General features: G+C 39.2%; 2 protein-coding genes and 1 long non-coding RNA gene across 3 annotated transcripts; 2 read left to right on the top strand and 1 right to left on the bottom strand.

The window, feature by feature from the left end:
• Positions 1 to 22,888: 22,888 nt before the first annotated feature.
• On the top strand, positions 22,889 to 94,324 carry TRPM6 (transient receptor potential cation channel subfamily M member 6; the record flags this gene model as incomplete). Its single annotated transcript, XM_037374204.1, has 38 exons — positions 22,889 to 22,980; positions 23,804 to 23,842; positions 30,974 to 31,154; positions 31,545 to 31,758; positions 32,579 to 32,703; positions 33,437 to 33,608; positions 34,927 to 35,101; positions 36,415 to 36,538; positions 40,068 to 40,140; positions 40,261 to 40,361; positions 45,616 to 45,750; positions 46,271 to 46,324; positions 48,736 to 48,876; positions 50,611 to 50,745; positions 51,786 to 52,066; positions 53,086 to 53,314; positions 53,905 to 54,060; positions 56,700 to 56,834; positions 57,919 to 58,047; positions 60,139 to 60,390; positions 61,346 to 61,520; positions 63,147 to 63,261; positions 64,783 to 64,982; positions 67,299 to 67,431; positions 69,192 to 70,330; positions 71,044 to 71,156; positions 72,076 to 72,202; positions 73,104 to 73,201; positions 75,487 to 75,545; positions 76,979 to 77,004; positions 78,799 to 78,849; positions 81,107 to 81,172; positions 83,476 to 83,762; positions 84,026 to 84,108; positions 84,648 to 84,853; positions 86,816 to 86,867; positions 92,160 to 92,266; positions 93,192 to 94,324. Coding segments are annotated over 38 exons (6,102 nt in total), but the record flags the coding sequence as incomplete, so codon positions are not given.
• A 26,907-nt stretch (positions 94,325 to 121,231) lies between these two features.
• RORB (RAR related orphan receptor B) lies at positions 121,232 to 266,940 on the bottom strand. Its single transcript, XM_037374331.1, has 10 exons — positions 266,497 to 266,940; positions 165,352 to 165,437; positions 160,804 to 160,945; positions 157,418 to 157,819; positions 140,392 to 140,513; positions 138,976 to 139,108; positions 136,966 to 137,073; positions 135,724 to 135,834; positions 130,302 to 130,414; positions 121,232 to 129,818 (listed from the first exon to the last, which is right to left on the bottom strand). Exons 1-10 carry the CDS (start codon positions 266,501 to 266,503, stop codon positions 129,663 to 129,665), a joined length of 1,380 nt encoding a protein of 459 aa, XP_037230228.1. The 5' UTR covers positions 266,504 to 266,940; the 3' UTR covers positions 121,232 to 129,662.
• A 178-nt stretch (positions 266,941 to 267,118) lies between these two features.
• On the top strand, positions 267,119 to 280,581 carry LOC119141852. The gene is made up of 2 exons (XR_005102061.1): positions 267,119 to 267,337; positions 274,023 to 280,581. It is a non-coding gene; the product is annotated as an uncharacterized LOC119141852 (long non-coding RNA).
• The last annotated feature ends 6,015 nt before the right edge of the window (positions 280,582 to 286,596 follow it).

Below are 286,596 nucleotides of genomic sequence, written 5' to 3'. Positions count from 1 at the left end.
CACTTTTCTTATATGAATACCCGGGGTTCATGTTTAGATTGGAATATGATGAAATAAGTGGCTTACAAAGTATGAGATTGAGAGAAGTAAACAAAAATAGAATTGTAACCAGAGGAAATTTTTTTTTCTATGCAGAGCTATGAATGGAAATGCGCCACATCTATTCACTGTTTTCTTGCAGAGGTGGATTTTGTAATGTCCTTGGTTTGAGCAGTGCACAGTGCTCTTCTGATTAAATTTGAACACACAATAATTAATTCTATTGGATCTACCCTGTGTCAAGTGTCCTCTCTGAAGCCTTGTGCTGTATAGTAGACATTTCCTTTTGATGCTTCAACTTGCAGAATATGAACTTTGCTTTCAGTTGATTTTCCTGGCGTTTAAAAAACCCTAATTTTGCTTCTGATTGCATCAAAAGCAATTATTATCCAAGAACCTCTTTGGCATAAAGCAAGCTACCAGAATCGGATGATTTCATGATTGTCAGTTGTAAACTGCAATGTTTTTTTATCACATAAACACAAAATGTTGCATCTGTGTATCCCGTAATAGTTTTTCTATCTTTACCTTCTAGGAATTGGAGAAACCTGTGAATGAACAGAGGAAAATCTGCTTCAGACAAAGCTCTGTATTTCCAAATGTGTAATGTGCAAATACAGAGACACTAAAGACAGCTTTTCACTGTTTAAATTGAACCTATAAAAATTATTCTAAAGTATGATTTCAAAATACTCTATGATATGAGAGGGAAAAGTATGGCTAACAATGTTCATATTTTGGCCATTAATTGTAATACCAAACCTGGAGCGTAAATGCCAAAATGTCTTGATTTGTATGACATAGCAAGGCTTCTGGGACATGGTTTTGATGTCAAGTATGTTGGGTTATTTTTGTCTTGGAGTCCATACACACAACGCATGTATGCCCAAAGCACTTTAAGGATACAGCTTGGTCAGTGGAGTTGCCTTGAATCATACAGATAGGTACTGAGCATGCCAACTTGTTTATATGCTGCCAGATAGCATAAAAGGTATGCTCATTGTCTCTCTCATTATTTTGAGCCATGAGACACATTCTGGTACGTGCATTTAAATGCATTCCTTTCTCCCCTGTTTATGTTGTGTAGCTTGTCTGTGAATGGCCTGGATTTGTCAGTTCTAACTACTCCAGTCTCAAAACATTTTGGGATTTCTGTTTTATCTTTGGGTAGTCTTGAATTATTGTGAGGCCAGCATTACAAATTTATAAAGACCAGTCATTTCAATATGAGTTCAGCAGACAAAATACTCAAATTTTTTATACCACATTGTATGGCAATTACCAGTGTCTATCATGGACTTAAAACAGTGATAAAAATGCATTATTGGGTTTTCTTTTTCAGTAAGGAAAATTTTAAAAATACAATTTTGATGGTCTCTGTATTTCGGTGGTACTATTTACTGCAGGTTAGAATAGTGGAGTCTTGTGGATAACTGGCTAGCTGAAAAAGTTTACATAAACATAGTCCAGCTGGCTGGACAAAAGTGCACATCACTCTCAGCTTACCTGAAGTAAAGCAAAATACACTGTCTTTGGCTGTTCTTGTTACACAATAACAGGAAGATTGTGGTGGGAAAAGAATGTTGCAGGTGGGAACAGATAACTACAGAAGAGAAACTAGGGGCGGGCTTGGTATTTAGGCAACTAACCAATAATGAGCTTAACTTTTGTAATATGTATGAGCTAATTATAACAAAGCATAAAAGGTGACTGTAAGGCACAATAAACGAAGTCTGCTGATCACTCATATTGAGCGACTGTGTCTTCCCTCCATCGCGACAGAGTCTGATCTTTTGAGATACAGTATTCTGACTTACAGTTCTTGGTGCAGTGTACTCGTGCCATGGAAGATTTGTGCTTTCAGGACAGCTTACAGTAGTGAGCAGTAACTCTGTTAGTGTTTACAAGAACAGGTCCTTGGGTTTTTTATCTTAAGTCTCAAGTAGTCAAGGAAACAACAGGATTTTTAATGTGTTTTCTTAAAAAAAAAGAAGGTCTGTCTGATCACATGTGTTAAAAAAAATAATCAGTCACACCACTTTAAGCCAAGGATGCAACCGAACTCTTCCTCAGCTAGGTTGGTCAGTTTTTCGTCAAAGAAAAAATATGTAAGGTCTTTTCCTATGAAGTAAGTACTTAAGAGAATTATTTCAGTTGCAGATACTAATTTCTGTGATGTTAAAAACTATTTTAAAATAATTTAAAAGCACAAGATAGCAGTCAGCAAGCACATTGGTATAAAAATTACGTAAAGGCTAAGATGCTGGGTTGTAGCAGAAGGCTGTTGTTTTAGAAAGAGGTGATTGGCGCAGAGAAGAAATCCCAAATAAACTTTTTAATTTGCTGAATAGATGTAAGAAATTTACTTTGCTTTTTTCTTAGAAATCTAAGTATCTAAAGGTGAAACTTAAGCAGCCAGCAACAAACAGCCAAGCTAATCAGTTCAAAGGTTCGTGACATGGCCTATTTCTATCACGTAGTTTGTGATAGCTCCTCAAAGCACAGCCTGAAAGCGATAATGACGGTGCCCTGCCTAGCTGACAATAGCATCATTTTATCATACATCTATATAAAAATACATATAAATATATGGGACATCTGCCTGTGGTTGACTGCCTCCTGCTTACGGTGGGGAGTGGTCGAGGTGATGCCCTGCAGACCACAGGGTGAATCCATATGGTCACTTTCCTCTTGTGCCATGGCTTTGCCATCAGGCTGTGCCTGATGGGGAACTCTGCCCCAAACGCCACAATTCCTAGGACAGCCTGTGAAATCCAACAGCCAAACATTTTGTATTTGCCTTCAGAGCAGTCAGCCTAAAGGCACAGTGTCACATGAACATGGATGTGACTTCAGCTGCCCCTGGCCTTTGGAAGCCTGGCCTGGGGTTATACTGCTCTCCATGAAACAGTCCATCTCACACTGAATATATCTGGCGTTGCCTTGCGTGTCCTGCACAGAGGTATGCCACTCTTCAGAGCATGTGTGCTCGCTGTACTTGACTGACACCCTGCTAAGTGTCCAGGTTTTCCTTTTGTCTCCAGCAATGGTTCACTAAAAGACAAACTTCCTTCTTCCTTTGTGAAGCATGGTGCTCCCTGTACATTCATTAGTGTTTAACCTTCGATTTTTAAGTAAATAGTTTTAGTTTTAGTTATTTAGTTCCAAATAAGGAAGTCATGTGGATAAGGGTTGGTTTTTTTTCAGTCCTGAGCAGGAAGTTTTTTGTCATCTTTTTCTAAAGCCTGAAGCATTGCCCTTGGCATGTCTTTGGCTGTGAATAGTAAAGCAAACCTCCGCCCTCCCAATTCTATCTTCTGTATGGTCTTTGTGGGACAGATACATTGTATCTGGTATGAAAAAAATGTGGGAAAGAACAGATTTTAAAAATTGTTTTAAAATGAGGATTTGAAAGCTCTGAGGTCACATCTGGAGAAAGTCTTGACTGAAGAATTCATGTACCTGTCATTTGACCTACGTTAGGGAGCTGGCAAGTCAGAGTTCACATCTTCCAGGAGTACTCTGGAAGATGACACCTCAGAAAAAATTATTAACCAGCCTGAGGGATACAAGGAGTGACGGAGCAAATTGAAGAGAGGCAGTGTTCCCTGAGGCTATTCTACAAAACCCTTAAGACTTCTTACTCTTTGAAGCTGGGATTATGTTAACATTTCAGGAAAGGATCCCCAGAAACTTAGAAAACTTCTAAGGTTCAGCTATCATCTGAGTCGTCATCATAGATAAGAACAGCAACTGAAGCGGTTATCCTTCAGTCCTGCATTTTCCTGGTGTTTGCCTCCATGATTGTTACCCTACAAAAGTATATTGTGCTTCTCCATCATGGTGAAGGGTTTATTCTCAAGAAACGGAGACTACTACATCTTAAAGCTGCCAAACACACTTCTACACTGAGTCCTTTTAGGACTTCTTTGCTCATTTTCCTACTTCTATTAAGAAAACAGAGCAGCAGAGACCAGTCACACCATCTGAAATGTTGTTTCTTAGTTCTGAACTTTGGTGTCCTGCCTTAGGAAGCAGTATGCTGGTTTCCATGGGAGTATCACTAGAAGCACAGGAACTAGTCATGATCGTAATAAGACTAAACTGTACTGTCACATTTTGTTCTTTGGGTCTGCACTGACTTCAAAGGTATTTACAGAATGCACTTAGGGAGAACTGATGGTTGGATATTTGTGACTGTGGCCATCAAGCTGACAAAACCTACCCCACTACATTCTTGGCAACTTATGAACTCTAATAAAAACTTCTAAAAAGCCAGTTTTTCTCATACAATAAAGTCTGCAGACACTCCTGTTGACTTTGAACAGTTCTTCATGCAAATACAATGTTTGAACTATCTTGGAGGCTTCTGGGCCTTGTTCAGGTATCAGTAAATACTTGTTGCAACCACTCAATGATCTGATTTAAAAATACTAGAACATGTTGCAGCCTGGCTGTGTATAATTTAATATTCAAGACTGTCCTCATTCTTGCCTTCTGTTGAAGCACATCTGTCATATGAACCAGTCGCTGATGGACATTCGCATGCCTGCCTGGGTTCTGTCATCTTTTAGTCAAAAAATCAGTTTATTTGTGATGAAGGAAGTCATGTTATGCTTGGAAAAGCATTTTTTGGCAAATCAGTGTCTAATACCAGTGTGCGGTGGGCAGCAGGCGGAAAGATACACTACAGTCAGACCTGCAATAATCATTGCATATCTGCATATGGTGAAATAAGCTATAAAGCATGACTTAAGCTCACTCCAGGAGGTTGCCTCTACCTGTTGAAGAGTTGTTGTTGAAGAGTAAGTTGAAGAGGTAAACCAAGGCAGAAGATTCTGCTGTTGTCGCCCAGAATCTTCATGGTAAAACAGAATTTAAGTTTTGCATTATAAAGAAAAGTAATCTGCCACAGTGCCTTTTCCACACCATGCTAAAGCAGAAGCTGAAACAGCCATCATCTGATGAACGTGTGCTTAGTATGTCTGCTGCCAGCCTTCAGCGCTGGACTAACTTACAAGACTTTTATTTATGTTGTAAGATAAAGGCAAATAAGCCTAGTCACAGGCTGGTTTGTTGGTGATGATATGGGATGGGTAGAAATCTAGAAGCAGTCTTTACCAGTCTCAGTCCTTGCTCCTCTCTTTGCTGCTTCATCAGTTCTTGGAGACCTGCTAGGGCACTAAGGCAAAGGTAAAAGTTTGTAGATAGTCTTATGAAACTCGGTGTTTTCAGTGTGTTTGGAAATGATGAAGCAATGAAACTGGGAGTTCCCTCTAAAGCAGATCAGTGCATAAGATGTAGATTAGTTTTGGCTTTTTCATTCCAAAACCTGGACACACCTTCAATAGATCCTGCCTCATTAAACAGGGCTGATGGAAAAAATGTTCTAATACACTTGTTGGGTAGACCTAATAGAACATAGTGAACAGAGTGCAGATCTGGATGGTTATGTCTTTGCAGGCGCCCCATGGAAACAACAGAAGCAAAAGCATTCCTGTTCTGGTAAAAGTTTCTGTTAAGCATATTATCCTCCTTTAAGATCACTTATTAGTAGAAGAGTTTTGGACTTTGAAAACAATGGAAGGTTATGCATGAATTAATGCAATCATACTGTGACATGTCTGCATTTCACTTGCTTAGGACATGAAAAGCAGGAGGTGTGACACGTTGTTCCAATAACTGAGTTGGCTGCTCTGCTGCTGAAGTGACAGCTTAGACACTGGGAATATAGGACTTCCAAAAAAAGAAGCATAAAGGATGGACAAGCAAGATAGCGCTGATCTTAAGGTAAGACTATAGAAATGGGATTGATGCTCTGCAGTAGGACTGCAGGAGAAAATATCTCATCAGTTCTGATTTCTAGAGATAACAGGATAAAGAGTATGTGATAGTTATGTGGATTTTAACTACTAAGATGTCTGTTACAGAACTTACCACAGGTGTTTTCATACCAGTGAAGTGCTGGGAAATTGGGTGTGAGAATTTCCCGCATAATTGGTTTGTATGGCTTTGCAGAGCAGATTTTTAGGTCTTAGTACTAGATTACAAATGGCGAGTCTTTTAGGGAAGACTGGGAGTTTCTCCTGTCTGAAAGGAGATGCACAATTTGGAAAGAAATGGCAGAAATTTGGATTTAAGAAAATGTTTGCAGTCAGAGGAATATGTACACCTAGTTATGTCCCAGTCAAGGCCCAGAGCATCTGCATGTGCTGGAATACATGTGTTTCAGGTTTCTTATGTGGTTCAGATTCATCTGAAGAGTGGGCCTCGTAACAGTGACTGTTATGTCCTATTAAAAGAACATTTGTATATTTCATTTATAAATATTGGTGAAACTAGTAAATTGAGCTGAAAGTTTCTATGCTGACTCAGGATTATTTGTTTGAGAAAATTTATTTGAAAATAATTTAATATCTTCAAAGGTGTAGCTAGGAAAAGACCATGCTGTTCATCACGTGGTAAAATTCCTAGCTGTGCATTGTGCTCCTGCAAGCTGTAATGCTTCTTGAAGGTCTACTGTGTAAGAAGTGCAGTGTAAGAAGTTTAAAGACTAATAGAAGCAGTGAAAGAAGCAGAAACTTATGTTTGGTAGGGGGCTGGAAGCAGTTTTCTTTTCTTCCTTGTCTTTGAAAGAATGGTTTATATGAAACCGCTGCTAAGATTAACAGCTGTTTCAATAAGCCCTGAGGCATGCCCCATGGCTGAATGGGCTTTTCGGCTCTGGTTTTGGGGTGCTGTTGAGCCTGGGTGCCTAACCTCTCAGAGGCTTTGATCCTGGACTTCTGTGCAAAGACAGCATGGTCCGAAGTCAGGTCTCTGCTGTAGGGGAGAAGGAGGGAGAGCTGGGCACCATGGAGAAAGATGAGACTTGGCTGGACAGGAAGATTAGAAATGGAGAGACCAGAAAATGGAAACAGCTAGGAGGAAAAAGTGGAGGAGAAATACAGATAAAACATAGAGGCAAACTGACATTGGAGCTCACAGTCCATACAGTGGCACAACTGAAACCAGCAAACTAAAAAGTAGACAAACAGCAGATGAGAGGACAGCACAGAGAAACCAAAGAACCGGAGGCTGGGATTGGTTGTAGGAAGAGGGTAAGTTTGGGTCAAAAGAAAATGGAGATTGAAAGAAAAGTGAGCTTTGAGGGACAAGCTGGAGGAAATGCAGAACATGACACTTAGATTGAGAGGGAAATGGCATACGCCTGTTGTGTTAGTCCACACTAGGTACAAACAGAATTGCTGCAGGTGCTTGTTTTGGTCTGATGACTGTGGTCCTCTGCCCATTCAAGGGCTCTGAGCCGGCGGGAGACTGATAACTGCTGAAGGGGTGTTGATGTTCCTTGTATGAGTTTGTCAGTGTGGAAAAAGTGGTAGAAAAGGTAGTGAAGAAGAATAGGAAGATCAAGAACCTCAGTGTCCAAACGTTTGGGTTTATACCCAAAATTTGTCACTTTATGATGAAGATTTTAATTACTGGTTCTTTTGTACGCTGGCTGAGTCATTCATTGTCATGAGCTGTAATGCTGGTTTTCATCTTTTGCTTTTCAAGGATGTGTTGGTTAGATGTGATTCAGGTCTTCATAACTCAAGGCAGAATTGTTGGTTACCTCATGGACCTTCCCAGTATGTTTATCATGAGTGCTGTAACCTGACCATGCACCTATTTTCACAGCACCCTAAAAAATGACCAGGAAAATGGCTCAGGCATTAGAGGGGGAGTTAAGGTGCAGGCAAGGTCGACCCAAAAGCCGTGTCCTGAGTTTGGCATAGTTGTGAGCCGGTTCCTCGAGGTGACGGAGAGCTCAGAGTTGTGAGCCGGTTCCTCGAGGTGACGGAGAGCTCAGCGGGGGGGGGGGGGGGGGGGAGACAGCGCCGCTGGGCCGGGCGGGGGGCGCAGCCGCGGGGGCAGCGGAGCCGAGGGATGGGCCCGGCTTTCGGGGCTTCTCCGGGGAGCAGCCGCTGTCCCACATGGGCGGGCCTCGCCTGCTGCCTTGCGGCCGCAAGCACCTTCCAACACCGAGGGAAAAAAGCCGACGGCGCAGATGACTAACCCCAGCGCCTGGGGTGAAGGACGGCGCCCTGGGAGCCGCCGCGCTCCGCGGAGGCGCCGCCCGCCGCGGGACAAGGATCGCGGGCGCCGGCGGGCATGGCGGCCTGGAGGGACGTGCTCTTCTCGCAGCTGGGCTCCGTCTGCTGCGGTGGCCGGGACTGGCGGGGGGGCGGCTGGCGGCCCCCGCCCCGCCAGCGCTGCGCGGCGGCGGCGGACCAGCGACCGCGGTCCCCCCCGCGCCGACCCCGCCGGGGCGGCCGCGAACCCTGGACCCCGCAGGTACGGGCGGCACACACGGGGCCGGCACAGACGGGGCCGGCGCGCGGGCGGCGGCGGGGCCGGGGCCGGGGGTCTCGCCGCTCTCCGCCCTGGGCGCGCTGCGAAATCCCCCGCGCAGGGCAGCTGCCGGGGGAGCGGGAGTCGCTAGCGCCGATCCTCCGCGTCCTCACCCGGGCCAAAGTCCCCTCGGCCGGGGAGAGCGAGGCATCTCCGTGCGGGGCGGGGCGACTGGGGGCGAGCTGGCGGCGGCACGGCACCCGGCTGCAGCCCGGCTGCTCGCAGCGGCGGGCGTCGCGCTCCTCGTGCCGTGTGTGGCACTTGAGCACGGCGCTAAATGGCATCACACTTCACCTGAAAGTCCAGGCGACCTGGGGAGAGAGCAGGTCGGTGGGGCTGATGGCAAACAGAAAACCTCAGGCTGCAGGGGGCTGTTTCGCCAAGGATTTGATGTTCGGGTGGCGGTGCTGGTTACCCCGCTGTGCGTCTGCAGGTGTGGATTTCAGTGACTTTAATCACACACACTTGTATTCTAGTAGCCGTGAAAGGCTTCCAGCCAAAAATCCAGCTCACGCTGGGAGCAGGACATCGCACCGTGATGTATGTGAAGTTTACAACGGTTAGATGTAGCATGTAAGGAAAATGCCTCTGGCTGTAGTAAGTTTGCACTTCCTTTTCCCGTGATGCCAACTGAAGGTTTTGTTTTTGTTTTTTTGTTTTTTTTTTTTAAATTTCAAGATGAAACGTGTTGTCCAGATATTGGTGTTTGAAGAACAGAGCTCTGCTACTATAGATAAAATCATGAGGCTGGGTGGTAGTTCACACAGATCATACTGTAACAACATATTTGATGTATCCGTTTAAACACATTTCTTTTATCAGCAAGTATATTTACAGTGGGACATTCTCAGTATTTCTGTTTATTAATATAATTTTCAAAATTTCCAGTATCTGCTTGTACACTAAGAAAAAAACAAGCTAGTGTTTTAAGTTCTGAAGTTAAGCCACAAACTCCTTTTCTTGTTACCAAAACAGAGGCCAGTTTCTAGAGATCAGTGCGTTTTGGACCTCCCAGGGGAATTGCAGTGTTACCTGTGAGAATAAGCTCATACTGCTATCAGGCTAAAACGAGTTTAAGGAAGCATCATAATTGTTTTTTTAATGAAAAATATGCTGTGAAGTTGTGAAATCTGTTTACAGACTTTTCTTTGATAAGTTTATATTATACCATTACAACCTTATTTAAAGTAGTAACAGGTTTATATAGTTTCATTAAAAAAAATAATGAGCAGTAAATAGGTTAGATTGTGTTTGAACCTGTTTCCTTAATCATTTTGTGGCTTGATAAGGGATAAATGCTGAAGCTTTCTTGGCTGTTACAAGTTCAGGGACACAGACATTACCCAATAGTGAATGTGCTGAGGTATGTTGCCTTGGAAATAAACAGCATCAGGAAAAAAACATGGTTGTACAGAGCCATACTAGAGAAAGAGGCTTGTCTTTGAGCTCCACCTTCTTTTTCTTTTTCCATTTTTTTTTTTTTTTTTTTTAAGACTCTTGTAGGGACAGGGAGCAGATAAGGTAATTGTTACCTCTTCTAAATCCTTTTTTCCCCATTTGCGACCACCTAAGTGAAAGGCAGTAAGTCATGTAGCACTTTTTTAAAAGACCAGAAAGTAGGCAAGTTTAAAATACAGCCTGTGAAGGAAAATGATGTCTCGGTAGACATCTGTCTGCCCATGCATGCATGCAATTGTGCAGTGTGCACGGTACGCCACTCCGGGCTCCAGGTAAAGTTTTCAAAAACATCTGAATTATTTATGTGCCCAGGTCCCAGTTTTCAAAAATGTTGCTGACGTCTAATAGTGTAGGTCCCTCTGGCATCAGTGAAACTTTGTGTACGTGGTGGCTGTTTTGTTTGTGATGGAGAACCTCAGGGACTGGGCAGCTGCAGCATGTCACTCTGTCATCCCAAGGAGTTCTTGTTTGCTTCTGCGTAATCAGAGTGGGAAGTGCCCACAGATAAAATAGAAAACAGCTTTTAATTGCCATGGGGCCAGAATTATCCTTGATTTATAGTAATGTCTTTGAAGTGGGATTGGGATACGGGATAGCATGTCAGGGGGAGGCTGCAGCAGTAAGAAGTTGTCAATCCCTTCACATTGCTATTAGCACAATTCTGAATATGACTGGTGTTGCGAATAGGATGGCATAGACCATGCAGGGTGGCTGAATCCCACCTACGGTGTCTATCAGCATGGATCTGATCTAGTTGCAGCTGCCAAAGCTGAATGAAACCTTCCCAGGAGCAAAATATATGTGAACTACGTGCAATATTCTTCTTACTTCTTTTCCTAAAGAAGTTACTCCTCCATCCTGCTTCTTCATGGCTCAGTTAATCTTAAATTTTTCACTCAGTAGCACTATGTCAGCTGAAGAGGTGGGAGCCCCCATGTGTCCCCCAACAAGCCAATCTATGGGTTTTGGGTGCTATCTGGGGAGGTGGTAGGTCCAAACTGGGTAATCCATTTTTTTTGAGAATTACACTAATAAGTCTGAGACTCTTCAAGCAGTTCACTGCACAATGGGAAGCAGAGATGACCGTGACTGAGCAAATTTTGATCTTCCCTCCATGTTGTTTTCAGACTGGCTCTATAAACTGTTGTGTAAAGCTTCCCTGAATCTTGTAGTATGTAAACATATTTCTGTGTAACATGCATACTGGGTGAACCCCTGTGATCCATTCTGTATGCTTTGAATTACCGGTTCTTTTGTTTTACAGCCTCGTCTCTAACATTTTACTTAGTTTTTGTGAGGTGATTGCACCTTCTCTTGCCAGTCCTGGAAGAAAAGAGGCCCCTTTGAGGAGCCATAGCTCTAAGTAAAGTGCTTAAGCCTTGAGAAAGGCAGGATTTATTAAACACTTGTCTTCATCCTTTCCTTGGGGCTGGCGTTGCTTTGTGTCTCTGCCATAGTGAGTTGCTGGTACGTGCTGTTCTGAGTTGTCCAGTTCCCTCTGTTCATTGTACGGGAACTGAAGGAGGCATCTAAAAACAGTTTCTGGGCTTTCTTGCTGCTCTTTTCACCAGAAGAGAAGCTGGGCGCTTGTACTGCACATTGATAAGTGCAAGTCAGGAAAAGGGGGTTTTAAAACCTGATGGTAGTGTGCTATCTTCTTGTCACTGTTAAATCAAATGTCCTTGCGTTGCTAATGTAGTAGGTGCTTCTGTTTCTTTCTAATTATTAAGTCTTAAGTGATGAGAATTGAGTTCAGCCCTCTTCAGCATTGTCAGTAATGATGAAGCTCTGCACAGGAGCTGTGATGAGGCAGGCACTTGCCTCTTTGGTGGGGGTTTCAGGTGTAATGGTCTGGAACTTGGTAAACAACCATGGCTGTGACTTGGTGCCAGCCCCACAGTGTCAAAAAATGACATGTTTTCATTATAAAAGTGGTTTCCTAGTGGCCATGTAGTGCTAGGGATTAGACAGAGGTGATGAGGGACTTGGCCACATCTGTAGAGGGCTGGTTGCCTGTTGTGACTGTAGTGTCAGTTGGGTTAGGCTGCATTGCAGGGGTCACAGTGTGGGTATCATTTTTTTACCAGCCTGTCTGGAGTGAGACAATCCCAGGTTTGATCACAGTCCTGCTGCTATAAACTTACGCATTTGTTTACATTATATTGGCAAAATTTAATGCCCAAAGAGATACAGAAGAGCTTTACTAGGACATCCCAAGTGCTTATGAAATATCCCTTTCTCTGCCTGCTGGCTTGCCAAGCATTTTGGAAGCGCTGGGTGATGGTGCTGTGCAGCCTTAGCCTGCTCAGTGAGCTCTCCCTGTCCTTGCTCCTTCAGTGTCCTCCTTGCCTCTGCTCTGGCCCTTTTCTCACCCCTTGTGCTGGCCGCAGCTCACCAGACCAAACACAGATGCACTGGGCAGCTTGGAGAACGGGGCATGCTCCTGGGAGCCTGGGTGGCCTTTGGAGCTGCCACCCAAGGGAGAGGAGCTGGCAGCAGGATGGAGCAGAGACCTTTCAGGCTGTGGGGGACGATGCCTGGGAGCACAGTCTGGCGTGGTGGAGACCAGGAGCTGCAGCCTGGCTGGGTGCTGGGAGGGCAGTGGCGATGGCTACCAGGTTGTCCTGTGCAGCCTGGCATAGCTGCCTGGCACAGCAACCACAGCTGCTCCTCACTGCCTGGCCCCAGGGAAACCCAAGCCTTTGGGGGTCCCTTTGGTTGTTGTTGCAAGCTCCAGTGCAACAAGCCAAGTGATAAGGCTTGCATTGCAGAATGTGTCTTGGCGCTTGAGGCCAAAGGTGTGGAAAGACCCGACGGTGAGCCTGAGGGTGTGTTCAGATAGCCTCTGTGGCAAAGAGGCAGGAGGACCTTTCCATCCCTGCTGTTCCCGGTGGCTGCTCCCAGCCCAGGTGGGAAATGCAGAGGTGGGACCGTACCTTCAGCTTCCCCAGAAAACAGCTGAGCTGTGCTCCCTCTCTCTTTGAAAAATGGGATGTCAGTCCTGTGGTAGTCTGCCCTGCCTAGCAGTGTCAGTCAGTGCGAGGGCTGCTGCACGCAGCTGTCAAGACCATGAAAATTTTATTACTGTGTGAGACAAGCAATGGAGCAAAAAGAGCAATGCTGACAGGAATAACAGTGAACAGTCATGTGGCTCCAGAGGCGAGCTGTGTGGGTCAGTCGCATCCTTTGAACTTCATAGTATTACAGTTTAATACAAATTGCTATCAAGCTGTGACTTACTGGGGCTCTTCATGCTTCCTCCAGCTGAATTTTGCAAACTGCATTGGTTTTCCACATTAGATACTGTAGATATCCAACAAAAGTTGGGCTACCTGCTTTCTGGGCTGAGATGGGGAACCGCTGACTTTAGTACGTGGCTGGAGACAAAGTGTTCCAAGGCACACCCCATGCACAACTCCACCGAGGAAGGTGCCAGGAAGGAATTGTGTTGGTAGTTCTCACACTGCCCCGGTAGCCAGATGAAAGGCACCACAAAAGTTGGGCTACCTGCTTTCTGGGCTGAGATGGGGAACCGCTGACTTTTGTACTCGGCTAGAGACAAACTGTTCCAAGGCACACCCCATGCACATCCTGTCTTCAGAGAGCCACTTTTCTTGTCAATATTAATCTTCATATTGTGAAAATATAAAACAAAAGTCTGAAATTACCAGCAGGTAATTTTCTTCTCTTTCTCCTCCTGGTTTAAACTGTGAAGCGTTGTGCTGTATAATTCTGAATCCTTTGATGAAGGAATGCATTTCTAACAGCAGTGGGGTTGACCTCTGTGCCAAGTAGGTGAAACCCAGTTTCAAAAATAGCAAGTCCATTAGCTCTTTGCTAACGTGAAGTGCTGAACAAAGAAGCAGCACTGGCTTGCTTTGATCCCAAAGTGGAAATCAGAGCAAGACTTGAAGCATTGTATGGACCTTCTGAATAATACACCTGAAGCATCATTTTCTTGTGGCTGCCTGGATTTTCGATTCTTTAAAATAACTTACACAAGGTCGTTTCAAAGGGGACATGTAACTTGCCTTGAATTTGAGGGATTTTTTTAAATTATATTGCTTTATTCAATAAAAGAAGGTCACAGGCTTGATTTTCTGTAGGCTATGAAAGGTACTACTGACTCCCAAAATATTGTCAGTGAGACAGGCAGGAGTGTTTACCAAGGAAACCCTGCAACATTTGTCTCTGAAAGTGACACAGTAAAATAAGGCCATTCTTATATTTAAGAATTTATAATAATTTGCAAATATTCTTGGATTAATTTGCCATTTCTTGCTCTCTTACTGATGCCTGCTCTTGTGTTTACCACAAGTTTGGTGTCTTTTATAATTTATTCTGCAATTTGTACTGTTTTCCATCAATTAAAATTGTTAGAAGATGTCTTTCTGTATCTTTGATGTATGACTAGCTTTTTCAGTAATCTACGTTTTACGTTCATCATTGAATTGGCTTTATAAGAGGAGATGATATACAAGATGATATACAGAATTATGTTGTATTTTAATGCTGGCAATGTTAGACAAATGTCAGCTTTTAGCAAGGTGGCTGTGACCATCCTTGAGCACAGATTTTTTTGCTGCTTGTTGGACCACAGTTATGAAACAACCAGATCCAAACTTTCTCAAACATCATTGTGCTTCTAGAGCAGTGGGTATTGGAGTGGCCTGTTTTAGGCTGAAGGCCTAATTATGTTTCATGTTTTGGACGCTTTTTGTTGTTTCCAGTTGGGGAGTGGACCAGGAATCCTGTTCTTAATTTGCAGATGTCTAGTGCCAATATAGGATTTTTAGCAATGATTTTGGGACCTTTTTCAAGGATGAGGCTGAGGAAAACAGATTGTGATTTGAGATTTCTTGTGTTTAGCTCATTTGCAAAAGCCTGGGGTCTGGGCAGAGATGTTAAGGTGCGGGCCTTGGTGTCCTTCCCCCTCTCGCCCGATGCCATGGGCTGTGCAGGGGGGCAGGAGAGCCTGTTTGGACCCTCCAGCTGCAACCTGGGGTTCCTCCGTCAGCACCTGCACCTCGAGCTGGGCCTGCTCCTGTGGCGGTGCTGTCTGTGTTTTTCCAAACATTATCGAGGCAGCAGAAAGGCTTAACTTAAAAAGTAAAAAGTAATAGACTAATTAAAGGCCTAGTCTTTCAGACTGAGCTAAGCTTTCTGTCAGCTGGCTAGCTCTGTGCTCCAGGGGTCAGGCCAGAGCTTCTTTACAAGGAGATCATTTTATATTTAGTATTTCCTGCATTTTGTTTCTTGACTTCACTGCTGTTTGTGTTCAGAAACATTATTCCGACTGTGTTGCATGGTCTACTCTGAGATAAGAAGCAACATGTTGGAAAGTTCATTAAAGTCAAAGGGGTTTTCTTTTATTGGCTAAATTGGGGATCAAAATATTGGAAGCATTCTTATGAGCCTTTGATTTAAGCCCCCAGTCCAGAAAAGCACCTGGGCTTACATACTTAGCTTTTAAGTGCAGTGATTAGATTAGATATTAGGAAGAAATTCTTCGCTGTGAGGGTGGTGAGACACTGGAACAGGCTGCCCAGAGAAGCTGTGGCTGCCCCATCCCTGGCAGTGTTCAAGGCCAGGCTGGATGGGACTTTGAGCAACCTGGTCTAGTGGAATGTGTCCCTGCCCATGGCAGCGGGGTTGGAACTCGATGGTCTTGTAGGTCCTTTCTAACCCAAACCATTCTAGGATTCTAGGATTCTATTCTATGATTAAATGTGAAAGAAAATGCCATAGCATGCTGTTGGTTGAAAACTATATTTATGTATTTCTGAGAAGCTGACATGCTTCATTTGTGCTAAGGAAAAAAAATCTAAAATCTCTCTTCAGTATGACTGAAGATTTTTAACAAGTTCTGTTATCCCTCTCTGTCTTGGGTCTGCGTTTGCCCTGCTAGCACAGGAGACTTCTCTTCTGTTCATGTAGACAGTGTATGTGTGAACACCCGAGAATATGTTTACAGTGAGTGGATCTGTTTGAATTAATTACTGGGAAAAAAAATCACAGAAATTCTGCTGTGACCTGAAATGATATGTTATCTTTAAATGTATTTTAAGGAGGATATAGAGGAACTTTTCAGTGCTATTGAATCTGCAGTCTGCCTGCAAAGGCAGTTTGAGGTTAACTAATAGTTGTCTTATAATTAGGCATGGTGACCTTGTGAACAACAGTGGAAGCATTCAAATTAAATTATTTGCGCAGTATTTCTCTAAGTATTTTTGAAATGTAGCAATGAAAATTTTCTTGCAAATTTAATTGCTTATAAGTCAGTATTTCCACAGATGTACAGAGTTCTGAAGACTTAGGCAAAGGAGTAGGTATAACAGACTGGAAAAGTAAAAGATGCTAGTTAGTTGTACTGTTGTACTGCGGTGAGGGAGGTGAGGGGAACCACAGCATGTCTGTATTACAAAGCCAGGCTGTTGTCCTGTGACAGGATAGTTCGAACACAAGGAAATTCTAGAAGAACTGAGAGTTGGTTGAAAACCTCACATTGGGTTCATGTTTTATTGCACATGACCCTGGAGTTTTACAATGCACTTTCTACCCTATGTGGATCCAAAGTGGTGTTCTTTGTTACAGTCAGTTGTTATATTACTTCATACCATGCATGTAATGGATGCTGAACCAGAAAGTTCCTGCCCTGAAAAGCTTATGCAAGACAGCCTGTTAAGTTGGAAATCTCTTTAATGCTGGCAGTAATTTACCAGTTGCCATGGGATGCAGAAATACTGCTGAAGTGCTGTTTTTCACTTGAGAATTATTATGCCTAAAATGATGATACCTGCAAGTCCACCTTAGCTTTTTTATAGCTCAGGAAGAGTTTCCAGGGGTAAAAGTTCAAGAGATAGCAATATGCTTATAGGCTGAGCTCTTGTGAAATGCTCTTGAGTGTCAGCTTACAAGAACTCTGGCTGCATTTCAGGTATCTAATGTTCTTGCAAGTGACTTGCTCTATGTGTAGTTAATTTTTAAAAGGGTTTAAGGTATTTAGAACACTGTGCTGAGCACAGAGGCTGGATTCTTGCAGTGGCTCTAATAAGGGGAAGTTCTTTCCCTCTCCCCTCATTGTGCATTTGAGTAAGGGTTGGTCACACGCTGGGCTACACTGACTTCTCACAAGTATGCTTTCACCTGAAAATGGTGTCTCCCTCCTTCCCAGGCACTGAAAATCAGTTTTGGGTCATTCGGGTAGTTCAAATCCTTGCCATCAGCAGTAAAGGTTCTTTTCAAGTACTGTGTAAGTATACTGGAATCCTGAGGCAAATGTTTTAGCCCCAGAATTATCTGTTGCTATGTAATGAGTATTTGTTTTCATCTAATAATTTTGAGGGTAAGAAATAATTTCTTCACTGGAAAAGAGTTATACGATGTGTGACTTTTTTTTTTTTTTTTTTTTTTTGGCTACGGTTCTGCCAAACCTGCTCAGTGATGCAAAAATATTGGCTCTAATAGTTAGGATCTTTAAGAAAACCCAAATTCTTGAGAAGTGTAGAAACGGGATTGCGTGTAGTGGATTCACTACACACACTCTGTACAGAGCTAAGCTATAGTGCTTGGCAGCACTTCTCAGCTCTTGTAGTGTTTTGGCTAAGACTCAAGAAAGAAATTATTGTTCTCTGTTATCAGCACAATTTGTTGCAGTTTCAGTAAGTGACTTACTGCTTGATTGTTCTGGCTAGTTTCCAGCCCAACTGTACTTTGCCTAAATGAACTAACCTGTTACTTAAACTGGCTAGTCATTATATGAGTTCTTATTATCTGCCCCTGTCTGGATCTAGAATGTATCATTAAAGGCAGTTGCTGCTGTTTTGTCCAGTAAATGATTATTTTCAATCATGGATGAAGTTATTCAGACACCAAGATATGTGCCTGTTAATTTCCTTTTGGAGGGGAGGAGCAGCATGCTGTTTCATTAGAAATGTGTGCATCTGTGCTTTTCACTCCAAAAGGGGACATAAGTACAGTTAATGGTACTAAAAATTTGTTGTTTAGTATTGGCAGTGTAACCTAGTTTCCCTGAGTTTGGTACTCAACCAATGAACAGTGCTTATTGTCTGGTCTTGAAGGGGCTGAATGTTTTTTGCAGATCTTGGTTTAGTAAAGCTAATTCCGGAGCAGGACAAGTGCACATTGTCCCTACTTATCAGTGTTTAATTGGTGCAGTGCATCTAAAGGCTTTGACTCTGGCAAGTCCTTTACAAGGGGGTGGGGTTGAAGCTTTCACCCCTTTGCTCTGGTTAGGTATGTGGTGAAATCAGTGCGGGTACTAGTACAGCAGGTGATGGCAGAGCCGCCCTGTCCTCTGAGGCTGGTGAGCCGAGCGCTGCATACCTGCTGGGTGACCCTGGCAGGATGGTGGTGGCACAGTCACTTGCCTCACTGATGGCAACCCTGGATTTTGAAGGACAGACTACCCAGTGGTAAGCTGGGTTTTTAAGATTTTGTCTGCTCTCACTTGCCATCAGCAATGAATTGAAAGAAATGCGTGGTGCAAGTGTTTCTTTCTAAATTTTATGCTCTGGTCCCTTTCTTTACTTCTAGAAAACTTGATTTTTGAATGTTACTCATGTTTAACTAAATTTGACCTGACACTGTCCCTTTAATACCAAATTATGCAAGGATCTCAGACAGTAAAGATATTGGAGAAGTGATTAAAAGCAATTTTCTAAAAACTACTCATGTGCCTTAAACTTCAGAGCCAAACTCTTGCCACTCCATTGACTAAATCAGTCTAGAAATCTCCAAAGCCTCTTCTGTGGCAGGGAGGTATAAGCAGCAATCCTAATCCTCAGACTGGCGAGAAATGAGAAGGCAGAACTCCCAAAGGTCTGAGGACTGTCTGGAAAGAAAATTGGAAGGAAAACTGCAATATAAACTTGGCTTCAGGTCTTCTGTCTATCAAAACAGAAATCTGCCAGTCAGAGGAATGCAGGTGTATTTTATGTCTCCTTTAGGTGGTAGAAATGATACAGGTTGATGCTGGATGAAGCATATGTACCTTACTGTAGTGACGGGAGAGATTTGAATTTGTTTTTGAAGATTAATTAGACGGTGAAAATTTTGAAATGTTAGCCAGAGTTTTATGAAAGGAGATATGCATCTTACAGAGGTCTTACTGGAACCAAGAGCAAACAAACAGCATTTCAGGAGTCTCCTCTTTTCATATTTACTTGCTTCACCCTGAAGTCATGGATGACTGCAAAAAGCATGAAGGTTTAAAACACTTTTCTTGATTATACAATTAGCTTAGAAACCCAAGTAAAGCCTTAGATTAAGAAATGAGTGTTACTGTTCTTGTGTAAATTTTACGTAGTCGGTGAAGATTTCACCTTCTGTAAAATTAAGAATAATGGTAAATGTGTTGTGTCTCCCAGTGTTTCAGTCTTGAAATTAGTGCTTCACAAGATGAAATACAGTGATACAGTTTTGCATTTAATTTTTTCCTATGGTTGATTTGCATTTCTATATGCACACATATATTTAAGTAGTAGCATCTGTCAGGAAATTTATTGAAGAAAAAAATGGTGGACTTTGAAATAATGTTTTTTTGCTGCATTTACATGTTTATCATTTGAGATGAGAATAAATGTTAGAGGCTTCATCAGGATCATGTACAGATGGTAAGCTATCTAAGTACTGCTTTTTAAAATGTAAAAGTTACAGGAAGCAAGGAGGTGAAAGAGTGCAGCATAGGCAACGATGGCAAACTCTATGTAAATAAGCAAAGATTAATGTTGAAATATCTTGATGGGACTATGTTTTTTTGCAAGGTAGGATGAAAACTCCCAGTATTGTGTCAATTACACTTCAAAATCTTGGTTTTTTCCTGTTTACTGAGAGTCCTGAAGTGGAGTTAACTGACTGACTGTTGTGCTAAGGGAATCTCTCTGTCCCTAGGTGAGGTGCATCCTTGGTGTTTTGAGATTCAGTGATCAAACGAATTAAATAGTGATCTTCTTAATCTGAAATAAATGGGAATTTTGTCAATGACCTCTGTAGTAGCAGGGTTAGATTCATGGCATGTGATCCAAAACTACAGTTTGGTTTTTTTCCATTGGCTTTGTTAGACCTTGAGCCTGACCCATTATGACTAGAGTAGCCTGGTCAGCTGTGGTGTGTGTTGGTCCCTGCCCTTACTCCCTCAGTTGCAGAAAAACAAAGGTGCTTTTGCACCAAGTTAAAAAAGGGTACACAAAACATCCAGAATTTGAAGCACTGATATTTTTGTCTTAACTCCCAACTGCCCTCCAAAATCTAAAAAAGGAGAATCTTGTAAGACAAGGTATGTTTTTTAGGGGACAGCTTAGATGTTCAGAAAGCTGATGGTAGAGAAAGAAGCCTTTCCATCTCCCGTATTAGATGTTGTAATATCAGCTCACACAGTGTATTGCATCACTGAGGACTGTAAGTTATATTTTGGTTTGAAATAACCACACCAAACAGCTGTTGTTTACCAGATGACCTCTCCTCCCTCTAAAATTATTGAATTGTGTTTTATCTTTTATCATCTAACTTTATTATGAAGAACAGTGAGCTCTGGAGATAAAAACTTCTTTGACAGCCCTTTTCAAGTGTATTAACTTATGGATTAGTTGAGTGCCAGTGTCTTGCTCAGCTGGCAGCACGTTTTGCTGTTGGTCCGGGGGTTATTGCAATGCTTCCCTGTTACACTGAGTTGTGTATCTCCAGTGCTGGCCTTCACACCTGGAAAGATATACAGATAATGCTTGATTTCCAGAATATGTCATCCTGGAGTTAAAGTAGCTCAAGGGATGATGCTACCTGTGTCTGTGCAATGCCAACAGTTTGCTTAAAATTACTTGGAACTACTAGTGCTCTTACTAAATTAAAGTCACAGCAGTTGGATGTTGTCTTGCAAGGCTGAGCATGTTGCCTCACCAAGTGCTGTAAGGCTTGTCAACCTCTTGGGCACTCTGTCATACCCTTTCCTGTTAATAAAAAACTTAGTAAAGTTCATTCTTATCCAAGGTATCCCATAACATAAAAAGATTTTTTGTTCCCTAGTTCTGATTGAAAAATAATTACCAGAAATGGTAATGGGTTTCAGGAAAATCAGAGTCCCAGGGTATTGTAATAGAAACATTTCATTGTTTTGCTTGGTAGCTCAAACAACTAGAATGAGGTAGTTTAAGAAGCATGAAACAATACTGATTATTAATGAGAATGCTACCAAAAGGTTTTTGAGAGCAGTGTGTGCCTGTCTTCAGGTAATGAAATCTTCTTTGCTGCTTCCAAATTCCTCTGGATTTAATTTTTATATTTTGTCTTCAGTGTCTGTCATTCTCAGATAGTTAATTTTCTTGAGGCCAGTGCTCTGTCCAGTGCTGAGGATCTTCCACACTGTTGTTACTCCTTCATTTGAAGCTCAATCAGACACAATTCAATTAGTTGCTCCCAGACAAATACAGATACATAGGTACACCAGCAAACTGCTTTGTAATGATCTTTTTCATCATTGTCGGTGGGGGCCTGTTTCAGAGTACATTAAAACCAAAGGTAGGACTCCCATTAGTCTTGGTGGAAGCTAGATCCCCACCTGTGGACAAATCAATCAGTAGTTCGCTCAGGTAGCTTGTAGCCCTTGATAACTGTGTGACTGGCTGGGAGATTATGCAGGGTTATTTAGGGTTGTGAAGCTGAAGTAAAGAAACCTCAGACAATCCTGCTTTATTAAGGATCATAATTCCATTCAGGAGATGAGAGGTATTCTCTTGTATAAGAATTATTGCTGAACTCCCATCTGTGAAATGCTCCCAGCAGTAGAGTTGAATTACTGGCATTCTCATGAGTTGAATTCTTTTCTAAGTCATTGTGTGAAAGACATATTTAACAAACACATATGGAGACAAGTACTTACTGTAAGTATTTTTACAGGGTAGACATTTTGCAGATGAACAAATGTTTTCAAACATGAGGAGTAAATAAGGAGTCAACGTTATATACTTACTGTTTGCCTTCTATGCATAATCATAAACCAGGACTCTACTGTGCCCTGTCCTAGAGAGCTTGCAGTCTATGTCTAAGGTAAACAACAGTTAGACAGAGAGTGAGATGAACATGAGAAACAATGAGACAGTAATGGTTGGTTTAATTTTATTTAGTCTTTATGATAAAATATCTATCTATTGCATGTTTCATTGTGGGGGTAGTTCCCTTTGACAACAAAAAAATCCTTCGCTACCAATGTTTTACTAAATTCAGTCCCAAAGTTCAGCATCCAAAAACTATCGTTCCTTTCAGGGAACTTGATCCTGATACACCTGAAGAGAAAGAATTTCAAAGAGTTCTCGGTGAGATTCTTTGAAAGAAAATCTGTGTACCACAGTGACTGTTCAGTTTATGTGGCTTCAACAGGCATCACTGAGACAGTTTTCACAGTGTCCCAGGAGGCCAGTGGAAAAAACTCACCTCACATACCCTCTGAATGCTAGGTCTAGTCTTTGGTCCCTGCTTTTGCATTTCACTGTAGTCCTAGTTCGGCGTATAACCAGGATGAATCTCTTCTTAACTCTGTTAAGAATAATGTAAGAAGGAATCGGCTGTCTCTTTCAGGTAAAAAGAAAATCTTGCCTTTTTTTGACACTCACACCTTTAATAAGATACTGCCATTTGCTAGTCCTCTGGCAGAAGGAAAGTGCAGTCCTTTCAGCAGTTCTGATTCATCCTCACCACTTCCTGTATTGTACCTCTATCCTGTAAATAATTTTCATGTTTAGTAGTGAAGGGTGGGAATAAATGTTAGTACTGATCTTTCTGTGGAGCTGTGTAAATCCTGAGGGTGAAGGGCTAAGACTGTTTGGATCTGTAGCTTTAGTTTACTGACAGAAACCAAATGTTTGGTTTCATGTAACGTTCTGATGGGAATTATTCTGTTACGTGTTACGCATACACAGCCATGTAGATGTTATAGTACAATTTTTGGCATTATGTTCTTAAGTTCAGGAATACAATTACATTGTAAATGTCTTTTCAGACCCCCAAATCTTGGATTGAAGAGGTCTTCAGTAAAAGAGAATGTGCGTACATCATTCCCAGTTCAAAAGATCCTCACAGGTAAAACAATGAATTTCACTTTTTCTTACATTTAGAAAGTACCAGAATAATTTTTTATGGGTGGTGTGTAGCTTGGATAAAGTTCTTTGCAGTTTATCAATGCCACAGTTGGTGTGTTGTTTATGGATTTTCATGGATACTGTCACCAGTTCAGTACATTTTAAATTATGCCATTTGTTTGAATTAGAATTGGCAACAACTGACTGTCCTAGCCTTCATAGATGTATTGCTCTTACTCCAATAACCAAAACTGTGGTATAGCATCCAACTGAGAGATTGAGTTACCCGGAGTTACTGCTGCACAGGAATTCTTAATCCTGTACCACCACTTTTTCCTTTCCTCAGAATAATGTCTGCTGCTGATCACAGTCTTCTGAGATAGAGTCTTCTGCCTAGGCTTGCATAGAGAGTGAAAAGCGTAAGGAAAAGATCAAATCCTCAACCTCTGTTTTAGGACCCGAGAAAGCAAACATAATTTGCCATTATTCCAGATTGTTTATCTAGTGGATGCTGTTGCCTAAATAAACTTGGTGAGATCATATTCTGACTTGTAATTTTGATCATACCATTTTGAACACATGGATAGTGTATAGTAGATAAGATAGATAACTCATCTACGAATTGTGGATTTGACATACAGTCTGAGATATAAACCAAACAAATCACAGAAGTTACCCAGTACATCTTCCAGGATTGAGTGCAGAAGAGCACAGCCTTTAATGCTGTTGAGAATTTTTTCACAGGTGAATTGATACTTCATAAATACTGTTACAGATGTTTTCTTTTTTACAAGCATGTAGTAATTATTCATATTTTATCACAGGTGTCCTGCAGAATGCCAGGTGTGCCAGAATTTAATCAGGTAAGAGTGCATAAATATATATCTATGATTTTTATAATAACCTAAAGTTTTAGTGATAGGCGTTCCTACTTAAGGCAGTAATGACAACAAAAATCCTGTTCCTCTTACATTGTCAGAGTAGCATTTCTAGCGGTGTCCTGGAGAATGTTTAGCATAAATCTAGGTAAAATAAATTAAAAGTTACCATACAATTTTTTTGCAATAGAAAATTTTATCCAAATAGCTTGTGTGGATGAGTTTGTCTTAATCTCCTGAGGATTGAAAGGCAGAAATATGCCTTTAAATGGGAGACAGTTCCAGCCATATCCTGGGTGATATAAAGAAGAGTGGGCAGTATGAGTCTCTTTTTGTGAGAAAAAAGCAATGAAGAGCAGTAAGAATTATGGAAAGAGTAAGAACAAAATAAAGGGAGAAGAAAGAGGGTAATAGAAACATCCTTAATTATAGGTTTTCTGAAGATTTGCTCATCTTCTCTGCAGTGGGCTTTCTGTGTCCCTGCTTTTGGGAAGGCAAGCAACAGAACTTACATTGCTTTAGTGCTTTTGATTCGTGTGTGGGTTTTGCAGACAGCTAGTATTTTCTGGCTTGTATTAATTACTTGTTTTCAATCCAACATTTGTCATTCAGCTGTTGTTCCCAAACAGGTTTTGATACTGTATGTTTACGACAGTAAATTATCAGTTATCGAAACAAAATTGTTACCTTTCTTTGACATGTGTTCTGTGTTATAGGCCTCTGAAGGCTGAAGCAGCAGGGAACAATGAGTTTTTGATAACTAATGACTAGCAAGCCGGTGCTAGCTAGTCCTGTCACCTGCGTGAGCATGATTGTTTACTTTTTCATTATGTTTCAAATTTTATTTTGCTTCTAAGATTTTTGTGAAACAAGAGTCACGTTTTCCAAAAAGCAAATAAATTACTCCTTGAAATCAGATTACTTTAAAAGGCTGATGTACAGAATGCTGTTGGTCTTGTAAGTAAGGCAAATGATCTGCGTGGCATCTGTTCAGAAAGGGTCAAGTCCCTCTGTAGGAACAGTTGGGTGCATACTTTGCTTCAGAGCGGAAGGCTAGAGATTCAAAGATTCTTGCACGTGCTCTGGAAGTAGAAATGCAGGGGAGGATTTTAATACTTCCTGCTAACCTGCGGATACCCAGGTGGGTATCTAGGCTGAAGTTAACTTGTGCTTCAAAATACAATGGTCTAATCCCATCTAAATTGAGACTATAGCAGTTCTGCAGTCCTCGTCCTCGCCCCAGCAGAGTGACCATGTTGTTATTTGGTCTGAGAAGCTCATTGGTATGAAAATCAGCCTTGGGTGGTGGAAAACCTAAATAAGATCAGTTTTCCACCAAACTAGCCTCCTAATCAAATAGCATTAGCTCCCACTACAGTGGGAGAGGGAGGAAGAAAAACTAGAAATGTGCACCCCACAGGATGGGTTAATTTTTTTTTTCCCACCTTTGAAAAGACATTCTGTACCTTTGTGGGTTTTTTTAATCTTGTAGTTATTGTGTTCACTTTTTGTTGAGAGTTTTCATGATGTTTAAATTCATGTGAATTCTATTTGTCAGTCTCTCTATATATGCAGAACATGTGTGGGTGTCTGATGTTCATTTCAGTCAGCCATTATCTTGCAAGTATGTTTTCCCGAATGTTAACTGTTCTTGTATTCTTGTGTATCTTACGTTGTATACAGAGCCTTGTTCTAGGAGAATTTTTCTGTTTCTAACAAGGGGAAATAATTTTCATGTGTGTTATAACTGGTTATGGTGTATTTATTAGATCAGCAATTAAATAGGTTTTGGGCCTCCTGAGATCAGTAATTTTCCACAATGGACCAAAAGTCATGTGAATGTACTTGACGCCTACTATAATTTGACCTAATATTCTAGGCAAATGAAATCTGTTAATGATTTCTTACTTGCAGAGAACTTCCAAGGTTTGCAAACAGTTTATGAGTGGGTTATGCAACTGTTTGCTAATACTAAGTAGAATAACTCCATTTAGTAGTTGCTAATCAGAGTAACTTATTGGCACCTTTGTCCATGTTCCCTGGTGTGTTGAAATGGCCTCTATCTACTCTTCAGTGCAGTGCTCACAAGCACATCCCAGACAGCACCTAGACCGATCTCACTGCATGAATATTCAGCAATGTGGTGCCGAACTTAGATATCCTTACGCATCTGAGATGTTCTTACAGACCATCTCTGTGGACATTTTAGGCGTATTTTTTGGACACAGTCTCTGAAGTGCTGCCTGCTAGGGCACTGCATTTTGTAATCTGGCTACTGCAGTTAATTTTACCTCAGTGTTGACCCTCCAGTTTCCCCTTGTTGCTCAAAGTGTGACTTTTCCAGGAGTCTGCTTTTGTGTCACTGACATTGCTCCCTTCCTCATTAGCAGCTTAGTGAGCCTTTGAGGCAAAGAAGGTAAAGTCATTGCAAAGGCGCTTTCAATCAATGCATATAGTATATTCATAGTATCACAGGATAACAGGCTGGCAGGGACCTCGGGAGGTCTCCAGTCCCAGCCCCTGCCCAGAGGAGGCTCAGCCAGGGGGTCAGACTGGGCTGATCGGGACTCCACCCAGTCACGGTGTGAAACACTCAAGGCTGGAGAGAACCCACCCTTGCCAGGCCCTGGCTCCACCACTGGTCTGTTCTTCTGGGGAAGAGGCTTCTCCTTATCTCCAGACCAAGCTGTGCTGCTGCCTCTCACCCTCCCACCATGCACCACTGTGAAGAGCCTGGCTGGATCTCCTTTACCCTCTCCCATCAGTGCTGTTAGATGCCCCAAAACTGTCCCTCTTCCCAGCTGAAATATTCCTGGTCCCGCAGCCTCTTCTCAGAGAGCAAGGGCTCCAGCCCCACCATCCTTCACCAGCATGGTCACTCTCCCCTGAAGTCCTTCCATTTTCTGGTGTGTTTTCTGTGTTGGAAGTCCAACTAGAGGCAGTACCCACACAGCGTCTGACAAACACCAAGAAGAAGGGACAGTCCCTGTCCTCCCCTGGCTTTTGGTGTCCTGCTCACAGCACCCCAGGCACTGCTGGCCCTTGTTGCTGCCTGGGGACGTGGGTGGCCCCAGCTCGATCGCTGCCCACCACCACCCGGGGCCGTGCCCCAGATCTGCCCACTCCCCAGAGCTGCAGGTGTCCTGGGTCCCCTCCTCCAGGTCGCTGGTGGAGATGCTGGACAGGACAGGCCCCACACAGACCCTGTGGGACCCTGCTTGGTACCAGCCTCCAGGCAGCCTCTGACCCACAGCCAGCAGCCTGTGAGCCCACCACCCAACCAGGTCCTCACACAGCAACATGCCCTCCCTCCCAGGCCGTAATGTCACAGCCCAGGTACAAGGATACCGAGGGAGACAGCGCCAAAAGCCTGGCTAGAGCAGAGATAGGTGGCACCTACTGCTCTCCTCTCGTCCCCATGATTTTGTCACAGAAGGCAGTCAGGTGGGACAGGCGTGACCTGCCCTTGGTAAATCCTTGCCAGCGGCTCCCCATCACCATCTTCTCCCTACCGTGCCCAGATGTGGGCTCCAGGAGGACTCAGTCCTTGGTTTTACCTGGGACTGACAGGAGGCTGGCCAGCGTGTGGTTCCTTAGGTTGGCTTTTGCCCTTTTTTGAAGGGAGGAGTGACATTTGCCTTTCTCCGGTCACTGGGGACCTCCCTGATCTCCACGACCCGTGAGAGCTGTTGGAGAGCAGCTGCACAAGGACAACAGCCACCTCCCTCAGCACCTTGAGGTGCAGCCTTACATGAACGTGTGTGAGTTGAGTGCTCCTGTAGGAATCCTGACTCTACCGTTGTCCCCAGCTGGTAGCCTCTGTCCTGCTTCACTATGTCACTAAGCACACAGCACAGAACTTTACAGAAAAAGCCCCACAAACAGCTGTATTTAATACTCTGCTTTGGTTTCCTCAACCTTTCTGAGAGCCTCTTAGTCTTCCCTTTTGACCTCCCAGTAGCTCAAGTAGTCCACGACACCTTGTCCCTTCCTGCTAGATGGCAAGAGGGAGTGAGCATGCCAGCTTGGAGCATGAGCTATCTGGGAAATATGAGTGTTTCTGAGTTCATACATTTTGCTACAGTAGTCTCTGAGGTAAAAACAGCTGCATGTACCCCACACACCTATGGTTTAGGTCTGTGTGTTGTTCCTCCACTGCCTGCTCAGGATAACTGAGCTGTTGTGAGTGCAGCTCACCTCTGGGTGCATTTACATGTAAACATTAGGTATGTAGTGCAAATGATGTTAATTACTAAAATAGTTCAGTGTTCACTGGGCCCCTCAGTTTCAAGGTTACTGCACTGATTTTTCTTGTCAGATGGTTAGTTCCTTTTCACAGGATCTCTGTTTTGAAAAGGCAGGTTGCTTTGGCTCCTGCTGCTGCCCTACGAGGGGCTACTGGTGTGACCCTTGTATGGAACAGTAAAATATGAGATAGATGGTAATTCTGTGCTCATATTTTGATGATGGGCTGAAAATCATTCAGATTGTAGAAAATGTGATCCATCGATGATGAACCTGATTGCTTTTCAGTGCTGTATTTCTAAGAGCTGCTATTTGCTGAGTCAGACTCAGACTGTGTAATGTGGTATCGAAGTATCATGAGGTAGTTCAGTATTTGGTTGGGACTGCTATTGGTTCTTTGTCTTTCGGAATGATTCCTGGATGGAAGCGCATGTTATTTTCAGGCTACTCTAGGAGCAGTACAGTGATCACAAGGTATTTTCAGTACCAAAGGACAGGAGGGTATCTATGTGGTTTTTTATCTTTCATCAAAAGGTCAGATTTTTTCCTGACATGTGCTGTCTTTTACCCTGGAGTCCCCCCCAAAAACAAGCAGAAAATGGAGCAAGGAGGCTAACGGCTCAGCTGTGGAGAAAGTTGTCCTCTGAAAAGCAATAATAACATCAAAACTATCTCTTTCTTCAGGTCCTTCTTTTGAGGTATGCAGGGAGAGTCATAAACAAGTATAGTCATTGGCCTTATGCTCTTTGTAAGCAGATTTTTACCCAAATCTGTGTCCCTTGTGCTATCTGCTTTGTGGCTACATTGCCCTCAAACACTCTTAGTTTAGGTGTATCTCTATAGTGATTCTGAGTCCACATGTTATTTGGTAACACGATGTCAGCCATGGTCTTCCATCTGTGTGATCCCTCACAGTCTTCTGAAATAGTAATTGAATTGTGTATCTGTAAGTGATTTAGCGTGACTGGCTTATTCTCCAAGTTCCAGTTTGGATACTTTTTGTTTACTTCATGAGCCTTGACCCACCTGTCTCAGTTCGCCTGTGAGGAGGCCAAATTACAATGGATTTTGCTTTTGGGGTCATCAAAATGAGGTCCCTAGAACAATAGTTTGTTTCAGCAGCTCCTGTCCCACCTCTGCTAATCCCTGGCTTTTTTTTCCCCGCCATTACCACAGTGCAAATGGTTGTGGAATCACGCAGTGAGCCAGACTGGCCAATACTTCTGCTTAGAATAACTTGGCAATACCCCGCCCCCTGGCCCCAGTCCCCGTTAGGCTTTCCACCCCACCCCCACCTACCCCTCAACTAGATCATTTCCTTTTCATGTTTCCAAGATTTAGAAGATCAGTTGTGAGCACATGCCTGACTCCTTTCTGGCAAGTCCCTGAATTTCTGTGATATCCTACTATTTGTCTCAGCTAGGGGAAAGGTGTAGGTGGTCTAGATTAGCTAATCCATGTTGAATTAGCTTCACAAAAATGTGGGCATTTTTGGTAGCCCCTATTGACTTCTGACTTCTAGCTAACCATCATCATGTATGTGACAATAGAGCTCAAGTCTTTTCTGCAGTGCTAGTCTTCCACAACTCTTTAATTCTTGACTGAATAAGATTGTTTTATTGAGTTACTAATTCTCTAAGAGTGTGGGAAGCTTTCTTCTCCAGTCTGCTTTTGCAGAGCATTGAATCAGTCAAATGTAGTTTGTCTGTGTTGAAAAACCAGGGTGCAAACATGATTTCATGGCTTCTGGGTGTCAAAAAGTGCCTTTCTAAAGGAATTCACTTCCTTAATTTGCTTATTGGAACTGAATTGCTGAATTTAAACAAATTTGGAGTTTGTTTTTGTTTCTTTCTTTCTTTCTTATTTTTAATTTATTTCTCTTTCACCAGTTAGTTCTCACTCATCTCCACAGAAAACTCTCTGTCTTTCTGAATGTACCTCTTCAGGGTTTTGCAGACATCTAACCTATCCTTAGATCCACAAGTAATACATCTGAGTCCCAAGGCAGTCATTGAGTTTGGGTTGTTGGAGGTTGTTTGGTGTCTTAAAAGAGTAAAAGGGAAGAATTCATCTCCATTTCCCAGGGTATATTAATTTCTGAAATATCTAAAGGAAAACTGGACTGTCAGATGTCACTATAAATTATGTTGAAGTTAATCCTGTGGAAGAGACTGCAACCTGTTGAAGCCTGTATGACAGTAATACTGATTGAATTTGGAATCTGGGTTATTTATCCAGTTGCAAACCTTTAATGCTAACTGAGCTTCTGCTAAATTTCCCTTAACACTGCACATCTGTTTATTTTTTATATTGACTTTGCTGGCTCCAAGGGTTAGTATAAAGGTCAACCTGAAGTTCTGTCTGGATTGAGGCTTGCTCCTCTCCCCCTGATTAATGATGGTAACTCCTAGATCTTTTTTCAATACCTAGAATAGCCTGTGGTAATAACTGTAGCAAACCTTGGTGTCCTAAGATATTCCTCTGAAATGTCACATATAAGACCAGTAAATCTGAGCAGCATTGCTTAGGTCAGAATTGCTATATGGGATTCTCAGTCTGTTACAGAATCACACAGAATCACAGCATGCTTTGGGTTGGAAGGGACCTTTAAAGTTTATCTAGTCAAACCACCCAGCTTTCAGGTACAGGACAAATTCAGTATCCAACAAGACATATTTATGATCTAATTCAATGCGATTTTGCCATTGTTGAGGTTTTTTTTTCAGCTGAGTTTAATTTTTTTTATATTATGTATCAGAAAGCTACAATATCCTTCTTTCTAGAAAAACTGTTTGGGCTATTCTGATGAAGATCCTAGAGATGCATGCCAGTCTGTTTGATATAAAATGATCTCTTTATTTTTAATATGAGGTGTTGCTGTGGACGGCTGGTTGGAGATCACCCAAGAGTAGACTGTAGCTGGCCTGTTTATCAAGCTGCCCCACAGAGAGATGGTGGAGAATGGTCTGTGCAAAAACACACAAAGACAAGTCCAACGGATGCATTTGGTACAATCAATTTTCAGGATGGAGATCACACTTACCATGCCAAGGTAATAGATACTGGGTTTATATGTGTGACTTTTGTTATAATTTCAGTATGAGAAAGGCAAAAAGTGGTTTTGGGTGAATATCAGATTGTTTGTCTTAAGAGGCCAGGGGAATCTAAAAGGGTATCACATTGGCGTGTGTATGATATTTTTATGCTGAACTTCACAGCGATTAAGCATAGTCTGTCTTGCTGTCTGTATTCCTCATTGATGTATTTTTGTGCTGTCATTTTAGTAGCATTATGAAAGTTCTAAGCCTGCACAAAATCTTTAAGACATTAATGCTGAGGACTTTGTAAGTTGCAATCTCATCCCTTAGAGTATTTAATGGATGTTTATTTTATTATTATTATTTCATATATATTTATATAGATTTATTATTATTTCTTCCAGTATATTAGACTCTCTTATGATAGCAATTTGGATCAGCTGCTGCACCTGATGGTTAAAGAATGGCAGATGGAGTTGCCAAAGCTAGTGATTTCTGTTCATGGAGGCATTCAAAATTTCAAGCTTCCCTCAAAGATCAAGCAGGTTTTCAGCAAAGGATTGGTGAAGGCTGCTGAGACTACAGGAGCATGGATAATTACAGAAGGCATCAACAGCGGTAGTGTAATTATTTTTCTTTGTTTCTGTCTTCCTCTGGTGTTCTTTCTCTGCACACAAATATATATATTTAGGGCAAGTACGATGAAATTAGTAATTTGTAATATTTTAGCACAAAATTAAGCTTTTTTTAAGGAATGGTGCATAATTCAGAGTGACAAAATGTTCCTCTGCTGTTGACAGGTATTCTGAATATTTTTTTTTTTTAAATTAAAGAGTAGAGGATTCTGATGTATTAAGAAACATTGATAGTAGATAACCAGAACTTATTTGCAGTCAGTTTTATCTGCTTCATTAAAATATTTAGGATCTGGAAGACTGTGATTGGTGTTTTTGAAATTCAGTTTTCAAATCTGACTTTAACTTGTGTTTTTTAATTAAGAAAGTTTTAAATTGGGATAATCTATTAGCTTATTAGTATCTGAAACTCTCTGTAGACTACTCTTAAAAAACAAGCGGGTCAGTAAGCCATGGAACTGCAGCAGGTTTACTTCTTTAGGTTTTGTTCAATTCGATGATCTTACAGAACTGTCCTGAGCGTTTATGTAAATAATAAAATTTTATGGAGGTAGAAAGTACCATTAGCAACACGTATGACTATTATTAATTAGAAATATGTGTTAAGTTTGAAGCATTGGTGCATTACATCTAAGCCTTACAATTCCTGCAGTTTACATCAGATATACAAGTTGGGTGTGATGGTTTGTTTCTGGTTAAAACATAGCCATAGAATAAAATAAATTATGGGAAACCCTTTCACTGGTGTCCTGTAGCAGGTCTCTGCATGTAGAAGAAAAATGATGGCTTAATTATCTATTTAGGAGTGTCTAGGCATGTGGGGGATGCGCTGAAAGGCCGTGCCTCACCACACCTGAAAAAGGTCTGTGCTGTTGGGATTCCGCCATGGGGTGTCATTGAGAATCAGAGGGATCTCATCGGAAAAGATGTGAGTTGGACACATTTTAATAATAAAAGCCTTTGTATTCAAGGGATGTTAGAGCTTTCTTGCATATTTCATTTTCTACTTGCTTCATTTAACTGGTTTGGTATTTTTTCTCAGTAATTGAGGCTTAGATTTTGCTCAACAGTAGAATTCTGTGGCGTGTTGAGGCACTGTATTTTCCCTTTTGTATGGTTTTAAAATATTTCTCTTCTTACAGGAAATTGCCATTCCTTTTTGAAATTTTGTAATCAATTGGACAATTCTCTTGTGGTTGCAAGTGATGTATTTCTGTATTCATGTGATTCCAAATGAGCAATCAGGTTAATGGTATACACAAATAGGTTACTAATATGTGTGATTTTTATTCATAAACCATAACTTTATGTGAGTGCCGATGTAAGGGCACTTGACAAGTAAGGTGAAATCATTCCTGATAAACGATAGCTCACCTTTTTTATGGGAACACACCCAGGAAAAATATGCCATTATGTTTCAATTGTTGCAAAGAAGAACTCTGACTAAGGTCCACAAGCCTAATCAGAAATACTTTCTGTGGTATTAATTGTGGTTTTGTTGCGGTTAAGAATCAAATGAAAACCCATGTTTGAGTAGAGCAGCAAAAAAGTATGATGAAGGCTTTCAGAAGATCACAGCACAGTAAAGAAATGCATACAAGCAAGGCAATGTAAATGGTGATATTTTTCTTTGAAGATCTTTTTTGTTTTGGTTTTCTTAGGCAGTTTGCCTGTACCAGACTCTCGGTAATCCACTCAGCAAGCTCAGTACCCTCAACAGCATGCATTCTCACTTTCTAATGGCAGATGATGGGACAGTAGGCAAGTATGGGAATGAAATGATGCTCAGGAGGAATTTGGAGAAGTACATATCACTTCAAAAAATACACACAAGTGAGTACTCTGTGGTCAGCTTTATGACATAAACCCCTGTCCTATAAAGTTCTGGAGGTACTTGACATTTCCAGTTACATGTTGTACATCTTCATTTGCCATAGATTTCACTGAGGTTGAAAACTATTATTGCAAGTCTTGAACTCTTAATATCAGGAAAATGGAAAGGACAGAATTTTTATAAAGCATTATGCAACTGAGCTAACTCACTTTTTGGTTTCTCAGTTGTAAAGTCATCTAAATTACTCAGATTATTTAGTAAGTATTGAGTGTTTGCGCGCTTCGCAGTTTTGCGTGATCTCTATATTAGCACTAGGTAGTTTCCCAGCATTTTGCTAGGTGGAAAAATTGTCACATTCAGTGGAATTCGAATCATTCTTCCCCTGTTCATTTGCCTTTATCTTGATTGCTCTTCTATATTGCAAGCCTGTGACCTCCTCAGGTACGGAAATAAAGTCTGGTTGTTAAAGGAATACCTTCAGCCAATGTTTGTTTGTCATATTGCATAACTTCCACTGTTTGCCTATAAAGTAACTGAGTTATGGTATAGAAATAATGAATGAAATATTTATTACAAGTATTAATATATAGACATACATATATCTATATACACACTAGTATTTCCTTTTGTGCACTAGATTGTATAAATTATTTGTGGAAGTTCACTCGCACCTAGTGATTTAAATCTTGAGGTATGTTAAAAAGACATTAGCAGTTACAACATAGAATCCTTGTTTCTTTTGTCTGCTTACTTTATAGTATTTACAAACTTAGGAACTTACCCAATTTCTAGTATGTTAGAGCTTCTTACCCAGACTCTAATATTTTCTTTCTATGAGTTTTTTGCAAGTCAGACTTTCTGTAGTTTTTCCAATTCTATTGCAATTTTTTTGAAATTTATTTCTGATCATTAAAAAAAAAACACCCTGCTGCTGTAAAACTTGAGAAAGTCTGTAAAGAAGTGCCTGATTACTTTTTTATGCGTGCAGTTAAACAAATTGATATTGACCACATTTCAAATGCTGTCAACATCCTTGCATGCAAGAGCTATCATGGATATTCTAGAGGATGTTTCTTCTTTACAACACTAGGCCTGCTTACAATTTTATCAGAGGTTTTTGTGGTCTTTTTGATCCAGTTACAGAAGTTCTGTGAAGATCTTAAAAACTGTTAAGTCAATTTAGAGATGGTAAAGGCATGATTTCCTCTCCATTGAACCACATGTGAGACTCCTTCATGAGTATTTCTTTACTGGATGTTCTGAATTTTTTGTGTGATTGAGACCTGTTTGTAACTGGTTAGGTGTGTTTCGAAACAGGAATGGGCCAAGGTGTACCCATAGTTGGGTTGGTGGTGGAAGGAGGCCCCAATGTGATCCTGATGGTGTGGGAGTACGTGAGGGCCAGCCCAGCTGTCCCAGTGGTGGTCTATGAGGGTACTGGCAGAGCTGCAGATATCCTGGCTTTTACCCACAAACACACAGGTGATACGGGGTGAGTAGTGGCATAATGGTCCTCCTCCTTGGTCTGTCATATTGGGAGGGACCTCAAAACTTCTGAGATAATTTATAATGCTTCTAGTGATGACTCCACTGTGGTCTTTTGCTGGCTTTTACTTCTGTGAAGCAAGATCAGTTTCTTCTTCCCCTCACTTCAAACTAGTGCTGAAAGAATTATTCTGCCAAATTTACTATGGCTTTTTGGAAGAAGAAAAAGAAACTACATCTACCTATTTTGAGTTACAACATTTCTCACTTTTGGCGAGGGACACTGCTGGGTGACCCCAGAGTGCCTGCTTGGGTTTTGACTCAGTCCTTTCTCTTGCCATCAGCATTCTGTAAATGGGTTTGGATCTGGGTTGCACAAAGCTTTTGAGACTAGGGCTAGGGCTAATTGCTGTAGGAGCCTCAGGCTGGGGTAGGAGGAGGACTAAGATTCCTTGGCTTTGGCTTTGGTTTATCTGTGGTAACCCAGATCTGTCATCCCTGTCTAGCTGTAACCCTTGGTGTTACTTCCAGTGCAGCCTCAGCTGCAGGCTCTGTTAGACTGACCTTGACGAAAATTTTATGCCCAAGGTGTAAATAAATATATATATTTGTATAGCCAAATAGTATTATTGTGAAAGTTTTTCGAAGTCAAAAGGGCTTTTTAAATAAAAAACCCCAAATTTTTAAAAGGATGTGTGGGTTCATTCCAATTAAAGAACAATTTAGTAAACTTTATATCCTATTTGTTTATTTATTATCTTTTCTAAATATTCTTTTGGGGTGTTTGTGTGGTATTTTTCCCTAGTGTATTGTATTGAAAACTTTCTTCTTCACTTGCTTTTTCTTCTATATTTTTGATCTTTACAAAAAAACCCCCAAATCCTGCCATGTCAAAAGAACAGGAAAATATGGAGGAAAATATTAACAGAAAGATAAATGAGGGTAAAAAAGATAGGAGAGGTAGGAAGCAAATAATGAGGAATTTAATTTTATCTCTGTATGTTTACTGAGAGAATTAAAAAGTGTTGAACTTCATGTGATTTTTAGCCAGTCCTTTGAAAATTGATAACTTCTTCCTTTGTTCTATTTCCGCTAGTATATATGTATGTTCAGATCTAATGCCTGTGTGAATTATGTTATGGGATGCCTTTGCTTTGTTTTGTAGAAAAAAAAGCAGTAGTAAGTCAACACAGAAGCAGAAATAAAAGACATTTCTCATATGTCTCTGCTTCGCACAATTTCGTCTTTTGCTGGACTGTCATTTGCACTGGTAAGAAAAGCTGAAAATACACTTATTCTTGCTGTGTATCTGTTTTTCAGGGATCTGCGCCCTCAAGTGAAGGAAGAGGTCTTAGGGATGATTCAAAACATATTTAGCTTGGGACAGAAACAGTCCAGTCATCTATTTCATATCTTGATGGAATGCATGGAGCACAGAGAGTCCGTGAGTGGGGTTCACACTTTGAGTTTAGGATGTCTTCATTTGCTGTTACCCTTTTTGCTCTTTCTGTGGTGGGTTGGCATGGTCACAGCAGTTGTAGAAGTAATGGTGTTATTTTTAATATAAAGATAAAACAAAGGTGTCTGTACTAATTTACATGTTGAGTAGCTCCACAAAGCTTTTTAATTTCTCAAGTCTTCATGGTTGCTTATGAAATGACAGCCTTTCAGATTTTAGTAAAAGGCCAGACATCTTCGTTTTCACAGGAAAGAACAAGTAATTCCTACTTTTTTCCTTCTCTAGCAGTGTCTCATTTGTAGTTTAGAAATGTTTTCATCCATTCTGCTACTTACAACAGAATTGTGCCAGAACTTTTCCCTGGGTATTGAAATGTACTTTTGAAATGTGCTGGCATGTGTAGCAGCTCAAGTGCTCATTTCTGAGTAGAATCATAGAATGGTTTTGGTTGGAAGGGACCCTAAAGATCATCTAGTTCCAACTCCCCTGCCATGGTCAGGGATACCATCCAGTAGATCAGGTTACTCAAAGCCTCATCCAACCTAGCCTGGAACATTTTCAGATATAGGGCAGACACCACTTCTTCAGGCATCCTGTTCCAGTGTCTTAGTAAAGAATTTCTTCTTAATATCTAATCTAAATCTACCCTCTTTCAGTTTAAAACTCTTACCCCTGGTCCTGTTGCTATGTTCCCTGATAAAGAGTCCTTCCCCATCTTTTCCGTAGGCCAGGCCCCCTTTAAGTATTGAAAGTTTGCTGTGAGGTCTCCTGAGAGCCTTCTGTTCTCTAGGCTAAACAACCCCAGGTCTCTCAGCCTGTCTTCACAGGGAAGGTGCTCCAGCCCTTTGATCATCTTGGTGACAGCCAGCATGGCTTCACTAAGGGCAAATCATGCTTGACAAACTCGGTGGCCTTCTGCAATGGGGTTGCAGCGTTGACGGATGAGGGAAGAGCAACTGTTGGTGTCTGCCTGGACTTGGGCAAAGCTTTTGACAATGTCCCAGGTAGACCAGTTGGTGGATAAGGAATTGGCTGGATGGTCACACTCGAAGAATTGCAGTCAGTGGCTCAATGACCAAGTGGAGAGCAGTGATGAGTAGGGTTCTACAGGGATCCATACTGGGACTGGTGCTGTTTAACATCTTTGTTGGTGACAGACAGTGGTATTGAGTGCAAGTTTGCTGATGACACCAAGCTGAGTCATGTGGTTGACAAGCTGGAGGGAAGAGGTGCCATCCAGAGGGAACTTGACAGGCTTGAGAGGTGGGCCTGTGCAGATGTTGTGGAGTTCAACAAGAGCAAATGCAAGGTCCTGCACCTGGGTTGGGGAAACCCCTAGCACCATTACAGGCAGGGCACAGAATGTATTGAGAGCAGCCCTGAAGAGAAAGGCTTGGAGGTGCTGGTGGACGAGAAGCTCAACATAGCCCGTCAATATGGGTTTCTAGCCCAGAAAGCCAGCCATACCCTCAGCTGCATCAAAAGAAGCATGGCCAGCAGGTCGACGGAGGGGATTCTTCCCCTCTGCCCTGCTCTTGTGAGACTCCACCCAGAGTCTTGTGTTCAGCTCTGGGGCCCCCAAGACAAGAAGGACACGGACCTGTTGGAGCAAGTCCAGAGGAGGGTCACAAAGTTGATCAGAGAGCTGCAGCACCTCTCCTGTGAAGACAGGCTGAGAGAGTTGGGGTTGTTCAGCCTGGAGAAGAGAAGGCTCCAGGGAGACCTTATAGTGGCCTTCCAGTACCTAAAGGGGGGCTACAGGAAAGCTGGAGAGGGACCTCTCACAAGGGCATGTAGTGATAGGACATGGGGTAATGGCTTTAAGCTGAAAGAGGGTAGATCTAGATTACATATGAGGAAGTTCTTTACGGTGAGGGTGGTGAGACACTGGAACAGGTTGCCCGAAGAAGAAGCTGTGGCTGCCCCATCCCTGAAAGTGTTCCAGGCCAGGTTGGGTGAGGCTTTGAGCAACCTGGTCTAGTGGAAGGTGTCCCTGCCTGTGGTAGGGGGGGTTGAAACTAAATGATCTTTAAGGTCAATTCAAACTCAGACCATTCTATGATTCTATGATCTTCATGGCCCTCCTCTGGACACACTCAAGCGCCACTTTCCTCTTATTTTGGAGCCCTCAGAACTGAACACAGTATGCCACATGGGGTCTCACAATAATACAGAGCACAGTAGAGGGGCAGAATCACCTTCCTCAGCCTGCTGACGTGTTTCTTTTGATGCAGCCCAGCATGCACTCGTGCTTTCTGGGCTGCGAGCGTACATTGCTGGGCCATATACAGTTTCATCCACCAATACTCCCAAGTCCTGCTCTGCAGAGCTTCTTTCAATCCATTCTCTGCCAAGCCTGTATCTGTTTGGGATTGCCTGACCCAGGTGCAGGGCCTTACACTTTGCCTTGTTGAACTTCGATATTCGCATGGGCCCACCTCTCAAGCCTGTCAGGGTTCCTCTGGATGGCATTCTTTCCCTCTAGGGTATCAACGACACCACTCAGCTTGGTGTTGTTGGCAAATCTGCTAAGATGCACTCAATCCCACTGTCTATGTTGCCAACAAAGATATTAAATAATCCTCAACCCAGTACTACAGACCCCAGCAGAACGCCACTCATCACTGATCTCCACCTGGACTTTGAGCCACTGACTGCAATACTTTGAGTGTGACCATCCAGCCAATTCCTTATCCACCAAGTGGTCCATCCGTCAAATCCATGTCTCTCCAGTTTAGAGACAAGGATGTTGTGTGGGACAGTGTCAAATGCTTTGCCCAAGTCCAGGTAGATGACATCAGTTCTCTTCCCTTATCCACCAGCACTGTAACCCCATTGTAGAAGGCCATCAGATCTGTCAGGCACGATTTGCCCTTAGTGAAGCCATGTTGCCTGTCTTCAGTTGCCTCCTTATTTGCCATGTGCCTGAGCATAGTTTCCAGGAGCATCTGCTCCATGATCCTGCCATACACAGAGGTGAGACTGACTGGCCTGTAGTTCCCCGAGTCTTCCTTATTAACCTTTTTTAAAATGGGGGTTACGTTTCCCTTTTTCCAGTCAATGGTAACTTCACCAGTCTGTCGTGACTTTTAAAATATTATGGAGTACCAAGTATTTATTATGGGAATGATAACTGTAGTGATGATCACTAAAATGGAATCTACCCAATATGTTCTTATTACTTTTTGTTTTACTTTGAATATCTATTTTCTAGCTGAAAACTGAGTAGGTATCAATCATGTTACATTTGTACATTTCTCAGCTTTAAAGACTAATCAAAAGGAAATAGACTCGTGCTGTGTAGTAGGTTGATTCCAGTTTGCCTGGGATGCCATTGCATTAAAAAGCAATATGGTACATTTTCTGTCTGAAACAAAGGAAAATCATGTCTGGACCTTTGCCATTGTTTGTGTTGAAATGTGTATGGTTTAATCTACCACAGCCCTTACCAAGAAGAAATAACTACAGACTTCTCTGCCTCACCTCAAATAGTATACTTCTGCAATTCTAACAGATAACCATATTTGATGCGGAGTCAGAAGATCAGCAGGACGTTGATTTGGCAATTCTGACTGCACTCTTGAAAGGTATCTATCTGAAAATAAACCCCATTTTCATCTGACATACAGTCCCACTGGCTTACCATTTCAAAGTAAAGGAGTAACATCAATGTGTGGAAAACACTAGGTCCTTTACTTGTTTCCTAGGTACCAATATGTCTGCTTCAGATCAGCTAAACTTGGCGTTGGCCTGGAACCGGCTTGATATTGCCAAGAAACACATACTGGTTTATGGACAACACTGGAAGGTACTATTACCTTTTATTTTTCACAGTGGCTTTACACTTTTATTATGATGACCAATTTTCCATGATTTGCATTTAACAAGCTTTAATTAAGGAATAGTTTGATGCTCGGAGTCAGTCTTCTGGAGTAATCATCTTTGATTGTGGAGAGGTATTATTCTTAAAATTGTGAAGTATTTAACTGCAGAGTGCATCAGATGAAAAATCAAACACATTTGTTTCCCCAGAGAAGAAGGGGTATCTAGAATTCTTTTAGTTTTCACTGCTAGCTTTTCCAAATAGTTTCAGTGGTCCTTCTGGTTATGTATTTCTCAAGCCTGTGTTGACAATCATTGGTGGTCAAGGATATTTCATTGCAGCTCAGAGTACTCTTGTCCCCAAAGGAACGTTGCCTCTGTTTTCCTAGCTCTAGACAGAAATACAGAAATCACAGTCTCATGTAGTGTTATCAGGTAAAAAAAGGTAGAATTAACTGTAGTAATATGGCATCATGGCATTATTTTAGGTAGTGTTTGTTAGGAATATAGGAATAGCTGTAATCAAGGCAAGCCATGGTTTAGACTGATATTAGCTATATGCATGTGAAAGAACATACAGTAGCAATTTAATCCGTCCTATAAATTGTGGTTTTCAAGTTTTTAGATATAATTCAGTATTTAAGTATAACCCTCTCTAAGTGGGTTTTTATTTACATAATACAATTTTTATAGATGATAAATATAAAACTGTGTGTGCCTCAACACATACTATTCCCATTTATTTTCTTCAAGAAGTTGTATCTGATGCTCCCAGAAGTACTTTTTAGGTTTTCCCATCTAAGAATTACAAGGCTGATTTTTCCAGTCCTGAGTGCCTTTTCTTCTTTACAATGTAAATTTTGGATAATGGGCAGTGGGTATATATATATATATATGCATTTGAGTGACAGTAGCTGGTTGGTTGATGCAACAAGAGATCTGAATTTATTGATCACCAGTCCATATTTTCCTGTGGCATATAAGGCTGAATGCATGGAAGGCTATTTATGAGATATCTACAATTGAGCATCCATGAATTAAAGGTTGTTATTTTGTTGTTGTTACCTCTTTGGCCTCAGTTTACTATTTGTGAAGTAGAGATGATGACATCGTATTCTTGCACAAAGCTTGGTAGAAATAAACAGTGTCAACTGCCCACTAAAAGGCAGAGGAGGAAATTGCTGGTTTCATCTTCAGGGTTCCAGCAGTATGTGAATAATAAGGGATGTGCCAAGCCTGGAACAATAAAGTTAGAACAAAATGTTGAATATCTGCTACGAGAGTATCATTCACTCTGTGAACTGAGGACCTCTAGCAAAACATAGTATATGATTGAACAATGAATAATTGTACCATTATTCATGGTGATGAATTATCTGATAACTTTTGAGTGTTTGACTGCATAACCTTAACAGTATTTCTGTCCAACAGTCTGTCCAACAGACTTCTGGCTCTATGTAATATAGAAAAGATTTGTATATACACAATGACGTCTGTGTATTTTGGCCTTTATGATTTTTTTTTACGATATCCTGTTATGTTTTGACTCTGTGAAGAAAATTTGTTTTTCCCAATTCTTCTTTCTTTGTTTTATAGCACATACATTTTTAAATTTTATTTATTTTTTCCTTTCAACATCTCTGCTGTGAACTGTTGGTAAGCTTTATTGAACCACATCTGTGAAAGGTATTAAAGAAAGGGGGACACCATTTATCTTATTGCTTCTAGTTCTATACTGTTGGAATAAAAGAGAAGCATTATGCTTTTGCCATTTTTGTCATTGAGGATATATGTTGGCAAGACCTGTGAGTCTGCATCATTCCTTTGCATTTACATGAGAAATGTGTCATGTGAAACTTGCTTTGACTGCTGAATTAGTATAAATGGCATAATCATAGAATCATCGACTCATTCAGGCTGGTAAAAGAACCTTGAGATCGTTGAGTCTAACTGTTAACCTAACAATGCCAAGTCTACCACTAAACCATGTCCCTAAGTGCCACATCTACACCTCTTTTAAATACCTCCAGGGATGGTGACTCAACCACTTCCCTGGGCAGCCTGTTCCAATGTTTGGCAACCCTTTCAGCAAAGAAATTTTTCCAACTATCCAATCTAAACCTCCCCTGGCACAACTTGAGACTGTTTCCTGTTGTGCTATCACTTACTTGGGAGAACAGACTGACAGTCACCTCACTACAATCTCCTTTCAGGTACTTGTAGAGAGCAGTAAGGTCCCTCATGAGCCTCCTTTTCATCATGGAACAGAAGGCATCAAATGAAAATATCAGGTAGCAGACAGCCACCTAAATAATTCCATGATTCTATGCATATGGGAAGTAACAAATAACTTTTTCCTAGTTCCCACCTCTTTGACACAGAATAGTTTAAAGAACTGTTGCATAGTCCCCCCAGCCTCACTGCTGGCTTTCTTATTTTCTGCTGTTCTGTGTAATTTTTTCAGGTCTTAAATTCATCTTTTGGGATAGGCAGACCTGCAGTGTACCCAGTATTCAAGAGATAGGGATCTTCATTGAGATATTAAGTGAAATACTAGTATTTTATACATATTTCTCTATTGAATTATAAATACTAATAGTTTGTATTCCTTTTTTACTTATTTCCAACTTACATCCAACTTATATTCATGCTTTCAGAGGCTAGTCCACTAACATTTTTTCTGAGTTATTTCAAGACTGATGTGCAGGCAGGGGTTGTTTCCAAATGCACATTATTTCACATTTACCAATATTGGATTTCACCTGCATTTTTTGCCAATTAGCCCATATTATGAGATTTTTCTGCACCAGTCAGTTTTATTATGATGAGTACTTTTGTATCATCAACAAGTATTATCAAGTCCATATTCTGTTTGTGACATTTTCTTGGTCTTCCAGGACTACTAATATTTTTCTCTACAATTTGATCATTTATTAAACAATTTGAGGACCTTTTGCCTGGTAACAGCTTAATTTGTTTATAGGTCCTTCAAGAAAGCAGCATCAAAAGCTTTTGTAGGGATACTGAATGTACTGTATGTACTGTATCAATCAGACAGCCTTATCCTCATTGTACCTGCCAAAATTCTGGTAGAGTTTGGATTTCATTCTGCAAAATAACTGGCATCCTCTTCCTCTACTGTATTTACCCATGTTGCTATTAATTGCTCTTCCTTATTGTAGTTTCATTATATTTGTCCTTACAAAGTTCTAACTGTATTGAAGTACCATACTTCGACAACTTGTACACTCCTTTATCTTTTTTAATTGGCATATTTTCTATAATCTTTCATTCTGCTGTTAAAGGGGCTGATCTCAGCTATACTTCAGTTCCCTGGGAACTCTTAGGTGAATACTACCTGATCCTGACAATTTGCTGCCACTTTCTGGATGACTTCTATAATCTTTTCTAACGACACTTCAATTTGACACAGTTCCTCAGATTTGTCTGCCATAAAGAACAGCTTTGATGTAGGACCTTTCCTATCATGTTCTGTAGTGAGCAGTGAAGCAATGAATTAATTTACCATTTCTGCACTGGTCTTACCTCCTTGCGTGTTTCTTTTATAACTTGATCATCCTCTGGCCTTACAGATTCACTGGCAGTCCCCCTACTCCCACGCCTCTGCTTCTGATATGTTTGAAAAAGATCTGTGTACCTGTTCATATCTATTTCAGTGCAATTGTTCAGCACCATTTTGAATGAAAAGTCATTGTCAGATAATGAGTATGCGCTCCTCTTCAAGTAAGATGTAAAGAGATTGTAATAAAGAAGCCTTACATCTCTTGCTGCTTCTCTAAGCAAAAATTAGAATGACATATATGCCTGAAAGTTTTTGTTTCAGCTAAGCAGGAAAAAAAATCTTGAAAAACATTTTCTTCATGCACTGTAAAGAAGGAAAAAACAAAAGATAAAAGAAAATACACAAGTGCAATTTTAAAATTTGCTTTTGACTTAGTTCCTTTTCTAGAGAGGAGTACCCCTGACTGCCAGGCCTGCAATTGTCAGGGTCTACAGTTTGTACATAGTTATTGTGGTTGTGTGTTCAGATTTTAAATTAGATATTTAAGCAGCAATTTTTAGGTGACTGTCCATGCAATCTTAGTATTTTTCTGTCTATTTAAATGTTTTAAGGAAACATGTATGATTATGCACAGATTGTGGCCATTTTGTTTTAGAACTCTGGTCCTAAAAGTTCAGAAGGTAAAGATTGTAACCAGCTGTAACTATGTTCCTGCTGAAACAGCTCACTCTCAAATGTACTTTACAAGAAAGAATGTCATTCTAGTGATTACCGGACAGCTGTCTAAACCTCTTTATACAGACTGCCAGCACAAGGAATGACTACTTGAGGAAATTTAGTCCAAGAATGGTCACTTTGAGGTATTTCGGGAAGAATCGTCAACAGTTCAGGAGCAGTGCATAAGTTTTCTTTTCACCTGTGGCAGTTATGTAACATTTATTGGTCATATTTTAATATCACTTCCACAAAACAAATACGTACATGGAATGCACTAATTTCAAGTGCCAGTTTAGCACAACCACCTGCCCCATTTGTGTGCCAGCGTCCTCAATCTGCTCATCTCAGTGCATTTTCTGTGCATACCTGTTCTGGGGAAACTGTTTATATGGATTTATATGAACCTCATATGTCCGATTACCTTTCAATTTTGCATGTAGAAACCCTGCTGAGCTCTGTGCCAGTGCCATGAGTTTCACCATTTGGACACTGTTGTAGGCAGAACTCTGCTTCGTGGTGTCTTTGACAGAGTTTGTCCTAACACAGATTCTTTCTTATATTTAGAAAGAAGTCTGCTTTAAAGAACTTCAAGTTCTATAAAGAGATCTTGAAATACAGTACCTTGAAATGGCTTTTGTCGTATGTCAAAAAGGAAAGGCTTCCCTCCGCCCCCAGAATTATCATACATTAGCTTGTGAAGTGAATTAAAGAGTAGGGAATGTATTATCAGAGTCTGGCTGTAAAGTTAGATTTGTAGAAGGCTCTACAGACTTTTAACTACAGTTAGGTTTGTGGAAACTCAGTTTTACTCTCCTGTCTCTTGGATGTTTTACACAGGTGCTTCCTCCAGCATATTTTTCTTTTGTACTGTGCACTTTAAATATACATAAAGAAAAATCATTTCGATAAAGACATCTCTAGCTGTTCAGGAATGTTTTATTTATTTCCAAAAGAAGGTGATAATTTTCTAAGCTTTACTTTCATTTCTGTCCTTCTGGAGGTTGGTGCCTTGGAACAAGCAATGCTGGATGCTTTAGTGATGGACCGTGTGGATTTTGTGAAGCTGTTAATAGAGCATGGAGTGAACATGCATCGTTTTCTTACAATATCCCGTTTGGAAGAACTCTACAATACAGTGAGTATTTGAAATCCCAGTGTACAAGTTTAGATTAGAATGTCTAGAAAGGTTACTGTTTTGCTTAAGAGATTTGATAATTAGGCCACATTTTTATGAAGGGTTTTTGAAAAAAATTGAAAATTAACAGATTTTGATAAGTTCTGATTGTAATGTCAGATTTCTGGATTGGTGTCTCAGCTTTTCATTTTCAGTTCATTGACATGAACCACACTGAGTACTCATCTGAAGCTCATGAAAAATATGTTCTGATTTTAATCTGGTGTGTAATACATGCTTATCTTACTGAAAATTATATGTTGTTTAACCAAAGTGATACCAACTTCTTTCTAGAATATGTCAAGACTGAGGATAGTAGAGGTGTTGCACATTGGTGTTCAAAATGTTTTTGAAGAGTTTGAGTGGGGAGATTTTGAATCACAGTGGCTTAACCTGAAGATCTTTTAGCTGCTTTTTTTACAGTATTGATTTTCTAGTGTGGAGTGCCATATTTCTTACTGTCTTTTCTTTCACACCACAGAAACAAGGGCCATCAAATCTACTTCTGCATCACCTAGTTCGAGATGTGAAACAGGTAATAGACACAGAAAAGCTAGCGAGCAAAGATGGTAGTTTAGAACTTAAGTGCCCACTGGCACGCCGCTATTAGGTAATACAGGGGAATTTTAGGAATAGAGGTGACGGGTTCATTACTACACTCCTGTATCTACTAAATGGTTTTATCTTCATCATATTGATCCCCCATAAGCAATCATCTGTCATACTACTACTGAATGTTACAAGGGTCCTGTACCTTGATTTCAAAGCCAAGCAGTTTGTATAGATCAAACTCTCTCTGTCAAGTTACTAAAGTGACATTCTGAAGTGATTGTACAAAAGACTTGGTGAATTAGTGCAGTGATTATGGTCATTGCTTTAAGTTTTTCTTTTTTTCCCCCAAAGCTGAAGAAGTTTTTCCTTGTTGAGCAGTAGCAAAAAGACACTGTGACAAGGCATATTATTTTAATGTGCTGCATTGCCTAGGAGAACAGAAGGTGGCAGTGAATGACTATTGCATGCAGCACTGGCTCCCTTAGTAATTTAGTGGCAGCCTTGTTATTTAGCTGCACAGTTGATGTATTTCATGTTTCTGTTATCTGTTGTACCTCACAAGCCCTGCTTAGCCAGGAAAGGGTGAGCTGTTCTTTTCTGCATCTAGTCTCCATTGCAGGAGATGCCTAGATCCAAAACTAGATTAATTGTCTAATTCTTTCCAGGGTATGAATGCTAATATAAAATAAAATGGTAAGTCTGACTGTTTGCAGAGTTCTGTGGTCTCAAGTAGGGGAATTTCTTGTATGATTTTCTTATTGTGGTTGCCTTCCACATCAATCCCATTGATGGCTCTGTAGATAAGTGTATTTTGGTCTTCATAGTAAGCTATTTTATGTGTTTTCCCATACTGATGGACATATTTGAGGTCTAATTTATGTGATAGGTCAGGAAGATCTCAGTGTTGAATATACATTTAACTTGTCTAGGCTGAGAAATCTGTCTTTTTCACTTCTGCTGAAGTGATTTCCTTCTTGATATGACCCCCTCTCCTAAAACCCATGGCCTGGTTACATCTCAGAACACTGGGAAGACTCAGCGTGTGATCTAAAGGGAGGCTTTTTGCATTTGAAATAGAATAGTGGAATGTAGGTAGAAAATGGGTGCACAATTTCGAAACTTTCTACGCTTGTGGGTAAACTAAACTCACTCGGGACCTGCAAATAGGTCTAAATGCTGAAAAGCCTTTTTCATCTAAACTTCTGTAAGTATGCATAAGCGCTCTGTGAATGGGTTGTGCAGTTGCAGTCTTTTATTAAATATGGTAGCACAGCTAGGACAGTCACCAGTGATGTGACCATGGATCTCAGAATATTTTCTCCATTACTTTGACCACCTTCACTGCTGCTACGTTTGAATGGACATACACTGCAGTCTTCCCAGGTAGCATAAAATATGCTTTTTAGGGCAAAGAAGCATCTATAAGTATAGGTAGTCAGAAATACTTGCCTAACTCTCAATGACAGGGCTGGCAAGCTCTATCCTGTGAGACATGCTTTTGCCCCAGAGTGCCATCTTGTTGGTGCCTTCTGTTCCCTGGGGCTGGATTGCCTTAGCTGGCTGTACTGAGGCTTGCTACTAAAGTCTATTGAAAAAAACCCTCAGTCTAACGACAAAAAAAAAAAGACTTTTCACAGTCTGAAAGGAGTACATCACTAGGAATACAAAACCCCTCTGTTCCAATCTATACAGGCCCATTTTTCACTTCCAAGACTTGTGGTTTAAGGTTGCACCAATAATCTTCAAAACCTGCATGGAACATAATCTGTTCTTCATAGAATTTGTTGCAAACCTTGTGTCTTGGGAGGACGGTGGAGGTAAATAGGGAAGCAGTAGTGCTTTCAACAGAAGTGGCGAGAGACTTAGAAGGTATAGTACGTGCACCTGCTGTCCTAGTTGTCATGACAGTCCTGAGCCTCTACAAGAGATTACCAGTCTCCAGGAATTACTCCACAACATTAAATATATGCTTCATCCACTTCTTGATTTTTAATTAATCAACTAGTTTAATGAGCAAATCATACCATGCTAGTTTTCTCTTGTTATGAAAAAAATAAGATTTTTACCAGTCGCTTTGGCTGGTGGTGATTGGCCATTACCCTCACTGTTGAATGCAGCTGGTCTTATGAACATTGCAACATATATCTGTCCCTAAGTAATGTGGGTGCACTGGCCTGTAGACATCACACTTTTCAGACTGAAAATGTGGTTGTGCCAGTGTTCTTTGTCCTAGGGGAGTTTCATATGCCTAATGAAGGTATACATTTTCCTGACAGATGCAGGAACTCTCAGCTGCACCTTCTTCCAGACTCCCCTCATAGCAGTAGAGCTCTGGCATGGCTGAATGCTGCAAATAATAGCATGGTGAAATACGTGTGACATTTGGTGTTTCAGAATACCCTTTCTGTGGATTACAAGATATCACTGATTGATATTGGGCTGGTGATAGAGTACCTCCTTGGTGGAGCTTATCGGAGCAGCTACACAAGGAAGCATTTCCGAATTCTCTACAATGATATCTACAGAAAACACAAGGTAAATTCTGTGAAATGGCTACCCCTGGTTACCAAGGAAAGCCAAAATGTGACACCTGAAAATACCTCAGATTGTCGTCATGTTTTTTCTGAAGAGTGTCAGCTAAATGTATGCCATGCTTGTCTGTTTTATGAATCTCTGCCAACTGTGGAGAGGTTGCAAATAAAACAGATGAATCCCTCCCCAAGGTACTCCCTGCCCCTCAAGACCACTACTGATTGTTAAATTAACTATTAGTTCAGTAACTTTACCTTTGTGTCTGGTAGCCTTGTTGTGTTCTTTGACTGGCATCCATCAATGAAGATGGATAAGGCTGTACCAACCACTATTTTCCCTTTTACAAAGCAGTTGCATGCTTCTGCTTTTGCAACTTGAACCACATCACAGAAATACTGAATTCAGCAGGCATTGAACTAGACTGAGAGCATGTCAGTGTGGCATAGTGAAGAGCAACACGGACATCCCTGTTTTGAGTTTTGAGCAAATGTCTTACCTTTTAGAAGCAGCTCAGTGCTAGTGGTGCATCTTCCTGCCCAGGCTATTGAGCTGTGTTTGCCTGGCAGAGCTTTTTCTGTGATGCAGTGGTCATCCCATAGGAAGTCTCATACTGGATGTGCCAGGCTGCACCCATGGTGCAGTTGCTTTGTGCAGGCAGAGGGCTGTGCTTGGACATGCGTGCTGTTCTGCACCTTCTAGACACTTAAGGTGTTTCACTGTACAGCATAGCATTGTGCCATGTCAGTGTTATCAGTAGCAAAACAAACCAACCTCTACAAACTGCCTCAGAACAAGAGTGTGCAAATATACCAGCACTTTCATTTTCCCCATTGACTTTCCAAAACCAGTAACTTGAAAACAGACTAAAGTTCTCAATAAGTTGAATATCATTCCCAACATCACAGAGGGAACAGATTTACCACTTAAGAATTCTCCCCAGTTTTTGGAGTAGAGCTGGACTTTCACTAAAGTACTTCCGTGTGTTAACAAACAACAAAAACCTCTCATCCCATGTGCTGCTTTCTTGACTGATAGAAGAACCTCAGGGTGATCAGGGAAAATGAGAAGAAATAATGAAAACTCTTACTTGGAGTGAATAGAAACACAGAGAAAGCGCTTCCTGTGTGTCACTGGCTTTTAATACAATGCTTAAAAGAAGATATTTGAATAGTTATAACACTTCATTGTGTTCTTATGAAATATGACCTTAACAGGAATCAGTGAAACCATGTAATCACGTAATTGCGAACTGCAGGGAAGAACGTTAGCGATTCAGCTGATAACATTCTTCCTATCAGTCAACACTGAACAAAATGCCCAGGAATGCAGATGTGCCATCCTTTTGAGGAGACGGTCAGCAAAAAGTTCAGAGAACTTTTGTCTTTCAAAGGGCTTATGGAACTTTTTTATAAAAGTAGGCACTTGGAAGAGCTTCCAGGCTGGGTGATGCAATGTGGTGCAAGTCCTATTGTTGTACTTGGTGGATGCTGTTGGGGAAATCAGTGTTTTGAATTTAGAGATTCAGAAAAATGTATATATTTTAAATTAGATGTGAAACTGGCTATTCTTTCTGTGATGGTATAGGCTCCAGTGGTACTTATAGCAATTGCTGACTCAATAGTCTTTGAATAACATCAGTTTCTACAGGCACCATTGCAGTCAGAGGTAAGTACAGGTAAAGTTAATCTCTAATTTGCATTTCTCTCCCTGTGTTTTATGGTATGCCTCTGGATCTAGAGAGTGCTCTCCAGCTTTTCTCAGAGCCTGTCTCATTCCCTTCATCAGAGTAATCAGACAAGTAGCAGAATGGGGTCTGCTGAAAGTACTTTGCATTCTCAGTTCTTCAGAACAGCACAGCCTTACAAATACAAGGTAATCTAATTGCTTCTTCTAGACTTTGCTTAGGACATATTAGGCTGCTAATCTTTTTATTGAGAGATTTTAGAAATACGTTGTTCAGGCTTTTAGTTATAATTGTATTTAAATTCCAGCGGAAGCAACATTTTAGTCCTCACTGTTCATGAAGTCTTGCAATTTTAATGTTGAAATTATGCTCAGACTCCTCCTGTGATACTTGTTAATATATTCCATCCATATATTGCTAAGGGCTTTTGTTCACTGCAATACAGTACCATCAAATTTCTGAACATCAGGCACTGCTGAAAACTTTTTATTTGGAAACAATTACAGGAATTCTCTGACCTTCCCAATGTTTTATCATGATTGCTTATTAAGGCGCTACATCGAGCCTGCAAAGAAGATGTACAGTTCTGATATCTGGAAAATCATGACAGAGTATTTTCTTTCAAAGAAAGAATGATAAAAGAGCAAAGGTCACCACACACATATATCTGACAGACAAAACAAAGTAGAATGAATTTAAATGGCTTTATTGGAATTAGTCTTAACCAAAATGAACCAATTACTGCACTGAGACAACCTCACTTATATCAGTAAGACTTTTTCTTTGCCTTTAATGGAGAAATATCCAGACATGAATGTATAGCAAGTTTACACTACAAGTGTGGCTGACAGTAGAAATCATCTTTAAGTATCACAAGTCCATAGTGTATGTTTGTTTACTGATTGATTTTTTTCCTGTTATGACACAAGTACAAGGAAAGAATGAAAGCAGGATCTTGGTGTCATGGGTTTGGAGACAGCCCAACACTGTGGAAGGGGAGGCTATAAATGGCACAGGTATAGAGCAAGGAATGTTTTTCCTCACTAATGTTACCAGTTTCTTAGCATTGGTAATCTGAATGTCTTTCTAACTCTGTTTTATGACTTAGATATATATAACTATCAAATAGTTTGCTACTAGCAATTCAGATTTTTGTGGGCTTATTTACATGAACCTGAACCTCAACCATTCACTGAGATTTTCTTTTTTTAAAAAACCAAATTTATAGGAAAGATCCACTGTTTTACATAAGTGTAAGAAGAAATCAAAAGATGATACAAACTTTGCAGAGAACTCTGAGTCATCTGGCTTTATCTACCCCTATAACGACCTCCTGGTTTGGGCTGTATTAATGAAAAGGCAGAAGATGGCCATGTTCTTCTGGCAGCATGGAGAGGAAGCCATGGTCAAAGCTGTTGTGGCTTGTAAACTCTACAGGGCGATGGCACACGAAGCTGAACAGAGCAACATGGTGGATGACACTTCAGAAGAACTTAAGAAGTACTCAAAGTATGAGTTCTGCAGTACTTAGAATTTTTTCCTAATCCACTAAGAGTTTGTAAGATTATTGGTCCCGTGGACGACAGAGTGTGAAAGAAATACTTCCAACTGCCCACTCTTCATATTATAAAATGGAGCTATGTATTGGTGTGCAGTCTGGTTGAGCGTTAAAGGAAAGCTGTTAGCTTGCTATCTAGTTGCATATTTGAAAATTAAAATATAGACAAATAATGCATGGCTCACTGTCTGCTAAGTGGTCAAGTGGAAGACTGAAATTTCCCTTACAGTTTCCCTTCCAGTTCAACTTGTTAAGAAGCCGTATGGCACATATGCTTTGGACTTTTCAAATCTGTAATGTGGTAATGAGCAAACTAACATCAGTGCTTAAATCCTGCTCTGTATAAGACCTAATGAAAAATGTATGCTGAAATAACTGAGTGAATAAAAAATGAAGTAGACCAAGAATTCTCCTCAAGTTTTTAGTTTCATGTTAATGTTTTCTGGTATTTTTTCTTGTTAATGACATATTTTAAGCTTTGTAGACATCATGCCTCAGATTCAGAGTAAAATAAGATGTGCTGTCAGGTTTTGTATGCAGCTTCAAAGCTTAATTTAAAGGAAGACATATCTCCCTTGGAGAGTCTTCCCTATAGAGATGTTTAAGAACCAGTGTAAAAGAAGAGGCTTTTGCAACTCCCTGCAATGCTTGCCCACAGTGGTGATGAGTCTGTTGTTGAAGGAAATGGCACAGAAGTTGATAGCATCCATTTTGATTGCTGAATGAGATTGACAACAAAACAAATAAAAAAATAGGAAACAGGATGACCATATATAGTAAGGTGTACTCCCCAAATTATTTTTCATTAGCCATATTGATAAAGCAACAGGAAGAATGGGAGAAGGCATATGGACTGAGATTGTTAGCTCAACTTTAGTTAATGGAGTTTTCAAACCAACCTCTTTGCAGGAGTCATTCTGAGTTTTGACTGATACCTGTAATATTAACTGTTAATTCACTTCTGCTCTAGGGAATTTGGGCAGCTTGCCTTAGATGTGCTGGAGAAAGCATTCAAACAAAATGAGCAGATGGCTATGAAGTTGCTGACCTATGAACTGAAAAACTGGAGCAATTCAACTTGCTTAAAACTAGCAGTGTCTGTGGGGCTGCGGTCTTTCATATCCCATACTTGCACACAGATGCTGCTGACTGATATGTGGATGGGGTGCCTGAAGATGCGGAAGAACTCCTGGTTTAAGGTAACATCACTCCAGCTTTTTCTGAGCATTTAGATGCTGTTTAGATGCTTTATACACGCCTTTGTGACAGTCATGAATGTGCTTCGTGCAGCTTTGGACAATGGGTTTAAACATGGATTGGAATGTGCACATTTAGGAGAGAAAAGAAAAGTGGGGAGGGACGACAGTACTTGCTTCTATTTTACTTTGCAAAAGCAGCTGTGGGATGACATTGGGAGAATACATTTTGTGAGGGTTTTTTTGCCATTCCCATTCTCTCAGAACCCTTCAGTCCCTCCCCACCTGCTCTCACTGCCCTGCATTGCTGGTTCTCTGGCAGAGCTGCTGACAGGAGCAATCCTTCTGGACATAGGGATCAGTACCTAAAGTACCTCTAGATGCCACTTTTCAAAGCTACAAAACAGTCAAGAGCAACACACTTCTTTGGAGGCTGTAGGAGTGTGATACAGAGATTCCCCACAACAGTGTTTCCCTCTCAGGCCAATGGAATTGCACTGGGTTTGTGCTAGCAGCATGCATGGCTGACTATGGTCTCAGGTCTATGCTATCACTGCTGAATTAATTTCCTGAATCTTGTGTCTCTCTTTTAGGTCATTATGAGTATTCTCCTGCCTCCCACCATCTTGATGCTGGAGTTTAAAAGCAAGGCAGAAATGTCTCATGTGCCTCAGTCTCAAGACTCCCACCAGTTCACGTGGTATCATGGGGATCAGAGCCCAACCAGCCCTAAAGATGCCTTGTCTCTGGTTAGTCTGTGGTGATCAGTCGTTTGAATGTCAGGGTCTGTCTGTTTACCGCAGTATAATCCTGAGGAGTGAGGATGGAAGTGTCGGGGCCTAATTCTTGATAAGTAGGGGTTTGATCCCTGGTTTGGATACTGACTGAAGTGACCTTGGACAAGTCACTTTGTCCTAGGTGTTGCTTCTGTCCTGGCCATAATGAAAAAATCCTTCCCAACCTCACAGAGGTACGGTGAGATTATAATTTTCTGTCAGTTACACAGGTATTTTAGGGCACAATGTCTGTTCAGGCTGCAGATAAATACCTGTGTAATCTTGTATACCAAACAGTCTAAGAATGGTTTAATGTCATATACAAAATCGTATCCGTAAAACCCAGTTTAGGTTGCCCAGCCAAGCTGCCCAGAGCCGGGGCAGCAGAACTGAGGCACCCCAGGTCCCATCCTCACCAGCTCGCTCCTTCCTCCCACTCAGCCTGGCCAGCAGCTTCTGCTCCATACTGCAGCCACAGCCCTTCCCCCTCTCCATTGCCATCCTTCGCTCTTAGCCTCTCCTTGGGGTTTTGTTTTCTGACTTACATCATAGCTCTCCAGGAGGTCTAGCTCTTGCCCCTCTTGTTGAGGAGCTGGGTATCTCTACTGATTTGCTTGAGCCTAGCAGAGGTGCCATTAAAGCACAGGAGAAGCACTGTGCTTTTGGTTTAGTCACCTGAACTGAGTCCTGAAACACTCTGCAGGGACCTGTGGTTGCACAAAAGTCCTCAGGCCCGTCTGTGGGGAGCCTCCAGCACGGTGAAGTCTTTGCCTTTTTAAGGCCTGAATTCCCCCAGACTTCTGCCAAGCAGAATTGTCTATCCTTTTTATCTTTTTCCACAAAGCATTCCTTGAACTGAAAATTTCCAAAAGTTTTCAGTCTGAGGTAGACTGTAGATACAGAGAATTTCCATCCCGAAGGGTAAATGTTGGTGAGGTGCTAACCAATGGAAACGGGATTGTCAAGTGAGAGCTGTCAGGCAGTCTGTTTTGCTCTGCTTTGCTTATCTTACACCAGATAAGCACTGCAGATTGCTTGGGACCTTTTCAGTAAACTTTCAACTTCTGTAAAATAAAAAGGAGTGGATTGTCTTTGAGGGCTTTCACAGCATTATGGTAGGCCTGTCAATGCCACGCTTGTGTTTTCTCCCTCTGATGATGAAAATGCTTGAAGCCATTATGTCCTGCAGTGCCTGTCTAATATAGTCAGTTCAAAAATGTGTTTTATGGAGTTAGTTAACAGCTATGATACAGAGGATAGGCCAATTGTAATTATTTGCAACAGAACCAACCCTGCGGTATGGTGGAAGGCAACACAGCAATGCACATAAGCACTTTTCTTGCCTGCCTCAGGTGGGGCTGCTTCCTTCCTGGACTAGCAATAAGCCTAACTTCTGATTTTATCTAATATAAAGTGTTGATGAAAACAAAAGGCCACACTACAACTTTTTCTTAAATAATCTGATATGAAATATTATAGTAAAATCTACAGGAAATTTCAACAGCATACATGTGCAATATAGAGCATGTTTCACACACAGTCATGAATTCCAGCAGCTGGAAATTGCACTCTTTCATGGGATAAATTCTTTCCTTTACCTTGGAGGATCTGATGTTAACACACTGGGATGATTTTGTGCATCAAATGTTCTGGTTTAGCACTTTTCTGAGTCTCATGTGTAGTAGGCATCAATATGTCACATAGAAAGTGTTGTACTGCAGATGTCTAGTAAGTTTTAGCATTAATATTAGCCAAAGCAATTGGCCAACACTGAAACAACTGAACAAGGTAGTTTGGTTCTCTCAGCCTTGCCCAGGCCTCTCTCCTTCATCTCTGTTCAGCACCTTCTGGTTTTGTCAGTTGCCCATTGCAGTGTGTCTGCAGCTCTTAGGCTTCAGTGGCAATTGAATAGTTGTACTTTCAGAGGGCCACTCAAACAAGTGTCAAACTCTGGATATAGCATCAAGTGTGTTTGCTTTTTTGTAGTTGTTGTTTTGGTTTTATTTTACTGAAGATAATAAAAAGAAGTTGCATGCATTTTTTGTAGACAGGTCTTTGTAAGAGAATATTTCATCCTCATTTTCTAATCAGGCGTACAAGACATTGAAAATAGCAATTAGATTCTGTATTTAGAATTTCACTGTCTTGACATTTTCTGTGCATTTTTATACATGAGTGGAAATGTGATGCTCATTCCATTATTTCAGAATGAGCCACAGTTGTCAGTAGAGTTTTAAGCTAACACAGTTATGTTGTATTGGGAATTTCTGTATTTCACAGATGGGGAAAGTGAGACACAAAGTGATTAAGTGATTTTGCCTAAAGACTTAATGAAATATGTGGCAGAAGCAGGAGTGGTTTCAGGTCTGCTGAAGCCCAGTCCACTGACTGTAGTCATAAGAGCAAACTCTAAATGAGTATTTATAGTGGAAAAGCATGCATGTTAATTATTGCAAACAAGATTGTTGTAACCAGACAAAATCAAGTTACAGTAATGGTTTGTATGTTCAGAACACAGCTCAAACATCTGCATCTGTCTTCCCTCTAACATGACACAACCTTTGCAATTAGACCATGGTTTCTTACTTTTAAAATGGTGTTTCCTTTTAAAGAAGGATTATGACGTGGAGAAGGTTGCTCAGAAGATTGATGAAAGCCAAGTAGATGGTGGACAAGGAAACCTGCCTGGCATTAGAAAAATCTATGAATTCTACAATGCACCAATTGTCAAGTTCTGGTTTCACACGGTTGGTCATCATGCTAGAACTCACACTGCCAAACCCCTCCTTTTATCCTTCAAATACTACTTGATGCTGTTTTTACTTTGCCTAGAACGGATTTGCAGCCGCTTAGCAGTGGGGGTGGATGGGAAGACATTTGAAAATTTATCTCACAATTAAGTCAAGTGTTTTGCTGCTGAAATCATGCAGCTGCATTAAAAAAAACAAAACAAAACAAAACAAATGAAAAAGAACAAAAAAACAACTATAAGGAACTAAAAAATACCCTGAGCACAGCTTTTTACAGAGGTTAATTGCACATGTAGAGATAGATTTGAAGCTGGCCTTAAATGCCTTAAATCCCTCACAGATATCCATGTCCCTTTCTTTAAGAACTGTTTCTGAAGGAGTGAATATTAATCTATAGAAGATAATTTACTATAGAGAAATGTGAATTTATTAAACAAATTTTGGTAACTAGCTCTGTGTCAGTAGAGTTTAGGATGTTTAATATCAAGCTGTGTGTTGGCTCAGACCACCATGTACATAAACTGTTACTCCTTCAGCAGGGTATGGTTGACTGCTTTATAGGTTGTTAATCTATTATCTCAGATACAATTATAGCATGTTCTGTTATCTTTAAAATATGTGCTTTCGACATTGTTCTTCCTGTGTTTTGGAATGTACTGATTAACAAGGTTACCAAGTTAATGAGCTTAACTGGTTAACCAGATACATGTAGCTCTGAGGATGGTTACTTGCTCCTACAAAAAGTTAGAATGAAAGCATAGCACTGCCCTTAACTTTAAGTAACAGTGTGCAGATAAAATAGTCTGTCTTATGTATGTGTTTAGGGCCTAGGTGAACATGCACTGCAATAATTCATCTTCTGCTCCCATTTTTTCAGCACTAAAGCATCCATTTCCAAATGATGTTTAAGCATATTCCCATAAAAAGTGCTTTGGAGAACCGGAGGAAAGATTGTGGGCTTAAAAATCTGACAGTGCTCAGTAGTTTGAATGCATATAGTCAGGCTAATCATTGTTAATATGTTTGCAGAAATTTGTTCAGGATTTTTGTGCGTACGGATTATGTATCCTGTGTTTTGTAGATGGCATACATGGCGTTTCTAATGCTCTTCACTTACACTGTGTTGGTGAAGATGGAACCAAGACCGAGTGTGCAAGAGTGGCTTGTTATCATTTATATTTTCAGCACTGCTATTGAGAAAGTCAGGGAGGTAAGCTTTTCCATTCAAACTTCTCATCTATAGGGGATATATTATAAACCAGAGACTACCATAAACAGAAGAATGCCAAATCCTGCATTCTTTTTATAAAGAATTTAGCAGAGGAAAGAATTGTACAGGGCGTTTATTTCTGAGAGGTCTTTTATATGAAGACCAGCGCTTGGGCTTTGAAAATGCATCTTAAAGTTTGTCCTTAAATCTCTATTTTTTCTATGTAAAGCCAGTGGTAATGACACTTGAGAGTGGTTGTGCTGAACTGAGATCTGCAGCCCTCATGTAGGCACCTGTTTCTTAATTTTTTTTTGGTGGATGATTTGATTTCTTATAACAAATATAGAATTTGCCTGTTTACTTTGAGTGTGGACATTGTAATCAATAAATAGATGTTGTGCATAGAATAATCTGTGGCTCTCTGTCAGATCTAAGTGACCCTCTATAAACAAAGCTGGGGAGAAAACCACCATCAACTTTTATTGCTGGATTCATTGAGCATGGAAAAATGATACTCCAATCAAGATTAATTGCTGTTATTTGCAATTGATTAGAGCTAAGCTTCTGAACACAGCTTGCATTCTGAACCTGAGGTTGGGGACAAATGAAACTGTGTATTTCCCAAATTATTGTATCTGATTGGACATATCTTCACTGTAGAATTGGCACATAGTAAGCAATGGTAGTGTGAATTGTCTTTTATTTGAAGTGCTGTACTTTTAGAGGAATAAAACTGCAGCAAAGTTCTGAGTGAAGGATGCTGTTACAACAGCTCACTCAGAAGACTGCAACATCAGTACGAGAGATGTGAGAGTTTTCAAGGGGCAGCAGGAATGCTGGGAATATACCAAAGCTTGGATAAACATAAAAGTTCTGTGGTTGTGTGAGATAAAATTGAAAATATCTACACAAGGATTGTCTGAGAAAAAAATTGTGAAATAGCAAGCACTTTAATCATGGTTGTGCAGTAGCATTGTTTTGATGGTGGGACTGTAGAAACATCAGCTCTTCTTTCTAGCACTAATGTTCATTGGAGACTTCGAAATTCATGTCTTCTACTTGATTTTTCTTTGTCCATGTACTGGTTCTGGTCTGCTGGCAAAGACTTTGTAGGACGCTGTGTCTTACATGTGCAGCTAATTAACTGCTGAGGACCTTGTTACATATAACTGCAAACCTCTATTTCTCTAGATTGTATCAACTAATTGTTAAAGCCTTGGGCCCTGATCCTGCAACTGGTTCCCCATGTGAGTTAGTCTGGCTCAATTGAGTAGGATTACTTGTTTACATTAATGTGTTCATATGTGTAAACTCTTGCAGGATCAGGGCATAACATTTCAAAATCTCTCCTTTGCTTGGTACTTATCAGTGTGATCTTACATAGCGCTGACTTGCAATGTGCAAAGGTTTTATTTATGGCCTCCCAAAGCTTCCACTTCAGACATTTGTTCAGTGAAGCTTAAAATCCCTTTGGGGCACCTCACAGTTGGAGGAGTGAACATTTCGTTCTTTACCTTGCTAGTTGCCTGTGCTCCTTTTTTTAGCATGTCCTTGGTGGAATACAAGGATCTTTATATTTTCAGTCTGAAATAAAAGACATTAGTTATTTTCCCATCAGCAAGGTTAGGTTGGTACTTTCCATGACTTAGGGGCTTTTGAAAGGGCTGTTGCAGGTTGTGGCCATTCCTCTAGAAAATGCTTGTTAAATTATAATGATCTGTATGCATAACAGTTTTATACTGGCTGCTTTTTTCTGCTGAGGAAAATGCTCTGTGGTGAATGGGTTTAGGCTCAGAATACTTTTTTCCTTGGGAAGAGCTATCCTATTTGGTGTGGCATACTTGAGCAATATGACACTATAGAGTAAGCACAAACCTCAGTTAATGCTGAATGTCAATTTGCACTACATGAGCCTGGGGAAAAAAAAAAGAAAAAGAAAAGAAAGAAAAAAAAGAAAGAAAAAGGGAAAAAAGTTACATTCCCAAATATCATGAAAAAATTTGGATGGAAAAGGTTAAAGAATGATCTGTGATTGTAATGGAGTTCTGTTGGATTTCCACCCCCCCACCCCCCCCCCCCTATTCTACTCAGGTATTTATCTCAGAACCTGGAAAATTCCGCCAAAAAGTGAAGGTGTGGATTTATGAATACTGGAATTTTACTGATTCTGTAGCTATCATCCTGTTTATGATTGGTTTTGGCTTGCGCTGGTCCGATCCCCCTGTTCAGACTGCAGGGAGGCTACTTTACTGCTTGGATATAATATTTTGGTATACTCGGCTCCTTGATCTTTTTGCTGTGAATCAGCATGCTGGCCCATACCTGACAATGATTGGGAAAATGGTAAGTATCATGCTCTGGGGCAATATTTTTGTCATTAAGGCATCTATTGAGGAATGTGTAAAGGTCAGAAGTGACAGAAAATAATGATGATTGAAGGAGAGGTCACCTAATAATTCATTGTGAACGTATTACCTGAAAATACCACATCTTTTTCTATTTGTGAGTTGACCATAATCAGATTTTAGTCCTCTGTAATTTATTCATTATTTGAATTTATTCACAAAAGCCATTTTTGCTTCATTCCTTAGAGAAGTGTTGCATTTGAGTGGAGTTTCTGATCCAGCTTGATAATAGGAGAAAGAAAAATCACTGTCTCTTGCAGACGGGCTCGCTACTATAGATAATTCCCCTAGCTCTTGGAAACTGTCTCATTATTATTTTACATTTTGATCCAATTAATTATATTCCATTTAAGCAGGCAAAATTTCTCCGAGATCAAAGTTAATTTTTTTTTTCTCTTTTGGTACAAGAACTGCTACTGAACTGCTGCCTAGTCTTGAGGGACATCTGCAGATTCCCACTGTGATTTCCCTTGGTTATTGGGAACTGTCTTATTAATACTTTTATATTCTGTCTTGCATAGTAATTCTGATTCAGTGTTAGAAGGCAAAATAATTGTCACTGCTATTTCTTGCTGTTAGTTTGGAAGAAATACCGCTGAGGGAAAGGACCATCTCTGCATTTTTCAAATCTTGCTGAAGATCTTGAGAGGGACTTGAGAGACAAGTAGAACTTGTGGCCTTGTTAGTCCAGGATAACTTTAATGTCTATAAAATACTTGGGTAGTCCAGGTCATAGAAATAAAATATCTGTATTTCCTCTAGCATATTAGATTATTAGCCCTGGTTTTATATTCTGCTTTGTAAAAGCAGTGATTGATAGTCTTCCCTGAAATGTATGTCTCCTTTACGTATAGTTAACCCAGCTAATTCTTTCATGCCAACATGTCTTCCAGACAGCTAACATGTTCTACATTGTGGTCATGATGGCCATCATCCTCTTGAGCTTTGGAGTATCACGAAAGGCAATCCTTTCACCAGAGGAGCCTCCTTCCTGGACTCTGGCACGAGATATAGTATTTCAGCCCTACTGGATGATGTTTGGTGAGGTGTATGCTGGAGAAATAGATGGTAGGTAATTTTCACAATACAGCTCAACAGGTTAAATTTAATATGTGCAGAAACATGTCCACTTCGGGCTACTAGAGTTTTTACTACGTGTTGAGTCTATTCTTCCTCAAACAATTTTGATTCCAGTATATGTATGTCCTCAATGAGTAATACTGCACGAGTAAAGGTGAGAATATTAGCTTCTTTGTTAAAAATAAAGATTAAGCTTTAAAACCTTGAAATTTAGCTTTTCACATGAAGTAGATTGCAAAGCTCAGAGCAAAGCAGATAGGAACTAATACTAAGGTAGTTCATGGTCAGCGGGTCTGGCAGTGAAATGAATTTCCAGTTGGTCGAATCCAAAACTGATGATCTCTTGGAGAAAAGATTACAAAGTTGCCTTAAAGGAGGAAAGAATGAAGGGAAAACAGAAGAGGAAAAATAAGAAAGAAAAAATATTTTTCACCATACTAAGAGTTGCGAGGCATAATTCTTAAACACATAAACCAGTTGAACATGGGAAAAAGAGAATCAATGAATGTAAATAGGAAAAATGTTATATCTTGATTATGGCTTTGACATTGTCTTAGTAAGAGAGAAGAACCAGGCACTACAGGAGGTATCTCAGCATTATAGGTGGAAGGCACTCTTACGCAGTACTCTTACGCAGTACTGATGAGTACAACTAAACCAGTCCCTAAAATAGAGAAGTAGGTATGCAAATAGGTACAGATATTTGAGATACATAGTTCAACATAGACCTGATTCATTAAAATAATGTAAGATATTACATCCATTATTGCTGAGTCATGTGATGGCTAGGTATTTTGGTTTTATACATCAAAATTCTTTTAATGAAAGCAAGCTCTGAAGTTTCACAGTTTAATCCATTTAATCACGTATTAATGCTAAACCTTTAGACATTTGATACTTCCCAAATACAGTTATGATTTCTCTAATAACTCATTATGCTGAGGTGTATGTCCTGAATTTAGGGCTACTGCCTTATAAATCTGTTTTAAAATTCCTCAAAGGTGTAAAATTTGATTAAAAATTATAAAGACTGAAAGGTATTTATTTTGACAATTTGAAAACATTAAGAAGGATCCCTTAATTTCTGTGATTTGTTACTTCATCTCACAAATACTCATAGCTTTATAACTTTTTGCACATGAATTAATCTGGTCTTGCTGAAGCTCTAAAGGAATAACACTATGGTAGTGATAAAGCAGCCTTTGTGCTGTATGCTTTCCACAGTGGAGTCAGTGAAAGCTTTGCCACTTGCTTTAAGGATCAAAGATTTGGATTTCAGTTTACTTTAGTATGTGCCATTTCCCAAATATATTTCAGCTGCATCAGTTTTGTCCTTAACAAAAAGTCAGGGTGACTGATGTAGGAACTGATACATATGAAATGTTGTCTACAGCTTCTGAATTGCAATGGAATCTATGGAGCATTAATATCATGAAGAGGTCTTAGGTCTCCTTTACGTGGAGGTAGACTTTTTACTTGAAAATTTAGTGATGTATCTCTGTGGAAGTAATGAGGACTTTTCTGTTTCTTGCTGGGGCAAATGGGGAGCACGTTATTGCTGTACTATGCTCTGATTTCCATGCTAACCGTGATCTATATGTCCTTCACTTTCAGTCTGTGAAGCCAATGAAGACTGTCCTCCTGGCTCCTTCCTCACGCCGTTCCTCCAAGCTGTGTACCTCTTTGTGCAGTACATCATCATGGTCAACTTGCTTATTGCTTTCTTTAAGTAGGTACCCAGGGTATGTTGCTGCAAAAGCAACTAATAGATGTTCTGACAACATTTCTGCAAAAGGCTTTCACCAGAAATGCCCCATCGGGGGTGTGTTGATGGTGGTTGTTACCCCATATTCCATTATGGTCTGGTGAATAAAAAAAGAATGGTGGAAGCAAAAAGGTGGGAGGAAGGGGTTGTGAGAAGACGTCTATAAACTGTTTAGCCATTTAAACGTAATCTGACTCTGTGAAACTAAACAACTCCAGCTGGCAAACAAGCAACATTAATTCAGCTCTCAAGTAATTGGTCCTTTGTCCCTGAAAGTTGTATTTGTTGTGCTGAGAGCCTATATAATGTTCAGCATAGGGCAGCCCAAGATTCAAATAGGCAGATAAGTGGAGAAGGTATTCAAGAGAAGAGGATAATGACTTTGTAGGAGCCTGCTTTTCCTTGGAAATAATTTGAAAATTCCTGTTGTTTGGTGCAATTTGATATGTTTTAGTCTGAAATCTATCAAGTTCTGTAAAATACTAGTAAAGAGCAGTTTAATGCAAGTAGTTAATGTTTTCTTAGCATTCTAGTATTTCTTGGGAAGAAAAAGTCAGCTGTAGACTAAAAAAATTTCAAATGAAGAAATGTAGTGATTAATATTCAAGAAAACGGAATGATCAAAACTCATTCTATTCCCACTTCCAATTAGAAATCCCTTTCCTGAAATTGTGGCAAGGCATCATTTTTTTTTTTAATACACAGCTGTGAAATTGTAATTTAAATTATTTCTAGATTTAAACCTTCAGCAATGATGATATGTTAAATCTTCTGCCTAGTGATTTGATTGTACCAGGAGTGGGAACCAAAATGGGTATGAGCATTGTATTTAATTTGCTCCCAGAAGCAAAGCTGATGTTTTTGTGATTATATACTGGTATAGTATGATGGTGCAACTGAAATTACAGTACCAGAAACCACAAAGTTGCTTTCCTGTACTTGGGTCTATAACAGTAGATTCGGGAAGTTATTCAGTGCAATAACAGTCACATTTAGTAACATCAGAGCTCCAAAGAGTACCCTGCAGAAGAATTGCTCATGTAATGCCTCTTGCAGCAAGTATTTTGTTTAGGAGGAGTGCACAGAACTGTTTTGTTAACAGTTAGACTGACTCCTACATTTAATCCAGTCCAAAGAGGCAGACAATGTTGAATTCTCAGTTAGGCTATGTATTAAAGTTTAAATAATCTGGCTGAGATTTCAAAGCCACTTCAGGGATGTATTTTGCCCAGTTCCCATTAATGTGAATGGGAATTGGATCTCCAAATCCGTTAGGCAGCTTTGAAGATCTCATTCTCAGCGCACTAGCTGCAGGCACATGCTGCTGCTTTGTTAAATGAGAGTTGCTAAGCTGATTTACCTCACTGGAGGGATGGGACTTTTCTTCAGTGTCATATTAGATCTGTAGACAAGCATCTTGTGCCATACTGGGAGTATTCCTCACAGGAGTGTTTTATACTGCCCCCCCTCCATCTCTCTTCTCAGTAATGTTTATTTCGATTTGAAATCCATATCAAACAAGCTCTGGAAGTACAACCGGTACCGCTACATTATGACCTACCATGAGAAGCCATGGCTACCTCCACCTTTCATCCTCCTGAGCCACATTGGACTTCTGATAAATCGCATCTTCCACCATCGGCCCCCAAATGAGCTGGATCAAGAGGAAGGCGACGTTGGACTAAGTAAGCTGGGGACCAAAAGAAACAGCTGATTAATGTTTTGCTAGCCTCCCATCACTTTGTAGCTCAGTTCCTCAAAAAAAAAAAAAAAAAAAGATAGTCTCTGGGTGGGAGACTGTTTTTATTTGCAAAATTGAATTTAACCTGCCTGTCTGAGAACTCTTTTAGGAAAAAGTGACTAGGGGAACGCTTTGCTTTGTATTTGGCTTTTCCTGTGCTACATACTGTGCATCAGTCAAGACACATCACAACTCTGAGCTGAAATAAAGTGACAACAACTTATTCTGTAGGATTGAGTAGCCTTATTTTGAAAGAAAGTAAACAATACCTGAGGTATACATTTCTGTACATTTGGTCCTGAGAAGACCAACAATTCCATTTAAATTGTCCAGAGAAAGTAGCTGCAGAGCCCAAGGACAGAGGAGATCCAGTGATGGGAGGTGCAAAGAGGGAGAGGGCCTTCCATCTCCTCACTGCATCCTTCCCTTTGTGCACTGGTTCATCACTGTACCTTTACCCTACCTCCTTCACCCTTCCTAACCTGGACTTCTCCATCCTGGGGTTCTTCCTAACACCTCTTCAAGGCGATGCCAGTTCCGTATCTTTGTTGCCAGCTCCTGCAGCTCTGCTGTGAGCAGCCGTAGCCACTCTGGGAAGAGGACCACAAGATATTGGGATGAGTACGAACACGCAGTAGTAGGGCTTGGTGGCTGGTGAGGTGAGGCAGGGAAATGGGGAAGAGGAGAGGCTGGTGACTATAACCTTGTCCGAAAAGAAATTTGGAAATGTTGATGCATGGTGTTATACAGCCTCATTATTTGTGATGTGATATATCCTTGATGCCTAATAACAGAAGTGAGCAGACCCTGCCTGAGTTACGCTTCACTAGGATTTTCTCTGCTGAACATGAGTCCCTGAAGATATCTGGCATGCTCACAGGTGGTTACAGAGTTCAAAAATGGGCTTAACTAATCAATGCTGAGCTTCTTTACTGATGCTCCCAGGCTCAACTCCTCCATCATGACTAGATACATCAGCCTGCCTTTGAAGTATTACTGCTTACTTTACATGCATGCATAATATAAGTTCACTGACACAGCACAGAGGGCGTCTTACCTGTGAAGTGCATTAGGCACAAGAACTGAAACACTGCTTAGCACATCTAAGAGTCCTTGGATAGAAGAGGGCTCACACGTTGCCTACACTTCTCTCAGAAAGAGGTTTTTTTTTTCCTGCTTATATACCTTTGTGTCCCTTTTCTATATGCTTATGGGTTGCTTGATAAATTTCTTCTATAATTTTGATGTGGTTATAATTAACTGGCTTTAGCAATGAGGATCCAGTGCCACCCTGTGGAAAACTAATGAAAATACCAAAATACAGAGTAAAATCTTGGAGGCAAGAACACAGATATGGGTTAGGCGGTAAAAAAGACCCTAAGAGGTGATGAAGTCTGATTAGGAGTGAGAGGGGGACCCCAGGATACTGCAGAGGGCTTCCCTGCTGAGCCGTGTGTTGCATCCGAGTGCTACAACCTTGTAACAAACACTTCCGTGTCGCTTGGTGCAGATACCCCCCCTAGCAAGTAGAGTGAGGACTCTGGTATGCAAAAAGGGAAAGAAAAAAAAGAGCTTGGAAGATGGAGAGTTTGGATCAGAGAAGCAGCTTTCCACTGTATGCATTTCTTCATACTGACTTAGAATCAATCTGTTCTCTCAGAAGTCTTGGTGTGAATAGCATCATGAGCAGCCCAAGCTGTGGAGTTTCAAACTTTTGAATGTGTTCTTTTTTGTCCAACAATCTTGCTTAATGTTTTGTACATATGAACATGTGAGACAATTAGGTGAAAAAAAGCTTTGTGGCTTTGAGTACCTGAAAGGACTATAATTACTATAGGTAACTAGCCCTAAATGAATGCCTGGACCAAAGTATAATGAAATCTTTGTTTTACATATCTATGTCTAAGTCTGGTGAGTGACACATGTATAACAAAATACAGGAAAAAGTTTGGAAGAAAATATGTCTTTATGAGCAGCCATTTGGGTATGTGTTTTTGAGGCTTTAAAAGGGAGTTCACTGGAATTTTTGTCAGTGTGATTTTGCTCTTTGTCTAAGGAAAGATAAAAAACTGTTCATATGTTTTTGGCATGTTGGGTGTATATATACATAAGCCCACATTCATGAAGTTAGGTCTGATTCATTCTTGTCAAGGGTGGGGAAGGAAACTGGTTCTGAAAGATTTATTTTTTTCTCATGGATGCTTATAAACAATTGCATTCATCAACATGCTTTGTACTGACTCCTGCCTCCTTTGTTCAGAGCTGTACCTGAGTGATGAGGAGTTAAAGAAGCTCCATGACTTTGAGGAACAGTGTGTGGAAAAATATTTTCATGAGAAGAATGAAAACTTGAGTTCCAGTGACAGTGAAAGGATCCGTCTGACAACAGAAAGGTGTGTTTTTCTGCAGATTTGTGCTTTTCATATATATTTGTCAGATAAAAAGTAATAATAATTTTGATAAACTAATGCTTTTGGAACAGGTTGTAGCCACTGTGAACATAAGGAGCAATAACATGTATAAGCATTGCTAATTTGATGGAAATGTATCTGTTGGAACTGCATGGCAGGCCTGGTTGGGAAGCCTTGCTGGCAGAATTGCATCCCCAGACGTGTGCAGGTGATTAAAAGGATACAGCAAGGTGTTGCTCAGTTTCACTTTTGCAAACCAGATAGCACCATGAAAATGTGCCAGAGTATGACATGCAATACACATTTTTATTTAAAGGCTTGGCAGTGCAGAAGTGCTGTGAGAGTATTGCTTCTGGTTGAGAGTAACTGCTGTTTACAGAAATAACCATATAACCATTTTAGCCTTTTCTGCAATGTAGTGTCTTGGTTTGCAAAATGGCAATACACAACTGTCAACAGGGTTTCAAAACTCTCAATATATGCCTAATTTAGCTTTCTTTTGAAATCAATGGCAAAACTGCCAGTAAGTTTAATGGGAAGAGTTAGAGAAAACGAGTACTATAAAAAGTCTTACTGAATGCCAACACTGATCTCATCTAATAAATTTGTTTTGCCAGGAGAAAGATAGCCTCTTAGTCTTTGCCTGTCCATACTCTTATTTTCTGCATACTAAAACAAAACACACAAGCAAAAATAATGTCCTCTGTAAAAGAAATAAGTAGCTTTGTTCAAAATCTGCAGAATCGATTATAGCAACAGGATTTCATTTAGCGGATAAATATAGATCTGGAAAGGATTTTTTTTTCTGAGTGCAAAGGTGAAACACACTTCACAGCACTGCATAACATTAATGCAAAGAATTTACATACTTTACATGAATAAAACATTTTATAACACTGGTCTTGGATTTTGTTCAGCTATTGATTAAATACCACATCCTTTAGTTGCTCAGTGACAGAGGAAAGGAGGAACTTTTGCTCGTTGCCTGCAGTTAGTCTATCATTGTCTTAGTGATAGAGTACCAGAAAGAGTATCTTCAGGGAACTTGAAGGTAATGATTTCATTAAAATCATATAATTCCAGGCCAAGAAGTTCTTGCGCTGTTCACTGGGGATTTGAAGACCATAAAAAAAGGCTTTGTTTTTTGGGCAGTTGAATTTTACCCAAAGATAACTGATGGCATCAGACATAGAGAATCTGTTCCCACAGGCCAGACAGGTTCTTGGGAAGACCCTTTTCACATCAGTATCCAGCGTTTGAGAAACACAAGAGCATCTGTAGGTTCGTGTGAGCCTTGTCCTTCTCATGATTGCACAAGAAATGTAGAAGTGAAGGGTGACTGGCTGACAAGAACTGTACTTTACAGCATTTTACATTTTCAGCAATATCCAATGCAGGGTTTCCAAAGCTGCATCCTGCTCTCCGTGGTTTAGTAGTTCTACGGCAAGGAATGGACATTGGTAGGAAAATAACAGTTTTTGAAATAGATACTCCTTGAAAAAAAAGCCTGTGTCTTTAAAAGTCACTGGCTGTGGGCTAGTAATCTGAAGGACATGTAAGTCTGGATGTTTTTTGACAAATATAGGTATTTGTGGGAATGGAAGTCACCATTAGTAAAAAAATAAAGGGCTGTTTGAAACTCTGACTTTTTGAAATGTTTTAACAGCTTCCTTCATCATCGGGCAAACAGAAGTAAAGATCTGTGTTTTGGTATTTTAATTATATTTTCTTTTTCCACCTAGAGTGGAGGAGATGTTTCTGCAGCTTAAAGAAGTGCATGAGAAGGTATTTTATATCAAGGAGTCTTTTCTCTCCCTGGACAGCCAGTTAGGACATTTGCAAGACCTGTCTGCCTTGTCAGTGGACATCCTGAAAGTGCTTTCAGCTGTAGACACCTTGCAGGTGGAAGAAGCCTTACTGGCTGACACAAAACATCGAACCTGTAGGAAGCTGCCCCATAGCTGGAGCAATGCACTCTATTCCAAGACCTTGAGCAGCCTGGAGTGTCTGTATGACAAGAAATACCACTACTACAGCATGCCACCTTCCCTTTTACGGAGCTTAGTAAGGAGTCAGTGGCCATCCGAGTGCAAAGACCACATACTGAGGACCAAGAGTAACAAAATGGTAGAAGACAGCTCTCGAAAGATAGAGATAGAAAGTGACACGCTCACTTCGGGAGTATCCTCTGAGACCAAGTCAGCCACTAGATATGGACAATTTTTGCTGGTGCCCCCTGACCATCAGGGAGGGTCTCTTTCGGAGGATGTCACCTTAAATATGTCCTTTTTGAGCACTCCTACCAAGTACAAGGACGATGCGTTCAGAGATGTACTGCAAAGTAACATTATGGTGCAGCAAAATTTGCAGAGTGTCAGCCTTGTTGGAAAAGAGTCAGAAGATTATCAGTGGAACCAGAGAGACTTTGTTCCTCATGTGCCGTCAGAAAAGACTAATGCCATAGAGACTGATCATCCTCTTGGTCTCCAGTCATCACTGTCTATTGGAGAGAGTGCAGCACCCTCCTGTGATGACAGGGAAGAAACTGAAGGTGGTTATGTGAACTGGGGATTCTCTGAAGGTGATGAAAAAGGGGTTTTCAGCTCACAAACAAAGAATGTGGCCCTGTGCATACATTCCACCTATAACAGTGACTGCAATTGCACGGGTAGTCCTCCCAGGCATGTCCAGATAAGAGAATCAAAGTCCTTTTCCTACAACTCCAACAGATCACCTCACAGCAGCATCATCTCTCAGAATAAGCTGAAGCGCAGCACCTCCTTCTGGATCAGCCCACTCTGGAGAAACTGGAGTTTCTGCAGGAGCAACAGCTTACAGTCCTCTAAGAAAGAGGAAAGAGGGAAAACCTTCAAGGCCATAGGTGGTAATTTTAAACCACTACACCTGCATAGTACTTTTTACTGGAGAGCGCAAGACATTATAAAAGTGTTTCCTTTGAATGGAGGAGTTATTAGCTGCAGCTAAGGATAATAGCAGGAAGCCCAGAGTTACTACTTCACTTTCTTTGTGCTGGGTCTTCATGCTGTAGAGAATTTCTGAAGTGTACCTGGTATGTAAACTGCAGCTCATCTGTTGTCAACCACGCTGATTCTCCCCATCTCAGGGGATCCCTGTGGCTGTGGCTACACAGCTGGGGTTACAAAGGGACTGTGCTTGCTCCAGGAAAGTCTTCTGTTCTGGAGATGCAATGCAAGAGTTGCAGGAGCCAAAATAAATTGCACAATCCGTAAGAGATTCATTAACAGTATCTTAGGGTAGATGGGTGCATGGAAAATGAAGAAACACTTGCCAGTTTAAAACTCTTCCTGTCCACCACCAAGTTTGCTTACCAACAGCTAAAATACAGCAAATTCCAGTTCTAAGTATGAATAGTGTAAGATGATGGATAACATTTGCTGTTTTATGTCTTATGATGGTGCACATCTTTGCACTGAACTTCCTGAGTATTAGCTTTGGCTGTCACAAGTCTTCTCAGCTTGCTTTGGAGATCTGCCAGCTCTCAGTCTTATCAGATCTTCTCTCAGTAAACAAAAGCTCTGCAGCTTAATGGTGTTTTTTGACTCTTTCCCACAGAGCCTTTAGGATCCAGTGAGCTACGCCACAGTGAGGCAACAAAAGCAAAACAACAGAACAGAGACAGAAAGTCTGGCAAAGGAAAGATGAATCAAAAACCCCTTCAGGTGCCGGTATGTGCAGATGTAAAAGAATCACATATCCCATAGTTGTCTTTTTCATTCATTAAGAGCAGTTCTGCAGTGTTGCTTAGTTGAAAATGTATACATTGAAAATGCTGCACACAAATTGGGGCACCTTTTTTGTGTGTCTGGCTTTGGTTTAATTTCCCTTTTGTTTGAACGTGTGGATTTCAGTTTTGAATGTGTTGAAGTCTATGGGCTTTGCAAGATAGTATACCAGGGGTGTTACTGAGTTTTCACAGAAAGGGATCAGTCCTTGCACTCTAGCTGGCAGGAGGACTTGGGGAGGCTTCATATGATCTAGGATAGACTGAAGGAGTGGTGAGCCATATCCAGGTGGTGTGCAACTGTGAACCAGCAAGCCAGGCCTTGTAATGTTGTCTCCTGCCTACAAAAGTCCCACAGACTTTTCTCTGAATCCATCATTTAGCACACTGCAGACAGCGAATTGATTGTGTCATATGTATAGGGCAAATTTCATAACTGTATGTGTGTATAAAAATCTATTCATAAAGTTATAAAGAGCTTCCTAGGATCTTTGTCATTGGAAGGAGTTCTCTCTGTTTAATGCAATGAAACTTTTAAGACTGATTTATTTACATAAGATGCTCAGGTCAGCAACAGATCTTAGACTTGAAGTTTGAGATCTGGTACCTCTGCAGGTATTCTGAGGGACTTCAAAATTTGTTTTAAAAAGCTGTAGTGCTAGATCTTTCATCAGTAGTGTTTACTAGACAACGTCTTCTCCAAGTTACAAGAAAAATGGGAAAATCTGTTTCCCAGCTGGGAGAGACTTCAGTCACTGGCATTTCAGTGATGCTCTGAAAGGCCATGTCATAGGCTGTTAGAGGAATTGCAGAGGTGCTAGTCATCGCATAAATCAAGTATTGTTTTTTCTATGTCTTTCCAGGTGATTAGAGTGGATGATTGTCCCCAGAACACCCAAGTGAGCTCAGAGCCCGCAGAGATCAACATCTGGGATGAGCAAGAGAAACACAGCAAGAACTGGCTCACTGTGTCTAACTTCAGGCAGCTAAGTATGTGAAATTTTGGAGATGATGAAATTCAGAACAGCTTTTAAAAAGAAGCAGTAAATAAAAATTTTAAAATGCAGAGTATCATCCACCACTTTCACCTCATGCCATAATTTTTACAGAATTAGATTTAGGTTGCATCAGCACACAACTTGGTTGTTTGCTGTGTCATTGCAGAGGCAAAAGGGACTTAGGTTGGATGGAAGATCAGTTAATTCTTTCTGGGAGTGCTGCCTGTCTCACATGGAAGATAGTGGAATACTAATCCTCAGGAGTAAGTGGGAAGCAAGGAGGATGATATCTTTGTCTCCTTTCCTGAGATGTATTCTAAAATATCATCCTGGCTAATTGTAAAAATCGTGAATTTCTCAGGGCATTTACACTCACAGACAGTGCTGTGATACTGTATCTGCTGGCAGATCTTCTACATGCATTATTCATTACTCATTGCTCAGTAACACATCCACCAAAGGGAAGAAATGAATTCTGTATCATCTCTGTTGGAATGAAAAGGGAATGGCATTCTCACTCTTTTTAAATATTTCTCCAGCTCTTTCATTCTCAGAAATCCTTTGCATAGTTCGTCTTATCTTTTGGCTTTGCTGTGATGCGGCTCACTGGCTTCATCCTGTGAGGTGCTGCAAGAAGCACCATGGAATGCTGTGACTCAGCACAGCATGGTCTGAGGAGGGCTGCACTCTTCTGAAACCTGCTGACAGAGAACAAAACCAGTCCAGTCTAACCCTATGAAATTCTGTTACTGCTTTTATAGCCCATTATGCATTTGCTGGGGCAATATGGTATATAGGTGTTTATTTTATAGCACTGCATAGGTGTTTAGTTTGTAGCAGAAGAGCTGTTCATTTACACTCTGGAAATAACTGACACCTCCTCTTTTGGCTAGGTTTGGAACGTCTCAGTTACATGCACCAGAAAATGAAAAATCAAGACATCGGTAGACATACCATACCGTTCTGTGATTACCTGAGGCATCCTCGAGAGGTAAGACCTAAGATTACACATCCTAGTTCATAGCTCTGGCAGGACTCAGTCCAGGGTAGCTCTACTGACGTCCCTGGGCTTGCCACTATAGGTTCTTTGTCCTGAAATACCTCTTGAGAGAAGAGGAACTTTGTTGTCTGCTGGCACAGTGCATGTGTGCGAGTAAATGAATAATTTAACAGCTGTTAACACTCTTTAAGATTATTGAAGTAGGATATTAAATTATTGAATCACAGAGTGGTTCTGCATATGAAGAAGTTGATCAGAACTGATGCATGTGTTGACGTTTCATTAGGGAATGAGTGAGCACACAGTTTGGTCTTATACCTGTAGGCAGAATTGGTTAGTGAAGTAAATTTTAGAAAGTTAGCTACATAGCTCTTAATCTATCACACAGAGATAGTTATTTCTTACAAAGTGGAAGTTAAATAATGATAATAACTACAAAGCTTAGATTTCTTAACCACTGGCTTATAAACGCTGTATCTAATTATTTATCAAAATTAATTTACAGCTCCATAATGCAAAGGTCCTCTGCCTATGTAAATCAACATAGGCTCATTGTGACTTTGATGGAGCTAGACCAATTTATATTTCCTGAAGACTGGGGGCAGAAACCTGGATTACAGAAACTTCCATCTCATTTAAAAGCTAATGGAAGAAAGTGTATCTATCTTTCACTACATTGTGTAGGCGTATCTCAGAGGTATGAAAGGAAATTAACAAAGAATAAATTAAGAAAAGGAACTGTGAAATAATCCTTTCCTCTTCCTTTTTCAACAGCTCACTTCCTTGTTTGTTTTACTTATAGCACTCTTGTTTACTAAAACGGTCATCTTTAAATGGCTAGCTTATTTTTTACAATGAATGTGGTTTGTTTTTTTTGATAAGGAATAAAAACAAACTATATAGTTTCAGATCTACTGCTCTGAGTGCTGTAGAATTTGAATCCCAAATACCAGGAAAGAGAGCTTGAATCTAAATTTTAAAAGATGACATTTTTCTTAGGGATGGGGGGGGGGGGGGGGGGGGAGTGGAAGAGAGAGAGAAGTAGAAGTAAATTACTGATTTTGTATTCTGTAAAACCTGATCTTGTATCTGTGAAACACAGGGTCAGACAACCAAAATAAATGTACAGTCAGGAAAACTGTGTGAAGGGATCAAATAATCTGGTGCTTCAAAACTCATATTAAGATGTCTTGGGTAAAACTCAAGGATGGGATTTTTAAAGTTCTCAGAAAAATTCCACTGATTACAGCAGGATTGGAGTTAGGCTGAAACTAACCACTTCCAGAATTCAAATTATTTATTCTTTCAAGATAGAACCTCCAATACCTACTGAATAGCTATGGCCTCTCCTTAAGTCCTGTCTGGGTTATGCGAATATATATATATATATGAGATGTAGCAATGTTGCTGCATCCAACTGTTCCAATTGAAGTATGATCTATTTTAAAGAAACACTTTTTTTCCTGAAGTGGTGCTTCTCAGATTTACCTACTGAACACCAGTGGTTCAGAAATCCCTTCTGATGGGTAGCAGGGAGCAAAGCAAGGTTGTATGTGGAAAGGTTTTGGTTTTGTTAAAGATTTTTTTCATCTGCCAAGCAAACTACAAGGTGAAAATATGAGTGAAATAAGAAACCAGTGAGTTAAGTTTCAGATAATATTCAAAGCTGAGTTTTTAAACTTTGTCATCTTTGAACTTTTTGGGCGGGCTCTACTTCTTTTGAGGATTAAAATCTGCCTGCCTACTATTCAGAAGAACAATCCCATTTCTGACTAGCACATTAGGAGGACCCAATTTTCCCTAATACTGCTGGGAGTTTAAAGACTGTTTGAGTACTTCAACTGTAACAGCTGGAAAATCTGTGATCTAGGTATCACTGGAAAGCTGCTCAGCGTGTTACCTTCTGTTACAGAGGTTTAGGGTGCATTTTATTTTCAACAACTGTAAAACCTATCCCTAAATTGGAATTTTCTAATATAAAGAGAGTTCTGTCCGTATTAGAACACACTTTTGTGAGTGTATTGTTGTATAGGTGGATACCTGAGTATTTTATTTATATGTATGGGCACAGGATGAAAAACTGTAATTCGAGCGAATTAGTTCCATTTTAGTGTAGGTATGGCAATGCTGTGATTCACCTCCTTGTCAGTGTCATTATTCATGCTAACAATAAGCATATCAATATCTTTTCAAGATTGTACCTTTATGAGTTGTGTAGGATATATATGACAGGGATGTGCATATTTTACCAGTAAAAGTATCTCTCTTCTTTGCAGGATGTGAGTAATAGCATATTTGGAGCCACCAACAAAAGTAATCTGAACAGGAACTCTTTGTATGTATTATTAGTATATTGAGATATTTATCACATGCTTTTAGAAAGAGACTTCTATGCTTTCTGCAAGTTTCCACTTCAGTTCTACAGTATACTTAGGATATGAAATTGGTGTGAAACAAAAAGTTAAGGCAATTCAGTCTGTTTAAGTTTCTTTAAATTAAGCCTTATCAATGATAAAGAAGATCCATTTAAATGAAGTGTGTAATTTTAGGTGGAATAGACACCCCTTTTTATTCTAACAGTAATCCAATTTTCTAATTAAATCACTAAGATCACCATAGCTTCTTTAACTAGCCATTATTCCAATCTAGTAAGCATGAAAAGTTGCATTTGCTTTTGCTGTGCAAATTGAATGTTTCCTTTTTTAATAATTAAAATGCTAGCAGCTTCTGAAAGCTTCTCTCATTGTCTGATTAATCTCTTTCATACTGAGTCTGCACTTTTACAAAATATTTAGCTTGGTTTTCTTGATGTTTTTCAATAGTTATTAAACTTAGATTGTATTTAGTGCAAGTATAGTGATTTCAAAAGTGTTTTCAATTTTATTGTGGATTTTTTTATTTTTTCCCCAGCTTGATTGATCATTATCTTAATAGTGGGGGTAATTTTTTCCACATGCAGCTTTGTCTGTATGTTCCTTTTCCTTTTCTGTCTTATTTTCTTAAATTTATTTTGTATCTCTTTTACTTCATAACACTGTGGTTGTAATAGATAGAAGACACTAGAAAGCTGTCACATACTGTGTGCTTTCACCGTGGGAAGAGGAAAAAAAGATAGTGTTTTTTACCCATACTGTGGTTGGCTTTTTGGTTTTTTGACCCAGTCATTTATAAGCAGTAGGCAAACTGTATACTCTCCAGCAGGACATATAGGCCTGATTCTGCAGCTTATTCTGTTGTCTTCACTGGATATCTCTGGTCTGTGAGGTGAATCATATCTTCTGTCTTTTGTAACAAAGACTGCTTTAACATTAGTGCTGATGCTGTAGTCTTTTCTGCAGCCTTGCTAATCCAAAGGACCATCAGTTAAAAAAGTCTATTTGTGCAAGCAATGGTAATGGCATATGTAGCTCTGAATACATCTCAGCATTGATTGAAAAATGAACAATTATGTATGTAATTCAAGTGGTCTTTAACTGATGCTGTTATTGCAGTGTAAATGAAATATCCAGCAGTGGCAGAATTGTAAGAGCAGTTCAACATAAAGAAGAAAAAGAAACATGCAGAAAAATGTGGCTGTTCTTCAGTAACAAGAGTATTTGCTGATTGTTGTAATGAAAAAAGTTGCACTGAGGGTTATTTTGTTTTATGATTCCCAATCAAGCCTTGGTGAGGTTTTCCTTCACATAGATCACATCTTTTTATATGTACCAGTATGAGGTTAATGACAGAAATTTTGAAATAAAGTATCAAATATTTGCTTTTAAACAGGTTGAGAACTTCAGAGGAAGCTGACAGTAAGTTTTTGGTTGCTTGTCACTCATTTTAATTCCTCTCTGCAAATCCCACTCAGACAATTTTGAAGTACAAGTCGAAAAGGAAGTTGATTTACTGTAGCTGAAGGGTTATAGGAATATGATCAGCTACTGTTTCATGTGTTAGTTGCTATTTCATACTTTAAAGTGAAAGGTTTTTTTATGAGGAAATATCTTCCTCATGATAACTGCAAAATCTTAAAAGAAAAAAAATTTTTTTTACTCTAGTCTGCCCAGTAATGTTGTCCTCTTCAGCAGGAAGAAACTTTTAAGATGATGGTTCTGCTTTCATCCCTGGCAGTCCAAGAGACCTCCTGAGTTAAAGCAGGGTGTATACCTGAGGATAGATTGTGATGTAAGATTTTCAGTGTATGCTTGATTTTTCAGTTTGCAGTTTGGTGTAATTCCTCTGTTTATGTGGTTTTCCTGAAATTATGGAATCAGTGAAGGATTGAATTTGTTATGATATTGCCAATGAAGAAATTCAAGGTTATAGTGAGGAATGACCTTGTTCCACAAAAGTAGAGTGCGAGTTAACTTTACTTGTATTTGTTGCCTTTTAGTCTACCTTCCAGTTTTCCTGACATGCCACTTAGCCATAAGAGGCTGAGCAGCTTGGCATCTATCTCTTTTTGAGTCTGGCTGTGGTGCAGAAATTAGTTGCTCTTAGACTCATCTCCCCTTCAAGTGCTGCTCTTTCTGGGTTGTGCACAAAATACTGCAGTGCTGAAGCACACTGCTGCATGCATAGTAACTGGTGGAGCTACTCTCTAAAGCACCTCACTGCTTTGATTAAAATCCAGTTTTCCCATCCTCAGAAGGAATGACTTAGCCCCCATTCCCCTTTTCATGTTAGTTGTTTTACAACATATGAAATGTAACAAAGCTAGCTGGGTCCAGCAAGAAAGAGAGCAAAAGCAACCTTGAATCACCAAGGGCACTCAGTGGAAATGCTGCGCCTTCCCCCAACATCTATCTATATTTTTTATTTAAGATCTCTTTTGCTAGAAAAGGGAATATAAGCAAATAAAATACACCAAGAAGAAAAGTGTAATGTTCAAATATTTTGATGAAGATTCAGTTTTGATTTTTATTTTATTTTTCAGAATTAAAAATAGTACAGTATACTTATTTTCTGAAGTCTGGCATTTTGAAGGATTGTCTTCCAACAGAAAAAAGTGATTTCATCAGATTAATGGGAACATGCTCATTAATCTTGGTTTTATTATAAATAATTTTTATAAAACAAAGATTTTTGGACCAGATTATCTGGTGGTGCCTCTTAAATGTGTACCCACATAAATTGTTTGTCTGTTTATATTTTAACAACATTTCAGATGCTGTGGGTTAAAGGGACAGTATTATAACTTTGGTGTCATAGTATAGTTGATGGAATGCTTAATGACTGAGAATGGAGTTGGAAAAATCATGCCTTTGGGAGGCTGTGAAGCATGATGGACAGCAAAGTGCTTTTAATATCCCAGAGGTGTAATTGGCTTAGAGAAGCTACATGTCCTTGAGGTTAATATCACAAGTTTCCCACCATTTCCCTGAATAAATAAGTCATCTGGCTATATTACATTGATGACTGAAATCTGCCAATACACTGTACATTATAATGTAGTTAAAGCCTATTAGTAATTCTCTTTAGAATGCTGAAACAGTAATTCTGATTAATCTGTTTCATGACAAACTCTGGGGTGGAAGGAATTAAAAAATCATGCATTTACGTCTGCTACAATAATTAACGTAATGATCCTTTAAACATTATTTCAGATATCTTTGCCTGCTTGAAAACATCTCAAGATCTGCATCATCACTACTCAGGTAAGCAGGAGGCACCAGAATGATATCTGAGTAATTTAACAAATTAAAAAGAACATTAGTTCCTCCCTTGTCATCCTGTGTGATTTTCATTTTGAAGAATTGCACAATTGTCCACTGCTAAGAAGGTTCTATATTAATTCATGCCTAACACTCCAGTGAGGAAATTATGAATTATTTTCTTGCTGCTAATTGCTCCATTCTGGGTATTTTTGGCAAATCCAGAGCAGAATGTAGATAATCACTTTCAAAATATCATGGAAACAATGAATAGAGCTCCGATTCCTTGGGGGGCAGGAGAGGCACTCATTTGTTTATAGCTGTCACTTACCCTCATGCCTCCCACGTCCTCCTTTGTACTTTCTGGAGTTGGTTCCTTCAGTTAATTGGTCCTGTACTACTTAATCTGTGTTTATATACCTATGAACTCCTGGAAGTTTGGCAGGGAATAAATCATCTGAATGCTAATTGCCTGCAGTCCTGTCTTTTCCTGAACTGAGTATGCAGATGTTCCCACAAGGCTTGGACTTCAGTTTTTCCCGGAGGAGAACGGAGCAGAGCTTGCCAGTAGATGTCTCTATTGCCCACAGGACTTGGCCTCCTTTAAAGGGAAGCCTTGGGGAAACCAGAAGCATTAGCAGCCTCCTGAAGTTCAAAAAAACTATGTGGTTTTCATGGGAATAACACCTCCTGGTTTGTAATCAGTGTACAGGAGTAATTTCTCTGACACCGTGGCATTGTTGCAGTGATTAATTTAGCTCTCGTTGGGCATGCTGTTTGAGATTATGTAGGACTTTTTAGCACAGATGAGAGTGATTTCAATCATGAGTTGACAAGTGTCTCGAGGTCTCCAGTGTAAGGTTTTTTTCCTCAGGAAGATTGGGATACAATTTAGCCAACTATGCCCAAAAGTTAGGTACCAAAATCCTGCAGCATATATGTCTTATGCGTTATTTTTGCTGTCACATTGTGCAGGCAAATGTGGTGCTGCCTCTTGGCACACCCAAAAGAACTTGAGCTTTGACTCAAGTTCAGCAGCTGGTGCAAGTCCACTTCACGTTGCTTTGCAAGTCTCTAGAGTGAGTGCTGGCAGGCTTTGACAGACAGCACAGTTCTAGCAGCTCTGCTGTTCATGTCCTTGTCACTCCTGTGCACTAATTTTGTGACTAGAGCATGTGCATAGCAAGGCATCAAGGGAGGACCTTGATTTTCAGTCCATGCCCCAGAACTATTCAGGCAGGTTAACCAATGTCTGTCAAATTTGGAATATGTAAGCAGTGTTGAAGTGGAGTCAGAAATGCAGATCTGCTGAAATGATAACACTGATTCTTGGGCTGACATTGCATGGGTCCCCTTTGCTCTCTCCTTCTGGGCTAAATAATCTCTAATTAATTTCTGCTCAGAGAATTAATCTTAAAAAGAAGGACAGGTGGTGTCCATGCTCTGGAAGAGCCTTTTAATTGCTCTGCAGAGAACCACAGCTCTCCTGTGGTTCACTCTCTGCTTTGGATGCTAGTTTTGTCTTCAGCCATTGGATAGGGAAATTAGGCAGTCAGCCTGTAGCATCCAAGTTGCCTCCTTGTTCTAATCTTACTCTCTTTGTGGTTTTCTTTACATGTCTTTCCTCCTTCCTGATAACACAGTCAGTGTGGCGGCAAATCCATAAATACTTAGCTTGTGCTCTGAAGTTTCAGAGGTGCTTGCCTGAGAAATAAGCCATCAATTAGGGACCTATAATAACATTACTGATGTTTGGCGAGGAGCCCAGATGAAGAAACTGTGCTCTGTGCAGGGGAAGCTTGTATTTTCCTGTTGTGCCTTTCTAAATCCCCAGGTGCTTCTGAGCCTCGTGAGGCAGTAAGGGCAGCTGGGGTCAACACATTATCACTGGCACAGTGTGAGTGTTGCTCCACTGGAGCCAGCAGCAGGAGGAGATAGCCACAGCCCTTGGTGGAAAGAGGAGGATGAAGAGTTAGCAGAAGCAGTCCTTCTTGCTAGGGTGCAAGGGGCTTGTCTCAGAGAGCTTGTTTCCTTGGAAGGAGGGGGATCAATGAATGGGAAAAAGAACAGCTGCTCGTGAGATACCATGGGCATGCAAAGGAGAGTTGCTGGCTGGGTAGAATGGTGATCAGATTTGACACAGGAACACACTGCAGCCTCCTTGGCTTTGTACACTACCATAAAGTGCTGCCAGGTGCTTTTGAAACTCAGCCAGCTTGCTGGTTATTCATTATAGCAGTGAAATCTATGTTGTTTGCAGCTGTTGAAAGAAACAACTTAATGAGACTTGCCCAGACCATACCATTTACACCGGTCCAGCTCTTTGGTGAGTACCAACTTCCTGGTCATGTTTTTTTGCTTTATAAATATTCAGTGCATTATCCTTTTAAAGATTGTGTTTAAGAAATTTTCTTGGATTAGTTTCAGCAATTCTCTCTAACAGAGATGAACCAGAATCAAATTGTAGTCATGCAGTAATTTAGGGAATTTGGAGGTCATCTGCTCTAGCTTCCTCTCCAGCCAATTCAGATCAGGTTGCTGAGGGCCTGTCCAGTTGCATTTTGATATATCTATACATGGATATTGCTCAGCTTTGCTGGACAATCTCTTCCAGTGTTTGACTGACTTCATTGTGAACCTAGTATTTTTCCCAGTATATGTGGAGGGTTCACTTACTGTAGCTTGTATCTGTTGGCATTCATGTGATTACTGTCAGCCTCAGAGATCAGTCTTAACTCCTTCGTCACTGTACCTGTGGATACATTAGGATAGCTGAAGACAGCAAAAAGATTCCCTTTAACCTTAATACCTGCATTCTCTCTCTCTCTCTCTCATATTGTGTGGATATATGTATAGGATATCCCATCAAGAAGAAATCCATGTATTGGCTGAAATGGCACTACTCCTGTACCTGGTACAGAAGACTTGTAGTGTACCAGGGAAAAAAGCCCCTGTGCTGTAACTGAAGAGTGGTAGAGAATAATACATAAATCATTTGGAAGAGTTCTGAAAGTAGTGTGCAGTATTGGCTTACAGCAGCAGAAGCTGCTCAGCCTCTAGGCACTTGAGATCTAGGTGTCTTCTTTTCAATGGGTAGAATATTTTGTGTCACAGCAAATAATTGCTGATACTTGCAGCATCATAGGATTTCTTGGGACCAGATTGCTGCAGATAATTAATATAGCTATGAGCATATTGAACATTCTAATCTTTGAAGCTCCCAGGAGACACCTTTCTAGGTATTAAATTGTCAAAAGATAATAAAATGAAGAATTCATGTAAGATTAAAAAATGTCTAGTTATAGTATCTTTATTCAGGTCTCTGCCTTTTATATAAGACACTGGCTTTTCTGTTGCTTTATTTTAAATTAAAATGTGTGCAAGTTATGGTGTTTGACAGCATCTACATTTGTGGTAACTGGTGAAGGTAGGCTCAGGAGTAGGGAGGAAATCTACTAGTCTGAATCCAGTTTGTCATTCTTTATGCCATACTTTGCCATTTTGCAGATGTAGTTACCTCCTTACACTTGCCAGTAAAAACTTGTTACCGACAAATTAACATTGCGAATAACGTGAGTTGCAAGAAGGAAAGCCAGGCTTAAAAAATCAGTCCACTTCTCTATTAGTTTGGAAATGACGGCAACAGAAAGGTGCCTTGTTTATGCTGTGAGAGAGGAATGCTATTACAACTATATAGGGAAACAGAGTGCAACTGAGTTAAAGCTCACCAGATTTGTTCTGCTTTCAGAAAAATGTTATTAGCAGGAGCAGAACATCTGGAATTTTGTGCAGTACAAATAACACTGGAATGTCTAGAAAAAAGACAAATCTTAGTTTAAAACACCAAAACTGTAACCTTCCTGTAAATTTGCTTTAGCTTGTTCTCCTAGGATTCCTTGTTCCAAGGAAAGTCATGTCCTTTTCAGTATAATTTCCCTGGCTCATCATGGACAAGTCACTGCTTTTGAAACAACTCAGCTGTCTGCCTCAAAAGGTGGCACTTTCCAGCCCTTTAATTTTGTAATTGATAACTATTACAAGCTGTGTGTGTTTGTTTGCCTTAATTTGTTGTTTTGTTTTTGGGTTTTTTTTTATTGTTAATCACAGTCACAAGGAAAATACTGTGAGTGTTCCATGAATCCTGATTAACTTAAAACAAGTCTTATTAAAAATTCCCCTTCCACGTAAGTGCATAAACAGAGGAAGCCACACTTGGGGTATTGAAAGTTAATACACTGGAGATAAAATGGCAACCTTTTAAAATTACATACTTTTAAAGTTCAACCATCTTTAAGTACTTAAACTGTGGCAGATGAGATTGATTACACAGACCAGAATGAGCTTTGTTTGTGTGGAAGTCTCATGGAGGTCTTAAATTCATCTCTGTTTAGAGACTTTGGGCCACTTATCACAGTAGATCTTAAGCAGAACGTATCTAGTAAGTAGTGTAAGTTTAGGCTGGGGATGTTTCGACACAGAAGAACAGTAATGATAAAAACCTCTTTTTTGAAGTGTGGCTTACAAAGGTGTGTGAAGTAGTACTTTATTTTAAAGCACCAAATCAAAAGGCAGTTCTCTTCTGTTTCTGCAATGTGTGACTTCTGCTAACAAAACTTCCTTGTATTTAAGCTGGAGAGGAAGTGACGGTCTATCGACTTGAAGAAAGTTCACCTATGAACCTTGATAAAAGCATGTCTTCCTGGTCCCAGCGTGGTATGGCTGCAATGATCCAGGTCTTGTCACGAGAGGAGATGGATGGGGGTCTGCGGAGGGCCATGAAGGTCATTTGTACTTGGTCTGAGAATGACATATTGAAGCTGGGACAAGTATTTATTGTGAAGTCTTTTCTGCCAGAGGTGGTTCAGACTTGGGAAAAAATCTTTCATGATGGCACAGTGCTACATCTCTGCCTGAGGGTGAGTTCAGACCTGAAGGCACACTGACTGGTCTAGCCTCATGTGCCTTAAATATTTTACTGCTTACATGTGAATGTCTGCAACGTGGTTGGCATGTGGTTTGATGGTTCCTTTTGGAAAGGAAAAAGGTTTTGTGCAAGATATATCTCCCATTTGTAAACAGTATACAATCATGTGTGTATGTTTGTTTATTTGTTTTGACAAATTCATGGCACCTTTCTTCATGAAAATGAAAGTGAAGTTTATAACGTTATTTTCTTCAGGAGATCCAACAGCAACGGGCTGCCCAGAAGTTAATCTATACCTTCAATCGAGTGAAGCCTCATACTATTCCCTATACTCCAAGGTAAAATTGCTATCTTTAAGTATTATGTACCAATGATTTATCTTTTCAGCTGTGTCCCAGGTCTAGTGCAGCCTCCTTTCCCATTGTGGATAGAAATAGCTGCTGCTTAGACTGCCTAATGACAGTTAATCAACTTTCTAAGAGGAAAGGTAGGCAGCTTTGAATTTTGTCTTTATAGCTACATGTGGTTGCAAAGTAAGCTTCATAGTGCTGTTCATTAGATGTAAGCAAGAATTGCCTTTCATACAATTAACAAAAGACAGTTTGATAAAGCTCATTTACAGTGGGCTGGAGTAAATCAGATTATGTTGTTTGTCCATAAACTGTACTTCCTGATCAAGTGCTTTGTTCTGAGAGTTATCAAACCAAGAAAGCTTTTGTGCTGTCTAACATTTGGTACCTCCTGCTGTTCGAAATGCTTCAGATAGGGAAGATGTGGGCTCCTTTTTTGGTATATTTACTTTGCATAATGCTGTGTGCTGACTGTGAGGGTGTTCATTACCCTGCCAGCTCCTGGCAGACAGCATTTATATCTTCAGGTTCCTGGAAGTTTTCCTCATCTACTGCCATTCAGCAAACCAGTGGCTGACCATTGAGAAGTACATGACTGGGGAGTTTCGGAAATACAACAACAACAATGGGGATGAAATTACTCCCAGCAACTTACTAGAAGAGTTGATGCTGGCCTTCTCTCACTGGACCTATGTGTACACCCGTGGTGAGCTCCTTGTCCTGGATTTGCAAGGTGAATGCTAGCATGAGATCAATATTTGAAACAAAATGAAAAGCAATTCTCTCAAATCATACTGATGAGTGGGCCAAATTCTTTTGTCGTTTACATACTGGCAAAGCTTAAGAAACCCCTGGATATCTATTGTACGGCGTAAATGAGTATCCACAGAAACACTCTAGATTTATGTAGGTGTAATGGGAAGATAAATTGACTTCAAATATGTCTAGGCTGAGTGACTGGACAAAAAAGCAGTTATATAAACTGTGCAGGAACATTTCAGCTAGCTCCAAAAAAGTACTCACAATTAAGATATTTTTATTAAGATATATAAATAATTCAGAGATTCAAGTGTAACCATGTATATACACACTTATTGTATGTGTGTATCTGTCAGAAGAGTATGAACTGCTCTTTGTATTTTTTAATTAATAAATCTGTAAGCAGATTACATAAGCTGCAAACCTGAATGCTAGTCACAAAGTATGGTGACTCCTTCAAAGAGCATGTGATGACTTTACTGTACATGTGTAAGTGGGAACATGGCATATTTTAAAGAGATAAAACAGTTGACAATGTTCAGAAGATGAACATCACCCGTCAAACAGTACAAACACTATTGTTTGCCACTTCTGTCAAGGGAAATATGTATGGGTAGACAGAGACTTAACATATTTAAATTATATAGCATCCAGAAGTTATGAATTACAAAAAGCCATGCTTATTATACAAAATATACCTATAATTCCATCCTTGCCTTCATTTGGTTTTGACTGCACATGAAAAAAATACAGAAAGAGTAAGTGTGTCTTCACCATAGCCTACTGGAATTTGTCTGAAGTTTGCTTGGGTTTATTATGCAACTCTTGACAGTTCCAAACCAACTGTGTTGGCTCAAACATGGAGAATTTAAACACCTATGTAAATCTCATCAAGACTGGAGCTTCAGTTTCCATCTCAAACAAACTGAAATCTGTTCTAGTTTTAGCCTCATAGTTTATCTTGCAGTTCTGTAATCTGGAGTTTAGGAAAAGTGCAAGGATTGCTGCTCTTGGAGTTCTAATAGAATTAATCCATAGCACAATTTATACCACGGCTGTCTCCACAGACATATACACCACACATAATGTATGTATAAATAATTAATTAAACTTAATTATTTATTTAATTTACCACATGTCTAATTTACATCAATTGAACTTACCTTCATTGAAGAGTGTTGCAGTTTGGGGGTATTTCAGTCACAGTATGCTATTTCGAGAACTTTACTGATTTTCATTGCAGGGTATAAACGTACCATTGGTGGCCTCTTGAAATAAAAATAATTGCATATCATATGATCATAGACTTTTTTCATTAGTGTAAAAGCACAAATGATTTCCTCAGAAGAAAAAAGCTTTTTGGCAAAATGGTAGTTTGTTATCAGTTTGGGGAAAACTGCAACATCGGTATCATCATTCAGGTATCAAAATTAAATTATTTATTTAATATCCTTCCATGGTCACCAAGAAGACAAAAAGGGATAACAGACCCAAGCATTTGCACATCACAGAGTTGTGGCTTATTGTGTTTGTTACCTTGCAGAGAATGAGTATCTGAGTGTAGATCTATTGATATCAGTAAGATCCACATCTGATTAAGAGCTTTATTCCAACTTAAATGGCAGTGTTATGGTTGGTCACAATTTGCTTAGTTGGTTGAGCTTCAGCATAATATTTAGTGCATTTGCATAACCCTTCTGTCTATATATAAATAAACCTCAAAGCAACTGAAATCAAGACTGTAATAAGAACTCTATATGTTTGCTAATAGTTAACAGATTTTTATACTTACAGCATTTTCTTTTTAATTCATGACCACTTTAATTATGACACTTCAGGGTCTACAAAGAAAATGGAAATTGGGTTTTTTTAATGTGCCAGATTACAAAATTGTGACTATCTTCCTTTGTAACCTACACTGTTGATTTTGTTGTAGGTGTTGGGGAAAACCTTACAGATCCATCTGTGATTAAACCTGAAGATAAAAAGTAGGTTTCTTTCTGATGAAGTTATCTTTCACTTCAGATGTTCTGCCAACAGTCTGTGTATTTAGGGTGGGTTTTTATGTTTTGTGTGAGAGATTTAATTATTTTCATTTTTCACATGGTGTTTGGGTTGGATGAAGATGTGATGGCAATGGAGAGAACACGTCCTCCACTGTACTTTGGAGGACTGTGGACTTGGGGAGCTGTAAATGTCCCAGCTCTCAACATGGAGTGAGCAGTCTGTGAAAGGTAGGGAGAGTCTGTGTTGCTGTGCTGGGAGCCACGGGAGTCTTCCAGGCTATGCAGGGAGAGCAGGAATGGGAGACAGAAGCCTCTGCAAGTCTCTTCACAAATTTTTACTGAAGGGGTCTCAGTAACTTAAATGTGGCATTCTGGTTTCCCCTGCCTGGTGGGGCACTGTTTCTTGGAGAATATGGGGCCACAGTGGCTTCAGAGGGTGAGGAGAGGGCCTGTGGATCTCTGATCTGTCCCATAGGTCCTAGTGGTGCATTTAAGCACGCTGCACATTACGGTTTCAGAGCCTTGATGTGGAGATGGTAAATCATGTGTGGAAACTTAATAAAACTAGAGGGGCTACACAGAAGCAGCAGTCTGTCTTCACACGTCAGATTTCAGAATCAGAACCATGGCCATTCTCTCATTCTGCAACCTTGCTCCTTTCTGGTATTTGCTGTAGCAGGAGGAGAAGCAGTGGTGTTGATGGTTGCTGTCCTGCAGTGTCCTCTGGGGAGTCTTCCTAAACCCACACATCTCTCCAGCTGTGCCCTGGCATCCCTGCTCCTCAGCTGTGTTGTGCTCAACTTGGCTCCCTCTTCCTCAGTTCATGTCATCTGATTGAAGGGGTGTCTCGTGTTTGGAAGTGAAGGAAGATGAAAGTATGAATAGTCTGATTTAATACAAAGGCCAATTAACTACAGAAATATCAGATGACTTGCCTAGAACTCAGAACAAGTTAATTGCAGGCTCTTAGTTCTGGGACCATTATTAATATTTCATTAATAAGATTAGTAATAAATGGCTGTATTAGTGTTGTACGAATGTTTAATTATGAATGTAGGTGTATTTGCCATATAATATTTATTTTGGAAGCAACATCAAAAGTATGCTAAGCACCTCACAATGACAAAGTCTTTGCCCTATGTAGGTCATACAACCGTGACAGAAGCACAAGGATAGCTTAAGCTAGAGAGGCAGAGAGGTCAGTCACGTAGTTGTTAATTAGATTTTAGCAAATATTTTTAAGGTATTACTACAGATCTATAAAAGTGTGGTTTGCTGCTGTTCAAATTGTTTTTTTATATCTGTGATACCATAAGCTGTTACTGTACATAAGTAGTTACTATTGAAGACTGTAGCAGTTTACCACAGTACTTCACATGGCCACTCAGGTTATCCTCTTTAACATACAAATAATATTTATCTACATTATCTTGAGGTATATGTCCATTAGTGTACTTCTGGATTATTTTTGTTACGAAATAATTTTGTTATGCTTACTACAATTTGATCACAAAGATCTTATTTTCAGAACTTTTTGTTGTTTTGTTTTTATCATCTGCAAAACAGTCAACTCCTAGCTAAAGAGCAAGTGTTGATTAATTAATCAATACCAGCTTGATTTTCTTACGTTCAGGGAAATCTTCAGAACAGCAAGTAATGAAACTATGTTGTTTTGATTCAGGGATCTAAAGGAATAAAGCAGTGAAATTGTGGATGGGTTCTGTAAGCAGCTGGCTGATACACAATTCTAAGAAATGCTTTCTAAAATAGTAATAATGGTAACAATGTGAAGGTAGTCTTTGCTTTAACCTTCAGTTGCTCACAAGTGAAACATTTCTGGCAGGAGCAAGATCTGTTTTAAGTTTTCATTTGGAGGTATGTGTGCTGCCTTAAAAGTTGCTTTGAGCTCACATTCTCTTAGAAGCCCAGGAGAAAATAGATGGCATCTGACTGACGGAGCTGATTCAAATTTTAGCACTACTTACAGTTAAATTATTTATGTTTTGCTTCTTTAATTCCATTGATTTAGTGGCTCATGTCATTATCTTGTAATGAGTCTTTTCTTTCGTGCATCCTGCATGCTGTCTTGAAATGGACTTTGTAATGGCAAAACGTGACCTCTAGCTCTGCAATAGTGCATTGTGTCTTAGTTTTGTATACGGTACCAAGACACAAATAACAGATCTGTTTGGAAAGTGTGCCTGACACTGTGACATCTCAGACAGATCTGAGCTGATGTAAATTGGTGTAAGTTCATGCATATTTAACATTAATTGAAGATCTTCCTATGTGCAGTGCATAGGATGTATGAAGTGATAAAATGATACAGGTATAATATTCACGGAAAGATTTCCTTTAAAAGCAGAAGTAATCGAGGCACAGCAGCAAGGTTGTGACACAGTGGAGTCCCTGCAGACTCCTGTACTGCCAAAATGTTGGGAAGGTTTGCCTTATAAGCAGTAGTCTGGACGCTCTTTTTAGCATGTACTACTTGCCAAATCCACAACAAAGTCCATGCAGGTAAAGCTTTCACAGACACTAGGTGCAGAGTGTCTGCAGAGCAGATTCAGAGATGAGGAAAATAATGGGCTGAGTTTCAAACTGGAAAGAACTGATGCATTAGGCCTGCTGAGAGAGGTGAGAAAAAGGGCGCTGGCAGTCAAAAACCTCATTACAAACGTGAAAAGGAGGTGTCAGAGGTGCTAGGTCTCTTACTCTCCCTTTTGAAAGCTCTCAAGCAGATAGTGACTGGGCTGAAGGTTTTAGAAATGAGTGGAGACCACATTCTCTGAGGCTATGCATTAGCATGTGTTTCGAAGAAAAAAATCTATCGAATTTTACTAAGCTGTGCACTTCCAGCCAAACAGTTTACAGTTGAATTGCTGCCAGCAGACAAAACATCTGCATGAACTGTAGAAACCTGCACAATGGAAAGAGGCGAACTGCAAGCTAAATCTACAAAAACATACCAAATAAAGTGACTTGGGCACCTCCCTGGAAAGGTGCTACTTGCCATAAAGCACCCCACAGGCCTTTACCTTCCACCAGTAAAGCCCTGTAAGTGTCAGCGTCAGCTTTGAGCATTTGTAGCTCTAGACTGTAAGGAGCACTCTGCATCAGCGCAGTCTGTATTGTCTGCCTGCTGGTCAGAACCAGTCTGGTATACTCTGGTAGGCATTTATGGAGCATAACTGCTAGGTAAGGTCCTGCACAAAAAGGAGGAACATGTTTAATTTTTTTAAGCCCATTGGCTCACAGTAATGCACCAGCTTGGGAAATAGGAAAGCTGGGTTCACTATTTTTCTCTTGGAGACAAAATCAGACCTTGAATAGCCAGGAGAGTGGTCCTGTTTATAACACACCTGTAGGGTTAGGAGCAACCCGAAGAGTTCAGCTGGTTCTTCTTTTCTGCCAGGTCATTCCTGGCTTTACAGGTGTTGTACAGACAAATCTAAAGGTCCTCCAAGGATGACTGTAAAAACTTTCCAGACCATTTGATTTCAACAGTTTGCTATCATTACTGTCTGAAAGATTTTTCCTGATTTCATTCTTGAAACATTTCTTTCTGGTCCTGTCTACTGTCAACACAGAGAAAAAAATTTCAACAAGCTCAAAGACTGTCCTCTACTTATTTTTTTTTCTTTTTTTTTTTAGCCTACCCTGTAATCTTTTCATGTATGTCATGATTCCTAGATTGTGGGTCATTCTTGTTATTTTCCCAATTTATCCCCATATTTCTTGAAATAGTTTTCCAAATTTCAATGTAGTATTCCTCTTGAACCATTGCTGGTGATGGGTAGAGAAAAAAGATTGCTTCGTATATGTTGCAGACAGTACCCCTGTTTATCTCACAATAGTGTAAGAAAATTATCAGTCTGTCTCATGCTATTTTCTGCACTTTGCATGGAATAACAGATCAGGGGAAGTATCAGAGTGGTTCTGTAGCCTTGGAGTTACTGAAATCTTCTTAATTTCCTATGCCTGCCCAAGCAGATACTTAAGTATGTTCTATTCTTAAGGGCATTTTACCAGATTTTACCAAGGAATAGAAATGGCTATATAGCATCATGTCATTTAAAGTGTATATATGGCACTTAAATGATATTTAACTTCTTTCCTTGTCTGATGCACTAACTTGCAGTAAAGGCTGATTAGATGAGTCCTTCAGATGATCCAGGAGATGGATAGTCTTTAGTGTCTGCCAGAAATTAAAGAGGTACTAAGCTTTCTGTAGTAGTTTTGGCTAATCATTGCTTTTCTCCTGTGTGAAAGGGAAGAGTGTCATATTTGAAAACTGCTTTCTTTAGAAAGAATATATTTTGTTAGTGTGGATTACAGATTGATTTTGAGAGAGTTAAAATCTTTTTCTATAGCTTCTCAGGGCTGTAATTGCTTTCAGATTTTAAAATGTGTTGTTTCCACTCTGTATATCATTAAAATAAAATACTAGCGTTCATAAAGTTTCTTTGGAAGTGTTTCTTGTGTGCTGTGTTCCATGATGTCTAGAATGTCAATTAAATTCTTGAGAATAATGGTGAAACAATATTAAAATTAATGAACACTGATCTTTCAGACTACATTAAGAATCTGTTAGAATTATGTGGTACTTCTAATACATGTGTGGGTATAGCTTGCTTCTGTTTGTAATTGTGGCAGCTTCATTCAGAATATGCAACGCACTTCCACAAATGGATCTTCTGTAATGTTGCTGAATTGGCCAGAGTGCAGACACATGGAAATGAGCATAGGGAGAAGCCAATAAATTTTAAAGCCTTGCTTGTCAGCAGTGTACTGTGTTATTTTTTCCTGTGCTGCATATTGATGTAACTAGGGCTCTGCCTGCTTTTGGTGTTCTGTTCTTAAATAAGGTAGAAGTAAGTCCTTGCTAGCTCTGCTTTGTTCCTAGGTGCTTACCATCAAAACCAGAACCAAACCATTTGCTCGATGAGAATGAGTGGTGGCTGCAACAGAGTCACGCAGATTCTGGCATATATTGTCTAAATGTCACTATGGCCAAATTTCATTTGAAAATTTTTTTGAGAACTGCTGCGTCTCTTCTGTCTTCCTTTAGAGTGTCTCTGAGATGCAGCAGGAAAGAGTAGTAGTGTGGGAAGTTTTCTTGTCCCAGAGCTAAGGAACTTGTGATGTATGCTAAGCTTTGATTGTCTTTATACAAAAAGCTGTTATCTCTGATCCAAAAAATAGGAAACATTATCATCTCCCTCCACTACAATTGCTTTGAGTTCATTGATTATTTAATAATATTTCTTCTAGATCTGGGAAGATGGTATTTGGACCAGCAAACCTAGGAGAAGGTGCAATAAGAAACTTCCTCACAAAGCATCGTTGTAACTCTTGCTGCAGGAGACTGAAACTTCCTGGTATGCAAAGTAAAGATTAATTTTTAATCTTTGTATAACTTTTTAAGTGCAAAGTAAAGGCCTAGGCTTGCTATAAAAACAAGAACCAAAATTCTGTTGAGCTGAAAGATTATAGCAGGCGCAATCCCTCTGTGCAAAGCCAGGTATGATAATACTGCTCTTTTACCTTGCTTTTTTGCCCAGCAACCGTGTAAGTTTGGAGCCTGTCAACTTGATATTAGCATTCAGCACGAAGACTTGTATCTGTTGAATTGTTTCCTTTGCTTTGCAAAATGGTAGCTTGTTTTTCTAGGGTCACCACTACAGATAATATCAGCAATAATTTTTAGAATGAGAAGGAGTAACAATCAAAAAATTGGCACTGCATTAGCTGGGAAAAAAACTCACTGGCTGTTTCCGGGCTGTGGGATTGTGTCTTATGCACTGCAGCCCTGACCTCTCTTCAGCTGGATTGCCTGTTGTTCATGTTAAGATTTGATAGAATGTGCTTCTGTTTGATGCAAGGCAGATTTTAAACCCCAAATAGATTGCTATTCTGGATGAATTTCCACCCACCTTTTTTTTTCTAGGAGAAAGCTCCTTCCTTTCAGTGCCTACAAGGAGTAATAATTGCTGCTTGAATCTGAAACAGAAACTGAGTGTTACTGGTTTTGATTATTTGTGTCTGTGGCAGCTAGAGATAATAGATGGGAAGATCAGCTGAATGAATTACGGTCAGGGAATGCTCATGCATATCAGCTCACACTGTTTTGGGTCCCCCCAGGACTCTCATCCACCTGGCTCTGATTTGTCCTGCTGCAGATTTTCTTCCTTCTGGGAACAGCTAACAGACTGCCACCAGTTGCCGGGTTGGACACTGCCTGGAGTGTATGTGCTTTTCAAACATTTACTTGGCTACATCATTGAATTTATTTTCTTGCCATAGATTTGAGAATAAGTGACTACACACTGGAAAGGGTTGGTCCAGCCTTTGAAACAGAAATGAAGACAAGCACCAGAGGAGCTGGTGATGCAGATGCGCCTTTGGAGTATGATACACGGCTGTGAAGCAGTGGCTGTGAGCAGAGCCCAGGTTTTGTGTGCTCAGAAACCTGCCTCTTATCACTGCCATTGGTCAGTCCAAAAGAACAAAATGCAGGTGCCTGAGTGCAGCATCTGTCTGCCCTTGACAATCCCTATAGGCAAGGATTAAAAAAAAAAAAGTCTGTCTGTCTGTGTGTCTATCTTCCTTTACTCCCATTCCATGCTCTTGTGCTGGTCTTTCTCATACAGTTCAGTGAATTGCCAGTGATTTTTTTATTTTTTATTTTTGAAATGTGGATTATGGTTCCAAACTGTGCTTTCTTAGGAAAATTAGGAAAATGACTGTGACAAGCGTATTTCTAAGGTGGAGTGATTTGCTGTTTCTCTGCTCTTTAGTAAATAACTGAATGTATACACATGTACAAATAATTCATTTTCAGAGGCAGAGCTCAGTCAGCCCAGTGCTCACTTTTCCTTGGGCATAGGAGACTTTCCAGGAAATTACTTTCTCTTTAATGTTGATTTTGACGCAGAGACAAACCAAGAATATATGAGTAATGTACTAGTGGTTTAAACAATAGTCACTGATATAGCAGGTAGAGTGAAAAAGTTTGTGGGAACTTCACCTTGAATTCTTTTCACATACCAAGAATAAGTTGAACAGTGAAGGGTTAGATTATTGAACCCACAAGCATCGTTGACCTTTCTTATTTTGAATTGATGAAATTGATAAATCTATAATCTTTAATACAAACAGAAAGAATAACCTTGAGTGTGGTTCCGCTTTTAAACAGGACTAGCCTTTCTTTATAATATTTTAGCTTCAAAATGTTTTAACGTAGTTGGCAACAAAGATTTTAGAAGTCACAAAGAATAATATGTTCCATTTGGTGTGTAACTTCTTGTTGTTAATATTGGGCTGTATGTAGGACTTTTGTCTAACAGTGGTGCAATTATATGTATGCTTTTTCAGCGTTTGTATCTGTTTCTATTGATGTCATCTGATTTCAGAAGTTCATAAAACAGAAAAATCAATTCTGTTCAGTGTGATTTTTGTAGAATAAAGATTGAAATTAAGTGCTCATCAGAAACATCTCTAATACAACTAGTGTTGTATTACAGATCACATCTATCATTAAAGTAACTTCGTACTTTTGTATTGAGTAGAAATAGCTAACATCAAAATTAAGTCAACAGAAACTTTATACTTGAATAAGAAAATCATATTTCCACCACAGTTGATAGTAAATTTTAATGCAGAAGGGGATATTTGTTATGATCTGTCATTCATTTGATATATTTAAAGATTGTCTAGTTACATATAGGAATTGGAAGTTATACATTCCCAGTTTTCATATTGATTATGATATTGATGGTGGCATTGAAGTAATCGCTTACACTATGTTCAGCTGAGATGTCTTCAATTCCTGAGAACATCCTGAAAAGATTCTTCTTACTTTTTATCTTTTAAAAATAGTTTTATAAGATTATTTTTGTGGAAACCCCCTACCTTTCTCTCTATTAGTTTATACTATTAAGTTTGCAAAAAATATTCGTCCCTTTGGCTTTTTTGGAAGCAATTAAATTTATCGGAAGGCTTAGTTTGCCTGTGAAAGATACTGTTTAATTGCGTCTCTACAGAATGATGGTGAATTTTAATCTCTTTGCTGGTAAGGTAGTAGTTCTGCTACCAGTGATTATTATCTTAAAATTTGGCTTTATGGAGATATGTGCTTATGCATACATATATGCTTTAAAGACAGAACTTTCTTTAAAGGATCTCTAACGTTAGGATCTTTAAAGTTAGTGTGCCTTTACATTCTGTTAAATTAAATGACACATAATTATGTCTTTAAAGCCAAGGATAATATAATTCCTACCCTATAATAGTGTTGTTTTCCTCAATCATTGCTCTGAATTCTGAACACATATATATTAGACAGAAAAATAAACTCCACGCCAGGCTGGACCTGAGCACCTTTTGTTTCTCTTTACGTTTTGAAGGTATGCACAAGTCATACTTCAGATGACCTTTTCTTAACAACCTTCTTGTTACCCTCAAGAGTAAGTGACTTCTTCATTCATAGCAATACTCATGAGAATTCTTACAATATATAGCTCAGCGTAGATTAATCCTATTCCTTCTTGTTAGTACCTATCAAGGTATATAGTACCTTCCTCTCAAATCAGGGATCCTTGCAAGATACTAATCTGTGTTAATATATAGCTGCTACAAACATGTTTGATATTTGATTTTGCTCAGTGTAAACTATTGATGTGATGGAACACGAAAAGGAGGCATTTGAAATTGTTCTATTGTATATTTCTACCGTAGCACTAATTTTTCCATGCATGGAGACACCAAATTGAAAAATTCCAGTGATTCTGCTGGTTAATTAATTTTGCCTCACCTTTCTTCTTGCATTTTTATGGGAAGGCTGATTCACATTTCACTAAACTATAAATCTGGGTATTTGGTTGAAGATGTTCCCCCTGCCCCCCCCCCCCCCCCCTCCTTGTTGTAGTTCAGTAATAAATCGTAAAGAAAATAGTGTGGAAAAGTTATTTTTATTTCTTTTGAGTGTTTGGTGTTTTCTTACTACAAATTCTGTACATTCTTTAAATTGTCTTTTGATGTCTAAATACTGAACTCAGGTTGAAACTCATGCCAAATGAAAACATGAAAAAAACCCAGAAACCTTTAACAGGAACAGCAATAAGCCTGTAGAATGAAAGATAGAGAGGACAGGGTTCTTCCTCTAGTTGCTTGACAACTAGTGTGGAAGAGGAAATCTTGTGTGTCAAACTGTAGAGTTTTCTGATATTAGTTTCAACTTTTGTTTTTGCTTAAAAGCACATACTGGAATTTATTTTATATATCTGGTGGGCTCAGGAAAAGAAGTCCTGATTACTTTCCTCAAATAAGTCAGGCAGTAAAGTTCTGAAAAAAAACCAATAAACTGAAGCCAAAGTATTTATAAACTCACATTTTAATATGAGCTTAAAAGAAGCTTACTTAGGAATTCAGTTGAGATTACTGGAAGCAAAATGTGTTTCTGGCAGCTGCTGCATTGGAGATGTAGCTTAAACATATGAAAAATATTCAGAAATTGCAAACCTCATTCTCAGGAAGGCCTTTTTTCACTTCTTTTATTCATACTTGTGGTGTATTCGGGGTTATTCATTTATTTTTAGTGCAATAAAGACAGAAGGGATATTACATCTGTATTTTCTATAGGTGGATTTGTATTTGTTGTGGTTTTGTTGATCTATTTCATACTGTTTCAAAAGAATAAAATCACATTTTCAAAATATTTCTGTTCCTGATGAGTGTAAAATAAAATAATATGTTTCCAAGCTCCAAGGGAAACAAGTGAAGGTAACATACAGAAAATAATACAGTTACTTTTATTTCTAATTTAAAGGAAATAAACAGGTATTAATTCTATATTTATCATGTGGTTTTCCAGCTCTCCTTTTGTTTTGTAATGGTGTAGTAACATCAGTTTCTATTCTTGTATTCAATATGCTTGCAGCAAGAATATTTATACACCTGCTCCATAAGTAAAAGTTTCTTTTTACAGAGGCAGAAAGTAGTTACTTTGAGGTATTTTATTTATTTATCAGATCACAATTTATTAGTTGTTCACTAAACTCTGGTGGGGTTTTTTTTGTTGAGATGCGTGCTTGATTTTTAGAAAACTTGGTAATTAGTAAACCATATCACTGTTGCAGATTTTAAAAAAATATCATTACTTTAATATGTCAGTCTTATTTTTTTACTCTAATTCTAGATCTGTGATGTAAAAACCCTGTATAGCCACTTAGTGTAAACAAGGGGCCAATAGACATGAATGGCATTCCATTGACTTAATCGTCAAATGTGCTGTTTAATACCAGCTACTTTTTATATCTGTTCTCTATTCTTAGGATGTTGTTGCCGGTCACTTTTTGCTTGGGAAAGCGATACCAGAAATAAATACAGGCTAGTTTGGAGTGACCCAGGCCTTCACATCAACTGTGATCACACCAGAATTGTCAGGCCTTTTCTTGTTGCTAGATATTTTGCAAGATCAGTTACTGCTTTTCAGCTTTCTTTACTTTATCTGTTATATCTTGAATTATTATGGAAGAATTTTATCCCCTAATATATATATGGTAACTATGGCAGGGGAAAAAATATCTGAACTAAAACCAAACAAAAGCTATTTTCCTCTTTGGTATTGAAGAGTGTGTAAACAGCTGCAATGCTCTGTTCATTTGCCTACCTGGCATTGGTTCTGTTTGCAGGAACAGAGCAAATAAACTAGTGCTATATAAAAACCCCAAACCAGTTTGTTTGGATGTCGGCATTCAGTTGTGATGAAGTGCTGAAGATTAAAGAAGAAAAACCAGAGAAAAGTCCTGTGGAAAATCAGTGACTTTGTTGCCTAAAGGAAGTTGGGCTGTGTTCTTTGTGTCAGGGATTTAGGTAGATGGTTAAAGTCTTCAATTTCTCAGGTTGTCATTGAACAAATATCATTTGGGTTTTGACACTGTGCAGGCAGTCCACCATACCCATGGCTAGCGGAATGGAGAAGGAGATGAAAGAGAAGGAAAAGGAGGGGATGTTAAGGTGTAGAGAGCAGTGTCTGACTTCTGAGCCTTTCTCCTGCTGCTCTTCCTGGCTGAACTGTCATCCCGTGGGGGTATTGCCAATTTCATCGAATTAGTTACCCCAAATGACCATTTGAAGTTAGCCTGGCCTTCTTTGGTACCCAGAGGTCACCTAAGAAATGAGAAGAATATTCAATTTCAGATAACCTCTGTGGAGTAGCAGATTAGTAGCTAGCCTTGTATGACCATCTTCCACAGTACAGAGAATGGATTTCAGCTGAAATCCATTCAGTAAGCAGAATATGCTGGGATTAAACCCCAGCTGTATAGGTTGCCCCAAATCAAACCGGGAGCTGACCTCACCTGAACCTGCAGTAAAGTGAAAGTGTTGGTTCTGATTTGAGCTCAACTGACTGTTAGGCAAAATGAAAGTAGATGACGACAGATTATCCCAGCCTGCACTCACCTAGGGAAGGATTTGAACTGTTGCATCAAACCTCTCAAATCTGACCCATAGCTGAAATTAAATAGTCTAATGCACAGAAGCAGGGCAGACTGTGACCACTCTCGATCTTTGAGAAGCACAAAAAAGCTGGGTTTGAGATGTGAGGAACATTAACAGAGTATGGCCACAAGACAGTGAAGAGAGAAGCAGCCCAAAATAGATCTCAGTATCTTCTATGCATCGCATTAAGGGACTGGGGAGAAGAGGCATAAGTTTAGAGGTCCCCATTGCACAGCAACTGACCCAGGAGTGCAAGGGAGGCCCAGGGTGGTCTCCAAAGATCCCATTACAGCAAATGAAAGTTAAAGATGCTACAAACTGGATTTAGGGTTGGCCTCAAGTGACCCTAAGGAAATGTGGTCTGGATTAAGTTCAGGTGACCTCTGGGCACCCAAGAAGGCCAGGATGACCTCAAATAATCATTTGGGGTAACTAATTGGAATTAAGGTTCATCTTAGAAGACTCCTGTGCAGGTTAGCTGGTTGTGAATTTGACACCAAATAACTTATGGAATGGAAACAAGGGCCGAGGTGACCCTGGATAGTTTGTTGGGTGTAAAGGTGACCTTCAATGACCCCAGGCATCAAATGAGAGCAGCATTAACCTCAGATGACCCCCAAGCAGGTCACTGGATATCGTGTTGTCCCCAGGTGATGCATTTTAGCAAATTTGTTAGCATGTTGTCCTCGCATGAGCCTTGGGACTCAAACAAGGAACAGTTGGACTTCAGGTGACCCCATAAATAGTAAGAACTCATGTTTACCTGAACTAACCTGTGCTGCAACCATGAGGGCTGACTTCAGATGACCCTGCAGTGAGAGTTGCATCTCAGATTGAACTCAGATGACCTCAAACAGGAAACAAGGACTGTGATTGACCTCTAATGACCCCTTGGCACCAAATGAAGGCCAGGTTGACCTCAAATGTCAAACCAAGCAATAAACTGAATCTCAGGTTTACCTTAAATGACCTCTCGGCACTACACAAAGACTGCACTGACCTCACATGAACCCTAACAAGCTCTGTGGTTGACCTCAGATGAAGCCTGGCTGCTTAGTTGGATCTCAGGCTGACCTTAAATGCTGGCCTTAAATGATTGCCCCTCCTCCAAATGAGAAGAGTATTGACCTTAAAGGACCCATTACCAAGGAGGTAATGGGATGTCAAGTTGACCTCAGATGATCATGGGCTTCAAAGATGAGACAAGCTTTGCATATACCTGAATCTCATGATGATGTCAGAGGAACCCTGCCTCAGACAGGTTAATATGTCTTCAGGTTGACCTTAGATGACCTTATGGCAGTCATTTAACTCTCAAATTGACCTCAGGCAACCTTCCTGAGTTACTATGGTGGCTTCCAGAGATCACAGGCAGGTTAACTGATTATCATTTAGCCTCACATGACCCCCAGCAGGTATTTGGATCTCATGTTCACCTCAGACAACATTCAGAGCCTCTAACTCTCTATTTCAAATTGATTTCAAATGACCCCTAAGAAGCAACTGAGGATTGATGATTGGCCTTAAGTGATCCCTGAATAGGTAAGTGGCTCTTATGTGGATAAATGCTCCCAGGTTGCAAAAGCACACTCATTTAGCCTGAAGTGACCTCTAGGGAGCTAAATGGGCCTCAGACTTACTTCAAATGACTCCTAGGCAGCACACAAGGACTTTACTGATCTGAAATGATCCCCTTGTCAACTGGTTGCCTCTCAAGTTAACCTCAGGTGACCCCTGGACAAAATATGAGGGCTATTTTCACCTTGATTTGATACTAAAGTAGACCTCAGATTACCCCTGTGAAATTCACTGGATTCAAACTAGGCTTTAAATGACCTGCTAGGCAGGAAATAGGGGTTGTGATTGACCTTACATGTCTCCTTGCATAGATAATTGGCTCTGAGGTTGACCTTAGATAACCCCTGGTCAGGCAATGAGAGCTGAATGACCTTGAATGATCTCTGTGCAGCTAATTGCATCTAACATTGTCCTCAGGTGACCTCTGCAGAGCAAATGACAGCCATGACTGTCCTCAACTCATACAAACATTGATTAGTTCAGTTTGTAAGTGTTCTCTGAAGTTCATCTAGAACAACTTTCTGCACAAAGCAGTTACAATTTGATCATGTTGCTCATGCTCTTTCCCAAGTAAATTTTGCTTTTTTTCCAGCAAAGGAGTTTTCACAACTTTTCTCGGCAACATGTTCCAGTCAGTATTTGTTCATTCTTGGTTGTTGTTGTTTTTTGGTTTGTGGGGTTTTTGTTTGTGTTTTGGTTTTGGTTTTTTTGTTTGGTTTTTTTTTTTCCTTTAAAAAAGGATTTCTGTGTATCTAATTGTGATTTCCTTTGTTTCAGCCTCTGGTTCCACTACACCCCTTGCTGTGGGGCTCCTGGAGGACCCTGGATACATTTTCTGCTGGCTTTATTCCTGCCTGTTAATGCATTTCTTGCTGCTGACAGCTCAGATTGCTGAGCCATGCTGCAGCTCTGACACCAAGCTGTGAAGCAGAGGCCGCAGGTCAGGGTCTAGCCAGGCATGGAGCAGGTACAAGCAAAAAGCAAGTCTGAGGGCTTCAGCTCCCAAGAGAAGAGGGAGTCCCCCAAAAGTCTCTTTGTCACATAGCTCTTTTCACAGTGATCTGATCCCAGGTTACAGCTGCACTGTGTCAGAGCAGATGCAGCTTAACTACTGTAAGTGAGAGGAAGAGATCACAGAGCCCGCTGGTGCACCAGAGGCCTTGACACCATTTTTACCACAGTGGCACTGTTAGCTTTTTTGTTCACCAAAAATGTTGACTCATAGATACTCTCCTTTGCTAAAACCATCAGGTCCTTTCCTGCAAAGCTGCTTCTAATCCAGATGGTCTGCAGCCTGTGATGCTGCATGGAGTTAGCCCATCCCATGTGCAGGACTTTGTATTTGCTTTTGTCACACTTTGTCACAATGTTCCTGCTGGCCCATTTGTTTCCCAGCCCATCTGTGTCTGTCAAATAGCTGATGCATCAAGTACTTAATTTGTTATCCTTAACAAACTTAATTAACTTACTAAAAGCATACTCTGTCCAATCATGCTGGGTGTCTTATCTCTAACCTTACTGAATTTTTTACAGATTTCCTAACAGCTCTTGATCCCAATTTACCTGTTTCCTTAGTAATGTCAGGTGAGGCCATGTGGCTGGGACTGGAGGCAAACTGGAGCTATGGCTGACTTCAAACCACTCTTCAATGATGAAAAAAGGAGAGTTGTTTTCCGCAAAGGACTACAGTGTGTCAAACTGCGGACAGTAGTTTACTTCAGGTGACCTCCGGTCAACAGAACATGAGCAGCACTTAAACTGAAAGAACCTCTCGCTGATAAACTGGTGTAGTATTTGAGCTCCTCTGTATACTGTGTTTAAGAGGAGAGCAGAAAGAGAGAGCTCATGCTGGGCCTAAATCCCAGGCTGCACTCAATTTCACGTAACCGCTTCACACAAAAAAGACAGTCTTTCCATTTCCATGGTCCTTGTTCAAGACAGTGCAGTTGTGCTTGATGAAGTAACTGCTCTGTATACAGATGTGGCAGGAACTAATCTCTGTTGATCTCATATAGCAGACTGTATCTTGATGCCAAAACGGCACAGAGTAACTGCTCAGAGACCAATTTTGTCTTTAAGCAGCAAAGGTATTTATTTTGTGCAACATTGGGAAGCTAGCCAATTTGCACCGGACAAGCTAGCTCCAAAGTTTTCACTGAAAAGTTAGGTGTTTTATGCAGTTTTCCTGAGAGGTTACACAACATCTTTACATACATACTCATTTGATTTTGACACCTAATCATTCCATTCACAGTAGGTGGGATCTAGTAGACCTTTCAATTTTTTTTTGTTCAACGATTTCCTGACTTGATGGTCTCCTTATCTCCTTCAGGTGCCCACCTTATCTTTTCTAATTATTCAGAGTACATTCCTTTCTCAACACAAACAGAACATCCAGAGCATTGTACCAAACTCATCCTGACTAATCTTTTTATTTTAAGACCTGGTTCTGTTTCAATCTCACAGTTGCTGCCATTTACTGGTAGCTGTGCAGCGAACTGTATCGATGTGTTACCTGAGAGAACCTAAGATTACAGAATTTGTCAGTGTTTGATCTCCACCAATCTCATCAGCAGAAGGCTAAAGGTAGTATTTGACCTGAATATATCTTTAAGCATAAAAATTTTCATTTAATTTACTTCATTTACCTCCACTACCAAACTGTGGCTCAATAGTTGATCTCAGATAATCCCTGAGAAGTGTTTGTAGTAGATAGATCAGTGTCAGTTGCATCTGACCAGGAGTCTGAAAAATAGTTAAATTATGCTGACCTAATTATAAAGTTTTGGGCAGGTGGGTATGCCTATGTATGAAAAGAGGGCAGCAGTTGCCCCTGTTTAGGCTCTACACATATTTCCTGGGTATCATTGGCATTTGGACATCCTGGTTCAATGAATTGGGTCAGCAATTGATATTCATTGACCTTTGAGCCATAAACTAGGGCAGGCATTAACCTCCAGCTACTGAGCGCTGGCCACAGATGACCTCAGATAGTCCAGTGAGAAAAGTCTGTAGGACTTTATGTGATCACTGTAAAGATGGTTAGTGATAGTTTATTTTGGCTAAACTGAACGTAACTATTCATTTTTACCAGTGTTTCCTCAGTAGCAAATTGGGATAGTAATTGAGCTTTGGACTCGTGACCCTGTTTCCTCAGTAGCAAATTGGGATAGTAATTGAGCTTTGGACTCATGACCCCTGAGCCCAAATGTGGGACATAGAATAGTATTTAAATTTCACATTGTCCCTGAATAATTAACTGAGTGAGTAATTGACCTCATATGAGTCCTTTGAATTGGAAAAGTAAATGACCCTGTTACATCCTAGGCTGCAAAGCAGTGCAGCGACCCAACTGTAGTCTGCATCCTCACTTCACTCCACTGCAAGAGGTAGTGACAAGATACGGTCTCTCTCTCACATCTGAATTTTGAGATTTAAATTAGGCTAATGACATCTGAACAGCAAACGGAGGCTGGCAAATACCTGAGGAGAGTTTGAGCACCAAAGCGTGCTGGAGCTTAACCTCAAATTTCTACTGACTAGGACATACGGTCTTCAAGTGACTTCTTGTGAACATGAATAGGAAGCTGGACCAGGCAGCTGCAGTTGCTGAGGTCACCCACTACCAGCTCTGTGGTGGGCTGCCTGAGCATTGGCTTGTGGAGTCCCTGTCCCATTCTAATGTCTCATTGCAGCTGCAGACTCAGCATTTCAGTCTTCTGAACTAAGGACTCCCAGAATGCTATTCATAGCTATACATTACCCATTAAAGACATGACTTTTACACAATTCTTGGTAAAAAACAGGCTTAAAGGAAGGCCACAACTTTGATACTGACTTTAGTGGAGCCAGGATTTAAACCCAGACTTCAGTGGCCAAGTAAAATGTCTGCCTACCTAGCCATCTAACCCTCTCTCTGAATCCCTCCTGCTATGTCAAAAACCCCTAAGACCCACTTGGGTTCATAGCTTTTGAGTACTATCAGAACTTCTGAAATGCAAAATGCCATTCATTCTGAAGAAAGAATTCCCAGTGAAGATGCAATAATATCTGAACCAGCATATCTTATTCTGTCCATCCTACAATGTAAGAGTATCAGAATTATTCAGGTGTTTAAAATCCCTCTGTTAGTGTCTAATACACCTTTCAGAATTCAGCCTAAATCTTCATGAATTAATATCATATTAGGTTTCCTACCAAGCCAGACATGAAATTAACTTAATATTAGAATGACGGAAGCATTTGCTATGCAGTTCTGTGCCTTCTGCTTAGAGCACTGAATTATGTTCCATCATGTAGATTCCTCAAAGGTAAATGCAACTTCAGTATTTCTGATAGGATCACTGAGGCTGTTAACTTCCTGGTCCCTTAATTACACAGCAGGTCTAGTCTCTGTAATCTGGCTTGCTTTGGTGCCAGTGGTCATCTTTTGTCAGCTGAAACTGACCCTCTTGGCTTGTGTGGACTTACCTATTTCTCTGGATTGCTTTGATTTCAAGATTCACCAACCTAACAAAACTTTTCTGACCACAGTTGTATTGGGTCTGGCTGAGCCCCACAGTAGTTCTTATCTGCTTTGCATTGGTAGCTGGAAAGGTGCAATAGCACACCAGTATTTTGGCTATTTTGGCTGCTGTTGAGCAGTGCTTGCACAGCATCAGGGCTGTCTCTCCAACCCTCCATTCCCTGCTCCTCAGCAGGCTGGGGGTGGGCCACATCTTGGGAGGGGACAGCCAGGACAGCTGATCCAAAGTGACCAGTGGAATATTCCATACCTTATAATGTATGCTCAGCAATAAAAACTACGAGAAAGGAGGAGGAAGTGGGACATTTGTTATGTATGATGTTTCTCTTCTAGAGCAACTGCTGGCGTGTACTGACTCCATGCTTCCCAGGAAGTGGCCAGATGTTGCCTGCTAATGGGAAATAGAGAACAACATCTTTCATTTTCCTTTGCTTTTGCATGTGTGACTTTTGCTATTGCTTCATCGAACTGTCCTTATCTTGACCCATAAGGTTTTTTTCACCTTATTTTCTCGTCCCCCTGTTCTGCTGAGGAGAGGACTGTTAGAGCAGCTTGGTGGGCACCTGGTGTGCAACAAAGGTCAACCCACCGCAACTGCATATTCTGCATGAGTAAAAATGGTGTTACAGTAATAAACCTGAACCACTGAAAATCTCAGTGGCATCAAGCAAAGATATTGTCCTTTGCTGGTCCTTCATCATTAGCTTAAGGAACTTCTATATATTCCAGCTACATGTATGATGGGTGATACCAGCCAGAAAGGACATTAACAGTACAACTACAATATACAAAATAATAAAACATTCCATTTTTCAAAGAACACTCAAAGAAGCCTCAGCTTCATGCTAACTTACATTTGTTACCTTTCTTTGTATCAGAAATAGAAATGCTTTTCTCTCCTGCATTCCACAATATGCCAAATATTTCACCAGATGCCTTGCATTGTGGGATATGCTTTCACCCAGACAAAAAGAAAAGTTTCTACTTCACGTGCTATTAGAAACTCAAACTCTCATATGTATTATGTACCTGGATAATACCTCCTTGGATGCTTAATGCTTCCTTTGCATTAATAAATTTTGAATTTATGGAACATGGATCATGTTTCCTAGGTGATTCAAGTGTACTCTGATAATATACAAAAGGTAGCCACTGGAAAAGACTCAAGGTCAAAATTAGAAGAATATGCCTGTCCCCAAGTTACACAATTATCTCTTCTCACACACATCATCAGCTCTTGTAGTTTACTCCAATGAGAATTTTACAATCATACGGCATAGATCAAATTACTCTTACTAAAAATTTGCCTGTGCAGAAAGGCCTACTACTGTGCACTAGTGTGTATGGCAGTCTGTGGAGGGGAAAGTTTGGTAAGGGTTGGGATAGAAGACTGGTATTCCCTTGGTGGGTAGAGCTAATGTGATGGAATTTGGCTGGAAGTATGCCAGACTTGCTTTCTTCATTTAGTGGAATTCTAGAATGGAATAGACATTGATCTAAAATTAATAGACTTTCTGGAAAGCTACATAGAGCTCTGATGTTCAAATTAAATTTTTGTAGACACATCTATATTACTATCCTTTAAGTACATAATAGATCATTATGAAGCAAATTGGATAGGCTAAGTATCAGCACAGAATGGATTTGCTGTCTTTTTCCTCTGCACGAATGTGTACACTAATTGGAAACCTTAGGGATCCCAAGAGAGAAGTCAGACAGCTGGCTGTTTACCCTATATGTGCCAGCAAATTTTGGATAATTACTTTCACCTACTTACATTCTCGCTTCCATTTAATTAATTTAATTTTTTTCACATAAATAAATTAACACAATTATTTATGTGAATAAGGATGAAATTGTGCTTTTTGTGGCCTTTAAATGTAACAGTGTTGGTCCAGGTCCATGGAAACACTGAAGACACTAACACAAAAATAGTTTTAAGCTTGGTACTTTTCTCCATCAACTGTGTTTGATTGCTAGGAGGAAGAACTAGAAACCAGCACATCAGGGATGCACAATTTTAAATACTGGGCAGCCATTAAAGGTTTAATGGAATTAATTAAGATTTATTTACTGGACAGACACTATTGGCTGCCATTAGATGGACAACAGGTCTTAGTTTTTTTAGGGCATGGCACCTTAATAAAAGTCTTGCTTTTGCATTATTTTGTAGTTAATGGGATATATATTTCAAGCCTCTAATCCTATAGCCTCCCTTAGCAAGCACAGAAATTCAACGCCAGTCTCCTTTACTTCAGTCTCAGACTATTACTCTTACCTATGAGCTTCATTTTACATGGTCCATACTACCATTCCTCACCTTCTGCTCTCTATCATACACTCTTGTCTTGGTCTTCTGGAGCATGACCTAACTGAAGGACTCCTTTTAGCACTCTTTCCCATACCTCATTCTCCTCTTACGTAGTTCAGCAACTGTGACCTCACTCCTCAACTTCTGCCCATAAGCTTTCATTCCCTTATCTGGCTCGCTACCTCCCTGCCATGGGATCTAGCCCTGGATCCTATGTGAACATCTGCATCTTGGCCTCAGTCGTAATGATTTGGGCTGACCATAAAGAGGAGTAACAGTGATGAATTTCTGCCTTGTCTTGGGAACATGTACTCCAAAGAACAAACACATGAGGAAGCCGCTGCTCTTTGCTGCTCCATGGTATGTGTTTGAATGCAAACAGGATTGTTTGCTCTTCCTTCATAGAGGTCTAAACTACTGTGCTTTTGTCGATGGGCTGAAACCTCTGTGGTACTTTTGGGAAGGAAGCTGACCACTGTAGCAACATTTTAGCTTTTCTCTCTACTGCCTGTTTTTCTAGAAAGCCAGATGAAAGGTTCAGTAGCCAGAAACCATGTTTGGACTGAAAAAAAGGAATGGAAATCTTAGCAGGCAGCCTGATTTCCTTTGTCTCTTCAGGGCCCTCCCTTGAGATTTCTTTTTTCAGCTGTTTTAGTGAGTGTGCTATCTTCCAGTGCATACCTGCTGTAAGAGCTATAACTCTCATTACAACAAACTCATTACTGTTCTCCTGAGCAAACTGAACCTTGCCTCTCTATCAGGGGAGGAGGCAGAATGACCCACTGGCTCCTGCAAAACAGAAAATAATTTAATATATGACACCACCACCCACCCCAACCCCCACTCCTTTCATTGTTCCATGTGTGACCAAAATATTAAGCAACACATGTATGTGTTTGACAGATATGAAGCAGCCTCTCTATGTTTCTGTGCTCTTTGTAGGACGGTGTATCTCAGAGTCCTTACCACAGGTAGGTCTGCCTACATGACCTTCTTTTTGCTGAACCTCTTAAAGCTGAAAAAACCAGCACATACAGTTCCTCCCAGGACATGAGGGTTAACTTCACTCCACAGGAAACCTGCTTTAATTAGTTAAGCCAAAAACCCTAGTAATACATAGTGGAGCAGCCATACATCAATTTTTTAATGAACCTCCTACATGCTTGTTTGCCACATCTCATTGCTTCTTTCTTTCTTTGCCGTCTTTCTTACCCTAAAATTGTTGTAAATGAGGCTTAAGGACCAAGCTGGGCTCTTCATGCATGTAAATCAGGAGTAATACATAGTGTTCTTTGTTTCCTGCTGAAAACCAGTAAAAATCTGATGTGCTCTTCAGCAGAGGTTTCATTTCAATGCTGGGGGAGGCAATTCCTACACTCAGACATTTATAATAGAATAAAGTGAACAAATTGTTCTCTGTTGGTATCTCTGTTTTTTAAGGGTAGGCAAACTAAACAGCCACCTGTTTGCTGAAATAATACAGAGGGCAAAAAAGGACATTTTCCAACAGAAACACATACTATTAACCTCTTGATGTGCCTTGTGTTTATATGGGTGCTAAAATCTTTGATTCTGATTTTTAGGGGTAGGCACATTATTTGCACAGCAATTGCACTTGGTTTCCCAATGCAGCTGCTTATATGACTTTGGACTTGAACTATGAGAAAACTGCATTACATTTTGCAAAGCTCATATCCAGTAGCTTCTTAGCACGGTTTCTATGCAGCACTGTTTCTATAAACAATTACTCCAATATAATGAATTTATTTTTTATTGTTCTTATAAATAAGCAGATTCAATGGCACACACAAAAAAAATTGTCCTACAGCTGGTTACTTGGGAGAAAATGCCAACACTCACCTCACTACAACCTCCTTTCAGGTAGTCGTAGAGAGTGATAAGGTCCCTCTGCACAGCCTGCCTGCCCTCATCCAGATCAACACTCCGGTGCAACATGATGTCGTCTGCAGACTTACTGAGGGTGCACTCGATCCCCTTATTCAGACCATTGAAAAAGATATTAATCAGAACTGAGCCCTGAGGAACACCCTTTGTGACCGGCCACCAGCTGCATGTAACTCCACTCACCACCACTCTGGGCTTGGCCATTCATCCACCTTTTTACCCAGTGCAGGGTACACCCATCCAAGCCATGAGCAGCCAGTTTCTCCAGGAGAATGCTGTGGGAGACGGTGTCATAGGCTTTACTAAAGTCTAGGTAGACAATATCCACAGCCTTCCCCTCATCCACTAAGTGGGTCACCTTGTCACAGAAGGAGATCCCTCCCCTCTTCTACTCAGAAAACTGAGATAAAGGGTACAGCAATGACATCTAATTGCAGCATGCAGGGTCCACAATGTGGAAGAAATGATAGACAGTGCTGCTGCCAGCTTTCCAATTAAAATTTGACAGATCTTGTAAGACTACTATTTCCTTTAGTAAGCATCTGTGCTACTAAAAAAAACCCAAAACCCAAACAAACCCCCCAACACCACAATGCCTGCCCAAGCCTCGAAATCCTACAAAAATAAAATTAATTATGGATGTTTACTATCCAACTCAGGAAAAGATAAAAATATGTGGAAATTAAATAATAAGAAAGCAAAGGAAATGGGAAGGAAAAAGGAAAAGATCTTTTATTTCCAGCCTTCCAATGTTAGGAAGTTCAGCCTTGCAGTTAGCTACTTTCACCTGAAGCCCAAACTCTTCTTGTCCTGTCAGCCTGATGTTTCATTCAAAGCCATGCTAAGGTGAGTTTTCTGAAGTGGTGATATAGTTACTGTAATAGTGTAAGGAATCAGGTACTTGTATTTTCAGATTAATTTACTTCAGCAACTTTCAACATGGGTCTACAGGTTTTTTTGGAGCAGCTGAAGCTTATTGCTCTGAAATTGATGCATAGCACACAAAATAATTAAATTGCTTATAAAGAGCAGCTGGTAGTGTGAAAAGTCTTTTTTGTATTTTCAGACCTGCATTTCTTACTAGAGCACACCTGAAGCTGAGGATTCAGACACAGTAGTTAAGACAAGTTTAGATGCCCTGTGAGGACAAACATGTAGCTTGAATACAGCTGTGGTCCTAGATGGACTGAGGTTTTGACAGGCTTCTTGATTTTGGTAGCATCTCCAGGGGTCTCTGACTGTCATAGCTTAGCAGCTGCGTCCCAGTAATTCTTGATATTTGGAATAATTACATCCCCTTCCTTTCCATAGAACAGCGGAACTGGTGTTCCCTTCACCTGCAGATTGCACAATAGCTTATAGAGCTGCGTGAATCCTATTCTAAACAATCAGTCACTTCAACTTTCTAAGTTCAAGCTTAGGCAAAAATATTTTCTGTGCATGATACTTTTTGTACCAGTTTAATGAGTACAGAGAGAGCTCTATATACTCACTTCTTGCTATAAATACCCACGGGTTATTAGATACTTACTTAGTTTTCTCTCTTGAATTTTCAATTGCCTGCATTTTACTTCATTATCTAGTGGAAAGTCCAAAAATGCAGCCATTAACTGGTTATTTCTGGCAGTGTGCCCTCTGCTCAAATGACAAGGCACAAAGAGTAGTATCTTTTCATTTTCTCTTACTGTTCTAGGCCATGCTGAACTGGAACATCCCAATAAAAAGAAAGGCTAATTCTCTTCCATCTCAATCCTGAATTCCAGTTCCCACCTAGATGTTGAACTCAGGTTACTAAGAGGAATGGATTAAGGCACAAAGCCCCCATGCTGACTCCATGAAAGCTTTTCTTTGAACCTCTCCATTATTTGAACAGCTCTGTTAACCAAACCTATTATCCTTCCCCCTTGGTTTTCAAGTTGAGAAAGGAAAAGCAACTTCTTTAATGGCCCACAGATTGATGATTAACATTTTACATGTCCCTGCTGGTAAGTAAAAGAACTGCTTTGTGGACAGTGAAAATGCCAGAGAGAAGGAAGCGGGAGTCAACTTATGTTATTAAGTTGTATTGCTTCATTAATCACAATCTTTTTTTATTGCATCGCTCGAAGCCAAATCCATTCTACTTCTTGGAAATGGGTTAGATCAAAACCAAGTGCTCTTAATGCACCTTTGACATCTGGCCTAGCAGCTGGCTATCTGCTAATATTGCTCTTAAGAAATGTCAGGAGCTACATTTACTGTGACCGTTGTAGCCCTTCTGATTTAAGCTACTGTAGACGGCAATGAATTACCTTAAAGGAGCTCCTCTGGAAAGCCCTAAGTTTTATGCTGGACCCCTGCCAGCCTCACTACTTCATGAGTATGAACAATCAGACAATTGAACTGATTTGACTTTGCCACTCCTGGAGTTTCATTGCCTTTAACCTTGGATGTAATGATGGTAATGCCATGCTAAGTGCCTCTCCTACCAGGGGGAATAGGGTTTGTCGGCTCAAGTAGGGCACCCATTCTTGTTAGCTGAAAACTGCGCTGATTTGCAGTGAGAGGGGAAATAGATTGAACATGATTAATACCACTTTGAATGCAGCTTATTTTCTTTCAAGGCTTTTGAAGGTGGGAATTGCCTGTATATACTTCTTTTTTAATTGTAAGTTCATTACTAAACAAGGCTGGGTTTAAGGCTTCCCCCTCCCCCCGCCTTTTTTTTTTTTCTGTCTTTTTTTTTTTTTTTTTTTACAAATTCTTTAATGTCTACTAGAGACTCAATAACATCAGCCTGTAAACCTTGTACCCTCCTGTCTCCAGGCAGAGCAATGATGACTTGGTTTGATTATGGGCTGCATTAAATATGGAGGCAACTGTTCCTCTCTGATGAAGGTGCTGTGAGAGGAGAGTTTTCTTTTCCTAGCAGTAGAAGGGGAAGAAATAAAGAGACGGTCAGTGAAACTGTCCAATCCACATCAGAGAGGAGATATTACAGAGTCTTCAGCTTTCCAGATGCTGTGTTGCCTACTTTCTCTACTAGCCATTTTCCAGTATCCTCTCACCTTGTTATCTGCTTCTGACTGTCTGACTTGGAAAGAAGCTGGGAGATGGGATGAAAACAAAACTGAACAGCAGTTTAACAGTCTTTATGATAACATGGCCCTTCTCAGACTGAAGGCTTTTGACAGAGGTGTCAGCTTCCTCCACAGATGTTATGGTCAGAGGAGGTCATTGTACTCGTCTGTTCTGACCCACAGGAACCACAGACTCCTGCCCAATGCTGCCCACGTTACTGAGCAGAAACTACTGTGCTTGCTGAGGCCTCTGCAGTGACCCGATATGTTCTGGGAGGAGCCTTTCTTGTCATACTGCAACCTAAAAGCGCTGACTGATACTCCCTAGCCAATCTCAGTGTGAGAGATGAGGCCTTTGTTTAATGGACCAGCCTGTGAACCATATGTTGTAGGGATCACAATGCATTCACTGCTGCCATTCCCACAATCCATAACACTCAGCAAAGGGGCAGTGGATGCTGGTTACCGGTGAGACCTTAAATGCCTGCAGCTGGACCAGAGACATAATTCTTACATTACAGTTAAAGAGAAGAATGAAAGATGCTTTGGGACAAGTTGGTCCAAAAAGCATGGTTCATCTTTGCCCATGGAGAGAGCAGCTGATGCTGGGGAACATCTCTGAGGCCTGAGGCTTACCAGGGAGAGAGAGGGATGCTGCTGCCTCTGTGAGCTGGATGCAAGTCCAGAAGCTGAGTAGATTTGCTTGCACTGTGATGTGCTCTGATTAGAAGTCCTGCCTGACAGTGGCATGTACAGTGGGATGTGCTGTGGCACAGCGTTATAGTGTGGCAGTGGGCAGTAGGTGGCTTTTGTTGAGAAGGAGGGAGGAATTTCCACAGAAAATGTGCACCTCTTAGGCCTCTTGCTGTTGCGGGAATACACAAATAATGACTCTCAATAGTCTACTGTCACTTATTAAGGACCAATGCATTTTTCAGGCTATTTTACAATACAAGTGGGACCACAATTCTGCAAATACTCATCTGTATCTACTTCCACTTGACAGCTACCCAGATGAGTCCCAGTCACTCACAAAAGGAGCCTCAGGGCAGTTGGAGTTGGCATGGGAATATGATGAAAATATAATAGCGGACTTGACAGTTATCTGCTCCTGTTGGAGTTAAATGGGCAGGACTCACTGTTACTTGGTGGTTCACATTCAATTTAAAGTGAAAAAACACAGAGAGTTAAACCAAATTTTGCTGAGAAGGGAAACTAGGGGACTCTTCTGGACTATTTGGACTGCTGTAGCATGTGAACTAGAGTGCAGGCTCCATCTTCTTCCTGAACATTTTCTCGTTATGTCCCAGTTCGCTGTTAACACCTTGACACTGCTTCACCTCTTTCATGTTCCCCGAAACTTTACTGTCTCCCTATGTCTATGATTTGCTACAGAGACTCGGTACTTTCACTGCATTGTCTATTTCTCATCAACATATTTCAGCACAGCAGCTTTCTGGACGACAATTCTGCACATATAAATGAGCTCAGTCACCCACAAGATTTTGCAGGAATACAGGCTCTGATTCATTTCACCCATATCCAGTTGGTTAGCATTGTGATTACCCAAAAATGGACATGAAAAACACAGGAAAGGAAGAACAGTGTTGTGACTTACTCAGGAATGCTACACAATCTCCCCGTGGCACTGATGAGCTGATCTGAGAGCTGAGTTACACGGCACACTCAAATTGCTGGTTTCTGAGAACAAAGTGTTAATCTTGGAACTTACCCAGATGTTTCCATGGGGATCCACCCGTGCTACCTAGCATCTGCTGGGGCTGCAGTTTGTGTATGGAGGTATTCAGCCAGATGTGATGGAGAGAATGTTTCTTCTAATGTTTCTTTTGGTTTCAGCTGAGTGATGCTACACAGCCCTATCTTTATGGGCTATCAGGGCTGCAGTTGGAAGTAGGTGACTACGAAAATGACAGAATTATGTAATCTAAAATTCATAATGAGAAGAATTTAACCCAGCTTCAGTGAATGCTGTTTCAAAGCCTTCTGTTTACAGCTCTCTTCCAAGGCTAAAAAGCATTGCCACAGGGACCATAACACAGACCAACACACCAAACAGCTTCTGTTTGACCTGTGGGCTGGAAATTCCTGCTTAAGCTGGAGTTCTCAGTAAGTTAGATCACTGACAAAGAGCCAGCATATGTGATGATGAAAAATAATGAGATAAAAAGTTTCCCACCTGCTCTGAATGTTTCCTTGGCAGCACATCAATCTGCAAGCTGTTTGACCAAAGGCAGATGAGAAACAAAATACAGCAAACAACCTTCATAAGACAGAGGTGTTCTTTTGTTCTCTCTGTACGTTTGTACAGCCAATGTCTGGAGTCTGGACTTCAGTGGTAGTTTTTTAGGCTTAAACAGACTGAAGTTATGCAGAAAATCTTGTGTGCTTTGTAGCAGCTATAAACATATCTAGCTTGCCATTATTTTATTTTTCACTTCAAAATATGTAGCTTTTGTATGCACTTATTAATGTAAAGGTTATAATTATATGATCATTTTCTACCCCCAGTATCATCACTGTCAAGTAATGCTGCTGATTTCAGAGTAACTATGGTTTCATATTCCTATAAAAGGAGTGCTCTTGACTCTAGAATACATCAACTTCTCAATGTTTCATGTGCTGTTTTTCTGCAGTTTGTGTAAAAATGTTCTCTAAGGCAATTCCAGTAAATAAATTGTTACTTTAAAAAAATCTATTTAAAAATAACACAATAGTGGCATTTGAAGCATATGATTGCATGGGTACTTTGTCTACTTAATACTGGAAAAACACAATTTCTAATGGAAAGAAACAGATCGGTCCAATGTGAAGCACTCTCGCCTCCACCTTTTTGCTGGAGACAGGGTTAAATAAATATTTTTACTATAAGTTGATCTTTCCAACAGAGGGTAATGTGTCAGTGACTCTCCCTGTTACAATGCTGCTCCATACTGGAAAGAGCATTGCAACAGCCCAAACAGAGCTCCAAGTTCAACACAGAATTGGAAAGAGAAGCTCTTGTGAAACAGCCTAAGTAGATACCGGAAAAAGCTTTTAATGCCCTGAACTCAGCTGCTACAGACCAGCCGTTACATCAAGAGGATCCAGTCCATAAATGTAAAATGGAAGAATTCTCTTGTGCTTTTGATGCAGACACTTGATGGACACATTTTTGGTTACATTTGGTAGAAAATAATGAATTGTATATGGCCATTAAATGACTGAAGAAGTTTAAATGGAACTTCTGTTGTTGGTCTTCTTTGGTGTGCGCTCTGATTCCTAGTCTTTCTACAGAATACCATAAAAAAAACATACTATTGTCTTTTAAATGTAATGAAATAATGCACCAGGTTTATATCAACTTCCATGACCTTTCAATGCAATATTCCTCACAGGAAAACTATGCCCACAACAGAGATTTGTTTTTCATGGAAAGAATACTAGATCTAATAATAATTGATATTTTTTTTTTAAAAAATAATCTTTTGACTGTATATGCCTTTATCAGCACTAGTCACAAATGCCCTCAGTTTTTGGTGGATAACATCTTTGCCTGTGGGCTAAAAGTTCAACACCTTTGAAAGTGCAAAACATATTTTGATTGTACTCACCGAGTGTTTTCAAATTAAAAGGAAAATAAAAAATTTAGATTTCTTAACATTTTCAAATGAAAAGAAAAATAACAAATTTAGATTTTTTATTTCATACCAAGATTTTGAATTCTATTCCTTTGGTTCAGTGATGTATAAAAGACATGGTACCTATGCCTTGCTAGTGTTTGGTGGTGTAAACAGTGCACATTTTAGTAGAGCTGGATATCCTTTAGCATGCAGCATTGAAGGTTAGGAGTGATAACTTTAAATCCTGATTTGCAAACAACCACAGCTTCTCAGCATGCTGCTTCAGTGATATGACAGGATTGTAGGATTTTCCCTGAGATACTGGAACAATAACTCACCTCAGAGAGAGGCAGAGTGGATTTCATTAGTAACACAGATGGCAGCAAGGGAATGAGGTAGTCATTGCCAAGACAGTATGGGTTGATTTGATAACATCTGGAAACTCACAGTAAAGATGAAGACAGCGCTTATACCTTAGAAGCGCCAAGAAAAAATAGATATACAGATATCAAATCATCTGCTTGCCTAAAATGACAGGAGTAGTCAATGATCAGAGCCAGCATCCCCAAAGCATGGTGTTTAAACTTGGTGTTCTCATTTTCTGGTACTCCTTTTAGTTAGCTATGTAATAGTATTATGACTTAGTTTGTGGACAGAAAATATTAAGTTCTTAAACATTTTTCTGTAAAGCTTTTGGCTGGTAAAACATTCTGCACTTCTTTAAACTGCTTGGACATTCATGCTACATTCATGCAGTTACTTAAGCATATGTCTAGCTTTAAGCTTATGGAGGAGGTATTGATTTTTTGGATAAGGTATGGGCTTAAAAAGCACACACAAGCTAATGCCACTGACTCTCCAGGGACTCCTCAAAAGCATGACTTCCAACCTCTCTTCTGTTATAAGATGAGAAGGGTAGAGAACAAAATGGGTAAAGGATCTTTAGAAGAGACAGAAATAGAGGAGTGCCCCTGAAATGTACTTCCTTTTTCAAACTACCCTGAAGTACAAGCCAAGGCAGTTCAGCATTCTTAGCAGGCAAATACATGGGCTGAGGAACAAAAGGGAGAAATCTATTCACCTCCATATCTGCTGATGTAGTGGAATGAAGATGGGTTAATTAGCATTGATAATATACAGCTGTGGGCTGGCTTCAGGGGCAGCGGGTTGGCCGATGTAGGTAAGGTGCAGCTGTGGCTGGTTAAATGGTTGAGAGCCAATGAAGAAGGAGCAGCCGAGGAAGAAGCAAGAGGAGGGAGAACACGTGCCCTGGATGAGGTGAGACGAGGACAAGGCAGCAGAGGGACTGGCATGAAGAATATGCTGGTATGAGATGGTAAAAGACCTTGTTGCAGCTGGATAGTTTGGAGAGTGCTGTGATGTGCTGAGGGTGTCTGAAGAAGCATGTAGTATGAAGCACTGTGCACAAAACTGTTTTGTAACTTGGCAAGAGAAAATTCAATTCCCTCTTCCTTTTGCTGTGAAAAGATGGGCATGTTGATTAGGGTAGCGTGACCTTTTAAAGAGGGTGAAGGCAGGATAAGCTGTCTCCTAACATTATGACCTCCTCGCCAGCCCTCTTACTTCAATTTTGGTATCACAGCGCTCCTGAATGCACTGCCTCAAGAGAAAATTGGGGTGCCAATTACAAGCTCAGTAAATGAGAAATCTAACTTCTAAGCCAACAGAAAATTTTTACTGGTATGAGACTAATACCAACATGTATTTGCTAAAATGTCACAGTGTTTGGTCATCAGCTGTCACAAGGAAGTAAAGGATGTGCTGAACCTTGCCTGTGTCAGTCACTGAGTCATTTAGAGGAGTGTTGCAAAGCTTATCAACCACTACTTCAATTTTAGTGATGCTGTCTTCATAACTGAATGCATTTTTGAACACCAAAATGCAACAAAAAGAAGGTGACAGAGCATGCAATTTCTGAAGCCCTCTGACAAAGGCTCTTATTAATTAGAAGAAATTTCAGGCCAGATCAGTATTTGTTCAAAATTGCTATTGATTAATTTGTTGAAATGGAAGCATCTTACACACCAGCTTTATTATGACTGGGCTGAATCTGCTGATCATGGAAGCAGTCTCTCAATCTCCATAATGCAGTTACTGTTGTAGCAATTACTTCTAAATCACGGATGATGCCTAATCTGTGTACTTTCACATATGCAAAATTCCAGGCTTTCATATGAAGTATGTGTCATATACTTAAATTCTCTACTGGCACCTAACACCAGCACATAGTTACACTGGAGTTGCCATGGGTTATCCAAAATGTCCATATACTAGGAAGAGGTAGGTGTGAGAGGCCTGAGACCCTGAGGACCAGCAGGAGGAGGTCAGACAAGGTACCCAAGAGCAATGCAAATAGGACCAACACACCTCTCTGGTCAACTGAATTGAGCCTGTACAGGTAGAACATCCAGATGAAAGATTTGCTCAGATTCGTTAAGAATCATAGCTATACACACATTTTTAATGTGTGTCTGTAGGGGGAGAAAATATTTTTGTTAGCCTGTTCAATATAATAGGAATAAAGCCTGCCTGGGATCAAAGTCCCTTTATCAGGACTAATAGAAGCTCTTAAATCTTCTGTAAATCTCACTTCTTTCATATACACAGACCATAAAAGCTACAAAAAACTTGCTGCACAAAAACCAGGAAAGTAAGCAAACGTTTCCCAGGAACAGAAGCATGGCCTGTAACACCAAAATTACAGCTACCTTCCATAATGAACAGGCATTTCACACCTGCAGCAGAATAAATCAGTCTTCGTCCTCCCAGAGCAACCTGCAATCTAGTTTTCAATGGATTTTTTTTCATGATTTCTCTTGGGGGTGGGTGTGGGAAGTGAGGTGAACAGTGGAGGAGGAAGAAAGGAGAGAGGCAGAAAAATTGCTCAGCTGGATTTTGATTTATCCAGTGCAAATGCTGAACTATTTTTAGAATGTTTATCACATCCTAAACAGTTCCTCTCATGAAGATGTTGCTAATCCATCTGTCTTTGAGAAACTGCAAAATGTGCAAAATACATGTAGGAGTAAATCTATTGTGGGCCTGGGCACACTGACATTTGAACTGACATTTAACTGGTACAACAGAGTATTGATGCCCTGTAAGACTTTCATATAACTGTGTTTCAAAATACTGTTCTACTTCTCACAAAGTGTTGGTAACTGTGCTATTTGCCAGTCAGAACCTATTAAAGTTTGGTTTTGTCTTTCAGGAAAATTGGGTATTTTACTAAATTTTTTTTCCTAAACAGACTAGAAAGATAAGGCAGTGTTAAAATATAAAAGAGAGCAAACCAGTATGGAAACACAAAATTTGCTGATATATTTTAAAAATTAATGCTTCTGATTTTCTAACTAAAAAAGATACAGGTTAGTATAAAATGAGTATGTCTCATAGTGACACTACATATTTAAATACCAACAGCATATTTGCAGGATTCCCGGTTTTGCAATATGTAAATACAACAGTCCATTTATTTCATATGGCTAGTAAACCATTCAGCTTCATGATGTCTGAAATATGTTTATATATGAACTCCCTATTACATGTGTCTGAAATTATTTCAGATGGATGTGAAACCTCCAAATGAATCTTAAATATCTAGTACTTGAATATCTAATCATGCTAATCTGCACTTACTGTATCTTAGAACCCAAACTTGCTTGCCTGCATTGTGATGCAAGAAACGTGAACATATAGCTGCCTTTAAGTATATGCATTAATCCTGCTGAAGCCAGTAACACTATAAACATGTGTTTAACAGTTTGCAAAGTGAGGCCTTCAGGTATTGTCTTTTTAAATTTACTTCTTTACATTTAGGGTCCTAAAAATGAAAATATAGTATCTTTGAAAGGTATTATCTTCAGCTTTGATAGCTAGTGCTTTCTATTCCATCCTTTAGTATAAATTATTACTAGACATACACAAACTTGAAACATATTTGATGTATTTAGAATATATTTTAAATACAGTATCTTCTTTCAAGTAAGATAACCCTCTGTTACATTACTGTGCAGTTTGTCTTCATGCAAGTGTTTGCGTTGTTTTTTCTACTAGCTGAGGCTTGCTCCAAAATAAATAAAGAAATAAATTAATAAACATAACAAATATAACATATTCAAATGTTGTGGCTCTAATTTAAATTGCAAAATACAGGCACTTTTGGTGCGTTGATGGAGTAACATGCTATCCTTAAATCAACAGATTAAGAGAAAAACTGGATTTTTTTTTAGAAAACCTAAACCTACATACTTTTGATGTTTAAGTTTTTGGTTTTACCCTTTTCTCTTGCAGATGCACACACTGTACCTTTTTTTCTGACCGATCCAGGTAGTTTAAAGGGATGGGGGAAAAAAGTCACACAACAGAATTTATTTTCTTATGCATTTTTTTTTTTAATTTTGCATTAAAGAAAGGAACTTCATCAACATTGATTGTCATTTACAGAAAACATTCAAAAATCATGTGTGCATTATTATGGAATGCTAACAGTATTGAACTAATAATTTACAGGACATAAAATAAGACAAAAATCTATTACATTCTAAATTAATATAGAACCGTTTCATTTGACAGGGATGCTGGTCCTACGAAATTCATGATAAATAATAAAACCCTCAACGGTCACTTTCTAAATGAATCAGGCTGTATTTTTACTCACATACACATAAATTAGGTCAGTTATATTAAACAAGGGAGAGAGATCAGAAGAAAATTGCAGATGTAAAAATGCTGGATGAACTCCTGGCTCTGTAGAAGTCAGTGAGGGATTTTGCTGTTGGTTTCAGTGGAGCCAGATTTTTACCCAGCATGTCATGGTTCCTTTGCGGTTTCACTTTTTGCATCTACAAGCCAGTTAAGATACATCATAATTATTACACAATTAAGCTTAAAAAAAAAAAAATCACTGTTGACTCTATGAGGCATTTGATTTTAGAAAGGAATTTTTATTCAGCTTTTGAGAGTGATTAATTTTGAGTGTTGATTGTATTTTATCACACTTCTTGACAGGCAATGCAACTCTTACGTGTTACCAACAGTAGTAAGCATACTTATCAAGTAGCAAACAACACCCCCCCCAAAATTCACATTAAATTGATTTACAACAATATAGCTACAGCCAAGCACCAAATAGCTCAGGGCTTGGAGATCTGGGTCTTAACATCTCATTTCACTCTAACAAAATGAACTGGAAATAGGATAAAAACATTAGATATTTGAAAGTGGGAAGTATATGAAAAAACATTTTCTCTCATAATCCTAAAAGCAAGGAAGCATTTTCAGGGATATTTCAAAAATATTAGAAAGTTTCATTTAAATCTAAATATCTATTTTAATTACGTTTTTCTTTTTTATAAATTGGTAATCATAAAATACTAGCCATTAAAGTCATATCAGGATGCTGGAAAAGCATCCAAATACTTTGCGTGTTATTTATGCTCCTGCCTGTGTTATTATAGCTGTTGATAAACTGGACTTAATTTCTTTTTCTATTATGGTCTTTAAAACGTATTTGGTGAAGGTCAGTTATGGCTTCAGATTACAGCTAATGAGTGACCTGACCTCAAATCTGAATAAGAAATTAAAGGCATACAAAAATATTTTGCTCATTGGAAAGAAGGAAATGTTTCTATTAATAGAATTCATGCCAGAAGGATTCATAAAAGCCATACGCTGTAAAGAATCATTATTTGCTTGAGCAACTTTTCTTCAAATTATATTAGTCAAATGCAGTCTGCAGGTATTAATACAATACTAACTGTACAGACTCACTGGGATCATGTTTCATTGACAGTCCCATCTTTTTTTTTTTTTTTTTTTCTCATTACAAACAGAAGTATACACTAAACATCAATGGCTGGTCAAAAGGCTTTATCTATTACAATCAGTTTCCATAAAAACTGAAGAGTACAATACACTTACAGGAAGCAAGTACATAATTTGCTCTTTGATGTTTTTCCTCTTAAAAAAAATCATTACAAAGTCTTATGCTTAAACAGAGACATAGAAAAAATCAGTGTATTCACTGTCCCAAGTTATTTACAGCAAAAATTACAGAGACAGCATACATAGTATCAGACCTTCCACAAGCATATATTAAAAGTAATTACATTTGAAAAAATATTTTATTTGTCTTCTACATTTCTACAATACATACTCAGGTTTCTTTCTTGTTTTGTTTGTTTAGTTTTTAAGTAACTTTCTTTAGTGTTAATCAGATGAGGCAGAGAGTGCAGCTGGAAAATAAAGGGATTTTGTTGCTGTTCTGATTCTTATTTTATTTATACCATCCACTCATTACAACCACAGTAATTAGTTTAACATGGGAATTATCTCACAGCAATTAGCATAAATCTCAAAATACCCCATGCGTTTGATTTAACTGGGTGTTGATAACAGCTTAGACTTCGGTTGTGCTTTATTTGTGGCCACAAGTACAATCACAGAGCCGCTCCCTGTAGCCTACCAGAGGTCACATTGCAGTCACACAAGAGGCAAAGACTGTCACGGCTAGTTCACTTGCTATGCTACTCAGTGGCTTTTTAATAAGTGCACGAATAAATCCCCATCTACTGCACGAGAATGTGTGGTCCACACTCCGTAGGGTTAAATGATTATTATCATTTCTCACTAACAACAAAACACCTTTTTTGCCTGATTCTGACATTGAAGTGACACATTAAAAAAACACAAATGTAGTGCATCTGAATCTGAATCCCCAAAGTCAACAGCCTAATGTAGTTACTTTGACTTATTAAGCTGTGTGTCTAATCAAGACAAGTATAAGTGCTTTTTTTTAATTTTTTTTTTATTTTTCTTAAAATAAGCTGGTTTTATCTGGAACAGTCTTCAAGGTAAAGCCTGTTCTTTCCTGTTCTTTGTGGTTGACCATCTGGCCCTGCTTGTTTTTCAATGCAGTTGCGTTCTTGTTGTCCAAATAAGGGACCAACGTGATCATAATATTGAAAACTAGGAGACATTTTTTAAATTCTGTTCAGACAGTTTTATATTGAACATACTTTACTGCTGCCAGTGTATAGCCATAAACAAGGGCCGCAGCCTTTTCTTGAAGCACACACATTTTTCTAAACAGCAGTATTTTTGATCACAAAGTAGCAGCTCCATCCAACAAATCCAACAAATATGCAAAAACACAGTGATATCTACATTAGATGAAGTTTTTCTTTATGTTATTGTACAGAAGACCACGTGCAAAGCAAACAATTTCTGCAAGTACAGTTACAAAGAAACACTTATAATTTATTTATTGCTGCTATATTCAATGATGTTTTCTTTCACTCTCCCTACGTGCTGTGCTTGAATTGTGAGGATGATGAAATTATGTAAATGTAGTACGTCACATTACTGAACTCACTGTGAGCAGTATTATCCTCGCTGCCTGCAGTAACACCCAGGAAATATCTCCTTTCCCAGAGTGTTTTGTGCATCACCTTATTCTCTCAGCACGAATGAAATGCAAGGACCATTCAGAGGACACCGACACACCCATCATGTCACTGGACATTCAGGATGCCTTTTTAGGAGAGTTACTGATCTGTGAGCTACCACTGTAGGAATTTTAGGTCTCTTCTTTTCACAATGGCTTTCATCTGCAGACTGAATACCCAAGTGGCTTTTATAGTTAAGTGATCTGCTGCAAACTGTTTCTGGGATGGTAAATTACCGGGGTGTTGGGCTCATTGTTACACAGCCTTACTTGCAGGGACAACACATGCAGTGACAATATAGCTAAGTGAGGACCCTGGGAGGAAGAGGAGGAAAGAGCCTGCTTCCTACCTCCTGGGTGGAGCCTCCCTTGCAGACTGCAGGTAAGGGTCAGCCTTGAGAAAGAACAAAGACTTATATTAGGAGCCCAGAGGAAAAGGAAAAGGAAAGAGAGGCAAAGATCTCTGGCCAGAAGACTGTTCTTTTTAATGGGCAGGTGTCACATGAACAAGAATTTCAGTCACTTGAGTGTGGCTCCAGCAACCAGAAAAATTAAAATTTATATTGTAATGGGACAGCTGGTAAATAATATGATTATGAAAACCTTGATGCATAGGGATTTTGGCTTCTCCTTTCCACCTTTTGAAGTTGTCCACCCATCTTCTAGGTGTAGGGAGTTCAGAATATGGAGTTAAAATCTTTATATACCCACTGTAAGAACAGAAGCAATGATCACACTCAGAGCTGAGGAAAGCCTCTTGGCTGGAGACCTGGAATTAACTCAATCACTGGCAATACAGTCCACTGTAATTTGTCTTTCTGTGTGTGTTCTTGTATTGATAGGTCTGTAGAAAACATGTGGTGTAAAGCTAGGGATAAGCAGAAGCGCACCTCAAAATTCTAGGAAATGGAGTATTTTTCCCTAGTGCAGTATAAAACGGGTCATGTTTGCTTGAGGTAAGAAAAGGACTGGTCATGCCATGGAGAAGCATTGCTACAGAGGCCTGGGGGTAGCTATGATTTTGTGCATCCCTGAGAAGAAAGGCTAGCTGTTAGCCACTTTATACTACTTGCTTTTTATACACATTTCTCCATGTGGTAGTTCAGCATACTTGTTGCTGTTGTTGCTGACATACTATTATTTCTTTCACATCTTAACCTTTCTTCTTATACGCCTGCAGTAATTCTGAATATGAGCTCACATTAATGGTACCTAAACTCAGTACCTTTAAACTGCACTTTCTTTTGTCAGTTATCTGAATTCAGTAACTCATACAAAGCTTGCTTGCATTTTGTTTCCAAAAGGACTTTAACATCACAAACTGATGTGTCAGTAGGGCTCCACTGACCGTGAAACAATGAGTGAAGTGAGTCCTGCATCAAGCTGAGGAAATGCTGACAGTGAATTCAGTTTATACCAATGTTATTTCTAATCACTGGCTTGAAAGCCTTGTCTGGGTCATGTTCATTTGGGCAGCTCAACCCGTGCCCTTCAAAGCCTCTAACATTCTCTTCCTTATTATCACTGTTATATTTATATAGCTATTTTTAGTAATGAAACATCCCTGAGTGGCATACAGTGCAACATCTGCATCAAGCAGTGATTGTCATTTACAAAGTGTGAAACTTAAAAGGGAAAGAAGAGGACTAGGTCTCCAATACACTGTTCCTAATGGATGTCAGAGACAGCAGTTAAGTTTCTAGAGCGGAGGCAGAAAGTGCTGGCTGGGACAGGTTGGTAGATGTAAATACACTGCTATTGCCAGGGAAAAGCAAGCTGTTCTGTCTCAGTTTTCCATTTTATATGTGCTCAGGCAAATTTGGACAAAAAACTCTTTCATGTTTCATTTTGATCTTATTGCCCAGTGCTATATTCCTGGGATGTCCAACAGACAATGACTCTGAAAATAGGAACCATCTTCCAGGCTGGGCCCTGGTTCTTCTGGAAACAGCACAATCAGTGCAGAGTCAGGAGGAAGGAGGATGGGGGAACCCGAACATCTTTCAAATGTACTTTGTAGCTCAGCTTTAGAGGGGGTGAAAAATGACAATGGGGAAAGGAGCCATTGCCTGCACATCTCTAACTGTGCTGCCTGACTGATTTGTGAAACTGCTGCAGCCTCCGAGCAGCTCCCACAGCCTGGTGGTGGAAGGCTGAGAGGCCAGTGTATGGGACTTGCTTTGCACTCTCTTTGTGTAGAAGTTATGTCAGAAATCCCTGCAAACTATCCCAAAGGGAAATGTACACCTGTGCAAGCTGTCACCATGAAAATGAACAAAGAAAATCAAATAATAAACCTTATCTTCATGGACAGGTCTGGTAGCTGCTCCACCTGGAACACCATAACCTGGCACAAGCACTGAAATAGCATTGGCGGCCCAGGTGCAACAGGAGGAATAAACTGATCCCTGTGAGATGGGAGTTGAAATGAACAATGGAAAGCATGAAGTAAAAGCATTAAAATGCAAGTATGAGAATAACATCTGACTTGTGTTCTGCAAAACTCAAAGGGGACCTCTTTACACCAAGGGTCTCTAACTTTATGAGGGGTTCAGCACCTTCTGTGGGGTGCTGAGATGTCTCCATTTTTAGAGGCTCTAGCTGGAGCTAAGGGAGCCTGACAACTTGCAGAATCAATTCCTAAATGCTGCCTATCACAAACCAATCAAAAAATATACATTGCTTTTGGAAACAAGTTGGCTCAGCTGAGTGCCTTCTATTACCCTTTTTTTCTAGGAATCGCTAAAGCAATCTTTCCATTAAAAGGAAACATGACTCTTGGAATTAATTCTTTACACAAAGAACTGGCAAGAGTGACATCTACACCAAAATCAAGTCTCTGTGGTAGTATAATGAACAGTCTACATCTGCTTCCTCAATGCCAAGGATAATTTAGATCAATGTGGTGGTTGAATTATATGAGAGCAATGCTAGAAGATTCAATACATGCTTTAAATATCCTTTTGTTAAAGATCCTGACTTAATCAATCGTTAAAAAATGTGTCCCAGTTGAAAACCTTGTCACTAAAAAAATAAACAAACATAACCAATTACGACAGAGACCAGATCTGACAAATGCTAGTTTTAGAGATTTCATTGAAGGGCTTCAGATACTACTGTGGACTAATGAAAGCCAAGAAGAAATAAAAGTGTAGTACTAATATTTTCTGAAATGCATTTTGCGAGTGGATTATGCAGTTATTTACTCTAATTCATGCTATTCTATTATTTAAAGTCTATGGATAGCTTCAACATATGAAATCCAGTATCAAGAATTTTAAATTTGGAATATAAATGACTATGTATCAAAACCAACAACAAAAATCCAGCCTGTGTCATGTGATTGTTATTTTTTGTTCTAAACTCAGTTAAAGAAGGGCAACAGAGGTACTACTTTACTTATGTGGTCAATCTCAAATCACAGAAAAACAAATAAAATTTATCAGCCTTAGTTACCACAAATAATGTATGAGAACGTATTTTTATTTTCCAAATAAGCAACAAGGTTATTTGCTCAAATTCTTTAAAAGTAGTAACAAAAACGGAGCAAGCTGTTGATAATTAACCATATTTGAAGATAAAATTTTGGCAATATTTGTACTGTTTGTACAGGCTATTGCCTATCAATGGCAATGAAGATTCTGTATACCAGCATCTTAATGTTTATCAGACAAAGGCAACAATCCATTTTTATTCCAGGAATGGATGCTGCTACCTCTGTGGCCTCTGGCAAATCATTTAACTTCTTTTCCTTCATTTCCACATCTTTAAAAAGAGGCAGTAACCTCATGATTGAAAAGGTCATGAGGTTGCAGTGATTTAAGAATAGTGCTTTAAGGATTAAAACCCCTGTGGATAATGACTAAATAATGTTCTCACTGGTGAGCTCCACTTGGTTACCTTGTCTGAATCATGAGTCAAAAATTCCAAGGACTGATTAGCTTATTTGAAAAGAACAAAACATTTTCAAGGTGTAACATATAATTGTGAAGGACTATTTATAAACACGACAAACCTCTTTATTTATTAGCACTAAGAGCAGTAACGACATATTCTGTATTTCTGTGGGTTGGCTACATATGTAACTATTGATGTACTGAAAACAAGTTTATAAAGGATTTCAAACAAATATATACGTGTGTGTTTGTGTGTTGGAAAAGACAAGGAATACATGAATCCCCTGCAGTTAAAACTGTGCACTTCTAGTGTTCAGTTTGACTTGAATTTTTTCCCAAATAAATTCAAACAAGTAGTACATAAATATAGCTGATTAATGTTTTTTATAATAGAAAAGAGTTGGAGTTTGGGGTCATTTTCATGGATTTGCCAGTAAAAGGGGCTGCAAACAGATAAATCACCTTCTAAGGGAATGCCAGTCTAAGGGTTTAAATGGAATAAAGAAGCATCAAGAGCAATGCTTTATTATGTTAATTGAAGACATTTTAATGTAATCAATGTAGGTCAGAAAATGTGCTCTGAATTTGGAGCAAAAAAGGTATTTTTAACAACTGCTGTTCTGTAAGACTAAGTTTGAAGAGTATGTCATGTTTGCATCAAAATTCTCAGCACAACTAACTTCTGTACAGGTTTTTTCTCTTTTCTTTTTGAAGTTGTAACAGACCTACAGAGAAACATTTAATAGCTGAGAGTTTGAAACTACTCTTGTATCTGATCTGACATTGTTAAAATAGAGCAAACAAATATTGATGTTTCTAGACTGGATTCTGCCATGAAACGTGAACTTGCAAACCAACTGATGGAGGGCAAGGGAAAACTCCACAAAGTACTTGGAATTGCCTGTGAATTATTTGGTCATGCAGAAAAGGGAACAGAAGATTGAGACCAGAGCTGTGTGAGTATGCTGGAAAAACTGGAGGCATTAAGTTGTCACTACAACAGATCAAGTTTCTGCACCCACCCTGGGGCCCACCTGTGTCCCTGTGGGCTCCCTGTGACCCTGCTCTGCCATGAAGCCTGGCAGAAAGTGGGTCCTTTGGCCTCCCTGTCAATGTGCTCATCCTCACCTTGCCTCAGACTGCACTGACTTCTGTGTGATTTGAAATAAGGAAATATATTTGCTCATCATCTTGCCTTCATTTCCTCTCTGCTGCCTGCTTCCTCTTTTCTATTCTACTCCCTCCACTGGGATCTCCGGAGACTTCTCTGAAAAAGCTCATAACGGGTAAAAGTGGTGGTAAGGTCAGGGTGGTAGCAGAAACTGAATCCATCTTCCATAGCTAAAAAGTCTATGTCTTGTATCTCTGGCACAACCCAAATACATTAATCATGACTGCTAATTAAACTTAATTAATCCACAAGATTAAGTCTGTGGCAGCCTTCCACCCCACTTTGTATTTGCCTTTGGTTTTGCAAGCAAATGCACATAAAGTCAGTTCAGAGACAGACAAAAAGAAAGCCCTAATTCTTTGCTCCCTTCCTGAAGTGAATCTAAAATCAACCCTATATATGTGTATATATATACAATTATATACATACAGGTATGTACATACATATATGCATGTGTATGTAACACACATATATGCATGTGTGTAATGGAAACCATCAGTGCCATCTCAATGATGGCTGTGTCAGAAACAGTGATAGCTGTATTTGCCTTCGTCACCATAGCCGTTGCTTGCTTTGACTTTCCTCCTCCTTCACCCTCTTCCTCCCTCTGCCGCTACTCTTCAGGGCTACGTTTTAGGCTCCCTATGATTTTCATTGGGTTCACTATGTGTCTTTCCATTGAGTTCAGCAAAAAACCAAGACTTGCAACTACTTTTCAAAGCAGTATATATGAAATAAAATCATGAGTGGAATCGGAAAAATGTACATGTGGGATAGTCTACATTTTTACTCCGTGTTTCAAATACTTCACTGACATCAAGTCCTACGATGTTCACTTCTATATATGCTCTATCCCTGTAACAGGGAGAAAAATTAAAAGAAACTCCTTTTCTTCTCTCCACTAAAATCATCCAGACAAGGCTTTTGCACCATTGATACATTCCTGATGTTTCATTTACAGACTGCACACATGCACTACGTTACACATATCTCAGAAGTGATCCTGTCATTACACATCAGCAACTAATAATTTAACTCTGACTGGCAAAGCAAATCTTGATTGCCCAAAGTAAATCTAATACATTACTTGGAGAGTAAGAAATGCATGACAGCTGGGCTGAGCATCCTTTAAAAGTAGGCATGGGATTTTTAAGCTACAGCATGTATGCATATAATACCTACATATATATATATATTTTTTTTTTTAAAGTATATAGCACATATATATATGTGTGTATTCCATACATGCACCATAATTTCCAAGACAGCTACAAATTTCCACATGCATTAAACTATCTAAAAACATAGAAATAGGCAAGTCTAATAAGTGGAATTTTCTTAAATTATATTTGAACAATAAACAGCAAGAGTAATACTGCAAAGTACTGCTCTATTCTCATGTATATCTACAATAAAATTCTAGGAACAGTTGTCTCCCAAAACATCCCCCAATAAAATAAAATTAAAAAAAAAGATAACACCCAGTGTCCTATATTCGTATATTCATTGTCAGTTCAAAAATTAAAAAAAAGTAAACAAAGAAAAGAGAAAAAAGACATCCCCACTCAGAGTTGCATATTTACATTCTTCAAACTGTAGCGGTGAAAAATAAATCTATTAAGTGCAGGACATTCCTAGTGTTGCAGTAGTGACATTTTTAATAAGTTCTTCATGAAAACATTTCTTTATGTCTTAATAGTGATGCATTCCATGACTACGTGAAAATTCTATTATCCCCTTCACTTGCAGCCAGTCGTAGAGTCTGGATTGAAAAGCTCCTTGTATAATGGAGGAAACAGTGTGTTCACTATATCTGGATGAGACTGCTTAAATACCTGTAGTTTCTCTCCGTGCAAGTTGCAAAGTGCAGTAATGGTTGGTATCTTGGCTATTAACTGTGAGACATTAAAATAAAAAGAAAAGGAAGAGGGAGGAAGCAAACTTAGTATAAATTGCAGTTTCCAAAAGGGACTATGTTAAGATCTTGTTGGGTAACTGAATGCAATACTCTGAACTCCATCAAAACTACACATCCAAAGGACCAGACACTGTTCTTACTGTAAAAGCTCAAAAACAATTGTCCTGGAAATTTTAGGCATGTACCAAAGAAGTATATAGCAAGGAAATGCTTCCAGGGGTATTTTTTTAAGGCAGCCTCATTCTTGCGAGGATACCAATTAAAAAGATTAGTGGTTGAAAAAAAAGCAGACTAAGAGGAACCAGGGGCAAGAGTAAAACAAGACTTACTTCTCCTGTGCATTACCAGTACATAGTGTGCTGCTTTTAACTTACATTAATGTGGCAGTACATGGGGAAATGACTACCAAAAAAAAGCATCACAATCAAGGAGTGCTTGGCTCTTTGTCTTAACAATTTACCTTTGTCAAAGTCTCATCGTCGAGGTGGTTCTTCTGGATCACATGTTGAAGTGCAAAGTAAATCTTTTCCTGAAGCTTCTGGACTTTCCTTGGCTCTATTAACCAGGCTCGATCTGAGAAAAAGGAAAGCAACAACTAAAGTCAAGAATACACACACATTGGGCACGCTCATGGATGAAAGTGTCCCATGCTGGCAAGCATTCACAGCAATCATAATTCCCGTGAGAAAGGATAGCATGATAATTAAGACATAGTTTCAGAGGCAAAGTATTTTAATCTATTAAAAGATCACCTGAGATTTTAATTACCAGAAACAAAGTGTACAGAAACACAATAGCTCTGCATCTCTTTAAACTGGGATGTTAGAGATAAAGATGGGAGTAGAAATGACACAAGGCACAACCATTTTATCATTTTCTGTTGGTAAAATCGGTGTTCTTCCAACTTCATACTGGCTAGGTGAAAAACATGTGCTATCTCGGTGGCTTAATACATAAATAATAAACATATTGATCAAAACAGTTCTTAGAAAATAATAGAATAGAATTATTTAAAAATTAAAATAAAATATATCTCATTATTTACTAGGATAACATTTAAAGACCAAATATTATATTCTGAATAAAAAGTAATGGCTTCCTGCAAAAGAATTTCTTTAATAATTCAAAAGAATTATGAGCCGTTGCAATGTCTTGAAGTGCAAATTTCTCATTATTTAAAAATGTTCTCTTTTTAAACAACACAAAATAAAAGATTATCTGGGAGAATAACAATTACAGACACAGTCATTTGGAAACCTATGTGGCTTCTACTGAACTCAAACCCTAAGTATAGCAGGTCTTCCTTAAGATCTATATTCTCACAAGTCATAGCTTCTGGACACAAATACTTTGAATGAGAAGCAGCAGACCCCAAGACAATCCCAAAAACATTACAAAGTGTGTTCACAGCATCATTCAACCTTCTGTTCTCCTATGCTGCAAACTTGTTTCTTCCTCCCTCTTTTCCTTAGTCCAGACCAATTCTTGGGTATAGATTTCAGCTTTCAAACACAAAGGAAGAAAATTTCTTTTATCACAGGGCATGAATCTTCATGTGCAAATTGAAAAGTGCAGGAAAATCCCTTCCACTTTCAGAGCTCTTTCACCCACTCCCAGTCACTAAAATAATCCATAGAAATAATATAAATCGATCATTTCAATGAGCATACGTGTCAGAAAGGCTGGAGATGAATAGTAAGTATTTCCTCACAGAAGGAGCAGGATTCTGTCATTTGTCTGACTGTGGAGAGATGTGTATGAAAAGTGTCCATCAGCAAGTACTGAGAAAAGAGACAAACCCAAACCTCTAGTTACTTAACAGATGACCAGGAAAAGAAAATAATCTTTTTGCAAATCTTAGAGAATCATGCTCCCAGAAGGTAAGCCAATGGATCCTGTGCTACCAGTGGCAACAGAAACAGGATTAGCTGGGAGCACACACAGCCATCTACACAAATAAGCACACAGTAATATTTAGATTTCACAGGGTAGGTGTCAATTTTTATGCTATTGCAAAAACACACTTCTCAATAGTGTTAAATCGAGGCCTATTGTGGCAGACTGGAGCTAAAAAGATTTATCATAGAAAGCAATCCTTAAAGATTTATCTTTCTGTCACAAGAATAAGCTTAAAAATAGACTGAGGCTGTTGGAGGAGAGGTATAATCATTTATCTGTCATGGAGCATGCTGTATATAACAGAAACATTCTTCAATTCATGACAAGAGCTAGGTGAAACTTTTACAATGGATATTATGTTCATCTTCCAAAATGTGGTTTCTACTCTCTGAAAACCATGTGCAAAATTTGACGGAATTCCCCAGGTACCTCTAGTTATGTTCACAAAAGTACAGGAAAAAGTCAATAGAATCGTGGTGACCCAAAATTCATCTCCCAAAATGTGGTTTCTACCCTCAGGTACCTCTAGTTATGTTCACAAAAGTACAGGAAAAAGTCAATAGAATAGTGGTGATCCATACAGGATATAAGAAGCAGTGGTTCAGTTCCATACTTTTCCTTTTGGGTTTTGAACTTGTGTCTCTTTAAAGTGTACACAGGCCACTAGGCTAGACAATAGTACAGGAAAAAAGATGAGGGGCAACTCTGCTTTTGCAAAAAGAAAGATGGAAAAAAGGAACATGGCCAGGCAGAATTTCAGAAGTAGTGGCACACAGGGGGCAGCTAGGTTAGTGTCTTACCACCTGGCTCTGGCATGTTTGCAGGTGGAGGTGCCTTTGTAACCTTTACTGCACTGCTTCTACAATGTTTTAACCTTCGCAATCAGAAATCAAGTTAAAGACTCACCTCCAAGCAGAGTAGTTAGGTACACCTTAAAGGGGATAATCTGGATTTGTGCTCTGAATCAGGTGGAAAATGGGTTTGACATTGGGCTTTGCAACCTTAAATTTATATTAATGGATGTTCTTAGGTCCCCTTACTCCCTATAGGACCACTCTTGTTTCCTGTAAACTACCCTAAACATTGGGATCAAGGGTTAAAGATCAAGGGTTAAAGAATCACCTTTCAGGATGGTGGCTTCTGTAGAAAAGAAACTTGAATATGAGTACTACTCATAGTATATCATAGAATCTCTGTGTACCTGTATTAGTGGATGGTGCAGATACTTCTGAGAAGCAGTGCTTCATTTTTAATTTTTTACCTATGTTCCCAAGATGAAACACTTTCTTGTGAAGAAACTGGAACATCTATTGTATAAGGAAATTGTTTCTTTTTCTATTGTTAACTATCATTTTGTAGGAAAATAAATGGTAAATTTCAGTGTCAATTCAACCTGTACTGGTTTTCCCTGCCTTCCAACACACAAATTTCACAGCCCAGATGAAACAGGAATTATTTGCACAATCCAAATTTGCATTCTTTTAATGAAAAAGAGATTGCTTTCAGTCATGTACACGCTACTTCAGACCATAATTTATTTCTTATTGTGCCTTCTATGACTAAACACACACATCCTTACAGACTACAGAAAAAAGCAGTCAGCATGCATCAAGCTGACTTTCCCCTTTTTGTTTTGTTTTGGGTTTTTTTTTGTTTTGGTTTTTTTTTTTTTTTTTAAAGCAATAGGAGACACTGTGTGTGTCCTCTTCTTGCAAGTAGGAAAAAGCCAACTTGGATGTGAAATGAGGAACTGTGGATTATTGAAATACTTCAGCTTGTAACACCACCTTCAACCCTGAATCTTGATTATAGTGAAGAAAACCTTGGAATTGCCTCTTTATCTGTGCTACTTAGCAGAAACAGAAGCTGCTATTCAGGAGACACCCAGCTTTGAAAGGCTGTATCAGGACTGATGTAGGCCAGGGCTGAAATGCATTATTATAGTTAGTGGAGAAGCTTTTAGAACACATGCCTGCAATACAGCTGGCTCAAAGCCAGAGCTGAATTGCTAGCTTTTTCAGGTGGTTAGTACAGCTGCAGGAAGTAGGAATGAATGTGGATAGAGTGTCCATGACATGAACTTCTGGCGGAACACAAGAGATTTTGGTGCTTTAAAAATTAAAGGGACATATGTAGAATTGCAGAGCTGAATGAGAATTTTGATGTCCACCTAATGTCTACCTGCAGCTAAGCACATTTCATAAATTACTTGATCCAAAATCCATTAAAATCAGTGGGAAACTTTCCATTTGGAAAACTTTCCATTACTGACATAGGTTTTGCCCAGGCCTTAAGGCACAGGACATCCTGAGATACTAGAAACTTTCTGCAACCAAATTTTGTTGAATAGGGCTATTACTTCTTCTACTTTCCGATATTACCTAGAAGACAGAAACATGTTTTCAGTCTGGCTAGAAATTACATAACTGAATTATCTTTCTCCCTACAGACAAGATGCCCCCATCTGATCCACAGTGCTTCGAAGCCAGCTTCAAAATGTCCTTGTTTCCGTCTGTTCAGCTAACTACTAATTTTCTGTTCCTAACTGTAAGAAAATAAACTGAAGAGTGAAAAACCCTCCAGCTGTTACAAAAGACAAATACAGATCCTGCTTACAAGGACCCCAGCACTCTCTTCTTGCTTCCCTTGGCTTCGTAATGTGAAGTCAGCTGGTAACACCGAAAACATCTTCTGCAGTCTCTGTTAACATCTTACTGAAGAACTTCACAGCCCAGACCTCAAACAAATTCCAAGGTTGCCTTCAACTTCCCACTGAGTCAGTTTGCTGAACAGATCACTAACTCAAAGGAGGACCAAGCCCTGCCTGCACATCTCTGTCACGCTCACAGCTTTGGTCTTTTCAGACTGAGGGAGGGCTGATGGACAGGGACCCATCAGTACCTTGCAAATCCCCTGTCCCAGTGGAAGTCAGGGCATCTGGGGGACAGTGCACAGGCATCTCCCACCCCTGCACACACGTGGGACACCTCTGAGGTGGAAATCGTGGCTGTTTTGAGGGTCTTTTCTGGAACATCCTTGCCTATCACCATGAAAAGCCACCAGGTCAGCCAGTGCACCTCAGAGCAGAAGACCGCAAGAACTGCTCAAAGAGAAAACAAAAGAAGTGGAGTCCTTTCAGTAGGTGTCATTAATGATGAAAATGAACAGGTTGACACCATATGTGCTAGTCTAATTCTGCCTAACATAACCTGCACCACAGATGTGCAAAAGGGCAAAGTGACCTAGAGGAAGTATTCAGCAGAACAGGCTAGAAAAATAATTAATGGTGGGATTTTTTGTAAAGGCCTTTCAAGAGGTTACCCTTAATGGGAACTGCCCTGAAGCATGTTTAAAAATCCTACACTAAGCTGTGAGCTTACCTACTACATCACCCTCTGAGTCAATTCAATCACAAACCCCTCTTTTCCGTGGTCAGACAGCCAGCACTCACTGAATGCATGTTTGCCTGTGCAGAGTTATGATATACGAATACATGAAAAAGTATGTTGCTCCTGGAATCACCCTCTCACCTGGAGCTAAATTTGGACAGGATGTCACAGAGATTTTTACTGTTCATGTTCTTATACCCACAGAAACAGCCCACCACAGTTGGGGACTATATAACCTGTTCAGGGCTGTGAGGTTTGAACTCCTGAAAATGCTCGGAGGTACATGCACCTCCTTGAGTACCACGCTTCTCTGTATGTGGTCTGAAGGAGCGCCAGCCTGCACTGCTTGTCTGCACAATCCTGCTCCACCTCTGTTACCCTCATACTTTGGATCTATTTCCAGCATGTGTAATGTCTGACAGCATATCAAAAAGAGAGTGAGGTATATTTGGGTAATTCAGGTATTCTTCCATTGCTTAATACATTGCTTAATACTGCTTAATACAGCTTAAACAGCTGTTCAAGTAGGTAGAAACAGAGGTGGCCAAGGAGGGGGGGAAAAGATCATTGTGGTGTTCGGAATGAAAAAATTACCTGGTGATATTAGAACAGCAGATGAAAACAAGGCAATCTCCTCTTCAGTCAGCTGTAAGGAACATAAATTCTTTGCGAAGTCAAACGCTTCATTCACCAGATCATCAGAACCTGCAGACCACAGAGGACAAAACCAAAGCTAGAAATTTATCAGCTCTTTAACCTGCCATGAAAAGCGCTGCTTCAGTGTCAAAAAAAAGTTTTGAGTAAATATCCACACTTCTCAAACAAGTGCCTTTCATCAGCCATTAAAATTCCACCTACCCCAAAAACGTATCACTAAAACACCCACAGAAGCACAGAAAGTGTCAAGAATTAGGGGCATGACCTGTACAAAAATCATAGAGACATCTTAGAAGAGGGTTTGCTTTTCCCAATGTGGAAATCCCTGCTATTTCTGAACAGATATTAAATCTAAGATATATGAATGACCAGTCCTAAATAACTTTCACAAGTATAGTTTTATTAAATAACAGCACAAATACATATGAAAATTTGTGAAAACATTTGTGTAAACACCAAAATAAATCAACTAATGCACATTGATAAATGCTTTAAATTTGTAAGGTAGTGTTACATTTACCACATGCAAATTAGAAAAATATATACCTATATGATAAATATGAACAGTTGAAGCAAACACCTTCTCTGAGTTAGGTCCTGAATAAATTTCTGATGAAGTATCAGTCTCATGGATGGGGAAAAGATATCCATTTAGCTATTAACATTTCAGGAAGCACTTGATACCATGTTGAGAAATTAAGTAATTGTTTCAATACATGAATCTAAATAAGCTTAAAACTTTTAGACAAAGGAGTATTTTAGGTAAGTCCTTGTCTATATTTTCTAGTAGTTCACCATTTTAGTCCCCTCATTGCAGGGGCTAAAACTGTCTTCTGCAGGACACAATTAGTGGGAGTGATTTGATACATCAAGCATAACTGAACTGTGAAGATAAACTGCTTGGCTCCTGCCATAAACTCGTATTTTACCAAAACTTCATATGGCAGAGTAAGAATTCTATCTGAAAAAAAACCTCATCCTGCCCTTTTTTATCAGAGAAAAACACTTATTACTGCTAGCAGCTAGTGGAGTTATCTTTTTTCTTTTTCAGTTCCAGCCTAGAGATTTAGGGATTCAACATTTACTGGGTATTTTCATTGTGGGTCACTACTTTCAGAAAGACAAATCTGTCACTATGTGGCTTAATGTCATTGGTTGAAAAGAAGATAATCAACATACCCAAGGCTTTAAACATTTGCATCCCTCCATACTTTCCTTCAAACAGAACAGTATTGTTGAGTGGGTTGAAGGCACGGCACATCCTCACCAAAACGACTTCCAAGCAGCCTATCAAACACACAAAAGAGCAAATGTACCACATTATTACAAACCCAGGAAATCTCAAGAAAATGTTTAGGATGACATCAGTTATTAGAAACATCATCAGGAACAGACACTCTTTGAAGGCATCTAGGTGATTTGTCTCTGAATGAGAGAAAAGATATTTCTGTCCACTTTGAGTACAGAAAGGGATAATTTCTGATCCAGCCTAATCACCCTTTCTTTACGTTGATTTTGCCCCAGCAAATTGGAAGCCTGGACTTAATCTAAATTTAGACCAGGCCAAAGATTTTCGATTTGAAATATTTTATCCTGAAAATTAGGTGTTTATTGAAACTCCCTTTCAACAAGTAAAGATTTTTTTTATATATAAAAGCAGCTCCACTCAATATGTATATAAATCCCAGCTTAATTTGGCTGGAGAGGGGAGAACATCACAAAATGTTTTTAGAGAGAGAAAATAAAAGTTAAAGTACTGTCAAGAACACCCTTAAATTAGGTTTTATTTTTGTTTCCCTTGTTTTTGTTTCTGGTTGGGGAATAGCCAGAGGGGCCCTTCTTTTTTTCTCCTTCTCTTTCTCTATTATTTCCTAACTGCAAAAATACACAGTCCGGGAAAATTTTTAAGAAAAATATAACTGAATCCAAATCTCCTGTAAGAGGAACTCTGAATCCGAGGATCCTTTTGCAGACACGCTTTTGGCTGAAAAGTCCTGACTTTCTAATTCCTGCTCAGCATTAACAGCAAAACAGAAAATAAAACCTGACATCTTTATACATGCTGAAGCTAAACAGAGTTGTCTGACAGCACAGTCAAATATAACCATATCTTTCACTGAAGGTGCAGCTGTATCGTTAACTCTGTCAGCCAATTGAAGGAAGTTACTTGGGTGCGCTGGCACCTGCAGCATTTTCAAAATTAGTGTGAGCTTTAAAAAGTTATGCTACGGCTCCATTTTTCCAGGAGGTTGCCTGTGTGTTCCAAGGGTTTCTGTATCCCTTTCCCTTTGCTCCTGTGCCCACCATCTCAATCCTGCCTGACACTGAGCCACAGCCCTCTGTGTACAGTGTTGAATCACACTGGCTTTCAGCCATAACGAAGAGCTCTTTTTTGAAATAAGAAGCGCTTCTTGTGCTTTAACGAGCTGCCTCACACAGCACCCTGCCTTTTACACATGGAGGGAGCAAGAAACTGATATGACAGGGTAAATGGATTTAATTGCCAGTCGCGGTTCACGTGGACATACCATTTTGTTCTGAGTTTGGCAGTGTACTACATAGTCATGATAAATCTTGTCATGATTCTTCTGGAGGACAGAAATTGCTGAGTTCCATGACAGGGAAGGAATCGTTTTTTCCTCTTGCCCTTACAGGCACATATGCACACCCAGGCACGCACAGAGAACGTGGCTGGAGCACACTGCTGTAATCTGCTCTCATTTATTCTGAAACCAACTGGCACCAGCAGGGATTTTCCCCCCTGTGCACTAGCTGGAGGGTATTTCTGTAGTCTCATTAAAAAGATTAGAGATGACCACAGAGGCAGGTCCCGGTGAGCCTGTGTTCGTTTCACTAATGACAAGTGGGGATTTTACAGGGTGGCAGATGACTGCTTCAACGAGCTCAATTTGTGGGGTACTTCCACCACATGTCAGGTTGGAGACTGCAGTTTCTGCAATGACTGTGTGCTTGTGTGTACTTAAAAACCACAACTGACTGTAGAGGGATGGGAATCAGAAGGCAGTAACATGATTAATGTGGAAAAATATAGAGGGGTTCATGTAGTTCATGAAACAGACTGAAATTAGGGTTCCTTCAAAATTGAAATGATCTGCAGAACAAGACAGCAGAGCACATTTCTAATGTGCTGGTTGCTAAACCAGTCTCAAGCCTCTGGTGTTCACCCACCTGACTTAAGAAGGAGAATTTGGTCATTCTGGCAGAGCTCCATGAATCCTGTTATGCGCTTCGCAAACTCCACCACATACTGGATAGCGTGGGTGATCTGAATGGCACACTGCTGCCACAGAGCTTCTCTGGTCTTCAGGGAAAACACACACAGAGAAAAGCAAAGCAGTGAGCAAATGGGTTCATCAGTCCATTATGTTCTTCAGGTGGCCTTGCAGCAAGGTGCATGCCTCAGACGCCACCCCCAGCCCCAGGCAGAGCTAGTGGCATCTCTGCTTCTCAAGGTACCTGAAGCTTTTCATTGGAAGGTTGTTTTCCCAAGCTGATTGCTGCAGTGATCTGAACTCTGGCATTGCCTCTCCAAAGAGGGAGAATGCATTGTCCAATATTAGAATGTTAATGTAATGTAGGTTTTTGTGCAAGACAGACAAACAGTGGTACAAACAATGCAAACATCCCATAGTACTCTTAAGGAAGAAGTGGCACAGTGCTATGAAGTTATCCAACAGAATATTTTTGCTAGTTTGAAATGCAAAATAGAATAGAATTAAAGTACCATTGCAATCCAAACACCGATTGCATCAAATTTTTGTCTCCTTGACAATAATTTTCCTTGGACTCGCAAATGTGCAAATGTAAACAGATGCTTTTTGTTTGCACGCCACAGCTCTGCAAGCTGTGGTGTGTTTTTACTATTGCTAGTATTGCATAGCCCTTCAGCTTTCAAAGAACAAGCTGGAGTCTCTTCCTGGATCAGCTAATGTGCCAATTGAAATCTGACTGACAAATCATTGCTAGTGATGCTAGTGCAAAAGGCACAAAGATTTTGGTTGACTGGACTGCACCTGAAGAGGTGCCAGTGAGAAATAGCCTGAAATTCACCTGAGGATCACAGTGGTCGAACAAAAATGTAATGTAATGAGATAATTTTGTCACCTAGTTTTGAACAACTTCAATTTAAGGAGTACTTTCAGTTTGACATTACTATCCTCTGTAAGTGACAGATTTTTGTTATTCACATAAAAAGGGGATGCATTTTTAAAATTATAAGGAAACACAGTTAGGTTGTCTTATTTTCTTAAAATCCTTACAACAGAGGATCCAATCCTGATCACATTAAAGTCAACTGAATTTTTGCATGAAGTTTAGACCTGCAATAACAAGCAAAGCATGGGAAGCTGGGTTCCATAACCACGCCCAAGCTTTAACACTAGCAAACATCCCAACATGCTGGAAAGCTGCTGCTTCTTTTTGTGAAGTGTCACTCCCTTGCTTTCAGCAATCAGTTTCTCAAATATATTTAAAAGCCTGTTTTGACCTATATGAAACTCATCAGCATACCCTTGCCAAATACATTGTACTGTTAACAATTCAAATCATAGAGAGCAGAAGAAAAAGCATATTACAGGATTGTACCTTGCTCTGGTAAACCTTGATTTCTTCATAAGTATGGGTTTGCCACGCTAGCTGGTGTAGTTCCTCCATTGTATATTGACATGTCTCCAAATGAGATTTAATGATATTCTGTGCAATTCGATCTGTGAAGAAGAGAATAAAAAACAGCTTGCATGAAACAGTGAGCAGTGATTTGCAATAGCACAATGTTGAAAACATTAAAGTTGTTGGAAGATGCAGATTTTAAAAAAAAAAGGTAAAATCTTTTCTTTCCAATACTACCTTTCTTATTTTTTTGATTTCTGAAGAGGACTGTTGCAAAATGTTTCAGTATTCAACCCAAAGCCAAAAGATGCTCGATAAATAGTGGATCTGCACATTAAAATAATGAATCTTGTGAAGATACTCAGACTCTTTCATTCTGGAGGTGATTTCCATCCTCCCCTCCACCTGTGTTTACCTAAATGTCATTCGGAGACTCTGGTTACTTCATCACTTCCGTCTGCCCCAAGCCTGTGCCATGCTCTGACTGCTCAACCCTGACATGGGCATTTGAATTACCTTGGGCTGACTCAGAAACAGGTCTCATCTCTTTTTCTGAAGTTAGTTTTCAGCTGGATCAATTTCTGATTTAGCTTGATGAATACAAACATGTAGGCTGGTGGTAACAAGGGGTGATAACTAGAACTAGTATCCTGGGTTTTAGAAGGAGAGATGGAAGAAATAGACCTCACATTTACCTTTAAGTTATTCTGAGATCATAGTCTTAAAAATCACCGTGTAACCACTGTGTAGAATGCTGGATGCAAGGGGAAAAGGAAGCATTCAGTGCTGGCCTGAGATCCCACTGAAAGCAAGAGTAAACTTCTCAGGGAAGTATTTTAAAGTAGATATTTGCCCTTTATACAACTCAAGTAGATTAAAAAGATTTCATAAAAAATACCAGCATGAATTCATTAGCACTGGAAATTGAAATGTCTTGATAAAACATGCTATAGAAATATGATGATTTCTTATTTTGCAGGTTTGAGACCTGTATGTCTAATGAAGCTCAGTGCTTCAGTCTGAAGACATTGCTTAAACTGAATACCTTTTAAGCAATGGAACAAAGTCGAAGTCGCAGAACTGAACTGAAGCCCTTGCAGCAGAATTGGCATTTGCAGAAAACATGTTTGTCAAAAAAGGAAAGGACACTGACAATGCATTAGCCAAACCTGAATGTGGGAAGTAGAAAGAACTAGGAATGTAATCATTTACTCATTCACATCCTCAACAGTTTTCATATAGTGGGTGGATCTGATGCTTGGAGTCCCAAAATAAAACTGTTTCTTTGGCCTGATGTTGACTGAATTTAAAAACACCACCAAGAAGGAAAGCTGAAAAATGAATGTAAACATGTATATGCTCCCTGCAATCACTGCTATAGGAGTGTTATTTAGAGGAGAGATGGTTGTGCTACTGTCACAGTTAATAAGCCGAGATTCAGTGAAAAGGAACTGAAGAAAACACAAAAGAGTTGCAGGTTTTTGTAGGAACAATAAAACCTGCTCAATTCAATCTTTACAGGTATCTCTTTAAAGGTCAACACTATCTTTAGGTTTCCTGATGGAAGAACTGACTCAGGCATAAAGATAACTAAAAGTGTGTATTAGTGAGTACAGGGATGTACCCATTGTTCTTTTATGGAAGGCTGGATACAAGTCTTAACCCATAATGGTAAGCTGTTGCATTTTATAGTAAAAACCTTACAGATAGATGGGCATATTGGCATAAAGGGATGATGAATTAAAACTGTTTTTAAAAGGATCAACAAAGGTTTATTTGCATTTCTTTAATCAAGAAACCAAGAAAAAAAGAAGTAACCTCCAGTTTTTTTAGAACAAATTTCAGATATTTACTCCCATATTGTTCTATTTAAATTACCGTTTTAACAATATCATCTATCTGGAAACATCCTTAGCCATGGTAAACCTGACTGCAGAAATTAAGCTTAAGCTATAGGTTTTGTCACTTATGTTTCTGGATGGGTTTAACCAGATAGAACTGAGGTGTGGTCAGAGGAACATTTAGGCCTTGTATCTAATACACCAGTAAAAGAAGTATGATTTCAACTTGTTTTGCATGTCTACAGTCTGAATAGTGAAGGATTTTGTTCTCTGCATGCATTGGCTGGTCTTTTTCTCTCTTGTGCTTCCTAGCCTGGCTCTCCTAGCCTCGTATGTGAAAAAAGCTAGAACTATTCACACCCTTTACATAAAGAAATACATACAATAAATACCTCAAATTATTTAATATTACTGCATAGACAGATATTTGAATCACATAAGGTGACCTAGTGCCAACAATCTGAATAGAAGAACTTTTCATTTCACTGACTTCAAAATATACTTGGTTAGCAGTTCTATATTACTGCAGTGATCCTCAACTCCACTCCTCCTACCATGTACTTACCTTAGGACTGAAGAGCTGAGAAGCTCTTCAGTGTTTTGTAGGGATGGCACCCTGTGTTTTACCCCATACATCTTTTCCTTATGTACTTGTGCTTATGTTGAGCTGACATTAAACCCCATTTAGACATGCGAAGGCCTAGGGCAATCACAGCAAGCACCAGTTCCGAATGCTGACATCCAAAGAAGAATCAGGTGCAAGACAGACTTGAAACTCCTGCGCCGCAGGCTAGGCAAGGCTGAGTGTGTGATTGAAAGGGTACATGGGTCTCAGGGGAGGAGGGGACTGCTCATTCAGCATAAGGAGCAGAGGAGGCTGCTTGCGTACACTCAGTGCTGGAGTCCCTGGAAAGAGCTTTATGCAAACATAGCATACACTGGATGTGCAGAGCTGACATGATGCAAAAAGTAAAAGAAATTCAAGCTTGTCTTGGCTTCTCAGATGGTCCAGCAACAGAAGACCCAATGCAGGCAGAGCAAAGAACATCACTCTCAAAGGGTTTCAAAGACCATAGTCCTTTTTTCTGCCATTTTCAGATTTTTGCATCTTTTCGCTAATGAAGCTGGGATCAGTACACAACTCAGCAAATTCCATGCAGAATGCAATTCCTAAACCACTGGGAATAATGTACTGACATCTAACGTAAACCTGTTCTGCCACATGGCTCATGGTACTGTGCTGTACCCAAAATATGATACATTTCTGTGAAACCTGGCAGCTCTGAGGCACTGCTGGTAGTGGAGTTGTTTTAGCAGAACTAGAAAGGAAGGGACAATGAGGGAGGGAAACAAGCAGCTTCAGTGCAGTGGGAGAAGGGCTCTTGCCTCGATGTCTGTGGCCTCAGCCCTATGGAGGTACCCTGCTGGGATGGTGCTCAGCAGCTATTTCCTTCCTGTTCTCCAGGCTAGAGGAGTCCACACGAGTCTTGACTTTTGTTCATTTTGTTTTAAAAAATGTTGAGCCAGAGATTTCAAGGATCCCTTACACTGGAAGCTGCATGGACACAATTAGGAATCCAATTTGGATGGAGTAACAGGACTATAAAAAACAACTCCATTTTTGTGATCTCAATGTGAACTCCATTTCTATTTGAAATGTCGTCAGCCTCCATTTTACATAAGTTACAGTAGGTTTGCAAGGTTTGCTTTATGGAAAGGAAAACAAAAGAGATGATGTAGCCAGTCAGGTGTGAAAATCATAGTCTGCAACATTTTATTTTACAAGCAGCAACTGCTGCAACTGTTGAGTGAAAATTACTAATTCAAATTGAAAGAATTACTGAGTCTTCATGATAGTACACCACCAGAATTATAATAACTAAGGCTGTGAACTGCAGGATTTGTAAAGCTTATCTGCGACAGTATCCAAACAGAAATGTAGACTAGGTGGGTCACTCCTCCCCTTTTGTTTAGATACTGGATTTATCATATTAGGGCTATATGTCTTACTGCATGATGATCACTTGATACTATGTGACACCACAGGGAATCTGAAAGCCACAGCATATCCTGACAGATTGGTTCTGTCTGGGAAACATGGTCCACAGAGAATAACATGTTCCCAGAGTCTGAACTGCAGCATGCACTGTGACATGGAAGTATTTACATTAGATAACGTGGTTCTAAATTTTAAGATTTGTAAGTATTGGTACCTTGAAATTTTTCATGGAAAGCAGAACCCTTTTGTACAAATGCTACGTTTCATTACAAAAAAACACAACAACCAACCAACCAAAAGCAAACCCAGAAAGTCCAGAAAACAGGATTTTCTTCCAGCGAGATAAACCAGAAACAACATACTTAAGAAAACAGTCAATAGTTGTAACCAATACGCGGTCTTTAAAAAACAGAAACACTCTATGAAGATATATCCCGGTATAACCTCTTCTATTTGATTTCTGTCCTGCAGGTATCTGACTAGCTTTCTACAATGGCTCACTATTCTAGCTGTAAAGTCTTGTCCATTCTTAGGGGTGATAAGGAAACCTAGCTATTGTTGGTTGGCACAGCTGGAGAGCAGGAACCCAAGTGGCTGAGCTGGCCTATGTGCCCTGCAGCAGGAGGGAGCCCTGCTCTCCCTGTCACAGCATCTTTGGTACTGCTGGTGGGGCTGTGAAAGGTGCCTGCCAGGTGGGAAGATGAATTACTGGGGATTTCGCAATGCAGCAGTGTAAAAAATGTAAAATGCATAGTAGGAGATGCCCAGCAGAAACTGAAACCTGTACATCAGGAACCTGAAAGATTACCTGTCAAAAAGATTTGTTCTCATTCAGAGAAAAAATTGTGGGTTTCTTGAAAAAAAAATACTCTGTCTGTGTGTGCATGTAATTTTATGGTCTGTGACATGCAACTTGTCAGACAAGATGGCCTCAGTGGCTATCACTATATGGAGCAACAAAAATGTAACGGAAAGGTGTACATGTATAGGCTGTGCAACATGTAAGGGAGCATGGCCGCAGAGTAAATAAACATCTACGGGACGTGCTGCTGGGCTTGTAGCTTGGTGGTTACAAATTAGACTGTCGAGACCAATACCTGAAAGAAACCACGTGCAAATATTGATGGGAACTGTCCTGAAGCATAATGAGGGATCTCACTGGTGCTAAAAGGATTAAATGAAGCTATCAGGAAAAAGCAGCATCTGAAGGGTGAGATGTGGAATATAGCATATAGACAACAAGGATGAGGAGGACCATGAGACATCAATGCTGTTTTAGCAAAAGAAATGGCTTTTAAATTTGGCCAGGCCTACCTGAAATGACACAGAGAGCAAAAGGACTGGATTCTGTGAGGATGGCCCAGTGAACAGTGAAGTAATCTACACCACAGTTAGTGCAACAAACCCGTCCTGGGTTCCTACAGCCGTGTCAAACATCACTTGTAATTTCCTTTCTGACCCCCAAAAGACGCACCATGAATGTATGAGGGGCCCATCTACTTGGGCTGACTAGCCAGCAACCATCACCTTTTGGGATGAACATGGGCTTGGGTTATGCCTTCTGCCCTTCCCTAAGGTTGTCTGTCTCCTTCGCCTGCTGAGTGGCCTCTTTTCCAAAGCTTGCGGGGACCCAAGCATCTGAGACTGCTGATTTCCTTCATCGAAGCTGGCCAGTAGCTAAAGAAGTATTGGATGGCCCTGACAGAAGGACTGGACAGAGAGCAAGACTGTAAAAGCCCTATTCCATCAGCAAAACAGGCCAAAAGCATACGTTGTATGGGAAGAGCAACAGTGTACAAGCTATACATCTCTTGCATAAACTTGGGACAACAGTTCACAACTTCCAGAGCGGCAAATGTCCTATTCTGTTTCCAGTTTAGGCTACTCTGCTGAGCTCTTCTTTTTTCTTTCTTTTTTTTACCCCCTACTGTAATTTCTTATTTTAGATTTCAGTAGACACCTCATAAAAGGCACTCTCCAAAGGTTATGATATCTCAAACATATATTGCACCAGTGGGTTAGGAGCTGTGTAAATCCTAAGTGCATACAGAAAAATGAACATTGCAACCTAGATAGTATAAATCAGCATAGCACAAACCTGCAGGAGTCTATCATCAGCTGATGAGTCAGTCTTGCTTTTTTCAGACATTTCCATGTGATATTTGGAGTTCTCAAAGTACAACACTGAGGAAAAACTCCACCTTGGGGTCAAGTACAATGCTGGTGAGCATGGGTGTAATAACTCTGTGGACTGTACGCAACATTCACCAGCTCCGAATTTGGCCGGCTAAGTAGAAATTATCCACAGTACTTGGCATTTCTGTTTCCTACAGGCTCTTTAGTTCTTTCATTTGTCTCTCTTTTCTCAGGAGAGACTTAGTTTTTCTCAGCATTCCCTTCTTTTGCACTGGGAACTGAAGAACTTTGAAGCGTGTCTTCTAAAACACTGATAATCATCCTCAATTAAAATGAATAATGAATTTTTAATTTGCCACTTACCCTTAGGATCCAGTTGAGTAGCTAAGAGCTCATCTCAGTTTATATCCTAAGTTGAGCTCTCGCAGGGATCCACTTTGATTTAATGTTGCAGTAACACCACAGCTTTGGCTGGCTGCTGTAAGCATGCATATCAGCTCATGCAACTATCAAAACTCCAGCTAGACATTCTAAATAAAATCCCTGTTCTAGGACCCAAAATAATGCCAAGCTAGTATCAGATCTGTTCTCTAATTCAAGGGTATTATGACTACAAAATGAAAAGTTTTGAAACTGGTTTCATTACACAGATTAGACAGCAGTAGAGGGAGTGACGCAGGGCATTAAGCAGAAGTTGTGGTTGCTGTCAAACATGAATAGTAGGTCCCATTTTTTTAAAATGAACTGGCTGAAAAGTCTGAACTTTTTTCACAGAAAAACAGGAACACTTTTTCCTAAAAAAGTTGCAAAAAAACATCCAATTTTTCATCTGTCCCTGGCATTCTTGATGTCATAATACACAAAAGATTTCCCTTTAAAAAACTGTTAATAGATAGACTAGCAAGTTTTATAACCCCCATTTGTTTAATAAATTTGTAACATTACACAATATGCAGCCTAGGAAGATGATATGAAACATGAAAACACTCATATGAGACTAGAAGCACTTGAATTTAGTTCAGGAATAACCCTCCCTTGTGTTCAAGTTATTGAATGCTTATACTGTCAGGCACAGATTGCACATTGAGTCAACATTATGTGTATGAATTCTGTATTTCCTCTCTCTCCCTTTGAAATAAATCAGTGTTTCATTTGCCTTTCAAAAAAATGCTAATAAATTACAAGAAATGACAATACAATTGAATGAAGTCCTAATCTGAAGAAACCTAGAGGACGGACCCAGAATTCTGTTAAATCCTAGAGGATCCTTATAAACGCTTAAAGGTCTCCACTTAATAATACTTTTCCTGGGTCTCAGCCAATTTAGTAAAAAACGTATATTTTGTACTAATTAGAAATCATTTAGCTGGCAGCAAAAGCACTAACCAAGGCAACAGCTAGAGCTTATGGGACATGGACTCTACAGGCACCATATAATTATCACAAATTTATTGAGATGAGCTGTTTCCTAACTTCTTCCAGCATAGCTTACACAAAGAGCATTTGTTCAATATGAAACCTAGAAATACGCATGGAACAATTGGAATGTTTAGGGTTTTAAACTTGGGTTGGAAGGGTTTGCCCTGTTGTAGCCTGCAAAAGGCTGGAAGAGATTAGATACATATTTTAACAGTTCTTTCACTGTCATAGGCTTGCATTTAGCTTTTAATAAAGGTTTTACGCAATTGAGGTATAGAAATGCTTTAAAAAGTAATAACAAAACATTCTATGATGATTCTGTTTCCCTGTAGTGTCGCAACTCATTTGGATCAAAGTGATGTCAGCCTATAGTGTCAGAAAGTGAAACAATTTGGTTATCATAAGCAATGCCAGAGATTTCACTGATCAAGAGAAAAAATGTCCATGCAGCCAAAAAGGAACACGAGGCAGTGTTCCATGCCTTAATATCTCGCTTTAACTATTCCAGTTTACACGTGACTTTCATCCCTGCAAGACTACTGCACTATAGAAATTGTCTTCTGATAATCAGTTTCAGCATTTGTCTGAGTCCTGTGTCTTGTTGCATTGTATTTTTCCACTAAACACATCCATGTTCCTCTACCATGTGTTTCACTCCAACTTTTTCTCATATCTTTTCACACTTGTATAAAAGAATTGTTGCTGTTCTGTGAAATAAAGTATAAAAAATGAATGGACTGAACAAAGACATCATTACCTATAGAGCTGGGACCAACATCACAAACTGCATAACAAGCAGAATTACATTATTCTCAAGAATAAGGTGGCAAGTAGTGAAAAGCATGAAGTGAGTGATGAAATCTGTCAGACAGAAGGCATGCAGTGTGAAAAAGTGAACTATGGCCTCAGGAAGTAAAACTTAGGATGTTGCCTGTGTACTGAGAAAGAAAAAAAATTGCAATTTTTTACAAAAATTTTTTTACAAAATACCCCCTTCTTTTGGCTTGCCTGTGCCTAATGATTAAAGAACAATCAAACAGAGTTGTCCAGGATGGCAAAGAAATGCAGTACGGACCCCAGATTAATCTCTCAGAAAGTACAAGGGAAGTATGCATGCTGTTGGTGCTGACTGCCCAGAAACAACATACACCAACATTAAAGATAGGGAGCATTTGACACTGAGATGAAGAGGTTGCTTAGATGAGGAAGTAAGCAACGCAGCAAATACTAATTCAAACCACACCTGTTTTTGCAGATAGTATGCCACTTCTGTATACTACAGTGATTCCTAAAGCATCACTGCCTTGCCCTCTCGATTCTCATCTGCAGCACTGTTTGCCTCCTTGCGGGCTGTGTGCGAGACACAGCCCTGCAAGACATCACCCTTCAGATGTCCTGGGCCCTCCGTGCTCTGGCACCTGCTCTGGCCTCTTTTTTCAGTGTTTCTTGCAGAAAGCCAGTTACCATGTCTTCTGCTATTGACACTGCTGCTCTGAAGCATATGATAGGGAATCATCCAGGTGGCTATGCTGGCAACTGGCAGCAACAGCACCCCTCAGTACCCATTATACCATTAGTTTTAAATCGATCTTTTTGTGTGGTTTCTAATCTGACAATATTCACAGCACAGTGTTGTTCTCGAGATGGCTGTTATGGTATATGGCAATATATGTGATGCATGATATGGCATTTCACATGTTTTGACTGCTACAAATAGTTGCTTTCTAACTGCTTTTTGGATTAATGTAATAGAATGAATGTATTTTTTCAAGTTTGGTTATGCAATAAATATTTGTATCTTTTGAGAAAATGAGGAATTTTATATAGTTGCTTTAATGGATTAGAAATGTAGCCCTTTTAAAGAACTAGATTATCATGCATTAGAAATGTAAGACATAGATAAGGTTGTTTTAAAATAATACTTAATGCATGTTTTTAATTCGTGAAAAAATCTGAAAAGTAAGCCAGAAAAACAGATCACAAAACGCTCCCCATCCTCAATCTCAGTTAAAAAATTCCACTGATTTTATTAATTTCATAGCTTAATTGAGAGCTACTTATATTGTTCAAATAGTTATAACCACAGTTAAGATGGGACTTCATTGTCTTGAGTGCTGCAGGAAAACATGGACAGTAGACAATTTTAGTTTCTTGAAAACATGCATTATATGTCAGAAGTAATTAAACTTCACCTCTTTGTCAAGAGAACTCTTGATTGTATCCCCACTTGCAACACTTATCCCCACAATAAACATAAAAGGCAATATTAAAAATGGCATTTTCTGCAGCATCTATAGTGCACAGTCTTGCAGTGTGATCAGACCCCAGCTAGGAATGCTGCCAATGGTCATCTTCCATAATAATATTGTGATATTACTGGTGGGCCTGCATTTGACATATGAATTGACACAACTGAAAGAGAAGTCAAACTGCTTTCAGAAATAACCAAAAACCTTTACAATTTGCAGGAAAAAACAGTCTGATATGTACTTTTAGGCTATCTACTATATTTTAAAATAGTTTTAAGATTAATTGCTTTACTGTATAAATTTGAACTAGAGTTAGTACAAAACCACATTGTGTCGTGCTTAATGAACTGCTCTGATTTGCGTTAAGTGTAGTCAAGCAGGACTGCCACAGCCAACATGCAACTGATCCAAAGTCCACAAAGTCACTGTGAGGCAGTAGATGCTCAATGACTTGAAAATCACTGAGTGAAAGAAATGGTGCCTAAATATAGTACTTTCTAGAAAACAGTCTTTATTTTCTAAATCTATGTCAAGAGTTGTAACACAAACCCTGACCTGCCTAAGTCTTCTTAAATCAGTACGTGCTAAAATATGCACTTTAGTAAAAGATAACAACATAATCAGTTATTTATGAATATTTGAATCATTTAAACTACTGGCTGGACAGCATAACTCATTAAAGCCTTTACAAAAATCTGTAATTAGGCTGGTTTTGGTCTAAATTCACAAATAGAGTTTACCAATTTGAAAGGGGGAAAATATACAACTAGAAAATGTTACAAATTTTCAAAATTATTACATTTTTCCCAACATGTCTGCCAAATTATTTGTTGATTTTATTGGATGAATTTATTTCTAAATATTTGCTTTGAAAAATCAGAAACTACAATTATAAAAAAACACCCTTTACTTCAGTGTCATTTCAGCTAGAATGCTTCAGCATCATAATGCTCTAATTTATTCCTCCACTTTTCTGCTCATTTTTTATGAAGTTGAAGCATTTCCTGACCGAGCAATGCTGTCAAATTAGTTTTAAATCTTGCCATTCTCTGTTCTCTCCTTGTGTGTATGAAAAGAGGAAAAAAATAATTAGTAAATATAAAAAGCGCAGAAGTTCTAAGTTTTGTCACATGAACTGAAATGAGTACAGAACTGAAATATTAATTTATTCTGATTGTCACCTTTAAATAGGTAATGACGGTAAGATATAGTGCCCTAAGGGTATCTGCTGGGAAGTGCACATGATGCACATTCTCATTGCTCGCTAGATGGCAACATTGCTCTGCTGAAATACAGCTGTGAGGCCATCGGCATCTGCCCTGCAAAATTTGACTCTCACCCTGGTAGGAGGGATATTAAACTAAGGCTTAGAAAAGGAGGTGAGGGAACATTACACAGGACTACAGTCACAAAAACGTCATTTCTGCTTCACTGTGTGGTGGGTCTTGTAAAGGGAACATCAACATAGACGTTAATGTCACCTTAGGTACAGGTTTTAGAGAGTTTATTGCATTTTGAGTCTGATGGTCTCTGCAGTGTCCCTTCAAATAACATCTAATTGATCAATACACATTCAGTAAGCTGTCCATTAACACTCGATTTGGCACAGGGAACAAATCCTGGAGATACAGAGAAGGGAGTTGAATACTACTACTACTACTAATAAAAAATGCTTATCACTTTGGAGAAGTGCTTTTGCAACCTGCAACAAGGCACAGCACCCTTTTTAAAGACATCAGTCTAATTCCGGTATATATGTTGCATATGCAATATATAGTGCTGTGGACATCTATGAACAGTACAGGTGGAAGAATAAACTAAATTCTTCTAAAGTTATTGGATAGACTTCTACTGAAAGGAGTAAAATGTGGGATTGGCTTTCAAATACATCCTCAGCAGAGAAGCTTAGAATGTTTCCAGGTGAAGATCTCTCAGGGTGGGATAGTGAAAGAACTAAATGCTAAGCTCTTGCTTGTATGACATTACAGCAGTGGAAATTCATAAACTTTACAGTGTATAAAGTTGTTCACTGTAGGTCCTGAGATGAATGTACAAAGCCTGCTAAACTAAGGCTTAAATATGCACAGTGTGTTATTTGTGGTTACCAAGGGTTTTTTTCTTTTTTATACCCATCCTGAGCCAGTCTTTAGAACGTTTTGAAGGTTTTGCTTTACTGCCATTTTCCAATCAATGGGTCACAGTCAAAAGAGCTTTGCATTATGGTGGATTTGTTGAGTATGGCAGGTAATGCCTCCGCCAGTTCTCACCATGTGGCTGCCCACCGTAAGATACACACAGCAGAGCAGGGTCAGAGGGGCTGGGGAAAGGGAAGATCAAGACTGATTCTACCAACCTTACTTACTATTTGATTTTAATTTTGGTAGAAACATAAGCTTTCCAAGCCACTGAGTACCTTCAAGCAGTGCTGAGGTTGAAGAAATGCCACGTAAATACACATAAACAACACTTTTTTCTGTAATTACAGAGGCTGAGTTACGTGAACTCCTGTATGCTCCAGTGGTGCCTTATTGACCACCTAAATTCATGCAGCTATAGGGCACTCTTCAATTTGACCTGAAGTGAACCCTTAACCAATCTATTTTCTCCACAACAGTGTTTGCTAATAATTTGTTTCACATCTTTAAGAAATCATAGGCTGGTAATCTCAAATGCAGTCAAGGCAGGGAAGCCTTTCCATTAACTTTTACAGACCAAGATATAAGCCACATATTTTGTGTGGAAAATGCAATGCTCAGCTCACTAAGAGATAATATTATGCACATATATTTAAACAAGAAGGTCTTTAATTTGACCGAGTCTAAAAATAAGCTTTTAACACCTGCTAATTTAAAATCACACTGGGGCGCAAGCATTTATGTCCCTCTGTGGGGCTACCAGGGTGAAGAAATGGAGCTCCCCTCTCCCTTCAGGATTTCCCATGCACCAGCTGACCTCAGCAACTCCCCCTGTGCGGAGAAAGCCATTCTACAAATGACCAAATTCTCGCTTTTGACACAATGAGCAGACTTCACCTCATGGTTTGAGCTCCCACTGTAGCATGAGGAATTTCTGCCTTCCCAGATGTGCAGACAGCACAGTGGTCAGGGAGAAACAGGAGCAGGCTGCAGGGTCCCTGGCAGCGTGCACCCTCAAGCCGTAGGTATGTCCCATGGTGGCAGCATCGCTGGCTGATGTGACATGCCTGGGTCATGCAACCCATGGACAACAGGACAGGTAGAGAAAGAGCCTGCCCAAATCATCTGGTCACCGCATCTGACTTTGTCCTCTGCCCACCCAGCTACAAATCCTGATCAAGGCTCCGATAAGGTGCCTTGAGTTAAGGAGAAAACCACCTCCATTAAAACAAAAAGGACCTGGCTTGCAAATGCAGCTACCGCCAAGCTGAGGCTCCACTCCTCTATGCTTTTTAACAATCTTTGGACTGATTTCTTTATGCTTTGAGTTTCTTTTTGTAACAGGATCTGGAATACTGACCAGGGCTGAGCCTAAGGCACAGTTCTGCCTGATGGGTAACTACCTGATTTTATCCAGCTTTTCACCATTGCAAGCTCTGGCAGTTGCATGATAAATTTGTGTCTGTTTCTGAAACAGCTTTCTTGTACTTAGCCCTCTCTTCCACAGGAGACATTACTTACCCTGCTTCTTACAATGTTCAGATAATGTGCAGTTGTACCCTGGACTATTCAGCTCAATTGGAGAAACATACTAGTACTAAATACGTGTGAAAGAACCCTATATAATTTGTCAGCAGCTGTTTCTCCTACACCTATTTCCTGGTACAGCATTTAGAGATTCTAATAAGCATGCAATGCAGGATAATCTATTATTTTGCTTGCTGTGCCACTGTAATACTATGTGTTGAAACATTTACTATGTAAAAATTTTGAATTCCAAAATGGTTAAGTTGAACAATTTCCATTTCCACTACAAAGTCTACTGTAGATGAAGGTATGTATGTTCAGGAAAAAGAGCACTTTCACATTCAAATTAAAGCACAGAACTGTTGAAGATCAAAGTGGGCCCGACTATTACGATTCTTTTTGGTGGAATTAGAAAATTAACTTGTGAAGAAAAGAATGTAAATGATGTGTAAATTATGTCATAGAGTATCTTGGAAAATTTTATTTTTATAACTGAATCAAATGGACAGGTAAATGAAGACTTGTTATTTGGATTTTTAAGGGAACCTTACTGTTGGATAGCAAGCAAAAAGTAAATAAGGTAATTTATGCAATTGTAGCAAGTTGTTTAGTCAGGTGCAGCAGGGACATTGTTAGAACTTGTTTTACAAGCATTTAACATTTCCATTAATAATCTGAAAGAGGGTTCACAGCATGCTAGTTAAATGAAGAGAATTCTAAACTGAAAATAGTCACAAAGCATCAATGAGGACTGAGACATAATGTAATAGAATCAAAAAAGTTAGAAAAATGAGAAAGAGAAAATAAGATTCAAACTTGGAAATGTGTGGTCAGAGACATCTTAACAGCAGCTGCCCGATACAGGAGATGAGTGAGAAACAAGCAAAGCAGTACACTGAAGGAATAAGCGAACTGGATATTGGTCAGCATGTAATGCAGAAGCTGTGGAGGCTACCTTGATTCTGGACTGCCTGTGGAGAATTCTGTCCCTTGGAGAGCTTACAGCAACTTTTAGGTGCTCAAGGATGGAAGGAAACTCATACATTCATTTATGAGGAAAAAATTAAGAGGGTTACACTGGAGATCACGTAAGTGGCAACTGAGGTTGTGCTTAAAAAAATACATATATTTGAAGAATATAAAGACCAGAAGTCTGAAACTGAGTCTGGAAATTTGAATCTCATAGAAAGTCTTCAGTGAGGAAAAAACTAACATGACCTGGGATACATAAAGCAATTGTTCAGTGTATCACTAGACAAGGTAGTATAAAGAAATTTCAATTAGGCATGAGGATCAATGCAGTATACGTTTTCCATGTCCTATGTATTCTCTATGATTTCATCTAACAGTTACAGCAGTAACTTCTATTTAACATGAGTTGAGCTTATTCCTAAATCTTGCTGGAGTAAGATACAATGCTGCAATGAAATTTAAGCACACTGTAATATGAAATCAGTGCATCCCAGAGCTTTGACTGCACGACTGCAGCTTTACAGATGGTCCAGCAACCCACTGCAGCATTAAGAGGCATTTTCTGCTTGTCGTTTAACACTGAAAATATTCACCTGTGCACTAACCACAGCATTTTATGGCACATCTCTACAATTTTTCCAGTTGTGTCAGCTCATTTGTTATGTTATCTCTCACTAATACCCTTACCTCGCTGCTGTAGGTGCCACAAATAACATACAGCAGCACTTGGGTAAAATCCTAGCAATTTAAAAGCACCAGTTCCAATTTCAAAAGGAAGAGAGGTAAATCCCAGTACCTGAATTTTACTGTCAGCTCAGAGACAGTCCGTTTGCTATGTGCTGCTCCCTGTGCTCTGGGGTTTCCCCAGCTTTGTGTGCTCCAGAAGGGGAACACTGACCAGATGACACAAAGGATGAAAGACTAGGAAAAGTGGGGTGGGTTTAGTGCTGGCTTGTTTAGGGTTAGGAGAGCAAAAAACTGTGTGAAAATTTAAGAAAGATGCATTATTTCTAAGTGATCCTGCAAGAGACAGAAGTTCAAAGGTTGTCTAAAGCTCCATGAATCAAAAGATCCCATTGACTTCAGTGGGATTCCTTAGCCACTAACATTATAGTCCTGTGGCCACATTCTCTCTTTGCACTCACTTCTGTAACTGAGCACAAACCCTAATTCATGGACTATCAGAATTGTTGTATTTCATTCTGGTACCTCCTCTGAGTGTCTCTGGAACACTTCCCTTTCATACAGCATGCTGCAGGGAAACAGCTCCTATGACTGACTGAATTGCCTCACCTGGTTTGGAGTATTGTGAACTACTGTTGCGGGACTGAGGTTTGCACAAGCCAAGTGTGAGTAATATTCATATGGCCACAAAGGCCAAGAGGGAAGATGGAGCAGTTGTTCCTCACTACTCCTCCATACTGCTGTGCTGTGGGTGTAGGACTTTACTGGGCAGCAGCCTAAGCCAAATGTGATAACCAAACATGTCCCACCAAACAAAGTGGCAGAAAAGCATAACTTTCTCCTGTGCAGTTCGCAGCTAAAGCACACAATTTGTTACACTGCTTCTTGCACGTGAGCATCCATGGGTAGAAAACATGCTACAGATTCCAGCCACACCCTCATTTTTTTTAACTGACAGTAATGACTATGTACGCACTTCCTGCAATGTATGTTGAGTGCATGCCACATCTCCAGGGCTCTCGGCAGGTCTGAGTACACACACATATATATACATCCACGAGGCAGCAAGGCCAGGCCAGAACAATAGATGTGTTTTATGATGTGACACTAATTAATTTGTCTGGGTGCTCTTGAATATAATCTTTTTTTTCCCCTCCTCCTTTCTTTTTAATGAAATTCCATTAATGAAGTGTTACTGTTTGATTATGTTCTCAACCACAACTGACTCAGCATATTTCACTTGTTAAGGTGGGAGGTACCTAATTACTATGCCGATTGACTTTCATGCTATTCTTTTATAACAGAAGCAATACTTCTAGTTGCACTGGAGAGGTATGACTAGAGGCATTAGATGAACAGAAATCTTCCTTAGAGAAGAACCACCATTAGCCATTGCCTTTCAAACCATCTCATCTCACAGACGGGTCTCTTTGCTACTTTCGGAAGAAGAAATCAAGGGATAGGTTCTCCAAGGCATTCAGGCAGAGGAACAGAACTATCCATGCAACTACATTCAGAGTTTGTGCACCTCATGAATTCAGTGAACTCTCTCTGCATGTACATCAACACACCGGAAGTAGCGAGTCGGTGCTTTTTGACAATAAATACCCTAGAATTCGCTGCCATGGGAGTTCTGCGTGTTGACAAGAAAACAGATGGCTGGCTGAAGAGATCATTTAACCCTGCTAATAATGACCTCATTTGAAACAAGCTCCCCACTACTAATTATCATTGGTTCTGATTGATTCATCACCTGCTTTGATGCTTCTATTTCATAAACAGAACATGAACTGCTGAGTTTAAGAAACCGCATAATTTGCAGATTTTGGTAAAAACTTCATCGATATTGTGTCAATTACTGCCAAAATGATTTTCCTTCCCTTACTCCCTATAGGTGTATGCACATATACACACGTGTGAGCATGTGATTATTGTGCACCTGTACATGGAATGCCTATATAATATTTTAATAAAGACAGTATTGAAATCTAGCTTATATATATATACACATTACACTAGAAGAGTAAGAATTTTCCTTACCTATTTCACTCATGGATATCCCCGGAGCTAATTGCCCATTGTTGAAAGAGCTATAGGTAAACAAGTTTGGTACAGAGGTGAGGTCATAGATAGGTTCCTGCTTTATCTGTTTGATTCCAGTCATGTCTAACCCAGACTGGTCTGGGGAAGGTTGGGCAGAATCCACGTTATAATAACCCTCAGACTTTGGCAGGTCGATGATGTGCCCATTTGAGTAGGTGCTGCCAGTTTCATTATTCAGGTTGCTCAAGCCATTGCTGATGCTGTTGCTGTAAACCCTGGCGAGGGCTTCTGCCTCACCGCTCTGCTGCTGCCGTTGTTCCTGCAGTCGCTGCTGGTGCTTCTGCACTTCAGCATACAAGCTATCCCTCTGCTTTTTGGACATTCTTCCAAACTTCACAGCTGAAAAGCAAAGCATAATGTGAACCACTGTCATCTTTCACTTCTTCTTGATTCCCCTCAACCCCACCTCTCTTTTGATATTTACTTTCAGTGTTACTTTTGCTGTGGAAACTTGTCTTTTTCTGTAGAAATGAGAGAGGATGCAAAGCTTTACATCATATGCATCTCATAAAGGAAAAAGTATTGTGTGCTTGGATTTACAAAGTGACGACAATGGCTCCAATTTGACAGGAGGACCTCAGTTAAGCAACTCACTTCCCACTGTGAATGTTAAAAAGACCATGCATCCTTTTATATCTCTGTGTTCACTGAACAACAACCCAGAGCCATATTAAATGTACAGTCTGTAGATTCATATCCCATATGATTTACCAACTTTCCACAAACCTTTAAACAGTGCACTAACAGGATTAGTACTCTGGGTGAACACAAGCCCTAAAGCCTTATTATCACATCCTTTCAACAGGGTGTTATCTTCACACTTAAAAAAAAATAAAATCTTACAGGTTAGAGTTTGAACCAAGAACAAAATAACAGATTTGGAGGTAAACAGCACAACTGAATGTCATCTTTTCCACAGAGGAAAGTCTCAGGGATTTACACAACCAATTTACATAATCTCCACGCACAAATCCATGCATTCCTTCTGATGAGAAAGGAAGGAAAACATCAGAGTGCAAACCACTCTCCCCAGGAACAGAGTTCATTACATTGAGATTGAAATTTTAAAAAACGACAGGCTGATTGCTGTGGCAATAGGAGTAGTAAATCCACAGCCTGTATATACAGTGGGTCATAGCTGATTATCTCCACACACTCCTGCCCCCTCATCTTTCTATAAATTCTGACTTTCCACTGGGCTGGATCTTGGGATCTCAGAGCAGAGGTAGCTGTTTATGGCACTCTAAAACAAATGAGGGATACATTCAGCAGAATTTATCAGAGCACAGATAAGAGGACATTGCTCTGGAAATACTGATTTCTACATATTATGAGATGCATTTTCCAATACTGCGTATTTCCAGTCCATCTGCAATTGGGATCAGTTCAGAGTCATTCCATTTATTATAACAGGATGGGCTTGGCTCTCATTTTTGCTACCCCATATTTCAGATATAGCCCTCAAGAAGAGTCTGAGCTTACATATATGGATGAATGTGAAAATCTTCAGTCAGGAGAAAGAACAGCAAAGGAAGAGTGCAATACAAAAAGGCAGTGTCAGAACACCAACGAGCTGGCAGCCTTTTCAATTTATTAACACTTTTTTACACTAAGGGTTTTTTCTTGTTGTAAACCTCAGTTTACTCTCAGCCCTTCACATAGGCTGCAAACTACCTCACACAAACACGACCTGGACCTGGAATCAGTCCACAGTGCATTGCATACCCTTATGGACAATATACAATGACTGTGTTTCAAAAAATGCAACTGTGTATTTTCTTCAAATTTAGGGCCTCAGTAATAAAAACAAACACCCACTGTTTATTCTCATTATATATTCATTAATTGGATTCTCCAGCTGCTGTCAATTAGCATCCTGCCTCTGCATGATAAAAATGGATCTGTTACATGGCTGAGAGGTAAAAATCACATTCAATTTCTCTGGTAAAAAGATCCATACAGCCTATTTAAAACCTGCAAGAGCTCTTAATATCATTAAGTATAAACACCCTTACATAAACAATGAGAGAAGAAAGTGATGCTGTCAGAAGAATCACTCCCTTTGTATGCAGTGGTCCCTGAATTACAGATTGGGAAGACAGTGCTGTCAGTCACACTAAAATGCCCCTGTAATACCTCAAATCATTGGAATATATTACTTTTGGGAGGAAAGCAGTTACTATTAAATTACTGAAATGTTTCTACTTTAATCTCCTCTGGGAAGAATTGGGAGCTAAAGCATCAAGTAAGCTGCATGCTAGAACCAAAGAGAATTCATGGATTAAAGGCTAGACTGCAAGACTCCTCCCCGAGGGTGGGACTGGTGAGCAGGCTGTTTCACTAAGACAGGAGACACACCGAGGTAGGAAAAGACCTATCACAATCTAAATTTAAAACGAGTTTATAATGTGTGGACCATCTCAAGAAATAACTCTTTGAGTAACTCTCCGTTAATGACTGTTGATTTCAAGCGATACATCTTGTGTAAACTTTCTAATACAGAAAACTTCCAGCAGGCAATCAAAATTAATATAACCTGCCTTGAAAAATAGTTCTTCTCATACTTCCTGACCATTAGAAATATGCCTATGAGATGGAAACCCCCAGCATGAGCAGTGGTGGCTGGGGCAGGTCTGCTCTGGACAGAACACAGCTTGTCACAGCACAGCTTGTAAAGTGTACCAGAGCTCTGCCAGGACCAAAGGATCCTGCTGTTGGATACACTGTGGAGCTTTCCTCTGGCCTGTTGTCCCTTTTCAGTGCTAAACTATGAAACGTTTCTATAGACCCAGACAGGGACAGGGGCAATGTACAAGTAAAAGAAATAGGATTTTTGGCAATGCAAAATACGTGGTCAAGTGCTCTGAGTAAAACAAACAGAAAGCCCTAATGCTATCAAGGTGTAAATTTCTTCTTAACTGCCTATTTACTGTCATAGACCTTTAGAGATCTCAAGGAAAGGGATGCGTTACCACATCAATATTTAATATTAAGATAAATATAATTTAAGAGGTTATCTAAACTAGAATATAAATTCATCTCTCCAGAGGTGACCTTTTTGTGCTTTTGATCAGAACCACACGTTTCACTTCTGACTCTTTCTGCCCCAAACTAATACTTCTCTCCATTTTGTGATTTGCCCACCCTCCCCATGAAAACAGCCTCCTTTGTTAACTGGATGGCAAAGATCTGTCTCTCACAGTGCATGCATTACAAAGCAAGGAGCTTCTCCTCTCTTTTCCAGAAATCTACAGAGAGTTTAAGTCAGCAGTGAAGAATTGTTTCAAAGGGTTTAGGAGTGAAGCAGGAACCTGACTCCTTACCATCTCGAGACATTCCCAGGGCAAGACATTTCTGCAGTCGGCAGTGTTGGCAACGATTTCTGTTGGTTCTGTCAATTAAACAGTTTCTCTGCCTTGGGCAGGAGTAGGAGGCATTGTTCTGCTGACTCCTCCGAAAGAATCCCTAGAGGCAAGAAAGCAAGAGAGACAGAGTATTACCATGTGCATATACATGCACGCATGCGCGCGCACGCACACACACACACACAGAGAACCACACAACTGACTCTGATAAACTCTTTTTTAGTGCAATGCTGCTTATGCTATGGCCTTGCAGACGTGTTGGCCTTGTATAGTGAAATTAATGAACATTTACTTATAATGAGAATTGTGCTTTATTCTGTAAAGAATGTAATTCTACTTCATTAAAAAGCAAACAATAATGTTACAGAATGCATTCTTGTTGTGAAATAATTAACATGTATCATCTAACGCTTGCTCCTAATAGACGAAAAGCTTGTCAGCATTTGTAAACAGATGACTTAGAAGTACTTGCTCTATTTTCTTCCTTTAATGAAAGAGACTGGTAATAACCAGCACTGGCTATGCATAGCATTAGAAGCTGAAGTCTGCTGTTCAATTTAACCGGGCAAATGTTGATCTGATCTGGAGGGATCATACACTTCAGGAGCGAAAAGTAATTCAAATTCAGGCACCACAAAAGCACTAGGATTTAATGACTGTATCAAGTAAAGCCAACACACAAAGGGGAAAGCAACACCTTCAGACACTGCCATGAGAAAGTAATGACATTTTCCATTTCAGTGGAATATAACATTATCCATTTTATCTATGTAAAAATTTCTAGATATTCTATCTCTTAGAAGGTTTCTTTTCTGGCCAGTTGTGGGTTGTTTGGCTAAAGATCAGAGAGCTAAAGGAGCATATTAACCCATACCTAAGGCCTTACGAGCTCCCAGCTGCTGTGAACAACACCAAGATCCTCTTATGGTAGAAGTGACATGAAATGGCAGAGGTGACAAGAGGAATGAAACTAGGGGGTTAGGATTAAAGAGAGAAAGGGAAAGAGAAGGCATTTAATGATATTCTTGTCTTTCCTGTAAAATAAAGGACAGAAGGAACAGCAAGTTCAGACAAAGAGGAACAAAAAAGAGCAGTTTCTTGACCACTTTGGCATCTTTAAATGCAGGCATCTGCAGGGTTGTGTGGAGGGAAAGTTGAAGGATAGCCTAGCCACCGCAGGAAGCTGTGAGGAGGAAAAGGGCACAAAGCATCATTACTGAAGCTACCCTAGTCACCATAAGTGATGCCAAAGTGATTGTATCTTTCTGGGCTGGTTTGCAAACAGCTCTGAATGGAGCCAGAAAGCAAGAAGTGACTTCATTTTTCAGGCAAAGCCAGTGTTATCTCTTCACAGGCTGACAGACAGTAATACCAAGCAATGGAAATCATGACAGACTTGTTTTGAGGGAACAAGAGTGAGGAAGCAATAAGGTGACAGCGTCACAGGGCTAAATTCGCTTGCTACAGGTATTGCTTGAATTCTCATTCAAGTCCTGGTGAACCTGATGAGGATGGTGTGGGGTGTCAGAAAGAACAGGTGACAGGTGTGGTGTCCCACCAAGGACACCCGGCAGTGCTAGTTCCTGAGGTCAAGCATAAAGAGACTCACTTCATCTAGCCTGTGCTAGATGTGGTTTTATTATAATTTTTTAAAATACATTATGGTATACCTAAAAACTAACCTAAGTTTAGTGATTTGCACCTTTGAGAACATGGATGTCCTTTAAGCAGAACTCTCAGAAAAATCTGGTGGGGACTTATCTGATTCTGGTTGAGCAGTATTTTCCTGAAACTGTGGAGGTGAGTTTAATTTAAGGATAAATTAATGCTAATTGCAGATACTTCTATTATATTTGCTGAACTTTACAGCCAATTTTGTTTCTGACATGGGAAAAGATTTTCTGTTTAAAGGTTTAGATTTTAGCAGCTCCCTTGTGGATATGGATTTGAGAGAACAAATTAACTAAATAACATTAAAAAAACCCACATAACCATCTAGCATTGACTGTGCCTTATCCTCTAGTGCTGTTTTTTCCTGTTAAGGCTGATCTCATCTCAGAAGAATTGTTTGTTCCTTCTTTACTCCTCTTATGAAAAAATCAAGGGTTACATAATAAAATTAACCTATAGTAGGTAATTATCTTTCCAAGCAGACTTTTGTAGTCTCTAAATGTTGTCTTACAAAGTACAGACAAACCTTTCATTTAATTTTTAGAGGATCTTTATATAATATTGGCTATATTTACTGAGAATAATTCCATTTGGGACTAGGAGGATGCAGTTCATTACTGCCATGCTACGAACTTTAAGACAGGTTTCCCAGTATTTCCAGCACTGACAATAAGTCTTTCTGCATCTTGAACAAGTCACTTTATCCATCACTGAAAGTCTGAGAAGGGAAACGGTCACGTGAACTACTGTCTAAATAATGACAGAGTGGTAGCAAGTACTTTGCTCTGGGGGTGGGCTACAGAGATGATAAAAGGCTTCTCAGCAAAAGAAGGAGCCACAGAGACAGATGGGATGGAAACTTGTCTTCAGGTTTCAGCCTTTCAGTGACGACAGTGTTAGAGACATCATTTTCTTCAGTGGCTCTAGCAGGTTACTCAGTGTATGCAGACATGCACAGGAAACAGCAGTAATATTTATGATGCCCCTTAGGCAGTTATAATATGCATTTGCAGTGCATAGCTAAAGTAGGGGCACAAAGTTAAAGGATTTCCTGTCCCTTGAAGACTGTAGCACCACTAATGGTGGTACAATCCTTGGATGCTGTGTCCTGAGTTGCTGTGGCTGCCTGGTGCCTGGCTCAATACGTGTGCATGCTTATAGAGTGGTTCTCGCCTCTTTCTTCCACATATGGTCTCCCTTTTAATTAATTCAGGTTTCTCACACTTTCAGACAAAAGGAGCCAGAAATTACCAGTTATTAGTATGTGGGCTGAGGAAACAGTTATCTACTTGCTGGGCAACGAAGAGCAGAGTCTCCCTTCTGGAGACACTTAACCTTAAAAGAGAGATTTGACACACTGAGGTGCCTCCCATTGGACCTGATGTGAAAACACATCTTTTTTTGTAACAGGCTCACAAAACAAGATTAGACTAATTGATCTCATACTGCAATACTGGCACAAAAGCAATAGGGTTAAAACTGTCGTAAGTGGAAGAGAAGCTCTTTATCTCAATAAGCAGTCTATACACAGAGCTGAGGGGTATCATCTCCTCTTGAGGCACACACAAAAGCCAGCATTAACCCTAATCACATCTACAGGAGACTTTACCCCTAACTGCTCTGTGGGCACTGAGTACTAAGACAAGATGCTGGGTTTTTTGCTTAAAGCATTTTCCTTTTGTAGCTTTTGTGTCAATTTTGAAGTATCAGATCAATTAGTCTAATCTTGTTTCATGTGATCATCATAAAAAGAAGCTTGTTTCTAGTCCAGTGTCACAGTAATACAGTGACACATTGTGGGTTTTTCCGTTTACAATTGTTAAAGTTTCTGAAAGAAATCTGATCTTTGACAATCTATTGCTTCTCAAGGCATTGGCATTAAAAGCTTTCTTCTAGGAATGGGTGCACCCAAATTTTCAGATGTTGTAAAATTTTGTAAAACATTAAGTAAATACAGACCGGCCATTTCACTCTACAAACATGCACCCACTTTCAAATGTACCAGTTTGTGTGCTTCCACATAGACGAAATCAGAGAGGCTACCTTTCCATCTTTGCAATTTCGCATTTACAGTCAGAGCTGAAGTACCAACATGTAGTATGAAACTCTGGTTTTTCACAAGTAATGATGTACTTCCTTAGATAATAAAATCACAGAGTATTTTTGAAGTTGAAAACTGAAGCCTTTCTTCTCTTGGCTTGGGGTCTGATTTGTGTTATTTGAATTAAAGCCTGGAATAATAAGTTAATATGACTAAGCAACACAGAAGGGTTATTTCCTTCTTTTTCCTTAACTTCCAGTTCCCAGCTATTGCCCTGTGCTGGAGCCTATAAGGCAGAAGACAAAGGATCCTTTTAGACTACTCACAATGTAAGACTTTTATTTTTTCTTTTGGAGATTACAATTTGGTCTGCAGAGAATATAAAGGGGATAAAATAGGACCCAACTGTCACCTGTAAGCTTTTAAGAGGTTGAACTGAGATACCGCGCTAACTTTTAATGCTACACAGTTGTGTAGGAAACAAGATAAGAAATCCTTCTCTCAAGCTGATTTAAGGTAGAACAGGTGTGACTTACAGTTGCCAGCCTCTGTATCAGCACTTACACTGTTTTGGATGTGACTGATTCATGTTTTAAACAAGGAGGTAACTGTAAAGACTATTTGATGAAAAGGAAAGCAACTAGTAAAATTAGGCATGAAATGTATCTCTATCAGCAGCTGGCTTTACAGCCTTTGGCACCACTTGCTTGAAAGCGTGTAAGAGTATATTATTGTACAGAGATGCCTGAGGCTAATGCAGATGCTGATGACTGTGCTGTACTAAAATCTCATACCTTGCAGCCTTCACATGTGATGACTCCATAGTGTATTCCAGAGGACTTATCACCACAGATTTTGCATGGTATCACTTCAATTTGTGCTGAAAAAGAAAACAAGAGAAATATTTTGAGTACATAATTCTATTTCATGTCTGTCTTTCTCAAATGGAGATCTTAAATACTGGAGCTAGACAGCAGATAACCTGCTCACCTCCTAACAATAAAAGACTGCTTTCTTTTGTACTGCATGTTTCTGAATGCTTTGATTTGGCAAGTTTTAATTGCTTCACATTATGTAGTTTCTACCATACCCCACAAAACTCAACAACAATTTAAGATATCTCATGATTAGCAAGGTTTTCCTCATATTCTCCTTTTTTGCTTTTTACTGGTTAGTTCCATCATCATTATTGCTAGTAACAGTCATTAGGGGTCCTAAATAATTCTCTAGATCATTCATGCTTACACATTTCACACATTCACAACTTTTCACTTTGCTGAGGCAGAATTACATGGTATGTTTCGATGCATTTTTCAAAGCAGTTGAGGTGATGAAGTTTTCACATCCTTCAGATTATGGCTTCAAAATACACAAAAATACCAATTCCACCGGCAGAGATGGGCTTGCAAATGATTGCTTAACTTCTCCTCTTCACGCTATTTGTTTCAGCACCAGATTATGCACAGGCAAGGCCCACAGACTGAGTTTAAGTAGCCAGTGGCTGGGTGCTGGGAGAGGCAGGTACTATCTGAAAATGTTTGAGTATGGATATGCTTCAGATCCTTTTATAAAATTAATGGTCATTTACTTCAGAGAAGGAGAACATATTTCACTGTCTTCCATATCTTTTTTTCTAATTTTTATTTTTTTTTTTGCTAACACAGCTGTTTGGTTCCCTGAAATCCTTTGAATACTGTGTGTGTTTCCTTTGACAATACTGTAAGAGCACACAGTATGAAGCGTAGGGGAAGACTGTGCCTTTATTGTAGCCAGACGTGTTGCAAGAAATAGAAAACCTATATTCATTCTCTTTCATTGTTTTCTTATGTGGGATGCACGTCTCCCTGCAACTCTCCGACCACTTGGAAGCAGCAACATACTTGGTAAGGATCAGTGCTCCTGGCAGGTATCCTGCCTTCGTGCTCAGGGCAACAATAGCAGCAGTTCTCTGCAACATGTCACTCATCAAGTACTTGGGTAGCAAAGCTGAGAGCTTGTGTAGTAGAGCTACTCTGAGCACAAGGATTGCTAACTGTTAGTACTTTAACTGGACACGTTCAACTCCAAAATTGATTAGGAGATAGGGAAACAAGATTATTGTCCAGATGCTCATTCTAAGAAAAGCATCCCATTTCAAACATGTGGGCAGCTGAAAAGGTTATAAATGCTGAAGAAAAATAAGCACTTAAAAATGACTGCACGTTGTAAGTAAGCACTAAGCACACTTGTATGGTGGATGCGGTGACAATGTAAAGGTGTATTCTGGATTTTGCCCTGTTTCCACCTACGGTTGCCATTTATCACTCTTAGCAGAAACCAGGAGTCTCTTACAAGTTACCTTCCTACCACCATGTGGTTAAACAGCCAAAACTCAAACTGTGTCCCGCAGAGCCATCACACTTCCCACTGAAGGGTGCATTGCATCCCCTATTCCCCTAGCCCCCTACTTAAGGTAGAAGCTTAGCAGGGTAAACTCCACAAGGTGAATTCTAGCAGGCCCTCTTCTCTGGCAAGTCAAGTAACTATTTCCTTGGGACATGGTATTCCAAAGAAACCAGGGAAGAAGGACATTCATGGATGGCTAAAGAGTTCCCACTGTGAGCTCAGGTTCCTGAGATACTGTCTCTGATCAAGCAGATGTTTAGGCAAGGCTTAGGCAAGCAAACCATCTTTTATACTGCTTGTAATCCAGGAGGGATAGAATTAATTTTATTGTAGGAAATAGCAATTTGTTGTTAATATGTTCTGGATGGAGACAACCCAGAACCAAAACCTTGCCTGTCTTTGTACTTAAGAAAGTTCATATCTAGAAATAAAATTTCCTGTGCCATCCACAATTTCTGGATTAGCTTCTGTATCCATTTTGGTTTTGTGAACTAGGTGGTGGTAGTTTCTTTCCCTTCTTACGAAACTAATACTCATTAGCCATCCTGGCATGACAGATGCATAAAAAAGAAGGCAATTCCTTATAGAAAAGCATCTGCAGTTCCTTGGCAATTTTGCCAGGTTGATCCTGCTCAAAAATTCCTATGCCTTATCCCCACTGAGATAATTAAAACATTTGAACACGCACCCCCAGGTATTGCTGTTTGAGAGGCTAGTTTGAGTAATTGCTCACACGTCTCTGCTTGAGAGTCATGTGGAGGGAGCAAGCTTAGCTCTGGGACCACATGCTGCTTTGTGCTGACAAGTCACAAAGACATATGTCAATGTCAGAGGCAGGAACTACAGTGGGAATGTGAGGACATCTTCAGGAAAAGACAAGACAAAGGAAGTAAAAAAAACCCCACCCAAATAATATGAAGGTACTTTTAATGTGACTTGCATATATAGTTTGTACTGTGATAGGAACAGACAGAAGAATTGATCCTGTGGCACTCGTTGCATTTAGCACAGTACTTGTTACTGTGAGTGATCAATAATTCCATGCATGACGTGCAATTACAAGCACTGTGCTCATGGTAAATATTTGTGGTCACTAAATGCTAAGGCTCCATGTTTCAATTAATATTAAATAAATACTTGCAACTTGCAACTCACCAGTTAATTTAAACCCTTATTCAAAGCTAACCGTTCTATAAATTAGTAAACACAGGATGTCTAGGAAATTGCTACCATGGCTCCTTAGACAGCTCACAGAAAAGGCAGCATCTTTAGGACACAGAAGGCATTTGAAGAAGTTTGGAAAAACAGACTCTGCTACTGTCTCCTAGGCATTTCATTTTGCTCATAAGACAGCACAACAATTTAAGGATTCACAACAGAAAACTTGAGTCATTAATTGTACAGGCCAGATGAAAAAGAAGCCACTGTATTCCCAGAAACCTCTTGAATTACTGTAATTAACACCCAGTGTACCAGGTTTCTTTTGCAGATTTAATGATTGTCAGAGCTACTACACCTTTTTCACACCGTATCTTTGTTCAGCCACCCATAATTTTATGTTGTTTTTCTTCTTACATTCTCCTTTTAGACCAACAGTTTAGGGACTTATATATCCTATCTCTCTTTACAGCTATGCTAAAATAAGCAGCCAGCTTTTGAATTCCTTACAAGTACAAAACCCATTGATTCAGAACCACTTCCTGAATATTGAGGCAAAAATGGAATGAACCAATAGTGGAGTTGCCACAGTGATAACTTTCGGCAGCACAGGAACAGAACTTCTTTTCTCCCAGTGTAATAAACATGAGGAAGGAATAACAGCAAAACTACTTACCTCCACTTTGAAAGTCCTTCCCCTTGCCTTTTTACCTATAAACTTTAATAATGTGAATAAGAATAATGGCTCCTGCCTCTTTTCAAGCAATAACACAGGTCTCAGCTGTCCATCTGTCAAATTTTTCAATAAGCACATTCAGTTTTCATCCTGTCCTGACATGTATCACTCAATAAACCTGGAAAACTCAATCACTGCAAAACCACCATCACCCTGATGTCTAACAAAACATTTATAATGTTTCAATGCATGCTGCATTGTGATTGCTCGTTATCACTAACTGTAACTTCTGTCATCAGTACCACAGTGTCATCCCATCTCTCTGTGGTATTAATCTCTTATTTTATACTTAAGTTTTAAAGTTCTTTAGGTCTGGGAACTGCCTCTAGTTTTATATGGCAACCTACAAATTAGAATGCTGCAATGGAAATTAATTAATTCTACATGACTAGTAATAATAATCCACAGATGCTGGGTTTAACACCTGGAACCTAATTCATTCTCTCAGGACAACAGGAAGAAGGGTGGAATTCTATTAATGAATCAAATACAAAATCATCTCACACATTTGAAATGAACACTTGAATAAAAACAAATATGTACTTAAAACCATCCTCAAACCAAGCATTAGCTGTTTTCTCAAATGCTGCCCCAAGAGAAATAAAGGATACACTAAGCTGCTCTTTTTCTCTCTTTTTTTTTTTTTACCAGCAAAAATTTACTCATGGGCACAATATTCATTATCCTAAATGTAGGGAAATAGTCAGGTTTCAAGATTTGTTATATTGGTGAAATTAGGAATAAATCTGGAAGGAGATACACAGTTTGCTGAATTCTTCTTGAAACAAAGGTAAGAGTCAACAAAGCAGCTAATATATCCGTTGTGTATTTGTGAGGACTGCCACTCACATGTATATGTTGTCTAACATGAAAAAAGCAAAGCTCACATTTTGTGTAATCTCAGTTTAACATCTGAGGAACTTCATTTGGGAGAGACAGGAATATAATTCCCAGATCTGTAGCTTTGGTTCCAACAGGCAAAAAAAGACTCCAGCTTTCAACATTTAGTTCTTGATCAAAAGAGGATACTAATGCATGCTGGGCATGAACTTTGAAGAGGAAGTCCTCTCTCTAATTTGTTGATCCAGGAGGGATTGCACTTGGAAACATCAAGGCTAATGAGAGAACTGACAGCAAAAAAAGCAGCTCTTCCACCTTCCAAGAATTCCCATCATCCTTAAGCTGGAGTTCTTTGAAAAATACCAGTAGATTGGCCCAGTTCACTTTCATGTTTGTATCCCTAAGTGATTTCAAATTAAGTATATTCAGCAATTTTATCTTGTGGCCAACTCTGGTTGTTTTTTTTTCTTGGTTTTTTTTTTTTCTTCTTTTTCTTTTGACCTCTGTGAGTAAGACAGGTTTTTTTCCTTGCATGTTATCATCAATAGAGGTTTCCACTATAAGTTAGGCTGCCAACTAGATCTTGGTATCCCCTTTGCCACTGGATTAGATATTCTGTGGCTTCACAGCAAGACTTCAGGTGCTTTGCATTAGTATTTAATAATCTGGAAATATACAGCTGAGGATACTAGTTATGTTTTCAGCCTCTGTCGTACCTCATGCAGTGAAAACTACATGGTTAGCAATATCTCAGCAAGCTAATTAACGCCAGTTAATGTTAATTAATGTGTCTGTAGATACATTTCCTGTCAGCCATACCCCAAATGAGCCATTAGAGTAAGCAGATATGATGGAATTCACCCAGGAAAAGAACGCTTTCATAAATTCTTAAAGTTTTTGCACAGTGATACACACGAGTCTGATTGTGAGTCTGGACCCTGGACTAAGTTAGACCCACAAAGCCTGTCAGGTCTGCTTTGCTCAGAGCCCTTTCTGTATGTGCAGCTAGACTGGTGATTCTCAAATATTCCAGTTCTACAGCTCATGTGCAGAGATGTACAAATTCCCCAGAAGCAGTTGTTCTTGTATATCTATATGTCTCGCTGGGCACACACAGTAGATTTGATCTGTACATGATCTTTAAAAACTTGTTACGAATTTCAAGGTAAGTGGTAGTCCTAGAAGTAGGATATTGAGAAATCTGATCCATCATTGCTTGAAATAGCAGAGCTATAGATTACTGCTAAAAAGATTGTTTTGCCCATAAATCCATGCAATTTGTCAGGTCTGATTTCTTTCATAGTCTTGCACTCAGCTGAAGGTTTTTTAGCTTATAATCAATGTCACTTGGAACGTTTTTTTCGTGACACATTTTCTTTTCCCCTTCCTCTTTTATGATTTTCTTGGGGGGTGGGAAGAAAAAAGCACTGAATTGTACATCACTCTTACAGATCAACTCTGCCCTTTATTGCACGGCTGTTCTAAAGACTGTTGGAAAAGAACCTTTTAAAATCTGATTTTTTGATGAAAAGTCTTTATGTAGTTACCCAGTGCATCCTTATTGGGTGCATTTAAAATTTACTTTTTAAAAGAGAAGGTAAGATCACACCTTAGATGCATGACAATGTCTGTAGACCGATGAAATGTTTCAAAATTACATGCTATATATTGGCCTTTTTGCAGGTTTTGCATACGAAGGAAATACGTTTGTATCTGCACTGTAGATATACAATTTAGAAGATTTTTTCTACCTGTTTCACAGGCGTAATAATGTTTACAGGCCATTGTCAAATGCTTTGAAATCGACAGATGAAGTAATACGAGTCCAAATGATTGTAGATGCTTGAGAGCTAAAGGGAATCTCCAAACTGCTCATATTATTTGAACTTTTTGGTTTTTATTGTTACATAGTAATTTTGGAACAAGTCTGGAAAGAATGATCTGCACAGATTACTTGCCTTTACGTTCAGCAGAGAAGGTGAAATTATAGGGAAAAAAATTAGCTCAGTAGAACAACCTTTTTCTATCACAGTAAGAACAGAAATAAGAAAAAATATTTTTGTTTAAATGCCCTTTCTTTCCTTTCCTAAGTGTAACCACAATGGATCTAGCACTGTTATTTAACAATGTATGAATAGTAAAAAGTTGCTGTGCTTGTGATGGTCCAAGGATATAGATGAGATGAGGCTTTCAGCTAGATGTAATATCTTTTATTAGACCAAGGGGTACATTCTTTTAAAAAGAAATGCTTTTGGAACCCTAGCTTTTTATCACACCTTAGATAGGAGCAAAGGACTTCAAGCTTAAAACAGGTTAAGGATAATTGCTCCAAGCTGAATTTCATTATGCTAATCAATTAGAAAAGCTGCAAGATTTGCAAGGTTGGATGATTCTCTGTGGAGCAAAGGTAGTTGTGAGCAAAAGTATCGTAAGGGTAGGGACATGATGTTGTGAGATAATTGATATACACCTCTTTTGGATTACCAGCATTTTTTCTGCAGAAGTGATGATTTTAATGAGTTTAAAGCATTTGTATATTAACAGAAAATCTGGATTTCCAAGGGCTAATTATGATACAGTGATGCTGTTTCCTGAACTGCAAATGAAAGCTGTGCAGCTTTTTTGCCAAGAATGACAGCCCAACACTCAATGAAACACCAAAAGGTTAGGAAGATGCCAAAGGCAAAGAAATTGCTACCTAGCAGCTTGTTTGTTTCTTTATTTTGGACAAGACAAGAGTGGTGGAAGTGCATAAGAAGCACAAGTGTTTTAAGGTTGTCCCAGACTTTCGTGAGATCGTTCATAAGGAGAGAAGGCAGCAGAAGAGAAGCAGAACTGCCTGCATCCCCTGCTGAGCAGCGATGGCTGACACAGACAAGTACAGCCCAGTGACTAGATCCAAAAAGCTGAAAATCAGCTCCCTTGTCAGAAGCTATGGTTCAAAGCTTGGCCCCTGAAAGGCTACGCCCAAAGAGGTCAGAAAGGGTCAAAGAATGAGTAAACTTTGACAACTCACCTAGCGGTATGAAAATCTGTACAAAAGCATTTTCACTGCCTCTCAACATGGACTTCTCTACACTAATCTATGAACTCTTTTCCCTAGTAACTCATATGCATGGAAATTATGTGTGTAACTTCAAAGGGTGGTGCTACAGTAGAACAAGTTACCACACAACGAAAACAGGTTGCCAAACTGATGATTTAGGCTCTGTAGGTGAGTTCAAATCAGAGATATTTAATTAAATTCTCAAAGCTTTATCCTGGGCCCCATAAAGAGTTCAGAAACTTGCCTTATTCACAGGGAAAGATTTAAGTATATAATAAATGCGGAATTATTACTGTACAGTTTCTACTTCCCTCGAAGACTCAAGCAATGGTTCTGCTGATACTGCACACTTTCCCTAAAGAGATTATTACGGTAATCTCAAATATTATACTACCCAAGCTATCTTATATTTGAGCTCATCAGATCCAATGTTCTGCAAATAACCTCTAGCAGCTTTAGCTAGTGTTTATATAAGCTGGTCAGGATAGCTATTTGAGCAGTGATGACCATGTTTTCTCTGCAATTATCTACACACTAAATGAGCACTTGCTCAAAAACCATCAGCCTATACAGAAAATACATTGCACATGTAACGTTGTTTCCTATGAGAAGTATACTTAGTATTTGCTCTGCCAACATATTTATCATAATTTTTGGATGTTTCACTTGAAAGGTTTACAATATAGCAGGCATTTAGCTATAGAATATATAAATATAGAAAAAAAAATATCTATAGAAATACAGAATATAGAATATAGAAAAGACAAATCCTTTTCCCTCCTTACTTGTCTTTGCTCAGAAAGCTACTCAGTGTGCCAGTGCTTCTGAATTACTGTTTCCTGACAGATGACAGACAACAGTCTGTGGCTATCTTTTTTTTTTCTCTTCTGGATAAATGGACAGATGAACTTTGCAAGTGAAGAGCCCAGATAGCATAATAAATATTTACAGTCCATTTTGCCTGTTGAGAGCTGGCTGAAATTGTCATCTAGTACTCAGCACCTTAGTGGCAATTCTTTGTGTTAGATATGCATAGGTCACTGCTGTACAGTTACAAAGCACAGAGAGATGTTGCACAGACGGACTCGACCTTTTGTTTTCAAGGCTGTGGGATCACACAGGACCTTATCTTTCCCCCAGTACCCAAGCCAGTATTACTGGTTGCTGGAGTGGGGTAGAAATGAACTTAAAATCTCAGCTTGCAGTGGGAGCAAGGCTTATTTTTAGCTGTCTGTGGCAGCACCTTCTTCTCTAGCTCTTTGCTACTGGACTGCAGCTGCAGCACACTCACAATCCTCACACATACCCCTCCCCAGAATCCCCCCGCCCCCGGCCCTTCTTCCCACCCTACCTGCATTGCTTTGTTCGAAAATCCCCAGCTTCCTATACTTGCAGTAACACTCAAATCCAGAATTTGATGCCATGCAAAATCATCAAGGGAAATGACAACCGTTGCACAGTTCAGGTCTCCACACAGAACCAGCTGACACTCGGCAATTTGAGTATTCATGACTCATTTGCCACTAAACGGAGCCTGAAGCCAGCCTCTGTATAAGCAAAGGCTTCAAGTATAATCCTGTTTAACTTCTCTTCTACAACTGCTTATTTTTCCAACTGTTTCCCAAGCACTTGCTCTGTTAAAGGCAAGAAAGTCTACATCAACACCTGGGATGGACAGCTATAAGAAACAGCAACATCATGTGGGATGAGTATTAGTAGTGTGATAGTACAGTGCACTGTGAATGATTAAGGATTTAGGAGGTTTGTTCAGTCTGTGGATACACACAGAGTAGAGTTGATGGACCTACGAAGAATGCAGCTTCAGAGAAAGTAAAAACTGGGTCAGAACCTTCTTCTATTGTCCCACCCCTCAAACGCTGATTCTTTTCACTATTTATACTTCATGCAAAAATTGCCTGTAAATTCTGAAATATTCAGAGGATTTTAAATGCTTTCCTTTTTAGGAAACATAGGGTAACAGAGAAGACTCAAACCATCTACATCCTTACTTCTGAAAATTAGTAATTTATACACTGCTAGAAATAAATACAATTAAAAACATGATAGAAAAATGATTAAGTGATAATTAGAATTGAAAAGTACTTCAGCTTCATATAAGTAAGTGAGCTCACCATTCAAATAACTCCATATTTATGGTTTATATTCTTCCATTTTTGTGGCAATCAATACAGATTTTTACTGAGGTCTCGGTATGTTCTGCTTTTTATAAACAAAATGTTGGAAAAGGAAAGAAGGGAGGCTGAGATTTGCAAAAGTCCTAACCTAATGCACACCAAACAGGAATAGCTAGTGCCATTTTCAAAATTTCATAGGAAAAAGCCATGTTTAAAACATCAATCTTAGTAGGAAAAAAAAAGCATTTAAAGTCCAGAAATCACTACATACAGTAGCATACATAAAAAGTCCAAAAATTTTGTATCTGTATGCACCTTAAAGAAAAATAAATATTATTTTCTTTGGTAACCATTGTTACACCTACCTTAAACATTACCTGTCAGGATACTGAACCCAAAGATGACATTTTACTTTACAAGTTATGAAAATGTGTTAAAGACAATGTTAATGCATACTCTGTGGTTACTAATGGCTTTTGCAGACTTTGAAGAACATTATTTTCCAACTTTTCTCTGTCTTCTACATGTATAAGGTTATAGGAAAGTTACAGAAAAAAAACCTTTCACATCTAACAATGATGTGTAACAAGATACACTTCACATGGTAAGCATTCTGCTGTGGAAATCACATGCAAAAGAAAATGTTTCTTTTGCTTTACCAATTAGCCCAATAACTTGTCAGACTAACATAACTGATTGCCTATACCACATCACTCTTATTAGCAAAACACCCTTCTTTGTATTTATTTGAATATGCATGCCTGCAAGATTGTTTGAACATTTAATTACATTAATTGATCATATCCTCAATTTCCCCCAAATATTACATCCTCAGTATGAATTTTTATAGTTCTATCACTTACTGTAGGAAGCCAATGTCACAATAGTTACATTTCTAGAAATATAGCTCTGGGAGTTTTCATTTATCTAATATTGACAATCAAGCACAAAAGGTAGCCCAGCACTAACCAGTGAAGAAGTATATACACTGAGTCAACTGAATATGTACAGAAAAGTATGTATACATATATGAACATGAGTAGAAAAGCCCAAGAACTTTGAGGAAGTTGTGCACACAGAGTGTCAAGCCCTACAGAGCGTGGACCATTTACAAAGGCGTGGGAATAGCATAACAGGGGGGTACAAAGGGTTGTTTTGCAAATTGAGAAGTAAAATTCATGTCAATGTGCCTGCTTTTTTCCCTCCCTGACCTTCAGCACTTTTGTTTTGTGGAATGTTTCTCATTCCTGGAATCTCTGTAAATCTGTTTGGCCATTACAATTAAAAATGCTTAAATATACTGTTTTCTGACTGCCTGATGCAAGATATTGTCAGGGAAATTTTAGCTGATTTGACTATTACAGCCATATACTTTGATTAAGAATGGTGAACCACAGGGCATGATGAAACTTAAAAACCCAAAGCATTTCAGCAAGCTAAATATATTGTATATCTGGAGTCCTGATAAACCACTAATTAATGCAGCTTTTAATTTTAAATGTTTTACAGCTTAAAGCTTCTTGCCAAAATAGTTAACTGTAATGCTCAAGGAAAAGTTCAGAGGGAAGAATACATAAGCATAGTTTATGTCTTTATTTTTGTTAATGAGCATGATTCAGTAGCAAAAGCCTTTTTAAAAAATTGGAGTTGCTCTCCCTGCCCCCCCCCCCCTTTTTTTTTTTTTTTTACTTTTTTCTTTTAAGACAGAAAATCATCAAGCTGGCTGCCCAGGGGAAAGAAGGGATGGGGAAATGTGTTTCTGCTGGTACAGATTTTGATTCTGAGTTGCACTAGGTAAATGAGGAGTAAGTCAACACACTCAAGTAGAATTATAGCAGTGCAGCAAAAAAGATCTAACTTGCATTGTCTGGGATTTTATCTAACTGTATCACAGTCAATGGAATAATTCCCCATCCCCTTTCCTAGATCACGTTCCTTACAACACATTCCCCCCTACATTAGGCACAATATAACTCCTACAAGGGAAACTGACAAGAGAGACAGGCAACAACAAACAATAAAAATTATTTCAGTCTGAAATGACTCTGAAATCGTTCTGGTGTTTTCCTGCTTAGAGCTTTTTGACTTTGTTCATATTTTTGATCATCATTATGGATTTTTACTTTTGCACATTTTTATTTAAAATCTTTGCCCCATCTTTTGAAAAGCAATCGAATCAGCTGGAGATATTCTGGGATTTGCATCTGTTGCTGTCTGGAAAATGTTATACCTCCCAACTGTCTACTTACCAATTTAATCTGCCATCTTTTAACACAGTAGGAAGAATTACTATTTAGTAAAACTCCCCAAGTGCAGTTGTCTCAAAGATAGATTTGGTACAGCCAGATTAGTATTTCCCTATTTATTCTTAATTGGAATACTTCATATTGTTAAGGAAGTGAAGAAGAAAAACATTTCAACTCACCAGTTGCATCAGTTTTTATTCTGGATTGAATATCACACATTTTGTCGTAAATAAGACTCCTAGGAGCAGAACAGTATTCTTCCTATTACCCTACTTATTCACAGTTACACCTGTGCTGTTGCAAAAGTGGAGTCTTAACAGACTGCATTAACAAGATTAAATGGAAGAAGTGATAAAGGCACAGACTGTTCCATTTCATTAAGGAAGGGAGGAAGACTGCTGGAGGAACTAATAAAACAATATTTGCTTTTGATACTATGTTCATGTAGAATGCATTTCTTAATCCAGACCAGTCATTTAAAAATAATATTTTCTTGTAAATTCTGAAAATAGATCTCAGCTTTCCTTTACCATCAGTTGTTTTGTTTCAGACATATATAAGAAATGCAGGATTAGAATGGTAGAGGTAAGATGACAAATTATTACAGATGAAAAACTGGTCCTGTGAAATTACACCTATATCCTACTGACTGGCAACCAGAGCTAAAAAGTTAATTTGCTTACAGTGTTTTTAGACTCTATGTGACAGACCAAACTGAACTGACCTTGCTGGACACACATTACATTAAGGAATATCACCTGAATCCCAGTTGCCCTTAGTTGTACAGCCGGGGGAAATTTGGGGAATTTAGTAGTAAGCCCTCAGTATGAATCTCTAACAGAGTTGCTCAGAGCTTGTAACTATGATTTTTCTTCTCTAGGCTCCCACATTGGATAGAATTGCATCCTGGTTCACAGGATGGTTAAGGATGCATGCAAGAGCATGCAGTGGCTGTCATGTACCAAACGTGGTATAGACAAACACAAAGCACAATGAGGTTTACACAGGCTTTCTGTCAAAACCAAACCAAAGCAAAACAAGACGTAAGAAGGGAGCATTTTTGCCAGGCAGCTAATACATTAAATGCAGTGCCTCTCACTAATTCAGTTTTCCCTTGGGAGTCTTAGTGTGCTTTCTGTGCTTGGAAAAATTCCCCTTACCTCTCCCCCTTACACATTCCCAGGCTTTTTTCCTGGAAGAGCTCTGCAGAGTTTCTTTATTTCCAGGTATCCTTTCCTTGTTACTGTTTGCTTATGTCTTAACCTTTTGCAGAAAGTATTTGTTGGAATAGGAGACGATTCAGATTTTAACAGTTCTGTCCTGCTAACTCTGCATATTCATTCCCTTGGAATTTGTGCCAAAGCCAAACAGAGAAGACTTTATTTTCAAGATTCAATAAGCCTGATATATACAGAAGACTGTTAATCCTACATACTTCTAAAAAATAGTTGTTTGAAATTGCCACCACCTCAGCCACTTTGCTTTCAATGCTTGTTCTGGTTAGATCCAACAGTTGAGGAATTTTCAGAAAAGAAACCAATGCAAGGGGAAATATTAGAGGAGAGTTCCAAAGTTTACAAAAATAAGCAGAACTATTGAAGATTAGGAAAAGTACAGAAAACAAACAAATACATGAGCTGGGAATAGGCAGGCTGAAAAAATATTTTTTCAATAATGAGGAAAAAATTATTTGAATGATAATAAGAAACAGGATGAGTTAATTACTTATAATAACTCATTTAAATCTGCATAAACATTACACAGCTATTTTTTTCATCTCTGTTCCTAGAACCAGTCACGTAGGCTACATGTGATGCTGTGGGATTATAATCTTAAATAAGGTCCCAAATGCTTGGCCTGCTGCATTTCAGATGAAAAAAAATTCCCTGGCTTGCTAAAAGAATAGGAATTGCCCTCTCTCTATTATTTCATAAATGGAAGCCTTTGATGTTATGGGGCATAATTTTTCTTGACTGGATAAATAATTGGTGTATAATTTTCCTCCTGTTGCAACAGCATTTCATTCTGCTGAAGTAGTGATTGCCTAACAAGATTTTTAAGTCTCACTGTTTCATAATGTATTACAGTTCCCTATTAGACACACCACTTTCCTCTCAGATAAAAAACATGGATCAAAGAAATGGCCAAAAGAACTGAACAACATTTATGGGTTCTTTTTCCCTTTTCTCCCTCTCTAATTTGTGTAACTGAAAATTAGTTCTGCATGAGTCAGAAAAAAATCAATAGATTGTTGCCAAATATTACAGACCCTTTTGATGCATGAATTAGCATCAAACTGGTACTGAGCAACGATTCCAGACGCACTGGCTTTCAAATTGAGAATTGTCACTTGACTAGCAGCCTAATAAATCATCCTGTATGTCCTGTTGGGCATGTTCTGCCTCTACAGGCATCAGGACAGGCAGAATTTGGACACAGAAATCTCATGCAATGCTTGTGTTTTGTAATGAGAACTCAGTTCCAGAAGAAAATGGCAATTTTTAAGCTTGTACCGAAACATAATGAGACAATGTAGTTTTCAGTTTTAAGTTTGTATGTCTAGAAATGTACCCCACCTGACCCCCAGATGAAAAGAAACTATATTGAGGAACAGTAAGAAGAGCTGAACGAATCTAACATAAAAATTCCATTCATCTATAGCACAGAGTAAAGCAAGCTCTGACATCCCTGCAGAGGAACCTTAACAGGCTTGAGAAGAGGACTTCACAAAGTTAAACGAGGCCAAGGGCAAGGTCCTGCATGTGGGTTGGGACAATCCCAAGCACAAATATAAGCTGGGTGGAGAATGGATTGAGAGCAGCCCTGAGGAGAAAGACTTGGGGGTGCTGATGGATGAGAAGCTCAGCATGGCCTGGCAATGGGTCTGCAGCTCAGAAAGCCAGCCATACCCTCAGCTGCATCGAAAGAAGTGCGGGTGGCAGGTTGAGGGAGGTGGCTCTCTCTCGCTACCTCTCTACTTCACTCTTTTGAGACTCCACCCAGAGTCTTGTGTTCAGCTCTGGGGCCTGCAACATTAAGCACAACATGGAACTGTTGGAGCAAGTCCAGAGGAGGGTCACAAAGATGATCAGAGAGCTGCAGCACCTCTCCTGTGAAGACAGGCTGAGAGAGTTGGGGTTGTTCAGCCTGGAGAAGAGAAGGTTCCAGGGAGACCTTACAGTGGCCTTCCAGTACCTAAAGGGGGGCTACAGGAAAGCTGGAGAGGGACCTCTTAGAAGGGCATGTAGTGATAGGACAAGGCATAATGGTTTAAGATGAAGGAGGGTAGATTTACATTAGATATACAATAGAAATGCTTTACTGTGAGGGTGGCGAGACACTGGAACAGGCTGCCCAGAGAAGCTGTGGATGCCCCATCCCTGGCAGTGTTCAAGGCCAGGTTATCTGGAAGGTGTTGCTGGAAGGTGTCCCTGCCCATGGCAGGGGGGTTGAAACTAGATGATCTTTAAGGTCCCTTCCAACCCAAACCATTCTATGGTTCTGTGATTTTATGATTAACTATGGAAAGGAGGAATGTAAACCATTTATCACAGTAATGTAGAAAGAAAATAAACTATAAAAGTTGTTGTACAGAAACTGACTATTGCATTACAATAACCCCTCCCCCACTAATATACCAAAACCACCCTCCTGAAAGACAAAGGTATTAAAATTCAAAATGGTAACAGATTGGATATTACAGGGTTTTTTTGCAGAAACTATGAATACATGAGGACATGGTCTGCTGGAGCCACCCTGTGCACTTTAATAGCTCAGGGCATCCTTCAGCTGTTGTGGATCAAGTCTGTTCTAGGCAATAGCTCTGTTAAAAATGATTTTGCTAAACCAAGGACAATCTGGCCATCACTTTAGAGACCAACAAATGTGAAAATTATGAGGCATAGTGAGATTCACTTCCATCCAGCCACTTTGCTCTTGTTAAGAGCAGGCACCAGATGCATCCACAGAGAGGAAGTTTTTTTCTCTTGCTGTTCTTGTTGTTTTTATCAAAAAGCATCTATCCATCTGGGGAGTAAGGGGAATGAAAAACGTATGTGTGTGTGCACATGGGCAAGACTGTACTGGTTCAGAACCTCATTTGGTGTGAGCTGGTGCAGGGCTGTTGAAGTTAGTGAAGCTATGCCAAATTATATTAACTGCGGGTCAGGTCCTCTTCTCATTTATTCCTACATTACATGACAGTTGGAAAATAAAGGAAAAGAGTGTTATTAAAGAGGCTATAGGTAACTATCATTCTCTTCCTGAAGGCTGCATATGATAAATCCCCCTGGTCTTAACTGCCAGAACTACAGGAAATTGAGTAGCAGCTTCTAGGTTGTGGCCTTCCACAATTTCAAAGAAGGTGCTTCTGTTCTTTCATTTTAGGAAGCAGGTATTGTCCTTGGGGAATGTGATGAGGTGAACCTTGCTCTCTTTTGCTTTGTATATTGTTCAGCCATGCAAGCTCTGATTCGCCTTGCAAATGTCCTTTCAGATGTTGGCTTTCCTCCCTTGTGGATACAGAACAGAAATAAAAGTCTTGCTGCACCCTGAAATCTTGTGATCTGTAAATCTAAGTCTCTGCAGCCCTGGGGACATTTCAACAATGTGAATCAAGTTCTATTCCACTTGCAGGCTAAAGATACAAAAATGGTCATGCAACTTCCTGGTTTAAAGTAAAATCAATACAGATGTATTGAGAACCCAAGTGCTTTAATCAGGGAGCCTATATCTGGGAGAATCACAGCAAAAGGATTAGCCCAAGAAATTGGTAGCAGGGCTTTCTGTCCTTTTTTATTTTTTTTTCCTGGTGAAAAGTAACACCACCAGACTGGGTGAACGGGAGCCATGAATGTGAGAAAGCATGCTCTAAAGGTCTATTAGCCCACTCTGCAGTGCATTTTAAGTTCAAAGACTTCAGAAATGGTAAGAGAGGCTATACCTTTATGTGCAGAAAAGATCTTTAGACATCCTTGTAACATTAAGGTGACAAATTTCCTCTGTTGGTATGACCTCTAATGGCTTTGAAAAACACTGAATGATTTTTAAGAACTAAGGACTAGATGGTTATCCACGGAAAATTTGAAGAAAATCATGGACATGTAGGAAATACTATTTTTGAACCAAACTGGAAGTACTGACCTCAGATTTTTAGGTGGTCTATTATCATACTTCCCTGTGGAAACTTGCAGCATCTGGGTGACTTTTTGTCTCACCACTTCTTGTTTCACCTTCCAAGCAATGACAGACTGTTGGAAGAAGGGTTCGCCGGAGTCAAGAAGACGCTCAATATGAGTTATGCATCTTGCTCAACTTTATTAGTTTCTAACACCACTTATATAGAACCGATACACATGCATATTCGTAAAGCAGAAATATAATTGGTTAGTAGTCTCTAAACACGTGCGGTTCTCACACCCCTAATTATCATGACTAAAATAAGCATTCTATCCATGTAGCTACTTGTGTTGCTGTGCTTCAGCCTTGTAGTTTGTTACTCCCTATATTCCCATACCGGTCCCTACCTTTCTTGGCCCTGCACCTGCTTTCCCAGCAGCTGTAGCTTGTTACAGCCACGGCCTGTTGGCACGACATAATTACTTGGTCTCAGGATTCACGAATAGCTCAAGGCTACCTTTCTTGTTAACTTCAGCACAGCAACTTCAGTGCAATTCTGATTACAGGCCTATTCTAATACCAGGCCTGGACCGTGCAGGTCTTCAGAGATTCTAAGGCCATGCTTCTGCAGCCATTCTTCTACAACAGACCCCTCTCAATAAAAAAGCTTTTCCCTAAAATGGGTGCTGCATCTCCTTGGCACACGTAAAAAAAAAACCTGACAGATAAATCCATTCAGAAGCAAGCCAGGTATTTTAGACATTCACAGTCCAGATGTTCACACACCACTTAATCAGACTACAAAATTTTTGCTGTAGGAAACCGTGTGTCAATCTCTTGTTATTGGATTTTAACATTGGAGCAAATAGTTTGCCAACAGCTATTGCCTGTGGAACTGCTGATTATTTCCACAGGCCCATATACTTTTTCTAGTGTGATTGCAACTGCCAGCACCATAAAGATATATCTAACAGGGCTCTTCTGGAAGCAGAGTAGCCACAGGTAACAGTAGAGCAATTAGACATATTTTTGGTCTCCTAAGCTTATGAAGCCTTGTACTCTTGCCTAAGTCTTTGCGCCTTGACAGTAAGTTTCAGCTTTCTGGAGCAACAGAACCATTGTCTCCTCTGAACTTGGTCTGACATATAAAGAAAAGCTGTGCTCTACACAGGCTTGAGACTCACAAGTAAAGCAGAGATAAATCTAAGGTGGTATGGGTTTTTTTTAAGAATGAGAAAATTGCTTCCTGCAGTGCTTTCTAAACCAGAACTAGCAACCCAAATATTTTTCTGTAATTACTGAAGTGATCTGCTAAGAAGAGTAGCCCTTCCACCTTGAAAGTAAAAACCAAAGCAGAAGGAATTGAGCAAGTTTGATAAATAGATATGAAAAGGAAACATTTTCAAGAGTTTTCTGGCATCTGATGCAAGCCTTTAGTCTTCAATACTTTAAGCACAGTATGAGGTGAAACCTCTTGATTTTACTCTCATAAACCACCGTGACCGCAGTTTACTTCCTCTCATGTAGCCCACTTTCTGGATTACACTCTGTAACTCTGTCTGGTTGGAAGCCTAACAAGACGGGACAATTTACCTGCCAATGACCACGATCACCTTCAGTAAATTAATGAGGCCAGTGTAACTATATATAGTTCAGTCTGAGGCCTCTGTATTTTCACTGTACTGTAAGGAAACAATAAAATGTCTCTGGCAACTCTGCATTATATGTATCAGCAAATGGTATTTGATGGTAGCAGTGCTGCTTCTGAACTGGGCTTGTATTATGTCCCTTCAGTCTGCCAGGCCCAAATGTTGGAAACAGTGGGGTGAAATGACAAACACAGCGGAATTCTTTCAGTGGGGATCTTGAACCTCTCATGAATTTGTGCTACATCCAGCTGGGGGGAGAATGGGGACTTTGTGTTTTACGTTAAACTCAAATAAGCTTTCACAAATGAGAACACTGCCTGACACATTATAAGGTCAGTCACAAAGAAAGCATCACTGCTGGGTTTCTAATCTTGAATCTTGTGCTCATTAATAATACACAACAGAACATCAAACCTTTCCAAAGCGACAAGCCCAGAACTTTGCTTTAATACCTCTGTCAGCATTTCTCCTTTGCACTCCTGAAGATGCGCATTGTGCTTTTGACAGAAAGAGCAAGTGCTTTTAAGTCACTCTTCTAAACACTACCACAGGCTTCTGTTTCCAAATGCAGCACAGATGCAGAGGTCAACAAATTTAAAAATAATGAAAAAATAAATTAATTACTAACTAAAGATCATGTCTGTTGCAGGCAGAAGACATGTAACTGAGGGTGAGCATGAACCATCCAATATACTGTGCTGTTATTTTAGTTATTGTACTCAATAGGATCTCCAAGCAATTGACAAAGCTTGCCCCCGCCCCCCCCCCCTTGAAAGTCTTCTAGGAAGGCATGAAGTGAAGCAGAGAGAAACTGTAATCACTATGAAAACTTCTGACTGATGACATAAAAAAGATATTCATCCACACTGAGATACATTAAGGCCAGATAAAAAACCCAAAGAACAGAGACACCCAAGACTTCGGTGCTCAGACACCTGGCTTTTGAGGGCAGTTTGATTGAAAGTGGGTTTAGTAAACCTGCATGAGGTACCTAAATGCTTCTACAAAGTACAGGCGGTCCAGTGATTTGCCATTGGATCTGGCCATTTGTAGACTGGTCACATACAAAAGCTGAAGAAGAAAAGAAGGTACCTTAGGTGCCTTGGGTAACCTATTAAAGGAGGGTTTAATTCTGAAAATTTACCTAACTTCCTTCTCAACAGCAAGTAATCAAGAAAATTGTACTAGTGGCATCAGAATATAGGGGAAATAGTGAATGAACTATTCTTATACAATCATTAGATACATCAAATGTAAGCATCTCCTTACAGTGATGTTTTTGCCCCTCTGCCCAAAGTACTCAACATTTTTTTTTACAAAGCTTTAATGAACACAGCTGTAACTTCATTAAGGCTAAACCAAGTACAGCTTTGTCATCCCTGTTGTATAAAACAGATACGTTAGTTAGTTTTGTTAAAGCTACAATGTAAAGGAGAACCAGCTCTTATGTCCATGCCTAACAGTACCTGGGATGTGGCCACATCTGAGACAAAGTACAGTAAGTACGGTCTGCTGTTGAGACTGTAAGCCTCAGACAGCAGCATAGACTAAGAAATGCAAAATGTTCTAGCCACACAGAACTTCAGGGATATTTAGTTAATTAGGCAAATGTGCCTGGTGTACTAGGAGCAATGTGTCAGAACACTTTCACAAGATGCAGTGAGAGCCCCTCACCCCTTTCAGTAACTGATAAAGGCTATCACCATCTATGGGATAAAAGGAAAGAGCAATACCAAATGAATCACAAGTACAGCTGCTGCCACGCTAGTGAAATAATACATCCTCGTCAGAAGTCTTTCAAAGAGACATTTTAAAAGAAATGAGAACAAGCTGTAAGGAGAGAAGACACCACCAGTAGAACAGTGGTGTTAGAGTAACTTTTTTTTTACTGTCACGGTTCTGTCACACTGTTCTGTCATCAGGTTGGGTGTGCTTTTCTGGCTTCCCCTTCCAGGAGCTGCCAGTGAATTAAAAGAAATGAAATATAAACCTTTACTATTTACATCTTACGTTAAAAAAAAGAAAACAACCCTCAAAATAAACAAAGCTAGGGACAAAAAACTAATCCATTGTTATTCTGCTTCATAAAACATAAAAACTTATAGAAAGGGGATTCTGCTTTTCTAGGCCATGAAATATAACCCTTCTTTGCTGGCATATTTTGATTGTTCTTGAAAACCATAAAAGATGTAAACTTTGATGAAGACACTGAAATGATTAGATGCAAATTTGGCATCTCCTAATGAGATACAATAGCTAATGAAATCTAAGAATCCAGTAAGAAAAGTACAATCAAAAATATGTTTCTCAGAATTTTATTTTTTTAATTTTAATTCTGATACTTATCTAGACAAGACATGTCTACATATCTAACTGAAAGATTACCCACTCTAGGTGCTGAGACATCTTAATTTGCTTCAAAAAGTTAAATGAAGGGTACAGCAGAACGATGATATTTATCAAGGTTACGGACTAAGATCCTGTCTGTTGTATTCTTAAACACAGAACTACAGCCCTATTACAGCTGTCAGAAATGGCATTGCTACTAAAAATGTTTTAATGGTACGGTATACTCAGGTCTGCTTATAATGACCTTTTTATCCATTTTTCTTCTCTCTCAGATGCTCTTTCTGAGGGAGGAAAAGGGTATATCACCTGCCCCTTTGCACATTTCTCATGCATAATGCAATTACTATGATCTTCTGCACCTCAAAAGTGCAGTCATTTCCCATAACTACACAGAAAGAAAGAAAATGACCCCAAATCAAATTACTGTACAAGAGACAGACCTTACTAACATAGCTCTTATTACTTAAGATGACAGTGAATAACTACAGATAGCATTAGTATTTTCAATTCGGGTAGTTCTAAGTTTGATTATTAACCATCCCTACCACATGTTCCCTTAGACACTAATGACTTCTGGTCATGTGACTCAGGAGATCTGGGCAAATCTGTATTGGTCCCACCAAGAATTACCTACCTAAGTAAGGGGAAAAATAGTATGTCAGGGATATGTGCCATAACTGCAGCCCATGGTAATGTTCAGTGTAGCTTTAGCTGTTAGAGCCACTAGAAGGCAAAAGAAAGAAAATCCTGCAGTGTCTGGAGCTCTTCCTCTTACTCTCTTAGCAATCATTGCTAAGCAAATCTGGCATTCAGACACAAATGTTTTGCTTTGCAGAAAAATGCTGGAAAAACATTATTAAAAATGTCAGGAAAAATGTTGTATCTGGTAAAAATCACAGACATTTAAAAAAAAGAAAGAAAAGCAATTCAAAGAAGATGTTTTCAATAAGTCTACCTGAAACTTTTTATAACAAAGTTCTCTCTCCACATCATTGATCTAAAGCTTTAATTGGCAGACAGTAAAGTCTGATGGGAAAATAATGGTCTTTTAAATACCTGGGAATGAAAAGCAAATTGAGTTAGCACAGTGTAAGAGGCAAGTAATTACATAATGTCAATCCTGTTTTATACAGTTCAGTCTTTAAACAGCATGCAAAGGAAAGACATGTCTGGGAAAAAATATGAATCTTAACTTCCAAGTGACTCATGTGCTCTTTTCCCAATAAGAAGTTAGGGCTATTACGTGTAACAGCAGGCTCTTTGCTTAAGGGTTTCTGAAACGGAACTGCTGTTAACACTGTTTGGACTATTTAAAATTTTCTCCCCCTCTTGTCAAACCCAAATGTCAGTCACTAGCTACAAGAGTAGAAGTCTCCATTGGGCAACTTCCAAAATGATAATTTCTGCAGAAAGAATTTCTATTATCTCAGAGAAAAAAAACCACAAAAAATAGACATAAAGTTAAAAGACTGACTGAAATCCTAAGAATACATACTATGCAACTGCATATTTTAGTTGACATTGTATTTAATAATTGGCTAAAATGTAAGTAAATCAGTGAAAACAAACAAAAAAAGGGGAATTTTAGATGGCTTATGTCTCAGTTCTTCACTGATTATGCACTTCTTATTTTCCCGTATCTTCTGTGTTTGTACCATCACTTGTCCTTATGCCACATACGTTGCTTCAGCAGGATTTCGCCTAACAGCTCAACAGCTCAACATCAGAGAAAGCATCTAAAAAAGGGGGCAAGAACTGACAGGAAGCCAGAACTCAATAGCAGATGTCAGCTAATGTTTCTAAGCGAGACAGTTATGTGGTAACTTTAAGATTTTCAGGAAATATTACCTATTAGTTTAACTTAGAGTATTTTGCATTTGCACACTTTTACCTTAGATTGTCCCAGATGCAAGGATTACTCAACAGCAGTCACTCATCTCCGTCCCATATAGGAAACAGAAGATGATCCTGGACCACAGTGATAAATTTACTTGAGCAAATTTGGGTTATATGTGAAGACATGATCTCAGAACCCTTTGTGTAAATAATGCACCCAAATATACTCCAAATAAGGTCATAGACACTGAGCTGATAAAGAAGGAACTGAGAACAGCTATTACGATCATGATTTTCTTTTATTACAGGCCTCCACTGTTACTCCACAGGGTGCATGCAATTAAATTATGGTATGCTACTTGGTATCTCAAAAGATGGTAACCTTTGACCACTTGGCTTCCTCCAAAAAGGGATGGATTACATGTTTCTCCAATTTATGTCCATGATGAATTTGAATCTTTTCTTCTGTTGAGGTGCCTACTGGCAGCTAGAAGACAATGTCTGGGACTTCTTTTGCCTTTTCTTTCTCCTCTTTCTTGCTGATTTCAGAACAAATGAATTCAGCACTGTTGCTCGCTGCTCAGTCTCCTTTCCCAAAAGCCAGTTTAACATGCCTTTCTGCTAGCCTCCCAACACTTTAACTACTTATCTTATGCTCAAATCCGACTCTCCACCTCCTTTCCTGAAAGTTCTCATGGATTTTATACAGACTTACATAAAAATATATTTCCCCTATGTCTCTCCAATAGAACTCGAATGCATGAATTCTTTGCTTCAGATTTCTCTTTCTTTCCTACAGCCAGAACAAAAAAATGGGAGACTCTGTTTGCTTTGTTACTGCTACTTCTGGCTTATACCATGTGCAATTTTGAAAGCATGTAGTAAGTTTTTACAGCAGGGATCAACTGACTGACTACTCAGCACTGTGGCAATGACTCATACTTGCTCACCTGCCCTATACGCTAGTCACTTGTTGCAAGTATGCTAAATTAAATAGCAGCATCTTTCCTGCATTTTTTTTTCAAACTTTTCAAAAATTTCCACAAATTGCAATTCTTCTGTTGTTCACAGCAAGTAACTGCAGTGTCACAGTTCAGCTTTTGCCATATGGAAGTGTTACAGAAACAGTCCTTGGTAAATATTCTCAAATGAAATTTTTTTACATACAGGCATACCAGTCAGGAGAAAAATAACAAGCTATTGGAAGAGGACAGAACTGCAAAGCCATTAGCATACACCTACTGTCCTTTAGTAGGCTATATGTATTAGAGAGGCTCATGATACAACCTTCTATAACAGAATTCCTTTAGACACCAAATATAATTTGTTTTGAGTTAAAGCTGTTAATGATAATCACATATAAAGTGAGCAATAAAGACATAAATGTCAAGTGTTGTGAAAGACTCTTTTCACCTGGAAGAGAGTGTACCTTACAGACTGAAATGAGGAGGTAATTAGGGATTTTGAAGCAACAATCATGTTACATTTGTTGATTTTTTTTTTTTGTTGTTGACTGTAAGTACCTAAAAGGCTTTCTTTTTCAAACCTAATATATTAGTTAAGCCTTTTCTTTATACAGACTTCAAAACAATGCAAATCAATCAATTGAATAACTTTTCTAGAACAGAACTACATTTATGTGGTATGTAAGCAGTAGTTACTGACATATTCAGGAAAAATATCCTGACTGATGAGTAGCTGAAACTGCTGTGTAATGACTTAAAGTATTTCAAGTCCATAGGTCTTCAGAGGTTTTTAAGTGAGTTGACATAATGTAAGAAATGCGTATGTTTCTTCTGATAAACACATTTGGACTACAGGTAAATGAACACACACTAAGAGCCTTCTGATGGCTGCTTAATTTTTCATTACTTACGTGTGCAGATAAAACAACAAATCTGCAATGCATGATAAAGTGTTTAAAAACCTCTTAGTAATTCTAGGACCTTAACTTTCAAAAGTGACATAGAGCTTTTGAAAGCCTGCAGATCTACCTGTCTTTTCAGTGGGCACTGGTTAATGAAGTGTTGGTAGTACTAAGTAGTTTTTGGTTTGGTGGTTGGTACAAAAAGGTTTGGTTTTTAGTACCAAAAGATATTTTAAAAATTATTTTTAAGAATTTGAGTAGACAAGCTTACCTCTTTCTGGAAGCTGATGACATTTAAAGCCTCAATTTCCTGAATTACTTTTCAAAATCACACCCACAGCTTGAAGACCTTCATCACATACCTGCTTGAAAACCACTTCTGTAAAGACACCTGTAAAATCCCTTCTGCTATTACATCTGCATTTCTTTATTACAGATGGAAGAGAATTGAGGTCTAAACAAACAGTAAGCCTGTCTGCAGCCAGAAAGGTTACTTTCCCTGGTACATAATCAGAACTATATTATTAGCATTAGTATTAGTCTTTCAGGGAAATGAAAATATATGTGATCTCCCCTAGTCCAGGGTTTTTATTTACTAGGTACTAGGAACCTATTCTAGAGCCAGAAACAATAATTTCTCCTTAAGAAAAAGATCAAATGTTGATGGATCTGAATGCAGAATCAGCAAGGAAATGGAGATGCTGACACTCCCTTTTAACCAACAGATGGGTTAATGATTGTGGCACACTTGCAGGGTAAGTATTTCTTGTTGCCTAAGGAACTTGAAGGCACATCTCTTTCGTAAATTACTTAACATGCTCCAGCAAAGACTAAAATGGGATTTCCATCTCAGAGCTGAACTGTGTAATTTCTGGAGCTGGAAAAGCTTTCTCCTTTTCCAGGACTTGGGAATTTTACCATGTATCAGATGCCTATGTGCCCAAAAAAACTGGGTGCAGGAGCACAATAATCTGGTTTGAGAAACCTGCATTTTACACAGGAGAATTCACTTCAGAAGGCACAAGTAAAGACCCCAGTATTATGGATCTTACTGACCCTGTGTGCTGAGAGCCTTTATAAGCCATTCAGTGCAGGTAGAAGAGGAATCGTGCCTGTGCCACTCCTGTCTCCACTCCTTAGCTTACAAGAGATAAAGTTGCACCTTGAATTCACACAGTGCCTCTTACTTTACCATGTTTAGAAAAAAACTTTTTTTTTTTAAACATACATCTTTAGGTTTAACCACTTTGAGGTTAACAATGAATGAGCTCATTCAGAGATTTAAGCAAATATATAACTGTCAGGATCTAAACTGTTGTCATTAAGAAGGGAGTTAGAGAAAGCTGAGGAGGCTTTGAGCTTTTTTGACATGAGTATTCAGAAAAAAGGTGAGAGGGATAAGATACCTGCAAAGTTAGGGATGATGTTGATGCACAAGAATAAAGATCTCAGCCCAGAGTTCTCCTAAGAAAATACCTTGTTTAAGCATATTTTTCCATTTAATCCTTTGGGATTACATTTCCATTATTCTCTGGATGAAGCCCTGGCCTCAGTTGTTTCTTTAGCATACACTTCATTAACAGAGGCATCTTTGAGCTTCTTGATATACAGGTAAACTTACTAGCTGCTATAGCTCTGCGTGAGCTGTATCCCTCCTTTGTTGGCCAGGTGTCCATGGCTAAATTGGGAAGTTTATCACAGCTAGTAGGAACAATCCTAAGAAATCCTTCTGTGAGACGTGTGGAAAAATTATTTATGGCTGCAAATCTATGGCAGCTTAGGTGTACAGGTCCCATCCAGAAAGCTATTTCTGTAAGTTTGTTGCCATTATTTCTATTTCTTTTTTTCCAAAGAAGATGGTTTCAGAAAGATAAGAGATTTGTGAAATATAAAGAACAGGCCAAACATCAACAGTGTAACATTCTAAGGCAGGTCCCACCGCGCTGAATCTAAGAGGAGGACTTGTCCTGGGATGCTGGGAGTGTTTAAACTTGGTACTTTATATATCCATTCTGAAGAACTGCAGAAAACCCCTACATTAAAATTTTCACCTTTGTTTTTTCAGTGCTTTTTATTTTCTTTTGTTTTTACAGAAGGTCTTATTTCCCTTTCTTCTAATTGCAGGCCCTGAAAGCTCAGCGTGGGGCCTGAGAACCAAGCAGATTCTTCCTTATTCTATAAATAAGGCAATAACTGTTATCTAGAAAAACAACCTTTATTTCCCACTCCACTGTTTCATGGTTAGTCATCAGTGACAAAGTACAATTCTTTACCCTGAGTGGCTTAACTTTCTGAAATTTAACAATCAACCTGCTGATGCACAAAACCAGGCAGAATACAGTTTGCCCTCTCTCAGCTGGTCTGGATCTTACAAGTGCTGCAACAGTACGAAGGATTACAATAAATCCAATTAAATCTTCCCTTTTGACTGAAGTTACTATAAAATCTGAATCCACAAATTTCAGTCACAAAGTTTCATTGGAATGGTTCCAATGTAATTGTATTTGAAGCAAACAACAATAACTACAAATGAAGAATTTATTACAAGAATGAGAAACTGAAACTCAAAACTCAAACAGGCGTCTCTCAAGACTTTAAAAAGTTCACCTAGCTACATACACATCTAGATAAACTTTCTTGAACTTCTGCTATGCTCTTTTTATCTACAGTGAACCTAAGGAAAGTTTTCTCCAGATTTAGCCTGCTGAGTAAATCAATCTTCTACTAATTTTGATAGTTAGGAAATTATTTAACCATGATTTTAAAAGTGTATTTTCTGTTTCAGGAGCAAGTTGATCTTTTAAAAATGTGCTGTTTTGAAATAGCAAACCCCAGGTTAATGTCTTTGTTTTCTTAAACTCTGTGCCTCCTTTAATACCATGGTTAACAGCACTGCAAAGCATTGATAATTATTTTGATCACTAGTGGCGGATGCCAGTCACCCAGTGGGTTTTTTGCATTTTTATTGTGTTGTCCCTTTCCCCTGAGGAGGATTCAAGATCTGTTTAAGTTCCTATAAGGCCCAAACTTCATGTCAGCAATACTACCCTGTTAACAGTTTAGACAGTATCACTTCGGGCAATATAACTGAAAGCTGATATTAGCTGATCAGATACAAATGATTTGCAAGGCCGGACAGTTCTTGTGACAGGTTAGTTTTCCACTGCTGTTTCCTCTTCTCCTATTTCTAGAGTTTCAGATCCAAAAGCTATTTTAGAGTGCTATTACACATGGGCACGTAATAGTGTGTCTATTTGAAGCTTATGACAATATTAGCCCACAACTAATATGTCAATGTGAATATAAATTCAAATTATTAATAACATCTCTTCTATTTGCCTAATTTCTCAAAAACATTTTTCTGTGCTTGTGCGCTTCAAATATTACATACCCAAAGCAGCTATTTCTTTAAATGAAATGCTAATAAGAATTCATAAGAAATAAGAATTGGTGTGTCAACACAAATGTGATTGTGCACATTTTTCATCTATGATGGAGATCCAAATACACAACTCGGTGCTTTAAGACATAATGCTGGTTTGTGAGTGTTCAAAGTACTTTGGATCTATACATGAATGCATGCCTTATGTTCACTTCTATGACCAGTTTATCATTGCTCACAGATACAGTATGGCCAACTTTAAAGAGCTAACTGAACTAACGTGTAATGTAGGTAACATATAAATTAGACACCTTATGTACCTTAACTCTGCAGCAAAGGGTACACCTCATGTCTCTTTGGACATCCTAAGTGTAAAATTCTCAATTAGAAAAATGCCAAGCTTCACACACAGTAGTTTGTGTGTGTATGTTTTGGGGTTTTTTTTAATGTATTGAAATAGACATTTAGTGCATTTGGACAATTACTTGCCATCAGTATTGTTAAGGCATGAGGCAAACATCAACCAACGTGGTACTGGATGATTAACCTAAGTATCCCATGCAAAGAAATAACTATGTCTCAGCTAATTAACTTTTTTTTTTTTTTTTGACATAAGCTTGTTGGTGAGCAATGGCCAAGAAAAAAACAGGAGGAAGAGCAGTGTGTAAATGTTTCAGCCATTTGAGTTTTTCTTAGTCAGAACAATAGAGCAAAGGGAAATATTAATGTTAATTGTAAACCAAAATTTAATTGAGTTGGAGTGGTCTGCTTAACATGAGGACACTTAGATGAAGTGTAAATGAACATCTCTGTCACAAGGAAAGTGTGCCCAGTGTTTCCAATGAGTTATCTGGTACTGGACCAATATGGAAAATTGATCCTGAGGGAACAAATCCACAGAGATACTCTTCATTTATCTGATACAGGATTGTGTAACTGCGATTGATGTTAAACAAAGCTGGCAAAAGAAAGTTTTAGAAATATGTACGTACAGCTACTAATAAAAAGACAGCTGCATGAATCAGTTTGGTTGCAGTTTGATACAATACCAATGCTTTCTTCAGTGTCAGCTGCTTACTTGGCTCTGCATTGCCTATTACAATCTCCACCCTTAAAAACAGAGTTTAGACATAAATTACCTTCCCAAAGAAGTAGTAACTAATGCCAAAACTTGATTTGAAGGAAACATGTATGAAGTAAAGGGCCATCCGACTTGAGTAAGAAACCACAATAGAACTTGACCACTAGTGAGTGGGTACAGACATTTTGTCTTTCCCCCTCTAGTATTCAGAAGTGTTCTTTACTTAGCTTTGCTTTTAGTTCCAGAAAGCAATAACGGCATTCTTCACGAAAAAAAAACAACAACAAAACAAAACTGAAAAGAACCCAAAATCCCACAGTATATTTATAAACAGTAGTATTTGTAATTGCACAGATTCCAAAACATTCACCAGCAGAACTTGGCCCAAAGGGAAGTAGAGAGATTGATCTGAAAGAGCAAACAGGGGAAAAATAGTAATTAAATTAATTACTGCATAAAATCAGGGTCAGAGATAGACTGGCAGGTTCGTGTCAGTCACCTTAACAACCCATTAAGGATGACCCAAACACTGGACACAGTTTTTTGATATGGTGTTAGAGAAAGACTCAAGTGAGTTGTATTTTCTTTTCTTTTTTTTTTTTCTTTTAATTTTCTCTCGCGCTAGAAGAATGGCAAGAAAAACCTCCCCGGTGGTATTTAGGCACTCTAGTTAGAAACTTGGAAAGAATCATGAAGTTCATAGCTGAACAGCAGAGGAACTATGTCAAATGTTTTTCTATACAAAATTTTTGTTCCATCTTTTTCGAAGAATCTCTTAAAATGGTTCGTAGACAGTGAATGGTTCTGCAGCATAAGCAATCTATTGTAAATTGCTTTGCAATTCTATTTAAATAATCAAATCATCATTTAGTTTTGCGTGATTTTTTAATCAAATCTTATTTTCAATAAATACATATTCCATGCAGAAATACCCTTGTGAAGAGAAGCTTAAAAGTTATGCAGGTTTCAAAGAATAATGATGAGGAAGAAATGCTACAAGATCCACAGTGGGGGATAAATATGATAAAGAACAATCTTTAAAAAATTATGACCTGCTATTTGTACAAAAATGAATTAAAAATAACTTACAATTTTTAAAAGACAGTATCAGTGGTCTGTGAGATTTCAGGCCTAAGGAAATGAGCTATACATACCAGAGGCTTTCTTTCAGTGAAACAGAAAGCCTCATGAGAAGAAAAGATTTGCAGAAAGGCTCAAACAATTTATTCTAGTTCGATATAATCCACAAATATATTTACACTGTTTAGTCCTAATTACTCCTGTGAAAAATGGCACCTTTACAGAAATTGCTAGTTGCTATTAAAATGCCATGTAGGAAAAAATGCAACTATTTATATTAAATCTTATATTAATAATAAAAATGTGCCACAACCATTTTCTCAAAAAGCTAGAGCAGACATATTTCAGTACTAAGCAGATTAAGATATGTATTTCAATACAGATATTGATACATTATATTAGAATATGTATTTATTGTAGTTGCTATATGTATTTTATGTATTATATTAGAATATGTATTACCAGTGCCTGGTAAAATTATGTAGAAGGTCATTCTGGGAGTTACTGAAAGACACTTGAGAGACAGTGCAGTCATTGGTCACAGCCAGCACAGGTTCATGAGCGGGAAGTCCTGCTTAACCAACTTAATTTCCTTTTATGACAAGTTCCCATCTAGTTGACCAAGGGAAGTCAGCAGAGGTGTTCTTTTTTTATTCTAGCAAAGCTTTGGATACTGTCTCTCACAGTACCCTTCTGGACAAAATGTCCAGCACACAGCTGGACAAGTCAACAACATGTTGGCTGAGCAACTGGCTGACAGGTTGAGCTCAAAGTGGTGTAACAGTGTTACATCAGCCTGGCAGCCTGGGTTCCCCAGGGCTCAATTTTAGGGCCAGTGCTCCTTAACGTTTTTATAAACGATGTGGACACAGGAATCAAATGTACGTTAAGTAAGTTTGCCAATGATACTAAACTAGGAGGAGCTATGGACTCCCTGGAGTGTAGGGAGGTCTTACAGAGAGATCGGGATAGACTAGAAAGTTGGGCAATCACCAACTGTATGGAACAAGAGCAAATGCAGGATTCTGCACCTGGGACAGGTAATGGTGGTTATGCATACAAATTGGGGGATAAAAGGCTGGAGAGAAGCCCCATAGAAAGAAATCTGGGGTTTGGGATGATGGCATGTTGAATACGAGTCAACTGTGTGCCGTGGCAGCCAGAAGGGCTAACCATGTCTTGCGGAGCATCAAGCTCAGCATAGCTAGCCAGTCAAGGGAGGTGATTGTCCCACTCTACACTGCACTGGCGTGGCCCCACCTTGAGCACTGTGTGCAGTTTTGGACACTTCAATATAAGAAGGACATCAGATTATATAGGTGTGTCCAGAGGAGGGTGAAGATGGTGAAAGATCTCAGGGGCAAGACTAGGGGGAGCAGCTGAAGTCACTTGTTTTGTTCGGTTTGGGGAAGAGAAGAGAAGGCTGAGGGATGACCTCATGGACACCTACAGCTTTCTCAGGGGGGGCGATGGAGGGGGAGGTTCTGATCTCATCACTTTCTCTGATGACCAGCAACAGGACATGCGGAAACAGAATGAAGCTGCATCAGGAGAAGTTCAGACTGGACTTTAGGAAAAGGTTCTTCACTGGGTGGGTGGCCAGTCACTGGAACAGGCCCCTCAGGGAAGTCGTTGCGGCAACAATGCTATCAGAGTTCAGGGAGTGCCTGGATGATGCTCTAGTCACATGGTTTGGTTTGGTTTTAGGCAGTCCCGCAAGAAGCAGGGAGTTGGACTTGATGATCCTTATGGGTCCCTTTCAACTGGAGATGTTCCATAACTCTATGATTACATAATCTGCGATTCCATTTCAATGTAATGGTAATGGTTAACTGTGATGGTCTAAAATCACAGGTAAGACAAGGTTTAGTGTTGAGTTTGAGTATATATTTATAAATGAGAAGAGCAGTCAAACTTACAGGTTCATACACTCTTCCCCAGAGATTTCAGCTTACAAGCAACACTTCAGATCCAAACTTCAGTCAAAAATGTGCTTTTTTAGTTAATTTTATTGTTTAATAATATTAAAAGTGCATAGTTATCTTTAAAAGTATACAGCAAAGAAAAATCCTGTCCACTGACAAAAGCTTGGCTTGGGAGCATGTTCATTTCCCATGGCATTTATTTACTCCAGCACAAAACCAAAATGGTGATGGAAGTTGAACACAGGTCACAGATGAGCCTGGCTGAACAACCCTACGCATTTTTAAATCTTCTTTGAAGTGCCAGAAGTCCAGAGAGAGAAATACAGCAAATGTGAACGAAATTATTAACAGTGAAATATATTCTTGACTAGCCCTGTACTTTGAGAAATTTAGGTAACCTTACAGGATTGTGTTGATCAAATGGACTTTGTTAAAGTACAAAGTACCATGTTCAATACTGTTCAGACTTTGACAATGTGCAATTGTTCCACTGCTGTAGTCACATTCAAGGTGATGTTCATGAGATCTTATGATCTTTCAGTGTGCAGCTATTTCCCACAATATTTTAGCAACCATAAGCAGTAGGCAAGAATAAACACAAATCCTAGTTACATCATGGACTTTTTGGAAGAGTACCTTCATGTCCATCCCCAGAGCCACAGACTTCGTATAAATAACTCTAGCAATCTAGGAATTTAGAGGACTGATCCGGATAAATTTTGGTGCCTTCTTTTCACTTTCTGAGTTTCAAGCTGGGAGAAGGGACAGAAAAGTAAGTCTGTGAGCAGGCTGATGCCTCAATACAACACCTGCCCTGAGCATTTATGTGGGCTTTCCTGCAGCTGTCCCCCCGCATTCCCAAAACCCTAACATGAAAGCAATGGACAGAGGATCTGAGCTCTAAGAAACATTTCACACCTCACTGTTAGACAATGAAATACCTGCAGGGTCAACAGAAATTTATTTAACACATTCTGTTCTTTGTCTGACAGCCAGTATTAACATGCTGCAAAAGGAAGAGCAGCAACTTATAAACAATTAATTTTAAACAGGTTATATGAAAAAAATAAACAACCATAAAAGTGTACATTACTAATCATACAAATACCCATATATAAGTATATATAAAAATACATATACTTTACAAAAGGTCCTCAGCCTTTTGACTTAATAATACCAAGATATCTTCCTGAGGGTAACAGTGACACCCAATTTCTCTCCTGCATATGTTCCTGGGTGTGGGGAGCAAGGTAGTTCTTCCGTCTCTCCTTTAGCAGAAAACGGTAAATAACTGATTTTTGGCTTGCTGGCTGAACAAGAATATCACCAAAACCAGCTTCAAGCTAAGATTTTTTTTTCCTTCTTTTTCTTTGCAAAAAGTACAAAATATTTTTTAAGCACCAAAAGGCATAATTTCACCTTATTTACTTTTGGAATTACTTAGGAAACTACAAAACAAATATATTTCCAGATGTGGATTGAAATGCTTCCTTTGCTTGACAAGGTACTGTCATTTCTTCATGTAAAAATTGTGCTTTGCTTTCCTACATTTGTCAGTATGAATTATTATTTTTTTAATTTTTCTCCTGACTTGCAAATATTTTTTTTTTCTCTGCACTGCATGGCAGATCCGCCTACAGTGTTACGAACTCAGCTCTCAGCTATGCTATTCATTCATGGATAAATGCCATTCCCATATATTTTAAGTAACATTTTTTCCTTTATATTTTCTTCCACTGAAAATAATAACTGCTTCTTCACAGTATGTAAATATTTTCTTTATAACTATGGTGTGAATCTGAAGCCATTTTTAATCTTCATGTCAGTGAAATTCTGCTTAGCAACCAGAAAGATTTTGTTTCCCCAGAGCAGTAAATGATTACTGCCTTCAGGCTGGGTAGCACGGGAGCATCAGTTCTGATGGTGTAAATATAAACATCTACAAGTTGCCCATATCTTAGGTTGTTGTTTTTAAGCAGGGCTTGCCTAAGAGATCTGAAGTTTGGTGCAATAATTAAAACACCTTTTTAAAGAATTTCAACTGACTGGCTTAGACTGCACAACAGTGGATACATCAAGCACTCGGGGAGCAAAATGTGGCCATCTTTATGGCCAAAGGTCCAGCTATTTCAGGGCAGATGCACAGAAGGTAGGGAATTTGTTCTTCTGCGCAATGTTAATGATGAATTGCCTTACCCTCCCCTCTGCCCATAACCATGTGCTCAGTGCTGTAGTAAGAATTAATCTACAGAAACTCTACTATTTAGCATGCTTTCCCTTGCTACCGGGTAGCTCCTGCCATCTTTAATCTTCTGTATACAGCACATCTTCGTATCATTGGCTACACTTGCCAGTGTTAATACACAAAATTTTGCTGAAGTTCAGCTTTTCTCTGCAAAAGCTCCCTAAAAAATAGCATTGTGAAGCTCCAAATGCAGTTTGTCTATCAATAATTAGCATTCTAAATGCACTTGGTTTAAAAGGAAAGAGTTCATTTGTCACTGACAGCTTTGAAAACTCAAATACTCATGGGGTCCCACTGAGTCTTTATTGTATCATATATTATCACCCGGAGGAGTGCCTTTAAAACAGGAGCTTTTGAAGCCCTGGTGACATCCTCTGTTACAGTTTTCGTATGTCCCATCTCTGCCCCTGTCCCACTCTGCCCACAGCACAAAGTTCTCAGTACTTATGTAGGTAACATACAGAGATCAAGTATCTGCCCTTCAGTTATCAGAATCAGCTATACAGTATCTAGCTGTCACTGTTCTTGATAGCAATTGCAGTCTTGACCTGCAGTGAAGTTTTTGATATCAAAAATACTGGCATCAGTTGCATAGCATGACACACTTTTCACTCAGATGGGTGAAATGTGGGCTAGAACTAGCTAAGCAATTCTGCTCAAGCTGAGTCTGGGAAGACATCAAAATGAAAGCAATTAAGATTTATATATATATATTTTTTTTTTATTAAAACCCACAGCCACACAGCACGGGACATTAACAAAATGCTTTGTATTTGAACAATGACAAAAATGAATTATGGAGTTCTGAAATTCAGCAACAACAGGGGCAACCAGAATAGTCTCTTCGAAACATTCTCAGCCCCCACCAGATAATCACTTCTCTCCAGTTTTTCCCCAGGCCTATGATGAGTAGAGGCCTCATTAAAGTTTACAGTGCATAGTAGAAGACTCCAGCTTGCTGGGCATGATTTTATTTTAATTGCCAAAAATACATCACAATGAATACCCAAACAAGCACTAAAAGGAAAAAAAAAAGACTTTTTAAAAATTATTATTCCACTGTTATATCCCATTGAGTATTTAAAAATAAAGAAGTTCACGGACTCTACACTTCAAAGATAGCCCATTTTTTATTTACTTGCTGCTGAAACAAGGCCAAATCACATATCTGAGAAAAAACTGTTATTTTATGCCTATCACAGAAAAAAACAAATTAAATGTTAAAAGCAAAAGGCATTCAACTCAATAGTAGAGTACCAGCTGTACAACCACACATAAGTATTTTTATTTCTTGTAACCAGTTAGATGTACTGTAAAATTGTCAAAGACTGACACATATAGCAAAAAGTACAAACCATGACAACTACTCATACCCATATCAGTTAGAGTATCAATCTCCAATGACGCAAAGCCAGCCAGAGTGATTTCCACTTGTATTCAGGTGGCCTCTCTCACAAAGTGTGCTTGTACATATGAAAGTACGTACATATGAAGTATGTATGTACATATGAAGTACATACGAAAATACACACCAATTTGTCTGTAAATCACTATGACCACATGTTCAAATCTGGTAAGGATCCAATGGTTATTTCTTAGCATATTTTTTAATTATGCCACCATATACATAGAATAAATATGTACAATGAAATCAGGCAGCAGGCCTTGATTCTTGGCTACAGATTAGGTAGACTCCTACAGTCATTACATGTATCTTGGCCAAGTTCTGAGAAGTTTTCATTGAAATCCCATGAAAAGGGGGCTTGTTTCTATTAGATCAAATAAAAAGGTAGTGGGATGCAAAAAGATCTTCATCTGCCTGACACTATCCTGACCGCTGGCCCTTCAGGTACACATTTCACTTCCTGAAGGACAATTACACATAAAAAAACAAAGCACCACCTCTTTAATTTAGAAATCCTGTAAGTTGCTATCAGATAACAACCAAATAAAATTTGCGAATGAAAAACCTACTTTATTCTGAACTGATCTAGTAACCCAACTTAAGTTTACACTGTAATAAATTAATTGCATTGAGGGCTGACCTACATACCAAGAGCAAAACAAACAAAAATTATCCAAACAAAAAAAAGATTTAAGAAAACAGCGGGAGGAATAGATGATACTGATTCGATATATTACAATTTCTTGGCAATACTGGAAGACGTCAAGAAATAAAACCAATCTGTAAAAGAATCTGCCCAATATTACTTAACAGTACTGCTCGGTTACATCACAAAGTGAAAAGGTTCAAACTCAGAAAGGACCATACAGCTCAATTTTGAATAGATCTTACCATATTTTTATTACCTCAATAAAAAGATTTAAGAACAACTCAGTGACAAACACATATAAATTTAAGAACAGTCAAAACATCCAGGGCTTCCTGCCATTCTGGAGAATAAATATACCCCAACTCACTGTCTAAGACAGAGTCAACTTTGAGGATTCATAGTATTTGTACTATTAATATTTTACTGGTGATAAATTTTAATAACTCCCAGAGAAACAATGTCACTGAACACTTACTTACCAGAGGGTGGGCTCAGTCATGCCTACACTGGTAGACAAATGGGGTCAAGCTGCCATTCCAGATTTCAACACACTTGGCTTCCTCAACTCTTACCTTCAGTTTTCATACACCTCAAGATGCTGTTTAACCTGCTCTTTTTCTAACCAAAATAAAATAGTCTGAATTTGAAAAGGCTAGTAAATCTGAGTTAGAGAGGCACACTTGCCTAAACATCGCTTTCCTAACAGGGAGATGTACACAAAGAAAAGGATTTTCTGATCTCATCTGTAGCTGTAGTAGCATTTGCAAAAACTTTTGACAATTTTTTTGTGGTTTTCAGGAATCTGATGTAACAGTTTCAGGAACCAGAGGTGGCAATGAAGCCATTGTGTTCTTCCCAAGGTCTACTAAAGAAGTTGATATACAAAACTGTGGAGGAGGCAGCACCTAAAATCTGTCATTCCAGGATTGATTTTGAATACAGAATAATATTTACAGTCTTTAAAGCACATGGCAGAGCTTGCTAAGTGAGAGGTAAGGTCTAACCTGGCCCACCCCAGGCCCACCCCAGAGACCTAGCACAAACATCCCACATTAAGACAAACATCCCACATTAAGGAGCCCACACCTGCTGTTGCACCTGCCCTCTAAGAACTGTGCTTTGCCTACCTATTTTTTCCACTTAGTACAAAACGCAGTATAAAACTCAGTACATTGCTTCAGCTTCATCTGCACTGAGATGGTCTTCTGCCCTAGCTTTCCTCCAGACCCCATGCTCTACTGCCCCTGAGCCTTGCAGTTTCAGTGGTGAGTGGGAAGCATTCTTTTGCTTTGTTGCAGTCTTGCATGGATGCAACCATGAAGAGCAAAATTCAAGTAGCTGTCATCAACAATACTAATAAAATATATTGACCAATAAATTTAAAATGCCGCCACAGCTCCCCATTCACAGTGTTCTCGTATCAAAGACTTTATGTAGAAATGCAGCCTTTCCTCCTCAGAAGAGTAGGTCATGTAGGTAACCAGAACAGATTAAGATCCTAAAATATTTAACAGTGAAGTCAGCAATTTAAAATTCCATTTTGGAATATGGACTAAGTCTGAATCTGTGATTTTCCTTGGAGACTGGTTGTAATAAAGAAACATTTCAAAAGCATTTTCAGTTAAACAAGACATTACACTCTCTCAGATAGTTTCTCACTTCTACTTCATTATTAACAAACCTTTTACCTTGGATTTGTTTCACAGTAGCTGCTTACTTACCACCAACCTTGTAGGTAGAAACAATCAGCGAAGGAAGAAGGATTACTTGGCTTACTGAGTCATCCAACTATAACACAGTTCTATTTCAGTTTTTGATAAGGAAAGAAAAATTGCTTTATTAATGGTGCTCACACTGCTGCCTATTTAAGATCAGGTTGACTACAGCAACTTAATCCTTCAATACAAGAGGATTTTACCCTAAGAAAAATTCTCTGTGATTCCTTTACTTCTATAAAGAGCTCCAATACGCTTACCCAACAAGGAGCTTCCACCTCCTAACCATGGGCCTGCTAGCCATCATGTCAATGGCTCCACCTTTTTTTGCCTTCTCTGTCATTGTTACAGCTTTAGACGCCCCCAAGGCCTTTTAATACAATTGAAACATTCTGCAGCATCATGCACTTTGTATTCACCTGCTGCTGTTCTAAGCAGAGGGCTAAAACAGCTTCATAATTTATGATTTAATTAAAGCTATTCTCTGGACTTTTTATCTTTATGAAGCAGTGATGTGGCTAGATCTGGGAAGTGAGAGCCAAAACAAAGTTCAGTTCCTGGCTCCACCACTTGAATTGCTATCAGCCAGATTTCTTATTTTAGTACAACTGTAAGGCTTTTCTTGTATTGCAACCCTTCCATGGATGGAAGGCTCTACTGTATGCAAAGCATAACACCCAGGACACACACAACTTTTCACAAAGTCTAAAGGAGAACCCAAAAGTAATCACTACATGAAAGCAAAAGGCAGTACTTCATTTGGTTTGAGTGGCAAGGTTTTGTCAGAAGGGGGGGGCTACAGGGGTGGCTTTTGTGAGAAGCTGCTAGAAGCTTCCCTTAGATCCGATGGTGACAATCTCAGCTGGTGCCAAGAGGGACCCACCACTGGCCAAGGCTGAGCCCATCAGCAATGGTGGTAGTGCCTCTGGGAAAATGTATTTAAGGAGGGGGGAAAACACCTGTGCAACAAATTGCAGTCAAAGAGTGAGAATATGTGAGAGAAACGACTCTAGAACATTGATGTCAATGTAGAAGAAGGGGCAGAAGAGGCTCCAGGAGCTGGCACAGAGATCGCCCTGCAGCCTGTAGTGAAGCCCACGGTGATGCAGGCTGTGCCCCTGAAGCCCATGGAGGTTAATGGTAGAGCAGATACCCACCTGCAGCCCGTGGAGGACCCTAAGCTGGAGCATGTGGATGCCTGAAGTTGACTGTGACCTGTGGGAAGCTCACACTGGGGCAGGCTCCTGGCATGGCCTGGGAGCCCATGGAGAGAGGAGACCAGGCAAACCAGGAGCAGGTTTGCTGGCAGGGCTTGTGACTCCATGGAGGATCTGCGCTGAAGCAGTCTGTTCCTGAAAGGACTCTGTGGAAGGGACCCATGCTGGAGTAGTTTGAGAAGTGTAGCCTGTGGCAAGGACTCTTGTTGGACATGTTCATGGAGGACTGCCACCCATGGGAGGGACCCCATGTTGGAGCAGAAGAGTGTGAGAAGCCTCCCCCTGAGGAGGAAGCAGTGGCAGAGACAGCGTGTGATGAACTGACTGTAAACCCCTGCTCCTCATCCCCCTGCACTGCTGGGCAGGATAAGCTAGAGATACCAGGAGTGAAGTTAAGCCCAGGAAGAAGGGAGGGTGAGGGGAAGGTGGTTTATAGTTTTGGTTTTATTTCTCATTATCCTACTCTGATTTGAATGGTAATAAATTAAATTGATTTCCTCAACTTGAGTCTGTTTTGCCCATGATGGTAATGGCTGAGTGATCCCTCTGTCCTTATCTTGACCCATGAGCTTTTTATTATATTTTCTCTACCCTGTCCAGCTGAGGAAGGCAGTGATGGAACAGCTTTGGTGGGCACCTGGTGACCAGCCAGGGTCAACCCACCACAAGAACTCAGGTTCCAACGTGATGTGCTCAAGGATGGTAGGATGCCATGATTTAATTATTTTCAGTACATCAATTCCACATATTTACCCCAAAGAATTAACTCAACAAAAGTGAAGATATTTAGAATAGCATCGTATCTTTGAAATACTGTCACAATAGGAAACACTTCCTTCTCCCTCAAAACTATCTGTTTTGCCATCATGTAGAGGGGATAGGAAACATCCTGAATAAATAAAGGTTAAAACTTAAAAAGAATTACACAAACTCTGTATGAGGACAGTGAAAATTTGACATTTTCAATAATACAATAAATAATAGTTATACCCCTCTCTAGCTCTTACATTGCACTTTTAGACATATTTTGATCTGTTGTCATACAAATCCAGTTCAACGGCTTTATTTTTGATTGAGTTACTTCAGCCTCACAAACATAACCAAGATCAGAGGCTGATGAAGTGATTTGCCCAAAGGCAATCACTAATTTAAAATAGCAGAGTAGAAATTAAAGCTTTGGAGTTCCAGTCTCCTCTGACATTGGTCTTCAGCAATGGAAAATGCAGAATATCATCTGATTCACTGATGAAGCAAAATACTGATTTCCAAAGCATTTCTGATTGCATATTTGGATCACACTGAACTACCTCACGGTCTGGCAGTGTCATCATTCATGCTACACAATGTGCATAACACACACACAATCTAAGTTAAAAGAACCTTATTAACACAGCGGGTTCAAGCTCCCTAAAATTAGGAAATACCAGAAATAATATTCCCCTCTGGTGTGTATGTATTACAATACAGCTGTGAATTACATGATTCACTAATGTCTTCTTCAGAGAACTTTATCTCACTGAATACATAGAATGGATGGTGTTCATTGAAAAAGCAACCAGTCAATAGATTGTTTTCTGCTAGGTTTTCAAAGTCTGGCCTAGGGTCTGTCTTACGGTACACACTACACAACACTGCTCTAAACCCAGAACTCTTAATTTTCTCATAAGCCTTTTTTTTTAGTGTTCATTGATATCCAAATACTTTAAAAATACATTTATTTTTACATCTTAACCAGATATGCACACACCAATGTTAAAAAGGAACAGCTGAGGAACAGGGAGACTAAAATAAAAGAAGTAAACTTGTTCAGAAGCTTTCCTAAGTAGATGGTTGATTTTTCAGCTGTTTATGAAAACAGTTTTGATGAAATGTTTCCCAGGAAGCTTTTCTTAATTTTAAGACGTTTGCTGTTTCCTGATAGCCAAAAGCTATAGAAAAGCTATCTGTCAGATAAAGATATTCAGTGGCAATGAAATAGGTGACTGTTTCAAGTCTCTCAATGGACCTCAGGCAGGCAGGACAGCAACACCGGCTGATGACCAAAAATCCCAGGCAACCAGCCACCAAGCAGTTCAGCCGCCATCCCTTTATCTTCACACAGATGGATACCGGTACACAACTGTGTACAAATGTGAGAGATTTCAAATGATTCATTCTGATGCAGAAAAAAGGAGTTTCTGAAATCCACCAGAGTGAAATCCCCAGACCTTGAAAGGACCGAGGAAAAGGTTCCCCTGTCTTCCTTTGATTCAGGCAGCATCATCTTTGAGATGATCCTACCTTTGAGTAGAATTTGAATCACAATTTGAAGTGAATAATTTCAGGAAGGGCCGTAAGATTGTGATTCCCAGATCTCAGCTCCAGTCTCAGCCCTGGTCAATTCCAGGGGAAAGTCCTGCTTACTCCAAGCCTGCCACAGGTCCAGTATAAACAGATGTTACTAGGAGCGCAGCTGAAAATTGCTGGAGTGTCTGTACAGAACATGTGCAAAAAATATTTCCCCTAAGCCAAATCTCCATGGTAATGAGAGGGTATGTAGGTCTGAGAATCAGGCAGCTCCTATCGAACCACCAGAGTTTCACAGGATACCTCGTATTTAAAGGGACCCATAAGGATCATAAAGTCTGACACCCTGCTCCTTGCAGGACTGCCTAAAACTAAGCAATATGACCAAGAGTGTCACCTGATGCTCCTTGTACCCTGACAGGCTTGGTGCCACAACCACTTCCCTGGGGAGCCTGTTCCAGTGACCGACCGCCCTCTCAGTGAAGAACCTTTTCCTAATGTCCAGTCTGAACTCCCCCTGATGTAGCTTCACTCCATTTCCTCGTGTCCTGTTGCTGGTCACCAGAGAGAGATCAGCACCTCCCCGTCTGCTGCCCCCCCTGAGGAAGCTGTAGACTGCCGTGAGGTCACCCCTCAGCCTTCTCTTCTCCAAGCTGAACAAACCAAGTTGCTTCAGCTGCTTCTAGTCTTGCCCTCGAGGCCTTTCACGACCTTGGTTGCCCTCCTCTGGACACCGTAATAGTTTAATGCCCTTATATTGTGGCACCCAAAACTGCACACAGTCCTCAAGGTGGGGCCACACCACTGCAGTGTTGTTTGCTCCAAAAGATGAGGCTAAAGGCTTTACACTTCCACACCCTTGCCCCTAAATTTGTGGTAGTATGTCTGATGGTTTCGACAACTAGGTGTACATTACAGTCCCTGCAAAGCAAAGTCAGGACGTGGTGAATTGCAGCATGCCGGCTTGAATGTCTTTGACTTAGATGAAAACGCTACCGGAGAAAACTGAGATAACAAATTACTGAATTTAGTTCCAGATTTACTTTGGAACCCCATATAAACTGCCATAAACATGTGTCATGCATGCTTGCTAACATGGTAGAGGCAAACCAGAGCAATTTTGAAGACCTTGGTTATACAGTTTAGTTCTAGTCATGGCTTCAGGCTGGACAACATGTCTTAGAACCTTCATTCTGTAAGTAGCTGAAATGTTTCAGTTAAAATTATCCAGGAACATTTATTAAGAGGGAGATCATCCATTTTGGGGAAAAACATCAGTCCAGATTATTTAAATGGTACAAAGCTATCATCAGTTGAAATCGGAGTCACATGATATCCGTGTGTTAACAGTGATTTTATACATACGTATTAATGTAAAGTGGCTGTCTGCAAACCAAAGAGAGATGTTTGTTGATTCCGCTAGGAATTCAAATATTTCAAAACATTAAATTAAAATATCATTGCAAGTTAATATTGATATATTGATAAAGACTATAAAGGAGACAATGCAGTTTGAATGACATATATATAACCTGCTCAAGAATTCAATGTTGAATTCGTCAGCAGACCTTAAAGGGGAAATTATTATTGTTAATGCAATTCTGTAATTTAAATGGGTACCACCTCATTCATGTATTACAAAACAGATTTTTACATGCTCCACAGCAAGTGGAACACAGATGAAGGCAGCCAGGCATTCAACAGACCCAGTGGCATGTGGCACACATCTTCCACCTCACCTTGGTGGGTCCTACATAAGAAAGGCTGCCGTGTTTATTTAACTGCTCATGACAAAGCCCAGCCTTATAAGACACTGAGTGCTGCAGCTTTGGCCAAGCACCTGCATGTGCTTTTTCCCTTAAAGGCTCCTAGTTTCTGAGGCTTCATGGCACATGCCCTCATCCTTCGGGGCTACCAAACTGCTCTGCTGGGTGTGGGCAGCTATGCAGCCTGCTGTGCGACTGAGCACATGGGCAGCTAGCTGCCTGCTGCACACACCTGGGATACGCAACACCCACCAGCACTGCATGAGAGGCAGTGGCATTAGGTTTGCTAGCTCACAGGGCACACTTCCTCATGATACTCTGTTCAGCCGTGTTGTCATCTGCTGATTCAGTTTCCACTGCTCTCTACACTCCACAGTGGTTTTATAAATCACTTCAAGAGCACTTAAGGACAAAAAAGCTGCTTGTATTTTCCCTCCTGCCACCCCCCTCTCCAGTAACACACAATACGTTTGTTCAGGGATTCATTAGCAAAGCATTCTTTAACATTAATCTAGGGAGAAAATCCTGCAGTGGTTCCTTAAGCTATTGCTCCATTAACACTGAAAGTAACCAGTCTGCAGGCTGGAGATTGCAAAATGCTTTGTCCTTTCTACTTTGCAAAGCAGTATAACTCATTAGCAAGCCCTAGCTAATTGAATTTGATTTAGTGTCAACACTGTCACAGTCACACAGAAGCACACCAATAAAATTTCAATCCCACTTGCTGTGATCATTAAGTCCAGTTGTCTAACAACAGGAGCTCTGCCTTTGTGGTGAAGGTTGTCAGATCAGACTCACAGGGGCTCTGCATCTCAGTTGCTACATGAAATAAATAAAAGTGCCAAAGCTGCCATCTAAAATATAAGATTAATGGAGAAATTCATTAGTTCAAACAACATGCATAAATGCTGCTGTTGGCTGTTTTTTTGGGCTTCTGATCTCAGTTATCCTCTTCAAAACACAAAACCCCAAAGATCAATAGAGAATTTAAAGAAGTGTGCTAAGAAAATTACTACATTTTTTTCAATGTAAATCTCCTTTCAGATAAACAGAGTAAAAATATGGAAGGAAAAGGTGGCTTCAGAGTATTTCACCGGTAATTACAGATTTTTATATACTGAGCTTACCGGTAAAGTAAGGCTAGATTTACTTCTGTTTTGGCTTTTTGACTAAATAAAAAAGATAGTAACAAAAAATCAATTTAAATACTCTAACCTGTGGGCTTTTGGCAAATAATGATACTGCTACTAGTAATAAAACAAAACATAAGAACGCAAAAACCCTAAGAACAAATATTATTTAGAATCTGAGCATTAATGAAACCAGAAGGAAAATATTCAAAGGCTGAAGGTGCTATTCAGAATTGTAAAGAACTATTAACTGTATTGACTGTCCAAGCTGATTTTCCTCTTTTGGCCCATCACCAGGCTAAGGAGACACACTTCATTTTTAGACCAGTATTTAATTAATTACTTACACAAAACAGAGCTTCTCGCCTCTTGAGGGAGAAGTTCATGAACCACTGGCTTCATGATACCCCATCATATCTTTTTATTTTAGTGTTTTACACACAGGCACCTACAGGCACAACCCCACCCCTCACCAAAGTGGGGGGGCTTCTCTACCTCAGCAGGAGTGTGCTTCAATCTCTGCCTCACAGATCACAGGAAACTGCCACAAATACTGGATTAACTGGGGAGCAGTAGTCCTGCAGGGAGCTCCTTACCGACATCAGTCAATACCAAGCCTGCATTTTAAATCTCTTTTGCAATTTCACCTGGAAACTGAAAAAAACCCACAACACAAAACCAACTCAAAGAACCCAAACCAATGGAAATAATGAGATCTGACGATTGATAGCTATCCAGTGACTAATTTCTGTTGATTCTTCTTGTCATTTTCCACAGCTAAACTCCCAGATTTCAGGAGTTCAGTCATTAATCCAGAAGTATACACTGTGAAATTTTTATTACAGAATTGCACCCCATTTCTATTCCTGTCCTTATGGCCATCTGTACAGTTTTCCCTACAGTAGATTCCAAACCTTCTCTAGATTAATAAAGCCTCCTATTTTTGTGATGTCAGTACATCCCTAATAATCACGTCATGGTCATTAATGGAAACACTAAATAAGATCAGCACAAAAACTGGTGCCTGAGGAGCTCCACTGGGAAAATTATTCTTTTCAGTCCATCACTGTATATCCCTATCAGCAATATATAATTTACTTTCTCTTATGTTGAATCCTAAAAGCCTGAGATGAAATAAAGAAAAGTTCATATTCCAGATTAACCCAGATAACAACAAGTAACTGCCTGTTTATTCTCTTCCTGTGTTTGGAATGATACTTATCAAACACTTAGTATCAATTTAAAAAATCCCAAATGATCTCAGGGAAATATTTGTATCACAAGGGTACATTTTCAGGCATTTCGGAGAGCTTCCCATGAAGATGCGGAGGCAGACCAGGCATGACAGACCTCCCTGCAGCTGCACTCTGGTGTGTATACACCTGGCATTAAGCTGAGCTCTCAGCGAGCTCTAACCCAGCACTGTCCTATGCAGCGTGGACATACCCTAAGTGTCTTTATGCAATGAAGGGGAAACTGGCTGATTCTACACACTGCAGGCACAAAATTTTTGGTCTAAAATTACATTGTTCATTGGTGTCCCATACTATATAACTTTGAATTACATACACTTTCTTCTGGCAGACTACAGCCTCACATTTTCGAAAGCTCTGGTCATAAGAACAGTACTGTAATTTATTGAGAAACATTTTGATAGTTAGCGGGCAGTGCATTCAAAAGTTGCACTGCATAGGTGTGTCTACAACAACTTACTGCTGGCCCAACATAGTATATGTTATAGATACATACCCCACCTTGCAGAAAAATAAAATAACACTTAAAAGATCTGCATGCTGTTCTGTCTTGCAAGTCAAAACCAAAGGGAATAGCCCACTTTTTTTTTTTTTTTCCAGTTGTTGATGTTAAAATGTTATTGTGTAACCCATTACTAGAAACTCACTAGTCTTCTTCTTCAGCCTAAGACACATGCTCTGATGATCTTAAAGTCTGTCCCTTCCAGCTTGGCTTCGAGTTGAACAATGAGTACAATGACTTGTCTGTTGGACAGTTCGCTGTCTGGTCCAGCAGATTCTGAATTTCTTTCTTGCCTGCCAAGCTGGAAATGATTCACCTTTGATAAGGGGAAGCACTGTGCTGCTTACAGGTTGTTTTCACTGAGGCCAGCCATTTCCCTCCTCCTTTCATGAAGGCTGCTGATCCTTACTCTGTGTCCATGAGAACATCCTCCCCTATCAGGGTTTTCACGAGAAATTGCTGCCTCTTCCCAAGACTGACTTGCGGTGCCTAACAACCAGTTCTTTCCTTGATCCTTTTCCACTAAGATCCACCCCGAGTCCAAAAGTGTGCCCTTACTGTCAAAGGTCAGAATAATGCGACTGATCACTTGCTGACTTTTGTCCCTATCCTACCCTGCGCTCAGAGGGACTGAAGATGCTTCTGAATTTTTTAGTCTTTTCCTTATCTAAATCTCTGGGTAGGAGAAGAACTCAGAAACCTGTTTAAGCATTTGCTCCCCAAATTGTGTGTGGGCTGTTGCCTCACTTCATTCTGCCACTGTCTAGACTATTCTGTGAAAAAATCTAGTCCTTATGTAAAAGAAACAGACCAGACGATGTCTCAGTTGTCTAGTATGTATTTTTAAACTCTGCAACTTTGTGTCATTCCAGTTAGCAACAACCAAATGAAGTATAAAAAGTTGTCCATTTTTAAGCTGCTGAAATCCAACTGCTTACATAAGACATGACTAATTACAAGGAGGAAACCAAACTTCCACAATATAGTTTTGCTGGTTGAAGTTCTGCATCACTCTCACCATCATCTGGCCAGAGTTACCCAGTTGCCAATTGCCTGGCTCTGCTGGCAACGCAAGGATACGTAGAGTTAGGTTAAGACTAACAATTAACTTCTGGAAACAAGGCTGCTGTTTTTCCTGATTTTGATCTGATGATTTCTGATGTTTCTAAGATTTTTAAACCGAATGACAGGATTATCTTTACATTAGAGGATTAAAGCTCTCTTTATAGTAAGTACGGCACTTACTTTTGAAGTGAAAGTACTCTGTATTACATTTACAGATGAAAATTGTACACTGCCTGGATTTTTCCATTAGAACAGGCTTCCAAACAAGTGTATATAAATAAACCTCCTTTTCTTCTTTTCTTTCTAACCACACATACACTGATGTTGTCTAAAAGGACAGAAAAGAGGTAGATAGCAAGCTAAGTTTTCACTGCTTTACATAAGTGAAGATGAGGAAAAGTCCACAATGAAACTAATACACCTCCTCCTGTCTGAAAAGATTTTGCATTACATGGTCACTGCACCAGAACATGAGAAAACTCGTAAGTATAGAAGGTAATTTACACAGCCTTTTTCGTTAGAGGCTCAATACGACTCCAGTATTTTAGCATGTCTGAGAAAAACTCAAGACCAAGTCAGAAGTGCAATTACACACAATAAGATCATGCCCTTAAAACTGCAAGGGATATTTCTAAGATAAATACTACAAAGACATGCAATTTCAGTAAATGAAACAATAGTTCTTAACAAAGAGTAAGAAGTTTCAGGCCTGTGATATACTGGGCATGGTATTAATATTGAAGAAAGTGTTAATGAACTGTACTGTATAGTCAATATATCCTAAAAGTAATTGAAGATGCATTTTTATATCCAAAGCTGAGGATCGGATAGCAACATGGAATACACTTAGACTTAAAGTTACTCACTTAATAGTGCAGAAGTATCAAGAGAACTGCAACATGAAGTTTTACACAGTTATATAACAAGTTGCATATTTTTAATTACTGTGGTCAGTCTTCAAATTCTGCATTTTCACAGTTTGTGAACTGTTCACAACGTAGTTCACAAGTAGCTAGCATTTTGATCTAGCATGACAAACCCTTCACACAATCGAAAGCTATGGTATATAGCTTGTGAGGTTTGAAGGAAGGATACAGTGAAAAGAGCGTGGAATGACAGATTGAATTAGAGGAATGCCTGCTCAGATTGAAAAATTCCCAAGAACGTAAATAAAAACATATGGCTTCATCTCTCTAGATTTGGCAAAGCAAACTATAAATGTATCTGTTCTAAAGAGGGGAACAGAAAACCAAAACCACATACAGAATCTTGAAACTGTCAATTGAACTGACAAGTCACATAAGAAACTGATCTGAACCATGCCTGGCCAGCTACCTGGCTTCATCTACTGCAATCCACTGATTGCAAAGGATTGCTGAAGTTGTTTCAGATACGGTTGGAAGGTATCTTGCTATCCTGTGAAAAATTTCTGTTTCACATTTTCTCATTCTGTAATAGGAAATTCAAGGACTCTTTAGAAGTGTTCTTTCAAAAATATGTCAGAGAGATATATCAGCCTTAGAACAGCCCACGACTTAGGTAAATCCTTTACATGAATATATCAAAATTTAATTCCCTGTCCTGCTTCTTCCAGTTAAAGATACAATCTGTGCCCTCTCATAATGATCTTCCCATTACCCATCCATTGGCTATTCTGTCCCACTTAGGGTTATCCTACCTTCAACAAATAATGAAATACTTTTTGCAGTAGAGACTTTTACATTTTACCACAGTCCATCTGGCTGGTTTAGCCTCTAGCAAAGACTGTGTTTGCAACAGGAGAAGGTTTTCTTAGTTGTCTCTTTCCCTCTTCAGTACTTTGGTTTTGATCCAAATATTCTGTTCTGGCATACCTGTTCCAACTGGCAGTTTTGATTTTGAACACTGAACATTTTATGATTAAAAGAAAAATATAAAACCACAGGTCATTTTTTAACATCACAAAACTTCAGCCAGTCAAACTGAAATCAATTGCTTTTCAAAATGACAGAGTTGTCAAACTTATTTCACCAATATCAGCCAGCACTGGTGCAGGAAAAGCCATTTTGGTACATTATGTCTCATTGAAGTACTACCTTACTTCACAGTGTCATTCCTCAGATGCGATTTTAAAATATGTTAAAATTAAGGACCTACAGCTACAATAAATTAATTTAGAGAAGCCTAAGGTAAATGTTCTTTTTTTCCCCCTCAGACTGTAAAGTTATCTTTTTTACTTCTGTTTAATAGCACTTTAATAATAACACTTAATAGTGCTACAACTAAATTTGCCCACTGAGACAAATAAGCTTTGGCTTCCAATTCAGTGTTTGTTAGCACGGCTTTTAATCACTGTCTGGGGGTGCTGTCTAAGCCCCACAAGTTACTAAATATTTATACTATTGGGAACACGGTTTTCAGTTTTCCATTTGCTCTGACTTCCTGCTGTAAACACTAAAGGGCTCTTTTTGTGACCACAACTCTGTCATGGTGGGTCCCAGCTTAATTCAGGCAGTGACACGATCCCTCTTTCCTTGGGTATTCTCAGAGTTTGGAGACAAGCCCAGGCATATCCAGCTACTTAATTAATAATACATCACAGTTATTTCAGAAAATGTCTCTGATTTCTTCAGGCGATAGCATTTCTGTTAATTCTGTAATAAATTAATATGTAGTGCAGTACTGTCCTTCAGAAAAGGCTGGGTCACTCACATGTTCCAGAAAACATTTTTGTTTTAATATCATGACAAGGCAACAGCACTTCACTGCATATCTGTCTACTGATGCTCCAAGCAAGCAAAACTGTGGGGCAAACACTCGTCTTATTCTTCCATTTAAGAGAGAGAAAAATCAGTCTCTAATTATAAATTTACAATGGTAACGCTTAGAATTATTTTTCACTGATTGGAGACAATTATAATGTCATATTAAACAGAATGCACCCATTTTAAGGTACTGATTGATTTATTATACCAGCTGGATGAACCTGTACCTATTGCTATCAGCCATATGATGTTATCGGTATTTCCACAACCCTAAAGATTAAGTTTATCATATATCATTTATGTATTTACATATTAATTCAGTGGGACCAGCTTGTTACTTAGTGGCAACAAGACTGAGCTTGGTTTAAAGTTTCTGTCTTTTCTTGTATAAATGCACTGTACTTGTTGATTCTTTTTGGCTTTTCATCATGGAAAATCTTTTTTTTGTTCAGTTTTGGAGCTTTTCTGATCTGAAGTTGTGACATGCTCTTTTTCGTTGGATTGTAGCACCCAGACATCACTGGGAAGCTTGCAACTATTGTTACATGAAGCATATACTAGTCATTTATCTACACAATGGGAAGGGAACTCAAATATGTCTTCGCCAAAGCACTGACATCAGTAACTGTGGTAAAACAAAACTTTGGCTGCTGTAAGGCTACAGCACAATGTGATTATTGCTGTGCTGCTTCTACCGCATTTTGTATTCCATTTATGAAACCATCTGGTTCCAAGTTAAAACCAGACAAGTTATATTCCACAATTACTTTTGCAGAAGGCTAAAGTCATAGAAGGAAAGGCCATCTATTATTAATGAGTAGCCTGATAAATGTCCAATGGGGTTCACATAACAAGGTTTCCTACAGTAGCATAAATACATTATATTGATACAGAAGCATGCAGGAGCCAATCTGGTTCTATCTAGCTGAAGTCATGTGACTTGCTTATAATGTAAATACTTATAAAACACTACTAACCCTTACAGTAATTTGCATATCTTACCATAGCAGAATAAATAATTATGAACAGGCTAAATGCATCTGAATATTGGCCAAATCCATGAACATACATGAGAAAGCAAAAAATTACCCAGAGTCTGTGTAGATGAAGCCTAGTTCCACAAAAAGCAGTTTTCACAGAATAAGGTTCCCTATCCTACCCCACTGATAAGTGTTTGAGATTAATATTTTTCAAGTGACAAGCACACTATTGGCAGGAAAAAACAGGGACATTTTTCCTAAAGGTCCTTTGTTCAATACTTGTGCTTGCGTTGCAACATTAAAAGATGCTGGCAATTTAAGAAGCAAGTCGATGTGTTTATATTTAGATAACATAGGTTTGTCTGTATACTCTTACACGTGTGCATTCTTTGCCGACCAACTGCAAGAGCTGCGCATCACTGCAGTGGGTGAGAGGAGTAAAGTGGTGGTCTTCGCCTTCACAAGTATACACTGTACCTGTTGCAAACACTCCGTACACCCGCAGTACCAACACTTTTCTGTGACAGTGAGGCTTGTCACCACCCAGCTGTGCGTACCTGACCTGTAAAATCCATGCCAAGTAAAACTCCAGACCACAGATTCATAGCTGTTGTACTGTAACTTTAACAGAGTTACTAACTTACTGTAGCTGAGAGTCTGGCCAAGTTTACTTTTATGATTTCACATCTGGGAATGTCAAGATTAAAAATGTAATTTATCAGCTTTTTTTTTTAAAACTGATGTAGAAGGTATCACCAAAATATTGTGTAGCTTGTTAAACTAGTTACTTGTGAACTCCGCTTTATATTCATGTCTTGGAAAAACACAAACAAGCCTGTTTTTCGAAGACATGAGCAGCGAGTTTATAACTGTATGGTTATGCCATTCAACCAACACATATATTAGATTATATATTCCCCCTGTACTAACATTTATTAGCTTGATATTCATAAATTAGACTATTTATGAATACAATACCACTTCCACAGCACAGCAGTTGTACAAGGCCAATTCTTCTAAATGGCTCGGATGACCATCTAACCCCACCCTTCAAACATTCACTGTGAAACATCTTCACAAGGTTCAGTATGTGACGGTGACAGCTTGCATATATAAACAGGATATAATCATGAAGCATTTGTGTTTCTTCTGAATTTTTCAGTTATTAATATACAATGTTGAGACTAATGAAGTTCATAGTTTAGATTCACAGCATGAATTCCAGAATATCAGAGGCTTAGAAATGGCTGCAACATATTTATTTTTCTTTATGAGAGTCACAGTTATTTCCATTTTGTATTTTAAAAGCCCCACTACTTCAAATGGTAGAACGCTTCTAATTTACTTGATTTCTTTTTTTTTTAAATCATGAACATAAGACTGAAAGCTACAGGTTACCTAGTATGAAAAGAAATCTGTTATGTTCCAATTGGTTCTTCTGGGGAGAAAAAATGATAGTTCTGTTTATAGCCACATTCATGCTGTCACTTTCCTGTATCACTAGGTAAAATAGGAGATACTACCATCATCATCACCACACTGACTTTCATTTCTGGGAAATGAATATAAATAAATGCTGCAGACAAACACAGAAACGAAGTAGGTTTAACCTGATTCACTCTTCTTTCCAAAAGTGCTGTCCAGTGCTGAATTATATTTAATTTTGTGTTTTATCAGGTCATACATATTCAGCATCGTAATTGCAGGCTGAATTTTGATATGAGTTTCTGGCTATAGAGGTGGGAGGACAAAGGAGGCTGTTGACATATATGAAAAAGGGTTAGCATGTTTTACTACTGAAACATTGTGTTTTCCAATTCCAGCGTAGCTATTGAAATTTAGGTTAGCCAAAATAAACATCATTTGCTTAAAAAGTTATAGAAGACTTTTTTTAACAGACACCTAATCAGATATCCTCTGTAACATACCATCCAAAAAGTTTTGCTTTCTGGCACTTTCAATCCTTGCTTTTCAGATACAAAATGTTGTCCTATTCTGCAAGAAATACCAATGACCTGCAGTTCCCCAGCTTTCAGAATATTTTAAGAGGTAGTCAGAATATTAGATGATCTGATCCAAATGGACAAAAGTAAAGTAAACGAACAGCTAATTGAACACATCAGATTTAAGTGGGAAGAACTGGTGGCTGATATGAATCAATAACAGACTTTCATAAAAGTAACAGGAATGCCACTACAGTTTTGAGGGCTATTATACATGATGCCTTTTTAATTTGTGCATTCCATAAATTGTAAAGATTGTTCTTGAACTGTAAAAAAGATCTGTGGATGGATCTGCTAAGAATTCAGAGCCTGTGCTGAATGAAACATTTCCTCAGAACATTCTCGCACCAGGAATATCAATTTCTGCATTCCTGTAAGCAAGAGTGATTTGAGCATTATAGAAAAGGATGCACACGCTCCACTGTGCATGATTTTAGCAATAACTTTGAAGTTTAATGTTTTCAAATACCTTGATTTAGTTAACTAGTGACTCTCAACACCAGGTATTAGCTAAGGTTTGGTTTCAGAACCAATTTTGAAAAAAAATATTGTTACCCTCTGTACTACGAAATGCACAGAACTGAAGCCTTTCAGTGATCTGCAGATGCAGCTTCAAAATTACATTGCATTTTTGCCTGTACCATTTTTGTGTTGCCATAAATTCCTTTTTCTACTTGATCAAAAAATCTGAAAGAGTTTAACAGTTCAGCTCAGTATGAAAATGTAGCTCTAATTTCTTTCTATCACAGTGCTCCTTTAAAATACTCTTCCTAACCTAACCACTTCAATTAAATTCAGGGAATTTTACAGAGCTCTGAACATTTCTGGGATTATATATTTTGATGCCAATTATATGACAACTATTTGATTACAAATTCACCACAAAAGTTGTAGAAACTATAAACCCACAGAAATGTTTAATAAATTAAAATTATCTAGAATGCCATTAAAGGTTTTAGAGAATTAGAAACAAGGTGGTGGACAGAAGGTAAAAAAAAACCCACAAAAACAAGTACCCTTTCTAAAGAAAAAAAAAAAGGCAAGGAAAAAAAGCATTTCAGTTTAAAACACAATCAAATATTTTGAAGTTTTGCTAGGCTTTTAATTATTACTACCTTTTTCTAAATCATTTTCCCCTGCTTGTTCTTATTTCAAAAGCAATTTTCCTACATATTTTACACAGAAGGCAATTTTGCAAGAATGCTAATCACAGGTACAACCAAGTCTGTCGTGATCACTGTAACACCAGGAAAACAGTTGAATAAAACAGATACCTTGCATTGCTCTACATTAGCTTATGTGCATGCACACACATGTGTATAGGAATGTGGTTTTGTTTCCAGTCTTGATGCAGTGACATATTCGGCAAAGTATAAACTGGCAAGAAATTTCAATTTCGGTAAGAAAAACTGAAACTGAACATGTAAGTTTAGGTCAAGATACTAATTATGCTGACAGTACCTAGAAGTTTTTATTTGAAATTATATACCTATTAAAATCATGCTGCCCTTTTTTTCCTGTTCTGGTCTTCCTAGGCAACATTATTTTCAATATTGCGATGCAAACATCTTACAAATTTGTAGTGCTTTCTACTAGCTTTGTATTTCTACTGCTTTATGGAGACACTGTCTGGCCAGGAACAGAGGAACATTAAGTTCTCTGAGTGCAACTCACCATCAAGCTTTTAAATTATAATTTCAATGACACTTAAACTCTTACTTGGAGATGCATTTTTAAGTTTAAAATGAAAAAAACATTTAGCGTTACCATGAGTTAACATTAGTAACATGAATGCCAGTTAACGTTAGTAACATGAATATCTAGCACACCACAAAGATCACATTTTTGTATTTTTTCTGTGGTAAATTTACTACAATCATTCCAGTATGAGTGTAATTCCTATCTTTTGCATGAAGCCCACATAAATAACAAGGTAAGTAGGCAAGGGAGAGCTGAGCTGAGTGTTTTTACAACTTCAAGCACTATAGAGTGAGTACCTGAAATTTCACTTCAGATGATTATATGAAGAAATGAACCCTAAGATGTGGTAAGAATTTGAACATCTCTCAAATGCTGCATTCTAGTGCATAATTTATTTTATGCCTGTGCAAACTCTTCTCAGCAACTTATAAAATAGCTCATATTGTCTCCTAATGACCAAACGACATTGATTTCAACCATCCCATAATTTGCTTTTGCTTTCACAGCGTCTCACTCACTAGTTTTCCCACCAGTTTCTCCTTTGTATGTAATCAAAAGAACTCCAAAACTTTGCCTTGTATATAAATAATATAAATATGTAAGTATACCCAAAATACACCCCTAGTGCATTTTTGTGTCTTTGTAGAATAATTAATAAATGACTGAGAGAATCTTTTTCAGTTTCCTCTTTGTTCACTGTTATTTCATCACATCCATTTGCATCTTCTGATTATTGGAGCATCTTGTTTAGGATACTAATGGGTTTGTCTTAGACCCTATGCCTCCTTGGATCCTATACGCTTTTGAACCATCCCAAGGGTTTTTGTTTGTTGGTTTGGGTTTTTTTTTCACTGTGCAAAACAAGAAAACATTTGTTTTCATGCGTATACCTCTTTAAATCCATATTCAGACTATCTGTGTTCCAGTGTGAGCTTTTCTGAACTGCATGTTAATTCTAGCTGTCTGCAGGACAATAGATTGGCCTGTGCATGCTGGATGTTATGGAACAACAGCAACAACAGCAGTTTCCTAACTCTGTATATTTACAATTTACTTACTGTAAAGAGGGAGAAATGTTTCACTAGCTAGTTTTGACTCTGCAGACATCTGGCAACCTACCCTGTGCTTCCAGGGAGATGTCAGCATTAAGAATGACAAAAAACTTGGCACAATATTTTCAAACTAATCTATATGAAGTTTCTTAATGGCTCAGAATTTCAGTGTTGAATGGGTTAATTCCATGGTTTAAATCTTCAAAAATGCCTTATTCAGAAATCTAGGCTGACATGACATAGGCAGAAGATAGCTGACAGTACTAATACAATGTATGATTTCAGTGGAGTCTAGTTAAATCTTGGCAATACAAATACAATAACTGACAGGACTTTAAGCTTAAATATATATTTTTAAGAAGTGCCTAAACTGTGTGTTCAGCAGTGTTGGCTTGATGAAAGTCTTCCATGGAAACTTCTGGTAGGCTTACAGATACTAATTCCTTCTTTATTTCTGACATACACAACCTGCCATGTCAAATCTACATTCAGAAGCAGCTAAACACAGCATTATTAGTTCTTGTTTGCACTCACTGTTATAAAATGAGTCCAAGCCATAGCCTGATTATGTGGTAGTATAAACAGTAAAAACTTTCAGGACTTATAAAGAACAGCTACTAAACAAAATACTGCGTTCCTGATCAGAAAGGTTTCCAGAGTTATGTTTCCAGCTTTTAGCTCATGACCTATGATTTTGAAAGCAACACGTGTTCAGAATTTTTGCAGCAATCATGAAGTAAACAAATATTTTGATCTTTTTTTGTCTTCTTTGTGGGTTTGGGTGGGTTTTTTTTGTGTTGTTTGGGGTTTTGGGGGTGTTTTGTCATTTTTGTTTCTGGTTGTTCTTTTTTTTTTGTTGTTGGTTTTTGGTTTTTTTTTTTTTTTTTTAATAATGGATTTCACCTTTTTGCACACTTTCAGGACTGGTTAACTTCCTCCTGAAATACCTGTTGAAAACCAGGTAAATCACACGGGACAAAGCTCTCTATTGCAGTGTACGTAAAAAGAAGATTTACACTCATATGCTGTATTGAGCAGTATGGTTGCATAGCATGTAGCATACTGCATCTTTGACAGGCTGAAAGAAACCACATGCCAGCTCTGATTTCAGACTTGCCTAAGAAGCAGACCATGTTGTATCTTCAGCACATCAGGAAATCAAGCAGCCAAAGGGATAGAGAAAGAGAGGAATTGGGAAAGAAAGTAAGGTTCAACCTCATTTTGTTGTTCTACGTAATATTCACAGCTTCAGCTGTTTCCCATTTATATGCTCCCCAGGGCAATTATATGGCACTTACTCACTTTAACATTAGTAGCAACGAGAGGCTACAAACATGATTTTGTGTAACACCATTTAACCCAAACTGTCTGGTGAAGAAGGAAGAAAATGTCACCCAATCCATGTTGCCTAAGTACTTTTGGATCATCAGAGCTGGCAGGCTAGTATTTCAACCACTTTCTGTTTCTTCTGGAACTATCTGCATTAATCCATTCTTTGACAAAAAGGGAACTTATCTTCAAGTTTCAATCAGATAAGGATTCTTTGAAAGGAATAATGGGCCTCCATTTATTTCTTAAAGATATTCAAACACGATTTTCAAAGAAATTAAATCTCAGGTAGCAGCATGACGTATCCTCACTTTTACTATGGAGTGCTGGGGAGGGAGGATTCAAAATTAGGCCACCTAGGTGAAGCTTTGACTACAATCCTGAATGTTCAAAAAAAATAAGACCAACAAAAGAAGAAAAAACAAAAAAGTTTAAATGCATATAGAACAAGAGTAAACAAACAAAAAACCCCAACTCTTACCCACATAGTCTTTCTCATGGTACAGGTATAAGCAGTGAGGATAACGGAGAGAATGTATGGATTATTCAATTTTCAAATGAAATGTCACAAACTTTTACAGGTTTTGCATACATCTATCTCATAGTAATGACTTATAGTGAAACTGATATATTATTGAACTGTCAAAGTACTGTATGGTCAAACTAGCACTTGGAGGTCCCAATTTACTTTCTAAAATGGAGACATTTGGAAAGTTATCGGCAGTGTTTGGGTAGTTTGGGCTTTTGTTCATGCTTAATCCACACATGACAAGATTTTGCATAAACTAGCATAAAATTTAGCTTAGACTCTTTAGGATAGTAGCTGATTTCCAGTCCCCAAATAAAATGTTAATTTTTGTTTAAAGGTATTTATATCGAAGATGAATCCCACTCTGAATCCCACTTTCAAAAAGCCTTAAGCTTTGGCATGCGGGTTTGCAACCTAAACACAGATTTTGACTAGATATTATGCAAGACCCCTATTCTCTCCCTAATTGGCTAGTACAATACATGACCCCTCCATGCACATCTGAATGCTACGGCATGGACTCTCCTCCTCACAGGCATATTGGCTGCTGTAGAGGGAAAAGTCTTTAAAGGGATAACCATTAGATAGTCATTCACCTGAAACTGACAGAGTACCTACATCTTTTCATAGTATATGATTTCTGCTGGTTGCATCCAAGCCTCTTTCCCTAAGACTGCATTATAGCCTATTACAAAAAAAGGCTTCCATCTTTTGAAGCCACACTTCATTGGTTGAATTACATGGATTTGTCTAAAAAAATGAAGTTATGCAGGCACCTATTAAGCTTCATTACACTTAGGGAAGTAGTATAAGTCATATAGGATCAGAGAAGAGAGTCCAACAAGACTGATACCCTCCTTCAATATAGGACACTCCTAACTCTTCAGAGATATGTGAGTGTCCAGAATTTCACGCATCTCTGCACATGCTTAGCCACAGAGCTGGGATAATCACAGAATAATTCAGTTTGGAAGGGAGCTCTGCAGTCAACTAGTCCAACCTCCTGCTTGAACAGTGAAAGGAACAATGCCTTCCTGACTCCAGCATCAACTAGTTTATACTGGAATATTAAATGTTTTTTATAATCTTTTGTAATACACATACACAAATTACAGATGCTATTTCTGGATACAAAATGTTCCATTATGAGGTACTACTATCTTAATACAGATTTAAGCAGACCTCTCATTTCATCTATGAACGCCAGGTAGTTTGTTTCCATCAGATACCCCAGCTCCTGGCATTACATAATGTACTTAAAGGTATCTGCAGATCACTTCATTGGTTGGGCATTACTACATGAATTTCATTATTTAATCTTGGAAAGCATTTCAGCTCTATATGATTCCCAAAGGCCTCAGTCCCCCGTATTTCCCCCAAATTATTGTTATTTATCTGCAAGACAGAAGGGAAGTAAAGAGAGGTCCTCTTATCAGAGGTTATCAAAACTTAATTTAGCAAGTGTATGACTGCAGGAGAATAGACAGAAGACCTGATTCCCTCTTACCTTATGACAGTATAAATTAATTTCCTTAATGTAAGAAAAGATATTTGGGATACATGCTCAATTTCCTCTTTCACGTTTTTAGAAGCACATACATAAATCAGACTCTCAGTTGCATTCATTTCGATGTGGGGTTTCAGTGGAATTATGAAATTAAAAGCAGAATGTAGCTTCTTTCTTTTTTTCCCATTTTTCTCTTTTCCTTCCCCCCCCCCCCCCCTTCCTTTTTTTTTTTTCTTTTGTGTGTGTGTGTGTGTGAATGTACCATACGGCATTTTTTCACTTAGGGATTTAGATTACTATTTATTCATTGACTTAGACAAATGAAAGGGAACTGAAGCTATTCTCCTAAGTGAAGTTTTCTGTTCTCTGAAAAAGCTTGCTAAGAAATGGATACTTCAGCAAGAGAGCAAGGACAATAGATTTTGCACGTTGCATGGAAAAAGAAGTCTTTTATAAACCAATGAATTTACTTTCTGCCTAGCACATATCCAATGACTGTTTGATTGTGTATCTGTGATGATAAAGGGTAGTGATTATCTTCTTTGTAGAATGTTCTCACAGATTTGCACAATGACTTAAAGATCACAGGCAACAGGAAAACTGCCTCTTTCCCCCAAATTTCGCACTGTTCAAGAGTCAGATCTTGCCCATCTTGCATCTCCCTGGGAAGCAGTTTTTTTGGATAGTTGTATACGCGGAGCACTTGCTCAAGTTTTACACCATTAGACACTGACCAGAATCCTACTATGGTCTCTAGCATTCACTATCGCATCTAGCTTCCTTTGGCACAGCTGCCCACGGATGCCAGGCAGAACTGGTGCTCTTCACTGCACACTGGCTGGGTGGCTGTGAGTCACAAACTCACAGCATGCTAAATATCCATCTGCCACAGAGATCTTGGAAATGCTGGAGCAATTCTGTTTTTCTTACTCTTTGTGCTGCCTCCAGTGCAACTGAGAGCACTAAGGTAGCATCACCTTCCTTCCTAAGGTAAAGCATAGGTGCAGAGGTTGCAAATGTAGTCACAAGATGAAGCAAAAATCCTAGGGAATGAAAAAACACAGAGTGAAATGTAGGAACTTAAAAGCATCTTAGAGCAGGGGTCCTCAAACTTTTTAACCAGGGGGCTGGCGCATGGATGCAGTGGCAGGCAGCCATCTGCAGCTGCTTGGTTTCCCCCCCCAGCCCCCGGCGGGGGGGGGGGGGGGGGGGGGGGGCGGGCAGGGGGGTCTGTAAATACCGGGGGCCGGATTGAGGACCCTGGGGGGCTGTATCTGGCCCGTGGGCCGTAGTTTGAGGACCCCTGCCTTAGAGCATCCTTTGGTAATTAAGAGTGAAGCAGTTAAATTCTCACCTCCTGCTGGTTAGAAAGGCATTTCAGGCACCTGAACACCTAAAGAGAACAATACTTTGAATACCTGTTTGCCTTTTGAAAATAGACTTTAATTTGAGGAAAACCTATCTCACAGATTACCTCCATCTTTTGGAATGAAAGTTTTGAGGACTGAGAAAGTATAACGTGTTTTACTTAATGGTGCGATGTAATAGAACAGTATGTACTTTTGACTCAGCTTTGTGATTTTCGTTGCTTGTGTTGTGTTTATTTTGCCCTACAAAATATGAAAAAAGTAAGTAAGGCATATGGGTATTTTCCATACTGGGTAACACAATATTAATTCACAACTGTTTTTCCAAATTTTGCAATGTAGCATGCTTCTAGGAATGGCAAATAAAGCTGATCTTGGATAGGGATTCTTAATGAGTAACAGTTAAGACTGAAGTGAAAGTCCTTATTTTTTCTGTAATTTAAAGGTTATGTGATGCTACTTTGCCTTAAAAGTAACTGCTCTAGACTTTTCCAGTTTACACCATGATCTGGCACTAAATGTATAACTTAACATGTTACTTTTTTTTCTTGAAACTTCAGTACTTTGTTCTGTTTGGCAGGTAATGAGTCATTCTACTTCAACAAAACAAAACCCAAATCCACCTACTTTTAAGGGTCAGCTGGGAAGTATTTTGCTGTATTTTGCTGGCTTGTAACAAGATCTATTTGAATAGATAGTTTCATTTCTTTTTTAGATACTACTAATTTTATGCAACACTCTAAGACAGTACATATTTCTGGTCAAGCAAAGCACGAAGTGTCTGGCAAAGGGACTTGTGCTACTACTGAGAAAGTGAGTGTCAGAAGCACTAGGCTGCTCCCTCCTCAGTATATCCCTGGAAAACTGAGATCAGGTTAAGTAGTAAAGTTAGGTTGATATTTTAATATGCCAGAGTAAATGTTATTAGCATTGTAGTGCTGGAAATAGTATTTCCTTCGGAGGTTTTTGTTTTGGTTTGGTTTTTTGTTTGTTTGTTTTGAATTTTTTTTTTGGGGGGAGGGGTGTTTTTTTAAGTGGATTCTCAATAAATGAAGCTTATATAATTATGGAAATGGAAAATGGCTTCACTGTGAGTTACACCAGAGGTACCATGGTACTTCTGAATGGAAAGAGCTATGTGGTTGCTAGAGTGCTTCCATTCTCATGTGCCGCTCCATCCATTTTTTGTAAGCACTGGCATGCAATGAAAATCCCTAGGACTCAACAGATGGTTTCTCTGCTTCATGCAGAAGCATTTACAGTCATACTTGTTTCTTCTCTTGGATTCACTTCTTCCTCCACCTGCTCAAAGCAGGTCATCCTCATGACCTGAGGAGAACATACCCTGTAATACCCATATTCACATATCCCGTTATACCCCTGGAGGCTGGAATTTATTTACTTTTAACTGCAACTCTCATCATTGGCTGAACTGGATGTCTCTGTGGTTCTCTAAGTCCTATAAAAAAATTGACCAGCATCTTGCCAGCTAAAGTAAAAAGAAGATTTGGAAAGTGATGCCTTAAAACTGTTATGGAGAGAAGGCAAATCCCAAAGAGCTTGTGTTCTGGAAACTCCGACTACCTGAAGATTTATCCTTTATGAGCTGCCTTGTTCGGCAAATACCCTCTTAGAACCACTGGCATGTGGAACATGGAAAATGGCCATAATGCTCCAGAATTTAGTATTGCAAAAGCACATTATTTCTCACAATAGAATAATCAGCAACAGTAACTTCAGAGCTGATGTCCTATATATTCATCAATTAAAAAATTATTTAATTTCTACTGATGCTCCAAAGCTAGGTATATACCAAAGTATGTTGACAAACTGGATATTTCTATCTTTTATATTAATTAAAAGATGAAATCCTTAAGGCCTTACTTCTCATGAAAGAAAATAAGCTATTGCCAGTGTATGTTCTCCCTGCTACAATGGTAGTCCAGATCATTCAGACTTCAGGCCCAGGAAAACAGCGATCCAGAAAAACACACCCTGCATGATTCATAGATTGGATGGTTTCAAAGCTTCTGTTATTCTGATTCATGAATTTTCTAATACCAAACGACTGTCAGGCTTCCACGCCGGTCTTAGTGACCGATGCCGTACTTTGCCATGTATTCTTTTATTAGTCATTCTCACTGCATAGACTGGTGCAGAAGACTTGTATTTTCTGAAATGGTACGTGCTGGTACTTCAGAAAGCAGTGACTGTCACTTGAGAAGATTGGTCTGGTTTATGTCCACTCAGAGTTTGTGATATCTACCAACAATGAAACTGTGGTTTTCAGAAAGCGAATAAAACTCTATGAAACAAACTGAGCCCAGCTAATTATTATGCAAACTGTAAAAAAATCATCATTAGATAAGCCCATCAAACAGCAGTTTCCACATTGTGGACTACAGATTAGTGGGTAGTCTTGCTCAGCAGCCTGCAGCTGCTCCAAAGAAGATTTTTAAAAAAAAATAATTTACGTTAACTTAAAAAGAGTGTTAAGTTAAAAGTTTAATGCTAGGACTAAATAGTGATCAATAAAAAAATTGAATACATATTAGGTACAGTGATCAAAAAAAAGTTTGAGATCATCATATTATATGTAATATCGTTAATAGCCATCTACTTGAAAGACAGTCCCATGCTGAAATGCAATGTCCATTAGACTCATGTCATGCAACAGAACACAAAACATCAAGTCTAAGTTCTATAACCTTATTTATTAATTTGTCTTTCTATAAATCTCTCAGCTTTCTGATGCAGAAAATACTTTTTTTAATTAACATTTTCAGAGGAAACTGTAAAACTGACACAACTGTTTTTCAGTATTATCAGTATTCCTACGTTAGGAAGAATAAGCTCATTTCATTTGTGCCTCATAGCTTCTTAACAATAAATACTCTCGAAAATCCTGTTAATTATTTCACTTATTTATTTAAACTGAAGTTTTATGTATTTCAACTCCATTTCCCTATTTCTGTGGTTACTAATGGCTTAATTCAACATGCAAACATACAAAATGCATGTGTTCTTGAGCAGCTCCTTGAAGTATCTTGTTTCTAAGACGTTTGGCTAAGTGTCCTTAACTGAGAGTCAGTGTCTTTAACTAGGATGGGTTTTCTGACATGCCCAAGTATTTCAGTAAATCAAACCCTATAGAAAAGCAATGTAACATCTAAAGCTACTTTTAAAATATCCTTTATCCATATCAATAGCTTTTAAAACCAAGTAATGTATTTCCAATTTCCGCTGAAGTCAGACAGCTGATGATACTTACCGTGTCTATACTATTCTTCTCACGACCATCTCAATTCACATGACTAAATTTTTATCTTATGATTGAGGTTTTTAAGTTTGCATTTTAAAGGTAACATAGCAAAGGGGAATTTCTTTTTTAACCAGTCCTGAGTTGAGAGAATGGAAATATGTTAAAGAAAAAGAAATAAATGTTACAGAAAATTCATCTTGAAAGATTTGTTGTCATTACTTCCTTGCTTTGTAAGCTTTTCTACGTATTGGAAGATAGAGAGAAGAACATCATGTTTTCTTGTGAAAGGATGATGGGGGGGTGAGGGTGGTAAAAAGTGTTGGAATGGAAAAGGCTGCTGTTTTCATGTAAAATCCCAGCATGTTTTACCTTGTACTCAGAGGTTCCAAATTGCCAATCTTGTGATGTGCTGTCACAACTTATGCGTGACTGACTGGTTACAGAGCCTGCTGATCTATATGGAGAAGTGAGAATTTGTCACTGTGCATAAGCAGAGAGATCAGTCAGATATAGTGATAGATCTGTTCTTTGCCTAGATTCGTCTGCTGCTATATTAGGGTGGCTCAGCGGCTGCCAAATCAAATTCTAAGCCTAGTTTTGTGGTTGAAAAAACAGGAAAAAGTAGTGATGTCCTGACACAACCACTTTGGGATGCAATAACCATGGAGAAAAAAACCACTCATAACCTCTGTGGTGCTGTGCTCCATCCTCCAGGGCAGCCACAGTGGTCCCAGAGTTATTTCATAATCTTTTCACAGTCACTGCAGTGCACTCGCCACACACTACAGCACAGCGCAATACAGGAACAGGTACCTACCTCTCCTGGGGCTGCCAGTAATGAAGATACTTTGTATAGCTAAATGTGCCACTACCAAAAGACATAAAACAGCAGCACAGCACTATAAAGAAGAACCTCTGCTTTCAGAGAGGAGAGCCCTCATGCAGTGTTTGAAGTAGCGTACAATGGTCTGCTTCTTTTTTAGGCTTGCTTTAAAACCACGGAGCCCTTTGCCACAAAGAGGCAGGCCCTGAGTGGTCTTAACTCCCAGACAAAAGCACCCCTGTCTAGAGGCTGTGTTTGTGTTCTACCAGCAGTAACATTTTTGGATGACGTGCTGATCTTTTTAGTGCAAGCTTTGTTGTGTACCAACACAACTCTGTGGACCGAGATGGTTTATGGTTATCCCAGTCTGGAGCTCAGGTAGAGGTGGGGTGCAAACAAATCACAGTCTCTGCTCAAATACCTGGCACTCCAAGCAGGAGCTCATGAGATCTGCAAGGAGAAGAGTCCCTGTCTGTGCAAACCTCCCTCCCCATCTGAGATGCTGTGTTGTCTGTACTGGAAACATGGGTGACAGCTTACAGAAAGTCACATGTAGCACCCGCTGCAAGTCAAAACCAAACACACGCAGCAGTGGAAATGTGTTGTGTGCCTGCATAGTTAAGGCCTGTGCCTCCTCCCTCTTCTTCATTTTGCCATCAGTCCTTGGACTCTCTCGCCATTGCAATCTCCCCAACATGCTGCGCTTTGTCAGAACTCTTGACCATAGGCAGATTAAACCTAAAAGTTGAAAAGTAACTACTTTAACAAAGAAGCACATCAAACTAACACTTATCTTACAGCTAGAGAGATTTCAATAGAGTTGCAGGGGCATAAAATTGACAAAGTGAGGTGTCAGGAACACAGGATTTACAGAAGCCTTTTCCAGCCCACCTCTATGCTTCTCCTAGAAGCTTACAGACACACCTAAGACTGCTGGCCTAAATGTAGGTCAGACCCTCTTCAGGGGTTTTAGACAATGCTATCTATGCTTCTTGGGCAATGTAGATGCTGGTTTTGTATTCACAGTGGTGATAAATATTCTCAGTTATTATTTTTTAAACTAAAGGAGTCACTAGGGAGATAATATCAACTGTATCAAGTATATTTAATCATACTGCTTAAAGGCTGCTTTACTGCTGATGGACAGAAGATTTCACTCAGAATTTTCTATTCCTTACCACTTGTCTAAGGAACAGGAGTAGAATGTATATTACCTTTTTTCCCCATGGACATAGCGTAATAGTAGCTGTATTATTTTTCATTCATATAGATTAAGGTAACTGTTGGTATGCAGCAGTTTGCAATGATGGGACAAAGCACTAGTGTTCCTCAAAGGTATTTCCAGACCTGACTCTGACCTGCAGCATGACCTTGGAAAAGGCACTTGGCACATCATCCATACAGCGACCTGTGTTTGGGCTGCAGGAGCTCATTCAAAACAGCAGGGACGCTTCCCCTTACTTGAACATCCCTGCTAGTCCTCAGAAGAGAGACCTTGCTGCAATCGCAGTATACAAAGTTGGCCATTAGTTTGCCAAGCTGTTTGTCCCTTAAACGGGAGACCATGAAGCTGAGCACTCTGTCATTAGTGTAGGTAAAAAGCAATGCAACTGTCTCTTGCCATAGAGTGAAATAACGAGCTGTTTGTTCAGCAGTGCCTTCACACCTGAAGCACAATAGTGTTACAAACATTGTGATGTTCACAAGAGTCATTTTATTTAGGGTTCCACTGGAATTAAAAATCGCATTGATTTATAACAAATCGGCACAGACGCCAAACCAAACATTAAACAGAGCTCCTCAAGTCCTACAACAAATTCTGAAAGAAAAAATATTGCACATTTTCGATTTCCCTGAAAGCAGCAGCCAAACAATGAACTAGTGGAACAGTTACTGTAATGTGCTCTGCTGTTTCATACAGAACTGTTTGTTTGTCATTGGTGTCTATTTAATCATGCCTGTTATGCTAGATTTTGAAGCTTAGTAAACACTTTACAAATCCACTCTGGTTTTAGACAGGCTTGTTTTTTGTGAAAGCTGAAATGACTGGATTCATCAAGGGCAAACCCCATACACAACGCAGGCATAATATTTCTGTGTACTGCGGCATGATGAGGAATCAAGGTGGCAGAAAATGAGTAAATCAAAGAAGATAGAGTTACCCTGTTGGTGCTGTCGCAGTATTTTTCTTACTTTTCATTTGTATAGCACTAAACACTGTATTTGACATGTAAAATAGCTATCACAGAAACTTTATTTTTACTGCACTCTACAACTGACATGCAGCGTCACATTTAACCAGAGCCTACTGAGTCAACATGCAAGGATAGGTTTGGCAAAAAAATGTGTGTATAAATATATACACGCACCCTAAGGGAACATGATGAAGCTTTCCACAAACATTGCACATGTATAATCACACAACTTAGGAAAAACCACCATGATCAAATCTATACTACTGTTGATTAATCAAAAATTTATATAAATATGTGGTTCTCTGTGTGTGTGTATATGCACATATATGAGTGTATATTATATATAATATTATATATACATACACATACAGACAGAAAAGCTACAGATGCTTTCAAGTACGCTTTTACAGAATCTAATGGCAGATTTTCTCTGAACCTATCATTTACTAGAGAGTACATGCTAGCAACAGAAAATATTCACAATAATTTGCACAGAATAACATCAGTAGATGTATTATTATCTACTGTAGTAAATGTATTTTTTTAAGACTTGACTAAGGTTTGGGAGAGCTGCTTGAGAAGAAGTAGCCTTGACAGAACGTGCAGCTTGGAATCTGGCTTCAGCAGACTAGATCAGTTTATTTTCAGCTAGAGAGACAACATGTCAACTCAGCTAAAAAAGATCACAGGCATTTCTTCATTCAGTGCTAGCTTTAGAGAAGTTTAAGAGTTGCCAAAAAACTCTGAACTCATGAACCCAAACATCAGCTGAGCCAATATTCTCAAGGTAGAATATTTTCAATAGAAATACTGGTGGCTCTGTCCATGTTTATGACTTACATATTGATCCTCAGGGACAGTGTATTTGAGGGCAGTGGGACAGCCTCAGACCACTGGAAAAAATTGCTGCTTTTGAAAGTGAAATGGTGTCATAGCCTTCAATGTGAAAAGTCTCTCATTTTGAACAGTTCGTATTTACAGTAACCACAGACAACCAGACCATTCCCTAAAATGTAAATTATTTTTTTTTAAAAAAGAAAAACACAGAAAACTCTCATATTTCAAACTAAGTCATAACTTCATGCACATTTAAAGAGATTTATCTTCAAAATGCTGGCAGGACTGGCATACAATTGTAGACAAAGTATTACTATAGTGTAATACTATATTGAAAAGTACTGTTATACTGAAAGTACTCTCTATATGTATACCTAGATGCTTGGCCTGATTTCCAAATGACTCAGTATCCTCCACTGAAAATGTTTGTTTGCATTAAATAAAAGAATATCTGGAGGCCGGAAGATTTTGGGCTGACCTTACAGTTGCTTTGTTTTTCCTTTCAGATCACTAAACCAATCTGCATTCAAGAAGTATGTGATATACAGCAGATGATGGTGAGGAAGAAAATTCCTAAAACCACAAGAGCAGGTATGAAAGCAAATAGTGCCAGCCACTGTATAGGCAGGCTGCCTGGCAGTTCAGTTTGATTAGTTGTCATCAGCTTAGTAAAATAATTAGTAAAAATGCCAGTGTGCTGCTTGTCAGTTTACAGTTTTAAAGAGGTGTTAGCTCATACTGATAGACAGCACTGCTCTTTTCCAGTATAGCAAAAGCAAGAGTACAGTAGAGTAAAACCATAAATATTAATATGTATCATCAGGTTTACTACTTAGGAGTGTCACCTTGTGATTAATGGGCTGAGAGCCTGTGAGCTGTAAAGCAAAGCTGAGCTGAACGAGACGTGCTTGTAGGCTAAAATATAATTTGTATTGCACATTCCAGATATTGGCAATTTAAAAAAGAAAACAATAATAATAACAATAAAATTTAAACCAACAACAACTATTAATCATAATATACAGAATGATGAACTTTTTCATACTAGCGTATGAAGGAGATGCCTGTTCCATTTCCAGCAGTTCACTATAAAAAATCTTTCATGCACAGGCTAAATTCTTATTTGCCCTGTGCAGATACTAAAACTGCAGTAACATTTTAGGCAAAAGGCAGTATTTGCCCCAATTTCCAACAAACATGCTCGTCTCTCCTCATTGATTGCCTCTACAAATGCACTAGGATGTTTGATCAGTGTATACATATTTACAAAATCTAACAGTGGTGGCCACTTACATGCACGGGCGGACTCAAACATGGTGACGTATGCAAACTTTGGGAGATCGGCAGAACTTTCTCGAGTCCTGAATGTATGCCAGCGGGTGAAGAGCTACTTTATATAATATGCTTTATGTAAGACACTCTTTCATGAGTCAGACTTCTCACAATATAGCCATTGTGTGTACCAGCACCCTGCAGAGGGTTCAGCATCATGTCTGATCTAATTCATGTTAAGGTTTTGCTCTTTAAATGGTTGAATCTTAAGAGTCTTCACAGACTATTAGGAGAGGACTTTAGATCTACTGACTTCAGCACTACGAAGTTCCCAATGCCACACAAAATAAACACTTTGCTGCAAACTATAATATTATTTTAATTTGGATTTATTTATGCATTAAGAACTTACTCAACATAATTTTATATTCCTTTTTCTAAAAAAGCGTATATAACTTGTTATCTAAGAGTCTTGTCTCTACCAAGCTTCCTATAGAACATGAATCACAGTGTATTCCTGCAATCCCTCCTGCCTTATTTTCTGAAAAAGAAAGGTTAAAAATTCTGTCAAGACAGACCATGTGGAAAAAAAGAAATAATGATGCCATTGAACCAAGGAACCCAATTGAAAAAATTTGCTCTTTTTGCTTATGCCATGCTATCAGTGTTTTCTGGTCTGTGATCTCCTACCTGCCTGTCATCTGAAAACACATATTTCAGTGTTAGCTAGTAACAGCCATTTCACATTCACAATAGCTGATGCGCCAGCTGAAACAATCCAATTATTTACAACAATAATGTGGGCAGCATCCCAGCTAAAACTTTTCTTATACATTCTTCTGCCAATTAAGAACTGGAAAATTCCCTCCATTTATATGAGATTGTAAGAGATTTGGAAAAGCGACATGCCAAAAACTCTTCCCAAGGAGTGTCTCAGTCTCTCACTAATGCACTGCTTCCAGCCCAGCAGAAGAAAAAAAATGTGAGAGCACAAATACTTGTTTTAAAACAGGGTTGAGAACAATTACTACTATAAGCTCCTGTAATGCATTTTATTGCTCTGCCATGTGAAAGTGATTTAGAAGTAATCATTGGTTTCTGTACTGCAGGCGGTGCGATACATGCATCTGTGTTTGTGCATGAGCAAGATGGAGGAGTGGACTAGGATCTGGATTTATACACCCAGACACTCAAGTTCAATAGCTTATGCTCTTCTATGTGAAAGTGACAGATCTATGTAACTACATATGCCTTATTCTATTAGCGGTGCATTTGAAATCTAGAGTCCATTCAACAGCTAAGAAATATTAGCAGTCTAGAAAGGGATAAGATGCTCATATTTAGGAGTAAGAGTGTCCATGCAATCTGTTAAACAGGAAACTGCCTTTATTTGGTTTACCTTCAACACAGTCCTCTTGAAACTGGAAAAACTTTTTCCAACTTTGAATATTAAGCAGATCTAATTCCCTCCTTTCTTGCTTCTCATTGCCACCTAATCTAGGTACTATTGATAACCACTGGTGGGAATCGGCCATCTTGCCTTTTTAACCAAGTTGTTCAGGGCTCCTCTGTAGCCAGGTTCTTCCATTAGTGCTGGAAGAGCTATCCTGATACAAAAGCACTGTATGGACATTTTCAAAAAGAACTCACTTTAAATGTAGCCTGAAAAGTTGCATGAAATTTGGGCACAGGTCTGTAAATGCAGGCACTGACCTCATAGAAAATTCCTAGGTTACCACGGCAAAATAAGGCTTTTGCTGGATCTTACAAGTTTTCCTTAGTTCCATGGATTAGTATGAAATTAATAAATATCAGTTTCTCACAAAAACATTTTCTTGCATCAATGAAGTACTATCACTCTAGCAAAGGCAAGAATATGGTTTGTATTCAAAAGGTTATAGACATCTAACCCTCTCATATAGCCTCATAACGAATAACTTCGAACACCATGTTTTCAGAAGGATTTCTTGATCTTTCTCCTCTCCCTCTAGCACTTATTTTGTTGTTCTGTTTTCTTTCCTCCTGCTTTCAGCTTCCGTCTTTCAAACTGTTCTTATCATATAGTTTCCCATTAATTCCTCACTTGAGTTTTATTCTTCCTGGAGGGTCTTGCTATCAAAATACTGGCACTCTGTCAAAATACTTCTTTTAGACTTCTCTTCTCCCTACTGTAGTATCACCCTGAACCTTTTACATTCCAGATCTACTTGTATGGGAATACCACACTATGAGAATTTGGACCACAGAATTAAGCAACAACACCCACATTTTTAGTGCAATTTCAGTCATGAAACATGCATGAGAATGACAAAATCAGTATAGTCTCAGTGATTAATAATGTCAGAGGTACTTATACAGTGTAATTTTAATTATTCCACGTTTTCCCTGTAGTAAGAATAGGAAAGCTATGGCTATACCAAATAATATTGAAATAATTTATTTAACTGCAAATTGGCAAATCTTTGAGCATGGCAACATACAGTATTAGAATACAGTAACTGTGGCAACATACAGTATTACAATACTATATTCAGTATTACAAATATTTAATATTTTAATATTCATGTTAGTAAATGGCCATGGTCTGCATTTTAAAGAACCTTTTTTATATGGATATAGTAACTTTTCATCCTAGCATTACATACGTAAATCCTTGCACATTAGGGGGAGAATATAACCTTTATTGTGAATTTTTAATATGCATTGCACATGGTCCATGCCTACAGAAGAATTTGTATTCTACACTACATTTTTTAAGTCGATGACAACACTTTTGAAGAATAAAATACAATGCTTAGCCAGGGCCAGAGAAAACCAAACTGTCCTTTATTCACCAAGACAAGTTTAGCTATAGAATTAAAGAATTAGATTCTATAGGATAAAACTAACCTTGCTAACCTGAAGAATAGTAATTTTCTAAAAATAGAAATGGCTGAGAAATTACATGCATACACTCAATGTACAATCTTATATTCCCGCTCCTTAATGAAAGCTCGAAATCCAAGGTCATCTTCAGTGGCAAGCATCTAAATAGGAAACCATATCCAAACACATGTAGAGCTGTCAGCAAGGTCACTGTAGGGGTTTAGGGTTTTGTGTTTGGGTTTTTTGCCCTTTGGATTCTTATTAAATTTCATCTGACATCCACTGCCTTAGCAGCTCAACACAACTCGAAAGCAGTTTTCAGTTGGAGGAGAAAGAAAACATTCAACATGACTAGCTGATGCACACCTAATCTAACCCCATGCTCAGAAGATGAGATGAACGCTCCATGTGAAACACACATTTTACTTATTCATGGATTTGTTCCAGCTACTGCATGTGGCCAGAAAGCTTCCTCTAAGACGTCCAACAGCCTAGTCTTGCACAATGTGGTGTTCATCACTTATTGTGCTTTCATTCCCCTTCTACCACGTCTTTGGGGACGCACAAGACTGTCATGCCATGGGCTTGGACCCTGAACAGAGCAAGTCAGGCCCTGTACCCCACCCAAGAGGGACCAGTAGGCAGAGGTGTTAACTGAGATGCCCCACACAACTTCAGCCACTTGGCTGCAGCTGGCAGAGCTCAGTGCCATGCAGGTTAAAAGTCTTCTGTAATATAACTGAACTACCGGAGGGGAACCTTTTTGCACAAAATTTAACGCCTGCATCTCTCATGATAAGGAAGTTCTGGGTGTGGGCAATAAGGCCAGAAATGGATGTGTCCACCCTTGCTCTACATGGGACATCTAAACTCCAGGTTTTACAGAATGGATCTAACCTACTGGAAGCAGACCCTTTTCCCCCATTTACCCCTGTACCCTATAAATCAATCAAAATTATTTGTGGTGGGTTTTCTCCCCCACACCCCTCAGCTGCCATGTTTCCTGTTATATGAATTGCAATGTTGCCTGGAGTAAAGTTTAGTGTCTCAGAAGAGCTTTTCTTTTATTCAAAGGGAAATCAAATGACATTTGTTCAATTTTTAATGATAATCTCATTCAGATAACAAAGTTACCAGAAAAATGCTCTCAGGAATATGCCAGTGCCAGAAATGAGTTACAAACTGGCAGTAACACACAGAGCCACAATTATCAAAGGAGATGTTTAGTGTTTCTGGGGCTAACACTGCAACAGCACCTGTTTTTTTCAGTATTAAATTAAGGCCTTGCTGTAATGGGAATGTACACCTATTTCAAAAATGTATATCCAATTTAGTTCAAAATATCATTTTGGTGCCAATAAATGCAAACTTCAACTTCTAGCACTACTGAAGAAATTTGTGTCTGAGGATATATCTCTGCACTGAGGAGTCCCAGTTTAAAATTAAGACTGGTAACGGAAACAGAACTTTGGCAATCATAACCCTGAAAAGTTCAAGATGTATTTTCATATGATGTTTTTACAAGGCCTGCGAGCTTGACTACCATCCTCAGCAGTGACTTCGTAACATGTGAGGCTGAAAGCTGTGCAGTCAAATTCACAAAATTCCTGCGAAAACTTGGCAACTGTCACTTTTCTCTGAAAAATTAAGCACTGGTACAGACTGGGAAGTTTTCTAAATACAAGTATGCAGAAAAGTGCACTGTGAGTGCTAAGTCCTTTGAGAACTGCTTGGCTATGCCTCTCTGGAAATCAGGAGCCCAGTTTCCCAAACACTTAGAATAAAACTATAAAGCAACATAGATGTTTCTGCAAAATTCACCCGAAATTGTAAATGATTGAAATATGTATTTGAGCACTAAGTAATCTCTACCAGGGAAACCAAACCATGGCCAGCTTCCCTTCCTACGATTTCCTTCAAATTTCCCAGGAAAGCTATTTCAACTGTGCTTACAATGAGCATGGCATGAAGTCTGTGCATCAAGTTCAGTAAAGAACAGTTTTAAATAATTTATTGCATTCTGCTATAAAACCAGCAACTCAGCAATCACTGTTGGTACCAGAAATAGTCTGATACTGCCCCTTCAATCACAATTAAATAATCAAGCAAACAACTGTTCAATTAAACAAAAGGTTATCAGTCCAAAACTGACCCCCTCAAAGGCACTAAGAAACCTTGTGTACCACAGTGGGAAGTCCCAGAAACAACTCCCATATCCTGTGACTGCTTCTTCATCTGTCTTCATCAGTGAGGTCTACAGAAGGGCAACCTACTGAGGTGAATACATTTCTGCCACAATACAAGGTTGAGATATTTATTGTGGCTATTACTTGATTTTTTTTTTCCTTTCCTTGTATTATTTGTCTGTGTGCAGCTCTGTGAGAGAGTTTTATACAGATGTAATGTGGGCAAATATCTAAAATATATTTTCAGAAAATACTTCCAAGGGAAAAGGTTGTATTTAACTTCAGTTTATTTGTCCACTTTTCACACTCACCTTCCACAAATATTTTAGCAAATAAACTTACTAACTTCCACAAAAAACTAATTTTAAATAAATATGGAAGAATGTTAATGAATTTTGAATTCATGAGTACTTACACTAGAAAGCCACTTATTAGAATACTATTCAGCAGTTGAGAAATAGAAACTGTACCACGTTATATTTTTCAGAATTTTAAATATCAAATATTTCCAACAAATTGCTTATGGACAATCTAGCACAGGGGTCCCTCAAACTTTTTAACCAGGGGGCCGGCGAGCGGATGCAGTGGCAGGCAGCCATCTGCGGCTGCTTGGTTTCCCCCCCAACCCCCGGCGGGGGGCGGGGCGGGGGGGTCTGTAAATACCGGGGGCCGGATTGAGGACCCTGGGGGGCCATATCTGGCCTACGGGACATAGTTTGAGGACCCCTGATCTAGCAACTTAAGATCATTTATGGAGGAAACTCAACTACTAAATGTGAATAATTGAAGGAAAATGCAGTCTCATTTTGCATACCTGAAAATACAGGGTAAGAAATTTCTAAAAAAGGATAGTTTACCTGCATTCTGTAGATTTAATTACATAGATACACCAAACAAGCCAAAATAACCAAACATTTCCCCATGTTCTTAACATTATAGATAAAAAAAGTCTTGCATCACTAGCTGTACATACCAAACCAGAGAACTAAGGCAGGTGGCTGTTACTTCTGTTGCTTTCCACAAAAGGATTTTAAAGCCATTACTACTTGCTGTCAGTTTTTCAATTGTAAACAAACCTTTATCCTATATTGAAAAATCAATACACCAACCCATTTTTATAATGCCTGCCTTTTACTTCACTTAGTCTTCAACAATACACATTGATGCAAAAATCTTATTTTATTTTTCTAGCTATGTGAACTATGTGATGATATTTCTGTAATTATGACAGCTGAGCTGATCCTTACCCTCATGAAAAGGTTATACACAAAATTTACAAAAAAAATCCCTATGCAGAAATCATAAAATTTTTACTAGATTAATTTCTTTAAAGTGTGTTTCTTCAGTTTTCCCTCAACTGACACAAAGAAATCCATTGCTTATTTGACAGTTATTGTGTATTTAAAATTACATTATCTGTCTTAAGTGTTTAGAGGCAACACAAGTAAGCCTTGACAGAATCTAAACTCCCACAAATACATTATATATTCTACATACTAAGTGAATTCATGAAACTTAGAAACTTAAGAGTTTCAACTTTCTACACCAACCTTCTAACTTGAGACAAGTAAATTTATGAGCTAATACAGTATTGCAGCTGCAACAGAAAAGGGAAAATCTCAGCTTCCTCAGGGTCTGAAGAATACTGTCTTAGCTGAAAAGTTAACTTGACTGATTTTACATACAGAAGAACAATTTTAGGTAAGAGAGGCAACTAACTGTAATCTTCCTGTATTTCCACATGCTGGGCAGAACCTGATCTCTTTACACCACAACTGTAAGTCTAAAGGTTTCATTTTGGCACAACCAAAACACTGCAACAGGAACCCTTATATACAGGCATAGAATATAGTGGGGGGAAATACATATATGAATATCCAGCCTGAACTTATTCCTCCATAAAATATATTTCTTATGTTGTTACTAAGAGTTATGGTAAGAAACATAAAAGGTACCTGCCTAACTCTTTTGACAATGGTAACACGCATCATGACACAGATTTTCTGTGCCACAGTAAATCCTCCAAAGCTACTAAAATTGGCCAGAAGACACAGTTCTCAGTGAAAATTCTGAGAACTCCCCAAAGGCATTGAGAATAGTTAAGGAAGGCTATGAGAGATTGAATGTCCATGGAATTAAACTCCAAGTATTAAAACTCTAATAATTGAAATTATACACATTTTGGTTAAAATAAAAACTATACTAAATTTAAAAACCTCAGTGTACCATGGTAATAATGCAAACACTTGGATACCTTTCCTACATATTTCTCCTTTAAAATATTAATGGCCTGCAAAAGGTGTCACTCAATGCTGTTCCGAAGGCAAGAAGAGTGAATGTGCCAAAAATGCAGGGAAAGACTCCAACACCTAGCCCTTTTGTGTCTTTTGAGCCAAATGTTTTAGACATGGTTCTGAGAAAAGTCCAGACAGTTTATTTAGACCAATACACTGATGGCAAGTAAAGGCAATCAGATACTAGATGACTTTATTGGGTGGTTTGTTTCAGAAATATTACAACAGCTTTCTAATTTGGTAAATTCTTATTGCCACCCTGCTTATTTCAGTAGGAGCTTTTTATCCATCCTCTCCTTCCCTCAACTTTTTCTATATATTATTTTCTATTAATCACTCTTTAACTTTGTATCAGTGTGTAATATGGCATGGGGGAAAAGTGGTGGCTGCATTCAATTTTAGCCATTGATGTTTGAATGCCCCAAGGGAAAATCTGCTATCTATAAAAGAAACTTAAAAAAATACCCTGCCATTGATATAACAACATGCAGATCTCAGCAAGTATGACATTAATATTCAAATGTTCTGGGAGTGTAGCTATCATCACCCCTCCTTTTCAAAATAATAAAGCTGAAATGTAGCAGGAAAAAAAGCATTAGGGAGACAACTCCAGAGCCTCTTCTGAATATACTGCTCATCAGTGCCAATTTTACAAGAAAATTTTGGAGAAGAGATGGTAACTGAAATAAATGAGGGAGCCAAAATATGGGAAATGGCTCACATTTTATTGCTTGATCCCAGTTACCTGACCAGCTCAAAGTTACTAGTCACTCATTGACATGTGACAGGAGTTGACTGGCAAAGTGACCAGGACGTGATCCAGCAATATTAAATAACATATTATAAAAAATATACCGCAGAGGCTTATGTACATTGAAAGGTATTGGGAAATTTACTTTTCTTTGCAGAGAACTAGCAAAAATGATAGCCTGGTGATGGCTCACCTAGTGGAGTTTAGGCATGTAAGTGAAAAACAGAAATTAAAGTAGTAGCAAAGCGAAACAAAATAGCAACAGAAGTTTAGAAATAAAAGCAAGGACAAAGAAGCAGTAGAAGGATGAATAAACTATCAAAACCCTACAGAAAATTTCTTTTCCATATTTGAAGTTCTTACAAAGGTAACTAAATAGAAATCTATCATTATCCGAATACTTCATGTTACGACAGATATCATGATGTCATCATTTCATGTAGCGACACCTGAATTTGGGACATTGTGTGATTCAGTCAGAAAGTCTCTCTCTTGAACTTTTTTGTTTGACTGTTTCAATTGTTTAGCTAGAGTTCGCCAAAAGGACACCAACACTACAGAATGTCAATTGAAAAGTAACAGAGAGGACAGCTATCTAGGCATGCGGTTTACAAAATTTCTTGTGATTCAATTAGTAAGTGTTGCTGACAAAAAAAGGTATTAGTCTGTTAGATATTATATCATCATAGCTGCAGAAAGACAATTGGGATACAATTTCCAACAGGTCCATCACAAAAACACCTCTCAAATAAGAGAAGAAGAAACAGAGTTTAGGGCTGCTAACCTAGCGAAAAGCATGAAGGGAGAGAGTACAGGCCTAGCAGGACACGTGCCATTAAAGGGTTATAGGCAGCAAGCTGCTTAGCATGGGATCAAGAACAGACTTACTGTCTGAAATGAGAAGTGAAGTATGTTGAGGAAAGAGAAATTAGAGAATGGAGTTACAGAGTTCGGGTGCACTGCCAAGGAAAGCTTGGCATCAGAGGAAGGATGCTGTAGTGAAAGGGTGGCCTCCCTGAAGGGGTGGGGGCAATACAAAATACAGGGCCAGGTTTGCGTGTATTACTTCAGTGTTAAGATAGCTATCTATGATCTGAGCAACAGTCTTTAAGCAATGAAAAGCAGCCCTTTCCTCAACCAGCACCTAAGTAATAGTAGACAAGTGATGTCTAAATGCAGGCTGTGCTGCACACGCTGTAAATGCTTAATAAGAAAGCGGTTTCATTGGCAGAAGACAAATGCTTTCATTCAGGTTTACTCCAAACCTCAATGAAGTACAAAATCAGAAACAGCTGGAAACACCTAGGTAGAGCAGAAAAGACAAGAAGAATGCTGAAGGGAAAGGACCTGAATTAGTGAAGCTCACTAAGTGAGAGAATATGGTAATGTGGCACAAGCAAAAGTCTTTGGAGACATACTCAGAACGAGCTAAGGAATATGCACACATGAATTCTATACTGCAAAGCTCTCTCCTGCATGCAGACACTGTTCTGAGTACTAAAATAAAAAATAAATAAAAAAATAATTGCTAGGAGCCAGGCCTTATTTCTTACAGAAACACATAATGTTTTTTTTTAAAAAAATCTTCAGTTATTTGTGTTGAAGTCAACTACACATAGCTCAAGTGATCAGTGTATCTTTGGAGACCCTCTGTCTTTGTCTTACAAATAGCGAGTGGAAAAAGATTGAGTGATTTTACCCTGTCAGCCAGCAAGATCAAGTTTATCTTACATAAAAGAATAAATTATTCAATTTGTTATCTAATAGCTTAGCAGAAGTCAGAACAAACCCCCTTGAGTTTCTGAGAAGTATCTTTATTGTGCACACGGACAGAGCTGAGGGACTGAAATAACAGATACTCTGAGATGAAAATCATCCTTACATTCAGTAATTCTTGCTCTATCCCCAGTGAAATCAAGGGGACCATTTGAAGAATAATCTCCTATGCAGGGCGGTCCATAAATTTATAAGCATTAACCTGACTGGGTGATTATGTTCAACAGTATCTTGATGCTGTGATAGGACAGCAATTGAGATCCCAGCTCTGCTGCTGCTCTGCTGAACTGCTGCCCACAGCTAAGCCTACTCCTGGTAGCAGGATAACCTTCTGAGGGCAGCCCTGTCCAACACTATTAAGTCTATTGCTGATCCATGCTACTTACCATAACACTCGTACTAAGCCTGACCTTGTGAACTTGTGATCAGTGTGGACACACACTCAGTACATAACTGGGAACCAAGATATTTTACTTTGTTACAAAGCATGGAAGGGAAAAATGACAGCAACAAAACCCTCCAAACAAAACATTTTTTAGGACATAATAATCCATCTACATCCTTGTTTACTGTTTGGTATTTGAAGTTGTTAATTTAGAAGACACCATCATCATTCCATTAAAAGTGAATGAAGATTTCTAACTCTCACAGAGATCTCCTAATGCACTTCTAATTATAATCTTTAAAGACTGATATAACTCACCCATTCATGCAAATTATCATCTGGAGAAAATTATCACAACTTCAGTATTTTCAGCTTTTCAGCGGAATGGTGATGATTAATACAAGCTGAAAATCAAGACAGTTGTTTTTACTGCTGCATAGAACAGAAACTAAGAGCTATATATGTAGAGGCATGAAGACACCATAATACTCACCTTCAGAACTCACAGGTTTTAGGGACTTTATGAGGGGTGGTGAATACTCTTAGCTCCTCATCGTGACACTGTTCGATTTTGGACTATCTGTTCTTTAGAAAAGCAGGAAGTAAGGAGAAGATCAAAACAGAACAAGAGTGAGTATGGTTCTTCAGCACTGTCATTAAGTCACTTAAGGAGGAGGGTCTTGCTCCAGTTCATGACTCAATAGCTATTTCTATCCAGTTTCAAATTTGGAAAATAGATCCAAGGTCAGAGTATGACATTCAGATGTTCAGTCTTGCTCTATGGAACTAATGGATCATGCTTGCCCTACTTCTGATCCATGAAATCTTTGAAAGCATTGTAAGTGAGAAGCATCAACAAGCAAGATGGAAAACCATCTCCACTCCCTTCTTGCTACAAACTACCCACAGCAATGTCATTATGGTACTCCTCTGATCTAAGACATCATCACAGTTACTAAGGTCCTGTGGAAGTACTCTTAACCCTGCCTTAATGAATAAAAAGCCCCCATCATCTCCCTCTCCACCTGTGTTCAGCATACAGCCTGCTCTATTAGGTATATCCTTGTCTATTTATGAATTTGATCCTCAAAAGAGCACAGGCAGAGGAATGCTTTCTGCACTGTAAGAAAGTATAGATGGGAGATGCAAACCAAGGTGGGAGAAAACAGGAACTTTTGATTTCTTAAGAATCTAAATGTTAAAGGCAAATAAGCTTACAGAGATTCTGCAGCTAAGAAGTTTTTAAAGTCACAGCTGTAATTGACCACTTATCACAGGTGCTTAGTTGCTTTTATAATAATTTGGTGGATAATAATCTAAGCTCTTAAGGAATTAGAAAACTACTAGTGTCCTCTCCCCAGCACAAACTTACCTTCAAAATCAGTAAGACATTACAGTGAAGTCAGTAATTTCTATAATATATTTAACCTTCATGGATGCAGCATAAACTGTGTAAATGTATCAAAGACCTATGTAATATTGTCCAGGATAGCTACTGAATAATTTTGCAGGTACACCCTCACTGGTGAAAACGTTAAAAGACTAACCTAATGTTATTAGAAAGCCTGAATTGCACGCATGACCTTTGGAGATTCAGGGGCTTAACAACATAACTTGACCATTAAAAGCTATGACTAGTGAAAAGTTGTGATTTTTAAGGGCTAATATTATAGAGGAGAAACAATCCATGCTCAGTGAGAAAAGTTGCCATTTGGATAATGAAGAGCCAAAAAATAACTGAGAACAGAAGAATGTAGAAAAGTCAGATGAAAGATAGTAGTGGAAGAGAAATACATGTAAAAGTAGAAGAAAACCAGAACAAATGTAAAAATATGTAGAATATTAACGATAGTAACGATTAAAAAAATCGTAAGGACAAAACCCCTAAACATGTAATGAAAGAAATAACTGATAAAGAAAAATGACAATTTCAAGATGTAGAATCTCTTTTTTCTTGTAACAGGCTGAAAACACCAGAAGAGTTTGTTATTACTATTTATTGGCTATGCGAGTTTGGAAGCAACTGTGGCAAAGCTGTTAGATCAATGTGATGTGGTCCATACTGGGGTTGGCTGCAGTATGGAATGCTCTGCCACAGATAGGCAAGAAAACATATCGGACCTAATTTATCTTTTTCAGTTTTCTCCTACAATGTTACAGCTGGGAAGGAGCCCTCAGACATCCAAGTTAATGACCTCTTTAACTTCAGCAGAAACAGCATTATCCGCAGAAGAACCACAAAAGAGAGTGCAAATGGGGCACAAGCACCTCCTGCCTGTCTGCAGGCTATGTCTTCCAAGGGTGCACTTCAGAAACTTTTAACACATATGTTCCTCTTGACCTTTTCTGGTTAGAGGGGATATCAATATCATGTGATGGTAATTGATAAGGCTACTAATGATACTCACTGTTACAAAAGCAACCCTGTCTTGAACTTGAAATTCTGAAAAACATTCAGGGAATATTTTACAGACAGCAGAATTACAGAACAACCTCCCTATCTTCTTGTTCTTCATGTTTTATTTAGCAGGTGAATATAATGTTTCTCAGCGCAGTTCCACTCTATATGAACCCTAATTTTGCTACTTTGAGTAACATTTGACTGATCTTCTGCTCACATGATGAAAAAGGAGCAGAACCTATACCATGCACATACATGAAGGTCAGCACTAGACTAATATCGACATCTGTTAGTACAGTTCTGACATACAGTGCTTTCACCGTTCCCTGCTTGGTTTTACTTGATCAGAACACATCCATCAACCTTCATACATGCTGCAAATGTCCCATGACTGTCCTACCAAGCTCCATGCAATTTGCAAACTAAAAGAATCTAAGATATTATATAACAGTGTGATGAAAGGACCAAATAATGACTCGCATTTCTAAACTGCATATACACTGTCCTATGAGAACACAAAAACTCCTTACTGTCCATACTATCCTTGCCTTGGGCTGTACCTGAAAGCATCATTTGCGCAGCCTACCTAAGCCTTTCAGGGAGCAGCCTCCAGACTGCTTGCCATAGATAGCGCTCCATGGTGACACCCTAGAATGATCCCCAGAAACATCTCTTTCTGCCACAGAGACTGCCTGGACTCTGTCTACAGCTGGCTGCCTGCAAAATTAAACCCTGCTTCCCCAGGAAAATCATTAAAATAGACTTGAGCTATGGCCTGAAATGTCTCCTCAGGAAAAGGCTGAAATGTGGGCAAGAGGAAGACTAACACTGACTTCACATGATGATTTCCTCCCTCTAAGATCATTATTGTAGGCCAAAAATCAAGCCAGCAGTATCCATTTCATAGCATTCGCAGAACAATTACTACAAAACATGCCGCATCAGATATTGCGCCATTCCTGCAAAGAACATAGCAACTTCATAGTGTAGCTGTTAGGTTTTGCGAGATGGAAAGATGCTGAACAACCTCAAAAACATTCTTGACTGTTTAGGGATAGAAATGAAACAGAGAATACTTCACAGGAGATAAGAGAATTCACTTTGTGTGGCATTTTGAAGCCTTGTTTCTCTCAGTTACTCTCAGAGGTTACACATTAGGGAACACAAACAACAGATAAAATAGATACAGAAAAAAATTCCATGAGTCATTTGTAGCTACAGCTCCTATGTAACCACATCCTTGACTGGCTTCTACACCCTGCTCTCTCTCTTCCTTCCTTCCACCTTTTCTGAATAAGCAAATAGCCAATCCACTAGTCCTGATGTGACCGACCATAATCACAGCCTGTCCTATCCTGGCACATCTTAAACACATCATCCTTTGGGCTGTCATGCTAGAAGAAAAAAGGTGCCCATCCTTCCCTCCTGTTTCTGTCTTGGGCCTCAGAAAAATCCAGGATTCATATTCCCTCTGTTGAACTGAAGAAAGATTATTTAAATTATTTAAATGACTTAAATGACTGCATTTGGTTTTATTCTAGATGGGGATCTTCCTCAGATCTGACCAACATAACATTCACAAATGTTTCCCTGGCATAGCTAGTCTGGAGATGAGCTACACACTAAACATGCAGGCTGGGAACACTGCAATAGAGCTTAAGTCATAGGAAGAGTTTGCATGTAATGCTTTTTGGGGCACTTGTCCTGTGTTTTTTTTTCATCCAGGATTAATGTCTAGCAAGGAAATCCTTAGTTTTAAACTGGAGTGAGATGTGTCCATCTTTGATGACCGAGGTTTTTTTAAAATCAACTCCTGTGGACACAGAGGTACAGTTAATTTAAGAGTCTTCTTGTAGGTGGCCACAGTGAAAGATGTTTATTTTGCCACTGACAAATTTTCATGAAAACTTCACCTCATCGTCTTGGTGGCTTTCAGCCTCATTTCTCAGCAAGTGCTGAATTTCGTAGCATTACACAATGTGCAAAGAAAAGATTCCTTATCCAATGCTTTAGAGCAGTTTCAGGGGAAAAAAAATCCCAAACAAAACCCACAAAGCAAAACAGTGGAGATTAAGGAGAAGCAGGGTTTTTCAGCTTTTTTTTTTTTTTTTTTGAGAAGGGGAGCTTTACTTTTTCTACATCTACTGCCTAAATGAGGAGACACAAAGTACTTGGTCCTTGTCAATAACAATCTTTATTGGCCCTTGTTGAGTGTCAAGTGCACATATTGCCCTGGAACCCCTCTCTCTTGATTCAATGTCCTGTGGAAAAGCCTCTGCCCTAAATTTCCATCCTCTCCTGTATGCGCATTTTTACTTCTTCCCCACATCTCTCTGCCAGGCCCCTTTGGTGCTATTTAATTATGCTGACCTCCAGCAGGTGTTGTGAAGTCCACATGTGGTTAAGAAGATGACAAAAGAACCCCTTAGTGGATGGATAATAGTATGAGATGAGACAGTGAAGACATGCTATCATGGCTTTTGTATAGACCACCAGTTTTCAGCATGGAGAGTTATTATGATCTTGTTAGAGATGCTCTGAGAACCAGTGAATTAAGTATGCAGTACGCAGCCCGATGCTGCCCTAGAGAGCATCTCTGGCAACTGAAAACACTGGAAGAGTGGAATAAAGCTTAGGAATTATTTAGGAGACTTTGAATGACATGGACACAGCCCAGGAATCAAATAATTACCTGAAAGTGGAAAGATGGCATCTCTTTCTTTTCAGAGCACCTGGACACCTTTATAATCAAAAATTACTTTGGAAAGAATCTCTACAGTAACACTTTGGCAAATGAAGAGAAACTATGGATTTGCCACACCTGCAACAGAGATCAAAATACAAATAGTAATAAATTTCACTGTGTTGCTGTGGAAAACCTTCGAAAATGTGCTGCTTGATCTGTGCTCTTAGTGCTTCTTTCTTCAGTAATGTTTCCCCACAGAAGGACTAAATAATAGGTTCGTCCCCCTTATTATCGGAATTTGGATGAAAATACTAGTACAGCAACAGCAAAGCTGAGATCAGTGTAATTCTTAAGAAGCAAGTTCTGCATTATCTTTGGTAGAAAATGTATGTTAAGAGTGTTGAAGAATGCTACAAGAAAAATATTTTTAAACATTAATTAAATGATTAAACCCTACCTTTCCTTCTCAGAAACATGATGGGCAAAATTGAAGTATTTACATTTTGGTGAGGCAAGATAGCCACATGCTATCTTGCTTCTTCAATTTCTGCTTTAAATCAAGTTAGCAGAATTAACTTAAATTTTAACAAATTACACCATCCTAAAATCTGCTTTTGTCAGTTCAGTTTTTCAGCCGTGACTCTACGCCAAAACACAGTCCTCAAAACAATTCCTTTTCCTAGATTATTTGAGTTCTCAGCTAACTATTCAACATACCAAACCAACCTTTTTTAAAAAGGCAAGGTAACGTAATGATCCCAAAGCTTCTTACCTGATCTCAGACATTTTTGCTTAAAGAGGTAATATTTCCATGCAGATCACACAATGTTTCTGAAAATTTCTTGTATGCTACGTTGGCAGAAGAGAACACTGGCACAAGATCTTTTTGAGGGATTCTTAATCACACCATAGATTAAAAGGGAATTTTCTGTTGGTTCATATTCAGTTCTTTTTCTCCTCAACATACCACAGAGGGGATAAAATCTATTTGGAAAATAAAGGAAAAAAATATCACTGCAAACACTAGCTTCCTATCCAAATTGATTTATACAAGAGAAAACAGAATCAGCTCTATTTGTTTAAATGTTTTTCTAAAATACCCAGGCTGAATTTATTACAGAAAACAAGGACAGAACATCTCTTAAGTCTTTCCTTTTGCTACTGGAGCTGACCAGCTGAAGAAACCAACTATATGTCCAGACCTTTAACTGAAATCTGCTGCTGAAGGGAATTATACTGTGGTATCGGCTGGTGCAAGTCAGGCCACCTAGCAACAGAAGCAGCAACTTTCAGCAAGGCCCTATGACATAAACCAACAACTGCCTCCGTGGGCACCAGCTTGTGGAAGTAGCAGTATATTTGCTAGTGAGTGCTCTTCAGAGAAGGAACAGGAAGCCAGTTGAAATTAGACGATAAAGTATAAATACGACTTCCTCAAAAGTATGCACTTTTAAATGCATACTTTTGAGCTGACTCAAGTCAGCTTTCCATATGTTGTTGACAAGCCTATGTTTTATTTATCAAATACTCTTTGAAGGCAATGCTCATGTAAAATATGAACCCACAGGATAACTGGGGCAGCCATTAAAGCACCAATAAAACCTCAAGTTAAATAAACTACTGGGGGATTAATTCAATCTTGACTAGTTTTAGCCAAAAATATATTTCCACCGCTATCTGTAACTCTAGATGTCAAAGCAAGATTTGTGTGTTGATAAGAGGATAGTACACTACTCCAAAGTAATTTTTCTGAATTTGTTTCATATTGTACTTTTGAAATAGTAATACCCATAAGGCACATCTGTAGTGTGGCAAAGCAGAGCTCTGATGTCAAGACTCTGTGGAAATGAGTCCTACTAAGATTCATGGGGTTACGTGAATACACAATACAACTCCACTCATGATGAAAATACAGGCGGGTAAAATGCAGGAAAAAAATATCCTGAAACGTCATGGGGCCCTAAATCCGGGTGGGGGGTGGGGCAGAGATGACCTTTGCAAAATTATGTGCTAGAAGAAAGGAAAACCATTCCAAACTCTCAAAAAATAAAGTCACTCAAACAAAGAAATAAGAAATGTAATACATTAAGTTTTGAGACTCCTGAGAATGTTTTTGTAATATTCACAGAACTAGATCTCATATATGCTTCTAACAGTATGACTTAATTAAAAAAAAAATGCAATTTCAGAAAAAAAAATCATGCATGTTGATGCATTTCTGCTTGACTTTGATGGCTTTCTACTTGTTATTTAAAAGTAACAAAGCCACAGCACACATCTATACCATCTTCTCATTATCACAGAAGTACAATGAAACAACATGCATCTCTAGTTCAGCCCTCCTTTAGCAGAAAGTCCAAGTCAGCATTTTTAGTAGAATTTATTTTAAAGGATTTACAGAAGCAACTCAAAAGTATCAATATTCACAGTGCAAACTCATATCCTTGTTCTGCTATCTCTTGCTCACTCTGCCTTTTTTAAATTTGCTATAAAAGCTAAATTAGCTCTCAGGGGCACTGCACTGCTAAACAAAGATCTCTTCTAGCCCATTGTGATGGAAGTAAATGTACTTAGAAGGGAGATGTGCTTGAAGGAGAGGCTAAAGTGTCTCCCTCCCCCAATTCTCTAATCTTTAACAATGGTTTCTTTACCCTGCTTCACAAAATCGCTCACACTCAGTCATACACTTGCCCCTCCTCCTGACAGCCTTTTTTTTCTCAGGTAGATTTAGCCAGCTGAATTTACTGAACAGGAATAAAAACCTTTTTTGGCATAACTTGCTAAGCTGTTCCAACATTTGCATGATTCCTTCCTCAGCCTCTTCATGGACATACACATTCAAAATAAATAAGAATACTCTTTTCAGCATCAGGACAGCTATTTCAAGAGGATACATCCACAATCCAATGTGCAGAATGTGCAGCCTTATTATAACTTAACAACAAGCCAGTTCTGCTCTCTGTGTGCTTTCCCATCTACTGTTGCTATTATCAAATTTCTACTATTTCCTCAACTTTAGCTTCATTACCACAGGATTTAAAGTTGCAGACACACTTATAATATGCCTCACTATGAGGGATCCCAGCTTTCACTGGAAGGAAAAGAAAAAAAAAGCCTCAAACCCAACAAAAACCTGAACTGCACAATTTATTTCCTGCTTAGTTATAAAACCAAAAGAATTAGATATTTTAAAAGTTTAAAATATTAAAAATACTGTGAAAACATAAAATCAAGAATGTTGTATTCAGCTGACAAGCCTAGTATCCAGCCATATATATATGTTTTGTTTCTTGAAATTTGGCATTACAGACTTAAATGGACACTAGTGACTGCCACTTCCATTGGACTTTGAGAAAACCTTGTTCACCTATAGTTAAAAAGAAGAAATAAAGATTCCTGTAACATAACTTTTCTGCTGACAGACAGAAAAATACAGAATAGTGTTTCAGAACAACTGATTTAATCATGGGCTCCCTGCAATGCTTAAGAACAACTCTATTTTTCAGCTCAATTTTCTATTTCTGAAACCTTAGAAGTCTGGAATATGTCTGAATATACTTAAATATTTTTGACAGAAAGGCCCTAGTAATTAGAAATGTCCTAGGATCACTTATGAGAAGCCCGTAACAGAATAGAGACTCGTGTTTGTGTATTAGATTACTAAGCTTATTGTAACACACAGGATTCTCTTTATTTGACACAAAATTCTAATGCTCCTGTCATTTCTGGTGTGCCCTTTTCGTATGCCTGGTCAGTTCTTCAGAATTTTGATAAAATTTGTGAACTTCATAAAAGCAGACTCAAATTCGGCATCTAACCACAAGCAGCAACTTCAAGTATTTTACATCTTTGCTGCGTAATACTATGCTTTATTAATATATCTTACTTCAGAAGCAAACATCTCCTACCAAATTAAATTATTTCAGATTAATGACAGACACAGAGACTGTACAGATTACAGATGAGGCTCAACACGAGGTTGGTAGTGACTGAGTGAAACAAAAATGCCATGGCACTTAGTGGCCTGTATGAAACAGGCTGGTGGTCTCAATCCAGGATTTTGTCCATTAAAAAAACCCCCAAAACCTACCACATAGAATTAATTGGCACCCCTATGGGCACTGTCAGTAACAAAGCCAAAGTTGTAACAGCCACAGGTTATAACGGCCACAGGAAAAGGGACTTTCAAGGTCACTGTTGAGGCACAATAGTGAAACGGCATTGGAAAGAGGCAGCGCCAGTGCCGTCGGCAGTTCAGCTCCCAGGACCTCTGTCAGGTCTGCACCCAACAAAATCAGCCTGACAAGGACTTATGCACATCAGTCACCACACTCATACAACTACTTGCATGCCAAAACCCCCTTCAGGAACAGGTCCTTAATCTCTGCAGGGTACAGAAGAACCATTAATCTGGCAACTTTCTGAAGTAAAGAATACATCACATGTAAAGACACCAGAGAGCAAAACCCCTGGTAAAGTTTTAATTTGACTGATTTCACAAAATTCCATTGCACAAAAGCTTTCTGCTTCTTCTCCTTACTGTTTAAAGACGCTGCCTGTACTACAATAGAAGGGAAAATAGGTAGAAACATGTAGGTAGAAACAGTCATGCAGGCCAAGAAAGTACATAAACAACGTAACTGAAACACACTTCTCTGGCTTTCTTGTACATGAATAGTTTATAAATGTCATTACAGAAATCATTCATCAGAGTGTGTAACTATAGGTTAGTCTCGTGTGGACAATTACAAACTCATCTTCAACCTCCTTTCTAATGAGTCTAATGCACAGTGTGGAAGGATCATATTCCAGGTTTGTCCTTAACACCTATTCAATGGCTGCCTTCCGAGTCTGCCAGTAAGAGTATACTTGTGGCAGTCACAGCTCCCAAACTGAAGAGCCACAAAGGCTGCAAGAGTATGAAATGGAGCAATAAAGAACAAGTAACTGACAACCAGTGGAGATGGGGATTTAAACTAAGACAGCACACAAAAAATAATCTAAAAGGTAATATGCAATTGCAATAAAAACTAAAGCCAATAAACCTACATCAGAATGACCGGTTAGCTCTAAGAGCAAAATCTGATATCCAAAAAGGATTGTTCTTCATTGTAAACTACAAAAATACATAGATACGTCAGATAAGTTTGTATGCTTGGATGTGACTACATCTATTGGAAATACATTTTTTAAAAACTCACATAATGAGGAAGTAATACATAATTTTTTAAGGAATTGTTCATAATGGTCTTATTGCATAAATGTATCAAAATATCACCTACTCCTTCATGAAATGTGAAACATATCTATACATAAACCCAAACTATGAAACCTTTTCAGTTACCTTCCTGAGCAGGAATTTATATTATTCTTGACAGTATGCTTAAAGTTCATCCTTTGACTTGTTCCACAGTTAAGCATATATTAAAAGTCTTCTTTTGGAGGTTATGAAAAATCACAATATGCATTTAATAGCATTTGTAGTCTTAAAATTGTTTTACCCTGCTGCTCATTTCTGCCCAAAAGATAATGTAAGTTAACATTGGGTCAAGATCTGATGCATTCCTAAATATTTTAGTAATAGCATAAAGACTTTCCTCTGAGACGTACAGCCTCCTGTAGCTCAACTGATCCTGAGAACGGATGAAATAGATGTTAACGGTTGACAGCTTGGCTCTCTGCCTGTTTTATGCTTAGGGCTTACACAAAACTACAGGGGGGAGGCAGGAAAGCAGAGAATTCATGTAAATGAACCTCCTACGCTACCAGAGTAGTTTTCCGAAAATTCTGATTTCCTTTTTCTTTCTGGTTACGGAGAATTCTGCTATTGTTTGGTTGTAATAAGCTCTGTGGGGCTGCTACAGAAAAAAATGTTAGTGAAGGGTAGATACTTAAAAATCACCCTGGTCTTGGAGAAATGGAGAGCACTGTAAGAGCATTCTTTGTTTATCTTCTGAGCATGCAGAAAAGATCTAAAAACATTACTTCTATCTCACAAGAAATGTTTTGCTGCAATCAGATAGGACATTATCTCCCCACTACCACACATTTCCACTTTCTCCAATGCTACATAATAGACAGTTTAAAAAACAAAATCCAAAGATACAGGCAAATTGTTTTACCAGGCAAGAGAAAGAGCAGGTGCTAGCAACCAAGCAGTACTAGGGAAGGAAGCAGAGATTCATCTCTCAAGCACCTCTTCTATCTCCAAGGCTACAAGCATACAAATGTATGAGAGGTACATGATGGAGATGTAGCCAGGCCAAAATTTAATCATTTATTTCTTCCTGACAGCATATCCCAATCAAAGATTAAAAAAAAAAAAGGAAACAAAAGGGTGAAAAGACCAAAATGTTTTTTCTGCAATACATGGGCTGGTATGATGCATGCTCTAATAAACCAGTTACACGTTTTCTAACAAATGAATGAAGTTTAGCGTCAAGGACTTTTCTGAGTGTACTCCTTTTTAACTAAAGTGACTGGAAAAAATGCAAAGAAAGGGAGACAGAAAAAAAATAATAGAAAAATAGAAAAAAAACCCACCCAAATTTGATTCAATCCAGAATTTAAAAAGATCAGGTTTGGATGTATTTTGCAAGTGACATTTTAATTTTGCAAATTACTAACTTGACTGAAGTGCAGTGAATGCCAAGCTTGTACAGACAGCTTACATAACTGTATATGTGATGTTCCAACTTGCAGCACTCCTGAGTAGCTGAGCTCTGGATATGCATAGTAAAATGAATGGGAGCGGATGTCTAATGTTAGCGTTTAGCTGAATACCAAATAGTTTGAAGTCCTGTTACAACAAATCTACATGCAACAGCAAGTAATAGAAAGTAGCACAATGAATACATTTATATTGTACATGAATTCTTTTCCTTATTTCACACCTTTTTTCTGTAACTTCACTTTTCTCTCTCTCATTTCTAGCAGGATGTTCCTGTAGTTAAATCCACCTGCAATGAGTGGAAATTGAGAAGTCCAGCACTTTGTAGTAAAGGGCCATTCATGTCAAACCCCCCTTCCATCTTCTCACTCTTCCTTTTTATATTCTGTTATTTTCCTTTATATTTCCACCTACTTCGTCCACATCACTCACTCACACTCTCGCGGAACGGCACCCTTTGCAGTTAGTTTGTTGTTTATCCAAATTCACCATGCTTTTTTCCTCTGTTTTCTCTTGCAACTGTTTAAATTGCATGTTGAAAGCATATATGTCAGCTTTATGATGCAGCTGGAACAATATTTTTCTCCTACATTCTGTTGATGCCTGAAAATGGATTGCTGTAAAGGTCATATTTAGAGTCCCATTCTTCAGGGCACTCCCACTACAGTCTGTAGCAACTGCTGATTTAGAACACATCTTGGTAAATGGTCTTTTACAAAAATAAATACTGGGATTTTGAGAAATTCAAATCAATGATAAATGAAGACAGCAACTTCTGCATAGGCACCTGAATTAAGACAGTGCAAGCTGTCTTCCTCTTATCTGCTGAACTCAAAGTAGTAAGAGTTATTTAGCTCTCTCATCTTCTGAAAATCAGTAGATTGTAAACAACCAAGGAGCCCTATCGTACCATTGGTTTTACAGTAAAACATTCCATTCAAGACTATAGGGAATTCTTGTTCAATATTAAAGATACAGCTGGGATCAACCACAGCTCTACAGATACATTTCACTCAGTTAATGTAATATACTGTAACATATATTTACCTGAAATACTAACACATATGAACAGTTTCTCCAGAAATCTTTTATGTGATAACTGTTGCTTCTCAAAATGCCAGAGTAGATATTGCATGAAAAGTTTCCTGAATTCTTTTTGGTTTTTTTTTTAATACTACATTGATTATTAAGAAAAGTATGGCTAAATTATGGTAGTTACTATTTGATGTTTCATCTTGAATATTGCAATAGCTGCCACAACACTGGTAATGCGTTTATTCTCAACCAGTTCAGAAAAAGGATTTTACTTCCATAAGCATGTAGATGTGTTTTGCAAATTATAGTGGAACATAATGACATTCTTTAAGCTATGCGACAATTTGTAGTTTGAGTTATTCTCAATGGGTGTTAGTCAACCATATTTTGTTGCTATTGACATTGTTGTTTTAATTTTCCTCCTTATTCCTACTAATCAACTGAGAGATTATATTAATCTGAATTTTCCAAAATCTGTTATGGCCAAGGGGAAACTAGTATATATAACAATTGCAATCCCTCAGTAAAGTACATCCCATTCAAATAAATGAAAACTGTTTTATATATGTGCGGCTATAGTACGTACTATTTAATACTCATTTTTTTTGACATAAATTTAGATTATTTAAAATACATACATAGATTTTTGAAAATGTTGTGGAAGTGTTGCTAATTTTTACTTTTTCCAATATAAAGCAACATTAATTTTAAATGCAAATCTCCCACAATTATAGCTGCCACATCTAATAAAGATTAGTGGTACAGTACTGCTTACATACCATCTATAATATCATATATATTATTGGTTTCTGTTCATTAAAAAAACCCAACAAAAACAGTTAAGTGATATCTCTCTTATCACATTTCCATATCCTTATGTATTGGCATACTGAGAATCACTTGTGTCATTACAAAGAGAAGTCCAGTCTGCTGACAGATACCAGTAATACAGTTCTTGTGTACTTTTCACAAATACATTGAAAGAAAAAAATTCCTAAACAAACTGAAATAGTCTCTTCTTGGTGATCAGCAGAACTCTCCAAGAGAAAAGGGTTTTTTTCTTCGCAAACATGAAGTCACCGAATGGCACCGTGCCTTACTAAATACGTTTCTTCTCTAGTGCCATTACCTCTCCGTGCCACTAGACTGTGCTGTGCTTGTTCATATTTGTGCTCCCACTGCATTTGAATATCTGGCCTCAGTTGCTGTGCATGGTCTCGCCTTTCTTTCAGTTCATTCCAATTAAATACTAAATACAGTTCATTGTACAAATATTGTACAAAATCCCCCAAACAATGCACCCTGAAGTAAGCAATGCTTTTCATAGCCAGCTTGCCACTTCATTCATCTTCCAGACAGACAAATATGAAAAGAAACAATAGACCACCTGTTTCACTACTTAATCAGGACCAGAAATATAACATTTACTTCATTTTTCCATCTTGTTTTGAGGAGCAAAACTGGTTCTGCACTGTTGAAGTGTGCAAGCAGCCAAAGAAAAATGTGGTAGCAGTGCAGTGTTAGGTTTTCCAAAAAGCACTCCTGTGTCAGGCTCTTAAGTTTGTCATCACCTAGTAAAATCAGGCATATTTTTCAAGACACAAAGAGAAGAAAACACACATGAGTGTCTTGAAACAACATTTTAAAGTAAAAATATTGTCCTTAGTTTTGTTAAACTCAGTTTTACAGTTCATATATAGGAAATTCATTAAGATGTCATGCTCCAAAAAAGATTCTAATTTCCAATAAATCTTTTGGAAAATGTTTTGCTCGAGTTTTCGCTCTGCTAGCTAACAAACAGAAACATCTACAGTATCCAAATATTTTTCAAACAAGTATAAGCTTTTGACATGTAATGCACACTAAATAACCTAATCTTGCCAAATTATCAAATTGCACAAAACCTATAACACTTCACCTCCTGTTGTAGTGGGAATGGTAATGTAAGAGATGCTTATTTATAAACAGCCTTGTCTTCACTTTTTACACTTGAAGTTTATTTTAGAAGAACCATAATTTCATCTGAGACCAACAACAACCTGCTCCAAAACATAGTATGTTACCCTCTTGACAGCTCATTATTTTGACAGTAGACTGAACTGCAATTTAACAACTTCTTCTTTGTGTTCTTTTGATCTAGCTTTTTTCCCCCCTCATGAACACCTTCACTCAAAAAAACCCTCATAACACATACTGCTTGTAAGAGTAAAGACATTTTTAGTCTAAAGAATTGCTTCAGAGAGTGAAAAAACTAAATGCAATGGGAATGCATGTCTTGTTTGGAAATGTTACTTTGAAGGATAAAGTCACTTACGGCTACTGTGAATTAATCAAGCAGAAATAAGACTCTTTTAAAAAGAATGATTTTGGTGCAAAAGGTGTTTGTCATGCTTAGGAAACTGAAGAGATCATGGATAACTAAAAGGAATCAGTTAATTGTGAGACACCTGAAGAACATCTATAAGCAGACAGAATACTTTAAAGACTGACTTTATAATAATTGTCAAAATTACTCCTAGAATTATACTGCTTCTTTAGCCATGCTAAAATGTTTTATACCTGTGTAGCATACTCATGCCTAAATATAAATGTATCCATTTTCCTAATCTTTACTTAAAGATTGATTTGGCCAGTATTTACCAGCAGCAATGTAGCAATCAGCACAATGATAACAATTAAGCAAAAGAATATATTAATAATTGGCAGAAGAACAATGTTTTTGAATACTTTTTATATGTCAGCATTAGCTGAGAAAACCAGTAGCTTGTTTACCAACACCGCTTCCCAGCAAATATGAATTTCCAGACAAGCCAACAGCTGCACTTGAGCCAAAGACTAGTAGGCAGTTCGGAATAGAAGGTGATTTTATTCAGTTTTCAGGGTAAAAAGATTTTTTTTAACACAGCATGCTTCTTAAAACACTGATTCCCCACAAGCCTTTACAGTCATTCATGTTTCTCATAATACCATCATTGGGTTTCAAAGGGACACAGGACACACACCCTCAATTCAGTTTGCCTTATTTATGTGAGTAGTCCCATCAAATCTAGCTGAACCACTCACATAAACAAGGCCTATGATAACAGGAAAATGCTTTCAAAATGAGTATGTCTGTCAAGCAAGTGTAATTACTTGACGTTTACTCTTTAATGAGTATGTGGGTTTAAATGGCCATGATCCGTATCTGGATAAACATATGATTTTTTAAATTTATTGCATTTTTGTGCAGCAATAAAAGTGTTGATCTTCCTTAAAAATTGTGTGGATGCATTGTAATTGACAATTCATCGAAATAATTCATCATTAACAGCAAAACAACAACATTTATGTCAAACTAAATTAGCCTATATACTTGTAGCAGAGACAGAAACAGCTGTCTTTCTGTTTGCATAAATTTCCAGCAGAATGTGTCTGGCAAAGTTAAGCAAGAGCAATGCTGCTTTATAAAAAATAGTTCCAAGACAGCAAAAATCCAGAGGGCCAAATGTCTCATCAATAGGACCACTCAAGTAAGCAAGCATTGTTCAGTCAAACAAGGACCAGGCCATCACAGCTTTATTCCATTCTCAATCCCATGCATACATCAGTTTTTAATATGTTCATGAAAGCAATATTAGAAATTAGAAAACAGCACAATCCAAAAGGCACCCTCTGTGTGCCACCCCGATGACACCGTGTGATGTCTTATTCTCAAAGCTGCACTGCAGACTTTGCCCAGACTGCATACAGAATCGGAAGGAACAAAAACATTGAACTTGATAAACATGAAGCACAAAAAATAACATTTTGACATCTGTAGTTTGTCTATGAAAATCATTATGGAAAGCCTCAACTGTGCTAAATGCACAAAACTGTTAAAACTGCTCTTTAAAGATACTTGAGTTTAATTTAAAGTGTATCAGGTTTCTTAAAATTTACACTTTGGTTTGAAGCTGATTGAATAGGTTTATTACGAAGCTCAACAGTAAGTGATCTAGGGCAGTCTTCGAAATGTAAAACAACATGTAAGCACTAATACTACTACTAGCTCATGGTTGTGTAGTAATGCTGAATGTTTCTATTGTTTTCTTTTTAATAATGTCCCTTTTGTTCTATGGAACTACAACTGGTTACTTATACAACTATTACATTTAGCCCAATTTATCATAAATACCGTTATAACACCTGTGATTTCCCTCATTAAGAGCTCAATAGATAGGGTCATGGGTTGGAAGGGCAGCATATGGACTACGAAAGGGCTAGTTAACCCATTATACTAGTGCACTAGTAAAGCTCATTTCTATTCATCTGATTAGTTCAATCAATATTTACTCCTGTGCACATCTTTTGTCTTCAGCTAAAAAGCATACATTCTTCAGTTTCATAGCACAGACTGTGATTTGTGAGAATTCACTGCACTGTTTAAGAGGAAAGAAGATGATTTCTTGGATGGCTTGGGAATCTTTCAGTCCTTTGATTTTGTTTTCCTGTATCATGTAACCAATACCTGTATTATGGCAGATCCTACTTCCTGTGACTGTTTAATAACACACAGTACTGTTAAAGGTATACCTCATCCATACCTATCTTAATAGGCACATCTGAATATCATGTATAGCAGCACCTATTTAAAAAGGAATTCTGACTTCCAGTTTACCCAGAACGTATGTTGGTTTTTTTTTTCTCCTGGTATATTTTCCCCCAAAACACTGCAACAGTTTTAATCACAAAACGCAAATTAAGCAATCTCTACCTGCAATCATGTCTTTCATCAAATGGGTAAACCAAGTTATTGTTTGTCACTGTATTTGTAAAAGGTCAATAGTCAACATCAGACACTTCCCATACCACAGAAGAGAAATTGTTTCTAGCTAATGCACATGATATTTTCATAGTTTTTAAATTAACTGTCATATTACAGGTTGCCAGACTTCTATCAATCAAAAACAATTTCCTCATTAAAAACAAACAAACAAACAAAAAGCATCAAAGCTACCCCCACACATTTTCTATGGTAAAAATTCTAATGACATTAAAACAGATAATGTTTTCTATTGATGAACTTTCATTATGTACTCCCTTTCCCTCCCGTCCCCCACATAACAACAATTAAAGATAAATTTAAGATGTAAATATGATGCAAAGTAGAAGTATTGCAGAGGTACCTGCAATAGGCCCTCAAGCTTTAGGTTTGATTTTCGTTTGTTCTAGAGAGCTGTCACTCTATATTAACTATACACATTTGTATTTGCTATAAGTAACACAGTAACTGTTTATTACTGACTCCTGATTTTCTAAGCATTTACTACCATTTTTTAGAATCTGACCTGCAAAGGCGTAACACCAGAAACTTGTGCTCCATCACGTATCAAGCAGTCTTAATGATGTCAAAAAACATTATTCAGGTAAGTAGTAGCTCGATGCACCACGCTGCGGTGACAAACAAGGTTTGCTATGGTAGGATAGGGTCCTGTTTCTGTCAAAATCAGTATCCCTTTTCTCTTACCACCTTTGTTTTAAACAGTCAATGTGTTTGTTCACATATTTTAGGATATTAATAATACATATATCAAATTCAGTCATATTTATTTTTCCTGGAATAACTTGTGAAGTAAGTTTCCTTTGCTTTAATGTGCTTATAAAAATTCCCTGCACTCATCTATTAAGGAGAACTTTCTCAGTTATCCAGCCTATTTGTATATGTTACTTAATAAGCCCTCTCGCCAATATTGCAGTAGGTTTTGTTTGATTCACACTTCCCTAATTGCTTACAAATATTACAGTGATGCTAAGAAAACAGAGTAACTATGTAACATGTATCATTGCTCAGTCTTGACACCAACAAGAGAAAACACAGAAAAAACTTGCTCAAATACGTTGGCTTCAGGGGTTTGTGGAGCTTCTTTTCTTGAAAACATGAAGGACAAAGCTTTTTAGTAAGACTCCCAACAGAAAGCTTAAATATTACTTTTTCATTAAAAGGGGTACTCTGTATGACTGCTTTAGTGTCACTTTCACAACTCAAGTAACTGTGATCGTACACTTGGGTTTTGTGTGTGTACAGGTACCCTGTGCCCAGAGTAAAATTACATGATTTTACATTCTTTTGACACTTGGCATTTTTTTTTAATGTTTGCCTATCAGCTGCATTATATACAGAATTCACTAATTTCTAACAGATTTAAACTTTACAGATCAGTCTAACAAAAATTATATTACAAGATAAAACCCCGTAAGTTTTATTTTCTTTTTCATTAAGCAGCACAATGATTTTTGTGCATTTTCAGTCCTCTTTTTCTAAAAAAGTATAGTGAAGTACATCTTCAGTGTTTCCAAAACCCTTGCAGGGTGTTGGCAGGAGTGGGACAGGTAGAAGGAAGACTGTGATGAACAGTCACTGTAAATGTAATTCTTTTGTACCTGTCTTTGCCTCTATAAAAAACAGGTATGAAAGTCATCAGCTTCCAGAACTTTCATTCACGGTTCAAAGGAAAATATCTGAACCTACCATAACAATGCGAGCACCAAACCCACAAGTGTTCAGCCTCCTGTACTGGAATACTGTTCTGCTATAAGTCAGCATGGCTATACATCCTGAAAGGGATTAAAACCACGATTTGAAGTACAGGAAATTATTATTTTGGACAGGACTTGACTAATGACTATAATGTAGCGGTACCACAGCTGAGGTGTGCCCCAAAGCCGGCTGGGCTTCCATAGGATAGGAGGACAGACAGCCCCTATGGCTGCCCAGTGCTTTGGGATGCAGCAGGCTGATGCTTTCAGAAGTTCTTGGCCCCCATCTCTAACATGGAGCAGGTAAGCAACCACAGCAGCCTCTGCACGCCAGGCACGTTAGGCTGAGCACATCAACTGTGGCTTGGAAGCAATGCAGCTCAGCTGGGAAAGTTTGGAGGAAGAGCTCACATGCGTAAGAGAGCGAGTGAGCACTTCTTCCTTCAAACCCAATGGTGACTATAACATAGTTGAAAAGTGTATCTCCACAGGAGGCTTACAGCTGTCTAAAAGCATTAATTCATGGAAGCCCACAATCTGTTAATTGTGATATACATGCATTTCCTTTATTAGGAAAGTCACAAATGCAACGGACAGATGCTCTATTAGCATACAATGTTCTTGTTCATTTGAAGTGGTGTCAGACGCTGTCCTCATCTTGACATACACCTGATGCAAAGCATCGGTTCGGTAACCTCTTGCACATCAGTTTCGCGTAAGGATGAAAGTTGCCTGTTTGTTGTTTTTCCCCTCCCTCCATCCCAGCCCTTCTTCCTCCCACAGCCATAAATCCCCTACTGAGCGAGCCTAAATACGACGCAAAGATAAACTCGCATTCCAGGGGCAGCGCGCACCTCTCCGTGGACAGCAGCGCAGCTCAAGGGGCCGGCGGAGGCGGCTGCGGAGCACGGACACCCCCGACACGGGATGCCGCCAGGTGTGCGGAGAGATCCGTCTCCCCCCTCCCGCCCAGGGCCGCTCGGCAGCCCCGGACCATGTTTTAAGGGAACGGGCCAGGGGAGAGGGGCCTTTCACCAGGCACTCGCCGAGGGGGGCTCTGCGCGCCGCGGCAGCGCCGGCCGCCCCGGAGCGGGGGGAGAAGCGGGGGCGGCCGCCGCTCGGGTGGGCAAACCGCCGGGAACGCGGGGCGCGGGGCTCCTGCAGAAGGGGCACCAACGGACCTGGTTCTAAAACACCCCCTCGGAGCCACTGATCGGCTCTGCTCGCATTGGAGGTGCTCCGGATGGGGTAGGGGCCAAAAGAAAAAAAAAAAAAAAAGGGGGGGGGGGGGAGCAAAAGCTGCAACAGAGGCCGCTTTACAGAATTTAGTTTTCTCCCGTTTCCTGTTGCTCTTATGAAAGACAAATACTGTTTAGCAAGTTATTGCCAGATGCCTCAAAGCGAACATGCTATCTTCTAAGGAAAGCCAGAAAAAAAAAAAAGTTTTTTTCGTTTCTCAGCGTAAATGGCAAAATTACAGTTTCTTTACAGAAAATTACACAAACGCGTGATTTCTTAGCGCTGCTAAGGCACTGCTACAGGAGCCGATTACGCCACAAGAGGAAAACCCGGCTAAAAGTTGTTCAGCGTGTGCGTCCCCACCCGTTAAGGCAAACCGGAGACCCAAGCAAATTGCACGCAATGTCGCTGTCAACCCCAAGCATGTGCCGTTCCCGTAAGCCCTTCTCTCCCGCCCCTGCACCCCTGGAAAGACCACTGATTGCTGCCCCTTTACCACGCCGTGGGGTGAGGCAAGCAACCGGGCCGAGAACCGGGCGATAAAGGGGAGCGTGGAAGACGGGGGCCGCATGCGCAGCCCCCGGGGCCGGCGGGTGTTGCTCTCGTCCCGGTGCTCGCCTGGCCCGGGAAAGGGGCCCGGCAGCGCCTGGCCCTGGGACACGGGTGACAAAAGCGTTCCTACGCCCCCGCACCCCTCCGCGGCCACCTCGGTGACCGGCGTGCCCGCCCCAGAACGCAGCCCCTCTCCAGCCCCAGCCGTGCCCTCAAGACAAGCACCCACGCCGAGGGGTGTCCCGTTGGTGGGGATGCTCTGTGCTCTCCGTTGGGACCCTCGCCGGCTGGGGGCTGCAAGCCCTGGGGGAGGCTCTGGCCGCCCTCCAAGGGAGGGCTGCGCAGGGGGCACCGGCTCGGGGGGCTGCCGCAGAGCGCGGCGGTCCCGGCGGCCCCCGGCAGCGCGGTCCTGCCCGCCGCACTAGCGACCCCGGGGGAGAGGGGCCCCGCGAGCGACGTGCGGGTCGGTGAATGGGCGAAGGCAGGGAAGAAGTACTGAGAATAACTTTTGGGGCGGGAAGGGGGAGGCCGCCCCCCGCCGGCAGTGACCCGGGGCCAAGAGGCAGGCGGATTCTGCGGTACGGGCCAAGTGCCGAGGGCGAGCGCGCCCCACGGACAGCCGCGGGTGGGGACTTCGCGACACGACCGCCAAGCACTTGCCCCTTCCCTCCCAGCCCGCCCGCTGCGGCCCGGGGCGACGCCGGGCTTTCTCGCACAGGTACGTCGGGGGCGCCCCCCGCCTCCCGCGGCGGAGGGCGCTCGGGGCCGGCCACCGGTCCTCCGCGGGTGCGGGGCACACGCCGCGAGCAGCCACGGCGGCGGGCGGGCGCGACCCGCCAACTTTCTCCCGCCGACCCTCTCCCCCGGCACGAAGGCTCCTCCCGGCCCCTTCCCCGGCAGTTTGCCCAGAACAGAGCCGCCCCCCGGGCCCGCTTACCTCGCATGGTGTTGGCTCCCCGCTCCGCGCAGTCATGAAGCTGGGAGCCCGGGAACAGCACCACAAAAATCCCGTCTCAGCACCCGCGGAGGCGGCAGCCGCCGCAGCTCTGCTCCGCCGGGAAAACCATACCTCCGGGGCGGCTCCGCGGGGCGCGGCTCCGCGGGCTGCCCGCCGCCGGGCGCGCTCCTCCCTGGCGGCCGCCCCGCGCCCGCCCGCCGCGGAGCCCCTGCGGGGGTCGCCTGGGCCGCGGAGCGGCGGCGGGTGGCTAGGGGCGAAGCAGGGGAGAGGGAAGGAAAGGAGTTACGTTAGAAAAAACAGGAAAAACACGCGGAGAACGAAGAGGGGGGGGCTGCGTGGATGGCGGAGCATGTGCGCTTTCACATGACACCGGCGCCCCTCAGCAGCTCCCCGGTGCGGATTTCCACTGCGCAGCCACAAGGACGCGCGGAGCGGGAGTGAGACCCAGCGAGAAAGCGGCAAAGAGGCTTATAGCGGGGGGCGGGCGGTGCCGCCGGCACGGCCCCGCCCGCTGTCAGCGCCGCCGCCAATCGCCGACGGCCCGCCCGGCACCGCGGCCGCGGGCGGCACCGCGCCACCGCCACCGCCACCGCCACCGCTACCGCTACCGCTATCGCCCCGCTCCCGGCCTCGGCCCCGGCCCCGGCCGCGGCCGCGCAGGGGGCGTGCGGCTCCGCGGGGCTGCGCGCCGGCTGTTCCCGGCAACTTTTGCTGCTCTTGGGAGCGCCTGGCTGCTGGCGGGTCTGTGCCTGTCGCCAGGGCTGGCCCTAGGGGTACAGAAATGAGTGTTGTCTGCAGAGCTCTGGAGCTTTGGAGGAAGGTAACCGGCGCAGAAAATCCCCTCGTGTGCCCGATTTTTTTTTTATTTATTTTGTTTATTATTAGAGGCGAGGGGGTGTCTCCGGGGAGGAAGGTTAAAGCGCTCACCCGCTGTGATTGTCACCGGGGAGCTGCGTTTTTCGACAAGAATGGGAAAGTTTGGTGGTGAGTCATTTTCTCATTAAAGAGCGAATCTGGACTTCGAAAGCAGTTTGTTTTCCCTGTGTAAAACCAGCAGACGGTTCTGCAGAAACGGGTTTGTTCTGCCGGCAGCAGGATTTTTTCCTGACTTGGAACTTCCCCTCTGAACTAACTGGTGTTTTGACCATGGGGGGGAAAAAAAAAAGAAAAAAAGAAGAAAAAAAAAAAAAAAAAGACTGCGGGACCTTCTTGGTGGTTTGATTTGGGCTTTGGGCTTGGGGTTTTTTTGGGGTGGTTCTGGTGGGTTTTTTTCGCCCTGTATGGTAAATCATGGAACACAATCACACAGCATCTCAGTATGTCATCTTAGAAACAAGTCCCAGGTACCAAGGATCACAGTTCCTAACTCCAAGCCTAAAATGAAAAAGGAAACCCCTGATTTTTCTGAATTATAGTCATACAAAATTATTCATATAGACCTCATAAATCAAAATGGGATACATTTCAAAGAGAGATACTTTAAAATTAAATATGGACCTGACACAGTAGATGTATTTTTTACTATGTGAATTAACAGATGAGGTTCTATTAGGTCTGTTATGCAAGAGATCATAGATACGATCTCTTTTGCTGGGAAAAAGTTAAGAATCAGCATAGCCGGAGACAAAGTGAAGTTTCCACTCTTGGTGCAAACTGGCAAAGCTTTACTGCTGGGGAACAAGGTGACAGGTTTACAGGAAGCAGTTCTTTACTCTTTTTTCATATTCTGAGTCATGTTGTTCTTGTCTATGCCAATATGGTTATTACATTTAATTATTGTAAAGCTGCATTTTAATACCAGTCAAAACTTTGATAGGCAAATAACAAGCTGTCTACTTGCTAAGCAGTGCATTCAGAATATCTTACACTATTGCACTAGGTACCAGTGCACCTTTATTTGGAAAGTATATAGTGCTTTTGACAGTGGAGAAGAAACTGAAATGGCACTATTTTCTCTTAATTGACTTTGATTTTATTTACAGGCTTTTGTTTTTAAATTTGTGGGTTTTTTTTTTGTCTACAAACTGCAAATAATTTGGTCCCTGATTTTTTTTAACCTGTTTTCAGAAGTCCTTGTAGACTTTTAGTTTATTCATCTATCTTGAACTGATACAGTTCTATGTATTGTGTATATGTACATATATACATACTACACACGCTAATATGTATAATGACGTCTGAACTAACTTCTTCACTAACCGGAGCAAGTTGTTAAATTTGCAGTTTTATTTTAATACTTAGGATGACATATTGTCTGCTAGGCACTACTAATGGTGGAAATGATATTTATAATAAACATACATGGACGTCTGTGGGCACCAGGCAATTTATGAATACTTTATTCCAAAATATATGGCTGCCTGAAACCATTAGATACTGAAGCAGGTAAACAACAGACAGGAAAGCCACATGATCTAAGGGTATACAGGAATTTATAGTATGTTTTAAAACTGAACACATATCTTTAGTAGTTAAATAAACTGAGTGGTACAATTCATCCCACTATTCTTTTAAGATGGTAGTTATCCTAGATTTCAAAAAGTCTTTTATGGGATTTCTCATTTCAGATGAGTGCCAGAGGAAAACTTTATTAAAAGCTTGGCAAAAATAGTTAAAATGCAATAAATAAGTTGTTTTACTTCAAAATGTAAACAAACATTTTAGAGGAAAAAAATAATTTCTAATATATTTTCGTGGCAAACTAAACAATGAGAAATTGTCTTTCAGAATACTGACTTTCATTAGCACCTTTTCCAAAGCTCTTCTGATGGCAAATCTTTGAAGACAATATTTAAGGCCACACAGTTTTATCATTTTAATAATGTGCCATATATTCATTAGAGCTGTAGCAAGTTATGCCTAATTTAGTTGCTTCATTAAAAATAACTGAATAGAAAATAGTCAAAACAAGCTGTGTCTGCAAGGCCTCATGTCATTCTCTTGGATATCAATGGCTAATTTCTGCTGGCATGAAAGGAAGCCAGATGCATCCACTAGCCAAATTTATTTCTTATATTCAATAGGAGCAAGACTGGTCACAGTTTTCTTCTCATCTGTCTCCAGCAGGTGTGGTCCCATTGCCAGACATGCCTAACTTTATGTAAGTCATGAGAAAGACTTACTAATTTTTCTATTTTATGACTTCTGCATGGAGTTATTGACAGACTCAGGAACCTGAACTTCTTTCATAGATTCTGCACTTTAGATTAATTTTCTAAATTCTTTCCTATTTCTTTGTGCCTGCAATCTGAAACCATGCACAAACACTATACTGTGTTTATCTCCTATAAAGCCTTGCAATCATCATGAAATTTCATACTGTTTCCACAGAATGTTACTGAACTCAAGAACTGCATATTTTTTTCCAAACTGGTAAAATTGTTTTAAAATCCTGACAGCATCAGAAACAATATTTAGTAATTTAAAATCTTTAATTATGCCAGTTTAGTTTTAGAAGCTAAGAATGTAATGCATTATGCATGACGGGATAACCAGAAACTTGAAAAAATCAAAATGAAAAACTATATTTGATTATTTCCTCTGTCTTGTGAGATGAAAATATATCCCTAGCCACAAAGACCGAATCTCAACTCCTGTAAATACTTCATGACATTTAAACCTGGATTTTTTTCTACAATACTGCAAAATTATCATAAAATTCATGTAGTTTGTATATTTAAAGGTTTTTTTTTTCCTACAAATTCATTGTTTTTATAAGTGTTACTGAAGCCTCATTTCATTCATATGTTCTTCTGTGCCCTCATGGCAGAAGTTGTATAGTGAGTTTCCCCTGCTTTAGGTACAGTGTCAGTCACTGGATCAGTGTCTAAAACGTGCTCACTGAAATATATCTGTGAACAAGGGTGGATACTAGGTGAGAATTCCCCCACGTTTACCTAAAGTGGCCAGTAACTGAAAAGACAGGCTGTAAGGATATAACTGCTGGTCAAAGCTGCATTAACCCTAAAACACCACGAACATTAGAATGATAGTTTGCATCTTAGAAATCCAGCAGGGAGAGAGCTAAGTTTGGTGGTAGTACCTATGACCAAATAGCCTGGTGTTTGTTATGGAGGAACTGCAGCACATTTGAATGCTGATGAAGTCAGGAGGCTGCAGTGGAAGAGACTGTCTTCCAGCAGAGAAAAGCTGCTGAGAGTCAACGACCTTCTGACATCTGTGTCCACATTCTCCTTCCTTGGCAGGGCCAGGCATTCCTAAGTTGTTCTGAGGCAATCCAAGAGCAAGAATGGGCTTCAGTAAAGGAGGCAGAAAGATGAGAGTTGGAAGGGATACACGAGCTAAATAAAATGCCCTAGGAAAGAAGCAAGAGGCAGAAGACCTACCTACAGGTCAATGCTTTGAATCCTCCTGCTAGCAGTCTCTGAGGCACCAGGCGCTATAGGTCAGGAACAAGATGATTCTTCGAATGTGTATCATTCTCAATCAGTAGTTTAAAAAGCAAGGATCTATTGCAACCAAAGATTTTCCACTTTAAATGGATGCTGACCTTCCAGCTAAACATTCTTTTTGCCTCATGGAAGCAGTCTGAATTTTTAAATTTTTAATGTCGTTTCACTGGAAAAAAGTAAAACTCAGAGTAGAGATATTTTATTTATCAGGAAATTAATTCATTTTATGGTGAAATCGCAGTTTTCCTATTCATATTTTTGCAGCACAGCTTTACATTTTAAAATCAAAGGAAGTGAAAAAGTTTATTTTAAAATATTGATTTTTCCATTGTATGCAAAATAGATAGCTCTATTATTTCTGAGCCAATGTCTGTTTAGAAAATCACATTTTTTAGTTCAGTCCATTTTGATGAACTAGCTGTTTACATAATTTTTTAAAATGAGTCCTTCACTATAAGAAGGATCAAAGAGTGCATACTTACTAGTATTTCTTTTCTGAAAAAGGTAAAATTAAGGGAAACAGTCACATTTCCTATTCATTTCAACACAGGTTATGATTGAAACTGGAATCCTGGATACAAAGAATGACAGGAGTATGAAACAGAAAAAATTTGAAAAATGTAGAGGGCTAACATCCTGGATTTGACAAGGATGAAACACACAGACAGGGAGTAATCTATAACCTTCTCTTGAGCATTCAATAATTCATTATTATGCTACAGTAAATTAGTACCTGCAAAACAACGATGAGCTTCAGATAAAAAGTTTGTTTGGACTCAGCATTTTAAAATGGCTGAATTCCATGGTTTTGAACTGAAAAAAGACATATTTCTGTCAAATTTTCACTGAATTCAGAAATGTTTAGGTTTCAATATTTTGCCCTTGTTGTGGCTTTTAAGGTATTTGTATTTGGGATTCTCTTTTAGACTAATCTCCCGTGCACACTGAGTCTACCTCTGCGCTCTCCAGCTTTAGCTGTAGCTCATAGCAACAGCTACAGTTAAGGATGCTTAAGGGCTTCTATTCTAAAGCAGCTTTTTAGTTTATTCTAACTTTTTACATTCATTCTTTCTTTCTTTCTTTCTTTCTTCCTTTCTTTCTTTCCTTTCTTCCTTTCTTTCTTTCCTTTCTTCCTTTCCTTTCTTTCTTTCTTTCTTTCTTTCCTTTCTTTTTCTTTCCTTTCTTTCTTTTCTTTCTTTCTTTCTGGAACAAAGGTATTTGTAGTATGACCTGATACAGAAAGAGTCTTTTTCTTCACAGAATGCACATTACGACATGAAAATATTCCAGAGGATATAAGAAGTTATTATTTTCTTTTTTCCCCCTATGTTTGTAAAGCATTAATAAAAATTCAGCAAAAAAACCCTAGTGAACAGGTGCAACCTTTTCATATTGACTATACTGCAAATACTTAGGGAAGTGTATACAGTAGGTTACCTCCTGTTTTTCTGGTGAAAACTAAAATTGCTTTCAGAATAGTTACCTTTAAATTTGATATCCCAAAGTAGAGTTACTTTCAAATAGTTGGGAAAAAAATGATTAAACACTGTCCAAACAGTAAGGCTAGGGATATTCAACGTGCCCATTGTTGGCCTAGTTTTTGAAGCAGATGAGAACAGAATCATGCTTTTAAAAATACACATACTGAAATGCAGATTTTTTAAAATATTTTAAATGTTAAAAGAGAATAAAAGAGCCTACAGATTGCTCTACCCCTATTTTTGGCATGAGCCATTTACAGGGCAATGCAAAGCAAACAAGATAGTTATGTCGGATAACAAAAACAATCTCCAAAAGCAGAAGTGACTACCCATGCTCCTGTTCATTAAAAAAAAAGCTCTTTGTCATATAAAGCTATTAGTGCCACTTTAATTCATGCAGTTAATTTTTCCTTCCAGTTCACAGGGCAATCCCAAGAGGGGAAAAATGTCCTCAGCTCAACCCCTCATATGAGGCAGGCAGATTTAGCAAGTCTTGATCTGAGAAAGTACTAATGCAAATGCTTAAGATTAAACATGTGGTTATGTGCTTTTCTGAATTAGAATCTGTGTCAGAATAGTTATTTAGCTACAATTCTGATACTAAGAAAATCTTTCTGTGTTGGCTGACCTAATACAGAAAGTGGCATTGTTTTGAATATTCCTTTTATTTTATACATTTTGAATAAGTTACACAGGATATATAAACATTTGTGTGAGAGATGTAAATTAGCTAATAAACATTGCCAGCTTTCATTCCAAAATTGCTTTTGTTATACTTATTGTGAGAAGATATGACTATGACTGAGTCCAGGAGACACCTTCTAGGTATGGTGATATAAAAATGTTGAACAACTTGTATTTGTGGATGAACGTGGAAAGAAGAGTTCTCATAAGATGTATTTGAAACTAACAAATGCTGGTGTAAAATCGAGGTCTTGCCGTATGCACCATCTCATGCTAACGTTGCTGTGTCTAACTCCAGCATACAAGCAGGCAACTTGTAAGTATTTCAGGTATTAAATATCTTGGTACTTGCAGCATAGCTGGCTAATGGGTGGGTTAAACACGCAGCTTGAATACAAACAAGCAGGGCCAAGGGGCTAATACTCCTTTAAATTTCAGGTTTCCAGGATGGCCAGTTGCACCTGACAAACTGTGAATGTTCTCTGCTGGTGTCTACAGCTTAAATCCTAAGAATAGGAAAATGTAAAAGCCCACTAGGACACAGTGTAGCATAAAGATGCCAGAGCTAGCTTTAAATGAATTATTTTGGGCACTGGCAACAGTCAAGCTGTGATAGCAGAGACCTAACTCTGCGTTAAGAAGTTTATTCTGCTGCATGGGCAAGTTTAGCAGCCTGTCCTGCACCCCATGCTGTTATTGTGAAATGGCTGCAACACAGTAATTTGCATAATACCTCTCGTGCAAAAATGCATCCAACCAAGCGCGGCATGTGGCAAAAAGCAGTTAGCTGGACTAGAGCTGCACTGTACTGTGATACACACCAATTATTATAACCATTTTTGCCTATTCATGGTACCACTTCACCATTATTCAGATCTTTCCCAGGTGAAATGTGACCGGTCTTGGGATGCATCCTCTCTTTTTCCAGGAAGAAAACGTTCACATGACATGAAAGAAAGAAGGTACTTCTAAAGGAAGGCTACTCCACTATTTATAATGGGATATGTGTAAATGAAAAAAGCAAGTCTCCAAACGCCTACATTTATCACAAGACTCTCAGATTAAATGAACAGCTTCCAAGACTGCTGCTGCTAAAAGGACACAACAAAAAAACGCAAGTGTCTCTCTTGCTTTGCATTTAATGCCAGTCACAAAGAGCAAGGCCTGTGGCAGGTTGCCACTGCGTTGCAGGGAGATAGCTTCTGTGTCAAAAGTCATTGACTTTCTTGGCAGGTGGGCAAGGGAAAACTCTCCAAAGAGGTATTAGGTCCAGTGATTAAGGAGTATGAAAACACAATAATAATAATTTCAAGTAACAGACAAAATGTAGAAACAGGAACATTTGGAAAAAGTTCATGAAAGAACAGCAGGGGAACAGACAGAACTTCATTTTCAATCCAGTGAAACAAATAAGGTAGTCTAAACCCCCTGTATTCACAAATTAGTGGTTATAACCCAAGATTAGAGACCTATACGGCAACAGAAAAGTACAAAGATAGCTGTCTTGTTACCACAACAAAATAAAATTAATGTAATGTTCATACTTCTGTTATATTTCCAGAACTTTGCTGATTTGTAAACACTGCCATTTTAGCTGCACAAAGTTAGAGAATTACCTTAAGTGGGACAGATTATCATACCACTTTTTGTTATGAATAATACTTAAGATTTTGTGTTAAAATTACTTATTTACAAGAACAACAGGATAGAGAGTAAGTGGGAAGATAAGTACTAATAGACACAGGAACACAGAAGAAAAAAGAAATAAAGTTACGGAAGAGCCTCATAATCCCTTGAAACCCTGCTTGGTACTGCATTATATCATGTTTCCTGTTACAAGTTTTTTCCTAACTCTGTCCAGCACACTGCAACTACTGTGATGAGACCAGAGGGGGGGAGTAGTGAGGGGTTAGAAGGCTACATAATCTTCCTGTAAACCTTTTGCATTTTAGAAGAACTTGCAAATGTTACACGGGTACCTTCTACTCTGAGCAGTGACAGTACGATGACCAGACTCAAAAAGCTTGGAACCCATTGAAATTGCAGGTTTTTTTGTTGAAGGCTATTAGGTCTTAAGTTTTGGAAAAGGTCTTAAAACTCCCTTTTCAGCTCTTGGAGAAGTTTATAAGCTGTTGAGATTTTGATTTACTTGCATGTAAAGAGTACAGTGCTTACTATTGGAGAATAAATATTGCCTTAGACCATTATATAATACAACAAGATAATGTCTATACTCCTAAAGGCTTGATAGAAGGTGCAGTGCTAGGCTGATGTGACTTTGTATGTGTAAAATTAGTTTAAAAAAGCTTTGCAGGAGAAAAAAAAAAGTTAGAAAAATCTGGTAGTATATTGTTAAGATAGATCAGGTAATTATTATACATTGTAGACATTTTTGGAACACCTTAGTGTTTCTTTTTGATTGGGAAGATAATAATAATAAAAAAGTTAATTATCAAGAAATAAAATAAAATAATGTCAAGCACTGTGAAACCACTTCAAAATGTCAGGGAAAAAAATCAAATAATTTTAAGGAGTCAAAGGAATAATGAAAACATTATTGAAATGACAATTGTGTCAAGTTGTTCATTCCAAGCTATGGAAGCCATAATAGGCTTACTTTAATACTTTTCTTTTCATTTTAAAAATGAGAGATAAAAAGACCAAAATTACAGGTTTTTCCCCTGCTTTCTTTGTCTTATGAACTATGACATTGAAACAGACATGTCATTTAAAGAAGCAGCCACTTTTTTCCATCCAAATATGCAATAATGGAACCGACACTAAACAAGCAAACAAATCAACCAACCAACCACTGCTTTTTGCACTTCCCCCTGGCCAGCCACATTGCATGTGACACATTTGGAACAGCTTCTGCACTGAATCAAACTTTTCATTCCTAAATATACCTGTGCAGGAGGAAGCCAGAGGCCAGGTTTCAGTTTCAGTCTTAAACTTTGGTTTCAGAGCAAGACCTGAAGTCAACAGTCTCAACATTATTGATAAATATTGTTTTGTCCATGGACATTGCAGCTTTGCTCCACTACATCTCTTCTCATTCTGCTAGGTCTTTCTGCAGCGTTTTAAAACTATTGATCATACCGTTGTCTCGCCTGCAAAGCTGCACATCTGTCAGTTGATGCCTAATTTACAAACTTACACTACACAAACATCAGTTTTGTCTCCCTTCAGCTTTGTACAGAATTTCTGTAAACCCACAGAGGAGGGTGTGAGTGTTGGCAGCAGACAGAACGCTCAGCTCTACCTGTCCTACACTGCATTACAGCTGGCTCCCTGGCTGGGAAGGAGTGAGCTGGTCAAAACCAGCCAAAGCTCAGTCCTAACTGGATATAGCAAAATAAAATGATTACTTATGGGCCGTCCTGCCACAGCATTCTGCAAGTGAACATTGGTTTGTGTGCCATGTGTGGGTACTCCTGGATTCTTGCAGATCCTAAACTCAGACCATGTAGTATTGGTTAAAAAAGCTTTCAATCATGTCCTTTTGTCTAGGAAACTCCATCCAATATCGCGAGAAGAATGACTCCCTGTGACTGGACTACAGCACTGAGACAGAGCTGGATATGAGGCTGCTGCTGCTGAGGGAACTCTAGCTCAGAAAGCTGTGACATTTCCTCAGCTGCACAGCTACCACAAACATAGGAGACCTTCTGCTACCGAAATTTTATTCTGGTTCGAGGATGCTTTGCTTATCTTTATAGTTGGGTCCCAGGTACCTAGGAGACTGCTTAAAGCTCTGAAATGACATGTGCTTTGTTCTGGCACAACAGGACTTCCCATGATGAAGGTAAACATGTAGGAGATGAAGACTTCTTAGGGGCTGATCTGATACTTGAAATTCATTTCTATAGCAATGAAGACAATAAAATAAATTGTTTCCAGTGAAAAGTGCATTTTTTTAAGTCTGCATTTTCCATTTTGTAGTTTTCTGTAGCTATATTGTTTTAACACCACTTCTCTTTCCCCCCTTCCCATTTCTGTACAGTCAAAATATATTGTTTTGGTTACATATTTCCACCAGATACCTTGTTCTATATGATCTGAAAAACAGTTTTCTAAATACATAGTAAATACTGTGATAGTGTGTATTTAAGAAGATGCAGTTTTCTGAACGCATACTGTAGAAATAAAATTTTTAGTTAGTATGCAGTGTTTGCAGACTCAGATTGTGGTGTCACTGGGAAATACCTGCAAAGAGCAGTGGTTATTTGATAAGGTGGAATGAAGGAAAACTATTAGTGTGATGTAGTCAAGCTCTATAGGCACTAGCAAAGCAGTCAGTTAGGTGTGTAGTAAATCTGTACTGGTACCCAGCAGAGAAAAACCATGAATTATCAATATGAGAGAAAGGTGTAATTTTTGTTACCTTATTGACATCGGAGCGCTTATGCAATTGTCACCCCAGATTTTCTTCTCATGACATTTTACATTAAGGTCCAGGCAAATAAGTATTTGTTGGTGAAACTGAGAAATAATCATTAAAATGTGGTGGCATAGGAAGGGAAGTTCTACAGGACCTAAGCTGATCAGTGAAGAAAATGCAATGCCTAGCTGAAGGATTATTGTGTAAATTCTAGAAATAAGACTACTATTTACCTTTGTACTTGCAACTTTTGAAAATATTGCTCAGGTAATTCTTCTGTAATTCTTCTGCACCACCCATGCATTACATTACTTTGTAAGTGTGATCGAAGGAAAAATGGTGAACAGGAAAAGTAAGGTGTTGGTGTACTTTATAAGGCTTCTTTTACATGTGAAACCTGAATTTAAACAAGGCCAGGTACTGATTATATTTGACTGCTTATCCTACATTAAAAAAAAAAAAAAAAGAGAATGAATACTGAAAACCAAAATTTTTGTCAAACCAAGTATTTTTGGATATGCTATTTTTAGTTTTAAAATACAAAAATCAAGAAATAGAAAGATGATCCTAAAGATCATCCTTCAGATATAAATAGATCCTAAAGCCGTGTGATATGGCCTGAAACATTAACAAAAGCTATTAATCAACATCACTAATGAAAAAATTTTACTGCATCAGTCCCATTTGACTAGTTGACAGCTAACAAAAATAAAGTGCAAGAAATCAAAATTGTTTACTTCAAAAATCGGGAACAAAGGAAGGGAAGCAGTATTCAGTAGATGTGATGAAAAAATCTGCATACAAACATATTTGTAAAGTACAAAGCAAAAGAAAGGATTGTTAGACTTACTTACAATGAACTCCATAGCATTTCCACAAGGACTTGTTTGAATTAAGGCATAATTTTTAGGCAAAACATCCAACACTAATTTGAAATTTGCCAGCAGTGAATAATTTACTGTGTCCTTTTCTAAAGCTGTCCTAACAGCTTTTACTCATCATGTTAAAAATTTAAGTTACTGTCTCCAAACTAAACCCACACGGTAACAACTTCTTGGGGCTTTGTCTTTAAAACTTACCACTTTCAGTGGTGTCTTGCTTTCTTAGTGTGACTCGCTGAAAACCCTGTGCCACAGCACAGGGTGCAGACCACACAGCATGGAAATCAGTCCGGATGGTCCTCATTCGGAGAGATACAAGGTTTGTGCACGTAGTTTTATCCATGAGTCTGTGGAGCAAAGGAAGTGCAACAGCTCCAGCACTTGCTCAGTTGGCAGATACTGGTTGCAGCAGCTTTTTCAATTCATAGACTAGTCTTAGCGACTATAGCCCCAGCCAAGCACATGGAGCCAAGTTCTGTTCTTAGTTACACTGATGTAATTCTGAATAGATGCTGGCCTGTTTTATTCATTCATAGCTCATACTAGTGTTAATGTATTTGGGTATGAAAATAGCTCTTATTCAAGCAACCTCCCACTCGTGTAATATTATTGTTCCAACTGAAACTAATGAAAGGTTTGACTAACTGAAGACTTTAGAATTTTGTAAATAGTCAGTTAGTGTATAATTTGCTGCCAAATTCAAACTTGTTTGCCACCGAGGTAAACGCAGCGCTGCTGAATTTGTTGGAACTGCATCTTGTTTCAAACTGTCTCATAGTTTCATTTAAACCAAAAGAATCTGCATGCTTGAAAGAGGAATTTAGAATAATAAGTGTTTCAGCCAGGCTGTGTAGAGAGTGTTGGTCTGTATTTCCTTTCACCCTAGCATAAATTTGGGAGTCTCATATATATTTGATGCAAGACAGCTAAGAAACGTGCTGAGCTTTTCTCCTGTTTTTGCTTTCCATATCTGAAAATAAAAGTGTTAGCAGTGCTTTTGTAATCTCAATAAATAAATATTACACTTTAAATGTATTCCAAAGTTTAAATATGTGCCTATAAAGTGCCAATTCTGTATATAAGCAGTATTTTTTTTTAAAAAAACCCTGTATTAAAAAGTTACTGTTTTTTGCTTAATGGCCTGGGGTGAAGCCAAGGGCAGGTAACACTCTATTAAGCTGGCTGTTAACTTCATTAATGACTGATTTGCTCAGGATTATTGCTATTATAAAATAAATTCAGTGGTTTAGAACAGAAGTTATACAATTTTGGTTGCCTTGCCCCCTCCTTACATTACCTATGACATGATATGGGGCACTTTTAGGAGAACAGCTATTTTTCATTTAGCCTTTCTGTCCTTATCTTTATGCTGACTACCTGGGACATATATATTCTTTTTAGTAAAAATCTTAGTAAATTAACAGTGTATAATTCAGCTAAAATTCTAGACATTTAAATTGGGCAGAGAGGGCACGAAGAAAGGAAATGAGTATACTCCAGCTTCACGTATGGATAAAACTGATGCCAATTGAAATTCATCTTAAACCTACCCGGGTGTATTCTGCCTATATCTGTTAGGAACTTTTCTCTTCATGCATTTCTTTCACCACTGTTACAAAAGAGAAATGCAGTCAAATGTAAAGTGGTGTAAACTTCATGAAAATAATTCATACTGGTTCTGTGTCACTGTATTTTACTGAAGCAATGCAAAGGATCGTAATACTAGCACAATGCTTAAAAAATAGCAGTAGATTTTTAAATAAAGAGCTCTGCATTCTGCTGGCAGCTGAGGAGTTCAAACAGAAAACATGCCAGCAGTATAGACCAATGCATTATCACCCCCTCCCTCTTGCTGCATAACTGTGCTTCATAATATGCCATAACATTGGCAAGCACAGCTCAGAGCTTTTTAAGAACACAAGGAAGCTCATGAATAATGGTTGAATCAGGAAAGTGATAATTAAATGAGACAACTGAATGCCAGTGGAGTCCCCAGTGGAAAATACTCTTCAGTGAAGATCATCACCACCTTTCATTTCCCTGGTTTCAGCAATACGTTGCTAAAGATATCTTTCAAACCAACATTTTAAAGAAAATATTAGAGTTCTCAAAACTCTATGTGTGGTATTTTCATATGTAAACCCTGCTTTAAAATGTAAGGTATTATTTGATGTGTTTCAAAGAGAAAAAAAAAAAAAAAAAGGAAAAGCTTTCATTGTTGACTCTGTGAGATAAAATATTTTACAGTTTTACAGGACTAATTCACACCATAAGATTTGAATTAAAAAATACAAAACCCACTAGTGGCTAAATTGTAAGCATACTGGTTTAATGTTTGCTTTGCTTTTCTCCTTCTATAGGAGGTATAGTTACTTTCACTCCACCTCCAATTCCACCTACCCTGTGGCCTCAGAGCAAACATGATTACCTGGAGTGTCTACTCTTCAGCTGCCAGTTTTAATGAAGACAGCTCTAAGCTTTTTATACAACAAACATCTCTACTAACCTCCCTCCTGTCACAGCACATGGCCCTTCTGAACTTGGGATGCAAGGAGAGGTTGCAATGTTCTTCACTCAAACTGCAGTGGGAGCCAGAAGCTGCAAGCTGTGGACCCAACAGTCACTTTTTGTTGTTTGTACTTCCCAGATAAAAAGTTTCTCCCACAGTACAGGAGTTAACCCCTCAGAAAGGAAATGAGAAATGAATCTCATTATGGAACAAAACCACTGCTTTCTATTAAAGCACTAAAAGTTGAAGTGACTCCAGCGACCAATGACACGACAGTGAAATGAAACTGTGACAGTAACACAACTAATTTTATGATCCCTAGTTATGTAACACTCATTCATTGATTTTTATTTGACATAAAATCTTGTTTCTTTTTTATCACCTGACTCCTCATTCTTAAAACAAAAAGCCAAAAGTGACTCACATGGATCTCAATGTTGCTTTTCAAAAAAACCTCAGAATTTTGTTTTTTAATCAGTGTACTAACATATCTAACTTGACAGCTTTGTATGCAAGGTTGACAGGATATTTTTAACATTTGAAACGTGTGAATTAAAAGATCTGGGAAAAATTGATTTAGAATAGGTTGTTTATGTAAAACATCATACAGACTATTAGCATTTAACAGATTTATGTGATTTTCAGAAAAAAAGTCTCCTCATTACTCTGTAAAATGTAAAGGAAGATATAGGAAACCTTATCCTGAAAAGAACAAAAGGTCAAAAGCTTTATCACACCTACATCACAAGGTTGCAGAAACAGATTTCTCTCATTTTTAGAGGGAGGTTGTAAAAGCCTATCAACATGATTTACTCACAGACCACTGTAGTATTATTCATAAAGCCTTAATCCACTGCAACCGGGTTTCTATGCTGGGTACGTATAGAGGCATAAACTGCTCTTGAGCCACACAAGGAGAATGAATAATATGAATTTTCATATTATTTTCCAATGAAGTATTTTCACACCCATAGTTGCTCCCTCTCTTGCTTCTCTAGGTGGCTCAGATAACTTGGCCAATGTGGATTTAACATCTGATGGGTTCACAGAAATGTTTTGGGACTCTTGGTTGTTTCAGTTCTGTTTTGCACTGTGCAATTACAGTCTTCTACTAAAGAGGAAATTAACGTGACTGTATAATCTTGTAGGCTACAACACACTTCTCAAAGCTGGAAAACCATGAATCACCTCTGTTCTCAGGCAGACAGCATGTTGTGAGTATTGATTTAAATGGTTGTTTTCCAGCCAGATTGGTTCCCTGATCCAGTTCACTGTGCAGGCATACAAGTAAGGCAGTAGAACAGCAACCAAAGTTTCTTGCTTAGGGTGATATGACTACCAAAATGTAAGATCCAAGTTAATTCCTTTATACCAGCTTGATTCCCCATCCCCAAATGAGAAATTAAATACTTTATTTCAAAATCAACTGTTTTTTTTAATTTCATTTTAATGATTTGTTAAATTGGAGGGGTGGGGAGTGGTGAGAAAGGTTGGGAAACAATCATATCTAAACTGACTTCTTTCATGAAATTTAGCTGTTAAAACCAAAGAAGCAGGAGAAAATAACGACTACCCGATGAGGACGCACACATATCTTATTTCATATTTTTGCAGATGACATTATGACAGTGGCATTATGGAAAAAGACAGAGAGATGAGGTTATGGAGAGTGATGTTGCCAATTACACATCACAGATTATTTTGATTATTTCTACATGACTTCAGAAGAGTAACAAATCAGCACAGAAAGCTTCTTATGCCGCCATATGCTAATCTGTACATAAAAAGATTGGAAAAATGTCCTGAAATGCTACATGAAAGAGAACTTTAAAATTGTGGTCGTGTTAATAAACTTATGGATGTCAATAACCAAATACAATCCTTGGCTTTCTGAAAAAATAAGGTGCCTTCGATGGCACAGGTTACAAGAATTGATTTCAGCCCTGGTGTTTGTCTTTGTAATCTTTAGGGAAGATTTTGTTTGGGGAATAGGAATGTCATCCTCTCAAAAAGATTAGGTTATTGCCCACACTAGGTCACAGATTCAGGTAAAGAATGTTTGCTTTAGCCTGGAAAGTCAATAAGGAAGAGCAAAAATGATGTGGAAAAAGCAAACACTAGAAGTGGGTAAACACAGATGCAAGGTTTCATCTTAATTAGCATTATTATTGTATGTTTTGTCTCACAATGTATTTAAATATAAAAAGGAGAGGAGTACTTGTTATATACACCTACATGAAAATGAAAGCTGCAGTGCTGAAAAATTGGCACCTATGGCAGAAAATTGCTTGAACATGATTGTCTAAATGTGATTTTCACTGAAAAAAAAATTATAAGTAGTCTTAAAAATCTCCTTATTCATTGTGAAGTGCATATTTAAAGCTGGTTTTGGTTAGATCACTTTTAAAAATATATACAGTATCATTCCTAATGCTGAGACAGACTGGAAAACTCTTTAAGGTAGGCTAGTGAATTAGAAGACATCTGAAAAAAAGGGGACATTCAAATTACTACTTTTTCTTTGCCACTGACTTTCAGGTTAGCTTGAGGCGTGTCTGTTAAACTGCTTCAGTATTCACAGCTGTAGAAAAGACATGACAATATTTAAATAATTCACAATTTTCTTAGAAGAAAAGATAAATTTCTGTTGGGAAAGAAATTTTTAGCTGTAAAACATCAAAGGACTGACTTTGGCTTGCATCTTGGCTTGCAGTGATAACTGGGCAAAGAGGCACTTTAATCCAGACAAAAATCTGGATTGCCAATAAAAAGGTCGATTTTGCCGCTTTCTGTCCCTTGCACGGATGTGTTGTTGCAGCTGCACAGTGAGATGGATCAGGTAACCTCTCTGCCTAGCAGCCAGCCTTGCAGAAACAGTGGCATCGGAAGAAAGGTAGGTACCAAAGGGGCAGTCCTTGGGAACAGAGCTGACTCTGGAGAGAGGTGGCTGTGAAACTATGGCCTGGCTACAGCCAGGGATATTCCTTGAGGTGAGCTGCCTCCCTGTGGGAAAAGGCTATGGAAATAAGACCCTGGGGAGAGTGGTAGAATGTCCTCTTACCTTTCCTCCTCCATCAGTGATTCACATGCTCAACCAGTATTTCCTGGAATGATACTAGACACAGAGACAAATGAAAAATGCATCTCAAACTGTGTACATTTTTGTCTTTGTCTTCTTTCTCCTCCTTTCTTCAGTTTATTTTTTTAAACAGGAGAAACCAGGAAGACCTAGGGAGGAAAATAATAAGCTGAAGGAGAAAAACAAGAATAGGGTTAAGCAATTTAGTGAAGAAGTGACATTTTCAGCTTTGTGAAATCACATATTGACATTTTTGCTTAAGGGATTGTCTCTCCCCCCTTAAAATATTTATTCCGTATATATATATATGTATACACACATATATATAATATACACACACACATATATATTTCCCTCTATAATTTGTCCATGAATGTGGTGTGGAAATATATGTCACCCAAGACCAATAAAACTGCTTAAGCCAGGCATTGCTATTCACATAATTGTTCCTATTTGCAAGGAGTTATTTTTTAAGTAATGTGTTCCTTCCCTGGTTATTCATAATTTTACACAAATGTATTTCTGACAAAAATACTGAATAGGTTCCCAAATTTATTATCTTGCCTCTGATTAACCAAGTGATTAATTGTAGTTTCTTTGGTATTTGTATTCCTCAGTTTTCCTAGACTAAATTTAATAAAGAGGGCAACCTTTTCCTTCTTTCAGGGACAAAGAAAGCTCAGAGTTAGGAAATGTCAGAATTTTATGGAGTTTTCAGACTACCTTTTTTTAATTGAGCCCCTTGATCCAAAACTACTGAAAAAATCCAAATTCCTGTAATCCTTCAGGAGTCGTGTTAGAGAGAAAGTACAGGTATAACCAAATAAGAGCATTTGTTTTTCACATAAATGGGAAATTACTGTGGTAGTTGTAGCCAGCACCATAAAGGTTTGTTAAAGCATGTTGCTAAAGCCATAAGCCTTTTTATGTGAACATTACTTTATATTTACATATATACTCACCTAAAGTAGTTCTGATACTAGTGAGGGCAAATAACTCATTTTTTGGTGTAAAATTGTACAGATCATTCATATCTTTGGAGTTTTACTGCCTCTGCACTACAGAATAAGTATATGGAGATGGTAAGGGTTAACTTTTGCCATCTTAATGCAAATTCATATTAGTTGGTGAAGTTATGAACCTTTCAGAAATCAAGTTAGTGCCTGGCTAAATAAATATTTGGCTGAGTTTAGTAATTAAATCTCCCAGACCTGCTCCCATTCTGATATGGCTTGGGTCACTATCAGTCTTTGCTACACTTCACATCTGCTGCATTCAGAGAAGGTATTCTATTACCTCCTTTTTCTAATTTAGGAAATTTATGTTAATCCACACTGATTTTAGAATCTCAGAGTCATCATATTACAAATAAGGAGGTCTTCCTTATTACAGAGCAGGCTGCAGACTTTCTTTAGGAATTTTTAATTCCTGATTGGGGTAAAAAACTTGAAATAAAATTAATTTTAAATTATAACCCTTACTTGTAAAAATAAATATTTGTGGGGGACCCTGGTTCATGCATTTCAGGCTCTAAAAAATCAATACAACAATGACTCTTTAACCTTCTACAACGATGTGGTGCACATCCCTGTGAAACTCTGCGTTCCTGTAAGCATGGGGCACACCATGCTCCTACAGCAGCAACATGGCACCATGTGATAGTATGCCCCTCCAGAGAGCATCACTGTGAAGAAGGAAACTGCTAAAGACAAAACTGAGAGTAAAGAACTATGTTTAGATCAGCTAACACTGAGAAATTAATGAAACCCACTATACTCAGTATTTCAATGAATCAAAATAGCCTTTGACTTCAGTTTTGAGCACGAAATGTAAAAGAAGTATTCAAGAAAACAGAACAGAAGAGAATGGAATGGTATGTATGTCCTTAAACATCTTAGAAACCTCAAAAAACTGAGGGATAAGAAAAAAAAACCAAACCAAACCACAAACTTACAGTCCAAGAATCTAAACTGGAAGCTTGAATTAAGCGCCTTACTTCCTCATAATAGGTGCAGGAGTGTTTATGAGCTTCCAGATGCCAATCTAAGTGACACTTTAAAGTTCACGCATGGAGGCCTGTGAGCTAGAGACAAATTTTATCTCAGCTTTCTTGAATTGCAGTACAATAATTTAATTTCTGGACAACATTGAAAATCTGTTCAAGGAAGATTGGTAAGTATTTAGAAACCACTCAATTTTCCATTTTGTGTATCCACTTTTATTTTTCATTTGAGTTACATAAAACAAAACCAGAGTAGAAAAGCACTTGTATCAGTATGTACCTCAACTGTAAGGAACACAGGGTAAGAAAGATCACTAGATATGGACTTGGTTGATGATTCTCCTGATGTCATTTAGGGTCCTTAAAAGATGAAAACCGATGGAATTAGGTCATCTAATACTCCCATTATTGTGAATTTCAGAAATCCTTTCTTTTTCTGATATTTTTCATGCCTTGGACCATTTTCAACTTCAAGAGTATCCAAGTGCAACTAATGGGACTTTGCTTGAACTTTAAAAATAACAGCTATGGTCTTTACCCAGTGACTCAGCACAAAACATTTTTGCCAAAATGCTGGATTTTTCACAGTTGCTAGTCCATCTCATGAAACATGGGTCCATTGAAACTGTTCTACAGCACTGAATAGAGCA

This window comes from Falco rusticolus, chromosome Z (assembly GCF_015220075.1).
Source record: "Falco rusticolus isolate bFalRus1 chromosome Z, bFalRus1.pri, whole genome shotgun sequence".
Taxonomy (NCBI): Eukaryota; Metazoa; Chordata; class Aves; order Falconiformes; family Falconidae; genus Falco; species Falco rusticolus.
This window is presented reverse-complemented; position numbering and strand designations above follow the sequence as displayed.

Bases quoted from the DNA above. Each gene is read 5' to 3' on its own strand.
- RORB (XM_037374331.1), bottom strand. The intron at 160,946-165,351 runs GTATGAGATTTT...TCTTGCCTCTAG, and splicing joins TCACATGTGAAGGCTGCAAG to GGATTCTTTCGGAGGAGTCA. The intron at 130,415-135,723 runs GTAATTTTTTCA...CCTTTTTCTCAG, and splicing joins TGCTGTTCTAATATCACCAG to ATCGAGCCTGGTTAATAGAG.